Source organism: Eulemur rufifrons, chromosome 25 (assembly GCF_041146395.1).
Source record: "Eulemur rufifrons isolate Redbay chromosome 25, OSU_ERuf_1, whole genome shotgun sequence".
Taxonomy (NCBI): Eukaryota; Metazoa; Chordata; class Mammalia; order Primates; family Lemuridae; genus Eulemur; species Eulemur rufifrons.
Window position 1 is genome coordinate 9,691,645 of NC_091007.1, and position 288,358 is coordinate 9,980,002.

At 42.7% G+C, this 288,358-nt stretch overlaps 4 protein-coding genes across 6 annotated transcripts in view; 2 read left to right on the plus strand and 2 right to left on the minus strand.

Annotated features, from left to right (window-relative positions):
* Positions 1-37,092: 37,092 nt before the first annotated feature.
* Positions 37,093-221,353, minus strand: FAM107B (family with sequence similarity 107 member B). Of its 3 annotated transcripts, XM_069458985.1 has the most exons (5): positions 220,943-221,353; positions 148,144-148,201; positions 45,610-45,793; positions 40,374-40,524; positions 37,093-39,820 (listed from the first exon to the last, which is right to left on the minus strand). In XM_069458985.1, exons 1-5 carry the CDS (start codon positions 221,351-221,353, stop codon positions 39,704-39,706), a joined length of 921 nt encoding a protein of 306 aa, XP_069315086.1. In that variant the 3' UTR covers positions 37,093-39,703. The 3 variants fall into 3 exon arrangements, with proteins under 3 accessions (XP_069315086.1, XP_069315087.1, XP_069315088.1); XM_069458986.1 differs by lacking the exons at positions 148,144-148,201; positions 220,943-221,353 and adding an exon at positions 100,712-100,822; XM_069458987.1 differs by lacking the exons at positions 148,144-148,201; positions 220,943-221,353 and adding an exon at positions 78,468-78,648.
* A 28,873-nt stretch (positions 221,354-250,226) lies between these two features.
* On the minus strand, positions 250,227-260,493 carry CDNF (cerebral dopamine neurotrophic factor). Its single transcript, XM_069458928.1, has 4 exons — positions 260,379-260,493; positions 254,910-255,037; positions 253,675-253,816; positions 250,227-250,405 (listed from the first exon to the last, which is right to left on the minus strand). The coding sequence occupies exons 1-4, from the start codon at positions 260,491-260,493 to the stop codon at positions 250,227-250,229; spliced, it is 564 nt and encodes a 187-aa protein (XP_069315029.1).
* Positions 260,494-260,873: 380 nt separating this feature from the next.
* Positions 260,874-288,358, plus strand: part of HSPA14 (heat shock protein family A (Hsp70) member 14) — a 29,808-nt gene continuing 2,323 nt past the window's right edge. The window contains exons 1-12 of the mRNA XM_069458647.1: positions 260,874-261,027; positions 262,068-262,148; positions 262,223-262,305; positions 271,678-271,726; positions 271,861-271,966; positions 272,807-272,897; positions 274,006-274,110; positions 275,200-275,361; positions 276,630-276,785; positions 279,370-279,472; positions 286,479-286,691; positions 287,117-287,290. Of these exons, the coding sequence (XP_069314748.1) occupies positions 260,971-261,027; positions 262,068-262,148; positions 262,223-262,305; positions 271,678-271,726; positions 271,861-271,966; positions 272,807-272,897; positions 274,006-274,110; positions 275,200-275,361; positions 276,630-276,785; positions 279,370-279,472; positions 286,479-286,691; positions 287,117-287,290 (1,380 nt within the window). The 5' untranslated portion in view covers positions 260,874-260,970. The remainder of the gene's footprint in view (positions 261,028-262,067; positions 262,149-262,222; positions 262,306-271,677; positions 271,727-271,860; positions 271,967-272,806; positions 272,898-274,005; positions 274,111-275,199; positions 275,362-276,629; positions 276,786-279,369; positions 279,473-286,478; positions 286,692-287,116; positions 287,291-288,358) is intronic.
* On the plus strand, positions 264,523-266,244 carry MSANTD7 (Myb/SANT DNA binding domain containing 7). Its single transcript, XM_069458648.1, has 2 exons — positions 264,523-265,202; positions 265,721-266,244. The coding sequence occupies exons 1-2, from the start codon at positions 264,641-264,643 to the stop codon at positions 266,242-266,244; spliced, it is 1,086 nt and encodes a 361-aa protein (XP_069314749.1). The 5' UTR covers positions 264,523-264,640.

A 288,358-nucleotide genomic window follows, 5' to 3' on the forward strand; every position in this document is an offset into this window, starting at 1 on the left:
TAAAAGGGAAAGAAAGAAGGGAGAGAGGGAGGAGAGGAGATAATAGCAGAGCTTGCACAACTATAATAATAATCGCCATTAACTGAGTGACATCATGATTAGCTTCACCCTCGGTGCCCGAGTATGAAGGCAGAAGTCGTCTTTAACCCAATGGAATAGAACAGAAAGCCCAGACATGACACTGCAGACATGGGGAGAGAACAGACTATTCAGAAAATGGTGGTGGAACACCTGTCACCCATTTGGGGCATAACATTTGACCTACACGTCACAGTGTATATAAAGCTAAGTAATTCCAGGTGGAATTGAGAATTTAGTGGAAAAAGCAAAACTTGAAAATTTTTTACATGCAAGTATCTTCACAGTTATGGTAAGAAAGGCATTCTGGCACAAAACACATAGAGAACGGACCGTACCGTAAACACTGACGATTTTGACGTTATATAAACTAAGACCTTCTCTTCATCCAGCAATGATCTAAAGATGTTAAAAACCAAGCCACGAACCAGAAAATATGCAACACATATAAGCGGCAAAGGATGATGGCCCAGCATGTTAATAAAGCGACAACGAACAGAAAAATGGACAAAGATATGAACAGACATTTTCCTAGAAATGGAAACACAAATGGCACATAGTTGAGGATGAAAAGATAGTCAACCTCAACAGTAAGACAGGAAATGAAAATTAAAATCACCGCAGGAGAGAGACAAAAATTCAAAAGGTTAAAAAAATACCAAATGTTAGGAAGGTTGTGGAGAATTGGGAGCTTTTACACATTGCAATTGAGAGTGTAGATTGTTAACAATCGCTTTATAAAGCAATTTCACGTTATCTATTAAAGTTGAAGATGCACGTGCCGTATCACTCTGCAGTTCCACTCCTAGGAAACATTCCCATGAGCAAACCTTGCACCAGAGCACCAGAAGTATGCCCGAGGATGTTCATAACAGCATTATTTGTAATGGAAAAAACAAACAACAACAAAAAAAACAATAAAACCACAACTGGAATGAATGCCCTTCCATAGCAAAACAGATAAATAAATTGTGGTCCATTCATTCTATGGAATATTATGGAACAATTAAAACTAATTACAATTACATATCTGAATAGATTTTTTTAAGAATGTATCTATGGGACATAGAATGAAAAAAAGTCACAGAATAAAAGCAGTATGATATTATATTCATATAAGGGTCAACAATGTACAAAAACTAATCTATCTAAGGATTCATACTTATGTAATATAACTGTAGTAAAAAACAAGAAAACAATGAGCACAAAAATTAGAATACTGTTTATCTCTGGGGATAAAAGTTCAGAGAATATAGTCATAAGGTACTAGCAGTATTCTTAAACTGGATGATGAATACATGACTATTAATCATTTCTTCATACTTTAAATATATGTAATAGAGATGTTTTTACATGAGCACGATGTCATAATCATTGTAAAATTAAGAAATAAAAATATTTTAAAAAAATGAAGAAGAAATGAACAGCTATGGAATTTATGGAATTTGGATGCATGCATCCAAAAGGTTTTGCTTCTGTCGAAAATATACCAACTGAACATTGTGTTATAAAGTGTTAGGGGGTTTGGGGGCTTTTTCTGGACACTGCTTTGAATTTCTCATGGTTTCAACCTTTGCTTTAGGGCGACTGGCTGCCGTCAAGAATAAAGCCCAGCCTTTCCCCTTCTTGACATTTTCTTTTAATCAAAGCAAGTATCTGACGTCTTCTCACAAGATTGGACGCTGTTTGGGCACCCCTTTGGGTTAGAAAGGCAGTTTATTTCTCAGCAGTAAGCAAATTTGTCAGGCATTCCGGCAGCACAAAATGTCAGCGAGTCCATGTGGAAAAAAAGAGGGGGAGGGGAGACTGCTGCAATATTTATTCCATGATGCCGTTTAATTATTGAAATGTTGGAGGCCCAAATGTACATGGGCTTTTTTTCTTAATAGTGTGACTGTGCTATAGAAAAATATGTTCTTGTAGCCTACTCTGTCACTACAAAGAAACCCGTCTTCTAGAAGTGCTTCATACTCTTGCTTTCTTCCAAAAACTGTTTTCTCTATTGTTAATATAACCGCGAGAAAGAGGAAATGTGCATTTAATAACTTACTGTGTATAAAATTGCTTTGGATATATAAAGAGATAGCTCGATGTATGTAAGCTGTTATTAATTATTTTTAACTCATCGCCCAGATAAAATACATGAGACACTTACAAGTGAAGAGATGTTGACTCAGGGTTAGAAAATCACATTCAAGTTCTCCTTCCTGAGGCTGATTCAGTAGGATAGCAGATTTTTAATTTTTTTTTTTTTAAACTCTTTGCACGATAGCCACACAAATTGTTGACCAATAAAGCGGTCAGAAGTTGAGTAACTCTGGCCTGAGCAGGGAAGATCTGGGGACAGCTCAGTCCCTTCCCTGGCAGTGGGGGACAGATGGCCACATCCAAAGCCCGGGCAGCCCAAAGACGCTTCCTGACCTTGAGGGTTGCTGAAAGTGCGAGGGAGTGAGTCAAAGGCTTTCCAAGCAATCAGTTTGGACACCAAATGGTACAGTGTTTTGTCAGCCCCAACATGAAGTCACTTTTTCCAAGGCCTGTTGACGATTCCCCAGGTGGCTAAGTCAGGGAGAGTCCAGGGTCCCCAGTGCCTAGGACAGTGCCTGGCATCTAGTCGGCACTCAGTGATCATCTGTCACGAACAACGTAATGAACAAACGAATGCATACTGAAGGGACAACATCGCCAGACTCCACTACAAATACGGGTCTACGCCCTGGACCCTCTCAGGCCAGTCTGTCCCCTGACGACTGAATGAACACACATCAGAACGCGACACCCCACGTGTCTCCCACGCTGTGGGGTTGAGGCCGGTGTCCTCCCATTCGCTCCTCCCTGGTCTGCTGGAGGTGGCACCAGGCCTGAGGTCACCACGGCCACAAGGACCTCGTGGACCAGCCCCTGCCCACAGCCGTCCTGGCCAGGTCCACGATCCCGCTGCTCCGGCCTCGGAGCCGCGCTGCAAGCGCTTCTTCCCTCACTGCCCTGCCCTGTGCAGGGGCTGGAGGTGTGCATTTTCTGTGTCACCCTTTGCCGCCCACTTTGTCCTATGCGTTTGGCTTTTCGTGACAGGTCCAAGAACCAGGGCAGGGAAGGGGGTTCAGGGAGGCCCTCAACACTGCTGGGTCCCCCCTCTCTACAAAGGAAACACGATGTGAGCTGGACACAGGGCGGGACGTGTGACAGAAGCTGGCTTTAAGGCCACAAACGGCGACAAAGAAATCCATTTGGCCAGGCAGGAGCAGGGAAGGATGGGGGAGAAAGCAGAGGCAGTGAGGAGGAGGGGAAGGAGGGAGGAAGAAAGAAGAGGGACGACTGCGGGAGGGTGGGGCGGGAGGAGGCAGCACTCTCCTTTGATCACCAGAAGCCATCTGGGCGCCCGTGCAGACACTGGGCTGTGAAGGGACTTTGACATCAGCTCGTAAGTCAGTCACCTCCACCGCCTACCCCTCCCCTGCCGGCTGCGGGAGCTGCCTCGCTGAGGAAGTCCCCTTCTCTCTTCCGCCTTTGAACTCTCCACGTTTACTGGTTGCCTTCCCCTCCCACCACAACACCCCACCTCCAACACACATGCACGTATACACAACCACATATACACGTGCACACGATATACACATGTGCACGCATATACATAAACACAGGTGCATGCACACACAATCACGCACAAACACAAATACATGCATGTGCATATACATCCAAGCACACGTGCACATATACACATACACACAACATACATGTATATGTGCATACACAGGTGCATGCAAATAAACACATACACAAAACATGTATACACACATATGCACACTTGCACTCATACATATGCACATACATGCACATGCATACACACATGTGCACATAATGCATATACACATGCATACACATATAGGGACAAACGTGCATACACAAATATACGTGTGCACACTCATACACACATGCATATGTACAGGCACACATGCATATGTATGTGTACACAAACACACATGTACACACCTACATACATATATACACATGCACTCATGCACATGCGCCCACACATACACATGTGCACAGTTACAAACATACACATACATAGACACACAGTGACATTTAATGCTCAAATGGTCACAATCCAGAATAGAAAAGAGCCAAACGCAGAGGTGTTTCTGAACCTGAAACCCTAACGCCATGAATAGAAATGCGTCATCCAGTTCAGCTGAGGGTCATCCGGTTCAGCTGAGCCCTCCCGGGCAGAGCCGTGTGGAGGTTGTTCAGGAAGAAAAGAGATTTTCTGACCCTCCAGCAAGCGGAGCCGCCCACCCGACTGGCTGAACCCGCGGCGCTTCCCCGCCACACTGGGCGGCCCTGTCACCATGCAGACCCAGCACGGAGGCGCAGGGGTGCTGGGGGGCCTCGGGGGCACAGGTGCAAGGCCTGTCGAGCTCTGTTCCTCACATGCCCCTCCAAGTTGAGAGGGGTCAGCCGGCAGGGTCCCAAGCCAGCTCGGCGTTTGGGGACAGAGTCCCTCCCAGTCATTCGTGGTAGCTGTGGTCCACAAAGCCACCGCAAACTGAATTAGTGAATAGGGAATCACTGCTTCTAGAGGAATCTCACAGAGAGTATAACTTACATTCTCACAGAGGTTAGAATCTTAAATTGTAAAAACAACTCTTCCCAGTGGGTTCTATTTTCTCCCTTTTACAAACGAGAATGTGAGGTTCAGAATGCGTGTAGTGACTTACCTGAGGCCGCTCTCTGGCTGGGACTCACACCTGGCCGGCTGAGCCCAGAGCAGGACAAGCAAACCAGCTAGACCAGAGATGGCAGAGAAAGCCACGGCGTCTTCACTCAACCCTCATTCCCATGAGCTTCCTAAGGAAACCTCCCACTCCCAGCATGCACTCTTCCGGTTTGACCATATTTAGTCAAAAGGAGGGCATCTCCCCAATTCCAGGAAAGCCCCGCCCCTTTCCAAGAAATAACCTGAATATTCCTCCCCTTGTTTAGCCTACAATTAAGCCTTTGCTTAACTAGAAGGACCTGGGGCTGTCCTCCTCCACTCTGTGGACTAGATCTTCTGAACAAAACTCGCTTTTGCTTCACCCTCTTGGCGGGCTCCTGAATTCTTTCCTGTGCAAAGCCAAGGACCCACTCGGACTTCAAATGATTCCCAGCCTTGGGAGTCACCTGTCTGTGACACCAGTATTCTCTCTACAAGGCACAATCTAACAGATTACACCCGTAGGTTTTAAATCCACAGGTGTTTCCTTTAAGTCTTAAACCTGCAGCCTCAGCACGAGGCTCGGCATAGCGTGGGCAGGTGATGAATGTCTGTTAAATAAATGTCATTTAAAAAAAGACAAGAGTTTCATGTCACCAGTTTTCCCGAGACACAGTGGCCTTGGGGAATTTATAGTCCTTAAGCTCCAAAACGGAATCCCAAAGGAGAGTGGAGGTAGCCAATGATAAAGTCACCATTGATTTGAAAACTGCTATGGGGGAGCCTGGTATTTGATACCCACTTAGGATTCTCCCAGTAGCAGCACGTGGACAGAGGAGACGGACCACTGGCAGCCCTGGCCCACCTGTGCCTGAAAGGTAAAGTACCCGAAGGACCCTTGCTCTAAAAATTACATTTTAATCTTCAATGCACAGTTAATTGAAAGCCAGTTCTTTCTCTGTCCAGAGGAGTGAGTGGATTCTTCGAAACCCAACGGTGGAAAAGCATTAATGTCATAACCTTTCACTTCTAACAAAAGATAATTTGCACATGCTCTTTCCGCAGGAGCATGTCATTTAAACTAGAATAAGCTTCCTCTAAAAAAAAAAATAATAAAGGAAAATGAAAGGAAAAAAATTAACGAGACATTCAGAAGAAAAAACACCCAGGAAATGTCCTGATCCGTGTTCAAATCACCGTATCTGTGGGCAGCCTGTGCAGAGCGTCATCATTGCGTACCTCTCACCCGTCACTCTTTAAATTGTAGGAGATTTAATAAAAATCACTCATCATACTTGTGCAGTAATCCCCACGGCTGTGTGTACATCTGCTTCTGGATCTCAGACGGGAAACAACGCCGCAAGGCTACAGGAGCACGTTGGTTTATTTACGGCCCAGGGCTTTTTAATGGGCTGGATTAGGTCCTTGTCGTGACTACCATCAGCTGCCTTTGACCCCGTGTTTATTTGGTCTGCATCGCCTGAGTGTGAAAGAGCATCACCTGGAGACCACGTCGCCTTCCTATTCCAACATCCAAAACGTTGAACGAAAACTGCGACATTTGCGAATGGAAAGAGTCGGCCTTAAGTGAAAAATGGATGTGGGGTATCCAAATTCAGCTTTCACGAAACTCTACCACTGAAGCCAGACTGAGTCCTCTCTCCACGTTGCCAGAGAAGGTGGAGGCAGAACCAGTAATTAGCATCCTCATAGCAAGAAATGACTCTAATGCCACCACCCTATGTGGTGGTGACACTAATTTACCCTTTCCAAAGTGTCGTCTGGTTCCACTTCTACCACCTGGCCCAAGCCACTGTCCCTGTCACCTGGGTTCCTACAATAGTCTCACCAAACCCTGGTCCCCAACAGGCCAGAGCTTGTGAGATACTCACCCCAGATGCAAAGCATAAAAGGGTGCTGAAACAGTAATCAAGACAAATAATATTTTAATGCAACATTGTTTTTAAAACCTAATTTAAGGCAAACATGCTCATGATAAACAAAACATCAAAATGTTATATAAAGACAGGACACAACAGCCCCACGCCACGTTACAATGATCCCAGAGGCTGAAGGAAAACTGTGCATCTCTCTATATAGGTTTTTATGTGAATTTTTAATGGTAACTTTTTTCAGAACATTAAAATAGTTCAAAATATTGAAAAATTGAACAGTAGATGTGTATGAAAACTCACAACATTATTTTAAATTTCAATAGTGTATCTATACCCCAAACAGGATTTATAATTAATATAATTTTACTTTCCTGGTTATAATGGGAGCAAACACATCAATAATATTTTCAAAATCTACTCTGTTGTTTATTTTCTTTTCAGTGGAGCATTGTAAGTTGCAACACGTGGAAGGAAGTAATTTTTTTATTTTATTTTCCTGATCAAATAGCTCTGATTGTAAGGAGAAAGTAACTTTGAAAGTGTTTGATGCATGTTAAACTTTAGAAGAGATAGGAAGAAGTTTTCTGAATATTTACATTTAAAATAATCCTGTTTGTTGAATGAAGGGAGGAAGGAAGGAACATTTGGTCCCAACACCTGGTGTGAGGCTATGCCCGTCTGCAGGGCAGCTAGCAGAGTGGAGACAGAAGGTGACATTGGCAGGACACTGGTCCCAGGTGCAGATTACACCCAAGTCAGCTAACCGTTAGGGACTAAGGGAGAACAAGATGGAAACCAGGACCAAGGTCCCAGGCCTGGGGGTGGAGGGACAGGCACCCCAATGGGGTCTATTTCCATCACTATGTCATTAGGGCCGGCTCCACCCTCCAGGCTAAAGGCAACAAGCACTCGCTAGAGGCTGGGAGCGAATGTGCCAGTCCGCACAGAGGGCAAAGTGTGGGCAGGACCAATGCAATTCTGCAAACTCCATCAGACTGGACTTCTTGGGGTGTGGCCAAGCGTCTCCAACCACCCTTCATGTTCTCGGCTTCCATTTGGTCATTTCTAGCTGCTGGGTAGATACTGTTGACTTTAATTTTTGAGAAAAAGGAAGCAGAAGAAAAAATGCAATTGCTCGAACTTATGTTTTCTTCCTTTCATTTCTACTGACATTTTTGTCAGCCCCATATTTTATCAAGCACAAATAAGAGCAGAAGTCAGGCTATGCCCACCCTAAATTTGAGGGCACTTGTATATTCCAGGGCCCTAATAGTTGCGAAATTTGGGGGAAATCATGGCTAAGATAGCACGGATGTGGTTTTCTGAGAAACGTCCCATGCTGTTCCCAAGGGATAAAAAGCAACAGAGAGACTTGAGCTCACATCTTTCCTTTCTTGAGAACACGCTGCTTTTCTCTGTCACTCTGAAGGTCAGACGCGGCCGGTGGAACTGGAGGAAAATAAAGCAAGTGGTATTTTAAGGACCCGGAATACATCAGAGCTAAGGTCAACCAGGGTTGTGACCCGCTGTGATACTGCAAGCTGTGGTTTGCGCCTCACACTTTCCGCTTTTAGTTACCCGAGGTTGTTCCTTGATATTCTTCCCTAAATACTTATGAGCCTGGGAAAGGACCCAGCCAGAAATTGTCCCCACCACTTAAAGCAGATCAGACAAAGATACAGGCATCAAAGACATCACCTTCAAGAATGGTATTTCACTAGGTTTGATTTTAAGGCAGGATAAAAAAAAAACAGTAAGAGTTGACATTCAAGATATATATAGGTGGATAAATGATTTCAGGTGAGACAATAAACTAGCGTTTTGGTCTTGGTGTTGGGCGGAGGATGGTGCCTATTGGCTCATTGGTGGTGTTTTCCCAGGTGCTGCTCTGGGACTCAAAGCAGGCAGCGGGGTCCACCCCGCAACTGCAGCTGGTAGAGCTGGGCACAGGTCGCTCTGCTCCCAGCAGTGGTGGGATAGAAGATTCTCTGGCCTCTTAACCGGGGAATCCTTCAAGACAAGTTTGAGCCCTTTGAACCGATGTACAAAATTCTGTGTGTGTTTGTCTGAAAAGAGAACCCCTAACCTTCCTAAGATGATATGACTACTCTGTCCTCCCACCCACACCCCAATAAAGATTTTTAAAGCACTGATATAAGCAAAAAGATGAGAAATCCAAGAACTGGGTCTTGATAAAAATGCACACTGAAGAAACAAACAAATACAATGCTGAAGGATAGGACTGGTGAGGGAAGTATAAGACTAACCAGCAGAGAGGAATTTTGTGCTGGTTAAAGCAAAGTAAGGAAAGAGATAAAGAAGGGAGTGGCGGACGATGTCAAATATTTTAGACACACGCCTGAGGAAACCTCTGGACCATTGGGTATGGGGCCACCTTATGGACTATAATGTCAAGGAAGTGGTGGAAACAGATGCCAGAGTCCAGTGGGTTACAAGGGAAGGGGTGCGTAGGACTGGGAGAGTAAGCAGATGCTCCTATCCTCTAGGTAGGATGCAAAAGCTCACGTTGGACCAACACACCTGCTGAAATGACTAGGGGGAAAGTGGATAAGTTAAAATGTCATTTGTTTTTAAAAGACAGGGTTTCTATGGATGCAAAGAGGTCAATAGGAGCTAACTGTTGAGCCCTTCCTAGGGGACCAGAGACCAGCAGCCACGTTCCTCACCAGGGCATCTGCTCAGTCTAGAAATAAGCAGATGAAAGATCTGGGTGGATATAGTTAGAGACTTTGTTGGCAAATGGAAAAACCAGTGGAGCTTTGAATAGCCATTTGTGGATATAAAATATAGAGAGAATTAAAATATTCAGCAACCATGGCACATGAGTTGGAAAGGGGTTAAATTTAGAAAAGTGTTATAAGGACTTTACCCTATGCAAAAAGAAGTGAAAGTACCAGTGATAGATTAGGCTTTGAGAAGTCAGGGATTACCTTGTAAACCTGAAGATAACCATGGAAATAATAATAAAAAGAATGCATTAAAAAAAAAAAAGAACATCAGCATCGCTGTCTTCTAAGAATCTTCCCTAAAGAATTTCTCTGAAACTCAAGCAAAGATGAATGTACAAACTTATTTACTGTAATGATATTTATGACAACAAACATTCAGTAACAGGAGACTCTCTGCTGGGGTGATGAAATATTATATAGCCATTTAAAATGATGCCTTTAAAGGATATTTAATGGCACTGAGGAAGGGCTATGGAAATAACAAAAGAAAAAAGGGCAGAAATAAACATTATCATTAGAGTGTAATCAAATTTAGTGTTTAATGAACTCATGCACAGAGAAGACATTATAAAAAATAAACAAAACATAACTGTCATGCCTGGGAGTAAAATCACAAGTTATTTTTATTTTCTTCTCCCTGTTTTTACTGATTTTCTACCATAAGTGCTTCTTACTTTATAATTAGGAAAAAAGTTCTTAATAAGCAATAAGCCGGTTGTTTTCCTTTAAAAAATAAATGAATTAAGATACCTCTTCCTTTTAGCCAAAAGGGAACTCAATCAGGATGAGTGAAAATACAGATTTTTCCTATGTTAGTTTTTTAAATCCCTTTGAATAAAATTGGGAGTATCTGATATCAACTATAGCTTTTTACTCAAGTATTAAACGTACTTACATATACATTTAGCTAGTTAATTTAGTGCATGTATGATCTCAAAGTCTCAAGCTCCTTGTCTTTCTTCTTTGTTTTTACTTCTTATGCTATAAGTGAACATAGAAAAAAAAAAAAACAAAATATTTATTGAGATATTGGGATTCTGGGTGCCTTTAAAAAAAAAAAAACGACTCACAAACCCCTTGATACTGCTACTGCAGCGATGTTCCTATGTCGTTTTTCTTAAAGCTTGGCTTGGTTTAGCTGGTTCCATGGTAACCTCTGCAAAGGTTAAGTGCAGTTTTCCCTGACCACCTATCAATCATCCTCGCAGAGTGGGATCTTGGAACTTGGAAGCATTCGTCGTGGGGACCAACCATCTGTGACCTGGACTTGTGTGTCCTTCATGGCTCGTGAAAACCAGTGGCGTGATGTGAAGTCATCCTGGCAGCCGACAGACAGTGGGTGCCGAAATCCTGGAACGGGGCCCGAACTTCAGAAGCAAACAGGCATCAGTTTAGTTTGGTGCTAACGTCTTCTCCATTTTCAACCTCTGTTACAAGTTTATCGCTTGCGTGGGTCGGGGTGGGGGTTACTGAAGATTGTAAGAAAGATACCCTGGCATGGCTCAGAGGTTTTAAACTTCCTGAATTTTTTTGCTCAATTTCCCTGCCCATAATTCTTTTTAAAAAAGACTGTCCACTGAAGTTAGATACATAAATAAAGTTGGTTAAAAAGCAAAATAAATCAGAGCATGTGAAATCTATGTTCCGCCCTCGCATTTCCTCCGAGCTCCCTTCAGGAACATTACATCTGTGACAGCTCATAGTGGCTTTTCCTAGGAAACAGACACCACCCCGAACAGAGCCAGCTGGAGACAGAAGGGCGGGGGTCAGCTGTCCGCTGGACATCCAGGGTCAACACGGCCAGGGTCAAGGTCTCACGGGAACAGTCAGGCATGCCCCGGGGGTGAGCCCAGGGGAAAGTGCCACAATGCCCCGGGCACCACCCAGCTCATTCCTCCACCTTCCAAGAAGGGATTCGCGGGTAACCATGGAAAATCTTGGCTAAAGGACTGCCAATCTTTCATTGAAAGGAAAATGTAACGCAGGTCCCTGCTGGAGCCCCAGCTGGGCTTTATGTTTGTTGAACTTGTCTGGCGAATGGGTGGGACCGACTAGCTCTTTGCACGGGGGACTGGGGCGTGTCCTGGGAGAAACTCTTTCCAGGGTGAGAAGCAGCAAGTCCGGAAAGCAGGTGCTGTAGGCGGGGCGGGTGGACTCTTACTTGGGTCCCGGAGAGAAAGAAGGCTACAAGTCAAAGTAGAGAGGCTGTTTCATTAAAAGATTTGTAAGACTCTACGGTGCACGCATCACGGGTTGCATGCACACACCTAAAGACGCCTGTGTGTGCCCACACTCACAACACAGAGTGACACAAACATCCAACGCCCTGCTCACAGCCAAGGAGCCGACTTCCCCAAGGGCGAAGGAGGCATCCCTCAGGGAGATCCTGAGATGCAATGAAATCACGGTCATTGGAGGGCACCAAGGGTCAAGGGGGCATTGGTAAGAGACAATAAAATGTAAGTTACGACTCATAATGTGACCCCATTAGACGCACAGGCGGGCTTAGCTTGGGGAAAGGCAGGCTCCGAGGATGTCTGAGGCTGTAATTATCAGCCCATTTATTTTCACCAGCGACAAGGGCAGAAGCTCGGTAGTCGGAGCGTCGTGCAAAGACGCAGACAAATTGTGTCCCGCTATATTCCATATTTTATAGAGAACGTTACAACCAGATGAACTCTGGCACAGACCACGGCTCGTTAGTTCTGACAAGTTGTGCCAGAAAACACGTGTTGCCAAGTGATTCATCACCGCTGAGACCCAGATCGTAAATCTTTATTTTCCAAAAGCTGGGCTTCGGATTCTAGGCAGACGGCCGTGTTTATTCTTTTCGGTTGGCAGTCAGGAGACTCGCCTCTTGATGTCCTTCCTTATGGATTTCATCGTCTCTCCGGGAACCGTTTCACTCACTCGCTTGTAACTTGTTTTCCACCCAACTCAAAAAATACAGTTGCTGTAATCGTGAAAAGGATTTTCACAAGGTAGTTTTCCAATACCTCTGGGGTGACGGTGTTGGCTCAAACCCCTGCTAAACCGTAGTCCACTGGTTCATCTAGAATATAGAGTTATAAACTATGCCTGTACCTAAAATAAACTGTCTGAAATTTGCTAGGGCAGTGAAGTTACTATTTTAAAATCTTACTTTTATAAGAAATTATTTTTTAAGACCATCAACAAAAAGCATGAAGGGAAAAGCAAAGAACTTTGGTGCATCACTTACCAGGTACCAGGCTCTTCCTAGAAATACAACAGGCCCCGTTGAATCCTCCTGAAAACCCTGCCAAATGGTCGTTGATATAGTACCAAGATTCTTTTCAATATAACTTGAGACCTCTGGGGTCCCAGGGGTATTTAAAGGTTAAAACCGATCTGCCTCCAGGTGTTCCAAGGAGGTTGTGTTGATACAACGTCAGCTGGACATCATGGAAACCGTAGCATGGATAGTGACATCCCTAGGAACATTCCGACCAGGACTTGGCCATGAACAAGCAAACTCCTCTCTCATTTCACAATCCCCTCGTGGTTTCAGCCCTGCTCCAACAAGCGCAGCCCAGATCCTGTGTCCCGGAGGGTTGGAGAACATGATCGGGGGAGATTAGAGACACGTGAGGTTTCTTTCAGACACTTCCCCAACTGAGCGACATCAGTCCTAGGAGATACCTTCCACTTCCTCAAGAGGGCGCCTGTCATTGTGCCACACTCAGGCGGACGGTCAGTAGTTGCGATTCTTCGTTACTTGCCCAATCAGATGGAGATACCAAAACCATAGCCATCCTTTATATCATTTGGGGGAACAGGAAGGCAAAATATTCAAAGACAGAATGTACTGTAGGTTGTCATGAGCAGTGTCTGTTTTAAAGACAAGAACATGCAGGTTTCTGGGCAGCAACAGGGAACAAATATTAAGGAACATTGCTGTGCCCCAAAGTTGCTTCTTCCACTGAATTGAAGGGGGGAAAAATGTTCCCCCAATTCAGATGTGATGCCCCAATTCACACACCCTCAAGGGTTAAGCTCATCCTATTTTAAAGAGAAGAAAGCTGACCAGAGAGGCCAAGTAATTTGGTCTAGATCACACAGCGACTAATGAGGAAGCTGGGATCTGAAGCCAGGTTCGGCCGCAGGGCTTACACTGCATGTATTGTCGCTTCCAGGTAGGTGGCCACACGTGACTCTGTGCCGGTTATGAACAACCTGAGTCAACAGATGCTGTAATTACCCTCAATCCGTTTAATACCTAAGACTTTAGGAGCGCGACTGCTTAAGCGGCAATTGGCACCAAGCTCAGCACAGAAGTCCTGTGGACGGAAGGAAGAACACACATCCTGCATTTTTAAATTCATGCATTAAAAACCATTGCATCACTTCTGAAAAATAGAGTAGGGCAAGGGGAAGGAATAACCTTACACCTGGCGAACACCTGATCCAAGGAACGAAGCCCACATCATCAGCAATGCCACGTGCCACTCGGATGCCACGATGGGACGGGAAGGGCGCTTCCCCTCTGTGGTCTTCCTCCCAGAGATCCGCAACCGCAGCTCAGCAAGAGAAACAGCAGACAAGTCCGAACTGAGGGGCCTTCTACAAAACAGCTGCCCAGCGCCCCTCAGAGCTGGCAAGTCGTGGGAAACAAGGGAAGACTAAGCACAGTCACAGGCCAGGAGGGACTAAGGAGTCATGACAACCGGGCACAATGCGGTGGCCTGGATGGGACCGGACTGTGGATCAGAAAAGGACGGTAAAGACAAAACGGGTAGATGCGAAATACGGCCTGGAGCTGAGTTAGTAGTAACGTGCCCGTGTCGATTTCTTGGCTTTGAAAAATGTGTCACCGCAATAACCAACGTAACCTTAGAGGACGCTGAAAACGGGTGTGGGATATACGGGAACTCTCTGCACCGGCTTTGCGACTTTGCTGTAAATCCAAAATTATTTCAAAATAAAAGAGTTTTTTTTTAAAAAAAACCAGCAATGAACACTCCCACCCTCCAAAAAAACACATAGAGTGAATTTTCTCTCTCACACAAAAAAAGCCTTTTATTCACACACACAATCACACACAAATAATTGTAAATTAAATCCATCAAATGGCTAATTACATTAGTGGGAACCCTGGGTGAAGAGAGACTCTATGTGGAAGGGGATCCGCCTCAGTGCTCTGTGGCATTAGGACAGGTGTCCTGCAGAGGGGAGGTTTCAGCGGAGGGGGAAAGAATTGCAGCCTGGGGAACCTTCCAGAAAGAGAGTGAAGCTCAAGAAGACAGCTGGCTGGGGGTGGGGGAAACAGTAGCAGCAGCGTGCTAGAACCACACACACACAAACACACACACACACCCCCTACCCCTCACCCAAAGCCAGCAGCCAAGCCCTGCCCAATTCTAACTCTAAACCATTCCTCAGATCCCTCCCTCCTCCCCGTTGCTAAGCCCACTGCCCTAGTTCGCTCCCCCTCCAACCCCTCACTCAACCCCAGAGCAATGTGCACAAAAGCAAAATAAACCGTCTTGTAGCCTTTCTAAAAACCCCTCATTGGCTGTGCATCCTCAGACAGCTTTTGCTGCTGCCCAGCTGTGTCCTCTGCAGGCTGGACATCTGCCACCTCCCCCTCCAGAAACCCCACAGCTGTCATCTCCTACCCGTCCACACTGCGCCACTCCGTGAAAGCTCTTCCCCACTATCTACCTGGGCTCTCCACTAATCCCGCTGAAAGTCTGTCGGTGGGTCTGTCTCCTTGTCACTCCTGCACCCGAGCCCGCAAGGACAGAGACCGTCTGTGCATCCCTGGCACCCAGCACCGTGCCCGGCCTGCGATGATTGTTCTAGAAATGTTGGCAGAACTGACCGAGTAGGCGGAGTTGCATTGGGAAGTGGGCGCTCCAGAGCCAGCCTTGAGGAGCGAGGCTTGAGGCTGGTGGCGAGAAGAGTCCAGATAAGTTAGAAAAGCCCAGAAGGGAATGGAGAAGGTGGTGGTAGGTTCTGGAGCAGAAATGACTCAGTGAACCAAGCAAGGGAAGACAGGGGGGCTGGTGAGAAGGGTGTGAGGAAAAAACTACGTATGTATAAAAATAAACCCACATTTTAAAATATTAAGTTCAGCAGCTCTAAACTACTCTGTCCAATTGCAATAAGTGTTCCTGGACTCTTAGTGCCAACTCCCGGACTAGGCACGAGTGTCTGCAGGGGGCGCCATGGCTTTAGACTCTCTGTCCCCCTGTCCTGGTCACCCTGGTGCAGGTGTCGCCTTAAGAGTGTTGGTGCATCGTGTTCCTTATTGTGGTCCCTCTTGGAAAGCCAGGAACCCTGATGGTGAGAGGATCGTCTCTGGGGGCAAAGAGGCGGCCCAAGGAGAGCTGTGAGCCGAGGGACACGCAGGGCCTCACGGTTCTGTATCACGGAGCGGCTTGGAATCAGCACCGGGCGCAAACGCGTCCCCTTTTGGCCTTGGCTGACAGGCTCACGTTCTCCTCGTGGTGGCCAGCCTCCCCCGTGGGCCCCAAGGATCCAGACCTGCCTGGATGCAGACACTTGCTGCATCTCCCCCATGCTGCATTGGGGCCGGCCCTGGGTGACCCACAGAATAAAGGAGGATGGACGACAATGGGTTCTGGGGCTCGGTCGCAAAAGGCCCTGCAGCCTCTGCCTAAGTTTCTTGGATCTTGCTCCAGCGTGTGAGCGATCTGCCTCCCGATGGCCTCCGCGCTGGCGACAGCACCTGCAGAGACCACGGAGAGACCACGGGAGAGAGAGCGGGAGGTGCCCGGCGGGGGGGTGGGGGGGGCAGCTGTTCCAGCCCCCAGCTGTTCTAATCGTTCCAGCTGAGGTCCCAGATGTCATGGAACAAAGATAACTCATCCCCTGCTGACCTCTGTCCAAATTGTACATCCATGACTGCCAGGGGCAGAATTGTGTCCTCCCCAAAATGTATAAGTCCCACCCCCAGTACAACAGAACATGACTATATTTGAACATAGGGCCATTAAAGAGGTAATTGAGTTAAATGAGGCCATTTGGGTGGGTCTAACCTAATCTGGCCGGTCTCATAAGAAGAGACCAGGACACAGACAGGTACAGTGTTCCGGAAGACCAGGTGGAGACGCAGGAAGAAGGCAGCTACCTAGAAGCTAAGAGAGGCCTCAGAAGAAACCAGCCCTGCCAACACCTTGACCTCAGCCTTGGAGCCTCTGGACTTCTGAGAAAATAAATTCCCGTTGTTTGAGCCACCCAGTCTGCGGTGCTCTGTTATACCAGCTATAGCAAACAAATGCAATGACAATCAGTGAATAGTGTTGTTTTAAGTCACCAAAGCTTTGAGGTAATTTACAACATAGCGATTTAGATAGAACCCTGATACCCAATCTCCCAGAAATAGACATATCTTTAAATTACCGGCACAATAGAGGTTCTACAACTTCCACGGAAATGCATTTCCTATAGAAAAGTGATCGGAATGTTTTGAAACCTACATTCTTCTTTCTGACGCTTAATTGTTGTTTTGCTGTTATCCCACAGTGGAGAGGATATTGGGGTGGGGAGGGGCTGGGGGGAGGGGTGGGGGAGGGGGAGGCTTTCCAGGCACCTGCAGAAGAAACACACGCCACAGCTCAGAAGGAAGCGGAACCCCCGCGAAGAACCCCGCCTGCGAGGTCCCAGCCTCGCAGGTTGCTGTAAAAATGGAAAAGTTAATTGTCAGGCTCTAAAAATGCAATGACTATGAGGTCCCTCGGTGCTATCATCTATTAGCAACTGCAGAATTAGGCGAAACAAATGTGACTTCCAGCCTCCCAGCTGAAACCCGGCTAAGGGTTAATTGGATTCCATTTCAGAACCTGTGCAACTTGCAGGACGTGGTACCTGCTCATAGCAAAACAAGGTGCACGCTGCTCAGAAAATTCAGTGCCCCCTGGGGTTCAAAGCTGCACTTGGCCTATCCCGAAATGAACAAGCATGCCATTGTCAGGGTCTGAGCTTCCCCGCCCCCGCCAAAGTTTGGAGCCACTAGCAACGCACAGGTGCTGCTGTTCATGGATTTGGGAATCGCAGGGGCCTCTGAGTTGTGTCCCTTTGTAGGGAGACTAAAAGCAGAAAGGAGTCAGCTAAGGAATTTCCCGAATTCTTTCACTGCTGTGGGTGGGCCCAGGGTTGCCAATAACATGTGAAACACATTAATTTCCTTCCAATTTGTGGCCATGTCACAGCCAGACGAAAGACTCTGCCAAAACCTCGAACGGAATTCCAGGGTGGCAAACGAACGTGTCCGTAATCTGACATAAGGCTTTTGAAACTGAGGCGTCAGAAATTTCCCGAAGCGAGGATGTGTCTGGGTCAGCGCCTCGGTGCTGCGGGCTCTCCACACTCCCAGCAAGGGGGACAGTGGCTGCCATCGGGGAGCCTTATGACTGTAAAACCCACTGGACGGCTCTCAGACGGGGCCCCAAAGCGTGTGATCTCGTCCCTTTGTGTGATCCACTTTGGAGTGGGTTGGGGCACCAGTGAGGAATGTCAAATTTCATCGATCACTTGTACAATTTCCTGCCACTTCCAAACCGGGTCCAAACTCCTCATCAGAAGTCGGTTCTCGTTGCCCAAGCATTTGCTGCCTCAAATTTCCTTTGCTACACACAGCTTGGGCCAACTCCAAAGCCACTGGATTTGGCAAAAAGCCTCAAGGATGCGAGAAAAGCGGCTCTGGTTGGGTTAGTCACAGGGTATTCCTTGGGCCTGGGTTGGGAAGGCTCTAACCCCAGGAGCCCTGGGCATGGGATCAGAAGGCAAAGGAACTGAGAACAGAGCCCTTGGCTGGGGACACCAGTGTCACTCTCATACCTGGGCAGCCAGGTTCCTGCCCTGGGCCCTGGGCTGGTCTTTCTCCAGCAGAGCCCCTCATGGTAGGGAGGGGAGCTCCAAGGCCAAGCAGATAACCCCAAATCCCAGAGCTCAGGCCTCCACTTCCAGCCCCTGGAATTCCCTGGTTCAATTGCCTGGTAAACCCTTCCAGGGCCACCACTGGCTTTGTCCCCATTCTGTGCTCTGCAAAGTGGCCTGTGCTCCCCACAAGCATCACCTGGGACACAAAGGCTGCCCAGGGCGTGTGCGCAGGGGAGGGGGATGCAGGCTGCTCGTGGTGCAGGTGGAGGGGGGACAGACGGTGTCCCGGGCCCTGCTGTGCCACTCCTCGGAGTTCACATAAGACGAAGCCTTTAGCCGTGTGGAGGCCACGGGGGAGAACCCGCCACGTCTCACGCCTCTTCTTCCCTGTGCCCTCACCCCCGAGACCACGAGCCGAAACCTCATGTCCTTATTTCATCCTCTGCTCTTTATTTTCTAGCACAAGTGACATTTTCTGTGTCTCGTTTCAGAAACACACTTTAACCTTGTCCTGTGTCCCTTTCATGTGTCTGATTTCTTGTCTTATGAGTTACTGACCCTCGGTGGCCAGAACAGGGCGCCCTGCCTGGGTTCTCGTCTCTCGTGCTCACGAGGCATGCGAGCGATGAAAGGTGCGTCGTGGCTGGCAGGAGCCCTGTCCCTGCGGCTGTGAGGCCAGCCCTGGAGAAGTCACAGATGAGCCCACGACCCACTTAACCCTCGCGTTTACTCCCAGATCCCTCGTGCCCTGTGAGGGATGAGGGGTGGGACGGGGGGACTCCATTCCTTGCTTATATGCTGCAGAGATATGTCCGTGTGAAACTCGGAACCCACCGCACATTTCTTCCCAGATGGGGATGAGATAAAAGAATTTGAATAAAGTCATATGGCTAATTCAAGAACCAGATAGAAATAGAATAAAGTGAAACTGGAGCTAGGATTTGGGGGAAGGAAACAGTCCTTTTTTTGTGGCCGAGCGAGAGATTCGGCGATGCAGCCTTGAGGTCTAAGATCTAATTTGCAAGGCCACGAAGAATTCACTGGTTCAAATTTCCTTTACTCCTCGGTTTTTGTTCCAAGTCAGAAGCCACCAAAGCTGGCAACGGTCCTGGGCAGAGCTATTGCATCCTATGGGGAGAGGGACCTCTAGTGTTGAGATACTTTTCTGCCACCCAACAGTACTACCTATTTGTGATTAATACAACACTGTTTCTCCTAGAAAACCTTGATGTAAATGTTTAAAGGAAGCAGTTTTCTTTCACTTCTGTGAAAACTTTAAGAAATTTAACAATGGCAACACACAGGCTGTAACATACAAGATTAAGGAAAGTCTTAAGCAAACAACAAATATATATTAACGGCCTATTAAATCTTTGGCCCTGGAATAGGTACCGAAAGTAATTTCAAGAAGTCTAAGATATGAAAAGATGACCAAAATGCCAGTAGTAAGTCAGTCCCAAGTAAGCAGGGAGGATAGCCCACGTCTACCTGTCATTTCTGTCCTCAACAAACATGGATGGGGCAAATCCCACATTCCAGGCACTTGACTAGGCCCCAAACGACAAGGGGGTGAGAAGTAGATGTATAGACATATCCTCGGGGGACCAGAGGCCACTGGAGGAAGCAGACATGTTATTACTAATACTCAGAGATATTCAAACACGCATCACTTCTAGCTGAGGCTTCAAAGATGGTCAGGAGTGGGAAGAAGGTTCCAGACCAAGGAATTTAAAAGCCTGAACAAGGAGGAGCTGGGAAAACACTGGCTTTGCTCGGTCTGGCTGAGGTTGGGTTTCCCGTGGGGCACCCGTGGGAAAGAGGTTCACACATAGAAGTGTGGCCAGTTTCTTCCCTGTGGCACTGATTGTCATGAGTTGATTCATTCAACTAACTTTCCAGGCACCTTCTGTTATCAGGGCCTGGGCCCTGCACGGAGGCCACTGAGATGAGCAAGGTGTGGTCTGAACCTCTCCGGAACTCGCCATCTAGTGGGAGAGAGACAGCTAAGCAGCCACCCACGGGACCGTGAGATGGATCAGCCAGGGAGCTACGCCAGAGTCCCAGCGCAGCGGGGAGAGTGGCTGGCTGTGTCTGAGCCAAGGGCCGGTCTTAAAAGATGAATAGCGGTGCCTGGAATTGAGAAGAGACGGGAGAGAAGAAGGGGAGGACGCCCTGGGGGAAGCAGTCCTCGACAGGCTCCCTGCAAGAGACTCCATCTGACCAGTGTCCAGCTGGAATCCGAGTCTCTCCTGAAGGTGAACGAGACCCATGGAAATGGGGGGACCAAGAGGGGGTGTCCTTTTGGTGCCCCCATCAAGAGATCTAGAGGCCTTTTGACAGGACTCTGGAGAAAAGGACAGGAAGTAACGTGGTGAGACTTTCACTCTTTTAAACACCAACAGGTGACTGTATGAGGGAGGGACAACAATCCCCTCTGTAGTGACTGGACTCAGACACCATTGAGGGATTCTTGAATTCCATTTTGGGGAATTCTCCCAACTGGGGAAGATCTGGAGTAAATTCTGTTTTGGTTACAATGTCTTCCCGTTATCCTCTCGAATGAATGAAAATGGTAGTAACCGCCAAATGGCAGATCTCTGTTGTGCATTTAGAACATGCAAGGCCTGGTGCTAAGAGATTTACGTGGGGTCCCTTATGAGAGGGACTGCCCCCTTAACAGGTAAAGAAATCGAGGCTCCCAGAACTAGGTAATTGGCCAAAGTTCATACAACTATGAGGTAGGAGATCGTGAATTTTTCAGACCCCTCAAGCCCACGTCTTTACGATCTTCTATTTTCTTACCATTAATCAGGGCCCCTTGTTGGTGATCTACGCTCTTGCTAGAATTTATGCCACGGTGTTATGTGTCTGAGATATTACTACTGGACATGGTTCAGGGGGAGATTTGAGTGACATCTTTCTTGCCAATGGTAAATGAAGTCTGGAACGTGTTTAGTGCTGACATGCCAAGCATGAACCAGAAGAACACAAGACAACGTCAAGGCCAAATGGAGGCAGAACTTGCATTACAATATCTCATCCATCTCCCCTGATTATATCGCATCAGTTATTACAGCATCCGCTTTTGGTGCCAATAGAGGGCACAAAACCAAGAGGGAATTGTGAAATGTTCAGTGAGAAAGGGGGTTTTTCTTTAGCATAGTTTTTATGAAAACATTCCCTTTGGGCCAGTCTTAATCCATATCTGTGATCTGCTCCAACATGGCAGCTGGCATCGTGAGGTCTGTAAAACATCCTAGCCATTCTGGAAATTGGGGCAGATTCTGGCTTCTCGACAGTAACTCAAGACTCCAAGTTGCTAATGGACAAAGCAGGAATTCCAGGAACAGTAACTAGGATGTTCACGACATCTGCCCATTGGTACCAGCTTTGCTTATAATCAGAAGCCTCTGGAAGCCCTGAAATGCTGCTTTGAGAGCAAAATGTTCAGGGCAATTTGGGCAACATCAAAGCACTCTGTGGCGATTCCCCATTGACTTCTGTGTCATTATCTCCAGAAGTCAATGGCCAATTGAAAACAGATTCTTGCCCCACTCCCTAAGTGCTTTTAGATAGAAGACCTTGTACTGAGGTCAGTGAGGAAATTCTATGGTTGTGATAGTCTATTACGTCCCAACAAAAACAATTCCTTCTTTTTTTTCCTCCTCTCTGCCCCTTCTGTTCCCTCCTTCCTTCCTCACAACTGTTATTTGTGAGGTTACTGGCATTTCAGTACCAGTAGAACCAGCAGACCGAAGGCTGGTGAGACAGAGAAGCCTTCTTGTTGCCCAGATGCCTTTGCAGAAGGTCACGCTTCGATACGCAGGTGTACCTGGTCCCCCTCGAAGCCTTCTTTCCCACTTTAACACTTCTTGGTGCTTAAATTCTCCACGCAGCAATTACTTTCCACCTTGAGCCGTTACTTTCTACTTGAACAGGCAGCTGGAGGTAGTCAAAGCAGAACTGAACTGATCGTTTGCTATTGTAAAGCTCCCTCCATCCGCACGTTCCCCATTAATCACCCTGGAAAATAACAGAATGGCAAGGAGCGATTGCTGTTATTAATAAAATCATGTCAGCCGAGGACAGGACCAACCACACACAGCCACTGGGAACCGTTAGATTGCATTGTTATCTCTGAATGATCGTCCGGCTGGACGGTCGGAGCTACGCGCTCACAGACATAAGGTCATACTCATAGAGACACCCTAGACACCAGGAAGACTGACGGCAGGGTTTAGACTTCTGACACGGTCACATCTCCTGCTTTTGCAACTCAATGAGGGCTGATGTGTTAACCAGAATGTCAATTTCAGTGCCGTGAAATAAAATGCAAGGTGTTTTTTTATTCAGTAATGAAAAACTGCTAAAATGCTAAGGAAGTTGATTTGTGAATCTGGCACAACAGAAAGGGAAGGGAGGAACGTGGTGACGCTAATTGAGCCTAACTTGTCACCCTTCTCCACGGCCACAGATGGTAAGTGACAGCAAACCGTGTCCTTAAGTTCAGCAAATATTGACAGAGTGCTCCTGGGTGCTGACACCGTCCTGGGAGCTGAGGAAAGAGACGTGAACAAAGTCCCTGCCCTCTTGGAACTTACTCCTGTTGAGGGGAAAGTCAAAAAGCAAACATAAACACATAACACAGTGGGTAGAGGGTGTTCAGGAATGGTCCCTCTGAGGAGGGGACATCTGAGCCGAGACCCAGTGAAGAGAAGGGATGAGCCATGGAAGAACCCAGCCCAGCAGTGGGAAGAGTCGTGCAAAGGCCCTGGGGAAGCGTGCTTGGTATGCTCAAACGAATGGGCTTCACTTCTTAACAAATGTACAGTCACAGACTTGGCCCACCCAAACTGGTGTTTTTATCCTCAAAGTAATCAGAACACATTTATTATAATGAGGCTGCCTGTTTGGAATTTCCTTTTTAGAATCACCTTCAGATTTCTATTTACATCCCTTTTTTCTTTTAGTAGAGACGGGGTCTTGCTCTTGCTCAGGCTGGTATCGAACTCCTGAGCTCAAACGATCCACCCACCTCAGCCTCCCAGAGTGCTAGGATTACAGGCGTGAGCCACCGCACCCGGCCAGTTTGAGAAGAATTTTGAAAAATCATATATGATGTTGAATTTTATTAAATATTTTTCTATATGCATTGACATAATCATACAATTTTTCTCCCCTAATCCAATAATTAAATTACATTAATTAACGTTAAACATTAAGCCAGCCTTGCATTCCTGGAATAAACTTGGTTAGGATATATAATCTCTTTGATATGTCGCTAGATTTGGTTTGCCAATTTATTGCATGGAACTTTTGCATCCATGATTGTGTGATTGGCCAGTAATTTCCCTGTCTCCTACTATCCTTAGTAGGTTTTTGGTATTGAAATTTTGGAAGCCTCATAAATTGAGGTGGGGAGTGTTTTCTCTCTTCTTGTGCTTGGGGATCGTTTGTGTAAAATTGGAATTATTTTTTCCTTAACTATCTGGCAGAACTTGCCATTGAAACTATCTTGGCCTAGACGTTTCAAATTGTTTTTGACCACTGTTCAATTTCTTTGAAGCCAGCCTCTAGGACTATGATGAAAATTTTGGTTTTGTAATGTTATATTTACTCCCTGACGATAAATCATTTCAGATACAGCAATTTTCATGAGCAGCTAGAAGAACAGCTACAGGTAGGCGTTAAGATTGCTAGCGTTTTAGTCTAGAACCATTGCCCAGGAAGGCCAGGGGAAAAATGAGAGAGATCTTCCCAGAAATGAAAGCAGGGGATGACCAGAGACAGGAAGAGAACAGCCTTCTTAGAGAACAAGGAACACAGTTTCTAATGACAGGTTGTGTAAATCTCAGTTTATCATCCCAAAGAAGAAAGGACTTCAGGCCCCCACCTACCTAACTCATCTACCAAAAACAGAGAACTTCCACCACTAGGGGTAGGGAGTCATCCTTTTTCACTCAACCTCTGGACAACACTAGGTTCCTTTGTGCTTCTCTGCACTTACTAGATTTTTAACTTGCATGAGCAATTTACATTCCTATTTCTCTGCAATGCCCACAATTTTCTGGTAAGTTAGGCCAGCTCAACTTATAAGCGTGGAAATTGATTTCCAAAATCAATTAAGTGGCTCCAAGTAATGAGGCTGCAGAGCCTAGATTCAAATGTAAGAACCCGAGGATTGGAAGGGACCCCAGAAATCACTGTGGCTCCTTTGTCCCTCCGAGAAGTTCAGTGTGGTACAGACAGAATGAAGAGCCCGACCCCAGGCCAGGTTGCATTACCTGGAGAGAGTTTCCTCCAACGGAGCCACTTAACGGATGCTTTTTAAAGCTCTTTCAGGAGGGACATGCTTGCTTTTGTACAAAGTCTGCAGAGGGATAGTTTCAAACCTCTCTCTCTCAGTAAATAACGGAACATTTTCCCATGCAGTGAGCCCCGGGTAAAAGGGCAGAAGCGATCCTCAGTTGGTCTGGAAAGTAGCCTAAAATCAAAAAGCAGAAAATGCTCGTGCACAAATGAATACTTCATATTTGAAATCTGTTTACATTTTACGAAGAACTTTTAACAGCATCTGCTGGCTCATGCTTCTCTGATGTTTTGCAGTTTCCAGAGCACTTTCTCCTGTGCTGATTCATTTGCTACAATTCAGCAAACCTTTATTTAGTTCAGACTGTGGCAGATGTTTACAACACCCTCATGGTGTGCAAAGGGAGACAAGCATGCACACAGCCTCTACCATGCACGACAGTAAAGTTTTCTGGAGCTGGGAGTCAGCTCAGGAGCATCCTGGTGGGCGGGGCTGTGTGCAGTTGGTGAGATTTCTCCAGAAGGCGATGGAAAGGCCAGGCAGCACCCCAGATGCCTGGGAAGGGAAGAGAGAAGATGCAGCCGGCCTGAAGCTGGCACCAGTAGGGCAGTGTGGCCCAGTGGGCAAGGGCACAGTCACAGGGACCTGGGTTTGAGTTCCAGGTTGCCGTGTGCTAGCCACGTGACCTTAGGTGTGTTCCTTTAACCTCTCTCTGCCTTGATTTCCCTGGAGATAAACAGGGTGCAGAAAGAGGAAACAGCTCAGGAGGTTGTAAAGATTAACTGATAAAGCACTGAGCAAAACACCCAGTTATTTCAGAGAAACACAAGGAGCTTGAGGAAGCTGGCCAGTTCCATTGGGACTGCAGCTTCCATGATCAACCGATTGGACTTTATGATGTTGACAAGGGACAAGTTTCTGAGCAAGGCGGTAATATGCTCTGATTTGTGTTTCAGGAAGGAGCTGGCCTGTTATAAGAGGAGAAAGATGCAGGGAATGGAGAAAGTGAGCTTTCTATTAGTCAATGTGACCAATGGTTTATTGCTTTGTCCCGTGTGTGTGTGTGTGTGTGTGTGCGCGCATGTGTGAGCGTGCAAGTGTGTGTGTGAGTGTGAGCTAGCCCTCTGCAGAATGCCAGCTCCCCCATGGCAGGATCCCGGACTTCCTGACTGCCCTGGGGCTCCCGTGCCCGGCACGCATTTGCTGGGTGAATGAACGGTGGAGCTGCAATCGTCACCACAGTACTCGGCTGTGCACGGGGACGGGAGGGGGAGCCCATTCCACAGATGCGCAAAACTGAACATCAGGAGCCTCCTGACTTTCCCGCTGTCCCAGCACAGGGACCAGAAAAGGAGACTCTTGACTCTTGGTGCCAGAACCCATCATATCAAACCGACAGGTTTAATCATAATACTTACGACTCATGGTTTACATTGGTTCATCTCAGACCAAGAACAGATTAGGGTTTTGGAAAAAAAAAAGCTAAGATCAATATAATAAATACCAAGAACAACAACAGCAGCAATAACAATAAACCGATAAACCAACTGCAATTCTAAATTGAAAATTAAGAAGTTCTGCTGACGCACACTAGATGGCAGCATCGTGCATCATTTTAGGGACAGCGAGCACAGCACCGTGGCCTCCCCAGAGGGTCTGTACAGACGAGGCCCTAGGCCGGGGCTGGATTGTATTAAGTGTTATTTCATTCAAGCCTCCCAACCACTCCCTACTGCAGATTTAAACATCCTAGCAGAAAGGATCAAATCCCAGAAGGGATCAAATCCCAAGCTGCTGAAGCCTAATGTCACTAAAGGAACCGGCATGGAAAGAGGTTTCCTTCCCTCTCTGGGGGCCGGCGTCTGCTGCCTGTGGCTGAAGAAGCCCCTTAGGAGAAGCCTTGATTTCTAGAAGCCTCTCACCTAGGGGTTCTTCCAACGGGACAAAAGCTTCCTCTGGGTATCTGGGCATTCTCTGCCCCACAGGGCTCTGAGCCTTGACTTCCTCAAACCTCATAGAGACAACATACAGATAACAAATACGAATAAGAGCAACAGCAATAATCATCGCGAATGTCTAGGAAGCGCTTTACATGGATCAACTGCTTCAACTCTCACAAAAACTCAGTGAGGCAGACACCATCACTCTGCCCATTTTGCAGATGAGGAAATTGAGGCCAGAGAATTTATTTTCTCAGGATCACAGAGCTGAAAAGCAGTGGGGCTAAGACTCAAACCCAAGTTCTCTGATTCCAAAGCCTGAGCTCCTGACCTTACTCTGTGGCCCACTCGATTTTTCCCAGAAATCCAAACCAACATCCAGTGTGAATTCCATCGGACTTTGGCTATGGAAAGCAGCGCCCTCCCCTGCACACACACACACACACACACACACACGCGCGCACACATGCACACACACACACACACCCACCCACACACACACTCCTACCGTTGAAGGAGACCAGCCCCAGATACCTCCTGGCTTCACGCCATCAGCCAGTGAGAACTAGTCCTACAATTAGAGAAAGGAAGCCACAGATAACCGGGAGTTGGCTCGTGCTTTTGGCTCATTGCATTTTGCTCTTAAAACATGTGCATTTAATCTGGCATGGGATTAGCTTAAAAAGAAAAAAAAAAGGTGTGTGTGCGTGCGCGCGCACGCGTGTGTGTGTGTGTGTGTGTGTGAGAGAGCGAGCCTCTAGGTGTGTCCACATGGTGACACAGACAAGACCGTGGTACTTTCTTGTGACAACTGCATTTGACTTTCCCCTTATATTCTTAGGAAAACACAAATTGCACTTTCACGGGCCTCATGACTCTTCTGCACCCACTTTTTGTCAAGGTCGACACATGAGGCAGCTCCTTGCATGTTGGGGACACTTGTTTGCCCGTGGGGCCTTCCAAAGGCAGATGAGCCCACAGATGGGGACTCTACGCTACTCTCTCTCCACCCTCATGCTGGCTGGCATGAGACAGGGGCTCAATAAGTGTCAAGTGACACAAAATAAAGTGTGAGCACACTGTAGGGAGAGGAAAGGGTGGTCTTCTCGCGACTCTTCCGCTAAGCTACCTGGGCACCTGCTCCTCGGCCTGGCTGTTCCCGGGCTTCCCCCAGGGGCTCCGGTTCCATCCTGTGTCACTGCTTCGTCACAGGGAGAGCGAGGTGACAATGCCCGTCCAGAGCCAAAGCCATCAGGTGTAAAGTCAGGTAGGAGGGAAACTGCCAGCCCAGCCCGGAGGAACACGGGGCTTTGTTGAGCTGCCGTGGGGTCTTGGGTAAGAAACAGAGGCCGTTACAGAGAATAAAGCAATAAATGTCGTAACCTCCAAGACAGAGAGGTGATTCCTTAGCGTTTGCAGCAAAGAACTCGCCTGGCTGAGTAGCAATTTATGATGAGCAGTTAAGACATCTCCTTTGTTTCACTCTGTAAGGAGGAGAGACAGGAGGAGAAGGAGAGGGAGGGAGGAGGGAGGGAAAGTGGAGGAACTGTGTTGAGGGTGACAGGAGTGGGGACTCATTCTGAAGACCGATGGCTTATCAATGAGAGTACATAGATAGCCCTGCTGTTGGGATCAGCCAAGTCCTTATATGTTAAATTCTCTTGCCAGAAAAATAAAATGTGGACGAGAACGGGCAATGATGTACATTCCATTTTGTGCCACCCAGACTTGGCCATGACCTTGCCCGTCTAGGGGTGTCTGGTTGGCTGGATTGTTGCATGACTTGTCTTGTGGGTCCCCCTCACACCTGGGCTCCTTCTTCTTTGAGGGGCTTAGAGGCTTTGTGGGCCCCACGGCATCCACAGAGGGAACTCAGGGACAGAATTCTAAGGTCACAGGTTGTGTCTTCCAGCACATAGATAGGTAACAAGCTTTGTGGCACATTGCAATGCAAAATAACCACTTACCAGTTGCCAGCGTAGATACATTTGACTTTTAAGTGCTGTGTGTGTACCCTTAACTATCTGTATGCCTGATTTGAGTTGCTTTGAGCTTGTTGAAACAATTCAAGCCTAGATATTTGGTTTTTCGTATGGAAAGACAACTGCCTCCAAACCTCCTTCAGGAGGAAGTCAATATCCCAGAGTTGATATTCATTTTCTTGGAGGAAACACTATATCTCAACAAGAGAAAGTAATTTTTTTTTTCCCTGCAAAAACTTGATCATACAAATTCACCTCCTCAATACTTGAGGTCTATTCATTGATCGTGAGCAATTGATAAACCGATGAACTCGGCCTGCTGGTGGTCGGATCAGGGTGGAATTAACTGCGTTATTTTTATTATGCACATGCATGGGTTCATTTCTGGGCTCTCTATTCTCTTCCATCGGTCAATATGTCTGTTATTTTGCCATCACCATGCTGTTTTAATTACTATAGTTTTGCAGTATAGTTTGAAATCAGAGAATGTGATGCCTCTAGCTTTGTTCTTTTTGCTCATGGTTGCCTTGGCTATTTGGGGTCTTTTGTGGTCCCATATGAATTTTAGGGTTGTTTTTTCAATTTTGATTAAAAAAAAAACAAAATTGGAATTTTAGGAGGTGTTGCACTGAATCTGTAGATTGCTTTGAGTAGTATGGGCATTTTAACAATATTAATTCTTCCAACCCGGGAACTACATGGCGAGAGTTACAGTAGACCCCCCTGAGCACGCGGAGAGCAGCTGTCGCTGGTGACGGGTGCTCCGAGCATCGGCCAAGGGACCTGCTCTCATGAGCCCCTGTCCTTCTCTTTCGTGCCACTTGCCACACTGGTCATTTTATATTCATTTGTGTGATTCTTTGAATGATGTTTGTCTCTTCATTTGATTTTAAGCTCCAAAAAGGCAGGGAATGAACATGATTTTGCACCCCATGGTGTTCTCAGCGCTGAGCATTGTGATAAAAATGGACAAGCACACGGGCTGGGCAGGAAATGCATGCTTCCCTGGAGCCCCACGCATCCCTGTGACCGCAGACCCATGACAGGTGCACGGGGACAGCCTGCCACTTGGTTGTTACTGCCTACGCCACAGCAAACCGCACAGGGCTTCAGATTTCACGGCTGGGAAGCAAATGAAAACTCACCCAGAGCCTAACCTCAAGCACCTCAGGAAGTTCTTAGGAAACAAACGACAGGTGTTGCCTAGCAACCCTGCAAGCTGCTGTTCAGAGGGGAGGCTGGAGGCTTATTCGCTGTTTCCTTTTCTTGCTATATCCACTCCCCGGTGCCCCATTCCTGCTCCTGTAAGAACCTGCGTTTTCAAACGGCTCCGTCGTATTTTTTGAAGAACAGTCTTAGAAGCAGAGAGGAAGATCAAGAATAAATAAAATTCACGTTGAATTTAAAACATCGTTCGAACCGTTAACTTCCACTGCCTCCCTTGGAGAACATTCATACGAGCATCTATCTAGCAATGAAACCATTTGATTTAGTGGGTGTATTTTCTTTTCTTAATTTGCTCCTATAGTTCCTGTCTTCTACGTATCCATGTGCTCTTTCATTTAATACCGGTTATTATTCATTACGTCTTATGCAATGTCTTATCTCTGAACAAGATTATAAACACCTTAAGGGCTGGAACAGGCTCCTAGCAAGGTATCTTGTAAACATACAGGGTAAAGCACTTGTACTTAATTGAAATGCTGTTTATCTCTGAGAAACACAGAAATCACTAAGGGAGGAAGAGAGAACGAGAGGAAAAAGCGCTAACTGGGACAGCCCCACCAGATAACAGAGTACCAATGCATCGAATTAAAGCCAAGTTGCAGCGCCCCGAAAATTCTCTTTGCTCATCTGAGTTTACACGGTGAGGATTTTCCTCGTGGAGATCCCAGGGTGGTGATCAGCTCTGAGGAGGCTGCCTAGAAACCCTGGTTCTGGTTTACAAACCCATCGTGTAAGATATTGCCCTCTTGCGTAGCTGTGGATGTTTTTAATCACATTGCATTCGCTCTTTGGTGGCCTCTTGCTAACACAGGTGCAACTGCTGCCTGAAACCTACTGAGTGACTATAGCTGGGGGCAAATGGCCACGGAGGGACCCAGGTGGTCGCACCTCAAGCTTTCGTCGTGAAGTCAGAACAGAGGAGCTGCAGCTGCTATTCTTGCTGCTAATTTTGTTCTAAGCCAGCCCCTGATACAGCTTCTAGCCGGCCTCGTGAAGGGCCAAGAGTCAGCATTTCTCCAGTTCTTGGCTAGCTCCTTTTCCAAGTTTCTATCTCCAGTATTCCACCAGAAGGAGCACTAAGAGTAATGTATGTAGTCTTAGTAATATGACGAAGGCGCCACCTGGAATCAAGAGAGAAGGGAAATGGAAGTTTCGCCATCATCCAGGAGAGAACCTCTGCCAAGAAGACTTTGCTTCGCCAACCTAAAGCTGCCCCAAGGCCCTGGGCACAGAGGCTACCAGTATTTCATTACCCAGCTGCCATTTCCTCACGCTCCAAATCACCTTGACCCCTGCCAACAAAAAACATACCAGCAAAAACCAGAGTGCTGTAACCACCTTACCTTAAATTCCAGAAGCAGAGGAAAAATTTCAAGGGCGATGCTGTTTCCATGATGAAGCCTACACCGCTCGGATCCCTTCTGAGGAGTCCCGGCCCAGGTCTCTGTTGCAGCCTTATGGGGTCGACAGAGGGAAAGGTTCCTCACTGCCTTTCTGGAATCCAAACTTCTCTTTATTTTTTTCCCTGGGCCATTTTTTCCCTATGTCAATTACAGGTCGGTGTGTTTTTAGAACATTGGACCATTCTGTTGTAATCTCTCACTGCACATGTACTGTGTACACCAATAATTATGAAATTCATAAATTCAAATTTTAAGGGAAAATTTTGTATTAAGCACACTTATTTCACAAGTTTTTCTTTGCTTTTATTTTATTTTTTGGAGACAGGGTGTCACTGTGTCCCAGGGCTGGAGCACAGTGGCGTCATCACAGCTCACTACACCCCCGAACTCCTGGGCTCGAGGGATCCTCCTGCCTCAGCCTCTGAATTAGCTGTGACTACAGGTGCGCACCACCATACCCGGATAATTTTTCTATTAATTTTTTTTTTTTTTGTAGAGACCAGGTCTCCGTCTTGCTCGGGCTGTTCTCAAACTCCTGGCCTCAAGCAATCCTCCTACCTTGGCCTCCGAAAGTGCTAGGATTACAGGCATGAGCCACTGCACCCAGTCTGCTTTTATGCCCTTTTAAACACCATTGATTCAAGGACACATCCTTACTGTACAAAATTTTAAAAATATAAAAATATGTAAGTTAAATATGGAAGCCTCCTTTCTTTCTGACTGTAAATGCCTTTCCTTCCCCAGAAGTAACCACTGTTAACATGATAGGTAAACTTTCAGTCCCATTTGTAAGCATTTGTATAGATGTATGGATATGTATACTTTTGAAATTTTTTTGTGTAAATGAGATTATACTACATATATTGTTCTGCGGCTTGCTTTTTAACAGTATAGCTTCAAAGTCTTATTTATGTATATATATATAATATTTTTAACACATTATAGTCCATAAAGAGAATAGGGATGTATTAATATTATACTTAATCTAGTAAACTACTGCTATTAATAGATAGGTGGGTTGTATCCAAGAGAAATTATGAGAAATGCTACAATTATATCTTTGAAGAACAATCTCGATGGACATGAATATTTCTAAAGATCAAATTCCTAGGAATTAAGTTGATATGTCACAGATACATGCATTTTTAAAAGTTTTATTATTTCAGAGGTTTTATTCATGTTGTAGCATGTTTTCAGTACTTTGTTCCTTTTTTATGGCTAAGTAATATTCCACTGCATGGATATACCACAATTTGCTTATTCATTCAATTGAGGGACATTTGAGTTGTTTCCACTGTTTAGTTATTATGAATAATCTTGCTATCAACATTTGTGTGCACAACTTGGTATGTTTTCCCTTCTCTTGAGTATATGCTTAGGAAGTGGGCTTGCTCACGTGATACATCTGTGTTCAACTTTTTAAGAAACTGCCAAACTTCCAAAGTAGTTGCGTGATTTTACATTCTTACCAGCAATGCAAGGAGGGATTCAATTTCTCCACACCCTGGTCAACACTCATTACTGTCTGTCGCTTTTATTATGTCCATTCCAGTGGGTGTGAAGATATGCATGTTTTTAAATTTGCTTTACTAACTGGCACTCCCATTGAAGATGTATATATAACTGCTCCTCCAAATCCTCACCAACAATAGCTGTTATCAATCTAGCATTTAACTTTTTGCTTTGTGAATATTTATGTAAAATTACCTCATTGTTGTTTTGATTTGCATTTTTCTAGTTAGTAATGACAGTGAGCATCTCTTTGTGGATGAACTGTTTGTATTTCATCTTCTGTGAATTCCCTGTTAATATAGTTTGTTCATTTTTCACCAAATTGACATTTACAGATATTCTGTATGTAATCTAGGTATTATTCATTTGCTGACATATATGCGATATATCTTAGTCTTACTTTTAACATCTTTTTTGTACAAAAGTGTTTCATTTACACTAAATCTGTCAGTTCTCTTCATTATAGATTTTGGGTTAGATGTCTTGCTTGGGAAAGCCTCCTCCACCCCTATGATTGTAAAAATATTCCCTTATGTTTTCTTCCAATACTTCTGTAGTTTTATTTTTATGTTGAACTCTTCAATAAATTCAGAAATTATGGCATTCGGTAGAGGAGTATGTATTTGTATGGTTCCATTTGTCCCAACACTTTTCATGAATTGTTTATCCTTTCCTAACTGATCTGAAATAAAATTCTACCTTAATCATAGTAAATTTCAATATGTAAATCAGTCTCTTTCTGGACTTTATGTGCTGTTCTATTGATCTATCTGTCTATTCAGGGCCAATATAGAACCAGTTAAATTATTATTGCTTGAACGTATGTCTTGGCATCTAGTTAGGCAAATCCCTTCATAATTCTTATCTTTAAAGAAAATATCTCAACTAATCTTTGTAAGTGTAATGAAAAGTTTTCTGGTTTAATGGGCAAATTAAAACAAGAAAAATAAGGTGGAACCACGTAAGGGGAAAAACCAGGGTGATTTCATGTTATTTAGCTCTGCCATTACTAAAAACGCAAGGACACTTTTGTTCACCAGCAACTGTCTTGTACACCTCTAGTGCCAAATCTCGATCTCTAATGTCCATCAAAAAAGAAACCAGGGCAGGGTGCGGTGGCTCATGCCAATAATAGCACTTTTGGAGGCCATGGCAGGAGGATCGCTTGAGGTCAGGAGTTTGAGGTTGCAGAGAACTATGATCACACCATTGCACTCTAGCCTGGGTGACAGAGCGAGACCCTGCCTTAGAAAAAAGGAACCATGACTCCTTTAAAGGCACACAGTCCCATGCCTTGTGTCAGGAAAACAAACAAACAAACAAACAAACAAAAAATAAACCATGATGGCCCAAAACATTCTACTGTTGTAACAAAGTAAGGATGCTGCCGTAATTGTCAGAATCAATACTTTTAAAGCAAAAAAAAAACCCACAAAAACAATGGAATAAGCTTGAAGGGCTTCCACTGGCCAAACTGTAATATTTTAAGTATCCAAAAAAGGAGATGAAAATTATAAGTTGAGTCTATAAAGGGCCACAGATTCATCATAACTCCAAAGAGAAAAAAGTTATAATACAAAATAAAGATTATAGGATATGTTTATGTGAATAAGCACATATATGGGCATTTTGTTTGTTCAATGAGGAAAATACATTTTCATAAAGCACAGGCATGCGCTTGCTTCTAGCTATGCATGCAGGGAAGAATAAATAAAAGATATCGTAAGATAAACTAGAAAAATGTAGTACGAGAAAAGACTGACCACCACCAGTGGCCACATACAATAACCAAATAGAACAGGAGTCTAGTCGATCATACACGACAACAAATTAAAGACCCAGCAGTATGTACCAGAGAATAGCCAAATACCCCAAAGAATTCACCACACGGACTTGATTACTTTCAGTAGACAAAAATCTCAAAATGACCCAGCTAATGATATATGAGGTATTGATAAGGCATGTGTTAAGTTTTCAATAATGCTAATGGACACGATCAATACATCACAAAGGTAGGACAATGAGTAGGTAATGCTGGCCATGAAAAATGAAAGCATACGCCATCTCTGGGAAGGACACCAAGCTTCCAAAAGATTAAGTAAAATAAATGGCAAGGCATTAAAAATTCGGTGACAAAGCAAGTAGGAATTAATTATTTAAAAAAAAGGACTGAGTTGCAGGCTCCTGGTTACATCAGCTTGGGTAAGAATCAGTCACCAACCCAGATGTTGTCCCTTCAGTTAGTCTGAGGGGTCTTCCCTTGTCTTTCAGGCTTGGTGAGATTACTACAAGCCCAGGAACAACTGAATCTCTCAGAGGGTATGAAAATAAACATGGCCATAGTACTAGGCAACTATTTTTTAAAGTATAAAAATAACAGACATGAAGTTTGATTTTTCAAGTAAGTTTACCTATTTTTTTTTTTTTTTTTTTTTTTTTTGAGACAGAGTCTTGCTCTGTTGCCCGGGCTAGAGTGCCGTGGCATCAGCCTAGCTCACAGCAACCTCAAACTCCTGGGCTCTAGCGATCCTCCTGCCTCAGCCTCCCAAGTAGCTGGGGGACTACAGGCATGCACCACCATGCCCGGCTAATTTTTTATCTATATAGATTTTTAGCCGTCCATATAATTTCTTTCTATTTTTAGTAGAGATGGGGTCTCGCTCTTGCTCAGGCTGGTCTCGAACTCCTGAGCTCAAACGATCCACCCACCTCGGCCTCCCAGAGTGCTAGGATTACAGGCGTGAGCCACCAGGCCCGGCCACGTAAGTCATTTTTAAATGCGTTAATTGTATGCACTCTGGTTCCTAGGATGTTTACGGAGCGTGAAAGGTTCCAAACAATCAGGCGTACTAAATCCGTAGGTGCAGTTTAGGTTGTTTGTGGCAATTTAATTCATTAATTTAATTCACAATAAATGCTCGAGGAAAATTGGTGTTTCCTTTCTTCCTGCCTAAGTCAATCAAAAAGCCACCAGGCTGTCCTGAGTGACAAAAGAGGCTGAGGAAGGTCAGAGGATTGGTTACATCCAAGGGGACTGAGAAGACAAGTGCAGAAGGGGTGGCAGCCGGGGTTGTCACTGCTGGAGAAGGGAGTGACATGGAAAGGTGGAAGGTGCTACTGGGTTGGAACTGGAGACATGGATGTGAACTTAATGACATTCAATAAACACAGATGTAAAAGTAAATACCAATGCAAATGTGTGCATAATATATTTACCCTTATACACACACATACATATACAGTTTGAGGGGGCCTGGGAGCAGCAACACCCAGTAGCAATGAACATGCTTTCCATCAATAACCAAGCGTCCCTTTTGCTAGACTTCAGTTGGTAATTACCATCTTGCCAGAAAATCTAGGAGCAAGTCAGAAGATACTCAAAACATCCCCCCAATTGATAATCAGACTACATTTTCTCATGAGGCAAGAAAAAAAGTACAAATTGCGATGGTAAAGCTAGCTCATAAAGATTTTATTTTTCCTAAGACCTTAGAAATAAAATACTTTATTTCTTATTATACTAGTAACTGTTAAACCTGATAGCATTATTTTAACACTTTTAGCTGTACTACAGCATTTTAAATCTTATCACTTTGCCTTTTCTTTCAAATCTATTACCGCTACTATAAAACACACACAAACAAATATACAGTGGTCTAATTAAATGCATTGACAGCCTCAAAACTGTCACCTTGGCAAACTGCCTAGGTTATTCCAAGAGTGCAGCTACCGCTCAAACCATTTTTGGAATCCATCTTCTGCGCTGGCTTTACAGCTCATGGTATAGTCTTAGACATAGCAAATCTTCACTCTCTTGCGTAGATATAACTTTTTGAAAAGAGTTAAAAGACCCTAAAAGTTGGGTGATCAAGCTGAGTAATACTTTGTGGTTGGAAAAATAAAGGCATAAAGTAAAGAGACTTGAACCTCCAAACTATTAATATTCTAACCAGTAGTATAATGCAATCAAGTGGATAGCTTCCCAAAGTAACTTCTTTGAGAATAACATGAATTTAGCTAAATAAACAAAAAAATTTCAAAATCACTTTAGACATGCCCTATGTACTAGTAGCTCACAAGCACTAAAAACCGGCCCTTCCCACTGTCCTACCAAGCTACCAAAAATTCAGAATACTGTGAGCTGGGGACTGACGGCCGCTGCTTCGGGGCCGTTATGTTCTGTGCCAAGTGGAGCTTACAGCGCCATCGGTGCCTTAGCATGAATCCATCTGACATATCACACTGTCAGCCTTGACTCACACAAGGTGAAAGGACATAACCGATTTGAGGGGAAGGCTGTCAAAGAGGACAGTCACCAAAGGGAGCCCCTTCTCACCCTTGAACTGAACACAATCTTCTTCCATCCCAGATGTCCACTAGAGAGATCAGACACACACGGCTGCATGGTCCAAGCATGTGGTGATTTTTATTAAGAATAACTTTGGTTCTAAGAATTCCACCCTCAATTCTGTAATACTTTCCATTAAAAACAATTATACAAGAGCAAATACAAAAAATATTAAATTATGAAAACAAATCCATTAAGGCTCCCTTTATATATATTATATACACTCAAACAAGTCAAGATTTTTCAGAGTAGAAGAATAAAGTCAACTGTTATAGCTTAGAAAGCAACACTACTTTACTACTATGAGACTATAAAACACGGAACTATTTTAAGAAAACCACAGAGTGGAAAAAATGGAGCCATTTTTGTCAAAAAGCGGCTCAAAGCACAAAACTGCTCAGCTGTTGGAGAGTCCTAAGGGTTTGGACTGTACGGTATTAAGGTAGGGGGGGAGATTGGGGCTCGTGAGCCCGGCTGACCTGACAACTTCCGAGAGCTTCCCTACCTGTACACTGTAGCATAAGACACCACTTCACACTATCTACAAGTCTTCTTTTGGCCAGATCTTGTATCACTTAACTACAAAAAATTCTGTGGAATTTCAGTGAGATTAGGAAAGAAATGCCTTTTTAATTAACTTTTTCCCAGTGAAGAATGAATTCTAGCTAAGTTCTAAGAGCAGAATTCCTAGAATTCCTGAAAGGAACCCTTGAGAATTGTCTCAAGTGGCAGAAGTGCTTCGAGGACACAGATCTAAAGATCTAACATCCAGTTAGATAAAACGGTATGAGCCAGTCCCAAATCTTCATTTTACAAACAGCGTCCTTGGTCCACATACACAAGAAAGAACTCGAGTCAATACGCAATCTGAAATGTACTTTCTAGATGATCAGTTATCGTACTTTCTCGCCTCAAGAGGAAGAATGATGGAAAAAAGTTATCATTCCGTTCTTCAAAAGCAAACTATTATAGAGCAACATTTTATCTTAAGCATCTCTTATTTTACTCAAATAATACTTGCTGATGAGATAAATAATCCATTTCAGGTGTAATCAACTACCATGTTTCTCTAACTAGCAGTGTGTCATCATTGCATTTGCTTTTGTTCACATTGGGATTGAATATGGGCCTAATTGTCAACTACTAAAACTAAAGCATTTGCATAGAAAGCTGATTTCTACTCTGCTAATTAAGGATTCAAATGCTCTGGATCCAGTTTTCTATGAGTCTTTAAAGAAAGTGTAAGAGTCTCCAATGTAGAAATTACTGGCTGAACTGTCTCTATGGAGAACATACTAAATCCACAAAAATCTTTCCATATCACCCCGAGTAGAAGGTACCTGTGCCCGTACCAGCAGTATAAAATTAACTTTGCACGAGAATGTTGCTATTATTTGTAACTGGGCTTCTCTTTGAACAGCACGCTGGCTAGAACGAGGAAACTGAGTGGGGCCCTCTTTTCCCCTCGACTTTTCCTGAGAGATGCAACACAGTAGTCGTCAACAACATTAGCAACAGCATCAACACTGAGATAGTGTGAAATAGTCTTTCTTTGATAGGGAAAAAAAAAAAGTAAAGTAATAGATGATCATTAATCAGAAATTTTCAAAGCACAGATTCTAATGATATTCATTATCATTAGATATTCAAATGCTGTAAGTCTTCCAACGAAGCCTCCTTGAGACCCATCTATGCTTGTTTCACATCAAAATATCTAAAGAAGGCCTCACTGCCCAGCTCCTCATGAGAACATTCTCCACACTCCTCTCAGAGAAAAAATGCAAAGATTTTGGACCATCTATCTTGACACTGAAGCTGGGTTACATGGACTAGTTCCACTCTCCAAAGGATCAGGGGATGATTTCATCTAAAAAAAACTAGCTCAGTAAGAAATTTCAAAACAAAACTGAACAAAAGCCCTACTAGTTATCAAAGCAATGAACGAATTTACGTGCTGTGCCCTCTTGGAACCGGAATGTCGATATGGAGCATACTATTATTACAGAGAACCAAAAGGAATTAGAATGAGATCAAGATGGATGTTTACATGTTTTTAAACCTTCTTACCCCATTTCTAAATCTTAGTGCCAAAAAAGGTCATGGCTGTGCTCAATGTTAACATTTTCTGGTGCTAATCCTAATGTGGATAAAAGCATAAATTAAACAAGAAATTTGGGGTCCTCAAAATAAAATTTACAAATACTGGATGTAACAGATTAAATGCATTTCTATGTCATCTAAATTATCTAACAGATAACAAAAAACAAAAGAAACATTTCTTTTTTAGCTTTTAAGAGAAAAAAGGCTCTGTGCCCCCACTAAACTTGGAATGGAAGAAAAACCAAGTAGTGCAACTCTCAAGAATTTATTCCAGTGTCCTCTTCCTTTTTTCTTGTTTTATCTTTTTGTTTATTTGTCTTGTTTCTTACAGTCTCTGAACACAGGTCTATTCCAACTTAGGTGCTGGGCAATGCCCCTCATTTGGCAAATAGGAGCTACAACTGTCAAAGGCAATTTATTTACCCAGACTGTAGGAGAATCAAACCAAATCCTTTTGAAAGTCAAACTTCTCTGCTGGCTGGAACTCTCTGCAGGGGCTTCTGCCCTGAGACGAAGTGCTGAGGAGGCACCTACAGACACAGCTCTGCGCGGTGAAGAGCAAGGACAGGATGCGTGAGGTCTCGGGACAGCCTCTGCCTAGGACTCCTGGGCTTGGGCGACTTCTTGGCCTGTTCTCCTGAGATTGCCTTTCACCTTCACAAACTCTGGGGCGTTCTCTTGCTCTTCTTGCAATTTCTGCTTCTCAAGTTCAAGCTAAACCAAATTCAGAAACAGGAAATTTACAAAGCAAGAGGCTTTTCAAAACACCCCTCTCTTTTTTCCAAGTCCCTAAGAACTTCATTTCCCAAAGGAAGAAAGTCTCTCCTGATCCCCCACTTAGAAAAAACATGTATGTATATAGGTCTGGGGGTAATTCTGCACAGAAGCAGCAATTGGCTGTTACTGCAAGCAGCACCAAGAGATGACAGGAATTGTAGAGACAAGGCTAAGAAAACAAAATCCTGAGATCAACACACAGTTGCTCTGGAGTCTCAGTGAGGGTCAATTTCATTAAATTACTCCAATACTCGGTGTGAATTCAGTGCCATTTCCCTGTTTTGTTTTTGTCTCTTGGATCTCTTTTAGGTCCTCAACAGGATCCTTGTGCCCTGCGCCCTGAATGTGTTTGACCCCACCGGCTGACATCTGTCTCCTATTTTTCTTTCATGGTAGAAACAGGTACATATGACATGTCTACTAAATTGTGTCTGTTCTAACACTTTATTCCCCAGGACAAAAAAGACAGCTTTTACCCGATCACCCGTACCTGCTCCAACTTCTGCTGCCGTTTCAATAGTTCTATTTCCAAGTCAGATTTCTTCTTTTGTGCTTCTTCCTCCTTCTGCTTTATTACCTGGTCTCGTTTTCTCTTTTCCATCACCTTCTGCAGTTCTGGTTTATTCTGAGGTGCAAGACCTCTGCAAAAAAGCATTAACACAAATAAAAAACATGAATCTAATGGATACATCTTTCATGACTAGAAATTTCATTTAAGGGATGAGCCACAAAAAAGAGGTCGAAGGAATTAGCACGATCGTGATGCCTGCTACTAAGAGGCAGTGCTGGCGATCTCAGAAATTCACCAGCATGAAAGTCAGGGCAAGAGCATCTGCCAGAGGATGCAAAATCCATTCCTTCAATAAAAGTGTGTTGAGCACCTACTGTGCGCAAGACACAGGCTATGCAAAAGCAGGGTGGGGATGGGCGGGGATGCCCATATGATGGGGACGCATGATGGGGACGGAGACACCAGAAGATGAGGTGGCTCCACCTGGAGTGTTAGGGGAGGCTTCCCAAGATCTAGCCCTGCTTTCATGCACTAAATGCAACCGAGAGACAGGCTGGCACCAGAATTAAGACAGCAAAATGGCCCTGGCAACCTTCCCACCCTTCATTTGTCAGATCTGAAAGGGCGTTTTCGTATATCTAAAGTCATATACGAGATTTTATTGTTACTGAGGGACACGGCCACGCAGAACCTGGTCGAACTCCCAGTCCAGTGCTCCTGCACCTAAACCATTTCAGATGTATAGTTTATCATTTATGAAGCACGCAAGTCAGGTTTCAGGGAAGTTCTTCATTCCTGAGAGAGAAACGAGGCTGCCCTCTCTCCAGATGGGGAGCAACAAAATCAAAACAGGCCACTCGGTGGCCACCGTCCACCTGAAATGTTTGAGGCAAGTGAAGCGAAAGATGCACCTTAGCATTTCTCAGGTGGGATTTCTATCTATGTTTAACTGTGAGCGAGGTGTCACCTTTTCTATTTCCTCGGCCATTTCTTTAGGATTTCTCCTGTCTGGGCTTTACAGGATGCTGGATACATCAGCCCACCCCTTCCTCTGCATCTTCCCTAGTTCCTTACCTGAGCCAGTCTCCACCAGCTCTTAAGTAATCCCAACCTGATGCTTAAATTTACTAAGAGCATTTGAAATAAAAATAAGACAAAGCACCAAACAGGAAAAGCACAGGGCATAGGTAACAGCGTGCACACACTCATGCTATGCACATGCGCACTTGGCTGAACAGTAATTCATGCTTTTCTGGGCTGCAGGCAGCAAGCACAGCCGACGTGACCTTGGACTCTGCATGGACCTATGCACCTTCCCACACACTTCCTGGTCTTGCTGCTGGCGACTTATCTGTAGATGAGGGATGCCTGTTGTGGGGTTGTCGTCTTAACTACTCCAATCAACTAACTAGACTAATCGACTATGAGTCATCTGAATAACTGTTAAATCAAATAACAATTTCAGAAAAGTGTGCCCTGGTCAGAGAACGTCAACAGCACACCCACACCTCAATCCCTTTCAAGTTCACAGGATCACATTCATAAACTAATCTTCAATTTCACACTTCCTTGTTGGTTTTAAATTTTTAAAAATTCTGGTAACTCTTCTATCTAGATATTTTTTAAATCACAAGAAAAAGTGTTTTCAAAGTTGTTGTTTACAGAGTAAAGACCAGGATAGCCCATCTCTGATGATAAAAGACACAGTCAAAATAATATATATGTCTTCACTTTCTCAATTTTCATTACCAGAACTTTTGGTTAAAAAACAAAAAGAAAATAAAATTGGGCCAAATTTCCAATGAAACAAAAGAGACAGGTTACTTGTTACTTTTGTGATTTAATTATGGTTTCTTTCGCAGTTATCAAGACTATCTGAGGGGGACAAAGTATAGAAAGAATATTCTGGAAATTAAATCTTTAACCAGCATAATAGAAGTTGCTTATGAGTACTCTAATAGTTCAGAATAAAGGTGTCATTAACCACAGGAAAATTTAAAATTATTTTTAAATAACCACAATAAAGACCCACTCGGTTTTGACCATTAAAAAGTCTTGTCTCGGTATGACACTACAGATAGAATTAAGGGATTTAAATTTTAGGATTAAGACTAGCTATCTGAGGAATTTAAATTTCAAACATTTTCCTTCCCTATATTTCACTGGCCAAACTAACTTCAACTATTACTAAATTCTTCTGGATTCTGCAAAAGCTGCTGAACAAACTTGATGTATGACACATTAGGCTGGCAGCCCATTGCAGCATATGAATGGGCTGAACTATTACTCAGTATTCATTTTCTGCTCAAAAATTTTACACAATGGTGACAGTAAGATAAAATATTTAGTAACAGAAAATTCAAGAAAATGGTGCTTACGTGATAAATATTCTGCACTTATAGCAGTCTAGAAGTCATATAAATTTAGTTAATATTTTATCACAGTGGGTCACTTAACTTTCTGTGCTGAGAGGAGAAAGTCAAGCACTGCCCGTATAATCCTCTAAGTCTAATACGGATCAGATCGGGAGATAGTGTAGACAGACAGAAATGAGCTTCTCCAAATTTCATAATGAATTATATACAGTACCATCCCTTACATGAGAACAGCTGGCTTTCTTTAATCAATTCTGACATATACAACTAACAAGTACTTTCAATCCGTTATGACTGACGGCTGATCAAGTCTTTGTATCACCCCAGACCAACAATAATTCCCAAGTCTGCTTCCTGCTCATGGAGCTACCTGAACACTGTTGCAGTGGGCAAAGCCAATTTAAAAACTATGAAATTATTAAGTGCTCTTCACATACAGACAAAAAGGTCAAGTAATATATCCATACATGTAAAATAAAAAGTGAGAGCACACCCAACCACCCCCCCATGAAACAAACCATGGGAGCACCGTTTACGCTGTATTCTATGTGAATGGTGGCTCCCCAAATGACACAAGCTAGAGGCCCTGCCCCCATCAACCCTACCCACTCCTGCACCCAGACAGAACAGTTACTGAAGGTTTGGTCTATGTTCCTCCATACTTTCTATACCTATATAAACATCTCAACATCTGCGTAACACGCCAGAGTACAAAAGTGCCATAGTTTTGTCATACCTCTATTGACATTGCCACACCCCAACTGACAGCTGTGTAGTTGGTTTCCAATCGTTCACTACTAAAAACAATGAGGCAATGAACCTCCGTGTGCATTTATAACTGCATTCCTACACAACCATTCCTGCTGGCTAGATTCATACAAATACAACCGCTGGCTGAGCACCTGCATACTTTATACTTTGATGAGTGCTGCCGAACAGCCCTCCAAAAAGGCCACAATGATTTATCTTCCCAGTGCATGAAACATACAGACAACTCTGACAGGTACACTTCACACTTCACATGAACCACTGAGCAGGCTGAGGGGCAGGTGGGGAAGTCCACATCCATGCCACCTCCACCTGAACGCCACACCCCCAAGGAAATGAAGTCGCCTCCTCACCTGGGAGAGCTCTCAGCCAGAGGACAGATCTGGGGCTCACACCACCACAGAACACGCTTGCCTGCCCACCTGGTCAAACATCTCCTGGCCTATTTTTTTTTCTTGGGGTAGAGAGAAAGGTTGCCCTTGGATTTCAGCCCTGATCTTTAATCTTGGGATCTTCTGGTTTGGCTGGCCTCATCTGCATTTTTGCCTTAGCCATTTTTACCTGTGTGGACTCCAACACAAGTACTTCTATCCTGTGTTACTAGAACTTCCCCTATCTTTTCCCATGTTGTACAGCAGCGAGTATTTATTGAGGAACTATGTGTCCAGCAGGCGTGCCAAAAGAAAAGCAACTAAAAACACAGGGAACTAGAAACCACTGACTTGGAAACGTACAGGGCACAATTACCAATTTTAGGGATATGTTTAAGTAACTGACCTATTTGCCCTCCAAAAGTACTCTTTGTAGAGGACACACAATCTCTCTAAATTATATGAGAAATATTTTTTTTTTTAAGATCTCTTCAACATTGATCTTTCAACTACAAAAATAATGCCTTTATGATGCCCTTTGAAATCTGTCTTTGCTGAAAACACCTGTGGATGGTGAGAACCTGATAGAGTCTTAACAGTCAGACTTAGCGGCCTAAAGACTTTTAACCTGGAACCTGGAACTTAGCTGGGTCCACAAGATGGTAAACAGGGGAACGGCAATATGTACTTGAAACAACATAGGTTTCAGAGTTAGAAGACCAACGGGTGTTCATTCTCCTAAGCAGTGACTTTGCTTTTAACTTAAGATCCCTAAAATGTAACTTGAAAAACTAAGTGAACCAGCTGCTACAGCGCTGTGAGCCGTTTGCAGCTATGCAGAGCAGAGGCCCAAGTCTCTGCATAAAGCTTGCTCTGTGCTCATCTCATTCAATAACTTTCAGCTCGATGGTAGACCCTTCACCAGGGCTTAGCAAAGAGTGGGTGGATGAATGACTTGTAGTCTTACAAGATCTGAAAATAGACCCAGTTGAAGCTTGCTAGTTCTTAAATAAAGTAACCTTGCATCCTCAATTTCCCCCATCTACTGGACCTGCCCAACATTACTTAAAAAGCGGAGTACACCAGCCCAACATCTCAAATTATTTACAGCACAGATGGAGCTAACAAATGGTTTGCAAAGATGACAGTAAGTGTTTTGCTCCCCTCCAAAAAAATAAATAATAAAAATGATGATAATAACTTAAAATGCTACTTAAAAACAAAAACCTAAGAAAGAGTATCCTTACCTAGTAAGTCTAATATGACTCTAGAGACTTCTCCCTGCCACTTACAATGCTAGAGCAGGCAGCATTTACGTCTGATTCCTCTACTTCCTCCAATGAAAGGGGAAAATTCAGAGATTTTAAATTTAAGAAGTAATATATTTCTATTCAGCTTAGGGTACTTTCTTCTATCCTTAATCCAGCCCCTTCCATCAGAATTTTAACGCATCCACTTCAGAAGGGGGGCCCAGGACTGCAGCAGTCTGGAAGGATTGCAGGCCACTGCAGCAGCAGCTGCCTACAGGGACTTTGCTGCATAGAGGGACAACCTGGCTCTAGGACGTGACAGGAAATGAGCAAGCCTTAGGTAAGGGCAAGAAAAGAAGGGCTCTTTGAAGCCTTTGTAAACACCATTAAAATCAAACCTCACTATCTTAAAAGTCCTCTAAGAAAAACTGTGTTCAAGAAACCATCTTACCTTTTTTGATTCATAAGAAGTTCTCTGTGAAGATCCTGATGGTTCCGGGAGTTTTTGACAGGATTGATCAGTTTCTGAGGCCTAATGAGTTCGGGATTGTCATCCTCTATATAGTCCGGCTCAGCCATGACGTTTCTTGGAATGAGATACGAGTCCTTAAGGTCAGTATCCTCAAGTGGGCCGTCTGAAATAGAAGATGGGAAATACTCATTCCTGGTCTTTCCTGCTAAGACGTGGCTCACAAATGCAGAGGCGCACAGAGCTGTGCTTGGTAGAGCGTGCTAAGCCATGTCATCCTCCCGGGCCCACTTTGGGACATCACTGATAAACCACGTACAACGCTGGGAATGTAACTGGGAGCACTGGGGAGAGAAGACCAGCAGTCTGGTCCTGTGCTGCCCGTGGCTAAGGCCCAGGAGCCTGCGACCCGACCTCACCCCCTACCCCTCCCATGCCCAGAGTCCCAGGCACACAGAACGCTTCCTGCTGCCATGTCTCAACACCAACCTCACAGTGAGCACTCGGGCATGTTCAGAAAATGGAAAATAAAAAAAAAAAAAAAAAAATTTAACAGTGGCCCACAATGGCTGCAGTTGGGCACATGTGTAATAAAACCGAGGCCTATCAGCTAAAGCTGACCTTTTGCCTGTGTCACTGGAGTTTGTTAAATATTTCACTGACAGGTACTGGTTATAAACCTTTATCAGATGTAGAACAAAGACAGGACAGAGTCAGCCTGCACCAGACCCTGAGCTTCCTCCCCGCACTCAGCCGCACAGTTACCTTATCTTGCGTGTCCCCGAGGTCAGAATCGCAAGAACGCAGCTGTTGCCTCCCTACCCACCTTCCCACCTACGCACCTGTTAGAAAACATGCAGATGCTGTGCCTCACGTAACCTGCTTTGGGACAAACTTGACCGAGAATGGGTCTAACCGTGACTTCTCTAAGTTCTAACGCCTGCTATTTCAGGTTCTGGTCGGGAGGCAGCAGATCCAGGCACATTGCTGCCTCCTTCAGACTCAGCAAACGAATCCACACTACAAACACATCACCGCTGACCCTGCCTCAATGGCAGAGGCTTCCGGAGCTCGGTGCTGTCCTTGTCCTGTCCTGTGATGCTACTGGTCATTGTCCCTCTCCCTGAGCGCCCAGTGGGATTCATCCTGCTCATATCCTTTCAGGTCTTTCCTCAAATGTTACCTTCTCGGGGAGGCCTGACCTCCTTGGTGGCCCGGCTAAAAAAAAAAAATCCAACCCCACCCCCAGCACTTCCCTGCTTTATGTTCTAGCCACCAAACTATGATGCCTAACATTTTTAAAGCAATACCTCTTGAAAACCAATGTGAAAATAAAGAGAATTAAAATCCAAAAAGTCAACTAAAATAGAAAAATTACAGCTGCACCGTTTGTTTAAATACCTTAAGTATCACTCATGATTCAGACTCAAAACTGCTAACCGATAAGGCATATGTAACAAACTACATCAAATATCCCTTGGCCGCCATCTGCATTGATATTTTGAAATAACACCTGTAACCTTAACCGAATTGAGAATGACAAACCTTGCACAGTCAGTGAACCCATCGCAGCCAGCCTGACTTCAACACGCTGCCCCGTGGAAAAACGTGCTCCTTGGGTGAAGTCTTAACTGCACTATACACACCTCTACGCAGTCACAATGTCTAGAAAGCCAACAGCTGTTTCCTTCTAGTTGTTAATCAGTAGACAGGGAGGCCACATATTTCCATAAAAGGATCCGTTTCTCTGCCCTAATCACAGGTAATCTCTGTGACACATTCCAACAGAGGACTGCCTCCAAGGTCTCTGTTACAGTAGGGGTGGGGACTCACAGGTGCCTGAGAGGAGGGCGTGCAGGCCGGCAGTCTAGACAGTTCGGCAGGAATGTGCCTGGGAGGATGGGGAATGGCTAAGAGGCCAGGGTGGCCAGGGGGCGAGGGGTGGTGAGAATGTGGGAACGTGAAGGCCAGTGTGAGGACTCTGGTCTTTGCCCCGAGGGACAGGGGAGCCATGTTAGGGTTTCGAGCAGACAAATGACAAGATCTGACCCATGTGTTAGGAGACCACGTCAGCACCTACTACAGACCAAAGGCAGAAAGGTGGAGAATCAGGTGGCAGAGGGTAATCCAGGTCAGATGGTTCAGACCAGGAGGCTGCAGCACACGGCGTGGACAGCCCGATTCGAGACACAGTCTGCAGGGAAAGCCTCTGGGATTTCCTGAAGGACTGGAAACGAGGGTGAAAGGCACAGAGGACTCAAGGATGACTCAGGGGGCTGTGGCCTGAGTGACTCAGACAGTCTGGGTTGCCTTGATGGGAGGCTGGCACAGCCTTGGTTTCTTCAAAAGCATGAGTTCAACTGAACGGCCCACAGACTTTCTCTCTGATCATATTCAATGACTCCAAGGCCCGTTCATGCTACAAACATAAGAACCTTCTGGAAAGTATACAGAGGTCTATACACTGTCAAGGTGCCACACGGAGTTCTCAACGGCTCCGGCAGAGTGCAGGGGTGAGGCAAGACACAGACTGGCCCGGTGACGAGGGCCTTTCATGCTGCTCTGCATGGAGTGGACTCACTGAAAGGTTTTAAGCAGTTGAATAATAACAGAGTTGCATTTTAGACAGATCCTCACAGTACACACTGAAAAATGTCACCTCATGAGATTTCTGCCTTTAATTTCTGCTAATCAACAAATGAAAATCATTATCAAACCCCACTATCCAGAGGATAAGGAAATCCCACCCTTATAGATGGATCTGGAGTCCTGGCTTTTCATTCTGTTCCCTTTCAAAGGTTCCCTCTGGGCCCAGCTCCTTGCCTGTGCCAGGTATTTCGTGGTGACTCTTTCCCAGAGGTGAAAGACTATTCCCGCTGAAAGCTTTCACAATTGCGCAAATAAAACAGACATTTATCGTAGCTGAGTTTCCCTCTGACACTATTTTGGCTTCACATTTGTATACTTCTACAGCAAACAGATATAATTCAAAACTAATCCTGTGAGATTTAAAAATCAGAATTTAGAGATTATGCTAATTTTCATGTGTACCTAAATACTTAAAATCTAATTCTACCTAGAAGCACTAATACTTGAATCCTTTTTAAAATAATTACCCAGAACATGGCAATGTATATAGTTTACAGGTGTATCACAACCAATCAAAAGGGAACAATTCAACTTTCGAACTGCTCCAACAACTTCTGGAAAGTTGAAACTAATTCCAAGGTATTCTTCAGAGCACCTATTTCCCAGGTGGTCTCTAAGGGACTCTGGGCTCCCCTCCAGCAACACCCTGAGAAATCCGAGACACCTGAGATTGCAGGCTGGCGAATTCTAGGCCTGGGTCAGCCTGCAAAAGGAAAGGCACCTCTTGGATCCAAAGCATCTCCCTCAGCACCCACGGTTCCCAGAGAGGCAGGAGAGGGAGTCCAGATAAGAATTTCTCCCAGTGGCAGTGGGTTTTATCTGACAAACTCCTGGCTTGCCTGCCTCTGAGGCAAGTCTAAAAATTCAGTCTTGGACCAGGGGACAGTGACATCCTCCAGCACCCAAAGTCAGTAGACAAGTACCCAGAGAACCTCTGTGGCCACAAAGCTGAGACACCAAGGCTTAGAGAGCATGCCCCACTGGAGTAATCTACATAAGTGGAGAAATGTTATTTTTTCATAGTCTGCCAAGCTCCGCTGCTGCTGAAGGAAAGTTCTCTGCAGCTTCCCAAGCTGGTCATTTACAACAACAACGAAGTCAGAACAAACTTGCTGCTAATGTGCTGTTGTACACATGCCAAACAGTGACGCTCCTGGGAAAATATCAAATTCATTTTCTCATAAGTTTTTTTATCCCTCCAAAATGTATTTTCAAAAATAAAGCACATATTTTATATTTAGAAAAGAGGAGAGGAGGAAGGAGAGACGAATAAGGCAGGCAAGAAACATAAGGCGGTCAGAACACAAGCCAGTATCGACAGGCTGGCCCTTCTAAGGGGGAACCAACCATTAGGTGGCGATGGCTCCACAAATAACACGGCGTCCAGAGTCAGAACGCCAGGTCTGCTTCCCTGAAGACAGCCAGAGCAGAGCAGCCATGTGGCACCCTGACCCAAAGCAAAGCACACACCCAAAGCATTTTGCCATTTAGAGATGTGCGATCAAAGGAATCCGTTCTGGAGTCTGTGTATGTGTGCCCTAGATGTTATGTAAGCTGCTTCCCATCATTTAGTCCTCATATGGGCCCTCGGAGGTAGGAGTCATTATTCCCCAGAGTCTTGGGGGCGGGGGGCGGGGGGGGGGAAGCTGACAGCTTCGAAAGCATGGGCTCCAGATCAGGCTGACACTTACTGTAACTATATCTTGGACAAGTACCCTTGCCTGTTCAAAAAAAAAAAGGAATGATACATGATCTCACAGGGTTGTTATGAAGAATAAAAGAAATACAGAAAACGAAGTGCCTAGAACGTAGTAAACCTTCAATAAATGACACCTGTTATGAACAACAAATTAGTAACAATAATGCTGTCACTGCTGCCCAAGGTTTACACAGCTACTAAAGGGCAGGACCAAAATTTGAACTTCAGTCTGTCTGATTCCAGACGGAAGCTCTTAAGCATTCCATGGACAGAGATAATGAATGGAAGAACCAGGTTTGACTTTAAGAAGACAATTTCCTCCATCTCTCAACAAGATTCTAGAGACTTTCCAACATCATAGCTTTACAATCCCAAACACAAAACATCCTGCAAAGGATGACACTGAAGTGAGACAGGAGGCAGGAAAGACACATTTTCATTAAAAGATATAAATGTTTTTATAAGAATGTTCATGGCAGTACTGTTCATAATAGCCAAAAACTGGAAGCAACTCCAATGTCCAGTAACAGTAGGATGGATAAACAAATCGTGGGGTGTTGATCCAATGGAATACTACGCAGCAGTGAAAATGAACAGCAACTACAAGCAATAGCATGCAAGCAATAGAATGGCAGGATCTCCAAACACAATACTGAGCAAAATAGGCCAGATGCAAAAGATGATTCCATGTATATAATGTTCAAAACCAGACAAAACCAACCTTTGGTGTTAGATGTCAGGGTAAGGGTTATTTGGGGCAGAGGGACTGAGTCGATGACAGTAAAAACAGGGCTCCTGGGGTCTGGATAACATTCTGTTTCCTGATATGGATTCTGATTACACAGGAGTGTTCACTCTGAAAATTCATCAATCAGTCCACTTTCTTGGTGCATGCTCTTTTCTGTATGTATACTATACCTCAATAAACACAGTACGTACTAAATGGCCATTAAAATTACTATCTAGAAATTATTTGGTTGCTGCTACACTGTTACAGTTTTTTAACGTAATGTTAAGATGGAGACATCTTAAACCGTGCTCAGATCATGAGAAGATATATGGTATCACGGAAAAGATCATCATGTTTGAAAACCACCCGTCCTACATTAGAATGCTAGATTAGGTCACTTATCAGTTATGTGACTATATACAAATTACTTAACCTGAGTCTTGATTTCCTCAAATGGAAATTGGAGCTGGCACACCTGTATTTGCAGAGTTGTTCTAAGCATGAAAGAAAATTCAGGGAAAACATCTACCCTACACCTCACCTGCCTACGTGGCAGAAGCTCAACAAAATGGGCAGTTCCAACATACTAATTCATTACTCCAACACTCCACGAATCCATGTCCCACGTACATGAAAACGGAGGACCACATACTACTAGTATACCAGTTTAGACAAAGAATTTTAACGGGCAATCCCAATCTTGGCCTATGTTCATTTTTCTAATCTGGACATGGAAGGGTGACAGAGAGGGCACAGGGAGGAAGTGTCGGGGGAGAAGAAAAAAATCCCTGATGGGCAAGGCCAAACCACAGGGCGGGGATGGCGGCCTCAAAAACCCCATCATTTCCCAGTCTCAGTACTTCAGTCTTCTCACCTGTAAGACGGGATGACCATCCCTCTCAGATTTCTCAGTAATCTGTTGTGCATAACTATCTTGAGCACAGAGCATTATATACATAAATACGAGAGATCTACAAAAACGTAACATCTCCTCGTTTAGCCTGATTTAAAGAGGTTAACTCTTACTTCCCATGTCCCTCCTGGTCCTGGAATCTGAACTAACCACCTGTTGATAGATAACAACGCCACAACAAAGCCCAAATAGAAATTAAGTGAGATCCTTTTAGAGGCGTGTTTTGCATAATTTTCAACCAAACCCTGTAGAAAAGGGGTGAGAAGATAAGCAACGGGCTGGGGACAGATAACAAAACTGTCCTACAAAGCACTGTAACCCAGATAACAAAACTGTCCTACAAAGCACTGTAATAGTTTACTTTTCTACACCTAGTTCTGTTGCATCAGACATACAGTTTACTACTCCTGCACTTTCAAATCAGGCTTCTGTACTATTAACAATGCATTTACATTCACACCCAACAAAAAATTACTCATACAAATACAACGGCTGTTCAGAAGGTACAATGACTGAAGCTGGATCTCAGGGAGACTCATGCCAAAGTTGGGCACCCAAAACCCTGCTGCTGCCGGATCAGAAAGTGAGGCTGATGGTCAATCAATGAAAGTTTGGGTTGCTTTTCACAGAAACTAGCAAAATGCTCCTGCAACTAAATTCCTTTTGTCTTCTAGCTCCCCAAAGTCCAATCATTTGCCAAAAGAGGCATTTTCTGCATCACCCAATTATATCATGATCAAAGGTTAAAAACAAAAAGTAGTTCTTGAATAGTCCAGTTTTGCTAGAAAGTTGGATATTCAAACTAACTTAGAAACGTTTGAAGACAAAACATAAAGAGAAATGAAAAACACTCGGGCATAAGAAAGTCTCCAGAAAGAACAAAACTAATATAAAATAAATAAAGACTCATTAAAAGTTGTGGGTCAAGGGAGGAAATGAAAATGATTTAAGAGGTGAATAAAATCCTTCAAGGGCCCTCAGCCAACTGTAACATCCCCTTGCCCTGGGGCAAGAGGCTGATCCTTGGTGATTTTGTTCAGTTACCTAAACAAGTCCTAGGATTTAAGATAAGACACGAATTCTGCACACTCACTTCCTCCACTCCAGTGCAGATTCTAGAATTTCCTGGTAGGCTGCAGAACTACCCTAATTCTATGAACAGTGCGTGATGGGAGGGAGAGATGCTCCTAAGCCTTGGCCAACAGCAGCACACGCAAGCAAGAAGAAAGGTGCCCAGAGGTTTGGCATCCACCCCATACACAGGTGACAGGTGGCACAGCTACACAAGGGCAGCAAGTCAGACCCTGCTCCGCTCCGCAGTTCTGCACGCCGCCACCTGGTTAGTCCCATCTGAAGTCCAGAAAGCACAGAATGGCTTATCAACCAAACCAGTGCATTTGGGCTTATTCCAGGCAAATGGCTGGCACTGAGAACTAATCTAGAGGAATTTCACCCTGAGAACGGCTTTGGCAAATATCCTCCTGACCCACTGCTATCTAGGGGCTGGCTATATCACTTGGCCAAGCAGATGTTCTTTCAGATAAGAGGTGCCCGTGCTTCTGGCCCTCAAGGTCTGTCCCCATGGGCTGTGATCCGTGAGGCAGCCAAGGACAAAAAGCCACCATGGTCACTAACAGAAAACAAATGCCATCCTTCATTTACTGCAGCATGTTCCTCTCTGCATAACAGCCCACGTCCGGGGCTTCTTCAGTGACATCCTCCTCAGCCTCTCCCTGGATGTGAAGCTGATGTCCGTCTCCTTGATTTGAAGGCCAGCACCTGGGAGCGCCCTCTCCTTGTCCTCCCCTTAGCTGTCTGCCCAAGCTTCCTCTTCCCTTCCTGCCCCTCCCTGCCAACAGCTGACCAGGAATAGGTCCACATCCCTGTTCTCTTCTCTCTGCCTTGCCTGTGCAGACCCCAAGACGTTCTTACTCCTTCTACGTGAGCCATTTCTTCAGTGTATATGAAGAGCTCTGGCTCCAAAACTGCCACTGCCTCCTGGATGGCTCACCTCAGAATGAGCATGAGCCAAGCTGAGCTCCAGCTCACCTGCCCGTTTCCTGAGGGCCTCCAGGGCACCAGGCACTGCCCAGGTGGTGCAGAGGACCCAGGACAGACCAGACACCCGCCCCTCACCCCCAAGCTCACACTGTAGTACAAGCTATCCCAGGCAAATCTAAGTTGAAGCTACTGTTTTTCAAAATGCAACAGACAAGACACCACACACTCCAACTTCTCACTGAAATAATCCCTCACTACCTTCCCCTGACTCCCTTATTTTTCTGAAAGTTTCCATGACCCACCAGGTTTCAAATCTAAGTTATTTCTGACAATGTCCTCAGCTTTGATAATCAATCAGTCATCGACTGCTTTTCATAAATGTACTTGAAAACCCTTCCCTATCACCATTGCTAGAACCCGAGTTCACACGTTCATTCCTCGTTCTCAGAAGCCTGCCCTTGGCTCCCTGGCCTCCGTCCCTCCTGGCCGCCACACACATTCCCAACTCCACCTCTGCTCCTCTTTCCCTCCTCCAGGCCAGGGAAGACCCCAGGTGCCTCGAAAAGACCTCGCTTGCAGCTGCCTCTCCACGACTTGTCCACGTCCACTCCTCAAGAGACACCTCCTCTCGTTTGACCTGACTTGATGCTCCCTTGCCCCCATGAATTTAACATATTTGCGCTCCTCTGCCCGGTGAGCTGACTTTCCATGTGTTGCCATGTTGTCTCCCTGCAAGGGCACAGATGTGAATCTCTGCAGAAGAGAAGAGCCTGCTGAGTGAGACCCACCATCTCCCCAACGGCTCTGGCACAAGGCCTTGTACACAGGCCATACAAAGTAGAAGCAGCCACATGGCAACTAGCAGATACAGAAGAACTAGCAGAAATCTGGTGCCACCGACTTGTGCCTTTGGCTGGGCTCCACAGGGGGCCCATACCACCTCTGGTCTTACTCCTATGGCACTCCCCAGCCCCAGGTGGCGTTTCACATGGTGGGCACTTTACAAAACGTATTGACTGGAGGGGGCAAACGCTGAAGGATTAGTGCCCAAACAGGGGCACTCACTCTATTGAGTCTGTCCTGATTCCTCTTCGTGTTCCTCCTTCACACCCCTGTGGGACACTGCTAATACTTCTCTTAGGATACTAAAGTCTGCTGCCATTGAGATTAAATTTGAAGTTCTCTTATCCCTTTTGTTAAGCTCACAAAGGGAAGGCCTGACTCTTACTCGTTTCTGATCCTCAGACACATCTCAGTCACACACTGTTCCCCTGAATTTGACCAGTTAATGCTCAGGTCAAACCTGGGAAGAGTAGATCTCAGAGTTACAGGGGCTGAAAACAGGGGAGGAAAGGTCAACCGATGCTTGAACAAATTCTTTGTCCTCATTTGACCTTGAAGGAGCCCAAAACTAGTTAGGGACACAGTTCTTCTTGATACAGATCAGTACCAGGAACCAAACACTCATTTTTCTAACTAGCAGATTATACCCTCTCTTGAATAAAATGGTTCAATAAAATCTCCCTGAAAGTCCGTAATGTTAATTGCTGTGTAGGAACAATGAGTCTTTTGCTTTAGAAAGATAACGCAGACTTTTGTCTAGTTGGAAATAATACATTGACTTGCATAAATATTCTCATGAAATTATTAGTTCATTAATATGCAGCACATTAATCTGCATAAACCTCTAAGCAATCAAAATGATGTCCAATTAATGGATTTCTTTAATAACTGATTGCCTTAAACTCAATGCCTTAAAATTGCATTAGACTGATAAATTATACTTATCAAATAACATTTGATAGATGACTATTAAGTGATTTGGAGTTTCTCTCTCTTCTACATAAAGGAGCTTGATGAAATCTGAAGTTGAAGGACTCTTGATTCTACCAGTCAAGTGTTCTGCGGTCTAACAGTGTCACCCAGTGGTAAAAGGCACAGTTTGTGTTCAGGGCAGCTACTGCTTTTAAAACAAGGAATTGTCACATGTGTTTCTTTACTGAAAGGAAACGATGAAAATTTTTTGAATCACAATAAAAAACTAGTACGTAAATTCTAAGAAACGCGAGACTGGCACAGAAGAGAGCTGCTTGTCATCCGAGGTCATTCTGAAGCCTTTGGGGACCACACAGGAAGGACTGTGCAGCTCTGAGCTCGGCCTGCGCTGGGAGAGAGGCACGGTGGTGCAGGACTCCTGCCTGGGGGCAGCACACGTGAACCTGAAATCAGCCCCATCCCCAGGCTGAGTGAGAAGACCACTGGGTACCTCGCTCTCTGTGGCACTGTCTGTCCTTCCTGCTTTGTCCACCATGCGGCCACTTCGGTTCTCAAAAACTCAGCTCATCCAGAAAAAGGAAATGAAAAGCAGCCAATTCTGTTCCAAGACTGGCTATCTTATACTAAAAACTTAACAACAAAAAAATCCTTCTTATATGGTGAAGCTGCATTGAAAATCATAAATTATTTAACTGCCTTATCTGTAAAAAGAGAAGGCTGGGCCAGATGACCCTTGAGATCCCTTACTTGTTAAATGCTGTGATAATGAAGAAGAGTTCAGCTTATCTTACAACCAAAGTTGTAAGATAAGGCCCCACTGTGAGGGCCAGCCTGACCTGCGAGGGCGCTCCCCTTAGATTCCACATAAACCCCACCTTGGCCTCCACTTCCAGGTACCCCTGTTCCCAAGAATCCCTGACTTCACCGCATGAAACCTGCTGTGAGTGGGTTTTGGGGCAGTGGTGCTGAATTTCCCCAGCTGCATCCAGCCTCATCCCAAGTCCCCCTAGAAGAGCCTCAGCCGCCCGGCCTAGGGCCAGAGAGGCCCACACAGGAATGGAGAGTGGAGCAGACCGTATGAAACCAAAGGGGCTCCTAGGTACCACAGTCAAGAAACACATTTTTTAAAATCAAGACCCTTGGACTAGCAGCAGTAACTACATACACCATATATGATACATAAAAATAAAGCAATGTTTATTCCTCTTTGCGTAAAATCACCTACATCGAATATATATTACAGCATCATTAAATTAATTCACCTGAATCCCAGAAACTCCCCGAACTCAAGGCACAGTTCAGCCTATTCCTCCTCCCCTAGTTCTTCCTGGCGTACCTTTGCCTAGGCTAAATCCACAGATACTCTCCTTGCCTATTCTCACACAGCCCAAACACACATGGAAAAAGTTAACGACAAAGTTTTTTTTCCTCATTCTCGTAATCACACTTAGAAAATCAATGTCTACCCTCACAGATGACTTATTAAGAAGATAAGTTTTTGCTACTTCCTTTCCAAAGAATTTATTGGCAGGGTGTGGCAGGAGGCCTTAACAAGAACACCTTTGAGCCTGGTGATTGCACTTGTAGGAATTTATCCCAAAGAGATAGAGATGCAGACAAAAGTGTATGTATAAGAATATTTCTTCCAGCATGATCTACGACAGCGAACAAAATGGAAACCACCTAAATACCTAACAATGAATACAATGCAGTTTAAAATCATATTAATATATATTAGAATAAATAACTGAAAGGGAAATATTCACAATGCATTAAGTAGGTGAAAAATATCAGGTACCAACACAGTATGCCTTTTTTTTTTTTTTTTTTGGCAAAGCAAATGCTTACATGTGCATATAAAAAAAGAAATGCACAGCACAGTTATCTTCAAAGTGTTGTCCCAGGGCCAGCAACATCAGCACAACCACGGAATTTGTTAAATGCAAATGCCCTATCTGAGATCTACCGGATTGGAATCTCTGTTTTCATAATGATTACTATGTGACTCACAACCTTTGAGATAGATATTAAATTCACGCCATTGTACCAACGGGGAAATTGAGGCCCAGAGAGGCTAGGTAACTTGCTTAAGTCTACAAAGCTAGCAAGTGGCAGCGTCACGCAGCCAGCTCCCGAGTCCACGCTCTGAACCACTTTGCAACAGTGCCTCTCTATATCAACTCTCATATTTGGAAGTGTGCTCTGTGCTCTTTCCCGAAAATTCAGAGCATGATGCATCCCACCTGTTGTTTGATCTTCTTCACAGAGGTTGAGCACTTCTGTTACAAAATGCTGTTGTGACTGGGGGGTGTTTTTGGCACGATCACTAGCAGCACCATTAACAAATCTCTTGATTAATACTTGGCTGACATCTCTGCAGACTATAAAAAGATGCTTAGATCTGAGTACAACATTAAATACCAGCCCGTATTAGCAGAAATTTGAATACCACCAGTGACAGCATGCATGGGACATGACACTGAACAAGTAAGGCATTTCCGTGGCCTGCTAGAGTGGGGTGGCCATGTAGCAAACCCATAAACACAGTTTCCAAACCACTTGGCCTACCATCTTTGAAATGATCATTTCTTTTACTTTTTTGGTTTCTGCATTATTTCAAAACTTGCATGTAATGCCAATACTTAAACATTTATGTTATTTTGTATTCACAAAATCAAAATTCGCAAAATAAAGTTAGCACACTTTATTCCTAAATTGCAAATTCCTGAATAAAGAGATCTCCCTTGGCGTTTTTCTTGTATGTTATTTTCTGAGGAGGAAACATTTCGGTCATTCATTTCAGGAAACTACAAAGGGGATGGACGGGGAAGATGGTTGATTTAGGCCAAGTCATTCCTGAGAGGAAGGAAACTAAACAGACCAGAAAAAACTTCCTGCTGGACTAGCTTTCAAAGCCTTAAATATTCCTGTCTTTAAGAGCTGAATAGTAATTCCATAAAATGTATGACCTGGCCCAACTGACCAAACAAACTAATATTTTCAAAAGAAGAGACTCTACCTTCAAAAGGACTTAATGACAGAAACTTTTCGAAGGAACACAGAGACCATTTGTTCAACTTCCTTATTATTACAGATGAAGAAACTGAGGCCCAGAGAGATGAAATGACTAAGTTCAAAGCCTTTCTGGACCACAAGGTGGCAAAGCCTGGACGTTAAGACCAAGAGCTGGGTTTGGTCCATCCTTCACTATCCCACACTGCCTCTCCCACTTTCAACTGCTTTCTTAATTTTCTAAATCGATTTTCCATATTTTCTACTGACTTGGGGGTATTTTTGACACTATGACTAACACTGCAATTAACATTACCTCTTGATCAATAACTGGATGGCATTTTTGAAGACTATAAAAATGTTTAAATTAAACTTTAATAATAGCACCACAGTTACTCTCCTCTATATCCTGCCAAATTTCAGGACAGTACAAAGTCATTATGATGATTTTTTTTAAAGCCTCTGAAGGTAGGAGAACACTACCCATTTGCCTTTTTTAATGTTACCACTGAGCAATTACAACATTAAAAAATAGTGACCACTCAGACACAGTCACTTAGACATCCTCTAACTCTCTACTTATCATCTCATTTTTCTCCTATTAAAACTACGCTTCTTGGCTGGGCATGGTGGCTCACAGCACGTTGGGAGGCCAACGTGGGAGGATCACTTGAGGATCGCTATAATCGTGCCACTACACTCCAGCCTGGGTGAGAGTGAGACCCTGAAAACTTAACCTTCCTTAAGCATCAGCATTCAGGATAAAATTAAATAAACTATTAAACAAACGAGAAATAAGCCCTACCAACAACCATGGAAGACCAGCTTTATTGACAACTGAATCCCAATATTCCTATCAGAACACAACAAATGCTCAGAATGGGACACAGAAGGGATCACACTACCACCCCAAGAGTGACCAACCACCCCCTTTTTTTCGCTAACGTGTGATTGCTAATTCTTTACTAAAGGGCCACTCTAACTCCACTTTAACCTCCTTCCTCCTAGATAAAAATTGTTAAGATACCCAATCACTGAATTGTGCCTGCTTCCTGGCCACGTCCAACCCAGAAGTGGCTCCATTTCCTTAATCCCACCTTCCAATCACTCGGTTCAAGCACAACCCCAACTTGCCGTTCCAAGATAATCCCAAGGTTCTTCTGGGTACACTGGCCCCTGCTGAAACAAGCTGAATGAAGCCAACTTCTGTACAACTGCACCTGTTCCTGACGGGTTTTGGCTGATGAAATTTGACCTTTTTGTCTTAATTAAGTTACATATGGTAGAGTAGAAAGAACCTTAAATAAAAGGTCCACAAACCTAAATCCCGACTTACCACTTCTCTGGGTTTGTTTCCTTACTGGTAAAATGACAGCCAGTAATCCTATCACTTTACAACTTTTCATCTCAAACCTCTGTATGTCTGCCATATTGTGGGTTAAATAGATTTGTTCCTATGGAAGAGTGTTCTCTCAGTTCCAACCACTCACTTACTACAGATTGAGTATCTCTTACCTGAAATGCTTGGCACTATGTCTTTCCACAGACTCCTGGAAAAAAACAAAAACTGAAATGCTTGGGACCAGAAGTGTTTGAGATTTTAGATTTTTCCCCAAACTTTGGAATATTTGCAACTATTTCTGAAAATCTGAATTGAGCACACATCAGAGCTCACAAAGTTTCAGATTTTGGAGCATTTTGGATATCAGATTCGGGATGCCCAATCTGTATTTCAATTTAAATACTGCACAGTTCAGTGTTTGTCTGGAAAACTTCATTTTCCACTTTTAAAAATAAAAAAGAGACCTTTATGCCAGAAACAATGGTTACCATTAGGTGTTTTTCTGCATGGTTCAAATGTTTCATAGTTAAAATATAAGTCAGCTCTTTCTTGATTTCTGCTTCCACAGTGAAAAATGAGTATGAGGAGTGGGGCATGTCTACGTCGAGGTCTTTGGGGGATTGACTGTCTCGAACTAAACCCCAGAGAGCAGCTGCTTACACAGCCCAGGTAATTTTAATTAAAGTCTGTTTTCCCACTTACCTCCCTTCAGGCTACCTCGTGGGCTTTCTGAGAACAACAAACAGCCGACTTCTTACAGAGGACACCGAAAGCAAGACGGGGAGAGTAAACCTACAGCTGTCGACAAGACCAGGCGACAGCGCACTGGCCCATTTCCTTAACCGGTCACCCTGTGAGGACACGGTAGGCCCTAAAGATCTGGAGGGAACGAGACAGGGTCCTCGGCGTGCAGGGAGCTCACAGTTCAGTGGACAGGACGGGCACACACGATACAGCCACAGAGGCGACAACCCTGTGACACGGACGCCGAGGAGGTGGGGTACAGGCACCTCCCGCCAGCTCCAGGTGGAGGAGGGTCCTCCCCGGTAGACTAGGTCCGCTGCAGTCAGTCCACAGCTGCTTCGGAGCTGGGGGTGTCCCCGGGGAACTGGGCTCTCCTCACTGTCCTGCCCCGCCTCAGCAGCCCCCCGACACACTGGAGGGGAAGGCAGACATGGCCGCCATAGTTGCTCTCCGCAGCTGGTGAAGAAGGCACTCCCAGCAGCCCCCGGGGTGGGGTGGGGGGGCTGCTTTCATCTCATTGGCCAGAACGGTGTCACATGACCACCCCAGCAAAAAAGAACGCTGGAAAAAAACGGCCAGGCAGGTCAGCAGTTAAGAAGACACAGTAACGGCTGTCAGCAGTCAATCAACTCTGCCCCACATAGGCTTATATGGGCTGAATGTTGGGCCCCTTGACGTCCATGTGTTGAATCCCTAAACTGAAGGTGGGGCCTTTGGAAGGTAGTAAGGTTTAGATGAGCTCATGAGTCTGGAGCCCCCATGATGGGATTAGTGCCCTTGTAACAAGAGGAAGCGAGACCAGAGCTCGCTCGCTCTCAATCTTGCTCTCAATCTTCCAACCCCTGCCCCACCTCCTGCCATGCAAGGGCACAGTGAGAAGGCTGCCATCTGCAAACCAGGAAGAGAGGCCTCCCTAGGAACCAAATCTGCTGGCACCTTCATCTGGGACTTTCTGCCTCCAGAACTGTGAGAAATAAATACCTGTTGTTTAAGCCACTCAGTCTATGGTATTTTGTTATGGCAACCTGAACAGACTAAGGTACATAATATATTCAACTGCCTTCAAAAGCACGCCAACCTCCAGACAAGGGGGGCTCCTGGGGCCCTTCATTTAGCTACTCTGGATCTCAGCTCCACGCTGGAAGGGGAAAAAACAGCGATAATTTCTTAGAAGTGTTTAGTACTCACAGCATCTACAATGAAAGCTGCAATGAGTAACAAAGATGGGAGACTTGCTAATGGAAACCCTTGCAGGCTTAGCTTTTCCATCTATTCAAAACCTCCCTTTTTAAACGAAGGGGGTTTTGGCAAAAGTTCAAACATAAACACATTTGTAGTGGGTGTAGGCACCGGAACAAGAGAGTCAACTACACCAGCTCAACCTTCTTTGCTTGAACTCTCCACATTACTTCAACTCCCTCTGGAAGCTTGTTGTTCTAAGACTCCTTACCATTTTCCCACACCCTGCCTTGCAGAGTCACAGGGAAAAAAAAAGGCAACTCCGGCTCCACGAGACCAGTTACTCACCATAAACAGTTATCTCAGCCATCCAAATCCAGAAACTGGAAGTGATCTCCCCATGAGGCTAAGCTGAAGACTTACACTAACTGTATGGACAGTAACAGGCACAGGAAAACCTTCAAAATTAAAATGGGGAAAAATGCCAGAACCATACTTGGCCAACAAGAAACAAAGAATGATGAAAGCCTAAAAACAAGGAGCTCACATGTGAACAAGCAGACAGCAGGTGCCACAATGTCTACAAAGCATAACAACCTTTATTCTTATGGGAATTAGAAAAGGCTCATTGTTTTAGAAAATATTCAAGATTTCAAAGATTCATATAATTCTGGAGTTAAAAGAGGTCTTAGAGAAATAATCACTTAGTTATAGTGATGGGGAACAGACACATCAGTCATAATCCAGATCCTACAGAAGTTGAGTGATCAGACTCATCTTCATTCAAACAGGATGCTTTTAAGGATCATTTAAGACTACTGCGATAATCTCATGTTTACGTTGTAGCTTCCATCCTCAAGTAAGTTCTCTCTCTCTCAAAATAAAGCCTAAATAGTCACTGCTTCCCTCCCATGCAAGCATGTGAGAACAGCAACTACCTATCTCTGAGTCCACAGCTCCCAAATCCTCGACCACCAGGTATTATGACTTTTGCCCCAAATACCAACATATCCCTTCATCAGCAAGTCACGGCATTTCAATCAAATCTGTTACTACGTAATAATACTATGGTCAAATAATGTTTTCCCATAGTCTGAACACATCATCAAGAGACTTAAATCCTACAGTAGCAATAATGATCAAGTAGAAGAATGGAACAGGGTGGCAACTCCTAAGTAAATGCTCTGCCTTATACCAGCTCCACATGAAATGAACTCTGCTTCTCTCCCTGAAGTTACCCAAGCTGTAAATGTTTTCATTTCTTTTGTTGCAACCGGATTCATTACCCAAGAACTCAGCATCCAGGAACTTCCCATCAGCTTTGACTTCTCTCACACCTCCTGTCACAAAGATCAGAACTTTATTTGAACAGTACCTATTTTTAAATTCACACTAATAGGGGCTACTGGTTACTTTAATTAAATGAAAAGGACAAGGACAAATGACATGTCAACATATTCATAATGAAAACTCATCTTTTACTGACAGCTGGTTATAAAGGAAATCATTAATCACTTCCGGAAGAACAACTATAATTTTCTAATACGAAACTAGAGATGGATCATGATAGCTAACTACTTCCCTTATTCCTTTTTTAAAAAACTAATCTGAAAAGCCTAATTACAGTGGGATAGTTTTACTTTCTTAAGTGGATTAAGCACTTCAAGTAAAATGCAGCAGAAGGGCCACGAAAAATAAGACAATTCTTTTCAAAGTTTTTCAAGATAATTCAGAGTTCACAGAACAAAATCTGGAAATAAATTTTCCACACTTTGGTTTGTAATCTTATAAATGTCAAACTGAATAATATTGCAAGTATTTGTGAGTACAATTTATCTAAGATTTTAATGTTGGGTTTATAGTAGCAAATACATAAACACAATGGTACACGGGACATGTTCATTTAAGAAGGCCTCTATTTTCCTAATTTCATCTATGAATCTTTAGAACTGAAGTCATAAAACTTACTTTCCACTTATAAAAGGTATTAGCTCTGGGAAAAAAATCTCTGTGTTACCATTACTAAAAATTGTTACGCCTGATAGCAATATATTATCGCCAATGTTAAGGAATCTCTTGTTCTTCTTCTACAGTTTAATCCTCTGAAATAATCAGTCTCAACAGCAGTCGTTATTTCTACCTCTTTTTGCTTTACCAAATTCTCCCAAAGGTCCTCTGTGCTTTGGAGTCTTCTTGGTGGACTGAGAAGCTAGTTTCTCATATTTGAACCCTGCAGAGGTTGGACTGTCCTCCCTTTCTGCCCACTTCTGCCACACACAGCCTTCTTGGAGACTTACCTTCTGTGATATACAGTGTGGTTCTATTGTAAAGGATCTGGATTTAGTGTAGAGAGAAGAAAAATGACAACCTCAAGGGAAACAAAAACACATTTTTAATTTGAAAATTACAGTTTGTGTGGTCATATCCACTCTGTTTAATTGTGTTTGTGACAACTGGCTTGGCTAAGTGTGACTCTCCCATCTAGACACCATGCTTGGGAAGATCATAGTGGGAACCACAGAAGTCAGGGATATGTTGCAAAACAATGCCATCGTGATGACCAAAGTCCTAAACCCTAGAAGGGTCACAATGAATCCACTCGGATGGAAATATAGCTAAGATTCAGTTATAAGCACTTTCCTTCTATGCACAATTAGACTCACTCTAAAAAACTTTGTTAAACTTTCTAAAGCATCCCAGATCAATGGCTTTCAAACTTTTCTGTCTATAACCCACTTTATATATAGTGAGTTACATACAGTGAGTACACACACCCTCCACACACAATGAAAATGGATGAAATAAAAGTTTCCAGAAGCAAGACCAATAGCCTTTACAACACCGCATACTCTGATATGTTCACTATTTCACTTTCACTGTTTTGTAATGCTGTTGTGACCCACTAAACTGATTTCATGACCCACTAATGGATCTATCTGCAGCTTGAAAGATCCTGTCCTGATTCACTGACTTAAACCTGCCATGATCATCTGGCAGGTCTCTCAAGACCAGCAAAGCAAAAGCACATGAAGACATCCAACAGAAATGTCCATGGGATGAGCTGCCGTATGCCAGCTGCCACCGTCCCTTCCAAATGGGACACCCCGAAGAAGTTTTATTTGGGTTAAGTATCCCTGATACTGGTACATCATCTTCTCTTCTGCCTAATCTTTAAACTATCCCTACTCCAATCATTAAAGAATAACCTCAAATCCTATAATCTGTGTGAATGAGGGAGGGAATTCAAATTAAAGATTACTTCAAGAAGTATATTTGTTTATAACTAGGTAAGTTTTTTTCCCTGCTCTGATGGAAGCTAAGGAATAAAGATGACTGAAATAGTGGGGCGGGGAGGTTCCCCATTTATTAAAATATTTTTTAAAAGCAGGTGCAGTAGTTTCTCTATCCACAAATAAAATGATATAGTAAATCAAATATTTAAAATCAGCTCCAACTGCATTTGCCTTTAAAAAAAAAACTAGTATAACTGAGTTAATAGGTTTCTTAATACCAAAACAATAATTCTCTTTGTATAGTTTTTTAATAAGCTGAACAAAATTCCACACCCTTAGCCAGAGTTGACAATGGGTAGAAGGAAGTTCTCAAGGCCCAGGTATCAGGAACCAAACAGTTATCCCCACCATACAGGACATGGGGTGAGAAAAGGTCAGGGAGACACGAAGAATTGACCTGTTTTTCTTCCTGACAGAAACAGATGGGGCAACAGTGACAGGAAGGAACAGGAGAAAGAGCCTAAGCCTTAGAGTCTGAGAAACTCAGCCCAGCTCTGCCACGTAGTAGCTAACCTGAGTTCAACAACAACAGCAAGGGAAATAATTGCTCAATAAATATTAGCCGTGGGCCGTGCAGTCCTGACTGCCCATATCCATTATCTCACGAATTTTTATGGCAACACTCTGAGGTAGGTTCTGAGGGCCGGAGGGACTCAGAAACTTGCCAATTTTATACAATTAATCATGGGAAAGCCAAGATTCAAACACAGGCTGACTCATTTCAAAACTCTTTTGCGGGTTCATGTTGCCTTCTGAGCCGGGGACCTTGTCTTTCACCTCCTAGACTTGCTGTCTGGACTGACACCCCTGGCTTGTCACACACACCCCTGGCTCATTATCATGCACGTGTCGTATATATTATATAATATATCGCAGGTAAGCCGGCCTCACCTGTTCAGAGTCAGGAGCAGGCTTTATCTTTTTTCCATCTACCCTGCCACAAACCTCACCCCTCAAACACACCTCCCCCATGAATACTTTTCACTGACCTTAGGTAATATGACCAGTTCATCATGGGTATGAGTAATATGATACCCACCATTAGTATATTTACTAAAGGAAGGGAGGTGGATGTCTAACATGGGTCAGGCTTAATTCAAAGCCAAGACAATGTCATGCAGAGAGCCGAAAGGGCCGGGACTCAGACTGGGCAGCAGGAATGCACTGGAACACCCATCAGGGTTAAACTTATTTACCCAACAAGGTCTTTACCACTGACAGCATGGAGGCAGGTACTGCTGGAGCGAGAGGGATGTGATCGGGCCAGTCAGGGCTTGGAGATCTGGCAGAAATGAGAGGGGCAGGGCCTCAAATATGCCAGGAATTCAGCTCCAGGCAATAAACAATCTCACAGTGGAGTGCAGAGTTGCATAAACATTGGTTTTGGAAACAGGAAGTACCAGTACCAAGTAGCTAATAAGTTTCGACAGAATTTTTCAAAAGAGGGTTACATTCTCCCTTTCTTTCCTGTATTAGTTGGCAATTGCCACCCCCTCCAATCCTTTACCAAAAAAAAGTGGGTAAATGGAGGCAGTGACAGGCTGGTGAATGGAATTAACCAAAGTACATCAACCAAGTTCATTTAACCAAGTGGATGAAAGACATGCCAGTAATATACCATCACCTAATGACTGAATCAAGGCACGTTTTAAAGCAAGTAGAGAATAACTGTACGTGTGTTCCTACGGTATAACAAGTTAGCTATAAATTAGACTTAGTTGTCACAGCAACAGTGGACAATAATGCCTTTTCAGATTGGTATTAAGCAGTTGAGCTCCTTGTCCTACATTATACATATGCCATTAATTAGTACAAAAACTATCTTCCAAGTATTAAGAAATCACTACTCTCTCAAACCACAGGGATTTATGACCAAAGCCATAACCTTGACTTGGAAAAAAGCACCCATAAGGCTAAACAATATAAATTGAATTTATAAATGTTCAGGAAACAGGACATTGTTATTATAAAGTTATTTAATAATTTGAAGAGATACAATGTTTTTTATCTAAAGGGAAAAAGTTGATTATAAAACTGACTACTAGATTAAATAATATTACCTAACAAAAGCAGATTTACAAATACATCCATTATTTTAATTAAGTATTGATGACATTATGAAATTGGAGTCATACTCCCACTAACACCATAATCTAATGCCTGATTATAAAACAAACGTACAAAATACCCTAGACTAACATTTTATTTCAGTTTTTAACCTAAGTTTATTTTGCTCATTCTTATTTTCTAAAAATAAGTTCTGTTTCCACCCCATTAGCAAGAAACAAATTTGTTTTCTCTTAAATTTTTCACGGCAGAAAGAAAAAGATACAATTCAGTGACTTGGAATAACTGGGCGATTTTTGTTTCCTCATTACATCTGTCGCTCAACCATTTTCTTTACAATTAACTAAACAGCACAGGCATGGCTTCGTCAAAGGGCACAGGTTCAGGTGTCGGAAATGCCAGGCACAATCCCAGCTCTGCCACCCCACAGGCTCTGTGTCTTCAGAAAATAACTTCACTCCTTGGGGTCACATGTCCTCACCTGAACCCTGGACTAGGCGATCAGAGGTCCTCACTAGCCAGGACAGTCTGATTCTAAACTAACGGACTTACACACACATACACACGCACACACTCTCACTCACCCACTACACTGGGCAGTGCACTCAGGCTATGCGGGACAAGCCTTTCAAACCCGTACACACTCTCCAAAGGGGAAACACGAGAAATCTGTTCTTTCCCCATCGGCAGCTATAATACAAATAACAGGGTGACCCCTAAGAGACCTATGACTCATACGAAATCATGTTAAAGCTTGTGGCTGCAATGCCTTGTCTGGGGCTCTCAGGACTTGGAGGTGACCACACACAAAGAGAAGTCAAACTGCAGTTACAGAGCATTCCATTCCTTTCTCAATACTCAAAAAGGAGAGCTATGTGACTAACAACATGTCTAATGACTTTCCAAAGAGCCCTAGTCCTTCCTGTGATCAGAACTGACTGATTTGAAGGCTAGCCATTTGATATCAGAAATGTACAACTGATGAAAGCATCCATGGTAACTCTTCCCAAATGCACAGAAGATCTAGAAGTGCTGATCTCAGAGTTTCTGGATTGTTCAGAACTTGGCCAGGATTCTGTGGTTGAAAAAGCAAATAGACCCGTCAGCACTCAGCATGCCAGATACTGGCCCGGGTTATAATATTCACGTCTGTCGCAGCCCCAACCTAATGAGAGCGAGCTCTGCTGCGGACAAAACAAAGCCGTGCGCAACTTCCAGACTGGACTGGCAGCCTACTGTGTGCTCCATGCCATTGCCCCTCACACCAGATCTGCACGATGCCATCTGGGCCACAGGCCACGCCTGGCTTCACAGCTCAGCCTGCAAGGGAACTGCAAGGGAAGAATTCAGCAGGTCACCTCGGCACTGCCACTTCTCAAACATACCCAGCTACTAAGAGTTCCACGACTAAAACAAAAGGAGCACCCACGCTTTCATTACTGAATAGAGAAACGTCCAAGAAGGAAACATGCACTAAGAACTGCCTTTCTTCCATGGGATTGTCAGGCCCCCTGCACAGCTCCCCAAAGCCCTGGCAGCGGCCGCCCCTTCCCTCCCTACCCGACCCGGGCCTGCTTCGCACACCCACGCCGGCCTCTGCCCCACCTCGCTCCCTGCGCCCCAGCATTCTGGGTCTCTTATTTTTTCTTCTTCTTCTTTTTTTTTTTTTTTTCCATTTGGAACAAATGTCCATCACAGGCTTAGGGGGCATGAAAGATGCCCAAGAAGAACTCCAGGATCCCTTTTAAGAGTGCTTGGTCTATTTGTAAGAACTAAACCAAGACATATAAGATGTGAGTATCGCAAAATGTCACATCCTAATTCAGAACCAAACTGTATAAAGCAGTAGGGAAAATACACAGAGTGTGAAAGCTGCGCTGAAGCAGGCCTGGGAACAAGGCTGTGGCCAGGCAGAGCCAGCAGGGACCCGGCGGGACACGCGGCAGAGCCAGCAGGGACCCGGCGGGACACGCGGCAGAGCCAGCAGGGACCCGGCGGGGCACGCGACAGAGCACAGCGGCCCCCAGACGGAGGAAACGAGGGAGAAACCGCCGGACTGAATCAGGGAGGACTCACCAGGTAAGAACAGGAAATAAGGCTGAAGAGGTAAAATGAGCAGTTAAGGCAGGGCTCTGAAATCAGACGTGGTTCACCTGTGACATGATCCTCAGTGACACGGGCATGACGGAAACTGTTTTAGGCACGTGGATGAATAATGACAAGAAAAAAAAACAGCTACCATTAACCCTCTGATTCAACCTATGATAAATGCCTGACACACCAATATTCTCCATGGGAACCTAAACAAGGTTGTTCATACTACTTCCACTTCTATCATCAAAATCACGTCAAAGTATGCCAACGTCCCAATGTTTACAAGTTAGGAATTCAAAACTGCTTCTCGCCCACCCCCCTGGGCTTTCTATGCCCCCAATTTCTTCACCTACAGAGCATATTTCTGTTCTGGGAGCCAACGACAGGGAGGAGCGTAAACAGCCAATTATTTGGCCATCCAATTATAATTTTGTTCTCTAAATATGTGACTACCAGATGTCAGGCACAGTGTGTGGCGCTGTCCTAGTCAAGCTACAACAGAACAAGCCGTCCACTCGTCTTGCAAAGGAGGTTTAACACCTGGAGAGCAAACGCCAGCCTGTTTATGGCCACCCATGAGAGAGAATGTGGCGAAGTCACTCTTCCATTAGTTCATTGAGTATTTAGTCCACGTCTGTTAAGTGTCAGGCACTGTTCCAAACAACGTGGGCTTAGCAGCAAAGGGAACCAAGCCTCTGCCCTCAGGAAGCCTACACTCCCGGGGCAGGCAGACAGCAAACAAAGAAACTGAAGTGTAGCACGAGGCAGTCATCAGTACTACAGGGGAAACATACAGAGCGAAGTGGCAGGCTGTGCTGTTTGGGACGTTCACAGGAGACCTGGCTGAGCAGAGAGCAGACACTTGGAGGGGATTTGAGCAGAGATCTGAGGGAGGTGAGGGAGCGAGCCAGGGACTAAGGAGAGAAGGAGCTTCGGGCACAGTGAGCAGCAAATACAGAGACCTGGGACAAGCTGGGAACAGCAAGGACGCCTGGTGAAGACGGCGGCAGGGAAGGAAGGTAGGCAACGCAGTCAGGAACCAGATTATGGTAAGGAGTCCCGATTTTATTCTCAGTACCAGGGGAAGGCCAGGGCAACCGGCCCCTGCAGTTCGTGGGTGTGGTAATACGATAATAACAACGCTCCTCATTGCCAATCTAGAATCTGCAAATCCTTCCAGGCCCCCGTCTGATGCATAAAAGACAATGACAGACCCAAGAGATAATTCGAAGTAAACAGTGCTTTCGACAATAAAAAGAAGAAACCAGTAGATATACTTAGAGTGCATTTTCTACCCTCCAAAATGTTCAATCCATAAAAATCTGATGGAAATTAGCTTAGAATATTTCCAAATGTAATGATGATTTTTAACCATTAGGGACACCCTCAAAGATAATTATCCTCAATTGTTTTAAGCAGAGGAGAGAATGATCTTTTAATGTAAAGCAACATTGGACTATGCAATTAAGTAGTTTTCCATCAGAGTTTACGCTACAAAGGGCGACGTGTCTTCATAAACGGCCTTGGGAAAGATTCCAAACCCTAAGAGTCACTGACACTTTAGCTAAAGCCATGCAACTGTGCACTCGCCTGGAAATGCCAAAGTGCCAATGTTCTCAGCTTTACCATTAGCGGTAGACGCATAGCTGCTTGCTAATTTTCTGCTTTGTGGATCCTTTGAAGCTTCTGTAGACATCTTAATAATCACTTAATTATATCATGAGAAACATACAACAAAGAAATACAAACATGATGAAATCCTCCATTTTCCGGAAAACAGACCATCATCGAATTTGGATTCCCGTCCATAGAGGACAAAAGCCTGGAAGTGGCAATCCTTTATGACAATGCCACGTCAGCCACATTCATAGCTGGCAAGCATCCTTTCTAAATCCCCAGATGTGAGCTGCCCTTTATAGTTCTGAAGCCACCTCAACTTCCAGCCATAAAACCGTGAAGAGAAATATGCAACGTTCACACCACTGGCAAACAACTCAGACACATCAACCCAGAAGTTGACTACATGCTAATTTCCAGGTTATTTCTCAACTATTATCACTGTAGGACAAGATGTTTTTGCCATTTTACTTGGGTAAGAAATAGTGCTTGCCTGAGCTATCACAGAAATGAGAAAAAGCAAATTATGTCTCTGCTATATGTGAAAGGTCAATTTACCCTACATTTCTTGAACAACTCTTAAAAGTTTCTTTACTAAATCAATGAATTGCGATTAAAATAAAAGAGGAAAACTTGTGAAGCTTAAAACAGCCACAGAAAGGTTACATTAGTCTATTAAATAAATAAAAACTTGTGGGGTAAAACAGATCTTTGTGACATTCCAAGTAGAAATACTGGGGTTTGTTTTACATGTAAAAGGCGACCTCCAGATAAGGGTGACAGTTTTAACAGACATACTTATTTCTCTCTTAAAATGAAAACTACTTATTTTTTCCTCTGATTTTAAAAGCAGTGTGCTTTTAAATGATCATACAAAACTTTGGAAATACAGAAAAGTATAAAGAAAATAAAATATCACCCATGAATATATCATTAAACCAATATTTTTATATATTTCCTTTCAATTACTAGAAATATACACCTCTTTTCATTTTTTAGCAAAACTAGGATCACAGTGACTAGATAATGTATTACATTTGTAAGCATTTCATCTGTGGTAAAATACTTTTTCAATATGGTTGCAAACTATGCCATTATATGGATGTATTGTAACTGACTTAACTATTCCTCTGTTGCACTATTCAAAATGCAAGACAGACTCAGGAATATTAATGTAACAAAGTTACATTTCATTGTTATGGCTTCAGAATCCACATTGTTACTAGCTTTTAAGACACTGCCACTTGTTAAATTTTGGTGTGTTATTAAGGAAGAATATCTATAATTATCTAAAAAGGTTATTTCAATACCCTTACCTATCCCAATCACATCTCTGCATGAGGCTGGATTTTCTGCACATACTGCGATCAAAACAACCTATCACAACAGACTGATTACAGAAACAGATGGAGAATCCAGTTAGTTTCTATTAAAGCCAATTATGAAACAGATGTATTCACAAAAATGGAAAACAATGCTACTCTTCTCACTAAATATTTTTTTTTTGGCTTGGAAAATAGTTTTCCTTAAGAAAATCATTGAAGAGATGTGCATAATCAAATAATGACAAATACTTGCCTCTCACCTTTTTATGTTTATAAAGTTTATTTTTCATTACAAATGATCTTTTTGTTACTGCATAATGAGTTTATTGTTATATTTGTTATTTTTTTGCGAATTTTTTAATTTCTCAGTTTTAATTTCTAGTATAGTAAATATCAATACAACTTTTAAAAAAAGTTCTTTAGGATCCTCAAATACTTTTTCATGGGGTCCTTAGACCCCGTTAGAGGGTTTAGAGGAGTCCTGAGATCAAAAGTTTGAGACCCAGTAGGTTACAGAATAGAGTTTCTTTAACAGATCAATACATCCATTTACTATTTTGTTTGCTTGTTACTGACTTCTGCTTAAAATGAGGCTGTTCCGAGACATTCTCTATTACAGATTAGTAGCACCTTCCTTGGGTAGAACTCTTCCTCTTCTGACCCACATTTAGTCCCTGAATGATCAGGCCCCCAAATATTTAATGTATTTCATCATTTTATGTACAAACGCTTTTTCAAAGCAGATACTGCAGGCTGTGGGGAAACAGGGCCCCTGAGACTTACAGATGTAGATCTCTAACCACAACTACCTCGCCACTTATTGCTTAAAGAATATAAAATAAAAATATTATCAAAATACAGTCGGGCTAAGAATAGAGTAATTCAGATGACAGTACTTGAAATGCACTTATCTCTGCTTATCATTCTCTCATGATATCAACTCACTTCTAATGCAGGAAGCAGACATTTAACAAAGAGTAGCTATGAAGTGTGCCAGGTTTTAACAGGGGAAGCCCAGGTCGCCATGAGAACAGACCGCACAAGTCCAGGAAGATCATCCTGATGAAATACAGTCCAAGGGGAGAACCCTCAGCACAGACTCCAAGAATAAGCAAGACGAGTCGGTTCAAGAGCAGGCGTGGATGGAGCACAGGCAGAAATCCAAACTCCCCTGGGGAGAGAGTGGGCCATTTGCTGCAGTGGAAGACATGGAGGAGAACCGAGTTTGGTGGCTCAGAGAAAATAAGGAGATCAGTCTTAGACACGTTGCACCTTATATACCTATGAAACGTGCAAGCGAACATATAAAGGAAGCATTTGACACAGGTGCTTGAGCTCAGGAGTCAGGCACAGGCTGGATACATAGATGTAAAGCCAAAAACCTACAAGCAAATGAAGCTACAGAAACTGCTGATATTATTCAGCAAGCAAGATAACAAAAGTGCCCCCAAAATGCCCAGACATAAAGGGAGAGGAAGAGGGGCCTGCAAAAGGGGCTGAAGGGGGCATCCAGAGGGGGAAAGAAACCCGGAAGAGCAGATCTCCAGAGCTCAGAGATAGGGGAACATCTCAAAAAGGAACAAGTGCCGCAGTGGTGAGTCCTGGCGAGCAAACAGGTGGAGCACAGCGGAAACGCCCTCTGCATCTAGCGGCAGGGAGGACGCAAGACCTCTCTACGGGCTGGTGGCTTCGTGGGCTTCATGGGCGGTGGGTGTGGGACCTTCAAGGCCCCCCGGCTCAGATGGCCCCACACTTGGTTTAATGCTTTCCTGTTGCCATCTAGAAATTTCTTAATTTTTGAACAAAGAGCCCACTATTTTCATTTTGCACTGGGCCTGGCCAATTTGTAGCCGATCCTGCCTCTCTGGTATCAGTTTCAGTAAAGCAGTAGAGATAAAAAACAGAATACAGCGGTTCGATGTGTGAATGGGGAATGAGCGACCAGGTAGGTGGCACATGGAATTTAAGGTGGCCCTGAGTTCTTCCTCTCTTGCTGTTCACCTGTCACCTGCTTCTAACAACAGAACATGGCAAAGGTGATGGGATGTCACTCCCATGGTGATGCCATGCTGGAGTCCCCCTCCCTGCCTTGTCAGCTGTGAGGAAGCCGGGAGCCTACATGTAGCAGGGAACTGCAGGCAACCCAAGTGCCACCACTGTGGGTAAATGAATTGTGCCAATCACCTGCGTGAACTTGGAAGTGGATTCTCCCCCAGTTGAGCCTCTGATGAGACCACAGCTCTGGTGCACACGTGGGCTGCAGGCTGGTGAGCCCCTGAAGCACAGAACCCCGCTGAGCTGTGCCTGGACTCCCAACACACAGAAACTGAGATACTGACATGTGCCATTTAAGTCAGTGCATTTATGATCACATGTTATGCAGCAATAGATAACAAATGTAAGCGGGAAGACCCTCTCCAGAAGTTTAATCTAGGGAAGGAGAGAGAAAGTGGCAGCTGAGAGAATACAGTGGAGGGAAGGCTTGGGTTGGCAGTGTCTGTTCTGTTCTGTTTTTGTCCTAAGATGCAAGAGACACGAGCACTCGTAATCACTCTGGAGAAGGAAACACCAGGACAGAGGTTGCAATGGGAGGTGGGAGAGGATGGCAGAGGAGAAACTGATTTTTAGAAAATGAGAGCAATTCCTCTTTCACTGTAAACAGAAAGATGAGGAAAGGACAGGTCCAGGAGCAGGCGGACCCACAGAGGGGCAGCCAGGAGATGGAAAATGGCCTTCCCACGACCGTCCTATTAGCTGCGGAAAGATATGTGCTGAGAAGCAGAGACCAGACGGAGGGATGGGGCCGAGTATGAAACCGGAGACTTGAGAAATGTGGAAAAGGTTGGAAAAGTCATCACGGAGTCGGAGAGGGCTGACGAGGAAAACGTTTCATTTCCAGGCAGCACTGAGGCTGTGGTGAGGGGGACCAGGATCCTACAGAGGCATCTGCGTACCTTTCTCTGGCAGAACTCGAAGTCCAGGGGCAGGCACGGTGGGCCGCCCAATCCGCCAAGACAGCAGACAGAGGGCATTTCGTAGGCTGGTAAGTGCACAGCGGAAACGCTGGGATTCGAAGAGCAGAGGCAGCCTCAGGCAGGGGCAAAGGGGCTGGAAATGGACCCGAAAGGGAAAAAACCTCATGTGCCCTGAGATGATCTGTCAGATGAACAGGAGGACAGAAGGTTCTGGCCAGCGAGTGGGATCTCTGAATTTCCGCTCAGACGCAGGTCCTGGTATTAACAAGGTCTAGACTCTTTCAGGTGACCGACTCCTGTATCCCGGGAAAATCCTCAGTCCCGAGACTCAACGTCCCCATCCCAGAAAGCTCCAGCCACCATCCCAGTCCCAGGCCAACCTGGCCTGCTAGGCACCCAGACCCGGCTCCCCTAGAATCACTGGTGAGCTTTAACAAACACCGACGCCCGCAGCAGAAACTGCCATCCAGTCTGTGAGTGACAGCGCCATGGGGTGGAAGGCAGAAGTGACTGCGATGAGCTTCCAAGGAGCAGCGAGGGGAAGAGTCACGATCTGAAAGTGGCCGTGAGGGCAGGGACTCCAGCTCCCACCTCCACGCCTCAAAGCACCCGGGGGTGGGAGAAGGTGCACTCTCCACGCACGAAGGAGCCGAGGAACGAGGGCTGGCTGACCACAGGGTAGGAGCAGAGCACACGGCGGAAGAGTATGACAGAGAGGGGGTGGGTGGCGTCAGAGGGAAAGGACAAAGCAGTCCTCGGAGCACAGTCCCAGGAGCCCGAGGGATGAGGAGGGAGGGCATGGGGCAGGGGGGAGGGAGCCACACCCAGTGTGATCTGTGGGACCCTAAACCCCCAAATCATCAGTGACAGAGGGAATGACAACCACAGGGGAGCTGGTGACCAACAGCGTCTGTGGGACACAAGGCACAGGCACGTTTTAACACACTGAGATTGCTGTTTGGTGTAAAGATATTATATATTCACCTTGAAGGAAAAAAAGTTAGGAATTTTCTGAGCTCCAGAATGGGGTTCCTTTGGGCCCTTGTCTGAAAGTCCTTTCCTCTTGGAACTCAATTCTCAGCTGTCTGTTTCACAAATCACCAACCTCATTCTGATATTTATTCAAATCTTTGCCAAAGTCCCCTTAAGTCCCTCCTGTCTCGCTAATGATGTGTGTGGGTTAACGGAATCCAGAGCATCCTCTTGATCTGCAGATGTAACCGCCAGTAACCAACACAGAAATACACAGTACCAAGTATTTCTTGACAATAAAAGCCAAAAGGATTCAAGTTATCACATCCTCGAGGAAGGGGAGGGTGTGTGCTGTGTTGTGGTGAGTTGTCTCATGCACAGGGCGTGTCCACATATGTGCGTGTGCAAGTGTATGCACGCACACGCGTGTTCTGTGAGATTATACCATCTGGTCATTTAAGTCCCCTGGAGCCTGGACAGACTCAACAATAAAACATACTGTTCCAGCAAAAACCCTTTAGCATTATTTAGAAAAAAGATATATGCAGAAAAAAATCCCTTGACTCAAGAACAACTCATGTACTTCTTTCTGTTCAGTCTAACCTTCCTCTCAAGTTTTGGGGAAGATGGAAATAGGCCAGGCCTGGGGTGTGGGGCCCTCATACAGCAGGCTCACAGGGCACCAGGGGAAGTGACAGGTTCTCGATACTTGGGTCCTGGAGGGTAACCAAGGGCCCTGTGCCTCCTCTCCCACAGCTGAGTTCTCTCTCTCCCCCCTGCTCCCCCTCAATGCAAGGCTGTGCTTCTCCAACCAGAACCGGGACTCTGGGGCCTGCTGTGAGGTGGGCAGAGAGCCCCACAGACGTCAACAGTCGGGCACCTTCCCCAGCCTCAGTCCTGGGCAAGCCCAGAGGCTCCTCACACAGCAGAATGCACACACCCCCGCTAAGTTCATTTTCTACAGTTACCAACAAATAGACATTTGTAAATCATTTTCGTTAACTACAGAAAGAGAATACTTTTCAAAGCTTTCAAATGTTAAGCCAGTATTACTCAGGATGGCATTTACCACTCCCAGTGAAAATTCTATTTTATAGAAATAAATATGAATGTGCACAAGGTGGACGAGTGCCTTATGCTAATGTAACGGTAGCCTGTGTTTTCTCTCAAATGGAAAGATATTACAAATGCACCTATGGGGAAAAAAATGTGTGTGTGTGTGTGTGTGTGTGTGTAATCCATTTGTCTAGGTCAACATCAGATTTTCAACCAGTATTTGTGCACACCCGGGGGGAGGCAGGACAGGGTGGTTAAACAGGGTAAGTAGCAAGCCCAGCCAAGGCCACTGTGAAAATGATTACACCAACAAGAAGGAGAGCATTTAAATCTCTTTAGACAGGATCAGGGACTGGAAATACGAACGGAGTGGGCGCCCAAGAAACTCTCTCCCAATCCCAGCCAAAGAATAAGAAGCTTCAGCCACCCAAAGTGCTAGGATTACAGGCATGAGCCCTATTTCAAAATTCTGGACATTGGGAAGTCCAAGATCAAGGCGCCTGCAGGTCTGGCATCTGGTGAGGGCCCTCTTCCTGGTTTGCAGAGGTCAGTCTTCTCGCTGTGTCCTCACGTGGCGGAGAGCAGAGGGAGAGACAGCGAGCCCTCCTGTCTCTCGTTATAGGGACACTAATCCCACTCATGGGAGCTCTGCTCTCCTGACTTCATCTTCTCCCAAAGGCCCCACCTTCTAAAACCATCCCATTAGGGGTCAGAATTTCAACACGTGAATTTTGGAGGAGGAGTGGGGGACGAACATTCAGGCCATAACAAAACACTCCAAAATATGTATCAGTCCCACATTCCTCACTGGATAGTCATATTTTACTGGAAATGGATATCTTCGAAGAAAATGCACAATTTAGTCATCAGGATCCCAGACCGTTAATAGAGCATGGCTAAAATAATGGAGACAAAAGATACTGAACATAAAAGGACTTTTTTAAAAGGTAAGCAAAGGGCAACCTGTCCAGAGTTTGACAAGACATGGTTGAGCATTTGAAGACATCTTAGAGAAAAAAAAAAACATATAGTTGGAGACTGCAAATGAGACATCCTATTATACAATCTCTTCCTGGCACAGACACAATACCCAACACCACTCACTGTAACAACGCATAACTTTTATGTCATCTCCTAGGGGTCTGCTGCTATGTTAGCCCGCAAGTCTATGTTCACGCATTTTCTAGCAAAGGACTAGATTATTCAACAGCCCATAGAAAGATTCCAGCATTTATTCTTACCTCAGGTGCATATTTTCTTGCTTATGCTCTAACCATGGGCATTCAAGGTTGTGAAAAACCATCCTTTAGCAAGAGAAGAGTTTGCCCAGAAAATGGTCGCATCCCCATTACCTCTCAAGGCACAAGCGACCAACGGCTGCACAGACTGAGCTCACCTCGTTAGACAGCCGTAGACTCCTCACACAAGACAACAAAATGACAAGATCACAGGGAGAAGACACCTCCCAACTGTGGTAGTTCCCTAGAGCAGTGAAGAAAACACCCAAAACAAGAATTCACCACCACCACCCCCTGCAAAGAGCTCTCTTTCTGGAAATCAAAAAAGTCACAGTTCGAGTTCAAAGGAAGATACTCTAGTGACTTCTGAAAGCAGGAACTGTGTGCAACCGAATGACCTCACATAACACAGAAACTAGAGCAAACAATGAAAAACAAACTGTACCAACGCTGGGACCAGTAAATGATCTTCCAGACCAACAAAAACAGGCTGGAATCACAAGCAAAACTTAGTTGTACGTTAAAAAATCAGCTCCTCTACTTGAAAGCAAATATACCCTTGGATCTCCCCAGCCCTGGACGGGCACCGTCCCCATCCCAACATTCGCCCAAGCTGACCATCGGAAGGAAACATGCCTGAGCCAACTTTCCAACCAGAGGAGGCTGAGTTTTCATACTTGCTGTAACATCACCACAATACCTACAGCACGGGGGCTTTAAGACAAATCGGAACCGCACTCCTAAGGGCTGTGATGCATGGCATCGTAGTTCACTTACAAAACGTGCCAAGAGTTTTCTACTGGAGGGGATAGGGGTGGTTAATAAGGTGGAAAAAAATCACCAGCAGGAGAAGAGACTTGAGTTCCAGTCCCAACTCTGTCCAATTATATGAATGACCTCTGGGCTGAAGGGTCATCCTCTCTAAAACAAGGCGGTTTCCTTCTAGTTTTAGATTATTACTAAATTATTAGGAGATATCAAATCCATATCAAAGCAAAGAGTGTGAAATTATGATCGCAGAGGCACAGGCAGACATCTGTTTGGTGACGTCTGGTCCACAGGTATTTTTAAACTCCCACATCCAGCCCAAGGCACAGCAGATGCCAACCACCTCCGAGTGACGAGGCTCAGGGCACCATGGGGACAGAGCAGCTCTGTGGAAAGCCCTGAAAATGTCTGCTACGGTTTCAATGTGTCCCCCAAAGTTCACGTGTTGAAATTCAATCCCCAATGCAAGAGGGTTGAGAGGTGGGACCTTTAAGAGGTGGGTGAGCCAGAAGGGACTGATGCAGTTATAGCGGGAGTAGGTTAGTTATCCCCAGAGTGGGTTCCTGGTGAAAAGGATGTGCTCAGCCTCCTTCCTCTCTTGCCCCCCCATCTTCCATCTTAGGATGACACAGCACGAAGGCCCTCTGCAGACGCAGGCCCCCGACCTTGGACTTCCCAGCCTCCAGAACTGTAAGAAATAACCTTATTTGCTTTATAAAATACCCAGTGTGTCGTATTCTGTTATAGCAGCACAGAATGGATTAAAACACTATCTATAAACAATGCTGACTGGCTCCCATTTGATTCACTTGGACTCCTTCTAAGTGATCACTGTGGGTGGATACGTAATATTAAAAAACAAACAAACAAACAAGACTAGGTCCCAAAAGTTTATCTGCTTTTCCTGCTCCTTCCTTCATAGTCTGCTCTTCCCACGACACAGGAAACACTGCATGGCTCTCAATGTGAAAAGTGTCCCACTGAGAGGTGCATACTTGAAGAGTTTAGCTCCACTGTGCTTATAAAAAATGTAAAAATCAATTCACTGAGAACAGGGTTTAGTATTATACAACACACACACACACACACACACACACACAACTGAATATGCAAGCCCCCTCCCCCAAATCTTTAATTAGTATTTAATAAATGGATAACAGAGTAATATTTTTCTCAGACATCTTAACACAGTTATTCCCAACTGAATCTGTAAGAATGAACTGTTACTCTCTAAATTCTGTACCACGAGCCATTAAAATTAAGTATGCATGGAGGACACAATTTATCCAGTATCTCAAAAGTGAGCTACAGTTTTTGTTGTTATTTTTAATCCACTCATTTTTAAGAAGGATCTTCAGTAGGACATTTTGCAGACTGGTAAAAATGTGCCTTGGACCAACATCATTTAGGAAACACTGCTGCCACCTATACTTGCAGAATTCCTATTCTGAGCTCCTACCAATCAAGAGTTATCACCAAACTCAGAACAAAGCAGGTGCAGGTGACCACACTGGTCCAGGTCTTGGCAGCCAATCAGATGAGTCGTCCAGACACTACTGCTTTTATCCCATAGACCAAAACTGGCCAAGATTGGAGAATGAGAAAAAATTTAACATGTGGATCTCTCACAGATTATTAGTACTGTTATAGTCAACTCATAGAAAAGGAATTAGGAAATTATATTCTTAGCATGAAGTACAGGAAATCAAATATTATAAATTTTTTAATAACATTAGGGTTAGGGTTAGTTCCCTAGTGCATATCCACCTCCAACACAAGTCACACACGGTCCTATAAATTCTGCATAAAGATGGCGGATCTCTTCCTAATTTGTGTATAATTAGTTACAGCTAGTAAGTAACAGGATGTTTGAATTCCAGTCTGTTTTATTCCGAAGATCCTGACACTCTACGCTAGATTGTACCTGATCTGAGAACACTAGGAAAAGACACGTGACACTCTTTATGAACACGGTCTTTCATGCTGACCTTTAATAAAAACACTGACTTTGCTGACCTTGGAGATAAGTAGCTCATAAAACTAAGCTATCTGTGTGAATCAATAATAGGCACTAAAGGGCTTGAGCTTCTAGCGTTGAATGAAGCAGAAGGTGTATGTTCAAAAAGTTGAAGTGGTTCATACTTCCCTATACCAGGTATCACATGTCAGGCAGCTTTTCACTGGAGGGGACACAAACTTGGCAAAGCGAAGGCTCCGTGTGACAGCCTGGGCACCAGGGGAACACCACACACCACACAGGGACTCACGCAGGCGCACACAAGCAAGGGGGCCTGGGAAACCCCAATGTCTAGGGCGTTTAGGACACGGCTTCCAAACTTGTCTGACAACCACCGCTAAAAAGAAACATTTTACCAACATGATGCAGACAGACAGACAGACAGACACACACACACACACACACACACACACACGTGTGTTGATAGCAACATTGAGAACACTATGAAAACTTAGTTAAGAAGAACAGAAATGATCAGATCACTGAATAGAGAAAGGGTATTTATTACTAGATTAAATCTTCCCAAAGTATGTTGGCATCAGTAATGTGCTACCTCTATTAAACATACTAGGAAAAAGAAATTAAACACTGATTTAAAACAGAAGATATGGGCCGGGCGCGGTGGCTCACGCCTGTAATCCTAGCACTCTGGGAGGCCGAGGCGGGTGGATTGCTCAAGGTCAGGAGTTCGAGACCAGCCTGAGCGAGACCCCGTCTCTACTAAAAATAGAAAGACATTATATGGACAACTAAAAATCTATATAGAAAAAATTAGCCGGGCATAGTGGCGCATGCCTGTAGTCCCAGCTACTCGGGAGGCTGAGGCAGGAGGATCGCTTAAGCCGAGGAGTCTGAGGTTGCTGTGAGCTAGGCTGACGCCACGGCACTCACTCTAGCCTGGGCAACAAAGTGAGACTCTGTCTCAACAAAAAAATAAAATAAAATAAAATAAAACAGAAGATATGATCATGCAAGGCTATTTTTTTTTAATTAAAAAATAGCTGCTTTTTTAAAACTCCTTTCATTTCCAAAGGTATGCTGATTAATATCACAGTGTCTGCCTTTGGGTTTTTAGGTTGAGACCCTAGGATTTAAGTTCCCAAGATGGCAGGAGAGGCCTTGTTCTTTTACCCTCATTTTGGGTCCAGTTTCCCGAGTGTCAAGCCCTTTAAACTTAGATCTATAAACCTCGACTTATAACATGACAACTCACGTCCACATTGGTGATGCTGGTTAAGGAGGCCCAATGTTATTAACTACAAATGAGAATAAAAGTATTTACTTAAAATCTATAGTTTTCTATTCACCTGCCCCTCCGATATTAAGGTCATTTTTTTCTCCAAAATAAACATATTTAGAGAGTTAATAGTTTTGTGACTGCCGCAGGCCGGGATATACATTGAATTAAACCAAGTTTTACTAAAAGTACTATAACACCTAAAAGTGGCTGAACTGAACTCAGTTCTAAAGCAACGCCTATCTTAATGCTTAAGGCTTCAGGGGGCTCTCAACCTTTAGGGACAAAGCCAGGGAACGTGTGGGGGTACAAAGCTTTCTTTCAATTAAGAAAAGTTCATTAAACAAAATGGTAACAACTTCGCTTCCAAGCACAATGAGTGATTTCTTTGTCTTAACACTTTTGCTAACTACAGGATGGAGTTAGCCTCCCTAATGATATGTAATTTCCCTGAGGATAAGTACCCTGTACACTTATTTGGGTCCAGGATGTTGTGTCCTTCATGAGAAGTTTAATCGATATCAGTTAAACTCAATTTTATTCATCTGTCGTCTGTGCCAAACCTCTCTGAGTAATTTTCTCAATGTTAGAAATGCAGTGAAGAAAAACCTAGAATAAACAATTTCCTTCCCTATCACAGATACACAGCTCCTCTGGAGTTTCTGAAATAACATCACTGACTTATAAATATGACAAGTCCTCACTGGGGAAAAAAAAAAATCCATCTCAGACTCAGACTTGCCCAGAGACAGGATCTTGCCAAATTGTTCCCTTTCTGGTCCTGTTTATACAGTAAATAATAGCAGTCTTCCCTGAGGACATACTTCCTATAGGCAGAAAGCAGCTACTGGCCATTCAGAAGGCAAGAAAACCTCACACACAGCACCCTCAGTCACAAGAAGGAATCATTTACTTGGGAATTCTTGTTCAACAAAAGAAAAACAGGACTATTTTAGAAGAGATTAGAATGAGGCAGAAGGGGGCAGAAGAGAAATAGGTGCATCGGGCCTGACAGATCATTGTTGAAACTAACAATGACACAATCAAATTTTAATCTAAAGAATGTGGCAATTTAATTCAACTGCGGTTTATGGCTACTTTGAGTAATGCTTGCTCAGACTCTGAAAAGTATAGAATGTTTTCATTCAAAGACAGAAGAAAAATGAGAGCCTTGTTCACGTTTCACTTTAAGACTTTACCAAAATTATAACAAAAGAAAAAAAGAAACACACCCATTTTCTATTAACGTGCACAGGCCTCTCAGGAAAACGCTTGGTAACAAACCCCTAAGATAAAAGACCCACTCCTCGTATGAAGCATTAAGCTCAAGTCAGTAAATAAACGGATTTTCTAGGATGTTTTCTTAACATTTGACACACCCGTTTTGAAAACTCATTAATGAAAATGTAAGCTTCTCCAAAGTGGGTTCAGCCATGGACGTATCATTTGTAAACATCCGCGCGAACTAATGGAATTCTTGGAACACAGGAAGGCGCTAAGTGAGAAAAACTTCAGTCCTTTTAAAGCTGCAATACGGAAGAAATTGTATTGTAATATTCAGAAGCCAGTTATCCGGTTTCCCCAGAAACAGTGCACACATAAAGCCTTTTAGTGCAAAGTAACCAAAATCTCACCATTGGAATAAAACAAGCAAAACCAGTGAAAGATTCACCTCAGAATTGTACTCTGATTATTTACAAGTTCCTATCTCTTCGCCCAGCTGGCAACTACCCCAAAATTGCTACCCTGGGCCAAAGAAATGGAAATTCCACTAAGCAAACACAGAAATTTCTGTCAGTCGCATTACCCAAGTAAAAACACACAAAAGCAACAGAATTTCAAAACCAAGTGAGCTACTCCAATACCACACATCAGGAGATGAGAGAGGAATAAAATTGTTTTGTCATTCCCTGGTTCTTCCCAAAGAAGACCTGGGGTACCTTAAAATAAAAGTCATATATGCAAGTAGGTAAATAATTAGAAAGTCAAGTCCACCCTACAGAAGAGACAGCAAAAGGGTTAACCTACTAGGGATAATATAAGTTCCAGATTTGAGTATTAAATGTGGTTTTGAGCTTCCTAGAGGCCAGGACCCTCTCACCACCCAAAAAAGTTACATACTTTTCATTATTAGAAAAAAATTAGTATCCATCTTCTCAGTGGAAAGAAAAAAAATATCATGGCATGATAGTCCAAAAGAAGTTTTCCAGATGGAACCTTAAATAAGGGACAATGAGCAACAGTATGGACAATATCCTTTTGATTCCTTCACGCAGAAATAAAAGCAGACGGAACACATGGCGGTTTTCTATTTTAAAATGCGCTGTTAAAGGCCAAAGGCACAGGCTTAGGCCTGGCCTTCAACACACTAGCCTCTAATCCATTTTAATTCACTGAAAGAAAACGCTAACAGGATTCTCACACTTGGCCTCCCAGGATCCTAACCAAGACGCAACTTAATGTATTCTGCAGAATGTTCTTCCCAGATACCGTTTCCTTCTGCCAGCTAGTTGAGAAGACAGACGAGTCAGTTATCCTCAGCGACTCAAACCTAAAGGACTCATCCTCTGTGTCACTTCGGCCAAGTATGAGAAACATCTCACCCGGGCAAAGGACATCTAAAGTTGCAGCAAACCATGGCAGGAACTAAAGCGAGTCTCTGTTGCTGAGTACGTACGGCAAGTACAAAACACTGATTCCGTGGAACTCACGTCGTAGCAGCAGGGCCAGGGGAGCAGGAAGGCAGGTGACACAGAAATGAGCACATGAGTGTCTGCAATGGGGTTGATGGAGTATTAGGAAGAACAGAGCAGGGAAAGAGGGAAGCCGGGGTCTCTGCAGCACATCTGGTCTGAGCTTTCCGGAGAGGGGCTGGAGAGCCCCAGAGGCCCTGGGAGAGCCTGTGCTTAGCTGCTCAGGGAAAATAGCCAAGAGGCTGGTGGGGCTGCGGCAGAGGGTCAGGGAGGTGGCAGAGGGTCAGGGAGGTGGCGGGCAAGCCGGGCTTCAAATTCACTTACACGATTCGAGGAACAACTAATGCAGGTCTCAGTTCCAGGCCACTGAATGTAGTAAATCAAATGGCCTGAAAGATGTTCAAGGCCATCCCTGCCACAACCTCACCAAGCCATCGGGAAGTTCCCAGGGGACATCTAACCCTGACTGGCATCACCTGCAGGTATCTGCACCAGTAGTGTTAAAAATCAGCGCCCATTTAACATACGGAGACACACCTATGGCATTTAGCCTTATTGTTTAAAACTGTGCAGCATGCTCCCCCAGGTTAAGAGTATCAGTTTCGGCATGCTATTGACACATCCTTGATGACAACAGTTACTACTCCCCGTTACGGAACATTAGAGTAAAATCCTGTCTCCGACCATAAAGAATATTATCACCATCGCCCTGTTCGCCATGGGTTACCAAAGGGATCCAGGTCTTCTGGGACACTCCCAATTTCAAATACCCCCATAAATGCGCACATGGTTCTCAAACAATTCACTCTGATCATGATTCCTGAATAAACTGTGACCGCACCTCCAGGAGAGAGATAACAAACAGTCCTTCTAAAAACAGTACCAGAGCATCATGGAGGTAGGTTAACAATAGCACGTCCACATTTTTTAACATTTTATTGAGTGCTTACTGCATGCAGGCCCCCTGCCAGTGCACTAACTTTATTGCTGTAAAACTCTTTGAAGGAGGCACTATTATTAACGCCGTTTTACTGATAAGAAAGCTGAAATTCAGGCATGCAGTTCACTTGCCTAAGATCCCCAAGCTAGTAAACTGCAGACCCAGAAGGTGGACCCCAGCAGTCTAATTCCAAACCCCGTTTAAAGAAACTGGAAAGAGAAAAAATCCTTCATTTGGCTGAAGTTGCCCAGGAAGAGAGGAGGGTATGTTCTTTTCCAGTTGGCTAATGAGAGAGTCGGTGTCTTATATAAGATCCAGAGTCGAGATCCAGGAGGGAGATCTGTGTAACCCAGAGCTAAATATGCTGCAGGGGAAGTATCTGCTGCTCATTAGTGACAAGTGACACAAAATGCAGAAGCACAGCACAGACCACGGAACTCTGAAAACAGGATGCAAGCTCACCTTCCCTGGCCACAACCACCCACTCACCGTGGGCTCTCCTCCTTGTACATCTCAGTATATTCTTGCACCTGCGGGAGATACAGGCACGTGGCACGGCTCTCCACTTGTTTTAGTTTTTTAAAACGGGGTGGCGGAAGTTGTGGCCGGACACATCGCCCCACCCAAGTCATACAGATAGGGTGGGTGGGGACAGAAGAAGAAAGGGCTCCGCCCAGCCAACCTGAGCATTTACTTGCCAACATCTGCCACGATGCAGGAAGGGGAAAAGTTCACACTGGCAGAAAGCAAGAGGGGGGAGAAGGAGAAGAAACCACTGCACAAACTCACGAGTCTTTCGTCCACTCACTAGAAGAATCCCCCGTATCCCAGCATCGAGGGGACACTCTCCTGGATGTCCCAAGGCCACCTCTCAGGATCCCGGCCCTGGGACACAATGCAAAGTACAAGACGATGCTTCCCCCCCCCCAAGAAGGGACTTGTTCTTCTCATCGTTTGTGTTTCAAGGAAAGTGCTTAGGAAATGTGGAACTAAAACAATACGAACACAGAAGTCAACTCTATCTTTTAATAGGAATTTCCAGCTACTCCTGCAGATCCAGACGCTGACACACTCTGAATCTGAAACGGAGACTGACCGAGGCGGCCAAGCAAGACAGGACTTCAGGACACCCAGCTCAGGCCACCTAAAGTCACAGCAACACCTGGGGTCTGAATCCCATCAGTTCCTCAGGACAGCAGCAAGTACTTGGGAAGAAGTGCTTACTCTCTGCAGGACCCTGCAGGGACACAGAGATGACAATGCCACGGTCCCTTTCTGCTGTGTTTCCAAGCAGATACGGAAAAGGCGCAGAACATAAGCGAGTGACCACGGGAACATCCCAAAGGTGGAAGGGCACGTCCCAGGTCCCGCTGCAGATGGGAACTGTGCTTTGTCATCCTACAGCTCTCAGCACTCGCTGTCTTTCCTTCCGTTTCACCACAAAGGAGCCTCAAAACATGACAACCGCCTGTAAGATAATGGTATCCAAATAAAACGGTTGGTGCATAAGTTCAAGGAAGTATATCAACTCTTCCCAAAAGGGACACACAGCCCATGCCCAAAGGGAATAAGAAACACTCTTCCTACAATTATAAACAGCACCGAGAGGGCACACTGGACCCTGGTCCACTCCCTCATGCCCCCTTGGTCCTAACCCCCAGTGTGAAGGCATCTGGCAATTAAGTCACAAGGATGCAGCCCTCATGAACGGGACTTGTGCCCTTAGAAGAAGAGACATGAGCGAGATGATCTCTCTCTACCAAGTGACGATACAGCAACAAGGTGCATCTTTTTGCAAACCAGGAATTGGACCCTTGCCAGATGTTGAACCTGCCAGTACTTTAATTTTGGACTTCTCAGCCTCTGGGACCGTGAGGAGAAATAAATGTCAGCTGTTTAAGCCGTGCAGTCTGTTGCATTTGTTACAGCAGCGCAGACTAAGAGCCGTCCACACCTTCGAGCCCAGGGTCTCTCCTCCACTCTCCAGTTAGACCCCAGGGCTCCAGTCTGGGCCTCCAGCCCCATGAGCTTCCTAACTCACCTCTCTATTCTACCACTGCTTATAAAACTGGCCCTTCAGGTGTAGAAGCCTTTTGTTTATGGTATGAATAACTAATTTTAATGTTTTTAAGACTTTCTGTTAGTATGAATAAGAGCCTGTCTTACACATCAAAAAAAAGACAGTTTTTTTAGGATGACAGAATTTTAAATATTATTTTTTTCTGCAGTAAAATCATCGCCATCATCCCAATAACTAGGAAGTTCAGTTTCCTGTTCTTGTTTTTCGTCTTTTATGGCGGCAGGTGCCAGTGCATGGGGTCGGTAGGGTGACAGCGAAGGAAACTGCTAAATTAGAAGTCAAGGGGACACTGCAAGAGTCCTAGATATGCACTAAGGGCCTTTGTTTTCCGGGGACTAGGCAGCCCTGGGCTGCAATTTCATCTGTAGAATAAGAGGGTTTCGTGCTTTCTAAGGCCTTGTCCCACGTTCAGTCCTATGACGACTGCTGAGAACCCCAGCATGGGCCAATGACTAGGGTGACACACTTTAGAGAATCGGTGGGGTGTGCATTTAAAGAAGACTATCCAATGACTCATCCGTGAGTAAAATATAATTCACCTCCACTTACAAAGCCATGTTCATCAACACGATGTTAGTAGAGAGAGCGCCTAATGTCTGACAATGATTCTGAAGAGGCTATAAATAGGCAGTTTTTGAAATTAGTCAGCTATGTGCTATGGCCCACCAAGAAGCACATGCGTGCAACATGTTCCAGACGGTACGTGCAAGCTGTTTTGTTTCCAGCACAAATGGGGAAGGAGGGGGGAAAACAGTCTTGGTAGAGTCAATTATCACATATTTCAGCTGTAAGTATGAAATAGGAAGCTCATGAAGAATTGCAATTTAGAAGCATTTAAAACAGACAAAACAAACAAAGCTACTCTGGGCATACATATGGATAGCTGCAAAGCCAATTGTCTTATTTTATCACAGATTGTTTAATGTCACCACTGGATCAGAGCACAAACCAGGTGTAAGTGGACACTTCCCTGGACATTCCCAGGGTCTCCCATCCTCCCCCTGCCTGTGTGCTCACTTAACACAGGTAGCCGAGACTAATAAACACCCACCCTGGGATCTCGGTGGGCAGCACAGACAGGGATGGCGAGCGTACACTGAACCATCTTCAGACAACGAGGCTGACACTCAGATATCAACACCAAACACCTTCTCCCCTGGCGATAGGGTGACTTCTCAGCTCATTCCTCCCCACCCACAACCTCACACACTATCTCCCAAAAGTCCACCTGATGTTTATGAAATCTCAGGTTTAGGACAGCCTGGGATGTCACTGAAGAAGAGGAGGAAAAAAAAGAGACAGTGAGGGTTCCAGACCCATCAAGTCAACTCCTTGGTGATGTTTTCAAGTATCTGAAGGATAAGTGATTTTTTTTTAAGAATGATCAAAGGAATTACTTTTAAAGCTCTGGGTTGGCAAAGGGCATTTATCAAAAGAAAGAAGCTATTAGTTCAAACCTACCTGGACATCTTTTAAGAGTCCTGAACCATCTATCAGTAAAAGCTCTTTCAAATACTAACAAGCCAAGCAAAACTATTAATTGTTTAAATAATATTTATTACAGCTAGTGCCTCACTTGCCATTGACCACATTTACAAACTAAATTAGAGCCAGTGTGCTTTTTAAAAAACAGATCTTATGAGTACATGAAAGGCCCTTGAAAAGCAATGTTTATGGGCCATTAGGAATAAGGCATTTCTTTAATAAGGAATAATGAAGTTTTAAAAATAATAATAAAAAGGAACCAATGAACGAATGAATGATCCTGAAGGCAGTACCATAGGGTGAACAAGAGCATATTCTCTGTAGTGAATACATCTGAGTCCGTGTGATCTCGGGCAAGTTACTGAAATGTGTCTATGCCTCAGTGTCCTCACCAGAAAACAAAGCCAATTATAGTCCTACATCACAGGGCTGTCATGAAGACCAAAAAAATGATGCATGTAAAAAGCATCTAGCATGTGCATAAGAAACACTCAAGTATTAATGGTCATTATTCTGGGATGAGTTTGGGTTCCACCTCTAACCATCATTAGCTGTGTGGTCTTGGGCAAGCTATTAACACACCTAAGTGCTGGTTTATTCACAAAAAATGAGAAGCCATGATTAGATGATCTCTTGATTTCTATGGCTTCTCCAAGCTCAAACCCTCTCTGATGACACACCATCATTTGCAATTTCAAAGTCTTTTAGGTTTCTAGTTTTCATCTTTCTTTTACGACTTAATGGTCACATCCATGATTTATATAATAGCAAGTTTATGTTCAAAAGCATAACTCCTAATTATGAGACAATGACGTTGTGAATCCTAGAACCTACTTTATGATGATCCTTTTCATAGTGTGGTTACAAGGAACACACTGCAGCAAAAGGAAGCCATGCCTATGATAGAAGGAATCAATGTATTTCCATTCCAGGGGACTTCAAATATCGAGGCTGTCCCCAGATCAGACTGCTGATGTAGTACTGCACAGTGTGGCCCGGTAGTGAGGGAGCATACATAAATTATATTCATTTGTTATGACCATGCTCTTTTAAAAGGAACTCTCAATTACTTCCTACTGGAAACAATGCAATCATCTAGCCTTTCCAAACACTCTTAACAATGAAGTCGAAAGTTGCCATTAGAGGTCTGTCTCTTACATTTTAGCAGAAGACAAAACTGTTTCAGATTTATCATTCTCCTCTCACCAATGACTGACCTTTTTCTAAGAAAAGACTGAGCATAAATGTTCTTATGTGTCAGAAAATTTTAAATGATGATTAAAAAAGATCACCTGTCATGGTCTACACCATTCTGTGGAATTGTATCTCATAAACCTAGCTCATAATCTCCTCATTTAGGTGGTGAGCAGGCCGCCCCCAAGTTATGGAAACAACAGAGTTAGCCTAAGTGCAAAGACCTTAATACTGCTATTACACAAGATTTACAATAAAATTAACCTGACACAATAACATTTATAAAAGATTGTGCAAACGGTAATTAGCATTAATGACAGGAAGTACTCACAATGACTGGAAGAACCAAACTAATCTTTGCTTTTTTCTATTAATTCTTTAGATGCCTCTAAGCTACATCAACGTTGACAATTTTCCCTCACATCCTGGCCAGTTTCAATCTCATCTCACACTCACTCCCGACTCATTAAGAGAAAAGAATTAACAATCTCCAATGAAGTAATTAATCCAAGCAACGGTTATCAATGGATGCCAATGGCACTGGGAGAGATGTCAGTGGGGAAATTCACAATGAAAGGATCAAGCTGCCACCACAAGACCCCCACTGATCAATCTCAGCATCCCTGCCAGTAACACAGCCAGACATTTTCCCAAGACGATGCAACACGAAGTAGATGACACCACCAACAAATTAATCCTGCCAAAAGAGCCAAACCTGAATCTAATCAAGCTTGAAGGCCAACTTCCAGTTTACCGAAATACAGGGTCTAGTGGGACAAGTTTTAAAAGAAAAGTAGCAGCAAAATCCGTAATGTGGGACATTCTACTAGACAAGTGACCTTATTTCTTCCACAAATCAATAACACAGGCAAAAAAGGGTGGGGGAAGAAGGACTATTCCAGATTTACGAAGCTTTACGAGGTATGATATTCAAATGCACTGCTCGGACTTCGTTAGGGTTCTAGTTTGAAGAAACCAACTGTGAAAAGCCATTTTTAAGCTAATAAGGGGTGAAATCAGTGTTGGCGAGGTGAGAGTTCAACAGACCCCTGGGCTTCCCTCATCTCTGGCCATGTGATTTCCCAAACTGCACATCCAGCCACCCTCCAGGTGAAAGGGCAGGGCCTGGCCCCAGAAACTAGGCTATGGACAGCTGGGACCCACCCATCTCAGGATAGAAAACCCTCAGGTACAACAAAAACAAAACAAGAGGCAGTTCCTGGGGCTGTCTAGAGAGGAAATGTACAGGGTCCCCTCCTAGCAATTTCTGCCAATAGGTTTGTAGCAACCTGAGCTTCCTCTGACAGCCACTCATGTAAAAAGCATAAAATCACCACTCTGAGCAGAGAAACCAGCATTGGAAGTGAGCGAGGTACCTATGAAGTGGGAGAGGAGAAAAAGAGATCACAACACCAAAGTGGCAATCTTGATTTTGCATTCTCAACAGGGCACCGCCCCAGCACCTCTACGCCTGGAAGTTTTGTGGTTTCGTTTTGCTTTTTGTCTATCTTTTTTTGGACAGATAACTGACGTAATAACTTGCATAAAGCGCACACATGAACATGTAGCGTCCAATTTTTACTCCTTGCAATGTCAATTTTATTTGGTTTGGTTCTGCAATGTCACATATCCCCTTCCCTGCAGACATGTGCCATCAGCAGCCAGTCTGGAATGGAAAAAGAAACAGGTTGGGGCCCGCTTCCAAGGACTGCGACCCGCATGCTGGTGCTGGTGGCCTGAGCAGCTGATGCACGCTGTCCAGCTAGGACACAGAGATTAAAGCTGAACCATGTCCAGCAGCAACTACAAGATAAGGGCTTCTTTACTGCACCACTTAAGTCTCTACCTGCTACCTGCCCTCAAGCTTCTAGTTTGAACCTGCCCAGAACTGCCCAACAAGTATGGAACGACGACTGTCCTCTTTCACCTGTTTTGAAAGCCTAGCATTTCACCAGTTAATCTTTTAAAAAATGGTAGACTGTCCTGTGGTTCCAACCATATAAAGAGATTAACAAAGATTTGATGGAAATCTTTTTAAATTAAAATTTAGTATTACTAATTATTCATTTCTTTAAACTTAAAACCAGGTTTCCTAAAATAAAAAGCAGCTTTTTTGTTTGCTATTTTGAACTAGTAAACTGGGATTATAATTTAAAGTCCTCCGAAGTGGAAGATGTACTACACCTGAAGAGTTAGTTTGACGATGGCATAATTTCATTTTAGAAAGTTGGGAAGGAAAAAAAAAGTTAGGAAGAATCCCTCTGCAATACAATATATGAAATCATGCAACACAGACTATATGTGGATAGGAAAAAATACTGTTTAATTATAGAATTGTTAGAGGGACGGTAAAATGTGTTAATACATAACACAATTATAAGAACATCTTGCAAAATGCATGATGCCTAATTAAATTCCATCCATTAATAAGGCAATAGCCTGGGGATACTTTGTACCAAAATGGCGTTTCTGGTAAACACAATATTTAAAACACAACTCAAACACACAAGCTCTGCCTAATGACATAATTAAGTTTTTAATTTGGCGCCATCCTGACACTTCGCATAAGAAAACTACTTCACAAATGGATCACTCACTCCAAGGCACTATAATTTCCATATGGGAATGTTAAAATAAAAATTCAGTACAGTTACTCTCTTTAAACATACAGTTTTAGATTTACCTGGCAAGTACATTATTCCAACTGGGGCTCCAACCCCTTTCTGAAGCTAAGATGCCACGAGCTTTAAATACTCATTTAAAGGAACACCAAGGAGAGTTCGAGGGGCAGTTCTGCAGAGAGAAGACCCGAGTTTGATCTCAGCTCTTACAACCCTGGGCGAGCTTTTCAACCTCTCCGTGCTTTTAGCGTCCCCATTTGTAAAACACTGATAATGGCACCTACAGAATTGCTTGGAGGATCACAGAAGATAATGAAGGTACCCATGCCTGGCATGTAATAAATGCTTGGTAAATGTTAGCTATCGTTATTTTTATAATCATCTCAAGGCACATCTCACTGGAGGGTTTTTCTCATTAGCACAGAGCACCTCTTTCTGACAAAGGCCAAGAATGTTCCTCAAAAGCAGATGTGTTATGCAACAGATGAACCTCAAAAACGTTATGCCAAACGAACGACGCCAGGCACAAGAGGCCATGTTATGTGATTCCATTTGCAGGAAATTTCTAAAAAAGGCAAAACTCTAAAGACAGAAAAAAGATCTGGGAATGGGGTGGGAAGAGACTGCAAAGTCTAAACCTAAACAGTGGGGAGGCTGCCCAACCTTACAAATTTACTAAAAATTACGGAACTGTACACTTAGAATGGGTGAATTTGTAGGAAATGTAAGTTATACCTCAATAAAACTATACTGAAAAAAAAAAGTAGCTGCATTTCCAAAGTGTCTGCACGGGTACACTCATATCAATCTGGCATGACCGTAAATTCGGATATTTGCAGAGTACAGGAAAATGGTTGAAAGCACAAAACTTGGGCCCTAATCAGACTCAGATCCTAATGCTGGCTCAGCTTCTTCCTAGGGCAAACTGTTTACTTCTCTCACTCTTGGTTTCCACCGCATCTGCAAAATGCGAATAAAACAATACTTCAAGAGGCTGTGGTGAGCATTATATAGAGAACCCACCACCAGTCTTCCCACAGCAGTAAATGGCACCATCTTTCACCCAGTGGCTGGCTCACTAGCAGTTCCTTTCTGCCTCAAACACCAGCTCTCGTCCACCTCACCAGCTCCATCCCCACTGATCTCCCCGCCTGCATCCTGCCCCCTGCAGTCCCTGCTGCTCTCCATGGCCAGGGAGACATTTGTAAGAGGCAAGGCCCATCTTTTCCATGCCCTTCTCAGAGCCCTCCCATGGCTTCCCCATCGGCTAAGTCCTGCCACGGCCTGCAAGGACCCCATCCCACATCCCTCTTCCTGCCCTGCCCACCTGGCCCCCTCCATGCCAGCCTTCTCGCCATTCCTTCCACCACAGGCTCCTGTGGCCCCGGGGCTGCTATTTGCACTTGCTCTGCACAGACAGACTGGAGCAAGGTCACCCCCTTGCTTCACCCAGATCTCAAAGACCCCTCTCACCCTAGACACCACACGCTTTCCCACCAGACTCCAGCCCCCTGGCCTTAGTTTTCTAAATAGCACGGATCACAGGAGTCACCTTATCCATGTCATTCTTTACTGTCTGTCACCCCACTAGCATATAAACTCCACGCAGGTGGGGATTCTGTCTGTCCTCCCCACCATCCTAGCCACAGATCCCCAGAGTCTGGGACAGTGCCTGGAACACAGTCGCATTCGTTAAATATTTGCTGAATGAATGAAATGTCATAAAGCACTTAACATGATGGCTGGCCACATAGGAAGTGCTCAAGAACTGTTAGATGGTAATAAAAATAATGCCATTATTACTGTTGCATTTCATAGACAAGAATACGGGAGCCCTGAGAGGTCAACTCTGATTGTCTGTTACCCCTACGACGCCTCCCAGCCCCTGAGCCCAGACTAATAGGACGGACCCACCACAGCAGGAACCTAAAAGATGATACGGCTGCTTCTCTGTCTATTCTGGGCCCTGGATCCTCTCACTTGTGCGGGACGGTGGCCCACATGTTATCAGAATCCCCGGGCGTTCCCGAGAAGGACAACCACGCAGGCTTCCACCTCACCCTCAAGACACCTCTAAGAGGTAGCTAAGTGTGATTCTCTCTGTTTTTTTATAGAGGAGAATGTTGGAAAACAGAAATAATGATCTGCCCCAAGATCATATACTAATTCACAGGGAGCTTAGGTTTAAGATTCTGAGAATTTTCAAAGTCTAGACCTCTTTCTTTCCAATGCACTACACTACTCTGAGCATCCACTTAAGGAAGAAAGAAAAAAGAACCCTGACCACAGTTTTGCCTATTTCAAATGACATCAAGTCACAGGGGAAAGAGTATTATAAGTCCCTCCACATACACATAACCACAATGACATTCTCAACTTCCTCCAGGACATGGGAATTTTAATCCATCTATGTTAGACATTCATAAACGACTTCTGATTGATTATACTGCTGGACTCTATACTATGATTCTATAGGACTTTATAATATAATATGATGGTCTTTGTAAACTCTTTAGCATCCATCAGGCCCAGATGCCTTCAAACCTGGCTGACGCATGAATTTTAACTTTAATCCTCACAAAGGAAGCTCTGTCTCATATAGTAATGACGACACAGAGAAGCTTACGCCACAGTATCACAGCCTTCCTCCCATACACTTTACAATGATACTTTAGGAAAAATGTCACACCTTGTGTCCAAGAATAGAATAAACCATGCTATTTCTAATATCAAAACCAGGTTATCTTTAAAACTCTCCTGAAAGCATGACAATATCCTGAGGAGCCAGGTGAGGATGAAGGACGAAGACCCTCACCCTCCCAAGTGTCCCTATGTCAGTACCTCGAGATCACTGCCGGCTGCGTCACTAAAATCTGAGTTGAAACGCTATGGGCAAAATGTCCACTCAAGTCCTTAGCCCATTTTTGATTCAAGTTATTAGTTTTTTTTTTACTAGTGAGTTGTCAGAGTTCCTTATATATTTTGGATATTAACCCCTTACCAGATACGTGGTTTGTAAATATCTTCTCACATTCCATAGGATGCCTTTTCCCTCTGTGGATTGTTTCCTGCGCTGTGTGGAGGCTTTTTAGTTTGATGCCATCCTGTTTGTTTATTTTTGGTTTTGTTGCCTGCGCTGCTGTTGTCATGGCCATGTAATCACTGCCAAGGCCAAGGTCATGAACGTTTTCCCCTACGATTCTTTCTAAGAGTTTTGTGGAAATCAACTTAACAGTCCACCCACAGATGAATGGGTAAATGTGGTATAGACATACAATGGAGTACTATGCAGCCTTATTTTTTTTAAAAAAAAAAAAAAAAGGAATTCTGCCATATGCAACAATATAGATGAACCTGGAGGACATTATGCTAAGTGAAATAAATACATCAAGCACAGAAAGACAAATCCTATGTGACTCCACTTACATGAAGTATTTAAATAGGTAAACTCACAGACTCAAAGAGCAGAATGGTGGTTGTCAGAGACTGGGATAAAGGGGAAACAGAGAGTTACTAACCAACGGGCGTAAATGCAAGATGAACGATGTCTAGAGATCTGCTGTACAATATTGTACCTGTAGTCGGCAATACTACCAAGTACACTTAAAAAGTATGTCAAGAGAGTAGATCTCATGTTAAGTGTTCTCCCCATAATAACATTTTTAAAGGAACATTTTTAAAAGGCTGTGGGCACTGTCACAGCAGCATATAAACACCCACCACCTGCCTCAGGGACCATGTGCTGGGACTTCCCGGCCTCACAGGTGTCCTCACCACGCCGTGGGAGGTAGATACCAGCAAGTCAGCCTCACCAGTGAAAACACTGAAGCTCACAGGCTTCACATGACTTGCTGGAGGTCACAAAGCTGGTCCCTGGATTCCAACTCCAATGTGCCTGGCTCAAAGCTCCTCCTCTAGCCCGCATGAAGAACCTTGCCTTATTCTGCAAGCCCACTCCTCTGGCCCAGAGCTGTGGCCAAGCAGGACTGTCACTCGTGGATGCTCCCGGATAACTCAAGTTGGCACTGACAACAGAAAGGAGAACAGAGGAAGAGGAGAGAGAATCCTGCAACCACATGTACCCACAACAGCCATGATGGCCATAGCTGGTCTGCATCTTGTATTTTTTCAACTTTGTTTAAGGAGACTTGACAACACATACTTAACCCAGAAGGTTTCCGAGGCTCAGTGTCCCTCCCCTTTAAAGACTTCTAAGTCTCACACTGCTAAGGACTTCTCCAACAGCCCCTCGGGAAGAGCAGCCCTGAGCAAGGCCTGCCCTCGAACGGCCTCCAAGGGGAGCTTTGCTTATACCGCAGCTCTCAATGCCACAAGCCTGGAATTCCAAGACTTTCCTATGTGGAGGGAACATTACTGTCACCAAACCATGTGACCCACACACAGACACACACACCCCTACACCACCACTATAAAGCACAGACCATACATCCTGCTTTCCTATTAAGGTGTGCTTAACTCACATCTTTGGTAAGGGAAAATAAAAACAATGCAATGACAAAAGCATCCAGTGGCCAAATCTATGGCTGAACAGACAGCTTAAAGGGCCTTAAAGGGTGACGACTTCCCCAATAAAGCCAGGTACTTCTACAAATGCTCGAAATCTAGATCTTACCTGACCGAACTCCCTGACCCACTTTCTCAAAACACTTGCACATAGAACTCCAGAGGGAAGGGAAAGATGGGGCGCTAGTGGTAACATGAAACCATATTAATAGTCTGTGCTCCTTCCTTCAGTCAGGAGAAAAGTCTTCTTCCCCACAACCACTCCCAAAGAACACCTTTACTTGTGACATTTTAAATTTAAAAAAAAACAAAAACATGGTAATGAATGAATGAATGAATGACAGCGTCCATCCTCCCACACTTCAGGAACAAGTTTTTTCATTTCACTTCTCTCCAGCACAAACCAAATTCACTTTTAACCACCCCAGGAATGGACTCTCCAGTCTTCCAGGGTAGGAGATTCTGACAGTTCCTTTTGGAGTTTCTTTTGACTTTTCTATGGAGAAAGGTACCGCAATTCCGGAAGGAATGCTGGTCATTAGAGCAGACAATACACGCTTGACTCATTGGCTCCCAGGTCACCACCACACTGCAACGCTGCCCGAGCGTGCATGCAGATTAGCCCCGAGTACTAGGAACAGTGAGAATGCACCTGATAGCACATAACCGCAACTTCCTTCTTGTAAATTCTCCTAACTTCAAAAAGAATTGCATCATCCTAACGATAAACCCACTTCTAAATGGCTGTCTCAAAGACCTCTTTTTATTTTTTATTTATTTATTTATTTTGGGGGGGGGGGACAGGGTCTCACTCTGTCACCCTGGGTACAGTGCAGTGGCATCATCAAAGCTGCACGACACGTGGCCAGGCTAATTTTTTTCATTTTTGGTAGAGACGGGGTCTTGTTCTTGCCCACGCTGGTCTCAAACTCCTGACTTCAAGGGATCCTCCTGCCTTAGCCTCCCAGAATGCTAGGATTACAGGCGTGAGCCACTGCACCTAGCATCTTCAAAGACCTCTTCTTACTTTGCATATTAGAGAATTCAAATGTCTGAAGATTTTACAAAGGGGAAATAAAAGTATGTGATGACAAAAGTGTCCAGTGACCTAGTCTGTGGCTGAATAACGATTTCTGTCTGCACCAAAGACATGCACTCAACACTACTCACTATTCACAGGGAACCCTTATTTTAGTTTCTCAGTATAAAGTCTTTCCGAGCAAGCATGTAGCCAGCCGTAGATTCCTTGTTCTACAAAAAAGAATTCCTTTTCAACACATATTTCTCATGAATCAGAACACGATTTTACTTTTTAAATATTTTAAAAGCTGAAAGATGGTTTCATTTTAAAAAAAGAAGTCAATCCTAGATTACTGCTGAAACTGAAAGACTACAGTCCATCAAAGTTTTTTGTCAACTCAGTCTTCCAAATAAAGTGGAAATTACATTGTTTTTCCTGTATCTTCCCTCTCCCTTCTGTACAGGTGGTTATTTACAAGCCTATAAGAAATATATTTCAAAACAACTTGTCAGTATTAATCACGTGTGAAAGTGGCAAACTGTTATTGGAGAACTATCATTACTAAAGACGTGAGAAGTACAGGTAAGGATCAGTAACACCTTCGTTTAGTCTTTGTGTCTGTCTCTCTAGCTATCTACACAAACACACCATGGCCCAAACCACAAATCAAGCAAAGATGCCTTCATCCTCCGGTGTGTTTGGGTGATGGGCATGTAGGTGATCTTTTTTATGCATTTTTTTCAATTTTAAATATAATCTTATATTTAGCGGTTTTAAACTTGAAACTACTAGCATGAAGAAATCTCTAGACAGGCATCCCAGACACTACCTCAATTTAAAGCAACTTGGTTGTCGGCTAAAATTTCAAAGTTAAGGCTTGGAGGGAGGGGGGATGTGGCCACAGAAGAGAACTGATGTACCTGTTGGCAAGAAATCTCAAGTTTAGGAACGTAAAGTCTAACAGGCCTCATTCTGCTTTGCTGAATGTCCCCTCAATATCTCACCCATTCCAAGCAAGTAACTTTGATCTGTCACTAAAATCTTTCCGAGCAAGGAAAGGTCTGGTTGGTACCTTGCTACAGAGAATAAGATCTGCAATTTATCCTTTCAGTAGGATTCCTCTTCAAAGATCGCATGGGTTTGTCGACACCATGCCCTACACAGCATGTTAAAACTTGGCCATACGCATCAGTGCCACCTCCCGGGGACCTGAAGATGCTTGGAGGGAAATGATGGGACCCAAAATGTTAGGACTTCTGGTGTGCAGATGCCACCCATATGCTGGGTTCCCTGGAGCAGCGGCCACGGAGCAGAGCCGAAAGGGGAAAAGTTACTTGCAGACTGGAACTGGTGTCACGGCCACCCTGCGAGCCGGGGCAACCCCCCGCGGCCCCGCCTTTGTCTGCCGGACAGGGGTTGGCGCCGGGCCGCGGACCCCGGGCTCCCAGGCCGGGCAGCGCACCCCGCTCCGGAAAGGGGCTCCCCTTGGCAGGGCCGAGGAAACAACAATGAGCCGAGCGGCCGCCGGGCCCCTTTCCCTCACAGCGCCCCCCGGCGTCCCTAAACCGGGGCCACCGCCCGGGCCCCGCCGCGCGCCGGCCCCGCGCCCCGGCACCTCCCCAGGCGCGGCGCAGGGTGACCGGGCCCCACGCACGCCCGCGCACGAGAGACCCCAGCCCCACCGCCACCCGCCGCCCGCCCGCTGGGAGGGTCCCCGGGCCAGGGTCTGGCAGGGCGGCCGCCGCGCAGCCTCCCCGAGGGCAGCCCGCCTCCCCGAGCCCCTCGTCTTTGTGTGCAAAGTAAGTGCGGGAGGCGAACCCACCTCGGTGCGCACAAAGGCGCGCGGCTCCCTGCGGCCGGCTCCGGGTGCCCGCGGCGGCCCCGGCGGTGCGGCTGGTCGGCGGCAGCCCGAGGCGGCGCGAGGGCGGCTCCGCGGCGGCCAGGCCCGCAAGCCCGTCCGGCTCAGGGCGGCTCTCGCACCCCGCGGCTCCGCGCGTCCGAATTAAGCAGCGGGGCGGGCCGGGGGCGGGGCTAATCCGGCTAGGCCACGCCCCCGTTCCGCCCACAGCGCCACGCCCACGCCTTCCTTCCGCCCCGCCCGCCCGCGTGCGCCGCGGGGCCCCAGGAGAGACGCGGGGGGCGCTGGGGTCGCGTCGGGAGGGGCTGGTGTCGCTTCTGTTGGGTTGGCTTCGGGGACTCTCGGGAGGGGAGAGGGAACGTTTGAAGGAAAACACTGAGCGTCACCAGGAGAGAGGACGGTGGCAGACCCAAGTTCACAGCCACGAGCAAAGCCCTCGTGCTCTCTCATTCTCACATTCTCTCTCTCTCTGTCTCTCTCAGGTTCTCAGGAGTGTTTGGCCACCTAATGTCTGGTCTCATGTCCAATCCACGACTGTGATGCTCCTCCTGTCCCGGTTGAAATCCTGCCAATACGTCTTGGAAGAAAACTCAAAAGGAATCAGGGAGGAAAAGGAAGCAGATTTGTTGTAAATTGGACCAATTCTTTGCCAAGCCGGGACTCAAAACCCAGTGACCTGGAGATTGACTCACATTCCACCTACTCCCTTCATCAAAGGGTAATTAGAGATTTAAATGTGTGCACGAGGGAGAAAGGGTTTCTTTTATCTCTTTTTCTCCCTGCTTTTCATTTTTTTCAGCTCTCTCACGGCAAGTTGCCTCTCTGGCCAACCCCAGGGCTCTGAGATTACCATCTACCTGAATTACAGCAGGCACAAAACCAGGATCTGAAACGGGATCTGTTTCAGAGCAACCAAAAGGACAACAGGTTCATGGATTTTAGATCAAAAACTTTTTCATTGTCTTGGCAACGGATGACTAAGGGTTTATTTATTGGGAAACTTTTCTCACTAAAACAGCTCGGGCTGTAGTCGTACAGAAAAGTCATATCAACCACGGATTTTTGTAAACAAATTACTTATTCTGAGGATATCTATCACAGACAATGCCCTAAGCCACAGCCCCGCAGCTGTGTCAGGGCCTGGCCATCGCTAGGTCCCTGAAGCCCCCTGAGAGGTGGGGTCATCTGCCACAGGATTTGGCGAGAGAAGCTCCTTCCCAGCCAAGAAGCTGAGATGTGTGAACTTGTCTGTGGTGTTTCCTACGATTCTTCCTTCTCTTCCCATCCTTGCACTGTTTCTGTTCTTGACAATGGCTCCATCAGTCACCAAACCAGAACCTATTAATAGCATCCAACTTAAAATTTCCTCTCCCTCCCCACACTGGTAACAACTCCAAGTCCTGTGCATTGTACAAGATGCCTACTATTCCCTCTCCCCTGTCCACCCACACTTGCCAGAGTTGCTTTGGGACCTTGTCACCACACTGTGGCAGGGGGTTCCTAACTGGCCCTAGGCTCACTCACTCTTTTCCTCCCAACTGATTCCCCAGTGGACTTTCCAAGTGCAAATTGCTCAGCTCCTTCCTCTGCTTAAAACTCTTTAATGGGTGCCCAATTCTTGCTACATGATCCAGTCCAAGCTCCTTAGTATAGTAGCAGCCCATAGTGCAGCTTACTTCTCTGATACCACCTTGACCACTTCTGTGAGTTCTTCCTACAGCCCCTAAACAATCCCCCAAACACCCAGGGGACCCACCTCAGCCAGAGTGCCACGTTTGCTAAATGGCCCTTTCTGTGACATGATGGTGACAACTGGCTGGCAGACTGAGTATATCAACTCATTACGCTCCTCTAAGGTGCCTCCACCTCTGCCTGACATACCTTCACCCCACCTCCTACCGCCAAAAGCTCATCTCCTCTCTAAGACTAAGGCTTCTCCGAAAGGCCTTTCCTGACCTGATCACTGAATGAGTCTTTTCCACCCCTCCCGCCCCTAGCATGGTGTTGTCATTATTGCACTGTATTGTAAATATGTGCCTCTTTGAGCACAGAGTTTGTGCTGGACATGTATACAAATATATCTTTACCACCCTGTGCTTAATGCAATATCTGACATATTAGGAATGTTACGGACTGAATTGGGTTACCCGTCCCCCTGCCCCCTGCAATTCATATATTGAAGTTCCAACCCCCAGTGTGACTGTATTTGAAGATTGGACCTATAGGAAGGTCATTAAGGCTAAATGAGGTCATAAGGGTGAGGCCCTAAGCCCATAGGTCTGGTGACCTTATCAAAAGAGAAAGAGACACCAAATCTCTTTCTCAGTCTCTGTGCACACACAGAGAAGAGGCCGTGTGAAGACAAAACGAGGAGGGAGCTGTCTACAAACCAGAAAGAGAGGCCTCACCAGAAACCAACCCTGCTGGCACCCTGATCTGGGACTCCCAGCCTCCAGAACTGTGAGAAAATAAAATGTCTTGCTGAAGCCACCCAGCCTGTGGTATTCTGTCGTGGCAGCCCCATCAGACTAATGTAAGAAGCATGCATTGGATTCTAGAGTCTAACGTTGGTAAAGCACTCACCCACCAGTGAGCCTGACTTGTCCATAAAACACAACCTGGACAAACATCTGTGACACCAAGCCATGGGGCAGAGAGTCTGTATGTGATAAGTGACCACACAGCCTCTTCCCAGTCATCTGGAAGAAATGGAAACAGAGGCTTGTTCCGTCGGCTGGGGTACAAAAGCCTACAGGCTGGAAGTGATGACCTTACCCCCCTGCACTGATAACCATACTTTCTTTTAAACTAAAAACAAGTAAGTGGAGAGCAAATATTTACTTTGAATTTCTCAATTCAAAGCTTTATAAAAAGACAGGAGGCCAACACCAATTTATTAAATCCACTCTTTGGGGCTATTTCACATCCCTAGGAGATCTTAGGGGGATTTTGATCCAGGTAAGATCAAGTATCCAATTTGATTTGGGACTTCTGGAGCCACTGTGGGTGGACCCCAGAAATAAGAACTTCAGGGTTATGAAGTAGGGTGATAGTTATTATATTTGTGTCCATACCATCCACGTAGCACCTGCAACATCCCGCTCTGTGTGTGGTAGGTGTCCATTGAATGAGGAAGCCGGGCATTTCAGGACACAGCTGGACTTCCCAGGGCTCCACCAGTGAAACCAGACTCTCAGCCTGGTCTCATGTCCTGTAGATTCCACTTCCTGAATGTGGACAGCACTCTGCGAAAGGTCATGGGCGCCGGTGGCCTGGGAACCTGCTGTGCTGTGCTTAGGTTTTTATTCCTGGGCTGACATGGTTTTCAGGTGGCAGGGAGGGCCTTTACTGACTTCCTTCCTCCAAATACAATGCAAAGAAAATACTCCTCTGAATGGTTTCTGAGTCATTTAACCCATCAGTGGTGAGAGATTCTCTAATCTCACATTACTGGAAAACATACATAACAATTTTCCATCTTAGCCTGCTAACCCATAAGAGTTCACCCTTATACTCAGCTTCAACCTCAACCCTTTGCTTTGACATCTGGAGGCCTTTTAAGTTCATTCCTAAGGAAAATTGAAGAAAGCAGGAATGAACATTTGGGGACATAAAACGGAGCAAAGTGGATCAATTTAGAATAAGATATGTTGTTTTTTATCTTCCACTTTGGTCATCTTCCCCATACATAATCTTGTTACTTTAGGCACTAACCATCACCCTGAAGAGCTCCAAAAAGATGAGAAATGCTTAACAATGTCTTAGAGGAGGGAATTTTGTTTTTACAGGTATACTCTTTGTATCTTAAATTTTGCACTGTGTACAGGTACATTTGAATAGGTAGTAATACATTCAAAAAGAAAGTTTTAATTTTAAAATTATATATTTTAAGCCATGTCATTTAAAATCTGTACCCATGATCTATTATTGTGTAACAAATCACCTCAAAACATAGTGGCTTAAAACTAGAGTGCGTGATTTGCTCACAATACTGTGGGCTGGCAGTTTGGACAAGGCTCTGCTGGGATATCTCATTTCTGCCCCATGTGGTATTAGCTGAGCTCTGTCTTGCATTTGTAGTCAACTGGGAGGTTGGCCAGGGACTGGCTCGTCCTGGCTGGCCTCAAAGTCCAGAAGGTGACTGACTGCAGCTATGGGCGTGGGCATCTCAGATGCCCTACTCAGGGCCTCCTCAGCAAGATGGCTGAGACCTCCCCACGTGGCAGCCAGGTCCACGTGGGCGAAAGAGGAAGTGGTGAGGTTCTAGCTTCACGGTCATTCTGCTGCATTCGCTCATTCCAAAACATCCCAAAGCCAGCCCAAATCCAAGGATTAGGGAAATAGATTCCATCCCTTGATGGCAGAAGCAGTAGTAACATTGCAGAGGGACCTGAGTACAGTCCTACGGTAGGAGGAATTGGTGTGGCCCTCTTTGCAGATAATCTTCCCTGGAATCAGACATGAGGAACTAATAGTGGAGGGTGACAGTAACAGGTGCTACAATAGTCTCAAGGGAAATCTCTCTGATTATAAACAAGACAAAAGCCCTTTGCCGTTGAACATAACACCTGTAAGAACAGATTTGATCAACTGGTGTTCATATCCTGAATTGATAGGTCAAAGAAAATAATTAATTTCTGCTTATTTGTTTTTGTTTTAAAATAATAATGGGGAGCAGGGAAAGAAAAAAGAAGAAAGGCTTTAGGACTCGAATGGAGCTAAGGTTGACCAGGTTCTAAATTGGTGTATTAGACATCTATTGCTGCTTCACAACTTACCATGTACTTGGAGGCTTAACATAACCCTCATGTATTAATTGGCTCATTGTTAATCCAGGCATGGCATGGCTGGGTTCTCTGCTGAAGGCCTCCCAAAGCCAAAATCAAGATCTTGGCAGGGTTCGGGGTTCATCTCATCTGTAGTTCGAGGTCTCTTCTAAGCTTATTCAGTTTGTTGGCAGAATTCAGTTCTTTGTGGTTCTAGGACTAAGATCTCAGTTTCCTTGTTATCACCTGGGAGCCACTGTCAGCTGTCACAGTCTGTCCACATACCTCACCATGTGGTCCTCCCCATGAGCCATGGCTTGACAAATCCTTCTGGCCTTCCAATCTCTCACTTCCTCTAGACTCAGATTTAAAGTGTTCATGTGACCAGGGCAGGCCCCACCCAGATCATCTTCCTATCTTATAGTCGACTGATTTGAGACCTTCATTACATCTGCAAAATCCCTTCCCAGCAATACCTAGATTAGTATGAATATATGGCTGAATAACTGGTGAAGGTGTGTGTACACCAGGTGCCAGAAATCGTGGAGGCTGTCTTAGAATTCTACAACAGATGGATGAACAGGCAGACAGACAGATGCTCTTTAGGATAGAACTTAGAGAATGTAAGGGCAAGCGGAAGGTAAGAGACTTGCAGAGGCATTGCACACAGAGCTCAGCAGTTATTCAGGTAAACTAGGAGCCAGAAGGAATTCTTAATGGGTATTAACCAAGCTCCTGCACAGCTCAATGGGTAGAGTCAGTCTTCACTGAACCCTGACAACCTGAATGCTGAAAACATAGGGAAAGTAAAACAACGTTAAGAACATGGCACCCTAATTTCATCACTTAAATAGCACAATAATATGAATATAATAGTGTTTCCCTTATTTCGCTTGACCAGATTGCACGGTTATTGCGTGACATTAACGTAATGTTCCATAGCCCAGAAGGATGATGCTTTTCAATGAAGGGACTTATAGAACTCATTGGTGGAAAATTTTTTGTGAAAAGATGTGTGGTTTGCCAAGGACATATAGCACATTTCTACCCTTTAAAACTAGTAGCACTTAAAAGGGATCCAAGTGATGCACTCAAATCTGAATGGCTGTGTTATAAACTAGACGATAAGCTGTTACATTAAAACAGCCTCTGAGCATGAGCATTTGTGAGCAAAGTAGTGGAATCATTTCATTAAATATGCTAATAGCGCCAATAATAAAGACGGAGATTCTGTCGCGCAGTCGTTACCCAACACAAAGCATTTCGCAAGCTCTGCCACACAGAGCTGTATTTCACAATGTAGCCGAATACTTCGCCACTTCTAGAGAGTTTAAAATTCAGGAGAGTTTTAATTTCAAAACCTTTAATATATGTATCGCCTACAATGCTTAATTGGGTTTTGACAAAACACTTGCTCTTTGTTGTTTACAATTTTAAAATTAAAGGGACTCTGTAAAATGGTGGTTCTCGTTTGTAACTGCTGTTAGTCACGTGAACTACTGCAGGAGGCAAAGATGTGAGTTTTATGTCTTTTTCTTTCCATGAATCCACAAGCAGAAAAAAGGATTTCCTGAGAGTCTTCCTGCATATTAAAACGAAAATCTCTACAAAGCAGAGAGAAGAAAGAATCTTCAACTGCTCACCCTCTCAAAAATACCAAGATGCCTTACTAGTGGATCTTAATGAGTAAACAAACCACCTCTGTATTTAAACACAATAAAGATAATTCCTATGTATTTCTTAATTCAACTAACTAACGTATAATACAAATGGCCATTTTACTGAGAACGTTCTAGAATGTGCTCCAACTTTTTCTTCTTTCTGTTTTTCACTCTTGATACACACATTTCCTTTAGCATGAAGTATCCTTTGGCATGCTTGGATTAGTAATAACTACTTGAACACCGTTTTTATGTATTCACCTGCCTTTTATTCATTTTAATAAAATAAGTGCATGGAATAATAAAATGAAGACTAGGCAAGGACCAAAGTGATCTGCTTGGTGACCTCGGATAAGATACTTAACTCACCGTAGCCTATAGTTTCTTCGGGACTTAATGGTAAGTGATTTTGTAGCTTATTTATTTATTAGTCCTCATGTGTATAAAAAGTTTGGCACTAGCAGTGTTGCTGCCCAGACTTGGCTAGAAAGAGGGTCACTCTGACCCACTCGGAGCTTGCCAGTAAAGTCCAAACTGCAGCTAAGGTTAAATCTTGCCAGAGAAGGTTTGCTTATTAACTCCGCGTAGAGAAGTGTGCCACCCACACATCTGAACTGCTAATGATTAGCAGACTTTTATTTTATTTTTGAGACACAATCTCGCTTTGTTGCCCGGGCTAGAGTGAGTGCCGTGGCATCAGCCCAGCTCACAGCAACCTCAAACTCCTGGTCCCAAGTGATCCTTCTGCCTCAGCCTCCGGAGTAGCTGGGACTACAGGCATGCACGCGCCACCATGCCCGGCTAATTTTTCTATAGATATTTTTAGCTGTCCAGATAATTTCTTTCTATTTTTAGTAGAGATTGGGGGGGGGGGGGAGTCTTGCTCTTGCTCAGGCTGCTCTCGAACTCCTGACCTCGAGTGATCCACCCGCCTCGGCCTCCCAGAGTGCTAGGATTACAGGCGTGAACCACCGCGCCCGGCCGATTAGTAGACTTTTAAAACTGCATTTCAAGTGACAACACAAAACTGAACATGAACGAACATCCAAACTGGTGTTAGCAACAGCCAGATCATGTTAACGTTCATGTAAGTTTGAATTTTAGAAGGAACAAAAGAAAGAACGAAGGCCTGAATGAATGAGAAAAGGACAGAGTGCTTCCGGGGCAGCTGAGGGCAGCTTCTGGCCACGTTTCCCAGCTCTCCCTGCTTGCCTCTCAGACAGTCACCACCAAGACTCTGAACAACCCGCCCTGTCCTCAGATTCCAACTTGCCCCAGTGACCTCGCTTTTCTAAGTCAACAGCTGAGACACATTGCAGGACGCTGTACTTGGACGGGCACCTGTTTTGCCAGCTCATTTCTCTTTACAACAACTGTGGGAGCCATTTGCTGTCATCTACACCACTTCCTACACAGCTACTCCTAGGGATAAAAGAAAGAAGGAAATGTGAAGATACGGTAGACACCATCTTTATCTTCGACAGCCCCCCAAAGTTGACAAACCTCTGTCCAAAATGATGAGAAACAGAGACAAAAGAGGCTAAGAGACAATGACACACAAAGAACAAATCAAAAAATATTAGGAACGAAAATGGAGACATAACTGTATATACCCAAAACTGAAACGAGAACGCAAAAACACTACGAACAACTTTCTTGGAAAGTTTAGAATTCCTAGAAAAATACAACGTGCTACAAGTGACTCAGGATGAAATAGGTAACCTAGAGGGGACCATAAACTTTGAACAAATTGGACTGGACATTAAAATTTTCTCACAGAATAGGAGGAACCTAGTGCTATGAACATTGATTTTAATAATGATTTGCTCATGATAATTCTTAGCTTGGTTGGAAAGACTGATAGTCTTTTAAGAGACAGTTTATCAGTGTGACTAATAAAAGCAGAACTTTTCTTTTCACTATTTTTTTGAGACAGGGTCTTGCTCTGTCGCCCAGGCTGGAGTGCAGTGGCATCATCATAGCTCACTGCAGCTTCCAACTCCTGGGCTCAAGTGCTCCTCCTGCCTCAGCCTCTCAAGTAGCTGAGACTACAGGCACTTGCCACCACACCCAGCTATTTATTTTTATTTTTTTTAGAGACAGGTGTCTCGTTATGTTGTCCAGGCTGGTCTCAAACTCCTGGGCTCAAGCAATCCTCCGGCTTTGGCCTCCCAAAATGCTAGGATTACAGGTGTGAGCCATTGTGCCCAGCCCCTTTTCACTCTTTCTTTCCCTACTTACCCCTGTAGTCCCTTATCAAGAACACCCCGGCAGTTTGCTGCACAAACTTCAAGATAATCTTCATTTCCTCTCTCAGGCCCCACATCTATTATGGTGAGAAAGCCAAGCTATTGCTTTCTCTATCATTTCTCCCAGATTCACATTTTCCTCTTTATTCTTATCAAAGTCTGCCTGGCCCACGCATACATAAGCCTCACCAAGTGCTTGTCACCTACTACGGCTTTCCTTCCATCTGCCCCACGCAGTAGACACTGTGACTCAAGCCATCTCCCAAGGAGGCCACATCAGCTCGGCTAAGCCAGTAAAGCAAATGACACAATGCTTCCCCCTCAAAGCCAGACCATTGGCTTTTCTTTTATTAAAATGCAGAGTTACTTCTTTTTTTAAGAAAGGGCTTTCCATCACTTATAAGTGGGAGCTAAATAACGTGCCCACATGGTAGAAGAGTGTGGAACAATGGACAGTGGAGACTTGGAGAGGTGGGGGGCGGGGGGGGGGGAGTGGATGATGGGGTGTGGCCTGGTGGGTACAATGTGGGTGGCTTCAATGATGTTTGCACTGAAGGCCTGGACTTCATCACAATGTGATGTATCAATGTAGCAAAATTGCACTTGTACCCCATGAATATATACGATAAAAAATAAATGGAAGGAAAAGGACACAAAAAATCAACCAAAAAAAAGAAAGAAAGAAATGGTTTTCTTTTTCCCTAAACAGTTATCCTAAGGAACCAATGTAAATGAGTTCACCTGAGCTGACAATTAAGAAAATACACAGAGGAAGGAGAATTTCACTCTCAAAATAATGCATTTTCTCATGAATTGTAGTTACTGATCAGAATGATCACTTTCAAAGAAAACTTTACTATTCTTCAGAAATAGTAACATCTTTAATGATTTAGAAAGACCTGGGTCTTATGAACAATTATCAAAACATATGTCTAGATAATTCTTCCCCAATTAGCTATTTTCTCTGTATGTTTAGGATGAAAATAGGTAAGCCAAGTCATGAAGGACTATGAACACTGCTTTCATGAATTTTTCTGATCTGCTTTACTACTTTGATAATGAATTTAATTCAATTATTGATTTTTTTCTGTCTTCTCAAATTAGAAATGAATCCCCAAATAAAACCTTTAGTAATCTATAAAGTAACACGTGAATTTGGAATTCCTATGTTCTTTTATCACCCTTATTTATTTTTGAGCAAGTTGTGACTCTCAATAATGGGAAAAACATCATACATTTTTCAAGTTATAGAGAAGTCATCAAATAATATAATTAAAAATGCCTTGGAGAATAACGCCATGTCTGTGTAAGATAAAGGAAAGAAAATTAGCCAGGCGCAGTGGCACACACCTGTCATCCCAACCACTTGGGAGGCTGAGGCAGGAGGATCACCTGAGCCCAGGAGTTTGAGGCTGCACTGAATTATGATCAGGCCACTGCCCTCCACCAGCCTGGGTGACAGAGCGAGACCCTGTCATTAAAAAAAGAAAGGAAATAATTCTTGCTTTGCCTGCTAGAGGGGCCAGATACTATAGTGATTAGGTCCACTGACCAAAGGATATGAGCTTATGTCCCATATTTCCCCCTTATCAGCTGAGGAACCTTAAGTCATTCAACTTTTCTAAGACTCAGTTTTCCCATCAGCAAAATGGGGATTTATTTATTTATTTATTTAGCAAATGATATTTAGCAAGGACATTCTTTGTGCCAGGCACTGTTGTGGTTCCTGAGGACACAGCAGTGAACAAAACAGAAAAAATCGCTGCCAGTATGGGACGTACATTCTAGAAGAGGGAGTCCAAAAGGAAAGTAAGAAAGGAAAAGGAATGGCAGGAAGGAAGAAGAAAATAAATAAGAAAAATAGAAACACTTATGGGACGTCAGCATTCACTATTGCTATGCTCTGGAGAGAGAAAGTGGGAAGGGTGTCATTTTAAATAAAGTGGCAAGGGACAGTTTTTCTGAGAAAGTGACATTTGAGCAGACACCTGGAGAAGGTGAAGGAATTAACTGTGCAGGTACCTGGAGGAAAAGCTTTCTAGGCAGCTGGAATGGCAAGTGCAGAGGTCTTGAGGTGAGCACACATGCTGAGTTCAAGGGACAGCAGCCGGAAGGGATGGATGCCAATGATGAGGGCAGCCCTGGGGCGGGGGCGAGGGCCACAGATCACAGAGCGCCCCGTGGGCTGTTAGGGACTCTGGCCTTTACTCTCAGCAAGATCGGAAGGTATTGGAGGGTTTTGAACAGAGGAGGGATCTGGTCTGATGGACATTTTAAGAGGACCACCTGGCTGTTGCGTTGAAAATAGACTCTAGGGGCACACAGGTGGGCGCAGAGAGACCAGCCAGAAGGCTGTTGCAAGAGGGAGGGGATGGGCTGAGAAATGATCACGTGACGGATATTTTGAAGGGAGAAGCAGCAGGATTTGTTCATGGAATAGAGGTGCAATGGGAATAAACAACAGTCAAGGGCAACTCCAGTGTTTTTGGCCTGAGGGCTTGAGAGGATGAAATGTCCTCTTTTACAGAAGGGAGAGGCTGCATGAGAAGCCACGATGGGTCCAAGATGCCGTCGGTTACCTGGCATCTCATGAAGATACCAAGGAAGCAGCTGGATATGGTTAAGAGCTGAGCGGGAGGTCTGGGCTGGAGCTCTAAACTCAGGGGTCGTCAGCGTGTGTGTGATGCTGACACCAGGCCCTGGGCGTGTTAACAGGGGAGGGGGCTGAGCACTGCGCCCTGGGCCACCCTGTCATTTAGGGGTCAAGGAGCTGCTGGGAACGAACAAAAGAGGGTGAGAAGGAGTGGCCAGTGAGGGAGAATGGAACAAGGGAGCCTGGGGCCTGGGAGCCAGGCAAGGCTGGGGTTTCAAGCAGGAGAGCATGGTGACCTTTGTCAAAGCAACTGCCAGTCACATGAGAGAGGGACTATGTACCAACCAGAGTGTCACAGGGGAGCAGGCTGGGGAGAGGGAGGCCTGGCCGGGGTGGTGTCAAGAAAGGACAAGGAGGAGAAGAATTGGAGGCCACTAGTAGAGCCACGTTTGTCAACGGTAAGTAGACTGAGGGGGATATGGGGCCGCAAAATGTTTCATTGAATTGTTTCGTTTTTTTTTCTTACAAATGCGAGAAATGGATGATTTTCTGTAAGCTGAAATGACACTGTAGTGAGAGGATTAGTGAATATCCTTTTTGGTCTTCTAGACGTTCAACTGTGGCCTCAGTGAAGAGAACCCTCTGTTTCAGCCAGTTTCCCTCGGTTTGGCATGAACACGCTTCCTCCCACCTCGGAATCTCTGTTGGTGACATTCCCTCCAGCAGAAATGCGAAAGTTCTACCCATATATTAAGTTTCTGCTCAAGTCTTAACTTCTGCCGCCAGACCTTCCCTAACTTTTGTATTCTAGATGGTATCTACACTCAAGAAGCTAAATAACGTATCTGTCCTATAAAATAATTTTTTGTACATGTTTTTTTTTTCCCCTAATTACCTTGTAAATCTTGAAGGCGAGCAGGAGTTAATATTTCAATCTCCTCAGCATCTACCACCATGAGAGGTTCATCCTAGGAGCTAGGTAGATATTTATTGAATTATATTAAAAATCAGTATACTGGAATTGCTTAAGGCATCACTCTACTACTTGTCAATTATATGAAATAATCATAAAAACTTAGCTTAATATTTTATTCCTTCACATATTTTTATAACAGTTATTTTAAAACGTTCTAAAAGAGGTTAGCTATTTCTTTGTTGGGTTAAAGAAAGATCCTTAAGGGCAGTGTTTTTCAAAAATGATTCTCATCTGCTTATAGATGGCAGAACTGTGTGTCTTTATGGGACATTTTGATCAAGCTGAACTTAGGGCACATTGCACGTTTGCCAGAAAGACTATTCTTAAGACTCAGTTTTAGATAAAGGAAAACAATCTGATTAGCAGTTCTATGGAGCTATTAGAAACTCAAGCTTCAAAAACACCGTGGCAAAGGAAAAGACAAGAGATATTGTTTTTACTGAGATTTCCACCACTCCCCCAGTGACATAAAGGAAGCCCAGGGGACTACTAATGAGGTAGAAAATGAATATGCATGAGCTGGACTCACACCAAGAAGCCGATAAAAGGTATTGTTCCATTGCCTAGGTCAGCCTGGTATAAAAAAAATGGAAAGACCCCGTGGGTATATTGTTGGCAAGTTTGTGGCAGACTTTCTTCTAGGCTTATCGGAGAACACAAAACTTTTTTGAATAAGAACAGCAGTAACAAAAGATAGATGAGCCATTGTGACAGTCAGCTAATGGGAGTAAAGAAAGTAAAAACATAAAATAAAAATAAGGCAGGCAGGTGGGTAAATAAGAGCAGGATGAGGAAGAGAAGAAAGAGAAGAGGTCCAATGAGAGAAAAGGAGGAAAAAGAAGAAAAAAGATGAAGAGGAAGAACTAATCATAGACAAGAATGGGGTAGGAGGGAAGGAAAAGGAAATTAGCCCAACTGGGATATTTTCAGATATTTTTGGAAGGTCATGCTCTGGTTTTCACTGTGAATTAAAGACTCAGGAAACAAACCTTCCTGTTGAGGCATGCGTATAATTCTTGTTATGCACCTTGCCAGTGACTGTTGCATATTAAGAAAAGAATATCTGCAAAGAGAAGGGGTTTGCACCTGAAGGATGGGGCCCTTGCTGGTTTAGATTCCTGGGGAGGATGCACGTCTCTCAAACTTGAAACAGGAAGTGGGGGAGAGCCCTGGTTTTGCTCATGAGAAGTTAAGCCATTCAGGAGACACCATCTTTTAAAAACATGGTATAAACTGAGTATGATTTCATATAAAATTGTACATTCTAGCATTTGAAGCTTAAGATATCATGATTTCACCACTGATGGCCTCTTTGAATCGTTGAAACGTGGAAGTCGCTGTCTACATTTGAGTTCAGACAAAAGTCAGACTGTGAGCCCAGAGCCACCGGCAGATGTAATCCAAGAGCCAGCTGTCCTGGGAGGGAAGGCAGAACACAGGCAGGTCTAGGAAAGGGCTGTCAGGAGAAAAGCAGCAAGAACTAGGGAACAATTTAGGAAGATGCCAAAGACATAGCCTGAGTTATGCACATGAACCAGAGCTGGGAGCCTAACTGCTGCTCCCCAGACCTGAGCTTGTCGTTAGGGCTGTTGCCTGTAATCAGCAAAGGACCATTCTCAAAGCAGACCCTGCCTCTTTGGAGATTTCCTGCATTTTTCTTTCTTTCTTTTTTTTTTTTAATTTTCTTGATTTTTTTACGAATTTCAGTTAACCCTAATATGTCTAACAATCTTTGTTAGCAACAATAATTCCTCAAATTAGAATAGTTTACACATAGATTACCTACAGCGAATCTTGGTATTCATTCACTCTTTGAATCTCAAAGAAATCTTGGACCTTTTTTTTCTTAAGCGCTTTTAGTTTTCTTTTTTTTTTTTTGAGACAGAGTCTCACTCTGTTGCCCGGGCTAGAGTGAGTGCCGTGGCGTCAGTCTAGCTCACAGCAACCTCAAACTCCTGGGCTTAAGCGATCCTACTGCCTCAGCCTCCCGAGTAGCTGGGACTACAGGCATGCGCCACCATGCCTGGCTAATTTTTTGTATATATATATTTTAGTTGTCCATATAATTTCTTTCTATTTTTAGTAGAGATGGGGTCTCGCTCTTGCTCAGGCTGGTCTCGAACTCCTGAGCTCAAACGATCCGCCCACCTCGGCCTCCCAGAGTGCTAGGATTACAGACGTGAGCCACCGCGCCCGGCCCAAGCGCTTTTAGTTTTCAAATCGTAGTGTTTAAGAATTTTTGTGCCCGTTTTCTTGAGGTGTAATTTATATACAGCAAAATTTACTCTTTTTAATGTGCCATTCTATGAATGTTGACAAATGTGATAGAGTTGGGTAACCATGGGCACAATGATGATAGAGAACATTTCACTGCCTGAAAGAAGGTGACTTGCTCCCTTTTGTGCTGAACACTCTTCCCCCCACCCACAGCCACTGCAATCCCACTCTGATTTTTGCTCCATAACTTTGCCCTTTCCAGAAGGTGGAAGAAATGACACCATGTAGTTTACAGTCTTTTCCGTACGGCTTCTTTCACTTCCCATAATGCTTCTGAGATTCAGCTATGTTCTTGGATACATCAGTAGTTTGTTCTTTTTATTTCCAAGTATTCCGTTGGATGGATCTTCCCCAATTCATCCATTTACAGTTGATTGAATGCTTGGCTTGTTTCCAGTTTGGGGTGACTATGAATGAAGCTGCTATCAGGTCTTTGTGAGAACATATGTTTTCATTTCTCTTGGGTAAATATCGTGGTGGGTTGTGTAGTGTTATGGGTTGAATTGTGTCTGTCCCCCTACAAAAAAGATGTATGGAAGCCCTAATCCACGGGACCTCAGAATGTGACCTTCTTTGGGAAAAAAGTCATTGCAGATGAAATTAATTAAGATTAGGTCATATTAGAGCAGGGTGAGCCCTTAATCCGATATGATGAGTGTCCTCAAAAGAAGGGGGGTAGAGATACAGAAACAGGCACACAGGAAGAATATGGCCATGTGACAATACAGGCAGAGATTGGAGTGATCTATCTCCAAGCCAAGGAATACCAAGGATTGCAGGCAAACACCAGAGCTAGAAGATGCAAAGGGTACTCTCCTCTAAGCTTCGGAGGGAGCTCAGCCCTGCAGACACCTTCATTTCTCACTTCCAGCCACCAGAAGTGTGAGCCCTAAATTTCTGCTATTTTAAGCCACCCACTTTGTGCTACATTGTTACAGCAACCCTAGGAAAATGATGCAAAGGGTAAGTGTATATTTTGCTTAGTAGGAGTTGCCAAACTATTTTCCAAAGTGCCTGTGTTTACATTCCCACCAGCAATGCACAGGAGTTCTGGTTGTTCTATAATCTGTTAGCACTTGGTATTATCAGTGTTTTTGATTAACCATTCTAATAGGTGTACAATGGTTTTAATATTTATTTTCCTAATGGCTAATGATGTTGAGCATCTTTTCATATGCTGTTTGCCAACAGCGTATCTTTAGTGAAGCCTCTGTTCAAGTCTGTCTTCCAGTTTTTATTGGTTGTGTGTGTTTTCTTAATTAATGAATTGTAAGAGTTCTTTTATCCTTTATCAAATGTGTGTTTTGCAAGTATTTTCTCCCCATCTGTGACTTTTTTTTTAATTCTCTAAACAATGTCTTTTGGAGAAAAAAAACTTTAAATGTGATGGTTATATTTATCCATATTTTCTTTTATGCCTTGTGTTTTTGTGTCCTAGCTAAACAACCTTTGCTCAAGTGAAGGTTTCAAATAATTTCTCTTATGTGTTCCTGTAGAAGTTTTATAGTTTTTGCTTTTACACTTCAGTCTATGATCTATTTCAAGTTAACCTTTTCATATGGTGCTAGATAAGGGTTGAGTGTGTTTGTTTCTTTCTTTCTTTTCTTTTCTTTTTTTTTTTTAAGCACACAGCTGTTCAGTTGTTCCAGCTCCATTTGTTGAAAGGACTATGTTTTATACATTGATTATCCTGGTAGTTTTGCTGGAAGTCAATTGACTGTGTAAGTGTGGATCTATTTCTGGACTTACTATTCTGTTCAGTGTGTCTATATATCTATCCCTTTTCACCAACTCCATCCACTCTGTCTTATTTGTCTTGCTTTACAGTAAGTCTAAAAATCAGGCTATGTGAGTCATCCAACTTTGTTGTTCTCCAAAATTATTTTGGTTGTGCTAGGTTCATTGCTTTTTATATATACATTTTAGAATAACATGTTGATCTTTACAAAATACTTTCTGGGCTTTAATTGAAACTATATCAAATTTATAGATCAATTTGGGGAAAACCAATGTCTTAACAATATCTAGTTTTCTAATCCATAAACATGGTATATCTTTCCACTTGTGTAGGTCTTCTTAGATTCCTCTCACCAATATTTTGTACGTTTTGGCATGCAAACCTTGTGCATATTTTGTTAAAGTTATCCATAAATATTTCTTGGTTTGTTGCTATTGTAAATGATACGTTTTTAAAACTTCAATTTCCAATTATTTATTGCTAATATATAGAAATGCAGTTGATTCCCATATATTGACCTTGTATCTTATGAGCTTGACAAAGTCACATATTAGTTTGTAGTAGTTTTTTAAATAATCCCTTGGGACTGTTAATGTAGATAATGGTGCCATTTGTAATGAAGACCATTTTATTAATATTTCTTAGGTTCTCTATTTTTAAAAATTTGCCATTCCTTTCAGGGAACTCAAGGGCAGTAGGAGGGATGCCTACTGCCAGTGAGGGGAATGAGATTCAGTTTCATATCTAATAACCCCGAAAGCACACGTTTAACTGCTGTTTATATTACATGGCTTCATTTTTAAATTTTTCTGTTAAACCGTGCCTGTGTTATTTGTGTTTTGTGATTGACTCCTACTGCAGACTATTTCATTCTGAGATCTTAAGTGGTTCAAACTATAATGTTCCCCTTGGCTGGAATATTTCCTCCTGTGGTCCACTTTTTAAAAATGTATACAAAATAGAACATTCTGTGGCTAGACATAAACCAAACGCTACAGGGCAAGGAAAAATTAAAGCAAGACATTTGATTAAAGAGTGAAGACCAAGGAATTAAAGAATCTAAAGGTCAGAAAAGAAGCTAATTCTTACCTTAGTTAGGCTGTAATGCTATTAAAAGAAACAGGATACACGGCCTTGAGAACTCCCCTGGGTTTCCAGACTAGAAGCATCTGTTGATTTGAGGTTGGGGAAGAGAGGAAGGAGCATAAACAAGATTTGAAACAGAAGGATTCAGATTCTTTGAGGCCTTCCCAGCCCCTGTGGGGTGGTCCCAGCCCTGTTGCACAGCTCGCCTGCTAGCTGCTGGGGGCAGAGTATATAACACATGGAAAGCAAAATGAAAAGGCAGGAAAAATTCTTTGGGGTGAAAAAGACATACAAAAATATCTTGCAGTTAAGACAATGAACGCTAACAACAAAATATATTCAAGTTGCTCTGTGATCCCCGTATCTTTTCTCTTGAAACTAATCATACACATCTTAAATACCAGAGAAATGACCCCCTTATACCAGCAAAGCCTTTCTTTCTTTTTTTTTTTTTTAACAGTCTGTCCATAAAGTAACAGACCTGGTTTTTTTTTGTTTGTTTGTTTGTTTGTTTTTTAATCTGAGCTTTTCCATCAACACCTTTAATAAAGCCCATCTTTCAACATTCATTCTATAAATATCCATGCATCCACACTGGGGTACAGGCAGTGTTTTGGGACCTAAGATTATAGAGATGGAAAAATGAGGTCACTGCCCTCAGCAAGCTCACAGCCCAGCAGAGGAGAAAGACAATACAGCAAACACTGACGATGTGATAAAATGCTGTGATGGACAAACATCTGCGAGCCAGCACCGGGGATTCGTAACCCAGGCTGGAGAGGAGTCAGAAAGCTTCCTGGAGGAGATTGCATCTCAGCACTGCGTTAAAGGTTCCAGACACTAGAAACCCTCTATTACCAGCTATTTTGGTTCAGGTAGATGGTCAGTTAATCAGAACAGGAATTTACAGAAACATAATGTATGCCTTAAACACTTAATTTAATTTAAACCTATTGGGCATTTGTTTCCCACTTTGGTTGATTGCAGGGTCTGGGTTTTTCTTTAAGCTTAAGCTTTCCCTGTTTTTTGTTTTCTTTCCTGCAGAAATCACCCCCATAATGCATCAACTACATCATTTCAAGTCTGTTTCTTTAAAGGGGAGCAAGAGTGTGGAGAGAATTGCAAAGCGATCTGAGTCAAGAATCCTTCTTGATGGATGCTAATTCATCAGTCTGATACAATTCTCTTGCCCACACCTCATTGGACAGCAATTCGTCCTAAGCAGCTCATCTTCGTCCTTTTCCAAGCATTTGACTTGATTTTTATCATCACGACCCTCTTTCTTTTTCTACTCGTATGACTTAATGTTTAATTATGTGTCAGTGTGACAATAACAAGTACAAGTAGCACAAACAAGTTTGAAGCAAACACACCTTATTCTTCATAAGCAAACAACTCGATCAGTAGAAGCAGAAGTGTATGGGGAATAGTCCACCAGCTGCACGAGTCCAGCAGGTCATGGATTTAGGGGACAGTTCATCAGGGCGGTGGCTAAGTGGAGATCTGGTAAAAGAATATGTACTACAGAAGATACACAGACGTGCGAAGGAGAGTGACCAACACAGAGACGTGAGATGGGCACAAAAGAAGCAGAAATAGATGAGAGAACCAGGGGACAGGCTCAGGCTCCAAGCTAAATATCTCACAGTTGATCATTGTGTTTTAAAGCTATATAAGACAGCCCATTTTCCTTAATTTTTCTGTTGTTCAATAGAAATGTCCAATTCATCTTTCTCAACATTAGCACTATACATTGGTGAAGACACCATTTTTTTAATGAACTTGCCAACACCAGTTATAAAACATTCTTCTGACGAGTGGAGCATCATAAGATATCAGTTGCTCGTGTCATTAACAACCCCTAACTTGCCCCTAAACGGTTCCTAGCAAACGTAAGACAATGCAGAGGCAGGTGAGGGAAGCTGGGGGCTGATTCAGAAAACACATGGAGGGCCATTCAAAAACCACTAGAAAGAAGCCCTGAAAAAGATCTATTAACAATATTGACAATGTAGTGGCCATGAGAGCAAGAAATAAGATCATGAAATCCATCAGAAGATGTGAAACATGTAGAAGCTGCCCCAATGTTGGTTGAAAAAACTGGACAAGAAATGGCCCAAGACTTAGTCTAACCCTCCTTCATCTCAAAGTCAAAAGAACTCGGGGGTCAACTCCCGAGGAATTTGAATGTTCCTGAGTAGTTTTCCATATTTGGGCACAACAAGCTGTCCTTACAACAAATGCAATATAATAACAGAAACAGCTGGCCAACAGGGATAAAAGAACAGGGTGGGTGGGATTATTAAATCAATAATACAGAGGTCTGATAAAAAGTACATACATAACAAAGTTTATGTATCTTGATCAGTAAGTCTTCAAGAGGAAGAAACTCTTATACTCCTAGAAGTCCACTGATCTAAATGGATGGCAATAGTTCTACTGATCAGAATGTCACTTGTGTGTGTATATGTGTGTATGTGTACATATGTGTGTACATGTGTGTGTGTATATATGTGTGTATGTGTGGATGTGAGAATCCCTTCCCACCCTGCCAATTGTCCAAGCTGGCACTAAATCTCTGCCCTGTCTCCGGGTCATCCTTCATTTCTTCTTCTTCCTCTCTCTGACAAAGCGCCATCTAGTCCCACCCACGTCCCCAGGGCAGCGAGCAAAGCCTGGCCGCTGCTCTGAGATGAGGACTTTGTAACTGCTCCAGCCAGAGCCTGAGAGTCATAAGCACGACTGCTCTGGCAGCCCTGCGGGAGCTCATCAGAACAGGGAAACAGGAGGGACCAGCTCTGCTTTGCAGCTGTGACATGACGTGCCAAAATCGGCATTAATGTCGCGTGCAGGAGAAACAGGCGGAAGGGGCAGAAACGATTTGTCTCATATTAGAACTGAGCTGCATTTTACAATCCAGATCATATTTCTTGGTCTTTTTTATGGTGCAATTCTAGTGCTTGCAGAATCTAGTGCTATTGCTTAGAAGGGTAAAAAAGAAAAGCGGCAGAGAAGCATAATTGAATTAAATAAATATTCAAGAGTGCTTTAGCCCAGACCCACGCGGTTTGACACTACAAGCAAAACCACCCAACCCTCCATGCAGCTGCTCGTGGATAAATGAACAGCTAATTTCAACGGGGCTGCTGAATAATCAAAGCTTAAAAGGAGAAGTCCTAATGGAATCTGATCTCTTGCCTGCATCGTTAGAAAACATGCAGCTGTACATCAAAGCAAAGCACATCCTCCTCCCTCATTAGGGCTGCAGGAGGCTCAGGACATGGGGTCCCCCCACGGTACACTTGGGACTCTTTTGAGACAGTGGTTGTTTTGAAGCTGGCAAAGCAGAAGGGAAGAGAAAAGCCATCTCCTGTTACGGTGATGATTTCATTTACTTTGTTGAGGGCTGGTCACTGCTGGTCACTGCCAGTGCCTGGGTGGCCTCAGAGTGACAGAAGCCTCTCTTCATGTAGCATGAATTAACTGAGGTCTCTCCCCTCTCCTCTGTCTTCAATATACAATTCATTAGATAAACAATAAAAACAATGCCGTTTTATACTTGAATGGCAATTTGGAGTTTCCAATTGTGCAATGGTCGAAGAGCTGGAAACCTTGGAATTTAGGTGTAAAAGAGCATCTTCTCCCACAACGCTTCTGCTATTTGGTTTCTCATTTGGGATCCCGGTTATCACAGGACCTGACTTTTATGGAAACAAATTTTGGCATTTGAGATGGATCATTTTATAGCTTTAGGTGTCTTACTCTGCTTGGTTCCTGTAAGAATCTCTGTGCATCTCAGCAAAGCTCTTTGGGCCATGCATAAAAAGCACCACTGAGAAATCTGATCACCAGCCTCTGAATTAGTTTCCCATCTGTGCCCACATGGTCTGTTTGTATCTCGTTCCATCTCTTGGCCATCCCTTTATAAATCCTCATTTATTATCCGGATTTTTTCTGCACCCGTTGGCTATGTTCCCTGTTCTCATCAACAGCTCTCCCCTCTCAGGATGCTCCTAATTAGATATGACCATGGCCTGAAGGTGTGTTTCAGGCAGGATACTTACAAGACAAACACGGGTGGCCTAGCCCCTTCCCGGCCCCCATCACCACCGGGCAATTTAGGAAAATTGCCACGGCTTGAACAGCAGAGTCTAAATTGTGGTCATAGGATTAAAAAGGAAAATTTCCTAAATGAATAGTATTAATTCTTAAAGTGCTGTAATCTGATTCTACCATAATGTACTTTTATCACAGTCCTAATTTTCTATGTCTCAATCTGTGTAATGTTAAGTTTGGAATATTATCATTAGGATGACTTTAGAAACCGACCCTATGGATAAACAGGCAGGAGGAGAAAAATAGAATCTACAGGGTGCCATGCACATATCTGTTAAAATCATGCACATATCTGTTAACATAATGGCTCTGCCGGATAGAAAGAATGGAAAAAGAATTCTGAGCAGAAATAAACATTAAACAGAGGGGTTGAATCCAATCAGGAAAGGAAGCAAAGAGGGAGACTGGCGTTGGAATTTGGGGGGAAAGTTACATGGTATCATTTGCCCTAATCACAGGACACAATTTAGAGTAATTACAAAGGATGAGAATGAATTCAGGGAGCCTAGGGTATAGGACATTGACCTGGAGTCCACAGTTTGTACAAGCCATTACGATCAAAAGGCCAATACAACAGCCTGTTTGTAAGAAGTGATGCTGGAAGTCTGTGGCTCTACATTTCATAGCCCGGCCAGTCTCTCTAGTCACGTACAGCTCAGGCTCTGAGAGGGTAACCCCAATGCATTGGAACGGAAACCCCAACTTCTTTGGAAGAAGATTCCCCAATTCCTTGGAAAGACAAATAGAATGAATGTGGGATACTGTGATTGGTTCCTTGGTTAGGTGTCTGCATTTTAACCCCAAACAAGCTTAAAACCAAGTCTAAAGATGACTAAATAAATAACACTCATGGTGTTAATATTTTGGTGTGAAGATGGGGAATGTTTGCATGTGCCTTACATTTTAAATGTTTGCATTAATATTATCTAAAACAACTTGGCGTGATTAATAGATTTAGACTCACTTTTAATTTGACACATATTCGTAAACAGTAAAACCACATTCGTAAACAGTATTGAAAAGCTTAGGAGAATTTAAGATCATAAAAAGGCATATATTATTAATCTATGTTAGCTTTATTTTACAAGTCTGGAAAATCTTGATGTTAAAAAATTGAAGAACTTAGAAAGAAAGCTAAATATATATAAAATCTATAAATATGAATGCAATTTAAAAATGTTTGAAGGAGTTTAAGTTTATAAGTGGGATCAAATATTAATCAAGGACATAAAAGTAATTATTAAAGTTTGTTAGCATAATATATAGTATAACATTTATAAATGTAAGGAAAAATCATGATTTTTAAATTTACTTTTTAAAATCAAGTGTTAATATTAAAAAACACATAAGTTGCAAAAGTGCAAACCATCTTTCCCCTAAGGTACATGAAAATGTATATATCTTCTTTGAGGTTATACAATAAATGAACAGTATTTATCATGCATGGTAAAACTTTGGTGGAACTTTATCTCCTTCCGCCAGGATGCTAGGGTATAGATAGGAGTTTCCTTCACTGAAGAATTTCCTGTTCTTCATACTTAAATCTCAGTGCAATAATCAAGCCTTTCAAGAAAACTTCTCTTGCTCACTTCAGCAGTTAGCTGTAACATAAACTCTTTATGCTCCATACACACTTAAGACATGGTTGTTGAGTTTACTATGCCTTACTTCTGCTAAAAGAAACAATGGAAACAGAATTGCAGGAAAAAAAAATAGCTGAATTGCAAGATTTACCACAGTGATCATTAGCGAAATATAGAATTGCCTACTGCTGCCAAAGAATCCCAACAAAAAAGAAATAAAACAATGCATTTAGGCAGAGCTGGATTTGACATACATATGTATATACATTACATTCACTTCCCCTTTTCAAAACCATGTTTTGAAATTCATTCTCTTTAAGCGCCATCAATTCTGTATATTTTTTTTTTAAAGAACATCAATAAAGGACCTTCAAATGCTATTGTTTGAATTCTATGAATTATAATGGGATCGAGTCTGTTTGAAATGGTTTACCTAATGGACTTTTATTATTATTTTACATTTATTGAGAGCCAACAAAGCACTGAACACAGAGCAAACAGAAAGGCATGAATCTGTAATCTAAACCCTGTCTCTCTTTCTATTGTACTGGTCATTACAAAGACCTTTCTATTAGGATCAACATAGACATTTTTTTTCCCCAGGACAGTTTGTAATTATCTCACGTCTTCTTTTGTTTCCTTCTCACATATGAGTCTCAGTGTTTTTCCCCAAGCTCTGCCTGGGCACCATCTTACTCTTCTTCGACAGGTCTATATCCCAATCCTCTTCCTGGTTTGCTCTCCTAGGATGTCTCTCCTGAACCCCCTAGATAAAATCTTACAACCAACATCCATAGAAAGTGCCATCTCAGGACAAGTTTTTGTTCATCACTTCCCTGGAAAATAATCTTGTCTATCCTTTTATATTCGGTTACCTGTTCAGATGGAAGAGATGGACCGGTGTGCAAATTCCAGGGCACGACTTGTAGGATCCATCTATTCTTAGAGACAGCTTGTTTCTTTGGAATTTGGCAGAGATTCCTCAGGAGCAGATCAGAATTGACTGTGATCATCTAGAAGTTTCCCTGACTGATTTATAGGAAGTCTGCCACCAGGTCCCCCAAAGCTGGCCCTGCAATTTAAGGAGATCTTCAGGGAGAAAGAGGCTCTCCCCCCTCCTCCTCTCGCCTCCTCGTCCTCACCCCAGTGACTTCAGCATCGGCCCTGATTCTTCCCTTTTGCCCCACAGTGAATCGCAAGCCCGTGAGCATTTCTCTCTAACGCAGGGCTGGCTACAGAGATTGTGAGGTCCCATGCAAAATGAAAATGTGTGGCCATTTGTGAAAAGATGATTTAGCATTTCCAGAGGGTGAGAGCAGAGGATGAAGCCAAGTGAGGGCTCTTCTAAAGGCAGGTCCCTGTAGGGCTGCACAGGCTGTAGCCCATGGAGAAAGTGCAGGATGCTGAGCCATTGGCATCCTTGGAATCCTCCCACAGGATTCAGAAATCTGCATGTAAGAATTATTAGGTAAAGGAAATCCAAAAGTAACTTTTTCTCCAGGAAAGGGTAGGTACAGAAGAGAAAGGGAAGGAGAGATGCAGTGGGTGGCAAAGGCACTGAGAGTCCGACCAGCAGAGGACAGAGATGAGGGGGCAACAGGCCAAGAAGTGCCCATTTTGCAGGAACAAGCGACTGATTTTAAATCACAGCTGCTCCAAAGCACCTCACTGAGTGAGGCCCCTTTGGAGAGAGCATGTCCCCAAGCCTACCCCCCCAGGATCCACCAGACCCTGGATCCAAGTCCAACCCCATTCTTTGACTTCCCTTCTCATTCCCATTCCAGCCTCGCTCCCAACCTGAGGGTTTCCTGGCTATGGCATTTTCCATCTTAAAATGACTTCAGTGGCTTCCATGGGACATAGAGTGCCCCCCCCCCATGAAATCACCTACTCTTTCAGCCTCGCCCACTTCCCCTTCTCCTAAACTCCAGCCATACCCAACACAGTTATCTGAATAGAAGCAGAATTTGTACCTTCCTCCTTCAGCGAACACTGCCTCTGCTACTTGGAGTAACCTTTCTTTGTCTAACAAAGGCTTATCTCGACCTCAACTTTGACACTCCGATGGAATTACCTCCCCTGTGAAGTTTTCCCTGACTGCCACCCACTTCCTTCTTTGTACATCAATTGCACTCTTGTCCATAGTGCCATCTCTCAGTCCCCATCTGTATCTAACACAGAGGTGGCCATGGCAACACATGACATTCACTGAATAATTTCTATGTGCTGGCCACTGTTACAAATATTTTTCATGTATTAACACATTTAACCCTTGCAGCAAGCCTCTGAGATGAGGACTTCAGATGAAGGGAATGAGAAATTTGGTGTTCGCTCAAGGCCACAAAACACACAAGCTGAGATTTGAACCCAGAGCGTCTATGAATAATTCCAGAGCCTGAACCATTAACCATGTACTATACGGCCTCCTAATAAGTGTTGGTTAAATAAATGTGTGCACACATGAATGATTTCTCCAGAATGGTAGGTGGTGATTAACTCTTCTTTCCCATATGCCTTCATTGCTCACTTTAGCACACCCAAGGTAAACCCTCTTTGGTTCACATCTCTCATGGAAGGTTCTCATCTGCTCTAGTTCTCTTGGAAGAAAAGCAGAGGACTGGCCAACCCTGGATCAACAGAGCTCCGACATGAGCCCACTATGACTTAGCTGAGTGGCAAATACCGGCTAATACATAGCTGCTTTCCTGCAACTGAAATAAAACCAGTGCATTTTCTTTTTGCTTGTTGGGTTCCTAAGATAAGCACCCTGCAGAAATCCTAGCTAGCATCATGGAGATTTCAGAGCTCGAAGGACCTTACAGATGATGCATTCCAACTCCTTAATCTAATGACGAGGAAACTGAGGCTCATAACAGCAAAACAGTCAAACGGCCCAGGATTACCCAGCTAGTTAGTGATTCCTGAGCCAGAGTCCAGAGGGGATAAAATACTAGAAAATCTAATCTATTGGCACATCTTTTTTTCCAAGGGCAATGCCCAATTCTGACATTTTTTTCCCATTTTATAAAGAAAAAACTTGCATTAAAGGAGTCATAATCTAGATTTAATTGTTTCATCCTTTCCCTAACATAATTATCTATGGCTTCGACATCCAAGTTGGCTTAGATTCAAAGGATTTATGGTGGTTCTATAACATCCTATCAGATGAATGTTCTTTTGTCTCACAAATGCAGAGACTACTTTGCTTTCCTTACCAGCAGCTTTAGCAGAAGGGGAAATGTGCTTTATCCAAATGTGTTTGCTTTAAATAATATAATTGATCATCAACAAAGCCGTGCTACCCTCTGTAGTTTCTTCTTATGAAGATAAAATAACCAAGTCAGTACTTTCCATTCCTAATCATTACAATCACCAAGCTTATAGTAACTGCCAACCTTTATAGATAAATACATAAAACACATTTTGTGAGTTTGGGGTCTTCTGACATGTGAGAATTCTGAATAATTTGAGCCAACATAGGTTTGGGAAAATTTAAGTGGCTGCATTGAGCACTGTACTTGAGTTAGAAAAACAGATGCAAAACCAAGTTTGGCCAGTTTAAGGTGACTGTATATCTTAGTTTGGGCTGCCATAACAAAATCCTATAGTCTAGGTGGCTTGCACAACAGAAATTTACTTTCTTACAGTTCTGGAGGCTAGAAGGCCAAGATTCAAGTGCCAACATGGTCAGGTTCTGGTGAGGACTCTTTTCCTGGTTTGCAGATGGCCACCTTCTTGTTGTGTCTTTACATGGGGTAGAGGGGGGAGAGAGAGAGAGAGAGTGAGAGAGGGAGGGAGGGAGAGAATGCTCTCTGGTGTTTCTTATTCTAAGGGCACTAATCCTATTATGAGGGCCCCATCTTTATGACCTCATCTAAACTTAATTATCTCCCAAAGGCCCCACCTCCAGATACCACCACATGGAGGATTAGAGCTTCAGCATATGAATTTGGGTGCAGGGGAGATACAATTCAGTCTATAATATTCCACCCCATCTCCACAAAATTCATATCCTTCTTGCATATGAGATACATTCACTCCATCTCAACAGTCCCAAGAATCTTAACTTGTTCCAGCATCAATTCTAAAGTCTAAATTCCAAAGTCATTTAAATATCATCTACATCAGATATGGATGAAACTTGAAGAGCAATTCATTCTGAGGCAAAAGTCCTGTCCAGCTGTGAACCTGTGAAACCAGACAAGTTATGCACTGCCAAAATACGATGGTGGGACAGGCACAGGACAGACATTCTCATTCCAAAAAGGAAAAATTGCAAAGAAGAAAGGAGTGACAGTCCCCAAGCAAGTCCAAAACGTAGCAAGGCAAATTCCATCAGATCGTAAGTCTCAAGATTATCCTCTTGGGCTCGATGTCCCACCTTCCAGGCCCACTGGGGTAGCAGCGTCATTCCCAGGGTTCCAGGGATGGGTCCGGGCCTGCCCCTATGGCTCTTCCAGGCAGTGGGTCCTGTTGGCAGATTTTGTCCCCAAGTTTCCAGGTAGAGGCTTTTCAGCCTATTGGACCTAAGGTCATGGTCCTGATGGTTTCTGAATTGCTTTAGCATCATTTCTTCCTCTTCCTGGAGAATAGCACACATTTGCAACCAAACAGCCCCATTGACCTGCCCCGTCTAATCCAAGAAGTCCAACAGCCTTCCTTCATTTTGTCTCCTCTCCACTCGCTTCAGTTCAAACTGGCAGTGTTTCTGCTCATATAACCCTATAAATTCATCACTGAGTGGTAGTCCAGCCACACCCTCAGTGTCCTCTTCAGAACATGCTTTCTTATTGTTTTGCAATACGGAAAGACGGAGAATTTTCTAAGTCTTCAAGTTCTGGTTCTCTTTGGCTTCACAATTCCTTCTTCAGTTCCTCTCTCTCCTTCCACATTTCACTATAAGCAGTCAGGAGTAACTACACTCCTTCGACACTGCTTAGAAATCGCCTCAGTTAGATATTCAGTTTCATCACTTCCACGTTCTACCTTCCACAAAACACTAGACCACAATTCAGCCAATTCATCACTTTATAACAAGGATTATTTTTCCTCCACTTTCCAATAACACCATCCTCACTTCTTCCTGACACCTCACCAGAATCACCCCCTAATGTTCATATTTCTAGTATGCACCTCAAAATTCTTCTAGCCTCTACCCATGACCCAATTCCAAGATCATTTCCACATTTTTAGGTATTTGTGACAGTACCTTCCCACTACTTGGCTTCAAAATTCATATTAGGGTTCTTCAGAGAAACAACTGATTAGAGATATACAGATAGATGATAGGATAATAAGGAATTTGTTCATAGGATTAGGGAGGATAATCCCATGATCAAAGTCAGCAATCCAGAGACTCCTGAGCTGATGGTGAAGTTTCGGTCCATCTTGAGCTGGCAGGCTCAAGACCCAAGAAGAGCCAGCGTTTTAGTTTGTTTCTAAAGGCTGGAAAAGACCAATGTCCCAGCTCAAGCTGTCAGCCAAGAAGAGTTTCCTCTTCCTTAGCCTTTTTGTTCTGTTCAAGTCTTCAACTGGCTGGTTGAGCCCCACCCACATCAGGGAGGTCAATGTGTTTTATTCATCTACTGATTCAAGCATTAATATCCTTCAGAAACATCCTCACAGACATACCCAGAATAACGTTTGACCCAATATCTGGGCACCCTATGGCCCAGTCAAGTTGACATATAAAATTAACCATTATACTGATCCTCAGGGACATGACCTCAGCACTCAGCAGCCACTGCAGGCTTCCAAGAAATAATTCCAGAGAGCAATTTAAATGATGTCACTTTGGGAAAAGACGTAAGAAAACAACTGCCCCGTTTAAGATTTTTTTAAAGCTGTTGTTGTATCATTTATTTAGAAATTACCTAATGATACCAGTAATTGAGAAGGAGAAATCAAGTATGAGAATGAATGATATTTCCTCTCCCTCTTCATATTTTTATTCTCTCTTCCTTTGTGTACTTAATCCTGTTAGTGCAGCAAAATATTAGACTTGTGAGGGGAGTGGCAATATATATTGAGCTTCTACAATGATACAACAATAGTAATAACGACAACTAACATTCATCAAATGCTTACTATGTTCCAGGCACTCTTCTCATTTAATTCTCTATTTAATCCTTTACTATAACTAGCATTGTACACTCTATATAGTATATTGTGTTATCCTCACAACTAACTTATGAAGTAGGTCTTGTTATCCTATTTTACCAATAAGGAAATGTCCCAAAGTCAAACGACAAACCAGAAGTTGAGCTGGGATTTGCATGCAGCATGTCTGGCCAGGAAGCCCATGTTCTTTCACACGTGTGCTGCTGCCCCTGCTAAGACCCATTAGGAACATGTAAATGAGCAGAAATAATTAATACAAATATGGTCGATACACTCCTGTAGGCTGGAAGTCAGATCTCATTTTGGTTTTGCTTCTAATTTTCCATATGACCTGAAGCGTGTTGCTTAATTTCTCTGAGACTCAGTTTCTTTACCTGTAAAGTAAAAATTTTATCTGTCCCGTCCTGCATCAAGGTGTTTAATGATAGATGCAGATAAAATGATTCTGAAAGTGTTATGAAGAATGTTATATTAATACAAATGTGGGTGTTGGTATGATCATGCTTGCTACAAAGCACAGAAATCATCTTGTATAGCAGACAGAAGAGGCCCTCTTTATAGTCTTCCTCTAACTCATCATCTCCTGCCCAGCTGTGCAAAGCAGGAACTAGTAATAAATTGCTTCTTAATTATAAGAAAGGATATACGTAGAATGTATGACCTAGTAGGTGTTAGATAAATGTTAATTTCCTTGCTTTGTTGTGTGAACGGGCATAGGAGGCAAAGCCTGGTACCCACCTGCCCACCCAGCGCTATGGGAAATCCATTTGCAGTATCCCAACACTAATCACCAGCCATGATCTTTCTTGTAAGTGATCAGATTCAAAATTGAAAATACTGAGTGTGGTGGGATGAGGGAACTGTGCCTTAGGAACCACCGAGTTACATCAGAGCTCTGGCCTCATGATTCAGGTCATGTCTTTGGGGAAATTCAGGTTCTTTTCATGGGTGAGACATCACTGTCCTTTCTGCCCAAGGGTGCAAATCACTTATTGGGCTACAAAAAGCTCCTTTATTGCCTGTCTCCCATTCTCCACTTCATAAATCTTCAAGAGGTGTCAACAGCACAGAAGGCAGTGGCTGTTTTAGTGAATCTGGAATGATCCCCAAAGGCTTGTCACCTGTGTACATGAAGAATGGCTTTCAGATTCCTGCTCCCCGCTAGTCTAAGCGAGCCTGAGAAAGCACACACCGTGGCTGTCTAATTCAGTGGCTCCTTTCTTCCCCCACATCTCCATTCATTTATAACTCGTTTTTATCTGGTTCACCGTGACCATGGTTATAAGTGAGCACGCTACCCCAGAGAGATGCCTCTGCTTGTCGGGGATACGGCTGTTAAAGACACAGCCTCGCTCCCAGAGGGTTTGGCTACTGAGATGGATTTTTCTTCCTTTCTCATTTACTCCTGGAAAATAACAACTGGGAGGAAAATGAGATAAACAGTGGCAATTCAAATGGCCCTTAAGCTAGGGTTTTGTTTTTTGTTTTTTGTTTTTTTTTTCTTTTTTTACTTTTCCCAGCTTCCAGATAAATTCTCTTCCAGATTTCTGTTTTACATCACTTTGGGCTGACATATGTCAAGCTCTTAGCTTTGATTAAAAATAGCCCATTTGGGTGGAAACAGAATATCGTGATGCAGTGGGATCTTACTGTTTTGTTACTTTAATAAATGAAAGGTTAATGAAAAGAACCGGACTAATAGTCTTGGAAACCAAGCCCTCCGTTTATCTACAGAACAGACACAACCTCCTCAGCTCTCCATCTTTCTCTGAAAGATGGCTTCACCCTAAACCACCACCCCAGTCTCAGAGGAAGAGGAGATTAAAGAGAATGTCTATAAGGCATGGTTTATCTTTCTTGAGGCTATGATCTTGCCTGATAGTTACTAGTTATTCCGGTATATATCTTACTTACCTCCTCTTGTAAATTGAGATCTCCCTACGGCTACAGACCAGCCATTCATGTTTTTCCCATAAGACACAAAATGGCGTCTTCCACGTAGGAGATGCTCAACTACAAGTATCTGTGAGTTGAATGAATGCAAAAAAATTATTTTCAAAGGTATGGATGACAAGAATTCTGGAGGGTGTCAGGCTCCATTATAATTTAGCTACATGCAGTCATTTATCACTGGCGGCCTTGGCCAGGTTTTCAACGCTACGAATCGATGCTAGTCAACTGGTAGGCACAGATGTCTAATGTCTCCTGTGAGATTGCTGTTCTCACACAGATTGCTGTTGGAAAAGGAAAGAAGGCATTTCCAGTCAGCAGTTCTGGACCTATGCCAGAGTTATGTCCTATGGTCCATACAAATGGACCTATGCCCCCAGGTAGGACTGTCCCTAGAACCTGAGGCGACACAGCAAACACACTCTAAGAAGAAACTTTATTATCACCACAACCATCTTGCATATTCAAATATGGATTCAGATGCTGGCATATTTAAGGACTGAAGAAATTGTTTTGTTTCCTGTAGAAAAACTGAAAATAAGAATGGGGTGAGAATCCATTTTTCAGAGGCAGGGGAAAAAGGATGACTAAAATAAAACGTTTTCTTAGGAGATTTAGCACCTATGCAAAAATGTGCTGCACCCCCTCCCCCCGCCACCCCAAATAGTATTATTTAAACCATTCAATTAAAATTTTCTTCAGTCACTTCAGTATTTTCCGTTTCTGGTCAAAATCTAAACAACAAAGAAGGAAGTATGGTCTGAGGTAATTATGGTCTGACCAGGTGCCAAAGAGGCCCCAGACACCTCACAGGGACATGTGACCATGAAAGGAACAGAGCGCCTTGAGTCAGTAAAACCGAACGGCTGGATTTGAACTGTCTGGCCCCGATTTGGAGCAGGTGCAGTGGCTCCGGCCATTTGCTGACAGGCGACATGGAGGACAGGAAACACAAAGGCTGGAGAAGTGCTGAGCGCTAAGAGGCTTTCACAGGCGCCTGTTGCTAGGGAACCACTTCCTCTGTGTTCATACACAGCTAACTCAAGCTATTCAGATATCGCTGGAATCATCTCTCCCCGACTTCGGGGGTGGGGGAGCAGCGGCTGTCAAAGCTCAGACATCACGGTAACCCCAGGCAAAGCCCGGCTTTCCCAGCAGACGCCACAGAGCCCACAGGGCCGGGGGACAACCAGACGTGAATGGGCATCTTGTTTTTATTCAGAGACCTTCTGCCTTTCCCACTCAGGTGCGTGTCAGTGGCAAACAGTGACACACCGCACACAGTTTCATTTTGGGTCCCTTAAGAGCGAAACACTGTTTCCTTCGTCTTCTGATCCCACAACCACCTAGCACAGTGTTTCACACGTGGTTCTCCAAGTTCAATGAATTCGACTCCGTCATTCCACAAAGATCCATTGAGGACCACAAGCACTGTTCGGGAGAGGGGACACAGGCAGAAACACACAAAGATAATCTTCCCCTGAAGAAGCTTCCACATCTTACAAGAGAAACACAAATGCAGATTAGGCTGGCTACCAACCACAGTAACACAAGTAACAGCGGTGCCAACAAGATGGCAGGTTTCATTTTTTTGGTCCTTACACATAAGAAGTACTTGCAGGTAGGCGGTCCAGAGTCGGTTTTGTTGTCCCCTGGTCACCAGAGACCCAGCCTTCTCCTGTATTCTCCTTCCACCATCCTTAACGTGGGTTTCATCTTTGAGGTCATCACCTGGTCCAAGGTGACTGTCATGACATCCTGTAATGTTCCAGACAGGAAGAAGGAGGAAGGATGTGCTCCCTGGATGGAGCTTTCCAGAAGCCCTACTATAGTAGATGCTACATCTGAAGTCTTTCGAGCAACAACATTAAAGCCTCTTTGCCTGTGTTGTTTCAGGTTGTAAAATCAGTTTTATTTGTATAGAGTTCCTTTTTTTCATTATGAAGGTTACAGAATCTCATTACTGCAAATTTGGAAGATAAATGAGTTCATCCCTAATCCCAGTACTTATTTAAGAACAATAAATACTTATTGCGTACGTACTGCGCTAGGAGCCAGGGCTGCAAAGGTGAGCAACTGCGGTGAGCATTCTGATTTATTTCCTCAATTTGTAAAGCTATGCATCAGTTGCTGTGTTCTGTACTTATAACTACAGTAAACAGTTTTTTATGCTACTTTTTTCCACACAGCATGAAATCATTAGCTTTTGTTCCATTTTTTACATTACTAATTTTTTTTTTTTTTTTTTTTTTTTTTTTTTGAGATAGACTAGTCTCACTTTGTCACCTGGGCTAGAATGCTGTGGCATGATCATAGCTCACTGCAATCTCAAACTCCTGGACTCAAGAGATCCTCCTGCCTCAGTCTCCCAAGCAGCTGGGACCACACCTGGATAACTTTTCTATTTTTTGTAGAGATGGAGTCTCACCCTTGCTCAGGGCGGTCTCAAACTCCTGGCTTCAAGTGATCCTCTTACCTTGGCCTCCCAAAATGCTAAGATTACAGGCATGAGCCACCACACTGGGCCACTTTACTAAATTTTTAAGAAGTAGTATATGCTCATAGTAAAAATGAATTAAAAAAAAAAAAAAAAACAACCCAGCATATTCTCTTGCTCTCACCCCTTCAGTGCACATCACCCCAACCTAAAGATAAGTTGGGTGTTAAACATTAAGGATAGTGGTGGAATCTTCTAGCACCTGAGATACATCCTGGAATTTCCCAGTAGGATGAAACTCTAATCATTAAAAGTGATTCTTTTCTGAATAAACCAATGCTTTACTGGCTGTCTTCTTTATACTGTTTTATTTCTTTCCACTACCTGTGTTTCCTGAGACAACCTCCAAAATAAACAAGCTGTACTAGAAGCTTTATCTCAGGGTCTACTTCTGGGGGAACCAAATGAAGACACCCCTTGACAACTTCAAGCTCATATATCATTGGCCAGATGGGTACCCCATCTATAAGGCGGTGGGGGAGGGGGACTACTGGGAAGTGTAGTTTTAGAGCTGGGTCTATAACTGCACCCAAAAATATCAGGATCTGTGGCTAAGGAAGAGAATATAAATATTGGGTAAACAACATCTTGGCCATCTCTGCCACAGGAGATAAGACATAGCCTCACATCACTGCAAATTATGGGCCATAAGAGAGGTACTGGAGAGATTACTTGTTCACAGGTACTTCATTACTTCATGGAGACTACAGAATTTGACTTGGACCTTCAAGTCTGGGAGTGATTTTACTAGGTGAGGAGATACTCTGGCAGTGGTGTGTAGGATCTACCAGAATAGGCAAAGCATGCACAGAAAGACCAGTTAATAAACGATAAAGAAGTGTTTGGGTATAAAAGAATAATGACGTAGAGTGTGACACCAAGACTGGAGATTTGGAATAGGTACGAGAAATACTGCAAAGGAGCTCAGTGACCTTGATACAGAGGTTAAGTGGAAAGAAGGAATCCAACACGATCTTGAAGCTGGCAGCCAGGATGGATGGTGGCACCATGAACAGAAGTGGTACAGTCAGAGAGAAGAGCCAAGTTCAGGGGATATTTGTTATTGTCATTGATTCTATCAGGTTTAAACATGACATCCCAAAAAAGGGAAGTAAGATTTAAAACATTTACTCAACTTCACCAAATCTAAAAAAATTTTTTTTAAAGTAGTGACTCTCATTTCTATACTTCATCTCAATCAAAGCATGATTTTATATGCTCAGGGGAAATTCCAAGAACTCAGACCCAGACCTTCCTCCTTCCAGGAAACCAGGAAGGTTAGGCTTTTTAAAGGGTATCAGATCTAAGATCCCTACTCAGAAACTCCCTCAAATCAGAGGGATATAAAATCAACCAATGAAGACTCATCATTTTGGACTTTGGACTCAACCAGGACTGGGCTGAGTCCTGGCTCCAGCCCTTTCTTGCTGTGCGACCTTGGATAAATTAGCTTTTTAGCTTTCTTATCTGCAGAGTAGAGATAAGATAGTAGTACTTTATAGGACTGATAAGAGGATTAATAAGAAATCCACGTAAAGCACTTAGCATGGTGCCCCTTGCAATTACAGTACTTAGTAAATATTAGCTATTGTTATTGCTATAGTATCAAGGCAAGCACAGACACCAGATGCCTTGTGTTCAGTCATGACAAAAGACCAATTAAGATAACATGATCCTGAATGTGCTAAAATCAAATATGGCAGCTGGACCAGATGAACTCAGGACACAGCCAGTGGGTTAGAATTGGTAAGAAGCTGAGAAAGTTGCAGTCACCTGAAGGAATTGATGCAATGATCCATTTTCTTGAACCCTTTTCAAGTTGTTGGCGGAAACTATGTACGGTGAACCTATTTAGAGCAGGGCAGTCATGAAAAGAATCCAGGCACAAGGAAAATCATAAGGCATCAACTTCTGGAAACCTGACCATCAGGGCTGAGAGCGGTAACCGGCTCTGGTTGAGCATAAAACCAAGAATGCAAAACTTACAGCCCTATCTTAGTGCCCTGTACAGAGGGAAGGCTTCATAAATGCTCACCAAACCACATGGACAAATTAAACTTGTGATTGAATGGACCGATGCCATGGTATTTACAATTGAGGCCAAATACTAGAATCGGGCCTTTGCAAAATGTGCCCTGACTTTTTGAGTCTTTGATCTGTTCTGCTTCCGTGGCTTCACTGGAGTGATGCTTGATCAAAATCCATCTAAAAGGGCACACGGCCAGACGAGCAAATGCTCACAAAGGCAATTTTATATCATCAGCCTTGCTGAGCTAGAGGATAAGCTGTTGTTTATCCCAGCCCTCTCTGGAGTGCACAGGCCTCTAAGTTTCCTTAAAGGAGAAGGCTTAGCGGAGAAGCTCAGGATTCTAGAACTTTCCCTGAGACCTCAACCACCTGTGCCATGATGGTACAAGGTAGAACTGTTCTTTCTAGCTGCTCAGCCACGCCCATCCATTAAATGGTTCCATTTCCTGGCAGTATCCTTCCTAGTTGCAAAATGTTTTGTAATCCTCCATTGCCCAAATTACAAAAAGCCCCTAAATAGTATGGTATTAGCCTCTTACAAAGAGTAAAATGTAACTGCAGGAAACTTTGGGGAATTGTGTAAAGATCACCCACCGAGGTAAGCACTCTCAAGCTAAGCACCATGATGTTAAGTGTTTCTTCTCGTTTCCATAGCAATGGCCCACACACACGCCTACTTGCTCCCCAGACCACACCCAAGGAAGAGATTTCTGATAAAATACCAAAAAGACCACACTGTCCATAAAACTATAAACATGCGAGGAAGTTTCTTCTTGCCTGAAAATTGTAAGGTTTATCATTTGTTTGTGTTCCTTCCTTTTTTCGCAAATTTTTCCTCATGGCGTAAGCCTGGTGTTTAAATTTCGAATGTCTGCAGGGGAAGCCAGGCAGGATGGGGAGGTACCAGCTAAAAGATGCAAAATATTACTCCTTTCTCTCCTCAGCTCTCTGTGATGAAGGAAAAGACGCCAGAGGTGTTCTTTTCTAAGCTGTTTTTAGAAAAACAACAACAAAACAAAGGCTTAAAACAGAGGATGTGATTACATATTCAAGTTCACAAGGAACAGTCAGCAACTAGGCTGAACATTAGGGCCCACGTTTGGGGGCTCAAAAATGAATGATCTTATGATTCAAATCCACTCTTAAACCCAAAGCAAGCACATTCGAATTGAATTGGAATATGGCAGTAACTAGGCAGATATACTTTGTGACAGTCAACTTCAAGATGGAAAAATCGCATTCCCTTTCATCAGGAAACATCCCCCAATGGACACACAAGATAAAACACTGCATTCAGAAAAACGTCAGTGAATTTTAAGAGGCTTGGGAATGCCATCAGTTTGACCGGTTAGTGAGGCATTAAGTAAGTAGTCAAAGAAGCTACTTTGCATTTAGTTTTTGAATTCTTTTTGATAGTTTTGTGTGCGTGTATGATCTCAATCAGGCTCACTGATGCTTTTCAATATATTATAGTTGTGTTCAACACAGTGACTGTCCCACGGGACCCTCTTTTAGTCTGAGTTCCCCCGGAAGCAGACTCTGAGATGCGGATTCAGATAGAAGCAGATATGTGGGAGGTGGAGGAAGCAGGAGGAGGGGTGGGGAATTGGGACAGGGTTTACCCAGCCAGTGACTCTTGTGGGGACCTGGGGCTTCGCCCTGCTGGGGAAACCCCGAGAGCTGGTGCGGCGCATGCGCCACAGCTATCTACTCCAGGGCAAGTAGGTGTCGGTACTCACCAAGTCCCATCAGGGATTGGGTGAGGGCTGCTCTCCAGGGACTAAGGTGGGCTCTGGGGTAGGTAAGAGAAAGGCTTTAGGGAGAGATGTGCAGGAAGTGGGGCCAGTGTGCACTGAGGTGAAGGACAAAGGGACAGGGTGGGATGCTGAGTGTCGGCCACATATCCCAACTTCAACAGCCTCCCAATCCTTGTCATCACAGCTGACATTTTCTCAGTATTACACAAAGTGCTGTGCAAGAATGACTTTAGGACATTTAGTCCCGTAATGTCTCTTCCATCACGTTGCTGGCCCTGTGCCCTTCCTATATGCAAATTCTGGAGCAGTGACTGATTGACCAGGACAGGAGGCAGTGGTAGAGTAAGGTGTGGAGGCTACTAAGCCAAGCGGAACCAGAGTATGGAGAGTTGGGGGAAATAAAGAAACTGACATCACAGGGGACTTCTAGGGCCAAAAATGTCACTTCATTTAAAGATGTGCAGAGAAACACGAGTAAATAGCAAAAACAACGCCAGCAGCAACGATCTTGGAGAGTTGCAAACCTCGGGCTTTCTCTCTTATGCACATCAGCTGGAATCCCTAGATGATGATGTCCACCTTCCACACCCCGAGAATGGGAGAAAGGTGCACTCCAAGGAGAGAGCAGGTTGCACGTCCAAGTTCATGGCACGCAACACAAGTTCTGCCTTTTTATTCATTTTCGGGGGAAGGAAAGTGAGAAGTAGGAAGTGGGCAGAGAGATTCCTCCAGGGTGGAAACATTTAGACCATCCGTTTACTTCTGATTTTGGACGTTAATGTCACCTTCACAATTCTTCTTCCTCTAAAAAATGTTTACTAAGGGCCAACATTAAATTTTAAACAAACACATAAGATAATACTAAAAGAAAGTGAAATAGTATAGAAACACATCTTGTGGCACAAAAAACAAACAATAAACAAACAAACAAAACAGGCAGTTCTGCTCCAAGTGTTACCACACCGAAAATTTCATTTCCTGGTAACCAGTTCACCTTGCAGCTTGGGTACACTTCTAGAAAGTTCCATTTCTCCACTTCCACTGCATTAAGAGGACATAGGATTGGTGGAGACTGGTCCACCATACTAAATGGGCTACCAAGGTGTCCCGTGGGCATGTGGGCACAAGGTCAAGACTGAACAGCTCACTATCTAGGTGCAGCCCAGCTCTCCTTTAGGGCACAGGAGCCTCGTCAATCCACGGCATTTCAGGTGTATCTTGAACACGGATGACTAAACTGCATTCTCATTTTTATTTATGTTTGTATTTTTCCATTCCCTTTATGAACAATCAGTGGTCTGTTGAATTTCCTGAATTTAAAAAATTCTGGAAACAATTAGCTCTCTGCCCATGGTGAGAGGGCAAAGCACAGAGACTGCTCTCCAGATGACCCTGAGGGGGACAGATGCTCTGGTTTCAGAGCCATGGGTGGTGACATCACTTAACACATTCGGCCTACGAGAGTGCTGAGAACACTGAAACCCTATTTCATTAGCCTGACACCTTCTCAATGCAAAATGGCAGTGAGCTAGAAGCAGACTGGAACCTCTTTCCTAGGCAGGCCAGGAAGTCTCCCTTTGCCTCACACACTAAGCAAACCATGGCTGCCTTCTCCTGCCAATGACAAACATTGCCCCTGGCCCTGGTCACCAGAGAAACATCTCCTTGCATTCTAGGGTGATTCCAACTGATTTAACAGGTAGAAAAAAATCTAGGTTTAAAAAAAACCCAAACAACTTTCTCCTACTACTCACACTTGATAACACAAGACCTATAAGCACATTCTAGAAACACCTTCTCTTTACTCAATAAATATATATTAGAGCCCATGGCCTCCAGTCCAGTAGTGTTTTAAATTCTTGGAATAGGGAATACATCATTTTCACAAGTCTGTGTTTCTTAAGTAAATCTCCAGCAACAAGCATATTGTCACCTTCCCTTCTTGAAAAGAATTTATAATAATAATAGTTATTATTATTATAATAATAATAGTGAAAATCCAATCACTATTATTTGAAACTGAGACAAAATAGTAAGATTCTTTAGACTAAAATACAGGTGTGATAATTAAGTCTCATAAAAGAATTTAGGGATCAAGTCTTTGCTAAAAGTCCTCTACAACTCCCAGTGGCATTTCCCTAATAAAAGGCCTCCCACGAATGGACAGACTGTCTGTCCTAGGGTTAAGGGAATGGAAAGAAAGTAAACTGGAGAAAAGGGAAGTACCTTTAGCTTCTTGAAGGCAAGCCCCATGTCTGAATCATCTTTGATTCCCCACGGAGTCATGGTTGGCTTCGTGTTTCTTAAATACCCAAATGAAAACCAGTTCTTGTATCACAAATGGGTTATAAATCAGACACGATGCTTCAGTCCTGCACTCATACTCTAGTTAAACAACCGTTAATTTTGAGTTCTGATATATTGCAAGCATTATGCTAGGAGCTGGGGCTGGGAGTGGGAAACAAAGAGAAGAAGACGCAGAGTTCAGCTTCCGATGTATTTAACTGCTTTAGCAAGACTTTAAAAAGAAAAGGCATTCCTTCCTCATTCGATGACTGTTTACTGAGCACTTGCTACAAGGTCAGGCTCTACTCCAGTCATTCACTATGTGTGCGGCAAGACACGAAATGGTCCAACATCCCTGCCTCTATGGCGCTTGCCTTCTGGAAGGGGAAAACCAACAAAAAACAAGTGAACCTCAGACCAAAAAGTCCCATAAAGACGTTGAGGGACCAGGTCTTCACTGAGAGCCATCCACCACCCCCTGTAGCATTTTCCCTAAGAGATGGCCTCCCATGAACCCTCAGGCCATCTGTCCTAGGGTTAAGAGAAAGAAAGTAAACTCAGGATGAAGGAAATATCCTCCTTCTCTTTTTCCTAACCTCCCTCCCTGAACAGTTTTCGATGCTTTCTTTAGCCAGAGCCTCAGAGGTCCTTGTGGAAGGTAAGTTAACTTTTCTGCAAAATCAAAGGAGAGCGTGATTGAAAGATAGTTGGTGCTGGTGGAAACCTCACTTTTGACTGTTCTCCCATGACATGAAAGTAAAAGCAGACACTTTATGTGTCTGAATGATCAGAAAATAGGTTTCATTTTCCCTCCTCCTGAAGTGCCTCGCCTAGCAGGAAGGCCTGACCTCCGAGCGTGTGGCTGTCCCGTAGAGGGCCGGCCTCACACGTGCGGCCACAAGGAGCTGCGCAGGGAAACCGTGGTCTCACTTCCCCACAGAAGTTACAAAAATACATATATTTTTTTCTTCATTGCATCCATTTTTAGCAGAAGGATTTTAACCGTTTGGGGTTCGTTACTTCACACTTAAGAAACCTACAAACCACAGGAAATGAAACTGGACTAACTGCAGATGACAGACACGGCCAACTCCGAAAACGTGCTGGGCCCCACTCAGCTCTAGGTGACCTTTAGCAAAAAAAAAAAGGGGGTGTTCTGATGAAATCCCGGGACTGTTTGCACACGGCTCCAACTTGCAGGGTTCTCCCCTCGTATGACCGAGTGTTGTCATCTCTGAGGCCCTGGTGGCACAGGGTGAGTGCAACCTAAAAGATAATGGTGCCACGAGCTGTTCTTGAGTTTTGCACACACCTGAAAGTTGCTTCAGCATTCAAAACTACTCGGCCTCTTTCTAAAGCAGTGCCTGAGCAAGAAGAATGGCAAGACGGTGCCCACATTTTTCAAACACATTTGAGTTTTGTTTTGTTTTTAAACATAGCCACCAGAAAGGATGCAACTCATTTGCAAAAAGAATTCTCTCAAGAAAGCATGGTTGGCCCATTTAGCTATCTCCTGCCCACAAGGCAATGAATGCATGAATACAGTTGTGATGTGCCACCTCTGAAAGATTGCTAATCTCTCTCTTTTTACACAAGTAGTACTACCTCATTTCTACTCATTCAGCTACAAATAAAGTTAGTAAGGGCAGGGTCTGTAGTTTCTGTAGGTTAGCTTAAACCCGAGTCTCTGTACTAAAAAAGAAATGTTCGATTTTAATCTTAGTTAGTTTTATAAGCTGTTGTATATATGCGTGGTGCTTGGCTTGTTGTTCCAAGAGACTTTCAGATAAGATTAAATGGAACCTCATGTTAAAATGTTCTCTCTGAGATATAAAAAAGGCAGAGCAACTGTAGAAGGTTCTGGGAAAGAACCGTGTTCAATGGAAAGGCAAAAAGGAGAAAGAAGCTACCCAGGGAAAGTGTGATGGTTAATTCTATGTGTCAACTTGCCTGGGCTCTGGGGTGCCCAGATTAAACATGTCTATAAGGGTGTTTCTGGATGAGATTAGCATTTGACTCAGTGGGCTCAGTAAAGGTGACTACCCTCCCCGGTGTTCAGTGGGCAGCATCCAATTTGTTGAAGGTATGAATAGAACAACAGGTGGAAGAAGGAGGAATTTGTCTCTTTTTCTTCTGCCTGACGGCTTGAGCTGGAGCATCAGTTTCGCCCTGACCTTAATCTGGGACCTACATCATCAGCTCTCCGGGTTCTCAGGCCTTTGGACTTGGTCTAGAATTGCACCACTAGAATTATCCAGGTCTCCTGGATGTCCGGCTTGCAGATGGCAAATTGTGTGACTTTGCTGCCTTATGTGAGCCAATGCCTCATAATAAATCTCTTTCTATATCTATATCCCAGTGGTTCTGTTTCTCTGGAGAACTTTGACTAATACAGAAAGAAAGAGAGCTTTTGGTTTAGCAGCTGCTGAGGAATGAAGCATAAGCCCAGGTGAGAACAGGTAAACCACTGTCTGTCCCTCTCCTCAGCCACTTCCAATAACTGGCTTATCCTCAGAGTCATGTTTTAAGACTTCGAATTGTGCCTTCGCACTGACACACAGTTCTCTGGCATTATAGCCATAGCCTTCTCCTTGTCACTATCAGTAAAGCATCTTTGTTTTGTTTTGTTTCATTTTGAGACAAGGTCTCAATCTGTCCAGACTGGAGTACAGTGGTGTCATTATAGCTCACTGTAACCTCGAATTCCTGGGCTCAAGCGATTCTTCTGCCTCAGCCTCCTGAGTGGCTGGAACTATACGGGTGCCACCACGCCCAGCTAATTTTTCTATTTTTTTATAGAGATCAGATCTCACTCTTGCTCAGGCTGGTCTCGAACTCCTAGCTTCAAGTAATCCTCCTGCCTTGGCTTCTCAAAATGCTGGGATTACAGGTAGGAGCCACCATATCCGGCTGTTTTATTCTCTATTATCTGAACAACATCTTGACCACATTAAAGGAACTCTTAAGTATGGAAAACTTTCCTCCACAAAGTTTCCACCCGACATATGACCATTTTCATGGGCCTATTACCTCATTCTTCTTCTTCCCTGTGCAGAGTTATAAGCATAGCTTAGGTTCAGTTTCGTATTCTTTTCTTTATTTTTGCACTAAATATTATATCCAAAGGATGGCAATGCATCTTTCTTATCTATTTATTCATTTATTTTTAGAGACAGCGTCTCCCTCTGTCACCAGGGCTGGAGTGCAGTGGTGTGATCACAGCTTACTGTAGCCTCGAACTCCTGGCCTCAAGCGATCCTTCCGCCTCAGCCTCCCAAAGCACTGTTAATTACAGGCATGAGCCACCACGCCTGGCTGCAATGTATTGTTAAAATGGAACCTTTCAATAAAGGATCTCACCTCACTTTTGAGCAGAAGCAATTCCCGCTGTTAGGGAGCACACAGTCTAAGGGAGTCCCCACTGAGTACTGCCATGATCCAGGGCCTTCCTATGCTAAGGTGGAGAAAGCGACTCACCATGCGGTGTAATCCGCTGAAAGCAACTTCCTCTCCCCCCCCCCCCCCGCCCCGTCCTTCTTTCCCCGTTTGCTGATGTTTCAAACCTCTAACAACCGCCACATCTTCCCATTCCTTAGGTAGATCTGAGACTTAAAAGTACCAACAGGCTCAAGAGAGGTGACACCGTGTACCCAAGTGTGCGTGCCTGAGTCGTGCCCTTCTGATGGGAGGGAAACTGGAACCGCAGGTGGTGAGGGTGGAGTCCCACTGAGGAGAAGCAGGACACAGAAAGGGCAGGTGGGGACAAAGGTCAACTTCATCTCCCTGCAGAAACTGCCCAGCACTTCTCTTGCTGAAATGGGGCGCCTGTTGACAGCAACCGACACAGTGTCACATTAAGAGGGACTTGTTATAAATGGGCTAATATGTCCATGGAACTGATATATCCATGGAGTGGAGGGGAGGTGCCACCTGAGTCCAAATGGGCACTAGGGTCCTAGCTATTACAGACAAGTCACCTACTGAGAAGACCCTCGAAGGGACGTAGACTGAATTATTCGAGGGCAGGAGACGGGTAACGGTGGTGGAAAAGATTACACACACTCCTAATTAGCCTGTCCTTGGCCCCGGGGTGGCCCCCGCAAGTATAAATTATAGACCTCAGGATAAAGTGTCAGATGCCTAAGGATTAGGTCACCAGCCAAAAAAATGGGCTGAACTCCAAACAGGTATCACTTTGGATTCAATTTACAGTGTCTGGTTTTGACTTTATGAAGACCTCAGCTAATGTGTCTCTCTGCACAAATTAATTTCACATCTATCCTACAAGGCCCAGCTCATAGGCCACCTTCTTTCAGAAAACTTCCTGGATCCTCCCAAATTGGGTTCCCTGTCACCTCTCTAGTACCCGCAAGCTTCCTGCTCTCGGCTGTGTTTCAACACGTCCCGTATCCTACCTTTGGTCTTAGTGTCACGTGTTCATGTTTTGCAGGCCCTGTCGAACCGTCAGCACCCTGCTTCCTTCAACATTCACCTTATACTTGTTTAAAGGCTATCGTTTCTCTATACTGATGCTTTCTTTTTATGTGTTTAATGGCTGCATTTCTCATTTCCTTAAGTTCCATGAGGCATGGAGTCATGTCTGTTGGATTTACCACTGTATATACAACCAGGTGCCACATAATGACATTTGGGTCAACAGCAGACCACATTTACAATCGTGGTTCCATAAAATTATAATACCGGATTTTTTTACTGCACCTAGATAAGTTTAGATACACAAATACTTACCACTGTGTTACAGTTGCCTACAGTATTCAGTGCAGTAGTGTGCTGTCCAGGTTTGTAGCCTAGGAGCAATAGACACTACACCATACAGCCTAGGTGTGTAGCAGGCTCTATCGTCTAGGCTTGTGTGAATACATTCTGATGTTAGCACGACGACAAAATTGCCTAATGATGTGTTTCTCAGAACATGCATCTGTCATCAAGCAATGCATGACTGCGTAGCATAATTCCTACTGAAGTATCTAGCACCTAGTGGATACTAAATAAAGATTACTTGCATGAAAATGTGTTCATACTTTTCAAAGAATTTAGTAGACATAACTTATACCTAACAGGATTTCAAAGAATGGTTAATATATATGGGAGATCTGAATCGAATGAACTAAAACTAGAGACACAAGTGCACTAAGGAAACACAATATAAAGACATAAGTTTGGGAATAAATCCCAAATAAAGAAGAGGGACTCTATAACAAGCCCCAAAGTCAGGCAGTCCCAGCATTTTTTAGAAATAGTGAGAAACTCTGCATTTTCTTCTTGAAATGTCCACTTAGAGGATTACTATATGTTTTTTGAAGAAATCAGGGAAATAAGCCCTTTATTCACATGTCCAAAATCTAAAACCAGACCAGTTGATCACAAAGAAGTTGAGATTCTTGATTTCTAACTAAGCTTTGTTTCTCCTTTTCTGCAGAATTATTGTTCAGAGGGATGTCCAACTCCAAATGTATTTGCTGAGGGAAATCTATCCTGCTTTGCTGGATGTCTAATAATATGCTCGAGAGTCTAAAGATCTGGGGACCCTAGCAGACTTTTGAGAATGAGATGTCTAATTTCTCACCCTGAGATGTCATGCGAGAATTCAGCGGGGTCAACTCATGTCTTAGAAAATCCTTGGCGAGAAGCGATGCCCTCCCAACACATGGGCTCAAGTCCAAACAGGTATCACTTTGGATTCAATTTACATTTACAGTGTTTGCTTTTCACTTTATAAATACCCTGGCTACTGTGTCTCTTTTCACAAATGAATTTCATCTGTATCCTTCAAGGTCCAGCTCATTTGCCACATTCTCTTGGAAAACATCCTGGATCCTCCCAAATGGGGCTTCTCTCCCCCTATGGTGCTCCCAGCCCCCCTGCCTTTGTCTCTGTTTCAGCACATCCTGTTTCCTGCCCCACAGTGGGTACGATGCCAAGACAGCAAATAAAATCATTTATTACAGCAGCTGGGACACTCTCTGGCGTGGCTGAATTTGCATTGACACAGTCGTGACCACCCGTCCTCCCAGCCTTCTCAACTTGCTGAGGAACTGAAAATCGAAGGTCAGTGTGCAAAAGTGGTACCCAGAACAATTTTCAGAGGTACGAGATGCAAGTGCCAGCCCTGCCCCTGCCATGCCCCTGCTTTCAAACTCCAAACTTCATTACAGGCACCATCAACCCCAAGGCACCTTCTCTGATCCTACTTCCCAGCGCAGATTACATCGCCCCTTCCTGGGTGCTCCCAGCAGCGCTTTGATTCTATCAATCTTTTCCATTTATTTCTCCTGTTGCAAACATACTTTGTTGTCTTGAGGGCAAGTGCCATGTCATATTCTTTTTCATATCCCAGAAATCTAAAATTGGCATAAAGTAGGCCCATATCAGACCCACCCCAGCTGTGTCCCCATTACAGAGAGGAAGGGAGTGTCTTGCACATAGTGGACACGAGGGAGCCACTTAAGAGTTTCCTGAATGACTACTATGTGCCGGGCACTGTCCAAGGTGCTAGGGATACCCTTAAACAAGACAGGCAACATCCCTGCTCTCTAGGAGACAATAAGTTAATAAACCACAGATCAATAGAAAGACGATGTTGGATCGGAATAAAAGCATTATGAAAAATATGAAAATGTGTCACAGGGGTGGAGAACCTGCAGCCTCAAGGCCACATGGGGCCCTCCAGATCCCCAAGTGTGGCCCCTGATCTGAATGCAAGCTTCACAGAGCAAATCTCTCTATTAAAAGATTTGTCCTGTAAAATGTGGATTCAGTCAAAAGGCTGCACTCAAGGATCCAGAAGCCACGTGTGGCTTTAAGGCTGTAGGTTCCCCACCCCTAAGCAACGCGGGAGGGAACAGGTGTGGAAAGCAATGGAGGAGCTGGTTCATTGCTGATTGTCTCTCCTCCATCTCTGCCGGAGCAGGGAGCCACTTTCCTCTCACTTTGCATAGTCTGTTCATCTACCATTTCCAGTTTCTTCATCCTGCTCCTTCATTTTCATTAAATTGTAAGAAAAGGACCTTCTTCCAGCAGCAAACACATCTGGAGTCATCCTCTAACACTGACTCATAGAAAACACCAAACTAAAAGCCATCAGAAAATAGAGGCTGAGAGTATTAAGATTTAGCTTTCATTATTATTAGGTCCATTCTACTGATGTTTATTTTTATGACCATTGCATCTCATCATTACTGATCCTAGCCATAAACTAAGTTATAAACTCCCTTGCCATTTGTTTCCTTTCACATCAGCTCACGGGAAGTCCTATTATGGGGTAAATCACTTTAGCCAAGCAGAATACTTTATCCACTAACATCAAAAAAACCCCGCAAACTTATCCAAATAACGTTTTCCAAGATAATCATAAATATTTCAAGAAATAACTGCACTCCCGATTTTAGCGTTATTGAATTTGAAATTTCTTCATCATTATCATCATCTACTTCTTTGTAAGCGTTTGTTCATCAAGAACTGTAATCAATAAAAGAAAGAAGACAAAGACGAGAACGAGCTATTTTCTGCATCGTGAGCAGATTGCCCAGATGTTGCGCCTGGAATACATCACATGTGACATTTCTAGTCGTGTTTCCAATCGTTTGGAACATACAGATTTTCCTTTGAGCTCTGCAGAGCTTTCGGGTGCTCTAAGACGTGCTGTCAGCAACAGCGGCCCGGAAAAGGGGGAATCACACTGAATTACTCTACCTGAGGTCATCTTCTGTTCCGAATCGAGGCATTTAGGCTCTTCTTGAAATCCTTCTTCCTAAGTTCCAGCCCCACCAACCAGAAAAGCAGGGAGAAAGTAAAAATAACGCATTAATTTAAAGCAACACTTTTTGCAAACCTCCTAATTCACACAAGATCAAGACCTCAAAAAATTAGACCAAGCTCTAAAAAACTGAGGTTTTGGACAAGCTACAAATTCCACAATAGGTTTCAAGGAGAATAACTATGGGGATGTCGGGTTACACAACTCCAGGGTACCATTCACATGGTAGCGTGTATGAATATTGTTGTTGGAGAAGTACAACCCAAGGTCCCCTATAACTAATACATTTTGGGGCATTCATCATTTAGCATGATGGTGATGTGTTTCTCCATAACATAGAAGTTCTGCCAGTACGGTGGAACAAGACAGTTTTATTTTTCACAATTCAAGGAGTTGATTCATGTCCTTCTGAAAGTTCTCTCACTGTTCACAGTTATTTTTATCTCTGGGAAGGTGGGTGTACACATTCTTCTCTGAGTCGTGCTATAATATTCTTTGATGACAATTGTCACTGCTAAAACACTGACAAAAGTGGACCCTGTCTGAAGTGAGGGAGGTAAATTAAGAGGAATGTCTAAATGACACTTTTCTAATTTGTCTGCAAGATGACTTTATGCTGATTCATTCATTTATTTTTCCCTTCATTGAACAGATATTTGTTGAGCGTCTGTTATGAGCTATCTCGATGGGATCTCAATCTTTAAGCAAGATCCTCTCTAACAACTCTTGAATTATACTGCAGAGAGTTGCCTACTTGGCTTCCTTTCTTGTCTGACATGCTTTCTGTGCATACTTTGTTCTTTCTAAGAAATTAACTGAATAGAAGATATTCTAGACCATAAGAAAGCACATGGGTGTGAGGTTCCATCAATAAAAACTGGGGCTATTCTATAACCAGAGTGGAACAATTGAACCCCGTAACTGATATTTGCTATGATACGAACACTCCCAAATTTGCTCTAAATTTTCCAGTTCTTAGATAATATCTCATCTGGATCAGAATCCAGCAGATTCTTGAGTTCAGTTATTGAGATTTAAAAAAATGTCCTTTTCAAAGGAAATCATTGTATCAAAAGACACCTGTACTCCCATGTTTATTACAACACTACTTACTTACAATAACAAAGATATGAAATCAACCTACATGTCCATCAAAAGTTGGGTGAAGAAAATGTGGTATAGATACACAATGGAAAACTATTCAGACATAACAAAGAATTAAATTCTGTCATTTGCAGCAACATGGATGGAACAGGAGATCACTGGGTTATGTAAAATAAGCCAGGCACAGAAAGACAAATATCACATGTTCTCACTCCTATGTGAGAGCTAAAAAGTTGATCTCATGGGAGTAGAGAAGAGGATGATGATAGCAAGGGCTGGGAAGGGTTGGAGGGAGATGGGGCAAGGTTGGCTAATGGGTACAAACACACAGTTAGGTAAAAGGAATAAGTTCTAGTGTTCAATAGCAGAGTAGGGTGACTATAGTTAACAACACTGTATTGTATATTTCAAAATAGCTAAAGAGAGGACCTGAAATGTTCCCAACACATAGAAATGACAAATACTCAAAGTGATGGATATCTTAAATACCCTAACTTGATCATTACACATTCTATGCACACAACAAAATATGACATATACCCCATAAATATGTACAAATATTATGTATCAATTAAAAATTTTAAAAAGGTGTGTCACTTATAAAGAGTAGCTTCATTAAACACCTATCAGAATAAACTCATAAGGGAATTGATTTTACCTGCGTTGGGAACAAATGTTTTTCCAGAGATCAAAAATCATCTCCAAATAAATGGTCATTGTCAAAGACCAGTTCCAGAAATTTGTCCTACTTTTAGAACCCATGAAGTAGTTTTGGCATGGGCAATTTGGGTAAATAGCTTTCAGTACAATTATCTCAAATTTATTTCTTATAAGAAATTTTAATGAAAATGGCTTCTAAAGTTACATGTTTAAAAAAGGGTGTGAATTAATAGTATACCAAAGAACACATAAATTATAGAAAAGCCCCATCACACAGCAACTAAATGCAGCAAGTAATTTCTTGTTTCACAAGGGCCAACAGAACAGTGTATGATAAAAACACAAGGAGTTATTTTATAACACAGCCACAGGGAAAGTCTCTTGAGATGCCAAAATAATCCAAATAAAGTTGTTTCAGAGATGAAAAGATTCTCCCCTTTGAGCCAATAAGACTGTTTACTTCTTTATTGCTCTGAATTCCAGAATTGTGAAATAATAGCCTTTAGCTTTCCTCCAAACATATTTATTACTCTATTTTAAATAGCCCCTCCTGAAGTTTCTCTTTAACTAGTAAGAGTTGCAAAGCCCTGCCACAATCTGCAGAGGGAAGAGTGTCTAGAATCCTCCTCTGGAGAGCTCTCAGCACGGGATAAACAAGCATCTGTCTTCGATAGCATAAACTATTTTCTATTTAGAGAAAAGAGGCTGAGCTCCTCAGATCCTTGTGTCTCTTCCCTTCAGTGAAAGTCTGTGATTTGCTGAATTCGTTCTTCGTGGCTTTTTCCCAGCAAGGCTAGAATAAAATGACAACAGTCCAACTATAGTGGACATCTGTTGGTTTTGCTGCTGGGCATTCACTCACTCTCTATCTAGTAAGTGTGTCCTGATTTCCTCTTTAAAGCCATCTCATCCCACTCTTAAGGAACTGTGGTCTTCTGTGGTTTCATGTGGTCCATGAAACTGGCTCCATGCTCCCTGCCCCTCCCCCCCACTCCAGGGGTGGAGCCTGTGACCTAGGCCTATGCCCAGTTCCCTCTGATTGGTACAGAGTGGTCATGTGACCCAGACTTCTGGGAATATGACTCCTATTTCTACACTGGCTTGGAGACCAGAGACAACAGTTCTTGCTGTTGCCACCATCTTGCTGTCACATGGGGCTGAGACTGACACCCACACAAAGGAAGACAGAGCCAAGAGATGGACCGACACTTTGTCCTGATAACGTCAATTGAGCCCGCAATTCAGCCATGCCTGATGCACATTTCACCCTGGGCCTTTCAGCATAAGTCAGCTAATACATTCCTTTTATTTTTAAATGTATATATTTCTTTTTTTAATCAAACTGATTTCTATCAGGTTTTCTGTCCCTTCTAACAGAACAAGTCCTAGCTGATATCTCTAGATCTGTGGGAAGCCAGGAGTCAGGTGTGCGGATCTTTGGTTCTTCACCTCACAAACCATCATGCTTTGCAATGCCGTTAAATTGAATGTGACTGTGATGATGTATCAAGTGGGTAGTATTAAAGTTTATCAAAAAATTGGACTTTTCATCTACTATCATCTGTCCCTTAACAATGGGGATATAATCTGAGAAATGCATCATTAGGCAATTTTGTCATTGTGTGAACATCCTAGAGTGTTCTTACACAACCCTTGTGATGTCACCTAGTGCACTCTTACACTGCATGGTACAGCCTATCACTCCTAGGCTGCAAACCTGTACAGCATGTTACTGTACTAAAGCCTGTAGGCGACTGTAAAACAGTGCTAAGTATTCATGCATCTAAACATATCTAAACGTAGAAAAGGTACAGTAAAAATACAGCATTATAGGCTTATGGGAATGCTGTTGTATTGGGATCCACCGTTGACTGACATGCTATATGGTACATGACTGTATCTCCTTTGAGAACTAATCCCAAGGTGTTTGATTGAAAAACCAATGCGGCCGGGCGCGGTGGCTCACGCCTGTAATCCTAGCTCTCTGGGAGGCCGAGGTGGGCGGATCGTTTGAGCTCAGGAGTTCGAGACCAGCCTGAGCAAGAGCGAGACCCCACCTCTACTAAAAATAGAAAGAAATTATATGGACAGCTAAAAATATATATAGAAAAAATTAGCCGGGCATGGTGGTGCATGCCTGTAGTCCCAGCTACTCGGGAGGCTGAGACAGGAGGATCGCTTGAGCCCAGGAGTTTGAGGTTGCTGTGAGCTAGGCTGACGCCACGGCACTCACTCTAGCCTGGGCAACAGAGTGAGACTCTGTCTCAAAAAAAAAAAAAAAAAAAAAAAGAAAAACCAATGCTAACCCACACTCTGAGTCTACACTTAGTGAGTTCGAGGTATGATTTTGATACACATTAATTTCTTTTCCTATGATTCACCTGGACATTGAGTTAAAAAAAGAAAACAGAAAAGAAAAAAACTTGCAAAAACATGAACAAAATAACTTCACTAATATACATCACTAACAATAATTCATTTTACTTTGCCTCAAGTTTGGCAATACTAACAATCAGCATTTCACTCCAGGGTGGCATGTTTAGAAGCAAGTAGGCAGTTTGTGTGAGAGAGAGATAGAAATCCTGACCAAGGATTAAGGAGGCATGGTTCCATTATTTTTTAAATTGCCACATAATAATTACACATATTTATGGGGTACATGTGACATTTCAATGCATGTATAAGTGGGTAATGATCCGATCGGATAATTGGCATATTCATCACCTCAAACATCATTGTTTTGTGGTCAAAACATTTAAAATCCTCTCTTCTAGCTATTTTGAAATATAAAATAAATCACTGTTAACTATAGTCACCCTACTATGTTATAGAACACTGGAACTTATTCCTCCTAACTATAATTTTGTACTCATTAGTCAACCTCTCCCTCTCCTCCTCTTTCCTTACCCTTCCCCAGCTTCTGGTAACCACTGTTCTATTCTCTACTTCCATGAGATCAACTTTTTTAGCTCCCACATATGAGTCAGAACACGTGATATTTGTCTTTCTGTGCCTGGCTTATTTCACCAAACATAATGACCTCCAGTTCCATCCTGAAGGTCATCCATATAGCTGCAAATGATAGCATTTCATTCTTTGTTATGTGTGAGTAGTATTCCATTGTGCATGTATACCACATTTTCTTTATCCATTCATCTGTTGATGGGCACTTAGGTTGACTTCATATCTTGGCTATTGTGAATGGTGCTGCAATAAACATGGGGTGCAGATATTTCTTTGACATACTGATTTCCTTTCCGTTGGATATATACCCAACAGTATGATTGCTGGATCATATGATAGTTCTGTTTTTCGTTTTTTGAGAACCTCCATAGTTTTTTTCATAGTGGCTGTACTAATTTGCATTCCCACAAACAGCGTATAAGAGTTTCCCTTTCTCTGCATCCTCACCAGCATTTGTATTTTTTGTTTTTTGGTTTTTTTTTTTTTTGTCTTTTTGATAATAGCTATTCTAACTGACTCATTGAAATTTTGATTTGCATTTCCCCAATGATTAGTGATGTTGAGAATTTTTTCATGTAATGTTGGTCACTTGTGTGTCTTCTTTTGAAAAATGTCTATTCAGACCATTTGCCCATTTTTAATTGGATTATTTGGGGTTTTTGGGTTTTTTTGTTGTTGAGTTGAGTACCAAGACTCTATTCGATAAATGGTGCTGGGAAAAGTGGCTAGCCATACACAAAAGAATGAAACTCAACTCCTATTTCTTACCATATACAAAAATCAACTCAAAATGGATTAAAGACTTAAATTTAAGACCGGAAACTATGAAACTACTAGAAGAAAACACAGGAGAAATGTTTTAGGATATTGGTCTGGACAAAGATTTTATGGATGATACCTCAAAAGCACAGGGAATAGAAGTGGAAATAGACAAATGGAATGATATTAAACTAAAAAGCTTCTTCACAGCAAAGAATCAACAAAATGAAATGACAACCTACAGAATGGGAGAAAATATTTGCAAGCTATTCATCCAACAGGGGGTTAGTATCCAGGATATACAAGCAGCTGTATTTTTTAAGCCCCTTCTAGGCAGTGTTCCCTGGGGGATGGAGTCCTTTAAAGCAGCAGCCCCCAACCTTTTTGGCCCCAGGGACTGGTTTCATGGAAGACAATTTTGCCATGGTTAGGGGGAGTCGGGGGCTCATGCGGTGATATAAGCGATGGGGAGCAAATGTAAATACAGATGAAGCTTCACTCACTTGCCCACCACTCACCTCCTGCTGTGCAGCCCCGTTCCTAAGTTTCATGGAAGACAATTTTTCCATAGATGGAGGGGGCAGAGCTCAGGCGGTGATGTGTGGCCCAATTCCTAACAGGCCACAAACTGGTACAGGGCCATAGCCCAGGTGTTGGGGACCACAGCTTTAAAGAGCTTGCACAATGATATATAAAACCACTGCTTTTTTTCCTGCAGTCTTGAAAGACATGTGTTTGCCAGTCCTTTCTGCTCCCTGAGCTAGGAGATTCAGGATGCAGTCTTTTAGGTGGATGATATAAGGGTTGAGGCTCTTGGTGTGAGTGCAAACTTCTCCCTGACTGGTGGTGGGTTGATAATTGACTGTCTCTTTAACTCCTCTGTACATGTTAGTTAGAAGCCAGCCCATCAGATAGCCGGTGAAGGTGTGTTTTATTTAAAAAAAAAAAAAAAAAGAAAGAAAGAAAAAAACAATGGGTGTGTTTTTTAACCTCCTTCTCTGCACTGATCCCAGGAGTATGACGTCCCTGAAAGTTCTTGCATGCCCATATTAAACCATTTTTCCCTCTACAGTCTAGTGAGACATATATGCATCTAATCTTCTTCACTCTCAAGGTTGGTGAATTAAGTGTCAAGCCACGGGAAAACTTTAGGGTCAGGCCCCTGTATGTGGGTCCCAGACCTTCACCCAAAAGCTGGGCATTGGGGATTCCTTTCCCAATTTGATGGCACAGTGCCCAGGGTGGGATCTGTGCCCAAGTGTGTCTCAGCTTTTCCTATCCATTCACTGTGAATGTTTTCTCAGTTGCCCGGTGGGTAGGAGCCTCTCAACTGGTCTCTGACTTTCTCTCAGAGGGAATTGACCCATGGGCAGATGTTTATTTGGTGCATCTGTGGGTGGAGAAGGGTCAGGAGCTTCCTATTCCTCCATATTCCTGACGTCACCTGGTCCTATTTGTCTCCACCCATTGTACCAAGTCTATAACGGATTCTTGGCCTCAACTTCCTCCATTTGGAAAATGGGTCCAAATATGACTCATTCCTTTCTAAGAAGATTGAATTTTAATTTCAAATGATTATTTCCCTATCACCAAACACTTAAGCAATTTTCAAGTTCTCTCTACTATGAGCTATACTGCAAAGAACATCTTTTGGTGTGTACCTTTTTATTTAATATTTTTTTCTTATTTCAAATAGTTTTGGATTAGCATTTCAAGGGTAGGATTGTGGATCCAAGGCAACAAGTGTCTTTGAGGCCCTTGATGCAGATTCAAAATTACCCCTAAAAATGTTTCAGCAAGTTAATGTGTTCAAGTGTGAAAGTTTCATTACAACCTCTCTAGTAGCATCTAATTCCACATTTTGATGGATATGAAGAGTCTCTTATTGGAAATCATTTTAGAAACTGATATCCAACACCCACCATTCCAGCGCCAAGAGTCTCTCCTACTGTGTTGCATTGCTACTAATAAAAATATGTTTAATTTTTCATGGAATCCCATATCTAAGCCCTTTCTATCCCACTAAATTATAGGTTCTTCCAGAGCAGAGGCTGGGCTTCCTCTTTCAGGCTCCATTCAGAGTCTATCCTCTCCCTTAACAGGTGTTTACCAAACTTACCAAACAACTGTTGGATGAATTCAGTTGTTCCCCTACTTGATATCTGTGTTTAACGGCCAACACAGTAACACATCCCACAATAAGAATTCAAACATATCCTTCCAAGTACTTTTTGGTGCAGTTCCTCCAAGAAGGCTCAAAGTCACCAGGAGCTTTTTTGGCTCACGTTTCAAAGGAGGACAAGGAGCTTCTCAGTCCCTACATCCATAGACAGAGTTCCAGGACAAGACTCTGACTGGTCCATCTTGGGTCACACACTTACCCCAAGTCACAGGCACATGCCTATCACTACTCCCAGGGGAGTTGGTGGGGGCTTTGATTTTCCAGACCCAAATCACTGCCCATTCCCAGAGCCACTGGAGGGAGAAAGGGAATGCTGTGATTGAAAGCCTCTCAGAACCTCATGGAATGGGGAAGGCAAAGTTCCCCAAAGGAAACAAGACTGTCCCCCAAAGCAGAAGAGCAAGGAATGCCGGCCACAGGCCACAGTGCTGTTCTAAACATGCACAACACAATGGTTCACTCCCAAGCAGACTGAATTCTAATCACCACCATGGGGCTAAAGATACCTCCTGCTCATGTAGTGCCTTGCTTGCACCAGGGGCTTCATACAGGTTCCATGAAACATGGGATGGCTTTTGAAACATTTAACAACATGAAAGGCACAGGCTAGTGAGAACAGGGTGGTTCCCAGAGTCCCTGGGATACAGGCCTTAACCCATTAGTTCATGGACCATGCAGAGTTCAGGGGTCCAGGGAGGGGGTGATGCAGGAAATGTATACCACTCAAGGGCCCAGGCAGCACAGTTTAACTAGTGGGAACAAGTGGATTTAATATTTTAACAGCCAATATGTTCTTACAGATGCATCCTGTTGAGAATTTTCAGCCTTGAGTATCCTCTTAATAACCATACTTCTAGAATATATATACATCCTGGAGGTATGCTGTTGTGTGCTGGAGTTACACAAGGCCTCTTATGGGAGCATCAGTCTTGCTCAAAGATTTGGGAGGGAAAACATTGTGTATCGAAACAAGTCTGGCTCCAGTGCAGAAGGGTACATAGAATACGTACAAATGTGTAGGATGAACATGAAATGTCAAGGAAGTTGGACATGGAATCTCTGGCATACAGAGCACTCCGATAGCAAAGATTGAAAAGCACCATGAGAACAACTGCAGTGTAGACATTTGTCCCCCCATTATACAGAAGAGGAGCCGGAGGGGTGAAGACTTTGTCTACGGACACATGCTTTTAAGTGAAGCAAGAATTCATGCCATCTGCCTGGCTCAAAGCACCTGCTCCTTCATCAATATCACACTGCCTTCCTTAATGTTTGCTCCTTGCTGGTGTTATTTTGATTTTTGAAAAATTTAATCTTCAGTGGAAGAAAAACAAAGTTGTTGAATAGCTCTCCTTAGTGAACAGAACTTCAAGGTAAGGGAGAGTGTAGGTGGCACAGTTCTGCAGCCGAATGAGGGACTGTTCCTCACCGTTAGGAGAGGCCTTTTTACAAAGACAGACTATTGTGTGTTTTGAGGGTTAGAGAGCCCCATGCCAAGAAAACCACAGGAACAAAACAACCTTGATCACATGGTGGAAATTTCAGAACCAGTTGCATAGGGAAGTTTGACACAATCTTTTGGCTGTCATTCAACCTACTAGCCTGAAGTCCAAAGTTCCACAATGATTGCAAAAATTATCTGAATTAAAGTAAACTCTTCTCAAATTCCTGGAGAACAGAAGAAGTTAGACTGGTTGCCTATACCGATGAGTTGAAAATTATATATATTGTATGGAGTGTATGTGTTACAGGTCATGAGTGAGTGACAAGAGAGAATCGTGGCTCTTCAGCTACTTATAGCATCTCATTCTACTCTGCAGGCATTCTATAAACACCTACTGAATGAATAGATAAATAAATAAATGAACTATGTTTGTTTTAAAGAAATACGTTTCTCCCAAAATTCTTTTTGCGTAAAATGGACGATCTGGGAAGCTATGTATGCATACCATGTGGCCTCAAGCGCTTCAGGACACATTGGCACATATCCCTGGAAAATGCACAGTTTGAGAGAAATGTCTGTTTTAGTCTATTTGGGCTGCTAACAGAATACTATAGACTGGGTGACTTATAAGCAATAGAAACATATTTCTCACAGTTCTGGAGGCTGGGAAGTCCAAGATCAAGGCAGTGGCAGACTCGGTGTCTGGTGAGAGCCCCACTCCTTGTTCACAGATGGCGCCTTCTCAGTTGCATCCTCACATGTAAGAAGGGGTGAATAGGCTCCCTTGGGCCTCTTTTAAAATAGCGCTAATTTGAAATCAAGCAAGAGGGAAGGGGGAGGAGGGGATGGGTGAAAACCTACCTAAAGGGTACAACGAACACTATCTGGGTCACAGACACACATTTAACCCTTGCTTGAGCATTACGAAAGCAATCCATGTAACCAAAAACATTTGTACCCCCATAGTACTTTGAAATAAATTTTTTTAAAGGGCACTAATTCCATTCATGGATGCTCCACCCTCATAACCTAATCACCTTCCAAAGGCCCCACCTCCTAATACCATCACCTGGGGGCTTAGGAGTTCAACATATGAGTTTTGGGGGACAAAAACATTCAGACCACAGTACGGTGCCAAAAGGATTTCATAAAAACATTGTGCATGAGAGAATGAGGGTTTTTGTTGGAAATTGGGGCACCATTTTTTATTCTGTCTCTACATTGGTTGACAAAATTGGTAATACTTCATATCTATCAGGTACCTCTCCATTTATAAGGTACTACTTAATACATGATCTCTTTGACTCCTTCAATAACTTTGCTAGGTGGGAAGAGCAGGTTGTGCAGGTGGAATTTCTACAGGTGGAATTTGAGCCCCACCACCACACACCTGTAAAGAAAGGCAAGACCGGGCCCCCTGCTCACACGCCATTGGGGGAGCCCTTTCATGAGAGACCTGGAGACTATTTCTGAGTTCCAGCTTCCATATCCTGACCAATCCCACTCTCAGAACTTATTCTAAGCCCTGGTGTTTGTGAAAGCTGGAATTATGTCTGCGAGCAGAAGTCACAGCCCTAGGCAATGACACCCAACAACTCTTTTGGTTTCCTGTAGAACCTTCCAGAATAAATGGAAACTTGGTGGTGAATTTTTTTTTTCTCTAAATTTTTCCAGTCCTTGCTGAAGCTAAAGTTGTGATAAAGAAGTGTAGACTTTAGGTCCGACACCCAAGCTCCTTGCCTGAAGCTTGAGTTGACACAAAGTACTATTCACAAATTGCCCACATGAACTGCAAATACAGTTTGAATTCATCCTGGGAAGAAATGCTGAACTAGGGTTGTTCAACGCCAACTGAAGAATTGGAGAGAGGGAGGGAGGGAACCAGCTCTCTCTCAGGCCCCACCAATATACAGAGCCCTCACGAAGCATATCTCTTCATGTACCTTTTAAAGCAATGTTATTTTTGAATATAATTGTGCCAGCTCTTTTAATTACAGTCATGTCATGCAACTGATAGCTTTTTAGGAATTTCAAGAAAACTGATGCTCAAGAAAGCTGGCAAAGCCTCATAAGGGGATTAAGGATTTCCTTGGGTGAGTATATATTGCTCATCTTTCAGGCTATCGATAATACAATAATTTTTGTAAAAAAACATATTCTTCCCATTAATCCTTGTTGACCTCATTTTAGAAAGGCAGTATTATCTCCTGGAAAATGAGAGTCAGGAGACCCACGCTCCTCTAACATAATTATGTGAACTTGACCAAGTTCACACGTCCTGGGGCTTCATTTTCTCCTTAACAAAAAGGAGAGAACAACAGCTTTTTTGCAGCCTCATGGTCAAACATAGTTACCAATGAAAGAAGAGAGGAAGCATGAACAGTATCCTGAGCTCTTTGGAACAACAGAAGGCTCAACACTCTTGTTATTTGGAAAGAGATAATTATAAAGGTCAGTATTTATCTTTTGGCTTCAACAGAACCCAGGTACTTCTGGGCAAATACAAAATCAACACAATGAATAGAATCCTGTCACCTTGCACACAGCGATCATGGAGTAGATATTTATTGTTTGTGGACTAACCTCACCCTACAGAGCTTTTCAAGTCTGCATGAAGCACCCAGGAAAATCCAGCCAGGGAACAAGAAGGTGGAGGTGGAGAAGGATAGGTTATAATGAAAAGTACTTTCAAGCGTTACTTACTTCCATTTTCATTCCCTTTCTGCCTATAAATATTTCTCTGCCCAATTCTTAACTCCTGGATAGAGTCTGATAGAACCACTTCTAGATCTAAAGATTGAGGTAACTCACATGCACAAGCACACCCATAAACATATGTGCACACACACACTCAAACACACACATGCATACACATACAAACATACATACAAACATGCATACACACAAACACGCATGCACATACAAGCACACACACATGCAGGTACACATTCAAATACACATTCACGCAGCCAACCAAAAGTGAAGAAAACAACAAACAGTAAGTCTGGTGAAGAGATTTTCAATTGCTCAGCCTTCCCACGCCTCCTGTCGCTGCCTCTGATCTCTATAGCAGGAGACGTGCCGTTTGTTGCAATCTCTTTTTTCAGAGCTGCCAGAAAGGGAAGGGGTGTTGCTGGGAATTCAAGTGTGAATTTAAGTTATGCCCAAGATTCCTTTACAAGAAATTAATAAACGGAGTCTTCTTTTTCCAGACATCATTCCACAGTCTGACCACCCTCCCCACCCACACCTTCCTGTGAGCCTGCTGCTTCCCACAGCCACCGCTAACACCATCCAGATGTCCAAACCCATCAGTGCCCTTTGACCTCTTTCTGTGAGTCTGAACATGCCTACTCCTCTGAGGGGGGAGGAGAGAGATTTACTGGGGAAGGAGGTCGATTTTGGCTTTAATCTAGAAAACCGAGGGAGAACTTTGTTGTAATCTAAGAGCAAGCATTCCTTCATTCCATGGGAAACATCGTCCATTCAGCAAACAGTGACTTAGCACCTACTATGTGCATGCCACTGGGCTAGTGTGGGAGAGACCAGGGGACCAGCATACGGTCCTTGTCCTCAAGAAGCTCCGAGAGAAGGAAACCAATCATTACAAAGTGGGAAGTGCTAAGGTAGAGTGAAGGGCAAGGTGACCAGGAGTACGGAGGAGGGACACCTTCTTGTCTGAAGGTGATGAGAGGCGAGTACAGGAAGAGGTCTCAGGGAAGATGGCGGGTGCCAGGAAGGTGGAGTTGGTGGCATGTACCATCTTCCCTGAGACATCTTCCTTCTACTCTCCCAGCTTCCAGATAGGGAGCTGCTTAAGGAAACAAATCCTCTGATAATATTTTTCACTGTTAATTCCTTCTTTAAGAAATATACAGGCCAGGCACAGTGGCTCATGCCTGTAATCCTAGCACTCTGGGAGGCCGAGGCGGAAGGATCGCTTGAGGCCAGGCGTTCAAGATCAGCCTGAGCAAGAATAAAACCCTGTCTGTACAAAAAATAGAAAAATTAGCTGGGTGTGGTGCATGCACCTGTAGTCCCAGCTACCCAGGAGACTGAGGCAGGAGAATTGCTTGAGCCAGAAGTTTGAGGTTGCAGTGAGCTATGATGATGCCACTGCACTCTAGCTGGGGTGACAGAGCAAGATTCTGTCTCAAAAAAACAGAAAAACACCTTGCATCTCCGAGACAGCACATGTACCCACCATCTTCATGTGCCCCATCCTTCTGTTCCCGCATTAATGGATTACATCAAGGGTTCCCTTGCCCTCTGGCATCTCATTGGGTTCAGTCCACGGGAGTCACAAGCAGATCTGAGTGAGGTCAAGGTGCTTATCCCACTGGCTCTCACCTTGAGGTCACTGACGGCCAAGGCTCCTGGCAAGGCAGTCTTCTCTATGAAAGGCTCTTTGTTGTAGGTCCCTGTTTCTACTTCCTCCCCTCATCCCTCTGGGCCCAGGAGTGGCAACAGCTCTTCCACTGTTACTAGTATCCCTCGCAGCTTCTTTACACCCCACCTGCACTTTCATAAATAGTCCCTTTATTAATCTCTCCTTGAATCATTCTAATTTGAGGGCCATCCGTTTCCTGTTGGGACCCTGACTGATATGGCAAACACAATGAGGAGGACAGGATGCAAAAACTGTATACATGCCAGTGATGGTAGTGATGGTATCTGGTTGATCCATTCATTCGTTCCACGGGTACTTATTGACCAATGGCCAACGACGTGAAAAGGACAGTGGGTAACGCTTGAAGGTGCTGACTCGGGAAGGGGGGAGTGGGGAAGGGAGGGATATATACCTACATGATGGGTGCAACGCGCACGACCTGGGGAACAGACACGCCTGGAGCTCTGACTTGGGGGGAAAGGCGGTACAGGAGCAACGTATGTAACCTGCAATTCTGTATCCCCCATAACAAGATGAAATAAAAAAAAAAAAAGGACAGTGGGTAAGGAAACCATACTTCCTGGCTTTTATGAGACAGTGTTAGTTACAACATCCCTTATTAGGGTCAGAGCATATAGTAATATTTTAATTTGATGTTTAGAAAATATAATCTCCATAGCTATGGGTGATGGGAGAATGAGAGAGATGGGATTGTATTCCCAGAGGGTACAATCTAATCTAGCTCAGGCATCCAAAGTCCACGTATCTAAAAGAAAAGAGCAAGCGGAGGAAGTCTAAGACCCGCTGAGTACCAGGTCTGCACTCTGCCGGTTGCACACTGGGTCAAGCCCCCTCACCTGCTCAGTAATGAGACCGAAGCTTTGGGATCCAACCTTCCCTAATCACAAAGTGTCGGTACAGGCCAGACAGTGAGCTGAAAGCTTTACACACAGTATTAGATATTCTTCATGACAACCCTATGAAACAGGCATTGTCTTCCTCGTTTTGCAGAAGAGAAGACGGAGGCGTAAAACATGAAACAGCTAGGAGTTGGCAGCAGCTGTGTTGGCCCCGGAGTCTGCAACCAAGGCCCCCACTCTAGACTGTGCCATGGCTTCATCTCTCCCAGGAATAGACAGTCCTCTTCGGCCATGACCAAAGCATGTTTGGAGACTAAGAGACAATTATAGGTTTGGAAGCAAAGGGCTATCCTGCAATTTTGGTTTAATCCCTGTTATTAAATCCACACAGTAAGAAACAGGCTGGAGAAGCAAACCGAAAGGGGACCCCTTCAGATTCCGCATGGCCGAATCAGACCTCAGATAACAATTTGTTCTGGGATTAGAAAGAAATTAGAGCGGCAAGCAGAACAAGGTGCACCCCAGGACATACCAAAGATTAGCTTCTGTGGACACGCTTTCCCCTTTGAACTATCTAATAATTATTGCTTTGAGAAGGTGGCAGAGATTGGGGTATGTGTAAGAAGGGTATTAAACACGTTTGGAATTTGAGGCTGTTCTACTTGAGATTCACCATATGCTTGCTTTGGGCAACAAGAGCAGCCAAACCTCATCACACCGGAGGGTTTTTATGAGTGGCAGGCAATACAAATGATTGTAAATTTCAAGTACCCCATAAATTCTGTAGAATTCAAATTTAAGACCCGTTGATATCTTCATAAAAAAAACTACCTTACTCTCCCGCTAGGCTTAAGTACCCATATGTCATGGTTTACGCCTGTCATCTCCACATGAATATTAATGGTGTCCCCGTTTACTCTCCAAAGTGTCAATTTGGAAGATAAATGATCACCGTCCCTTGTTGTATGTAATTGATCAAGAAAGGAAGTGTGAAGCAGTGGGTCTCTGAGCTTCCAATAGCCCAAGTCTGGTGGCAGAATGAATGTGGTCTTGCTGCATGGGCCTGGGTTATTCAATTAACCTCTCTGATCCTTTATGTGCCAAGTGGGGATAAAGTATGCGGCCAGTGACTTTTACGAGCCATAACAAATAGAGGTAGTTCATGGAGTTATAGATCTTCGAGCTAGAAACAACCTCAAGAGATCATTTAATGCACAGGCCTCTGAAGGGCCATACAAAAACCCCAGTGACGTAGTCAGTCTTCACTCGGGTTCTCTGTTATCTTGGAGAAATCTAGCAAATCAACCCAGCCGTGGTGATGGCTCAGGGACTTAAGCTTTTTATCAAGTGGAATTCTAACTTCCAATAGGTCTGCATCTCTTCTTGTGTGTGTGTTTTTAAACATAAATTTTATTGTGACTATTTAAGGTATATAATGGGATGTTATGGAATACATGTAGATATTAAAATGGTTACTATAGTGAAGCCAATTAACATCCGTCACCTCACATAGTGAATCCATTTTTGTGGATTTTTGCTTTTGTTTGTGCAAGAAAAGCTAAAATTCACTCATTTAGCAGGAATCCCAAATACAATACAATTTTATTAACTATAGTCATCATGTTGTACATTCGATCGCTACATTTGTTCATCCTACATATCTGCTACTTTATAGCCAGTGACCTATGTCCTCTTATTTCCTCCCCCCACCCGCCCCTGTCACATCTGGTGACCACCATTTTATTCTTTAATCTCTATACACAGTATTTGACTGGGTTTTTTTAGATTTCACATATAAGTGAGGTCATGCAATATTTTTCTTTGAGTCTGACTTATTTCACTGAACATAATGTCCTTCAGTTTCATCCATGTTGTGGCAAATAGCAGGATATCCTTTTTCAAGGCTTAGTAATATTCCACGGTGTATATATCCCACAGTTTGTTTATCCATTCATCCATCAGTGGACACTTAGGTTGTTTCCATATCTTGGCTATCATGAGTAATACTGCAATGAATGTGGGTTGTCTTTACCAGGTGGTGATTTTATTTTCTCGGGTATATGCCCAGAATAGAGATTGCTAAGTCATATGTCAGCCATTTTTATGTCTTCTTTGGAGAAATGTTTATTTGGGTCTTTTGCCCATTTTTAAAATCAGGTTATTTGTTTTTCTCTTCTTGAGTTATATGAGTTCTTTATATATTTTGGGTACTAACCCCTTATCAAACGTATAGTTTGCAAATATTTTCCCAATTCCTAGGTTGTTGTTTCATTTTGTTTATTGTTTCCTTTGCTTCCCAGAAGCTTCTTAGTTGGATGTAGTCCCATTTGTTTAGTTTTACTTTTGTAGCCTGAGCTTTTGGTATAATATCCAAAAAATCATTGCCAGGGCTAATGTCATGGAGCTTTTCCCCTGTGTTCTCTTCCAAGAATTTTATGGTTTCAGGTCTTACATTTAGGTCTTTTATACAATTTGAGTTGATTTTTATGTATGGTATAAGATAAGGGTACAATTTCATTCTTTTGCATGTAGAAATCCGGTTTCCCCAGAACCATTTATTGAAGAGACTACCCTTTCCCCATTGTGTCTTCTAGGTGCCCTTGTCAAAAATTAGTTGACTGTTTTCGTTTTGATTTATTTCTGGTCTCTTTATTCTGTCCCACTGGTTATGTATGCCAGTACCATGTTGTTTTAACTACTGTATCTTTGTAATATAATTTTAAATCAGGAAGTATTATGCCTCCAGTTGTTTTTTCTTGAGATTTCTTTGGCTATTTGGGGTGATTTCATACAAATTTTAGGGTTGTTTTTTCTATTTCTGTGAAGAACGCCATTGGGAGTTTGATAGGGATTATTTTGAATTTGCATATTGCTTTGGGCAGTATGGACATTTTTAACAATATTAATTCTTCTAATTCATGAGCCTGGGATACCTCTCCATTATTTGTGTCCTCTTCAATTTCTTTCATCAACCTTAGATAGTTTTCAGTGTACAGATCTTTCACCTCCTCGGTTACATTTATTCCTAAATTTTTTTTTTTATGCTGTTATACGTGGAATTGTTTTCTTGATTTCTTTTTCAGCTAGGTTGTTACTGGTGTATAGAAATGCCACTAGTTTTGTGTGTTGATTTTGTAACCTGCAACTTTACTGAATTTATTTATTAGTTTTAACAGTTTTTTTGTGGAATCTTTGGGACTTTCTACATATAGGATCATGTCATCTGCAAATAGAGATAATTTTACTTCTTCCCTTCCAATTTGGATGCATTTTCTTTCTTTTTCTTGTGTGATTGCTCTTACTAGTATTTCCAGTAAGTACTGTGTTCCAGTAAGTACTTCCAACACTAGTACTGTGTTGATTAGAAGTGGTGAGAGTGGGCATACTTGTCTTATTCCAGATCTTAGTGAAAAAGCTCTCTTTTGTTCGCCATTGATTATATTATCAGCTATGGGTTTTTCATAAATGGCCTTTATTACATTGAAGAACTTTCCTTCTAGACCTAAACTATTGAGACATTTTATCAAGAAAGTATGTTGAACTTTGTTGAATGCTTTTTCTGCGTCAGTTGGAATAATCATGTGTCTTTTAATCTTTCATTTCATTAATGTGATATAGCACATTGGTTGATTTGCATGTGTTAAACCTGGCTTGCATGCCAGGAATAAATCTCACTTGGTAATGATATAAAATCCTTTTGAAGTATTGTTGGATTCAGTTTGCTAATTTTTTTTTGAGGATTTTTGCATCAATGTTCATCAGTGATGTTGGCCTGTAGTTTTCTCTTCTTGTGATGTCTTTGTCTAGCTAGCTATCAAGGCAATGATAGCCTCATAAAATATGTTTGGAATTATTCTTCCTAGCTCTTTTTTTTTTTTTTTTCTGAAGAGTTTAAGAAGTATTGGTATTAATCCTTCTTTGAATATTTGGTAGAATTCAGCCATGACGCCATCTGGTCCTGGGCTTTTCTTTGTTGGGAGATTTTTTTATTACATTTTTGGTGTTTGCATGTGCTTACAATAACAAAATATCCAGCGATCTCAGTCCCCTGTTAACAAACCTCAATAAAGTGTCTGACTTAAATTCAGCAGATGTTTCTGAACATGGATTGCGTTTGCCAACTCATCCATCTGACTTCTCAGAGAAGGCTGGGATGGGGGGAGCAGACCCTGAAGGCCCACTGGCTGTGCCCAGGGACACTGTGGTTGGATTTCAGTGACTTGTTCCTCTAGTGTCTCAGAAGAGTGTCAAAGATCTGCTCCTCTCCATTCTGTTTACTCTTAGCCTGAGTCAACTGTGTCCCCAACCTCCGCTACTCAAGAGGGCCTAACAATTTTATCCAGATAATATCTGAAAATTTGACAGTCTAGAGAGAGAAAAGGGTCGGGAAGCACAGGGAAAAAGAGTCACCAAAGCACATGCTATTTGGCCCAAAGCCTGGACAGGGAGCCAGTCCTGTGCTTGGGTCTCTAGCTGAGGCTATGGACTGAAAGGATGTAATTACCTTAGCCCTTTAGAAGAGCAGCGGGAAAGGGCCACCTCATTCTCTCTGCCCCTTCATCAGCTTGTGACCAACGCTTCTTTCTTCCTCTGCCCCCATCCTGAGACCTACCCCCAGCCCAGCATTCTCCAAACCTAACCGAGTCACAGAAACAGCGGTGGGCAGTTCCTGCAGATTGGCCATGGTCTGGAATCTGGAATCATTTCCAGAGCAAGTACCATGTGTTTTTGAAATAATGCAGAGCTCTGCGTTTGTGTAATGGGAAAGTTTGCCACGCTAGCAGGAATTAATCATAGGCCAAATTTGAATTTGGCTGCAAACAATTTGTAAACTACTGTGTTCCAGAATCTGTTTTCCTTCCTCTTACAGCAGTCTTGGAGGAACGGGGATGGGACGAATAGAAATAACTACTTTCCAAAGGCTTCATTTTTAGGAGAAATAAAGGTGACCTTGGAAGCTATTCTATTCCTCTGCAAGATGCATTGCCTGGGGTGCTTAGGCTCAGGCAGCCATGATCTCCCCACTATCACAGCCACCGTCTATCTCCTTGTGTGTGTGGAGTTCCTGACATCCTAGGTCTCAGCGGGCCTCTACCTGTGTCTACAATTTTGTACCTTTATTGCTGTGGGACCACTTGACACACATTGGCCCAACCCTAATCCAACATTTCTATTTCCAAACATGAACACCAAGCTTAAAAATAATGTATGTCCATAGTAATTTTAAAATGCACCGGAACAAATCATTCGTGCAGCAGTACCCTGAAGCCAACTTAAATCATGCTGGCTTTGCTAGGAGGGAGGTAGAAATCTACTGAGTGCTGTTCCCTGTTTCTTTTTAGTGCAGGGATCAAAGACCCAGTTTAAAGAGTTATTTGAGGCCGGGCGCAGTGACTCACGCCTGTAATCCTAGCACTCTGGGAGGCCGAGGAGAGAGGATCGCTCGAGATCAGGAGTTCAAGACCAGCCTGAGCAAGAGTGAGACCCTGTCTCTACTAAAAAATAGAAAGAAATTATCTGGACAACTAAAAATATATATAGAAAAAATTAGCCGGGCATGTGGCGCATGCCTGTAGTCCCAGCTACTCAGGAGGCTGAGGCAGGAGGATTGCTTGAGCCCAGGAGTTTGAGGTTGCTGTGAGCGAGGCTGACGCCATAGCACTCTACCCCAGGCAACAGAGGGAGACTCTGTCTCCAAAAAAAAAAAAAAAAGAGTTATTTGTGCAAAAGGAGAAAGAAATGCACTGACAAATGTCGGCAGAGCTCATACAACACTGGGAGGGTTATCTGAATGCCTGTGCCCTAAACATTTTTAGAAACTATTTGCAAACTTTAAAATTTAATTCTCCAGATATTTACTGTTTACACATAGCTGTACTGTACTTCATAATTTGAAAAGATATTTCACATATGTTATCTCACATGATCTATGTAGCAGCCCTTTGAGGAAAATATCATACTCGTGTTACACCTGTGCATGCTAGGGTTCAACAGCACACGTGACTTGGCCGAGATCGCGTGCTAATACTCAGCTCTGGACCTGCTGATATTCCGCCTGGTGTTCATTCCGCCATGTCCCCGCTAACTTGCTCAGGCTGACCTTACGCACACCCGATGCCGGCTTTTCAGGGAACTACAGATGAGAAAGCATCGTCCTTCCCTCTTTCAGACTGAGACATGCACACAAACAACTCGCAGCACAAAGCAGGCGTGTACCGTAACCGAGGTGCAGGCACATTCCACCGACTGTCGGGGTTCTGAGGACACGAGGAAAATCGTGATGACAGAAATAGGTTTGAGAGATGGGAGGCAGGGGGTACACTGAAAACTAAGGGACAGGGTGAGCAAAGGCAAGACAAATCTGGTGCCAGATGAAAATACGATGTGACAGATTCTGGTTGTAGAGAGGGCATTTGTAGGGCAGGGAGAAATAGGCTGAACTGCACTGTATTAGTCAGAGGTCTCCAGGGGACCAGAACCCAGAGGATACATAGAGATAGAGGTAGAGATACATAGATATATTGACGCAGATAGAGATTCATTATGAGGGACTGGCTCACATAATTATGGGGGCTGAGAAGTCCCACAATCTGCCATCTGAAAGCTGGAGACCCAGAAAGGTGGTGGTGTAGTCCCAGTGCAAGCCCCAGGGAATGGAAGCAGAAGTCCAGTGGTGTCAATCCCAGGCCAAGTCCAAAAGTCCGAGAACCAAGGGCACTGATGCCCAAGGGCAGGTGAAGGCTCAGCTCAACAGAGAGAACACACTCGCCATTCCCCTACCTTTTTGTTCTATCCAGTTCATCTATCCAAGGGTTGACGCCCACCCACATCGGTGACAGTGACCTGCTGTACTCAGTCTCCTGGCTTAAATGCTAATCCCTTCTGGAAACACCCGCATAGACACCCCCTAGAAATAACGTTTTACGAGCTATCTGGGCATCCCTTAGCCCAGTCGAGTTGACTCCTAAAATTAACCATCATACATGTCGTACAGTGTTTGAGCCTCACGGTGAAGGTTTTCACCTAATTTTCAGGGTAGTGGGAAGCGTGCAATGGAGCAGAAAAATGTCCCTCCGGAAGGCCGGTCTGGCAACAGTGCACAGCTGGATCGGGGAGTGGAGAGCCTGTGAGCACAGGGAACAGCAAGGAGTCCCTTTTAAAAAAGCAGTAGTGACAATTGTGATGCAGGGAGACTTAGCCAAGTAAATAGGGACAAACACAACCCAGGAGAAAATCTGCAAAGAGTCAAGAAATAACCCCCCGTAGACAGACTGCTCTTCGAAGATGAGCCATTTGCATCATTTGTTGAGCCCGAGGAAAACACAGTCACAATGAATGGCCATCAAGCCTGGCATCTACTAGGGCACTCTGGGGGTAGAGAGAGCCTCTGGCTCCCCAACTTGTAACTTTCCAAACTCAAGAAAAATGCAACCAGTGGTTTACTTCCATCTGGAACCCTCGAGGGCATTTCAGTGTTCGCACAGAATTTAACGCAGGGAGAGTAATTAGCGCGCAGACATCAGATGAGAGCCAATAAAAAGATGAATGTCCTGATTTAGAAATGACAATAAGATCGAGGCGGTGGGGGTGGGAGTTAAGAAAGGCAGCCCGTGCTCCTCTCCGTACCCTGAGCTAGACCCACGCTGTGTGTCCTGCTGCAGGTCCCAGGCCAGCCCTTTCCTGCCATAAACAACGATGACGCTCTCCTTCGTGATGTTGAAATAGACTAAATAACCACTTTCTGCTGGCAACGCGGACAGCCGGAGTTATTTAGAATCGCAGCAGCCCTGGACGAACTATAGGCCCAGCTGGTCACTTGCATGCTGACTGCAGGAGGGAGAACATGGCAGGAGGGGTGAGCGCAGAAGTTGAGCTGTGCTCACTCGTGACCTTAATCGGCCTTCTTGGAAGGCGTCAGGACAGTGACCAACAAGCGGGGCACACACACATCACACCCTGCTCCTGACGTGGCCCCCGGGGTGCTGTAAGTCAGCAAGAGCTTCTTCTTGATGCCAGGACGAGGGCCAGAAGTGAAGCCCCGTCATGTTTTCCTTGGAAAACTCTCTCTCTACTGCTGCTTCCTTATGGAAGCATTGAGTTCATCTGATTTTAAGCCACTTCTATGAAACCATTCTTCAATGTCCTAATGTCACCTCATGTTCCCTGACACTGGCATGGACAAGGCTAACCTCATTTAATTCCCTCCAACGAATTTATTTTTTAAAAGCTTCATGCCAAGCAAAGCCCTTCATTTTAAATGGTCACAGCGGCTCCAAGAATATTTACCTCTCACGGAATCATTGAATGTGGAAAGTAAAACAATGCACAGGTCATCCAAAGCAACTGTCTTGTGTTACCTCTCAGGAAACAGAGACCAGAAAGATGAAATGACTGCCCCTAGGCAAAGTTTTTTTTTTTTTTTTCAACAAAAATAATGATGCAAGTAGAAATTGTGTGGTGTCAGAGAGGTAACCTTTGGGAACACTGACTCTTTGCAAAACGCTGCTGGCCTTTGAAATGAGCAAGGGAGGTCCTGGAGCCTGAAGAGGGTTTGCAGAGATTACAGAGCCCTTAAGCACACTCAAATTTACTTCTCAGCAAACAGGCATAATAAAACAATCATTGCAACTTCAGTAGTGTTTGAAAACAAACTCTCAGAGGTTCAGGATTCCTGCTGCTGGCAATAGATGCCCACCCCAAAGACACATTGCAGAAATAAAAATTCTTGTATTTCTTTTTTTCAAATGAAGAACAGAAAATACACTGATAAGTGAATACAGAAATTATGACAATTTGTTCCATGACTAAGAGCATTGTGTAAACTAAACATAAAATCCTAAGCTCCCCCACCAACTGAGTAGACCCCCTCTTGGCCAAGGGGATCCCAGAAAATCTTGAAAACTGAGTTCCCAGCCATGAAGGGAAGGGAGGTTGGACACGCCTCCTCATACTCCTCCCTTTTGGAGTTTAGACACAACAACTGACCAGCATTAATGTTAAAACAGAGACCACAAGACTGACCAAACAGACTCTTTGTGGAAATAAAACCCTAAATTGTAAACAAGACCTAAGGCCATGCAAGGCAAAGGTTAAGGCACACTTGCAGGCCATTGATTTGCTTAACAGATCACCCTGAGTCCTGCATTGTGGCTTGCTCTATAATTAGCAGACTTCCTTATCCTAATTTAGACATTTCTTTCTACTGACACCAGGCCTTTAAACAAAGCTTTATTTCTTTAACCAATTACAAATCCAAGAATCTCCGAACCCACTTATAACCTGCTGTAAGCCCCCGGATTTGAGATAGCTTGCCTTTTCAGGCCAAACCAATATATACCTTCCATGAATTGATTTATGATTTTACCTGCAATTCCTGTCTCCCTAAAATGTATAAAACTGAACTGTAACCCAACCACCTCTGGACCACCTACTCTAAAGCTTCTTGGGCTTGTGTATACCTGAGCCGTGGTCAATCACATTGGCTCAGAATAAACTTCTTTACATTATTTTTCAGAGTTTATTTTTTCCACGAATGATTCCATGAAATTACTAAGGAACAAAGAGAAATATATGGCTTATCTATGCACATACACAATACTATATGTAGATTTAATATGTGTACATGTGTATCTAAGGACTGTGTCTTACGCTCAATATTTTTCTTAGGACAGATATGATTCAGTTAACCTTTTGTTGGAATATTGTTGCTCCTTTCCATAAAGTTTTTGACTTAATAATCTAATGTATCATCTTTCTTAAGATGCAGGTAGAAAGCCAGCATTTGGGGCTTCACAGCAGGAAGGCCAGCTCTCCCATAGTAGAGTAAGGTTTGGGTTGAAGGAGCTCAGGGAATTTCACCCCAAAACACGGCTCCCTGGTATAATGATTATTTTGAATTAAAAGCCCTAAGATGTCAGCAGATGCTGCAAGAGGCTTTTCCTCTATCTACATAAAGACCAGATGAATTCACCAAGAAGAAGAATTGTTTTTGCCTTCCCCTCCCTGTTTTCTCGTTATCTATTGCAGAAAAGACTTGATCAGATTCTTTCACAAAATAACGTCTGTCTCTAAGGCTCATTCAACTTCCAAAGAGAACCATTTACAAGTTAAGCTCTGTTCCCCCATTTGTTCGTCCTCCCAAATATCCAGTCATTCTCCCTAGTAATTGGGTTTTTGCCCCTCAGCAGAATTACATACATTCTGCATCTCCTCTCTCTCCTCTGAAATCAGGATATATAAATATGTGGGTCCCATTGGGATATTGGGCAATCACTCTGTTCTTCTTCCCTGTGTGCACGTTAATAAATTTGCATGCCATTTCTCCTATTAATCTGCCTTCGTCAGTGGAGTTTTCAGTGAAACTTCTGAAGGCTGAAGGAGAAGTTTCCCCTTTGCCCCTACAGGGTCTTTCTGAGTTTGAACAACACGCAAAACAAAACAAAACAAAAAACTAGTCTTTTAAAAATGAAACTGACTCATTTCTAAGTCTTCTTTGAGTTATACTGAAATGTAACCAGTTCTGCTTTAGCAATCAGTAAGGAAGAGCTTCCAGGTTTCACACTTACATCAGGACTTGATGTCAAGTTTGGTTTGAAAGTTGTCTTTTTTCAGAAGTGGCTACCTCGAATTTCTTTAAGGCTGCTGTTTATGAACAACAGCTGAGCATCACAGACTACAGTTTCTCTTCCTTCCCAGGTTCTGTGGCAACTGAAACAATTGGGTAGAAAACCAAGCATGACGATTTTAAGATGAAATTTTTAAAGTGGGGGAGGAAAAGAGAAAAATGGTAACATGTTTGGGGAAAAACCTAAGTTCTCTTCCCAGCTGGTGCTAAGTGACCCTTGTGGATTTTGCATAAACCTCAGGGGAGCAGTGACCGTGATTCCCGTTCTATAGATGGCAGGAGTCACCTTTCTATGCTCAGTGATAACACATCCAGGTGGCCTATTATATATTCTGCAAGAATGTTAAATGGCTTTAGAGATTTTAAGGCTTACAAGGAGAAATCCAATCCCTTTATTTTCTCATAAAGTTGAAATAGTCTAAGAGGCTGATCATAAAGGTTTAGGTAAATTGCTATATGCAAAATAAATACAATGAATGAATCATCCAAACACAAACGAACAGGTTTTAACTGATAGCATGCAAAGTACTAAAAGTCATAGGAGAATTCAATAACAAATGGTTTCCAACAATTACTCCAAAAGTGTTGAGAGGTTAGAGCCTATCTTCAGAAATGTGGGTTTATCCAGACAGGTCTCAGACACAATCAACAAAATATAGAGGAGACACCTGGTCCAGATGGGCAGTCTCCAAAGTTTGGGATGGTTAAAAATTAAATCGGAAATTTCCAAGGTGAAATCAAAATAGTATGACCCACACAACAGAAGAAAATATTTGCAAATCATATATTTGATATGGGATTAATACACAGAATATATAAAGAACTCCTACAACTTGACAATAACAAAACAAACATCTGAATTCAAAATAGGCAAAGGACTTGAATAAACATTTCTCCAAGGAAAATACACAAATGACAAATACGTATATGAAAAGATGCTCCACATCACTAATCACTAAGGAAAAGCAAATTAAAACCACAATGAGACACCACTTCACACTCATTAGAATGACTACTATTAAAAAAATAAAAAGAGGCCGGGCGCGGTGGCTCACGCCTGTAATCCTAGCACTCTGGGAGGCCGAGGTGGGCGGATCGTTTGAGCTCAGGAGTTCGAGACCAGCCTGAGCAAGAGCGAGACCCCATCTCTACTAAAAATAGAAAGAAATTATATGGACAGCTAAAAATATATATAGAAAAAATTAGCCGGGCATGGTGGTGCATGCCTGTAGTCCCAGCTACTCGGGAGGCTGAGACAGGAGGATCGCTTGAGCTCAGGAGTTTGAGGTTGCTGTGAGCTAGGCTAACGCCACGGCACTCACTCTAGCCTGAGCAACAGAGTGAGACTCTGTCTCAAAAAAATAAAAAAATAAAAAAATAAAAAGAACAAGTGTTGCTGATGATGTAGAGAAACCAGAACTCTCGTGCATTGCTTGTAGCAATGTGAAACAGCACAGGTGCTATAGAAAACAGCATGGCATTCCTCAAAAAAATTAAACATAGAACTACCATGTGATCCAGCAATTATACTTTTGTGTATTTACTCAAAAGAACTGAGAGCAGGATCTAGAACAGATATTTGTACACCCATGTTCATAGCAGCATTATTCTCAATAGCAATGGGTGGGAGCAACCCAAATTTCCATTGATGGAAAAATGGATAAACAAATGCAGTATATACATAAAATGGAATATCATTCAGCTTTAAAAAGGAAGGAAATTCTGACACATGCTACAACATGAATAAACCTCAAAGACATTATTCCAAGTGAAATAAGCTAGTCACAAAAAGACAAGTACTGTATGATTTCACTCCTGTGAGTCCCTGGAGTCATCAAATTCATAGAGGCAAAAAGCAGAATGGTGGTTGCCAGAGGCTGGGAGGAGGAGAATGGGAAGTTAGGGTTTATTGGGTATGGAGTTTCAGTTTTGCAAAATGAAACAGTTCTGGAGATGGATAGTGGTGATGGTTGTACCTCACGGTGAATGTACTTGATACCACTTGTGATCTGAAAGACCAAAATAGATGCCCTTCTATCAACTAAGACAGATCCTGAGGTTAAGGAAACAAAAGTTACCTACAGGGCAAAGGGTAAAAGCCCAGGTGGCATGGCAAATTTCTGAATTTTTTAGGCTACAAGAAAAACCGCACTCTTGCTAAACTCCCTAACAATAGGAGCTATTGGGCATATTATCATACCCCTCCTAACTCTGAGTTACACCCCAGACCCTACAACTCTCATTGGACAGAGAGCCGACCTTAAGAACATTCTTTTCTGATAAGCAACTGCAGAACTTAAGCCCATTTTAGCCACGTTATAGAGACTGCACACAATTATCTTTGTTACCTTTCGATGTAAAGACCCAAATTCCACCATACTTTAATGCTAAAACCCTGCTCCAAAGTGAACATAGGATGTATGTTACATATATGTTTACCCATTGCTCATGTTCTCAATCCCTTCATCAATATGTATAGCTTCCCCCCCTACCTGCTGACTATGTATGACTTTATTATATGATCAGACCCTGTGAGGCATAAAACCCAACCTGCCTTTTCCCTCTTTGAAGAGAGAGCATCTCAGTCCATGAGGGAGACTCTCTCTTCCTGGTTTGCAAACTGGTATCTCCGATAAAACTCTCCTTTGTATTTCTTAGCCATCTGGTGGTCTTTTGGATGATACACTGTACACGTAAAAATGGTTATGATGGTAAATTTCATGTTATGTGTATTTTACCACCACTGTAACAAAAGGAAACAGAGTAAAGATGGTTTTCTGTGGTCTAGCTCTGATTCAATCACAGCCACTTGCTAGGGGAATTCATAGGCTGCCATAACCTTTCATCTACTCCACACCCATTGTGTTCCCACAGTGAGATTCTCCTCAAAGACACAGAGAGAGACTGGATCGTCACCCCCAGCAGCTCAGAGAGTTTGTATGTTCAGGTACCTCCCAGAGAGCTGTAGTAGGAATGGGGTCACCAGAACAAAAAGAACAATGATCTCCCAGCAGGATGTCCTGAGATGGAAGAGAGGTGACTCAGGCCTGCAAAGGAGAAGGCTCTTCCCCCACTGTGAGATCTCTGTGGGCATCTATTGCAACTCACACAGGTCTCACGGGGACAAACATGCCACGCCCCTCGAGAGCCGTGGCAGCCGGGACAGATTAAGGAGCCACATGACTGCCTTCAGTGGGAGGGCCCACGTATTCCTTCTCTTTTTCTTTTGCATTCTTCGTTCTGTTAAAATCACTTTGCTTTTTCCACCCATAAACATGGCACCCTACTCCCGCTTTCTCACACTAGTAAAACATGCATATGTTTTGGAATTTTCAAAAAGCACTCTAAATAGAACTCATGAGTCTCTCAATGAATCCCAGCTTGCGGAGGAGACAGAAAGCTTGTAAGGGAGAAAAATACAAATTCAGACCAGGGTGTGGGAGGCACAGCACATGCTAAAATAGCCACAAATGGTCCAGCCTGCAGCCCCGAGCTGTGCTGATAAACGCTCCCACCCTTCCGTTTCCGGCCCTGCCCAGTCGCTTCACCTTAGGAGGTTTGAACCTCAGATCAACCTGACCATCCCCCTTTCTCGTGACTTTGTGTGCATTTCAGACCAACAGCAACAACAAGGACTGATACGGTGTTTCTCACTTAGGGCCCAGGAAGCAAAATTCCCTTGGGAAACACTTTGACATCAATGGTAAGGAAAACATGCATTGGGGACAGATTGACTCTTTGCTTTGAGCATTGCATCTCTACCCAGCAGTGTGTTTGAAGAAAAAAAAAATGGTAAGTTGGACTTCACTGAAATGGAAAACTTCTGATCTACAAAAGACATCGTTAAGAGAATGAAAACATGAGCCTCAGACTGGAAGAAAATATTTGCAAAGCACATAGCTGATAAAGGACTGGTATCCGAATATGCAAAGAACTCTTACAACTCAACAATAAAAAAAACAAACTGCCCAATTTCAAAATGGGCAAAAGATCTGAACAGATGCTTTGTCAAAGAAAATGTACAGATTGTGCCAGGCACAGTGGTTTGCGCCTACAATCCCAGCTGCTTGGGAGGCTGAGGTGGGAGGATCATTTGAGCCCAGGAGTTTGAGGCTGCCATGAGCTATGATCATGCCACTGCACTCCAATCTGGGTGACAGAGTGAGACACCATCTCTACAAAAAAAAGAAATATACAGATGGCAAATAAGCATTTGAAAAGATGCTCAGTAGGGAATTGCAAATTAAAATAACAATGAGTTATTTTAACAATGACTATTAGAAAGGCTGAAATCCAAGACACTGACAACACCAAATGCTGTCCAGGCTGTGGAGAAACAGGAACTCTCATCCGTTACTGGTGGGTTGCACAATGGTACAGCTACTTTGGAAGACAGTTTGGCAGTTTCTCTCAAAGCTAAACATACTCTTACCACATGATCCAGCAACTGTGCTCCTTGGTTTTTCCCAAATGAGTGGAAACTTATGTCCACACAAGAACCTGCACGAGGATGCTTATATAAGCTTTATTCATAATTTCTAAAACCTAGAAGCAACCAGAATGTCCTTCCATAGGTGAATGGATAAACTGTGGTACATCCAACCAAATCTTATTCTGTAAAAATAAGAAAGGAGCTATCAAGCCAAGATAAGACATGGAAGAACATGAAATGCATACTGCTATGTGAAATTTTAAAAAAAAATCTCAAAAGGTTATATACTGTATGATTCAAACTATATTGACATTTTAGAAAAGATGAAACTATGGAGACTGTAAAAAGATAGCAGTTTCCAGAGATACCGGGGGAGAAAGGGAAGAATAGTATGGGCAGAGCACAGGGGATTTTTAGGACAGTGAAACTGTGCTGAATGACACTATGATGATGGATACGTATTATTATACATTTGTCCAAACCCACAGGATGTACAGCACCAAGAGTGACCCCTGATGTAGACAACGAACTTTAGTTAATAATAATGTATCAGTATTGGCTCAGCAATTGTTACCAATGTACCACATTAATGCAAGATGTTAATAATAAGAGAAAGGAGGAAGGGGGGGTATATGGGAACTCTTTGTACTTCTCTGCTCGATTTTTCTGTAAACCTAAAACTATTAAAAAAATAATAAAGTCTATCAATTAAAAAATATACATTGGGAAATGTTTAAAAAAAATACTGATACTTAGACCCCACCCCAGAGATTCCGGTTTATAGCTATGTGTCACATGATGACATTTGGGTCAATGACAGACAGACCACATATGCATCAGATGATAACGCAGCTGAAAAATTCCTATCACCTAGTGATGGCTTGAGAGTCCTGACCCTGTGCAGGCCTATGCTAATGGGTATGGTTGTGTCTTCGTTTTTAACATAAAAGTAAAAAAAATATAAATAAATACAAATAGAGAAAAGGTTATAGAATAAGGATATAAACAGAGAAAATATTTTTGTACAGCTGCACAATGTGCTTGGGTTTGAAACTAAGTGTTATAACAAAAGGATCAGTTTTTAAAAATTTTAAAAGTTAGGGCCGGGCGTGGTGGCTCACGCCTGTAATCCTAGCACTCTGGGAGGCCGAGGTGGGCGGATCGTTTGAGCTCAGGAGTTCGAGACCAGCCTGAGCAAGAGCGAGACCCCATCTCTACTAAAAATAGAAAGAAATTATATGGACAGCTAAAAATATATATAGAAAAAATTAGCCGGGCATGGTGGCTCATGCCTGTAGTCCCAGCTACTCGGGAGGCTGAGACAGGAGGATCGCTTGAGCCCAGGAGTTTGAGGTTGCTGTGAGCTAGGCTGACGCCACGGCACTCACTCTAGCCTGGGCAACAGAGTGAGACTCTGTCTCAAAAAAAAAAAAAAAAAAAAAAATTTTAAAAGTTTATAAACTAAAAATGTTACAATAAGCTAAGGTTAATTTATTAGTAAAGAAAATTTTTTATACATTTAGCGTAGCCTACGTGCACAGTGTTTATAAAGTCTACAGTAGCGTATAGCAAATGCCCCAGGCCTTCATATTCCCTCACCTGTCACTCAACTCACTCACCCAGAGCAACTTCCGGTCCTGCAAGCTCCATCATGGTCAGTGCCCTATGCAGGTGTACCATTTGTTATCTTTTATACCTTATTTTTACTGTACCTTTTCTACTTTTAGATACACAAATACTTACCATTGTGTTACAGTTGCCCACGGCATTCAGTCACATGCTATACAGGTGTGTATCCTAAGGGCAATAGGCTACGTGCCCTAGAGCCTACATGTGTAGGAGGTGCTACCGTCTAGGTTTGCGTAAGTACACTACAATGTTCGCACAACGGCGAAATTGCCTAACAATGCATTTCTCAGAATGTACCCCATAATTAAGTGATGCATGACTATAATTAGCATTCAGTGGTACATGTGTGTTCTATGCAATAGGCTGAAGCTTAAATCCACAGGTTTTTCAAAGAGCAAGAAATTCCCCAGGTTTAACAAAGTCAAAAATAGAGTTCTTTCAACCCTAACCAGTCAACATCACTTAAGAAAAAAAAAAGCACACAGATTTATTAATACTTTAGGAAGTTACAGAAGTTGGGATAAATGGATGAAAGCTGAGATCATTGGTACAGTGAATCTAAGGCTTAATGAGTTACAAAACCATTGCTGGGGAAAAGCTTTAAGAAACAAAATGGTCAGAGATTCAGATGAAGTGTTTTGTTTTTCTTTCTTTCTTCAATTTCCTTTTCTTGGAACTACCCAGGAAGGGCTTTATTTTAGAACATGAGTCCAAAGTTCATATTTGCCTTGGGCTCTAGTTTCTAAGAATTTCCTTGATGGCCACTGAAACTTAAAGTGGGAGCACTTTTCACTTTGGGGCCTCTTGTTTCCTTCTTGAACTTTTCTTCCTACACTCCAGGTTTCTGCTGCAGCCCAGTCCTTGGCTACTGAGCCTTCTTCCCTCCGCTCTCCCAGGACCAGACTCCCTGCCACGATTTGTTCTACTGGACGGGTTTAGAATCTCACTCAAATCCATGCTCTCCTCTGGCTAATCAGATTAAAGAGACCACGTTGTTGCAATGGAGGATAATGGGTTATTAGGTTACGTCCCTTGACAATTGACAATGTGCATCAAAAGCTTCCATGTTGTTCATGTCCCCTGACCTAGCCATTCCATAAATGCAACTGAAGCTTTACCTATAAGGATGCTCACTTTACAGCACGGATACTGTTACACAGAAAACATTTTAAAAATATTTGACAGGTCACTAGTCCTCAGACAAAAAGTTCCCTGTAACCACTCACCATTATGGCCCTAAGACGAAGGGAGAGGGAATGCCATCGAGATGTGGAAGAATCTGTGACCCAAGGACAGTCTTTGATCAGGAAGAAACAGTACAAATCTCTTGCCATTTCTCAAGGAGGGGGAAGAGAGTGGGGAACTCAGCTGGGGGGAAATAGACGCTGGTATTCTCTTTTTCCCTGTTTTGCATCAAAGTTCTGGAACAGAGGATGTTAAATGAGTTGAGAGGAAAGAAGATATCAGGATTCATGGTTTCCTAGCTCGGGGGCTTCTGCAAACATCTGGAAGAAGGTTCTTATTCAGCCTCGTCCAACACAGGGCTGGAGTAGCATTGGTGGGAGGAAGGAGCTGGGAAGAGGACTCCAAGGCCGTGTTACTGGATTCCCACAGCCTCTGTTAGCTCAGGGACTTTGTGAGTCTCCATGAGCCTCGGTGTAGGCAGAGAGGATGGTGGACCAGTGGAGGCCTTGGCTGAGGACACAGAGGGGACAGTACACTAGAACTCAAAACAAGATGCAAATGGCTGAAACCATGACATCCAGTGGTAGGAGCCATATATGGGCTCAAAAGGCCCTAAGAGACTGCCCCCACCCCAGCAAACAGCAGGACCTGGGACAAATCCAGACCTGCACTCTTCGTTAGAGGGCAATGAGGACACAGATGGTAGCATGTGGACCCAAACCCTTTAACCACTGTCCCTTAGATATTCCGATCACTATCAGGAGGGAGCTGAGGGTGGGGGAAGAAACCTGAAAAACTAAACATTTGTCCAAGGAAACTGACCTAGAAGGGACTACCTCTCCTGGAAAAATCTGGGAGAATTTTTATTTTCTTCCTAAAATGCAGGCCAGAGAAACAGGATTACATCAATGATGAAAAATAAACTATGTTTCTTGGTTCATCTGAGTAGTACTATGTTAAATGTTCAACCCCACTGCATTTATCATACATATAGTCAGGTTTATTCTCAAGGCAGGGGGTTGGAGGACCCTCCTTCACAGAACAGAGAAAAGACCAGCAGATATTGATGTTTGGGTGTTGACTACAGGAAGCTGTAGTCCACCCATCATCCCGTAGTGAAATCACTAACTGGCAAACTCCAGCCTTCAGAACAAAAGTTTCCAACCCCCTTTCTTCCAAGTGTGAATGGACAAGTGGGGGTCAGCAGATGTTTGAGAAGAACTTCTAGCACAAGAGAGAAAAAGGGGGAAAAAAAAAACTCAGAAGAATCAGATAACAAAGGGGGGGTTGGGGATAAAAAAAAATCCGTAGCATTTTCACGGAGAAAGGAGAAGACCCTTAAAGCAAGGACAGACGATGTGCAAAAAAGAATCCATCAGAGCTCAAGAAAGAATCTTTATAAATAAAAATATGATAGCTGAAATTAAAAGAGGATGGAAGACAAAATCAAGGAAGTCTCCTAAAAAATAAAACAAACAGGCAGAGAAAGATCAGTAAGATAGAAAAATAGAAGAAAATTAGGAGTTTGGATTAGTTACCAAATTACCTCAATACTTAGTGGCTGTATTGGTTAATTTTATGTGTCAACTTGACTGGGCTAAGGGATGCCCAGGTAGCCAGTAAAACATTATTTCTGGGTGTGCCTGGGAGAGTGTTTCTAGAAGAGATTAGTGTTTGGATCAGTAGACTCAGTAATGAAGACCCATCCTCACCAGTGTGGGCAGGCATCACCCACCAATGAGGGCCCGAATAGAAGAAAAAGGTGAAGGAAGGGGAAATTCACTCACTTTTCCAGAGCTGGAACATCCATCTTTGCCTGCCTTTGGACCTCAGCGCTCTGGTTTTAGGGCTTCGTACTCCAGGACTTACACCAGCACCTCTCAGGTGAAGTCCTGAGATCACACTTGTTTGTGCAGAACTAAGACTAGAGTTCAGGCCTTCTCGGGGTCTAGGGCTGTTCCATCACCAGCCCATCAGATGCACTTGGCCAGTGACAGGAGGGGATGAGCCTTCACAGTCACATGGGCTTCAGCTGTCACACGATGGGCTCAGAACAACTGATTTGGGGTTCACCAGACTAAGCCTGCCCAAGTGACACGCACTCAGGCCTCAGAGTTTCAGCCAGACAGACACATTCTGTCTTGGCCCTATTTTCTTGCCTCTAAAATAAGAATCTTGGCCTACTTCATTGGACTGTCCTCAGGGAAAAGATAGACACTTTTAAATTAAATTAGAGATGGAGGCCAAGATGCTGGAATCTAATAGAAGCAGCCCACACACACCACTCTCTAGGAGAGGATTGAAAACTGCAAGTAGATGCCCACCCACGAATGGACCCTCTTAGAGAGAGCGTGGTAGATCATCAGAGAACCAACGGGAGACACCCAGCGTGAAGGAGACGGGACAGGGTGTTCCACTCACCAAGATCTGAAGGAACCTGGGGAAAGGATAAAGGACAGAGCCCGAGGGCCCACATGCTCCCCACGTGCAGACACTGCAACTCCAGCTGTGGGGGTTGGGGCCCACCACCGCAGGCCTCCGTGCTGACCCAGGAACTGCTTGGAGTGAGGGTGCATTGGAGACCAGGCTCAACAGGGACCCACTGGCCTTGGTTCCCAGGTTGCCACAGCTGATGCCACTCTGAGCTCTCAGGTCTGGAGCTCCCGGGTCTACACAGGGATCAGCCTCGCTGCAGCTGCCCATACATCGCCTCTTGCCAGGTTGGGGAGGGAGCAGGGAGAGCAGATGCTCGCACACACCCATGACTGGGAGCTGGGTGCCCCTCCCCCCCACCACCACAAGGGAATGAGAGCAGAGCTCAAGGGATTGACATGTGTGAGGAGAGAGCCCCAGCCATCCAGCAGCCCAGCCCCCATGGCCCTGCATGCTGACCAGAGGAACAAGCCCCAGGGCCCCGTGTGTTGCCACACTGAGGCCCACGCTCCCGTGGACCTGGGTACCAAGCAAAGGTCCACAAGCCACCCCCTACCACACACACTGCCTTACACCTAGACATGGATAGAGCAAATGCCTGCACACTGACACCTGTGGCCAATGCCTAGCTAGCCTCACCAAATACCACAGCCACCACCATGAGGAGACCTGGGCAGAGCAATCTCCCACAATGCCCACATCAGTGGAGAGGGACTTTCACAGCCCCCTGCCCGAGCTGTCAACAGTGGCCTGGGGACCAAAGCACCAGTCCCAGTGAATATCCCCAGCACCAGCTTAGACTGTGACAACCTCAGGGGATTGAGACAACGCAGGAGAACAGCAAGCGTTACAGGCTCTCAGTGCATCCATTCCTCTCCCACCTGGTCAATCCTCTGGAATAGGACACAAAAGCGTTGTCTAGGGACCTCTCCTCCTTCTCACTGAATAGGAGAGTTCCCAGCAAGGGGGAATAGGTGCCCTGCGAACCTGTCACCCTGAGCTAAGATGAGAAGAAACCAGCAAAAAAAGTGTGGCAACATGAAAAAACAACCTAGTTAAACACCTCCAAAGGATCACAATAGATCCACAGCAATGGACCCAAACCAAAAGGAAACTGTTGAAATGTCAGAAATGGAATTAAGAATACGGATAGCAAACAAGATGAATGAAATTGAAGAGAAAGTCGAAACCAACACAAAGAAACAAAAAAAAATATTTTAGGACATGAATGAAAAATATGAAAAACTCGATAAAGAGATAGACAACATAAGAAAGGATATAACAGAACTTAAATAAATGAATCATTTAGGGAACTACAAAATACAACAGAAAGCTTCAAGAGCAGGCAAGACCTAGCAGAAGAAAGAATCTCAGAGTCTGAAGACAAGACATTTGAAATAACCTAGTTAGTCAAAGATGCAGAAAAAGAATAAAGAAGAATGAACAATCATGCAGAGAAATATGGGACTATGTGAAATGAGATAATATAAGAATTATAGGTATCCCAGGGGGAGAAGAAGAAAAAGCAAAAAGCATAGAAAATCTATTTGAGGGAGTTATTGAGGAGAATTTCCCCGGTATCAACAGGGACTCAGATACCCAGATACAAGATGGTCATCAAACACTAGGAAGACTCATAGTAAATAGGACATCTCCCAGACACATAGTCATCAAGCTGTCCAAAGTCAAAATGAGGGAGAAAATTCTATAAGTGCAAGATGAAAGCAATAACTAACATACAAAGGAAAACCCATCAGGCTAACAGCAGGTTTCTCAGCGGAGAACTTATGAACAGCTCCTCTCACATACATACACAAGTCCCCCAAGAGGGACTCCCAGGCGTACTGCTGCTGGACAGTGTTTACAAGGCTGGGGGTGCAGGAGGTGGGGTGCACTGTCCCTGGCTGGGGCAATCCATCCCCAAGCCTCTGTCTCTTATGCATTCTTAATGCTGAAAGTGGGAAACTATCTCACCATTTCTTTTTGGAATTTTTGATGGACTTTTTTGGCTCTTGTGGCAAAGACAGATTGTTGTTCTTCAAAATTCATACTCCCTTCCCATAGATAGAGCTGTCACTGGGAAGTGGCTATGCAGCCAAGACCATCCTCTATGTAGTTGGGTGCTGCCATTTGACTCAGTTTGAGCTAACGGAGTGTCCAGAAAAGTGATGCCACTGCTTGGGCTGCTCATAAAACTTCTCCCTGTTCGTTTTCTCTCTTGGCTGGGGAATATACATGTCTCCTAGGAAGACCTTGGCAGCCTCCATCACCCCAGATCCTTAAACAACCGGGTAGGAAGGGCCTCGCAGACCTCTTTGCCTACAAGTATCGTTACGTGAGTGAGAAATAAATTTCCATCGTCTTAAACATCTGACAATTCAGCATTTGTTTCAGCATCTAGTGTCACCCCAACTAATTTAGCTTCTCTTACTTTGACAAATCTTGAATACTTATATATATAAGGTTGTTTTTACGCTAAGCAATACAGAGAAAGTCCCCTTTTTTTAAATAGTGAAAAAAATAATCCAAAACCGAACACCTTGATTCATTTTAGAACCTGGGCATACAGGGCCATGTTAATTTGAGAGATTACTCCTCTTACTATTTTCATATACGAGCACATGCATGAATATGTATTATAGTCATATGTGCTTTTGTGGATCTCTCTTGCTTTACTGTAGTCACCTGTCCACTCTTTAAACACACATTTATTAAGTACCTACTCCATGCTAGGTACTATCTGGATGTGGTAGAACATAAAAGTTAATAAGATGTGATCTTTAGCTTCAGGGGCTTACAGAGAGCTGCTAGCCTGGTTTTGCAGAAATCCCATATATTCCAATGGTCTATCCAGTAGCACGACACAGAACCCCAGCTCTACTGGGAAGCTCTTGGATCAACTGGCAATTTTCTGGAGCATGTGCTCACACTTTCATTTCCAGGAGGAGAACATTCTCTAGGAGGATAAGCTTAGACCAGAACCCTCTCAGAAGGAAAAAAAAATCAGTCCCCAAACAGCCTTCACACAAATTCCCAGGAGCCCAGTAATCGTGAGGTCAGGAAAAAGGTTGAAGACTGAGATGACAGAAGGTTGTCCACATCTGAAGAGTGGAGAAGTCCTCAGGGTCCAGACACAAGGGTCCTAAAGCAGTAAACTCCTGTCTCTTCCCTTCCAGGACCACTGGCTGTGAGAAAGTGAAGCAGGGACATTTCTAAAGCTCATTTGAGAATGAAGTCTCAAAAGTAAACATTTGCAGACTCAATCCATAAGGCATTTGCAGACTCAATCCATAAGGCTCCCGTAACTTCAAAAGGATGCGAGGAAACAACATTGCTTTGAATTTGGTGTAAATGAAACAGAAACATATGATTTCAATTTCCACGAAAATAAACCCAGCTCCAAAGGGCGAAGAGAAACAGCACCTGAGGGCCAGATGCCTTTGGGTGGGCTTTGCATTTGTAAACTGCCTGCAGGAAGAGTTGAGCCTCTCAGACCCCTCAGTATCCTCCCGCCTCCCTGCAGAGCCAGGCTCATCGTGCTGGTTTATGAAGCTTGGCTGGGCTTTCTAGAGGCTAGAATCTCTACTTGCAATCGAAGACACTTAGGGGTCTCTTAATGAGAATGGGGCAGGTGGCAGAAAAAAAGGCAAGGGGGATGGAGAAAGGGATTGAGCTGTTCCCCCAAAAGGCAAGGTTTATGAACCCCAAAATGTCTTTTCCTCTGGATTTCATGCTCAATCAAAGCTCCTGTCTTAGTCATTTTGGGCTGCTATATCAAATATACCATAGGCTGGGTGGCTTGAACAGCAAATTTTTCTTTCTCAGAGTGCTGGAAGTGGGAAGTTCAAGATCAAAGCAGTGGCAGATCCAATTCCTGAAGACCCTCTTCCTGGTTTGCAGGTGGCCGCCTTCTCGTTGTAGCGTCACATGGGGGTGGCTGACAGCTCTCTAGTGTCTCTTCTTATAAGGACAAATCCCATCATGGGGTTTCTACCTTCATGACCTCGTCTAAACCTAATTATGTCCCAAACGCTCCACCTCCTAACGCCATCACATTGTGGGTGAGGGCTTCATCATGTGAATTTTGGGAGGACAAAAACATTCAAGTCTGGGAGAAAGTGAAAAAAACACGTGAAAATGCTAAGTGGGAGGCATCTCCTGTTATAAACAGGCACAATGGTGTAGTTTGTGTGCCTGCTTCAGAGTGGAGCATACAGATGCAGCAAGATAGGACGTCTGCATCAGGCTTGAAGGAAGAAAGGATCAAAGCCATAGTATAGTGCAACGTGGAGACAGACTTGAAAAACAGGCATCTGTCAGATCTCTGGGGCTAAATTCTGGGGGGTAATATTCCAAGAACAGTAGTGTCATGCTTCCCCGTAGAAACCACATTTAGCTGAATGGCAGCTCGAAGTCTACACGGCCGAATTTCTGCAAATGGCTGGATCCTACATAGGAAGTACTGCCCCCAAATTACCAGGGCAGATGAAATGACTTTTCCATATTTCCCAAGTTGTCAGCTGCCCTCCTTATGCCTGCCCCCGTGAATGGTCCTTTAAACTCTGACTTTAGTCTTCAAAAGCAGGTATGTATTATTCTAGAAATAGCACAGTCACGCTTGGGCTTTGGTCACACTGTCTGAGCCACAGCTCTAGGATCTTAACTATACGGTGTGTTCCAGCCTAGACTTCAGCCATCAGCCGATGCAAGTCCATGCCATAGGGCTTGTTCTAGAGCCAAGGAAGATGGTAGCCTGGGATTCAACAGGCTGGACGTCCACTCAATGAACACCCTCCACTGATGCCTCTTGGGAATTGGTGTATAAGTACCCCAGCTCCCTCACCCTCCAGTAGGACCATTCTAAAACACGTGTTTTACATGCTTCCCAGAGTTTCCCCACGGGGTTACTCTCTAGTTGTCCCCTGTGGTAGCTGACTTCATAACAGACTTCCCTTCCTTAGATCACTTCCCCACTGGGGCTCCTGGGGAAGCCCACACTAAAACAGACACCAAAATGCTTAGCTACATTTCCATGCTTTAGTAACCCACCTCACTTCCTAATCTTCAGTAAGAAACTTTAAAATGTGATTTCAGAAAGTTTGGGGTAAATAGAAAAGCTCTAAGCAGATGAAAAAAACAACAACAAAAGAAAAAAAAACATGAAATACACCCTAGCAGCAAACTGTTAAATTCCAAACAAGGAAACAAGGACTTGGTTAAGTGTGCCAGTGATCATTAACACCTATCATCAGTATTTCTCTCTCTCTCTCTCTCTCTCTCTCTCTCTCATTTACTGCCACCCATACCCTCATATATTTGTGGAGTTAAAAAGCCTATTGAGCAACCTACAAAGTAAAATGGAATGTCCAGCCAACACAATGTTTGTGAGTTTGTGGGTGGCCTGAGATCTGGGCCCAAAGCCATGGCTTGGGTTATTTTTTGAATCTTTAAGATCGATTGCATTTGCATTTTTTTTTAGCCCAAGGTTTTCCATTGATCAAAACTTACTTTCGTCCATCAACTTTCTTGAAAAACAGCCAACAATTATCTTTCTCCCTTTTTTTTTTTTATCAATATTGATTTCTCTGGTTGTGGGGTGTGTGTTAGGGGGTGGTTTTCATTGCCAGTGGTAGAAGTTATGATTTTTGAAAGTAAAGCCAGTGAGAAATATAAAGACAGAACACACTAAATAGAATTGCAGGGGGAGCAGAAGAGAACTACCCCCAGAGTACCCACCCAAGTGGCGGAGTGGTCCAGCCGGGCTGGCAGGGGTAATTTACGTGAGCTGTCCATCATCGAGGACCTCAAGAAATACATTCCTTCTTCTCTTTGTCAACAGCTTCCCCACCCTGATGTCTCCTTATAGATGATAATGTTGGGTTGGAAGGTCATGTCGCTTCCCTCTTACTGCACTGTGATTTATTTGCAAAACTCCAGGTCACAGACAGGCTTGCACAGCAATCAGCAGGGGAGGACACAGATGCTTCCCAAGTGTCCAGTCATTATCCTAACGCTATTTTGATATTCACCTCTCGCCCATCTCTGAGCACTTTTAAGCCATGATCTTATTCAGCCTCATGTTGCCTGTGAGATAGAGTACGTGGACATTCACTCTGGGCACATTTTCCCTCTGATGTTGCTAAAAGTAAGCTCAGATGCAGGCATGATGGGGAAATGGCAGGAATGCTCGCCCCAGTTGATCTGCCACCAACCTATGATAACAGCAAGTAGACCACAAGCCAGACGCTTTACATCAATCGTCCAATCCTCAACTCTTCCGAGTTGATATGTTTCTCCCCATTTTATGGGGGAAAAAAATGAAGTCCAGAAAGGATATGTAAGTTGCCCAAGGTCATTGCTGTATGCAACTGACACGTATCAAACCTGTGCTACATGCCAGGCTTTGTACTGGGCTCTGGGGATGCTAACATGGACCAGCCAGAGTCCCTGCCCTGAGGGCAGTGTGACGAGTGTCAGAGGTACATAGATGTGAAGCAGACAGTGGGAAGGATCCACACTGGTCACAGGGACTAGGAAGAGTCACAGGATCAGGGAAGCTTTGCCACAGACCAGCGCTTCTCAATCCTCGGTGCACCGGAATCACCTGCAGAGCTTTACAGACTATGAAGCCTGGCTCCGTACCCAGAGATGGGCATCAACTTGGTGTGACGTGTGGCCTGGGCATCGGGCTTTTTGAAAGTTCTCCCAGGTGAGTGAAACGAAGGCTGAGAACTATTGATCTATGGTGAAGCCACCCAGACCCAACGACTGTCTCCAGAGATGACATTCGTGGGCTGGGTTTTAAAGGCAAAGCTCGGAGCTGCAGGCATGTATAGGATGCAGGGCAGTTCACACAGGGATGACGGCATGTATGAAGGCCCAGAGAATACGGGGTGTGGGAAGATCTGGGGAACTAGGGGAGAACACAGGGATAAGTTTGGGGGTCTGTAGGGACCAGATCGACAAGGTGGCAGGTTGAATATTTGTAGAGTCATTGAAAGATTTTCACCGATGACATGATCTGGTTCATGGGTACAAGAATATGACCGAGACCCAGTGTGACCAACCTCCCCAGCTTGCCTGGGAATGTTCTGATTTTAGCACTGAAAGTCCCACATCCTCAATCCTGGGCAAACCAGGATAGCTGGTCAACCTGCCTAGGCTACCACAGTGGCAGCACAGATGGAACAAAGTGGACAGATTTTAGAGATGCAGGGGGAAGAGCTGACTTGAGCAGCGAGGGAGAGGAGGCAGAGGATCAAGACCGATTGCCTGTTTCTGGCGGATGGGTGCTGTCACCTTGACCGGGACATCGGAGGGGGAGGGGTTTCAGTGGGCACAGGCAGGTGTCACAGGCTTTGTTTTGAACCTGCTCACTTTGATGTATCTAAGCAAAACTCCAAAATGTGGATAACAGTACCCAAATATTGTCAATCCACTGATTCATTTATTGAGCACCTTCTAGGTGCCAGGCACTGATAAAACAAGACAGAGGACGGGCTTACCCTTAAGGAGCTCTCAATCCAGTGAGGGAGAGGGACTCCATCAATAATTCAACAAGAATGCTTTTTTTTTTTTTTTTAACTTCCCAACCCACATACAGTCATGTCCTGCATAGTGACATTTGGGTCAACGATGGACCACAGAGATGATGGCGGTCCCCTAAGATTATAACACAGTTTGTCTGTTTTTTACTGCACCTTTTCTATGCTTAGATGCACAAATACTTACCGCTGTGCTGCAGTTGCCTGCAGTACTCAGTATAGTAACTTGCTGTCCAGGTTTGTAACGTAGGAGCAAAAGGCCACCCATGTAGCCTAGGTGTGTAAGAGGCTCTCCCATCTAGGTTGTGTAAGTTCACTCTGTGCTGTCTGTATGAGGGAATTGCCTAACAACACATTTCTAAAATGTGTCCCTATCGTTAAGCGATGCATGACTGTGTTTCTGTTTCCACCACTTGTTCTCCTATAATGCTACTACTTATTGGATGACCAAACATCTGCTTTCCTGGAACGGTACCAGTTTACACCTGCTGTCCCCGTGCAATTAATCAGCACAGCATCTCCCGTTGTCAGAAGTGCCCCAGTTTCTACGGTGAGTATGTCATGAGCTAACTGTAACCACCTTCTCTGCACCACCTCCATCACGCCATTGATTTTCTGTGTTCATTTTCCTACAACCGCTATCTGTCCGCACAGACACCGTCGTTCAGCAGGTATTGACTGCAGTCCCAGCATCCCACGAGCAAGAGCGAGGAAATGAAACAAATCTACTTCTCCACTCTATAAACCAGCCTCTCCCGGAGATCGACAATTCATCAACTTGTCAGGAGGCAGCGCTGGGTAGTGGGAAAATATTGATTCGACCAGGAATCCAAAGAGCTGTGTTCAATGGTGGCTTGGACATTTACTAGATATCGTTTCACTTATTGGTCCCCCAATAAGTGGCCTTATCTTCAAATGGGAATAATTATATCTGCCTGGATACAATATTTTAGAGGGGTGTTTTGAGAAGCAAATGTATGGGAAAGTATTTCTAAACTGTGAAGAACCAAACAAAATGTAAGGTATTCTAAATATGAAAATAGAATACACTTGATGTTCCATATTATAATTGACATAGTTAATTCAAAATATAACTCTTGCTGATGGAAACATACAATGTCTGTGTGTAAAGTACAAATATTTAGAAGACATGTATATAATAATACTATTATGTTATTCATATTATTTAATAATATTGCTAAACACATGACATTTAATAATATATTTTATATAATAGCATAATATTATATATGATAAAATATTAGATATTCAGAAACCAAATAAATTATTCAAATCACATACAGCATTTGAACTTTTCTCAGCCATCACTATAACTTCTATAACAGAAAAAAATATAAGCTGTAGTATATGCAATCAACCTCCCGGAACTTTACAAAATCAAATAGCCCCAGAGTCACTCTAACGTATCTGATTCAGTTTCGTCAGCAGATATCATATTTTATTTCAATTTTGTTAGCACAATGCAAAGATGACTGAGGTCTTTGGTTAATAAAATGCCATCAAGTTTCATGCAAACCTGACTAAAGTTGTATGTTCAGCAGAAATGATGTCTAGCAAGATGGTCTTGTTTTATGCAGGACGACAAGCTAGTTCCTAAATTCAGGCTAGAGTGACAACAGTCTGCTTGTCACAACCAGGAAATTACACTGGCAAATGATACATCACGGGGCTGTGGAATATTAGAATAGATATCCACAGAACTGGGGAGATGTCGTCCACAATAGCGATAAGGTCAACTGTGGTTAATTCAGCTTCTATTAACTAATTTACTAATCTCACAGCCCTGGGAGGTGGGTTGATCATTCCCATTCAACAGGAAGAAATCTGCGGCTCAGACAGGCTATGCAGCTTGCCCATAGTCACACAGAAAGAAAGTAGCCAAGGCAAGATTCAACTCCAAGTCTGACTCCAGAGTTCATACTCTTTCCAGAAAAACCACACTGCTTGTCAATGTTTTCTTCAACAGATTTTTCATTTTTTTTTTTTATTTTTTTTTATTTATTTATTTATTTTTTTTTTGAGACAGAGTCTCACTCTGTTGCCCAGGCTAGAGTGCCGTGGCGTCAGCCTAGCTCACAGCAACCTCAACCTCCTGAGCTCAAGGGATCCTCCTGTCTCAGCCTCCCGAGTAGCTGGGACTACAGGCATGCGCCACCATGTCCGGCTAATTTTTTCTATATATATTTTTAGCTGTCCATATAATTTCTTTCTATTTTTAGTAGAGATGGGGTCTCGCTCTTGCTCAGGCTGGTCTCGAACTCCTGAGCTCAAACGATCCGCCCACCTCGGCCTCCCAGAGTGCTAGGATTACAGGCGTGAGCCACCGCGCCTGGCCAACAGATTTTTTAATTTTAACTGCATAAGCCTTTTGGAAGCCATTTTAGTGAACATCCTTGAAATGAGTTTCTGGTCTCCTGGTGTTTAGAGAGGGCTTTGGGACAACAACTGCTACCAAACCAATGTGACCATCGCTTAAGCCACTGAATCAAACGAATGGACTGCTAGCCACCCCCACACAAACGTGGGACTAGATTTGTCTAAGCCCACACACTCGGACTTCCTTCAACAGAGGCTTCTTCACTGAAAACAACGCTAGGCAACTTGTAATGAGATTAAAACGTTAAGATAACAAGGGGAATCAATGTCCTGCCACACACACGATCAAAGAGCCATTGTATCATCGCTTCATAAGCCGTGGGGAGAAAGAGAATTGAAAGACAAGCTGAAGATTCTCCCTGGCAATGAACGGTGAGCTCAGCGACACCAAGGCCATCGGACACAAACTACAGCTCAGTTACAGTTTGCCTGCATGGGCCCATCCCGACCTACAGGGAGGCAGAAGCATCTACTAAATGATTGTAAAAGTGATTACTAAGAATGAGCAGAACCTGTGGTCCAAAGCTTAGGACATGTCTCCATTGCTCAGGTTGAGTGACAATCTGGGTCTATAAATTTAACATTGCTCCTGGCGTTCCCTTACACCCTGGTGCTTTTAAATAGTTCATTTGTCAGGTACCTTAGTAGTGAAATGCAGTGAGCACAGTTGTACAAATCCCTTGAAGAAAACAAACGAATCTATGTAACCTCCTCCCGTGGCACCCGCAAGGCCATCTGTTGCAGACCAACTGCCAAGTCAGTGGCATCCCGAGCCAGCCACGCATCGGTGTCCAGCAAAATGTCATCCACCTGCTGTCTCCAGGCTTCGAGTGCAAAACTGGGTTATATCTCAGTGTTGAGACATTCTGAGGTCCTGCACGTCGCGGCAGGAAAAATAAGTAGAATTCATCTCCTAAGAGCCGATGGCCTTTTGTGATAGGCCAGTTTGTCATCCGTTGGAGCTATTTGGGACGGAGCCTTACAAGCCTTAGCAAGAGGACTCTTCGGGATGTCTATGTACCCAGTAAAGGAGAAGGAGCTTAAGTTCCAGATTCATTTTGCTGAAATTCGTCAGTAAAAGATTAGCGAGAAAATCTGGGACAAAGGACAGTGTGCTTTAGAGTGAGTCTGGGAAGAATTCCCCAATTGCAAGGGGAAGAGGCACTGGGATGCAATATTCCGTGAGATTGCGAAGGCTCCTTCCCTAAGAATTTAAAGCAAAAGAGTGGCCTATGTTCTGCCGAGCTTCTCCGAGCCAGAGCGTAGCCTACAACGCCCTTCGTAGCCAACTTCCACGAACCTGCGACCGCCTAGCTTTATTACTAAGCGGACCCTAGAGGCCCTCCCTAGAAAACGTAATAATGTTGTTGTTTTTTTTTGTTTTTTTTTTTTTGAGACAGAGTCTCGCTTTGTTGCCCGGGCTAGAGTGAGTGCCGTGGCGTCAGCCTAGCTCACAGCAACCTCAAACTCCTGGACTTAAGCGATCCTACTGCCTCAGCCTCCCGAGTAGCTGGGACTACAGGCATGCGCCACCATGCCCGGCTAATTTTTTGTATATATATATATTTTAGTTGTCCATATAATTTCTTTCTATTTTTAGTAGAGACGGGGTCTCACTCTTGCTCAGGCTGGGAAACGTAATAATGTTAACATCTAATTTGGGGGTATTACTCTAAAATTTCCCAAAGTGCTATTACGTATGTGTTAATATCATCATATTTTATTGTTACAGGAAGCCCATGAAGACAATAGGGTGTGATTATAGGTTAAATGCAATAAAATACCATAAGAGGTTGCATTTATGGTGCCTGGGGGAGGGCGAGAGGGCAGGCGGCAAAGGTGACAGTCCCCAAAGGAAAAGTTCCTCTGTTTGGCAAAGCCTCTAGAATAGCATGTGCCGCGAGACGCTATTATGACAGCCAGCCTTAAACTGGACAAACTGAAAGGGCCCCAGGTTTATTTTCTCATTTTCAGGTGAAGCAACAAGCCCCTAGAGGGAAAGGTATTAGGCCAAGGTCACCTGTCAAGAGTGAGGCAGAGCTGAAGAAAAACACAGGTAGAGTCCAAAACTGGTGCTCTACTGCGGTGTTTGTGAAAGTTGAAAGAAACAATATCTTGATATGGCAACTTGTCAGCCTATTTTTAGCAGGTCTCTAAGCACATGAGGGACAAGCCAAGCTGTCTGTAACAGCCTTCTTATAGATTCACAATGAAGACCCCATCCATTTGTATATTCTTCAACTTCCTCTCGCACTAAAGCAAATAATCCTTTATATAAGCACAGTGAGTCTGCTACACCCTCCAGAGAAAAAACAAAAACAAAAACAAAAATACATTATCACTCGTTTCTCCTTCACTGGCTCCATAAATCAATGCTGTCTTCTAAGTCCAAGATATACTCAAAACTTTCACTTAAGTACAAACCTCATAAATCATTAACTGGTCATTTCCAAAAATGTATTTGAGCGTCAGCCAGGGGTAAATATTACTGGGATTTATTTCCACTCGCAAGCGTGCAATACGACTTCAGAAGAGTCACTGCTAGAATTTTGAAGGGGTTATCTAAAAATAGATTCGCGATGACCGCAACATGAAATATTGCCAAGAGCGCAGAGCGGGAGTGCTGTGGCTTACAGCTGCGGAGGGACCCGCCGCAGCCTTGGTAGGGGCGCTCGGTGCCAGATGGCCTTGCTGGGGAACAGCCACACACCAGACCTCACTGTCTGAGCACGAGGGAGGCGTGTGAAAGTTTGGGAACCCACAGGAGGACAAGGAAGAAGGAAAGTGAAAACCAAGTGAGGCGAGAGGAATTCTCAGAGTCCCACGGGGCCAGAGATCTTGTCAAAACCTCTGAGAAAAAGCAGAGACTCCATTTGTCTCTGCTTTACAGAAGAGGCCCTTGTTCTGCTCATCTGGTCTCTCTTTTATTCATATATCACACAGTTGGAGCCGGGATGATACGGGGCGGATAAGGAAGTAGGAAGAGAGACGGGAGAGGGCAGAAGAATGAAGAAAGGCATTTCCTTTCAACAGAAAAAGGATTTGATTTCCACAGGGAAATGCCCTGAGATAAATTTATCTCTGAAAATGCTTCCCAAGTTCACAGGCCGGCCCATCCTACGGGCTGCTGTTCTCTCTAAACTAGCTCGTTGGCTAAACTTGGAACAGCCCCCAGCTCCATGCCTCAATTTACTTTTTTCTCCATCTGAAAATGCAGTTTATCCCCCTGATTGGTGGTGATCTTGGAAGAAAACCTACCCGTGCACAAAAGCCCTTTCTCTAGGCACTTGGTTCCCCGGACACAGCCATAGCTAATGCCACCACCGTGCAACATTTGCCTTGTAAGGACCAATCTGCACGCGTGATGTCATTGGAATTTAACAATATCACTCACAAATGTACAGCAACCACAGGGGGAAGATGTCCCTGTTCTACAGCTAAGAAAGCTTAAATTCAGGAAAACTTAAGTAACTTCCCCATGGTCGCAAAGGTAACAAATGGCTAAATGGGGCCCCGAATCCACATCTGATTCCAGAGCCCAGATTGTCTTAAAATAGTCTTAAATGAGATAAGAGAAAGCAATCAGAGTAGGGAATCTGTTGGGGGTGGGAGTTAGGGAAAAGGTAAGGTATAATTCGGAGAAAACTTGGAATTATCCAGGCCACTGCGCCCACCCAATGACACAGAGAATCAGCTGTTGACAGGAAAGTCCTGTAGCTGCTGGTCATCTGGGGCTGCAGGCCAGGCTTTCTCCAGACCACAGACCCATCCTCAGCCTCCCCGGGCCTCTTTAAATCTTAGCTGTAAAATGAGATGGGCTCTCAGGGCCCTTTCAGCTCCAAGAAAGTCCCTTAGGACTCCCAGCAGTAGCCTATTTCTAGGTAGCCTGCAGCATGTCACACGTCACACGCCATCTGAAAAAGGAGGTTAGAGGAGTGAATACAAAATGAGGTCAGCAGTACCTGTGGGTCCGCCTGTAGGATCAGTGGAATCCAGGTGTCCAGATGTTGCAACTGACAAAGGAAGTGGGCCCGTTGGGCTGGTGTGCTAAGTTTCAGTTGATTGTATCACAATACCAGTTGTCGTCTTCGTGGGTATGATGGCTGCATAACAAGCAACCCCAAAACTAGCTGCTTAAAGCAACTATTTTATTTTGTTCGCAATTTGTGGATCAGGAATTTGGAAAGGTCTCAGCTGAGCTGTTTAACTTGGATCCACACGCATCAGCTGGGGTGGCCTGGGCTGAAGGGTCCCTTCCACCATGGCTTCCTCATCCACACACCTGCAGCCTCTCCCCACATGGTGTCTCATCCCCGGGGGTCCCACCTTGTGGTTTAGACTTTTCCCAGGATGGTGGTCTCAGGGTAGTTATACTTCTAACATGCAGGGTGGCTCCTAAAAGACCAAAGTAAAAGCTGCCTGCCCTCCCGAGGCTGGGCCCAGAAATAGAAGAGCATTACTTTTATTATACTCTGTCATGCCAAGCAATCACAGAGTGGCCTAGAGTCACAAGGAGGGGAGGCAGTGACAGGAGTGCTAATCTGCCATGGTGCCCGACCTCAGGACCTGGCCAGAAAGGGCCCAGTGAACTGCTGGGTTTGGGGAAGTTGGAATGACCCAGGACATAGACTATACCCATCCTCTGGGTGGGGCAGGCTCTGTGGGCAGACTCCGCAGTTGTAGGGGGAGGACAAGTTGGTTGCCCAGCAACTGTGATCCATCCAGCTTCCTTCTGCCAAAAGGATCTGGGAGAACTTTACTTCCTCAGCCCACGGTCCACGGGGTTTGGGTAGAGGTTGATTTTACCCTAGGAGCACACGGTTTGGGCCTGATCAATCATTATCCATGGCTGGCACATAGCAGGTGTTCGCTGTGAATGAATTAACTAATTACTTAATAAAGGAAAAATATCTCATTCCCCCAGGCCACGAGGATTGTTTCAGGGATGGATACATGATTCAAATTGTAGGATTTTTGCTAGAACAACCAGAAAGAGATATTCTCCTTATGCTAAACTTGGAGTCATAGGCATGCAATCTCAGGGCCAATGAGAGACACCATGAGGTAAACTCCTGTAAGAGACTAAAGCTAACCCAGGAAAAAAGAAGGCTGGGAGGTGAAAAGAGCAAGACAGAGTCCTGATGACACCATCTGATATCCACCTGTGCTTAAAATGAGTCTGTCCTCTGGACCATTCAGCTGAAAAGCAAAAATCCAAACACTGACAACATCAAATGCTGGTGAGAATATGGAGCAACAGGAACTCTCATTCATTCCCTGTGGGAAGACAAAGCAGTACAGCCACTTTGGAACACAGCCTGGCAGTTTCTCACACAGTTAAACATGGGCTTTCCACATGATCCAGCAATCTCGCTCCTTCATACTTACCCAAATGAGCTGAAAACTCACATTCCCACAAAAACTTGCACGTGAATGTTTATAGCAGCTTTATGCAGAATCACCAAAACTTGGAAGCAACCAAGATGTCCTTCAATAAGTGAATGGATAAACATATTGTGGTACATCCAGATAATGGACTATGATTCAGGTATGATAAATGAGCTATCAAGGCACAAAAAGACATGAAGGAACCCCAAATGCATATGGCTAAGTGAATTAGAAGCCAATCCGAAAGAGCTACATACTGTTTGAGTCCAACTATATGACATTCTGGAAAATGCAAAACTGTACAGATAATAAAATGAGCTGTGGTTACCAGAAGTTCAAGGGGAGGGAGGGAGGAATAAGTGGGCCATAGAGGATTTTTAGGGCAGTGAAACTGTTCTGTAGGATACTGTAGTGGTAAATACATGACATTATGCACACGTGGAAACCCATAGAAACTATACAGTACACAGAATGAGCCTAATGTAAGCTATGGGCTTTAGTAAATACCACTGTAGCAGTAGTGGTTCATCAATTGTGACAAATGTACCACACCAATACAAGATATCAAAAATGGGGAAAACTGTGAAGGGGGGAGGGGACATGGAGTGGAGGGGTATATGGAGACTTTCTGTATTTTCCACCCAATTTTCCTGGAAATCTGAAAACTTTCTAAAAAATAGAATCTATTAAAAAAGAGCTAGACAGAGTTCTGATGACATCATTTATCATACAGCTATGCTTAAAAATAATCTGTCCCCTGGAATATTCAGCTGCAAGTCAATGCATTCTCTTTTAAGCTTAAGCAAGCTTGGGTTCATTTTCTGTCACTTGTGGTCAAAAATGTCCTGAAAGGTCTTGAGAGGAAATCCAGTTGGTGGCTGGGAAATGACATGTGAAGACTATAAGAGGACTCACTTAAGCCCTGAGAATAAACCACAGAGGATTATTCTAGCAGGCAGCACTAGGATGAGGCTCCCCATGGCTTTGGTAGTCAGAGACGCGGCAGGCAATATGGCAGCCAGAATGGAGGTACCAGGTGAGGGTCCGGAGGCAGCACTCTGGGCTAGAGAAAGGGGAATGGAAAGAGTGAGGCAGAGGCTGAGATACTGAACAGATTGTCAAGACAATGTGGCCCAGGGAACAAGGCAAAACCAGATATCAAGAAATGGTTAAGGCTTGGAGTGTCAGACTAGTGTTGCGTAAAGCCCACCATCTGGAAGCAGAGGGAGAGTGACCCTGCAAGCAGGGATTGTGTGCCCCACCTGAGAGCAAGGAGGGAGGAGGGCAGGAGAGAAACCCCACGTTTTAGGCCAGACCAAGCATCCTCTGAGATCACTGCGCTGGCCCACAAAGACGTCTTGGAGGGAAAGTAGTGCCGAGTGGAGAAAGGTGCGAATCTCTGCATCTCCAGGAGGGACGAAGGGCACCCTCTGCCCCACCAAACACAGAATCCAGGTCTGAGCCCTGAGGAGAGTCTGTTTTAAATACTGTTCTTGAAAAATCATCAATTCCTTCAAACTCAGGCACCAGCACGATTTTTTTTCTAATGTTGCACATGACAAGATGGTGTTATTCTTCCTTTCCTCTTCTTTCCACACATAAGCCCTCAACTTTCTGAATGCATTTTGCCCATGAATTAACAAGCGCTACAGAATCATCTGCAGGTGACGTCATAACTGTTTCTCCAAAGAGGCCTGCAGATCAGCCCTGGGCTCAGTGTGTAGTTTGGCGTCATACAATGCCAACAAAGTGCATTATCGATGCTGCTTGTGTTAACAATTAAGAACACTCTCTCAAGGCAACCAAACTCATCCTCTTTTCCTTGGCTTTGGTTTAATGAGTGGATGGTCATATTGAGAGAGCTAGGTGAAACAGCCTACCAATCCCCTCATCCACCCAAAAAAAAAAAAAAAACCAAGCCCAAGAAATATAAAGCCACATGTACCCAGTACGACAGAGTAAGGTGGGCAGGATGATTCGAAGTGAAGCTGTAGCTTAACAGAACAAAAGAAAGTTCTAGAAGCTCTTCAAATTTAGGAACCAAGCGTTCTGAGGGGCTTCCCAGGGAGCTTCGGAGGGTGATGAGGAGCTCTGAGCCCCAGCAGTTATGCTGTTTTACCTGCTTTCTGTTTTGGGGTTCCAAATAAGATTTCCTTTGAAAAGGAAGTTTCACTGATTTTCCTTAAAAAGCAAAAATCAAAAGCTATGAAAACCACTTCCCAAGACAAATAAGAATAAAGACACATGGTTCCTAAGATTCAGGGACAAAGAGAAGCCCCCTTGGCCATGGTGTCTCTCTTTGAGCCACCAGGAGGGCTGGCATCATGACCGTCCGCTCCTTCTTTAACTTCTGCTACCCGTCTAGTGAGAGTTAAGAAAAGCTGACCTGAACCGGATTCATCTTCAGGGCTTTGCTCCCATGTCAGCTCGCAGTGAAGCCTACTCCAGCCAGACCATTTAACATGTCAATCGCGTGTCACCTAATAGGCATCCCCAGTCTCCCTACGTACCCTCCTTCTTCCTTTATTCCTTGGCATTTTGTCACTAACATACTGCACTATTTATGTATTTATTATAGCCCCACCCCCGGGAGAATCTGAGCTGAACGATGTCAGCAATCATTGCCTGTTTTGCTCACTAATGAACTGAAAATGGTGCCTGGAGTATGGTAGGTGCTTCCTAGATATTTGCTAAATGCTGGATAAGTTATTTCTCTTTTCCTCCTTGGCTGATATAAGGAAAGAGAATGAGAAAAGGAACAGTAAATTGCATGCATTCAAAGGTAGGTATCTGCCCTGGTAAAAGGAGGCTGGAAAGGTAGTAATGGCCAGGTTTTAGCAATTCCGCCATGGACGCACCATCGCCCCTTAGCTCCTGCCCTGTCTGGCTCCTTCTCCTTCATGATCAAACTCCCTGAAGAACAGCCTACACTCCTTATCTCCACTGTGGAACCTTCCCTGGCTCCTGCACTCGCTGTGATCCTCCGGGTCACCACTCTGTTGGAACAGCTCTCCTAAAGGTCACCAATGACATCTTTCTACCAATACCAAATGCGCACTCCTTAGTCTCTGTGTTTCTTGATCATTCTACTTCCTTCTCCTTAAAGCCCTCTCTTACTTTGGCTTTCACACACTTCTGGTTTTCTTCCTGCCTCTGCTATGACCTTTCCCAGTTCTGTCACAGGTCCCTTGACTCTGTTCTTTAAATGACCATGACTCAAGCCTGTGTGGTGTCCTTGGACCTCCATCCTCTGTTCGCACTACAGAGCCTCGCTAAGTGATATCAGCCACTTCCACGACTTCGAGGATGGCCAAGATGTTGAAGGTCTCCAACCTCTGTCTCCAGCTTAGGGAACTTTCCTGAAATTCAGATCGTCATGTCTCTCTGCCCCAGCTGTCTCCACTCCAATGCCTCACAGCCCCCTCAAACTCAGTATTTCCAAAAATCAAACACGTCCTCTCCTCCAAATCTGTGACAACACTGTACACTTAATTGTCCAAGCTGTCAAGCTATAACTCATCTGAAAGTTCTCCAGCTCTTATAAATCCCACACTTCATCAGTTACCACATGCTGCCAACTCTATCTCCAAAACATCTCTTAAATTATATCATTGTTGAATCTCTCTGTCATTATTTCTCCCCTAGATTCCTGTAGTTAACTTCCTAACTGGTCTCTTTACCTTCAGTCTTGTCCCTTGCAATTTATTTCCCATGATAAAGTGATGTTTCTAAAATGATTTGCCTTGAATTTCCCCAATGATTCTCCACAATCTCCAATATAAAAATCCTAACTCCTCAGTAAGGCATGCAAAGCTTTTATGATTTGTCTGTGTCTGTCCCTCCATCCCTCAGCCCCACCAGGTTCCTCCTTGCAACCACGTGTGGCCACAGTGAAGTTCTTCTTCCTGAAACATACTCACCATCCTCTGTCCCCCAGAGATTCCTACTTAACCTTCAAGATTGAATTTGCATGTCACCTCCTCTGATGGGGTAGCTCAATGCATACTTCTGTCAAAGCACTTACTATACTATTCTTATTCTGTTTACTAGTCTATCTTCCCAACTAGATTATGGGCTACTTGAGAAAAAGGTCATCGTCTTTTATATGTATATTCCCAGATGTAATCACAGTATCTGGCTGTTAAAAAATGCTCCATAAATGTTTGTTGAATGAATGACCATCCCCAAGCTGGGAACTGGTACATGAAGGTCAAGGTGAGATCTAACAGAGTGTAGTGGACATCTGTCATTATTTTTTAGCCACCCCGTATCTGAACCTTCTTCCAATGTCAAGGAAACTGCTCACTTTGAGTTGGAGACAGAGCCCACCTCCCACTGCAGATGCTAAAGATATCAGTCCTCTATCCCCATCTGTCTTGCATCTGTGGCAGTGGCTGTCACCTGACTTCCTACAGCCAGAGCCATGCCCTCCCCGAACACTGAATGAGAAGCCAGCAATTTAAGGCAGAGGAACTGGAAACAATGGCCAATAAGCAAATTCACATTCCTGGGCCAGCAACGGGAGAGGTACAAGTGTCCCCAGCCAGCAGAACCGGAGGATTTGGCTGCAGCATCTGTTGCTCACAACTACAAACCCTGACCGATCCCCAGAGGTTTCAAAGGTACAGCATTTAACCGAGATGTAGCACAAAGAAAACCAGGTAAAATTCCAGGGCCCTCAAAGCCTCAGCGGTCCCAAACGGGACAATGTGGCCTGCTTGCTTGAGAGCCAACTGGCCTGGATTTTACCCCTGTCCTTCCTTCAAGCAGGGTGTAAGAATAGATCTGATTATACCTTTGGGATCTAGAGTAACTTTCCTTTAAGAAAAGAAAAAAAAAATCTGGAATGGTTGTCACGGAGTCCAAGCCTGCGTGTTCTGTGTTGTGCTCAGCGTTCAGCACCAGATGAGACGTATTAAAGGGCGGCGAGAGAGCTGCAGTGTGGTCCAGCCCTTCTGGAAAGGATGAATCGCCGAGGTGGAATGGCTGTGTTTGTAAGCCAGGGAACGATGCCACGAAGAAGAAACAAAAGCCCAGACTGTGTGATCTGCCAGGCTCTTGAGAGCCAGCTTGTCTAAGGCCCTGGAGCCTGAGGGACACTCCGAGGGGGGTGTCCCTGGGGGCTGTCTGAACTTTCCCTCCCATGTGCTCCAACGTGCTGCTGGCTCCGCACCCCCAGCGAGGTCCTCCCTCCCCAGCCCCTCACAATCAACGTGGCTTCGAGACCCCAGTGCCTCCTCCCTTCTTCCTGGTTCCAATCTACTCTGCAGATCAAAGCTAGGCTGTGAGCAAGTTCATCTGTTTAGTAAAACACATATTTCATCATATAATAATGTCCCCTGGCTGCAGCATCCTTACTCCTCGGTGAAATGAATAATGTAACAGCCTTATTAGAACCGAGGCATGACCAAAGTTTGCTACCCAGCCACGGCGAGGTGTTCACCAGGATGCAAAGCGAGCGAGTGGGACGGGAGTTGCTACGAGGCACATGACTTCACCTGGACCGTGTGTCACCATTGGCTCCTTCCATCCCAGGCAGCAGAGGCAGTGAGAGCCCATTCCTCCCAATGGCATCCTCCCTCCTGTCCTGCCGAGTCCCTAAAATTGCCAGCATCCATGTCCTTTGAGATAAGGCATAATTCCAAGACCATGTTACGCCAACGCAAATGTGTCCTGGGTGGAATCGTGAACAGCCAGGAACATATCCACAGAGTAGACCTCAAGGGGATGAAACCAAAAGATTTCATCTTGGCTTTGTATTTTTTTGCATGGAGGAGGGGATTGGTAGGCTATTTCACCTAGCTCTCGCAACATGACCATCCGCTCATTAAACCAAAGACAGGGAAGAGGGAAGGAAAGAAAGGTCCAATTCCATCTGGGAACACCCAGGGAGCCCATCATGGTGGAGGCACGTCAGGGTCAGGGCTTAAGGCACTTGGGAACTCCAAGAGAAGGGAGTGAGTAGCTCCAGAGAGGAGAACACCTAGAAAAAACCACCTGGGGCCAGGCCAAGCTAGGATGAAACCCATTGGTGGCATTCCCAAGGCTCTAGTTCACCAATGTCTTCTAAAGGTGTCCTCCCCAGACGAGTACTGACTGTGGCTGGAGCCAAGACCTGGGACACAGGGTGTCTTGGAAACCAAGGAGGCCGCATCATACTAAAAAGGCATAACAATGGAATTCCCCAGAAACACGTTTTTAAAGCACTGCAAAGCCATCAATGGCAAAAATATGCAGGTCTATGAAAAGTACAAACATAGCAAGCTATTTTACTGATACTGTACCGTGGACATCGTGGAGCTGTAGGACCCGAAATCTAGCCCTTAGACCCAGGCAGCCAGGGCCTCTGTCCACAGCACTTTGCTCGAGAGAACCCCACTCAGAGCATCCTCAAGGCCAGGGGACGTGCCCAACCAGCACCTCTGCCCCTTGTAGACTGAGCTCCAGGTGCTAGGGACCCAGTGATTCCCTGATCAAACTCCTCCAGATGGGGCCTTCTTCCTGGGGTCTGTGCTCCTGGTGGACCCCCTGCAGGTATACACAGCTCTAGCCAGGAAGGGGGCTCAGGAGTGGCTCCTTCGGGAGGGAGGGGACAGAGAGGGGACCTGCAGGCTGCAGGATACATGGGCATGTGCTAGAGGCCTCTCAAGGTGTCAGGCAGAGTTGGGGGCGGCACAAGCCCTGGGCTTTTCCACTCTTGCACTAGTCCCACTGCTATTCGGAGCAGGTCAGCCTCAGGCATTGTTTCTGCGTCAGCACATCCGTGAAGGGACTGGCCCCATCTGCTGCCGACATCCGCTAGGTGACGAGGGGTGGCCCCAGCTGGGCAGATGGGCTCTGCACATCTGTGTCCTCTCTTCCTTCTTAGGGTCCCTGGGGAGAGGCAGAGTCCGAACACAAAGACCCCACCCTGGCCTCCCCAAAGAGAATGCTCCAACACAAACCCACCAATGCGAATTTCTAAAGGACCTCTCTTTGCTTTCAAAACTAGAGGGCATTTGGGGGAAACACTCTCTGTTTGTACAGTTTGCAATACGTGGCCCTTGTCCTGCAAGGGACTGAGGATGCATATTGTATGAGGGAAAATGCCTAGAATGGGTAATTTTTATCAGCCCTAGTGTAATTTCAATAAGCTATAAGTGTTCCCAAAGTACAAAGCTAACCGCACGAAGTTTCTAGTTCGAAAGCTATTTATGACATTCCCAAAAAGGTGGTAAAAAGAGTGGTAATAGATCACAGTGAACAGACACACGCATAATGCACACATGCACACATACACACAAACACATGTGTACACACACATGCACACAAACACGCATGCACAACAGCACACATATAAAAAGTTTTTATGGCCATCCATTTCCTAATAAAACAAGCTCCACCATTCGCTCCTAACCAGACAGCAATGGTGACCAGGAGTCATGAATGGGAGCATAAAATTCTACGAAAACAAAGCCCTAGAGATTTAAGAAATACATTCTCCCTCACTAGCCTCACACCTTCATCATGGGCAGGTCTTCCTCAGACTTGCTGATGCTTTGGCAAGATTCACAATATGCAGGAAGAACCCCAAGCTTTATAAGAGAGCCACTTAACTCCAATGGTGAAACAGAGTTCTTCTCTTTTAGTTTTCCTCAGATCTATGTTATATGTCTTACGTGTGCATGGGTAGAAAGCAAATAAGGGAAAGGAATGGAATAAAAAAGTGAGGGTAAATATTTAAACGACTGACTGCCTTTTCTGTTGACTCCAATGTTTCAATTCCCATCTACTCTTCAATGGCAAAGAGAAATTTTACTGCTTCTCAAAGAAGGGAAAAAAATATGCTTAACTTTTCCATTTCCATAACTACAGAAAGTATTTTGTGATTTGTTTTCCCACATTTCAACATCCTCCTCCCTGATATAAAATATAATGAATGCAATGGCTAAAAAAATCACCTTGAATTCAACTAACCAACTTTTCATAGCACAGATGAAATTTTTTAAAAGGAAAAATGAATGCAAGGAATTTCTGAAATCCATATGAATGCGTCATTGTGTGTCCCCTGAACCCCTTGTGCCCCTCCCCTTGCTGAAAAGCAACATACTATGTACAGGACTGTCTCACTTCCAGCTGGAGTAGGATCTGGCTTGACTAGTCCAGGCAGATGTTGTCTCATTCCCTTGGACACAAGGAAAATTAGAGAAAGTCCACAACTTGCTTTATGGTTGGGAAGGAAATTGTCTCTCTCCCAGCTGAACAAGTATGTGAACACGCAAAGCTGGAAGAACCACTGGGAACCCATGTAGCCTCTTCAAGGAGCTGACGCCAGGAAAGCAGAGGTCACATGGCAAGAGCTGGTCTTCGGTGCCACCTTCAAGCCACTGTATCAAGCCACTAACTCTGGACTTTTCAGTAATAAAGCTGTACTTTCCTTAATGGTTTGAGTCGTGATTTCTGGCACTAAGATGCAAATGCACCTTGCCAGATACAACGTGTCTGCCAAGTCTCTGCAAACACAGATAACTTTACTTTTCTTAGGGAAATCCATTACATACTGCAAACTGACAAACCTCTTTCCTTTCAAAATTATTCAGTCAAAGACGAAACACAGATCTGGGGAAATGAAAAACACTTCTGAACACCAAAGCTTGGATTTGATTCCTAACTACAGATCTGAGGTCATCTCTGCTTTCCAGGGCCAGGGCGTGAGTTAAGAGCTATTTTGGTGGCAATGTAATGTAGCTGACAACATTTTCACTGCCAGGGGAAAGCATGTTTTGGAGGAATAGAAACTTGGAAACCAACCATCTGAACCAAGTCAGCAAACATATAGGTTTCATGACTTGACACTTCTGTGGAGTGTTGAACACCAACGAGGGTCAGAATTAAGCTTAAAATGATTCAGTGGTCCTGGAGAAATTTATTTTGAGCATGAGCATGTCACAGTAGGTAAGAGGCCAGGATTGGGTCCAGGAGAATAGAGCTACCAGCAAAAGAATCAAAAGTCACTCAGATCCCTCAAGCAAAGGCTCTGTAGTCACAAAGCTACGGTGTCATCCTCCAAAATCCTTTTGATCAATTCCCTTATAACTGCTCTCTCTAGAAAGCACACCATCAATTCCTGTTTCATCCATTCCTCCCCAGAGAACACCTTTTCACTTCTGAAACTCTCTAGCACAAAATCCTTAACGACAGGGTGTTCATATTTTTAAGATGAGGAAGAAAAGCATTCAGGATACTGAATTATCTTGAAAGACTCAGAATTTTAGAGTCGAATGGGACGTCACTACCTTAGGAATGTCTTATCTGTACCCCATCCCCAAATTTCCAGAAGAGTAAAATTAGGCTCTGAAAGTTTAAAGAGATGAGCTCAAGATCCACTTAACAAGTGGGTGGGAGAGGAGAGCTCAGGTCTTCTGATCCCAAAATCCAAAAAATATATTTGTTTATGTGTCTCACTCTCCACTAGACTGTGAGAAATTTAAGGACAGGGGCTCTTTTTCTTTTATCTATTATGATTAGCACCTAGAACAATGCCTGGCACATAGAAGGCACTTAATAAATGTTTACTGAATAAATTAAAGACTGAATCAATAAAATCAAAATCAGGTGAGAACTTTATGGTTTGGGGCATTTATATATTCGTAGCATTTAATCTTCATTTAGTATTGTAAATATTTTTGTGGTCCATTCACTACTCTAGAAATTGATGGAAATAATTTAATTCTCTTGTCAGACTGGGACAAGTAGTTTTACCTGTCAACTTGGCTAGGTCAGAGTACCCAGATATTTAATCAAACACTAATCTGGGTGTCGCTGTGAAAGAGTTTTGTAGAGGTAGTTAACATCCACAATGAGTTGACTTTAAGTAAAGGAGATATGGGCTCCAAAATTGCATGGGTCAATTCCTTAAAATCTCTCTCTCCTCTCATTCTCCCTCTCTTTTGACACACACATACACTGACCCTAACACACACACACATATTCTGTTGATACTGTTTCTTGGGAGATCCTGGCTGGATAAACTATTCAATGAGCCACACAGAGCTAGTCCAAAATTTCCTTGATGAAAGTTGAGAGATCGGGCCGGGCGTGGTGGCTCACGCCTGTAATCCTAGCGCTCTGGGAGGCCGAGGTGGGCGGATCGTTGGAGCTCAGGAGTTCAAGACCAGCCTGAGCAAGAGCGAGACCCCATCTCTACTAAAAATAGAAAGAAATTATATGGACAGCTAAAAATATATATAGAAAAAATTAGCCGGGCATGGTGGCTCATGCCTGTAGTCCCAGCTACTCGGGAGGCTGAGACAGGAGGATCGCTTGAGCTCAGGAGTTTGAGGTTGCTGTGAGCTAGGCTGACGCCACGGCACTCACTCTAGCCTGGGCAACAGAGTGAGACTCTGTCTCAAAAAAAAAAAAAAAAAAAAAAGAAAGTTGAGAGATCGAAAGGCATTCTGTGGGCTACAAGAAACCACTGCCTGGTGACTTCTACAGGGAGGTGGTGAGGTGTGAATGAGACCTCAAAACTGCAACGTCATGTAGTGAATCCAGAGAGGCAATCTCCAGTAGCCAAGGAAAAAATGTCACCTGTGAGGATTTCTTAAAGCAAGCAGAGTCATTTCCTGATAATGTCCATGGTAAAGGAAAAATAAGGTCTCCAGATAAAAGCATTTGGTTGGAATCAACTCCAGGAAAGGACGGATAAAACCCTTCTGCCTTTTTCTTCCTTATTCTCTACACAAAACCATCTGGGTTTTACTTTCTTGGGGAAGCAAGTCATGGAGCTTGAAGGTGAGTTTTGAAAGATTTCCAGTTAGTCACCAAGTATGATATAGAACTATACTTTTGAGACTAATATTTGAAGGGTGTCACTGATTCTATTTGCACGGTAGGAGGAGAAAATAAATCCACCTACAGTGCTGATGGGCAGGGCCACTTTTGTTTCACATTTCAAAGGAGATTTGACAAGGCATGACTTATGGATTGTGAAAGAGTCATTTAAAAACCCTCAGTGCATCATGGAAACTTCCTTTTCCCTTCTTGACTCTGTTCTGCCATTGACTAGACGGCAGAATGGGCAGGAATCCTTCACACCTGGTAATGGGAACTGTTTTCCTTATGGATCTTAGAAAAATGTTGAGGATCAAAGAACAATCAAGGAACTGTCGTGTGATGTTGGCTGGGAGTTTTCACAGCAACACCGTCTGCTGTGAAAGTTCTCAGATCCCTGCGTTGGTAACTTCTCCTGTCTCCATGGGGTGGATCAGTGCTTCTCAATCTTGGTTGCACATTAGAATCTCTGGCGGGAGCTTTTTAAAAACGCTGATGCCACGGTCCCATCTCTCACCAATTCAATGCCAATTTCTGGGGTGTTAGCATTAGTATTGGCAATTTTCTTAAAACTCCCCAAGTGATGGTGGAGCACCCGAGAGCAGGGCAGGGCTTGGGCGCATCTGCAGGGGCTGGGGGTGGAGCGTGGCCCAGGCTGCCTTAGATGCCCAGCTGGGGTCCCTGGGTGGAGCGGGTGCCAGTGGGCCAGCCCCTGGGGAAGTGCGGAGCAGGAAACTGTCACCTGCAGTTAAAAGTCTGGGCGGGGCTGCTCACAGACATTCTCAGTTAGGTGAAAGGAAAACAACAAAAAAATGCCAGCAAATGGATTTAAAAAAAAAAAAATCTTTGTTCTTTAAACACTTCCATGTCAACACTCTCTTTGTGCCTAATCATATAGCCTCTGCTCTGTCCCCTGCGATGTCACCCTTTTCTGACACCATCTCCAACACCTAATTCCGGTTTGGCGCCCTCTCCTGGGCTCACCTGGAACTTGGGGCTCACCTCGGTGAAAGCACTACCCCATGTCTGTTTCCGTGCCTGACTCCCCCACTGGCTCCTTTTGTCTTTTTGTCTATTACGATTCCCTCCTAGAACAATGCCTGGCACAGAGAAGGCGCTTAAGAAATGTTTATTGAATAAATGAAAGGATGTTCAAAATCAGGGGCAGAAGTTTATGGCATAGAGCCTTCATGTATTCTCATTTTATCTTTGCTTAGTACCGCCAGTATCTTTGGGATCCATTCATTATTCTAAAACCTGATAGAAATAATTTAAGACCACACTGGGGGTCGGGTCCAAGATAATTTTTTTTCCTTGAAGAATGAACTGTGTATTACTCAGATTTGAGACAGAAGACCCAGGAAATTTTATTTGCAAGTGAACTCAGCCAGAGGAAGCAGTTTCCTTTCACCTGTCTTCCTCACCCATTGCCTTTTTTTTTTTTTTTTTTTTTTTTTTTTTTGAGACAGAGTATCGCTCTGTCCCCCTACCCCGCAGCTAGAGGGCAGTGGTGTCAGCACAGCTCACTGCAACCTCAAACTCCTGGGCTCAAGCGATCCTCCTGCCTCAGCCTCCAGAGTGGCTGGAACTACAGGTGCTCCCCACCATGCCAGGCTAATTTTTCTATTTTCAGTAGACACAGAGTCTGGCTCTTTCTCAGGCTGGTCTCGAACTCCTGGCCTCAAACGATCCTCCCGCCTCGGCCTCCCTGAATGCTAAGATTATAGGCATGAGCCACTGCACCTGGCCTGTCACTGAAATTTCTTGCATGACAAACATCTAACCTCTTTATGCTTCAGTTTTTCTATTTGCAAAATCCGGATAATAGCTTTTATGATTCTAGTACGGTGCTGGAAAGAATGACTGCTTATGCAGAACTTTAAGCATTACAGGGGAAAATATAAAATATTAATAACACAAATAATGATACCATTAAAGTAGGAACAGAAGAAAACAAAGGGAAACATTTGCCTCATTACTCTCTGTGACTTTAATAGCACGCGGAGAAGCATATAAATGATATTGTTCACATTAATGAGACACCTAGCTATACTAAGGACATTGCCAGGAATGGTTTTGCACATTTTTACAATTCTGCCTTTACAATGCTTTTGGATGAATTTTTTTCCTGATTTGCAGAGAACTCAATATCGCAAAGATGTTCTTAAGTGATCTGATTTAAGTATGAAGGATATGATCTTGCACGCAATGGGTTACTATCTAAATTTGAGAGCAAAGCCAAAGACATATATTATAGTTAAACTGGAGAGTGTTTAATGAGAAAAACATAATTTGGTTTAATGAGGATCACATAACTTCAAATAAAATGTTTAGCAGGTTATTTCTTTTGTGCTTACTCAGTAATTAGTGTGAAGTCTAACTTTGAAGTTTTAGAGTAGGAATTCATGTCTAAGGTCAACAAACTTTGATGGGGGCCTAAAACGTGTTGTTTTAGGGGCTTGGGATGCTTCGAAGATAAAAGCACTGGTTTTGCCTTTGAGTGGCTACAAGAGCCAGGCACACAAGCAGCTGCAATATAAGGGAATAAATGCTAAGATGGCATTTTATATTTATCTCATCTCTGTAGTTTATTGTTAAAAGCATTTGTAAAATTACGCACAGTTTTATTTTCCTACATCAGGGCTTATTTTTAAGTGAGATAATCCACCCACATATTCTTGAAGTTTGAGTAGGATTTTGTTTCTAACAGCTAAAAGCATCCTAAGTGATACAAGGAGGAGGTTTGGGAGGAAAGATAGTTCATTTCTGAATACATTGAATTTGAGATGGCTATGAGATCACCTAGAGCCTTCCCAGGGATAACTGGGTCTATCATTGGAAAACAAACTTGTTCTGATAGTTTTTAGCTAATTAAAATACTTAAGTGTAAGCACAATGAGCGTCTATACTCTAAGGATAGTTAGTTGCACTTGAAGTGGTTCCATGCCATCATCAGAGACCCAGGCTCTTTCTTGCCTTCTGCCGTCACCTCTAGATGGTTTTTATTTGAAGGCTTGTGTTCTCATGCTCATGGGATGGTGACTGTAGCATCCAGCAACTCATCCTCACTCAACAATATCCAAAGGCCAAATTTGAGCACCTTCTTCCTTGTGTTCCTTCTCGAGAGCAAAGAAAGTTTTGGAGTCTACACTCATCAGTGGTTAGTTAGTGTTTGAAGGCCCCTAATCAGTAGCCTGCACCCAGAGGTGGCTACAGGAAGTATTTCCAATGAGCCTAGCTAAGTCTGACCAGGAGGGCTTGTGCATTAGCATAAGAGATTTGGGACATAATTTTTGCATTTGTGCAATGAATGGTATTCAAAGGACATGACAGACTGGCATCTTTGCCTTTGCAAAATGAAGGCTAAGAATGTGGCCAGTTCAGAAGTCCAACTCCTTTACAAAAGCATCCTGGATCTTGAACCTCATTTGGTCCTGGAGCCAAAATTAACAGAGGATTCCTTTACCCCATTTGACTAGAAGGCGTGCTGGTTTTGCCATTAGAATACTGTTGTATTCCTATCTATTATCTTATTCAGGCAAGGAGCTGCTATTTAAAAGGACAGAATCTGGGGACTTCTTCCAGTATACAGGACCAGGGAATGTGACTCTTTATGTGCCTGCTTGCCACCAGATGTTTGTACTTGTGGCAGAATTCATGCGAGACATTCTTTATTGTAACATATCACCAGAGAGCAAGCCACGGGCGGGCATACATACAGCCCTCATGAGCCTCTAATTGCTGGAAGCTACCAATATTTCCTGGACAGCTTCAAATGGTCGAAATAACTCAGATTAATATGCCACTACACTAAGTTACTTCTCCCTACAGACATTCAAGTCCTGTGCATCCTAGTCACATGGGTTCAGGCAGACACTCTGCCAAAAGGACTGTGCTTCCTACAGACAGGACTTCTGGAGTCCTTGGGAAAGGCTCGGGAGCGAGAGGCATCTGGGAAACCCATCGTCTCACGACGTACCAGGGTCTATCCGGCTGGTCTTCTGGATCCATCACTGTTTCATGTATGCATCCCCTGAGGAGCCCAGCTTGGTCAAAAAGGAAAACAATTTCCAGATAAGAGAGGAATTATTACTGGTTAGGGGTACACGTGTTGCTGCCCCCATTTTAGAGCATCCCTAGACAGGATCCCCCTTTATTCTGCCTCTGTATATGTGATTTTCTCGCGCCACGATTCATGGGCAGAAGCATGGCTCGCAGTTCCTGGTGGCCAGCACCTCGCCGTCTCTACTGCCTCCTGTCTTCCTGCCTTAAGTTAGGACACCAGAAAGCGGATCGATCGGTGAGAGTGATTTTACAAAAGAGATAACTTTGAAGCAACTCTAAGTATCCATCTAAGACGTTTGAACTTGTATAAGACCATGCATTGTTTTATATCACAAATAAAACCTTTCAGTTTTTCAAGCCAGCTCATCATTTGCAAATTGCATTGCATTCCTTACAATTAATAGTAAATTACAGAAGACACACCTTACTATGCTTTTTTGTTGAGATTTGATGTTTGAAGTTACAGGACCTGACTCTCCCCCTGCAGGTAGCTCATTTGAGGGGGAATTTCTCCATTACAATGGATAATCAAGTCATGCCTCTATGCTCAGGTTCTAACAGTCGCCTGACTTGTCATTATCCACTTAACTGAATGTGGGCTACACACAAACCAACTTTCCACAACGAGATCATAAACACCTCCCATAGCACCTTCCATGCCCTTTGTGGAGGATCCTCCTTCCTCTAATTGCCTAAAATTTCCAGCCTCTCACCTCCCCTGGTGCGGAATTACAAAACCAAGTGTGTCAACCTCATATTGGAAAAAGTGTTAACTTGCTGAGCTATATTTTCTTTGGAAAGGAGGAACTGTGAGTGGAAAACTCAAGGCAGTTCAGATCAGGTTAACCATGTCCTTGGCTGGAAAAAAAAAAATCCCTGATTTCCCATGATTGATATAGCACATTCATTCATCCAGCCTCTGTGGTTCCTGGAACATAAGAAATTTTAAAGTTTCCAGCATACCCGGCGAGTGGAATAGTGGAATTATCTTTTTGAACTGAAACACAACTCTACAGGCTATTTCATCAAGAGAATAGAAATTCCAACTATACAAACGCAGGTATTTTGGGGAAGTGGGTCTTTGTCAATGAATTGGAATCTCTTGGGTGGCTCTTTGGTTAGACACTCTAGGTCACTGCCTACAAACAAAGTAAACCCTACTCTTTTATTCACTATCTGTGAAAATTGAGGGTAAAGGAACAACTAGGTCACAGGCAGATTGCTAGATTCTCTCTGACGAGCTGGAAATAGGTGCTGCTCAAATATATGGGCCAATCTCTTCCCTTTGTACCTTTCTCCCTTCAATATATCAATATCTACTTAGAGGATATTTGTCATTTCTAACTGAATGATAAATGCAGTGGTAACCTCACTTGAAAACTGGTGCTTTTAAATTTGATTAAATTATACGCCCACCTTTTATTTATTAGCTTGGAATATAGTATATGGCCCTGAATGCTGAATTATCTGAAAAGTGTGCATTTTTTGCCATCCTCTGTCTGCAGTCTTTCATGGATGGTTTCCAATAGCCAAAGCTGTACGGTGTAAATTTTCATGGTTTTATGAGGGCTGTTCATTTTATTTCATTCTAAGAGAAGCCAAGAAGCTGCCTCTCTCTTTTCCGGTTGGGATGCAACTGAATCTCCAGCTTGGAAAATTCTTGACTGAGGATACAGGGTATATCATGCACGATCATGCTTAACGTCTTTTGGAAATAGAAACCAGGAATAAAAAATGATCAGGGTTTAAAGGGAATGAGACTGGATTCTTACCAGCTCATTCAGATATCCTTCTTGTTTGGGGAGGGAGGGATGTATAATGATTTTGCTCAGAAGCATAACAAGGAACTAAAAAACTAACATTTGACTGCATGGATTTGTAAGTTGCTTTCTATTAAAAAATATTTATGTCAAATCATCTGTTCAGCAGAGAGCTTCACCAATAGGGTAATTGTTTTTATAGATAGGCTAGAATTATGTTGTTTTCCATTTGGGCCCATGGAAAAGAAAAGGAAGATTTTATTCTAAAGAAATGCAAGAAAAATTGGTTTGTACCAGAAAATAGAAATGCAGCCCAGCAGAGCTGCCCCAGGGATGCCATTAAATAAGGGGGATGTAGGGTGCAAATGGGATATGGGATGTGATGATTATATATGAGTTTCTAAGCAGCACTGTCTGCTACAGATGGTACCCCCAAGTCTTGACTGCAAGACAACTTCAACATGTTGAAAATAAAAATCAATATGTTGAATGAGATCAGTTGCCTACAGAGGTGAACACTTCCAAGAGCTCTTCTGCTAATAAGTATCCCAGGAATCTCTCAAACACCAAATTCCAATGAACATGGCCTTGCTATAGCTCTTCAAGATAGCATGGCTGGAATCGGATTCGAACCAACGAAGCTGAAACTCAGTTCATTGAATGATCCCAAGTGTTGACAAAGACTGTGCCAAGAAAACAGGAAGGATGGGCACGGAGCCTAGACAAGGACAGCAAATAAGAGCGTATTTAGCGATTTGTAGTGTGAGTTCTGCAATGCCCGTGGAACTCATTCTCTGACCTGTTGACCTGGGCTTCCCAGGCTGCTGGGAGGGTTATCATTGGAGTGGTAATGGATCAGATGCTTAACCCCACTGAGTCCTAGCTTCCCCATCAGTGAGCACAGCAGCAGGTGAGTGCAGAGAAGTAAAGGGAGATACTTTGGGGAAAAGAGAGTGTTTTCAAGAAATGGTGTTGGGAAAATTGGATGTCTACATGCAAAAGAATGCAGTTGGACACTTACTTTATGCTGTCTACAAAAACTAACTCAAAATACATCAAAGACCTAGATGTAAAAGCTAAAACTACAAAACTTTTAGAAGAAAACATAAGGAAACCGTCATGACATTCAATTTCTTGGATATGATACCAAAACTACAGGCAACAAAGGAAAAAATAGATAAACTGGACTCCATCAAAATTTAAAACTTCTGTGTATTCAAAGGATGCTATCAACAGAGTGAAAAGGCAGCCCATAGAATGGGAGAAAATATTTGCAAACCATATATTTGATAAAGGGCTAATATCCAGACTCTATAAAGAACTCCTACAACTTAACAACAAAAATCCTATGCTTGAAAAATGGGCAAAGGTTTGGAATAGACATTTCTCCAAAGAAGATACACAAATGGTCAAATGCTGAGTCCGTGGAAAGGTGCTCAACCTTACTAATCATCAGGGAAGTGCAAATCAAAACCAGAATGAGATACCACTTCGCACCCATTAGGATGACTATTATCAAAAAGAAATAAACAAACAAACAAAAACAGAAAACAAGAGTTGACATGGATGTGGAGAAACTGGAACCCATAAGCATTGCTAGTAGGAATGTAAAGTGGCGCAGACACTGTGGAAAACAATGTGTCAATTTCTCAAAAAATTAAACATAAAATTACCATATGATCCCACAATGCCACTTCTGGGTATGTACCCAAAAGAATTGAAAGCAGAGTCTTGAAGAGAATTTGTTCACTCATGTTCACAGCAGCACTATTCACAATAGCCAAAAGGTGGAAATGACCTCAATGATTGAATAGGTAGCCAAAATGCAGGGTGTGCATGCCATAGACTATTATTCAGCCTCGAAAAGGAAGGAAATTTGGACCCAGGCTACGACATGGATGGACCTTGAGGACACCATGCTAAGTGACATAAGCCAGACAGAAAAGGGCAAATACCATATGATTCCACTTATATGAGGTCCCCACAGTAGTCAGATTCATAGCGACAGAAAGTGGAACGGTGGCTGTCAAGGGCTGGAGGGAAAAGGGAGCGTGGAGTCATTGTGTAATGGGTGCAGCATTCCAGTTAGAGAAGATGAAAAAGTTCTGGACATGGACAGTGGGAACGGTTGTGCGACAAAGGGAATGTACTTAATGCCATAGAACTGTACACTCAAAAATAGTTAAAATGGTAAATTCTGTGTTATGTGTATTTCACTGTAATAAAAGGCACATAGCTCTCCCTCCTCTGAGTCCATGCTTTCCAACAAATTTTTGGTTCTCATTTCTCTTTACTTGTGATTTTCTACTGGGGAGAATACAGGACTCAGTCAGTTGGTTCTCAGAGCTTCCCACTCCGCAGGCATTCTGAGTCACACGCCAGGCTCTCGTAAGCTTGGATGTCAAGAGACCATCTCTCAGAGAAAGATGACTGACAAAACTGTTTCCAGACAGCAACGCTGAGGCCTCAGCCCTAGAAAGCAGTGACCACCTGAGCTTGTGACTCTTCACCCAGGCCACCGCTGGGGTGCTGGGGATGGCTTGATTACCACGTCTCTGCTTAATTGCAGAACCAGCCCATTGCAGAAAGCAATGCAGTTGTCAACTCCAAGATGAGCCCTGCTCTCCTTCATTTCTAGACAATTGACTGTTTGTTCAAATACTCCGGAATGATTTCCCAAACCACAATTCCCATCCCTTTCTGCGTCTGGCTGGCTACTCTCAGTTGAAGTAAGAACTAGATGAAAACTTACGACTGCTGTAGGAAGACTTGCTCAAACTACCAGCGTGTGAACTGTATCTTTCTCACACTGCTACATTATTGACAGAGAGAAAGGAGAAAACGCACCACTCAACAAGGAAGGGTGCGGTGCTGGGTCAGACATGCAATTATAATAAAATAAGGTCAAAACCCTTCTCCATATATTCCAGCCTCCTCTGTCTTCTCAAGGCTGAGGAGGGAGTCTACTGTGTTCTTAGGACATGCATTGCTAACCCACAAGCCTTCTCAAACTGCATTGGTACTGCCAGTTTACTCAATTGTATCTTGCACCAGAATGTGAGGAACCTCAATCACCCAGTGCTTCCCCAGGGCGAGCGCTGTCCTCACCAAGTAAGAGCACAATACTACTGGCTAAAAAAATAAAAACAAAACAGCGATGCTATTGTATTTCACTGACTCTAAGATTCCATCAATTATAAGACACTTCAATTGCACGATCACTAAGTAGGAAAAAAAAGTATAGAAGGTGCTAGCAATGATAAAACATATCCCCATTTTAGGGTTGTTATCACCTTGATTTCAGGCCTCAAGCAGGGAAGAGATGACCACAAAAACGTGAAAGACTAATCGGTATCACTTTTTAAATACAGACAAACGCACCTATATTTCCACACAACAAAAATATTTCATTTTTGCTTAGTTCACTTGGCTTCATTACCTCAAACTTTTCCTCTCCAACCAGCCGTTATTTCACATTTAAATGAGCTCTGATCTTTTCTGAACACCAGGTAACTAAAGATGGATAGAGAAATCTGTCCCCATTTCTGAGCTATAATTATGTTCTGAGGCTGAACTTAAAAAAAAAAAAAAAAGTTGTAATTATTTGTGGGTTCTACCCAGTCAGTTTAAATGATGAAAATCAGTGCATCCGAAAGGGAAATATTTTTGCTGCCAGGCAAGATTGTAACAAAAGCATCTCATCCATCATGTGCGGAGGGGAACGTGCCACTGCAAAATTACTTGGAAATGACAAATCTGGGCTGTCCTATGGCACTTTTAATCACAAGATCTCAAAGCAACGGCCATGCTGTTGTCAACAAAGCTTTGTCCTTAGCACGAGGCAAAATGGAAAATATCCCTTTCTGTGTTGTTCTACACTATGACGCTATGATGGGAAAAGGTTAAGTGAATGAATAAGTAACAAATAATTATCTACATATATGCACTTACATATAAATAGATACACACAAATATATATGGAATTTAAATATGATTGCATACCAAGTGAGATCGAGTATGAATATTTGATTGTAAATCCTCAAACATAATTAATTAGTAGTAGAAACATATTATAATTCAGAGGATGGACTTGGGGAGAATCAAACAGAACTGGGCTCCAATCTTGTCTCTGCCACGTCCTGTCTTTGTGTCCTTGGGCAAGTGTCTCACCCTCTCTAAGTGTCAATGTCCTCCTCTGTAAAATGGGATCATAAGACTATGCCCCTCACTGTCACCAGCATTTGATGAGATATTCAGTGGAAAGCACTTCGAAGAATGGCTGGGGGACCCCAAGTGCTCTGTACAGGTTAGCTCTTGGCATTGGGACTAGAATACATGTCCCTAAACCGTGCTCACAGAATGCCCTCTTCCTGAACACCCTGGCACTTAATTAATGCCAGTGTTTTCATTCCATCACGCCCAGTCTGGTCTGACTCCCCTCCCCATCCAGTTTGGACCCTGCAGTCACCTGCCACATGTGCTGTCCCGCACGGTCCCTCCCATCTCATCTTCCTGCTGTTTCTGTCTGGATTGTTCCAATGGCCTCTCCATTCCACCCTTCCCGACTCTAATCCATCCTACGCTCTAGTCCACCCATGACTTGGCTCCTGCCAAGTGAACGGTAACTGCCGATGTTGCCCCCGTCTGTGTCATTGGTTCTATTTGAATACATGTCCTTGCCTTGAGCCTTATGTCACCTATGCCTCTCAGACAGAAGGATAACATCAAATCAACCCTTCATCCTTGCTGCTGTCCTCAGTAACATGAGGTGGGTCTTGGGTTGCTAGAATTTCTACCCAACAGAAAGTCTTCCGGCTCATTAAAATGGTACATCCTTGGTTCCTTGAATATCCAACAAATGTAAACTTGGCCATGAATTCTAATCAGCTAACTACAGTACTACTAAAAATATCTTAATGTGGATGTGGCTATACCCTGAAAATCAAACAACGAATGTTTTGGGTTTTGTTGATTGGTTTTGGGTTTTGATTTAGTGGTGCAAAAAAAATTAGTTATTACAATAACAGAGGACTTGGCAAAAACCTCTGACTAATTTTAGAAGGATGCAGATAACAGAGCTTCAATCATTAAATATAAACCTGCAGAGTAACAAATGAAACTATTTTTTAAATTATGTTTTAACCCCATCTTTACTGTTTGGCAGTTTTCATTGCTAATGAGGCCTCTCAGATTCAAGCCAGCAAGTCGGACCAAAAAATGATTTGTTAAACTAGATGAGAAAAAAAATGATTTTTTAAAAATCAGAATATCTTAGTAATAGATCCCTCAAAGCTTCTCAGCTCTTTAAGTCTGGTCCTAAGCTACTTGGCCACGATAGCAAAAAAAAAAAAAAGCTAAAGAGATATCTTCAGAGTACAGTGCCTCTCCAAGTTGGAATTACAAGAAACTTTGAAATAACTGTGCATCTCCATCCAATAGGAATATTCAACAATTATAATTCAATAATGTCAGAAAAAAGGAGAAAGAAAATACATAAATAACCCAAGATGCTACCTTTTAAAGCAGCAGCATCATTTTTTCAAATAACTTCCTCCTCTTACCTTCAACTCTCAGAAAATTATCACAAAAACACATATTATGAATAGTTTTATAGGACAGTTCCTTTCTGTACTGCTATGCACACATTGATCAGTGTTTCCAAATTTTCCCATGTGATTCATTTTAAGTAGAGGCAATTTCTTAAATTCTATGATCAAATTTTTCCTATTACGGATTTTCATATACATAAATTTACAGATCAGGAAAAAAAAAAGAAGAAAGAAAGAAAAAAATGCTTTCCCAGACTATATTACTCCTAATCTTTTACTGAACCATTGTTGGCTCCAAGGCACCACAGCCAGTTAATTCAAGGTCAATTTTGGCCATTGCTGTGGCTCCAGTGCTTATTGTGGTTTTCTCCCTCCACATCTTTCCAGAACATTCTGAGAAGGAAAAGGCTTTCTACACCAGTGAGCGTTCCTCAGAATGTCTTATTCAATCATAAGGTTACACGAGTCTGTTTGCTGAAGCATCGTCCCAAGGGCCGAACCTCTCATCGAGCTCCACCCCTTATAGACTAAGGGCATCGGGAACACTCACTCACCTTCGGCATGTCAATAATGGACGGTCTGGGGATGGAAGTCTGAAAAGTAACTGCTTCACCGTCCCCTGCGTCACCCAGGGACCCGGGCAGGTCCTCGGGCGTCTCAGCAGGCTGGGCAGCAGCGCGGTCACTTGCATCCCGACTCGCGCTGCCATTTCTCTCCGCGCGGGTGCTGGAATCTCGCCTTTTCCCTGGAGCTCCTTCTGCTCTCGGGTGACCTGGGTGTCTGCCCGCTCTGGCCACGGGCTGAACATAGACGGTGGCATGAGTGTCAGCCGTGCTGGGCTGCTCAAAGGGAGCGTTCTCCCTCGTGTTCCCGAAACAGGCGAGCAGAGCTGAGCACGGAAACGGATGCATCCTCCTAGACGGCGCTTTCAGGGTTTTGGTGAGCCTCGCTTTCCACGTGGACATGGCCTGCAGCGAAACATTGCACAGTTCAAAGGGGAAAAGGAAATTTTTCCAAGCGTCCAGATCACCTCCAGTTCCCTTACAGAAACAACTTCCTTGCCTCAAGAGAAGGAGCTTCTACTGACTGTCCCTAAATAGAAGTTGAGGAGTTGCAAGACCATCCACCCAAAAATCACTCAGCAGCGAGGTCCCCTTCCCGAGCATCCATCTCGGGCGATTTCGCGCTCTTCCTCTCTTAATGCTGTCAGTGGCTACAGAAAGCTGTCTGCGAGGTATGTGGTTGGCTCGGGTTACGGTCCCCAGGCAGGGCAGACGCGTCAGTGTAAGGTAGTGCCTGTCAATAGACGGCTGTTTCAGATTACCTTGGAGGCATAATGTAGCATCATAATGTAGCATGATAGCATCCGCCATAATAGCGTCCGCCCGTGTATCAATAACATCATAACGCCAGCAAAACCTTCTTTGGTTACCCCATTCAAATATTTATTCCCCCAAACAAAACAGAAACGACCCAGTTCTCCATCACAAACGAAGACCCCTAGAGGGGCCACGACCCTAGCAGCTGTTTCATTATTAAAATAGGAGGTAGACTGGAATCTTTCCTCTGGAGCGATATCCCTGTTTGAGTTCCATGTCACAGGAACTTTCCCGAATCCTCCCCCCAAACAAGCGTCCTGGTTTCAGAATCCGTACTGCTCAGTCTGATAACCATCAGTGGGTCTTTGTTAATTTTTTTACTATGCGTGCTAAGTTCTTGATTAGTTTTCAACCACACCAAGAAGAAAAAAGAGCCCCATTTTAACAATTATCATTATGTATTACGTTATTATTTGATGGTATTATGTAGGTGTGAAGGAGTAGTCTATCTATCTACAGTATATATTACCTAATTTCAGAAAGTAACCCGTTTTTGAACATAGCTCTTCTATTTCTCAATGCATGAATATGTGAATGGTAAAAAAATAAGAATAAATTAAAATTATATTCTAACACAATTCAAAATCGAGATTTTTTTTTTTCCTTAGCCAAGCATCTGCTAGGAGTGTTACAGAAACATAACACTGTAATGGTTTTACCATTAATAGTGACTTTTGGGTCAAGATTTCAGGGCATGTTACCCACTCTAAGTTATCTGGTTGCTCTCTCTTTTCATTTAATGTTAAGATGTGTTCCTAAACCCAGACAGGTGGTAATTATTATGGCACTCATCTCCATTTTACAGAGGTAGAAACAGATTCTTTGAAATTTCAGGTGACTTAGGCGAGATTGGGCCACTGAGAAAGGCTGGTTAGAAGTCCAGGAGCCCTGCTGTCCTATCTGGTCTCTAAGTCTCATTCAATCTGACAATCTCTTACTGATGTCACAGCTATACTGGAAAAATGGCTCTAAATGGGCAGTCACAGCTACAACACACAGAGGCAGACACAGCTTGCAAAAGAGTGGATATAGCATCAAATGCACACATCATCTTAGTCTTCACCAAAATTTAGAAGGAGAATATAGAAAGTTGCCATTTATTGAGAGGTTACCATGTAGCAGGCCCTGTGCCTGGGGTTGGCAGCACATGCTCCTTTCAATGCCCAAGTGCAAGAAGTCCAAATCCCCCACCCACAAGGAGCAGGAAACCCAGGCTTCTACCAGGTTCCTGGGAACCCCTCCAAACTGCATTTTGTCTCTGCCCACCCTGGTTGCTACTGCCCACTCAGGCAGGGTCCTCCATGCTATGTCTCAGCAAGTGTGCTCACAGTAAAGCTAGGCTGCAAAGTATCACAAGACATTGTTGGAAGCTTGGAGATAATAAGATGCCATTAAAGCCAAATCAATTCTTAAACCTGGTTTCATTCACTCATTCAGTTATTCATTCAACTACGTGCCGAGCCTTGTCTGGACCTGGAGAGACAGCAGTTAACAATGCAGCCTGCACTATTCACAATAGCCAAGATATGGAATCAACCCAAGTGCCCATCAACAGATGATTGGAAAGAAAACGTGGTCTATATACACAATGGGATACTATTCAGCTACAAAAAAGAATGAAACCGTACCTTTTGTAGCAACATGGAGGGAACTAGAAGTTCCCCCTTAAATTATCTTAAGTGAAACAACTCAGACATAGAAAGACAAATATGCATATTCTCACTTATAAGTGGCAGCTGAAGAATGTGCACACGTCAAAGCAGAGTGTGGAACGATGCACAAGGGAGACTTGGAGGTTGAGGTGGTGCATGGGGGCTGGATGGTGGGAGGTTGCTTGCTGGGTACAATGCGTGTTGCTTCAGTGATGTGTGTGTTGAAGGCTCTGACTTCACCACAATGCAATACATCGATGTAGCAAAATTAAGCTTGTACCTCATGAATATACACAAATGAAAAATAAACTTTAAAAAAGAAAAAAACAACCATGCAGCTTGCAAGTGGCTACATTCAGTAGACCACCGGGTAAGAAAGCTCAGAGTCCCTCCCTCGGGTCTGCTAAGGCCCCAGGCTTACCGCCCCGCTGTGGGGACCACCTTACCTCCCTCAATGGGGGTGCTTAGAGGAGCATGTCTGAACTAACTGGAATCCCAGCACTGGCCCACTGAGAACAGTGGCTTTTTTGACCAGTATGGTTGCTAAGTCTATCCTAGAATAATAACACTAATAGACAATGGTGCTTGAGTGTTTAGTATCAGACATGAATCTCAGCAAAATTAATACATTTGATCCCCACAAACCTAGGTGAAAGGTGATATTATTTTTCCTAGGCTTACCCATTAGAAGACACAGAAACTTAAGTAACTTGCCCAAGGTCACAGCACTGCTAAGGAAGAAAGGCAGGGCTATGAGCCCAAGCAGCCTGGCCCCAGAGCTCATGCTTTTATCAGTATGCAACACCTCTTTCCAAAGACACACGCACACGCCCACTCCAAAGAGGAATTTTCCAATAGCCTTCAATCCAACACTCTGCCTCTAAGAATTTATTCTATAAATATACCTATGTGTAGAGGTATATCCAAGAATGTTTATAGCACCTGTGTCTATAATCACAAAAAAATTGCTAATCAATAGAAGACAGTTAATATATAAGAAAACATCCAAACAATTGAATATATTGAATATTATGCAGCTATGAAAAAGAAAGATGTGGAGATGTCAGGTTGAATAAGTCATGTCAGTTAAACATATATATTTATATGCTCCTCTAAGAAACCATGAAGATAATACTAATGGAATTCTTTTAAAGGCTTAAATTCACAATACTAAAGAGAATGGGAAGAGGGTCATTACCATATGAGAAAACTCAACAAATTTCTATAAAACAAAAATCACATGATATATTATTAATTAATGAAAACAAAAAACGTCAGAAAGCCAGCGTGCTGAGCACAACCCCATAGAAACTCTAGACTAGAACAACCTTACAAGAAGGTCTGAAATCAGAGAATTAATTGAAGTTCTGATTATGGAAGACAAACGTTTCCTAAACCCTTCCCTACCTGCAGACAGCATACAAATTGGTATTTCCTCTCCAGTCCTAAATAAATAAAAAAATATTAAGGCAGGGGGCGAGGGTTGGTCTTATCTAAAACTGTTTCCTGAACGGTCTTATGAACTAGTGAGTGTAGCTAGTGTAGATGTTGGGATCTAAGAACAAAAAGCCTCTTGTTCTGGTATTTTAGCGCCCTGCTATAATAGATAGCTCTCTGCCAACTACCTTAAACCTATCAGTTGCCAAATTCCACCGACATTCACAGAGTTCCCAGTCAATCTTCAAACTCCTCCCTCATGTAAAAATTCAAATAGATCACAAGACATTACGAGACAGTTTAGAAGATCTGCAACAAACATGACAACAACCAAGGTAAATAAAAGAAAATATCCTAGCAAGGAGGAAGGAAATGACAGTTGGTTAGGCAACAGGCTCTGTCACTCTTAATATATAAGAAATATATAAGAATCTGGTGCAAATGTGGAGTCAGCTACAATGCAGCTTGGTTCTGAACAAAAATCTGGAGGAACATAAGGAGGGGTGAATCTTGGCAACCTGATACAAGGAATATTCTCATTGAGTGCCCCATGGCAGGGATCCTAAAGAATTTCAAAACATTAATTCACTCTGCTGTAAAAAACCATTGACATAGCTATACCAATATAAATGCTATTCACATTTTTTTCAACTTTCAGAATGAACATATACAAGACCAATAAATAGTTGCATACTGGTGGCTCAAAGAGAAATTCTGCCTCCAGATAGATTTTCTTGGCTAATGACATTTTTTAAAATGATTGCACAGCTGTCAGACCATAGTGACCATCATTCTTTGAATCTTTCACTGGGTCAGTTCACGAATTTATGTGAACAGAACCCTGAAGGCATTAGAGTTTGTTGCCTAGGGTGGGTGTTTATCATTTTGGGTGCTCAGCATCCTTGCCCTGTTTTTTTGACAACAGCACTCTGATTTCCTCTTGGGAAACCCCTTCTGTGCTGCAGGTGAGGCTCCCGGCCTGTTCCCAAAGGTGGAACCTAAGACCCAGGGTGAGATAGCCAGCCTGCCCATAGTTGTTCCAGGATTGGCACGAGAACATGTTGCTCCCATTAGAATATATCCCAGAATTTGACTACTTGGAAGAAACTTTCTTTTCTTCCACTGGATTTACTGGACTTAAACCTGAGAAAGGAAAAGGATGGAGCAGCTGCCATCATCTTGTCCCCGAGGGCACGCTCACCCAGGCCGGAACCAACACGAAGCAGAATTTAAGAGCTGGAGTGAGAGAAACCAGCTTCTGATAACACTTTCGAATGAATCTTTACCTGAGGCTGGATCTATCCCTACACTTGGCTGTTTTGTGTTGTGAGCAAATAAATTTCCTTTCCTGCTTCATTTGCTCTGAGCTGAATTTTCTGTCACTTGCTACGGAAAGAGTCCTCATCAGTATGTGACTCACATATGCCAGCACATCACAGAAGACTTCATTATGGTTACAGAACAGAATGAAAATGGTATCAGCCTTGACAATGGCAAAATAAAGGGAGAGCTGAGAGATTTTGCAAGATGGAAAGGTCATTGTGGATGGAGTGCTATAAATGCAGGAAGGGTTTGGGTTTGCTAATATTCTTATATTTCAAAGTCAAAAGATGTTCCTTATGGTTGATACAGAAAGAAATAGAGTTTTAAGTATGGTGTTTGAGGTTCCAGAGGTGACAAGGGGAGGAACTTCAAATAGAGATGGGACAGTATTGGGAGGACATAGGTGGAGCCACTAAATGGTCACCTATCTTGTTGTAACATTAATAAATAATGTCTAAAATTTATAGATAGAGGCTTAAGCATATTAGTTAGTGGGATAGATCCTCATCTATTACAACACAATTTCAATAGATAATATTTTCATCAATAAGAAACAGAAGCATAAACATGTTACTTACACTAGGGCGCTATCCAGCAGAAAAACCAAAGACAAACACTTGTAAGAGGTTGCCTTTGAGAAATAAGGCTATATGTGAGGCAGAAGGTGATTCCTTCTATTATAAACTCTCATATATGTCTTATATTTAAATCATGTGCAAGTATTACCTAATGCAATTAAAAAAAAAAAGGAATGATGTCAATTTACATGGGACAGTATGGAAAATCACCAAGAAATATTTTGAATGGCAAAAGCAAACTGAAAACCAAAGAACGTATTAATAGTATGCTTCCAATTATATTAAATGCATGTACATATCGATACATATACCCATATAAATATATACATGTATGTGCTTACATTTATAGGGAAAATTTATAAAGAAATACCCAAGAAGTTAGTATCTGCCTCTGGACAGGGGACCCTGAAGGTCTGGTCTGGGAAGAAGACACTTTTCCTGGTATACCCTGCTGTGCTGTTTGACTTTTTCTTAACCAGGTAGCAAATATTAATTCTTCCATTTAAAAAAGCTAGCATGGAAACATCCCAAGGGGATGTGGTACCAACGCACTCAGTTCTAGGTAAGGTCTTAGATGAAAGTCAAGGATTTGGCTCTGGTGATCTCTCCAAAGAGACGACAGAGTTGAGCTGAGTCATTCCATGCCATCGTCACAATGCCTTCAGATCAGTCATTTTCCATATAGAACCCAGAGATGAAGCCCTAACACCGGGACCCATGACTTCAGACAATAGTTACTGAGAACCCGCTACGGAGCAGCTTCTGAGTCAGGTGCTGCCGTGGGCTGGGAGTCAAATGAGCCAGGACCCTGCCATCTTGGAGCCTACATGCCAGTGGAGCACGTGAGCGAGGGTGGTAGGTGCAGTGAGGACACCCGCCAGCTCCCAGAAATGCGATGCCCCAAGTCGGGAAGGCTGGCTGACCTCGCAGCCCATGGCTTGTCCCCATGGAGACCCCACTGATCACTGCCCTGCTGCAGTGGCTTTGGGAGGCACAGCCCTCCTCTTTACAAACCCTGCCCAAGAAAAGGGACACACCTGTCCCTTCTCCTACACAATTCAGCAGACAATACTCTGTAGAGTGTGAGCAGACTTTACTGCTTACAAAGGGAATTATGCCTCTCTCTAAAAAAAAAAAAAATGTTTTCTTTTTGATCACGTCATTGTCAGTGCCCCCAAAGCACCAGGGTCTCCCACGGCTTCCCCCTGCCGAGTTCCTGTCCAGTCTCCAGAGGCAGGGACCACCTTACCACCTCACCAAGCCCATCTAAAATCCTTAGAGTCTAGGCTCAAGAGACAAGGCCCTGAGTTCCCCCTCCCTCCTGAGAGTCAACCTTCTAGTCATTTCCTGCTCCTGGGTGAGTCGTGCTGGGAACATCCTCTGCCCTACAGGAGGCTCTCCCCTTACCCAGCCTCAGTCCTGGTCCCAGCAAGACAACACACGTAACAGCAGTAGCAGGAAGAGTCATTTCCTTCTAAGTGTGGAGGAAAGAAGGTCGCCTACTCAAGATATGAGGGGCAGGGAAGGGGCAGAAAATAGGGGACATGGGTATAAGACTCAGAAACACAGCTGTCATCTAGGTAAGGCCAGTAAAGTTGTCATTGTTTAATTTCACATCCTCTCCCTCCCGCCATGGGTACATTCATGCTAATCAGGTTTACTAGAATCCTTTTTTTTTTTTTTTTTTGAGACAGGGTCTCACTCTGTCACCCAGGCTAGAATACAGTGGCATCATCGTAGCTCACTGTAACCTCAAACTCCTGGGCTCAAGTGATCCTCCTGCCTCAGCCTCCTGAGTAGCTGGGACTACAAGCACACACCACAACACCCGGCTAATTTTTCTGTTTTTTGTAGAGATGGGGTCTTGCTCTGGCTCAGGCTGGTCTCGAACTCCTGACCTCAAGCAATCCTCCCACCTGGGCCTCCCAAAATGCTAAGATTACAGGTGTTAGCACCCAGCCTCCAGCTTAGTAATCTATTCAAATAATTCACTTTTGACTTTGTTTGTCTTCTTTATTGTTGTCATTCTCGAGTTCATGATTTCTGCCCTTATCTCTATGAGGAAAGGGGTTTGCACGTTGCTCTTGCCAACTAAACATAAGCTCATTTTTCCCAACCTTTCTTTATTTTCTTGTAAATATATTTAAAGGTACAAATTGCCCTCTGAATTTGCACAACACAATATGGTAGCCGCTGGCCACAAGTGGCTATTAAACTTTAAATTTAAATGAGTTAAAACTAAATTAAATTTAAAAATTCCATTCCTTTGTTATGCTAACCACATTTCAAGTGATTAAGAGTGACACGAGGCTATTGGCTACTAGTATCTTGAACAGAGCAGACATAGATCGTTTCCATCATCACAGAAAGTTTTTTTTTTTTTTTGAGACAGAGTCTCACTTTGTTGCCCAGGCTAGAGTGAGTGCCGTGGCGTCAGCCTAGCTCACAGCAACCTCAAACTCCTGGGCTCAAGCAATCCTCCTGCCTCAGCCTCCCGAATAGCTGGGACTACAGGCATGTGCCACTATGCCCGGCTAATTTTTCTATATATATATTTTTAGTTGTCCACATAATTTTTTTCTATTTTTAGTAGAGAAGGGGTCTCACTCTTGCTCAGGCTGGTCTCGAACTCCTGACCTTGAGCAATCCACCCACCTCGGCCTCCCAGAGTGCTAGGATTACAGGCGTGAGCCACCGCGCCCGGCCCATCACAGAAAGTTTTATCAACAGCACTGTTGTGACTACTGCTTTCGATGTGATCCTAACATTTGTTGACATAAGATGTTGCCACTGTTTTCTTCAGTTCTATCATAGTTTCCCTTATGTTTCCTTTTTACCATATTATTGGTAATATACTAATTAGTATGCAGGCAAGGGAAGCTTTGTTTGTTTTAGATATCCTTAGTTACTCATCTCTAATCATTTTTCATAACAGTGAGAGCACAAGATTCATATATTTGTTCTTTGGAAACTATTGAGGTTTCTCTTCTGGCCTAGTGTGTGTTCAGTTTTTGTATATACACCGTGTGTGTTTGGAAAAAGTGTGTATTCTCTGTTAGGTGGCAACTTCTAATTGTACATCTAAGGTAGATTGATGACCCCCCAAGATATCCACGTCTTAATCCTCAGAACCTGTGACTATCATTTTATGACAAAAGGGATTTTGCAGATGTGATTAAGCTACGGACCTTGAAATGGGGATATTTTCCTGGATTATCCAGATGGGCCCTAGACGCAATCGCAAGTGTTCATGGAAGAGGAAGACAGAGGGAGATTCGAGCAGAGAAAAGGAGAAAGCGTGTGATGATGGAGCAGAGATTGCAGAGATGCAGCCACAAGCCAAGGAACTCCAGCAGCCTCTAGAAGCTGGAGGAGACAAGGAACTGATTCTTCCCTGAAGCCCCCAGAAAGAACAAGGTTAATGTCAAGGTGTCTTGATTTTTAACTCCACATCTTGACTATAGCCCTGTAAAACTCATTTGGACTTCTCACCTCCAGAACTGAGATGAGAAAATAAATCTGTGTTGTTTTAAACCACTAGGTTTGTAGTAATTTGTTACAGCAGCAACAAGAAACTAATATAATACCTAATAGCTTGACTTCCTTAATTGCATAATTCTTATGCATATCTTTGCTTACTTTTAGTCTGCTTGTTTTATCAATTTCTGAGACAATTATAGTACAACCTCCAATTGCCCTTGTTGATTTATACATTTATCCCCCTGTTTTATTAATTGTTTTTTATACTTTAAGGGTATGTTGTTAGGTGGGTATATGCTCATGATGATTACATCCTCTTGCTCTGTTTATTCCTTTTGACAGTATATAAGGCTCCTCTTTGTCCCTTAGGATATTTTCTTGCCTTTAAAGTTATGTTGTTGGATATTAAAATTGCTTTCCAAGTTAAAAGTATGATGTCTTTAGCTTCTCTCACTGGAATAAATTAGAGGTAGTATGTACTTATTTACCACACTCTCTTCTGATTCAAACTCATGGTTTTTAAATACAAACACACACACATGTACACATATATGTGCATATATGGCGTATATATGTATGTGTATATACACACAAATATATATATTTACACATATAGATACATAAATAAATGTATATATGTGTTTACACTAACCCATATGTATACATAGGTTAGTATAAATATATATATTTCTTACTTCGTCCATTGAGAGGAACAAGAAACAATGACACCCTGGCAGCAATGAGCACACCTAGTTCCCACATCTTGGTTTCTAAATACCATTCTCCACTAAAAGAAAACAGGGTTCTTCGGAGAAGTGGTTGGGGAAAAGAAAACACAAGATGAGCCTAGGTGAATCCTGTCATGTCAGATAGTAAGGAAGTACTGAGAAAAAAAAAAAAAGAGAGGGGGGAGGCATGGTAAAAGCCAACCTGAAAGAGTGTCCGGTGGCCAAAGCTGGAACAAATTGAATAATAAAGTAAATAACAAAAGAGTATTAATATTGGATAATAGTTCAAAGAATAAAATCAATATCCACAAGACTATATTGATATAAACAAATGATTAAATAAATACATGGGAAGAAGAGACAACTCTTTCTTGTAGAATACAAAGTAATAAAGACAGAAATAAGGGAAATAGAAAATCACTATTAGAAGACCACATGGACTGCAGAAAATTATAATGGAGTAAAGAATCATAATTCCCCAAAGGAAGGGATTGTTCACTATGATGTTTAGATTTTCCCAAGGCAGTATGTTTTAGTTATTGTATCAACCAGGATGTAAGCAGGCAACAGATGGTGCACCCGAAGCATTAAATTGAGAACTTAATGAGCAACTGTGCAGAGATGTGAGTGAGATGAAGAGAACCAACAAGGGAAGGCAAAACATCCTGACTCACGAGTCTGAAAAGTCAAGGAAAGGTACCTGGAACCCAAAGTGGGCTGGAGTCCTAGAAACGGCATTGCTTAACAGAAGCTGACCTGGTGCATCGTAGAGAAATGGACTCGCTGCCAAAACTTCAGTGAGAAAAGCAAGGAATGGGAAAAATAAATACCCAACCTCTCTCCTGCCCTCTGACCTGTTGATGCCTCTCATGGGCAAACCCAACAAGAAGGCAGAAGCAGGGGAATACAGTTGATGCAGTCCCCCCAGGTCCACCTCCTGTGGACACAGCGGGACAAGCATAGGAGATGGTTCCAGACGGACAAATGGAGAACATGTTTACATGAATCAGGAAAAAGAAAAGCAGGAATTTTAATTTCATTTACAGTGCTTATGTGAATCAGGAAAAACATCCTAAATTTTAATTTCTGTCACATGGAAAAAAATTTGATTGAGTGAAACCCACAATTATCCTGATGGTTTTTACACTTCATTTTTAGGACAGCAGCATTTGAAAAAAAAATAAACAAATGATTTCAAGGATTTACTTTTAAGCCATATTATCTCCCAGGTTTTTGCATGTACATCATCGGTCCTGTACAATGAGAATTAATAGTGACATAAACCATTACAGAATCCTTTGCTTCTAAGAGCAAATCATGCTGCATAGACATCATTCACTAATGCAGGAAATGGACTCATAACACATTAAACATTTCAACAACTAAGATCAGAATAGAACAGTTTTTTATATTGACTCACAGTAAACCAGAAAATTAAAATTTTAAAACAATTTCTTAAGCAGAAGTTTATGATCTTTATGATATCATAGTTATTCTCACCTTTTATCTATGAGATGTTACTTTTATTATCTCTGGAGTCCTGTGATCCCTGACAGGGTGGAAAGACAGTAATTTGTAGAGAGAACTGAAGGGATAGCAGCCTTCATGCCCTACCTATGGAGAGTAGCAAGCTAAATCTATAAGGGAACCAAAAATGTTCCTGAAGTTTCTCAATAGACTGCCATCTGCTGGTTGGAAGATCATATATACGTATAAGCTTGTTTCTGTTACTGTGCCTCCGAATGATGAAACCAGTGTGTTTGGGGCCACAGTGATGCATTTCAAAGAATAATGGGCTACAAGTCAGAAGTCTCATGTTCTAGTCTCAACCCTGTCACTGTGCGGCTGTGGGACCTTGGACAAATCATAGCTCCTTCTTGGCTTCCATTTCCTTGGCTGGAAAATAAAAGTCCAGGGCTGCTTCTGCAATGGGACCATTCTGGGAGGGGTTTCTCTGTGAGATATCAGTGCGCTATTGTACATTATTAAATGATATTATTAAATAACTTGTAATTAATAAAATGATATCCAAATCTTTGATCTGCAAACACACCCCTCAGTTGTTGGGATACACGAGAAGTTTGGGGAATTCTGATGTGTGGATAATCAAATGCTTAACAAATGATTCAGACTGACCAACAGGCCATGCCTGGCGTGGAGGGTCACCGAAGGGCGTGTGACCAGGGACAATTCTGAGTTTGTCCAGCAGCTTCCGCTTGGTGAAACTTTGCCTCGAGGGTCCTGTCTTAGGAAAAACAGGATTATGGTTATGAGTTAGTAGCAGATACAGGAAGATTATAAAGACTGGAGATTTCAGATTCTTGGTCAATTGCTCTGGTTAAATATTTTTAAAACTTAATAATTAAAATATAATATACATACAGAAAAACATTTAGTAATCCTATTTTCTTCACTTATTATAGTGTAAGTATTTCACACTGCTACAAGATCTTCATGTTACTGTGTTCAGCGGCTGCCTGGTATATATTGTATGTCTACTCTCTGCTTTAGAATAAAAGAGATAGAGACTTTGCATGAATACAGCCTTTTCCCTCTATTGGAAGGAGAATCTTCATGATTTTCCTGTTATATTTTAGATTATCCCATGAAGATATTAACATAAAAATATAGATATTTTCAAGGTTCTTAAAATTTCCAAATCTCCTGAAACAGTGAATTTTATTTCTTGTTAACAGTAGTCACTGGACTCACTGGATAAGAAAGAAGCATTAAGTAGAAGGTTGCAATACAAGATTCTGTTAGTCAATAATTTTTTTTTCTAAATGTGACTCAAATTCTGGATTTTCATGGATTGGAAGACAATATTGTTAAAATGTCCATATGACCGCAAAGCAATCTAGAAATTCAATATTATCCCCATCAAAATCCCAATGGCATTTTTTATAGAAATAGAAAAAAAATCCTAAAATTCATATGGAACCGCAAAAGACCCCAAATCACCAAAGCAATATTGAACAAGAAGAACAAAGCTGAAGGCATCACACTTCTTGATTTCAAGATGTAAGAGGAAGCTACAGTAATTAAAACCGCACTGTACTGGCATAAAGACACATACATTGGCCAAGGGAACAGAACAGAGAGCCCAGAAATAAGCCCTCACATATATGCTCAACTGATCCTCAACAAGGGTGCCAAGAATGCACAACGGGGAAAGGATAACCTCTTCTGCAAATGGTAGTGGGAAAATTGGCTGTCCAGATGCAAAAGGATGAAAGTGGACTCTTACCTTACACCACACATAAAATCAAAATATATGAAAGGCTTAAATGTAAGGCCTGAGATTGTGAAACTCCTAGAAAAAAACATGAGGGAAAAGCTTCTTGGCATTGGTCTTGGCAATAATTTTTTGGATACGATACCAAAGTCTCAGGCAACAAAAACAAAAATAGACCAGTGGGATGACATCAAACCAAAAAGCTTCTGCACAGCAAAGGAAACAATCAACAAAATGAAAAGGCAACTCACAGAATGGGAAAAATAGGGGATTAACATCCCAAATATATAAGAAACTCCTATAATTCAATAGCAAAAAAAATTGAAATGGGCAAAGGATATAAATATAATAGATATTTCTCCAAAGAAGATATACAAATGGCCAGCAGGTATATGAAAAGGTGGCTTACATCACCAATCATCAGGGAAATGCTACTCAAAACTACAATATCACTTCACATTTGTTAGGATGTCTATTATCAAGAAGACGAAAGATAAGTGTTGGCAAAGAAAAGGGAATCTTTGCACACCATTGGTGGGAATGTAAAATGGTGCAGCTGCCACAGAAAACAAAAAATTTAAAATAGAGTGGCCATGTATGGTGGATCACACCTGTAATCCTAGCACTTTGGAGGCTGAGGCAGGAGAGTCACTTGAGCTCAGGAGTTTGAGACCAGCCTGGGCAACATAGCAAGACCCTGTCTCTACAAAAAATAGAAAAATTAGCCTGGCGGGGTGTCATGCACCTGTAGTCCCAGCTACTTGGGAGATTGAGGCAGGAAAATCACTTGAGCCCAGGAGCTGGAGGTTGCAGTGAGCTATGATGATGCCACTGCACTCTAGCCTGGGCAATAGAGTGAGACCTTGTCTCAAAAAAAAAATTAAAAGAAGAACTACCATATCATCCTATAATGCTGTTTCTGAGAATATACCCCAGAAAACTGAAATCAGGATCTTGAAGAGGTATCTGCACTGCCCTGTCCATTGTAGCATCATTCACAATAGCCAAGACACAGAAACAACGTAAATGTCCATGGATGGATGAATGGATAATGTGGTATATACATGCAATGGGCTATTATTCAGCCTTTGAAAAGAAGAAAATTCTGCCACGTGTGAGAACATGGGTGAACCTGGAGGACATTATGCCAAGTGAAACCAGCCAGTCACAGTATGACAAACACTGCATGATTCTGCTTATATAAGGTATTTAAAATATTCTCACAGAAGCAGAGAGTAGCAAGGTAGCTGCCTGGGACTAAGGAGAGAGGGAAACAGGGAGTTGTTTTTCAGCAGGTATAACGTTTCAGTTATGTATTTTATTAAAAATAATAAAACATGTATTAGGTTTTTAATTCAGAGATATATAAAGGAAAAACAAACAAGCAAAATTGGGCCATCATGCATCTGCTCCGATTACTGTTGTCAATCTGTTTTAATGAAAGCGATGTATGTACACAGTTAGAAAATGGAACTGCATAGGAAACAATGTCACATAAAAAGTAAAAATCTCCCATACCCTGCAATCCTTCTCCCTGAAGCTATTTACAGCTCAAATTTTACATCAAAGTATAGAGTCTATTATCCCTCCAAGGCACAGGGGAGAATCTGAAGCTCACAGAAAAATATAGAGCAGAGGGCTTCTTGCCTATATTTAAAAAAATATATATGTACTAAGAGAAGACATTGTTTTCTCATAGCATAGGAAATTGAAGGTATTATAAAAAGGTAGAGACAATTCTTTTAGAATATTTTGCAATAAAGGGGAGTGGAGATATAGGGCAGTAGTTGGTGATTTGGGGGGGTCTGGGATTTGGGGTTTTACTTATTTATAAGTGGGAAATAATATAGCCTATTTAGGTGTTAATGAGAATGATCCCAAAGAAGGAAGGAAACCAAGGATGCAGGAGAGAGAAGGATGCAGGGACAAAGTTGGTGGGAAGGAATGAGCATAAACCTATCCTCATCTAACACAAGGGAAAGTAAAGTACCTGGGTCCAAAGGCAAGAAGGTTGGTAGATTTCCTGGGGAAAGTAGAAGACATTCTCTTGTGATCACTTCCATTTTCTCAACTGGAGTCAAGTTTATCAGCTGAGAGGGAGGACCAGTGAGGAGATGCCGGGGTTTCAGAAAAGGAGAGAAGATGTGAAATGCTTTTCTCTGAGTCTAGAAGAGTTCATTGATAAGGGAAATGAGGTAGGACTTCCAGGGGGCATTTCAGGCTCCTGCAGGTGGAGAGTTAATGTCATTGCTGCTCGACAGTCCTCACGGTTGTGAGCTTTTCTCTAGCCACATTCGACGGCTCAGGTGCAGGGGTGGCACAGGCCAGAGACGGATTTCAGCAGAGTTTGCCAGGAGAGTACTGGGCAGGGTCGAAGGAGCAGAGGATATGTGCAAAGCAATGATCATGACGTTGCTAAGCCTCGTGAGAAGGGAAGTAAGGACATGGTGGGAGGTGGGGGTGGTTGGCGTCAGGGGATGGATTTAAATAAAGCAATGGGGCTACCAATTCATTCAGAAATGAATCCAAATTCTACTAAATAATGAAACCAGCAAACTCCGCAACAGTGCTGAGATGCTACTTGGTTTTATTAGCAGTTCCTTCTGGGGCACTTTCGCCATCACCCTGGCGTCCCCCTCTGGCCTCCTCTCCATCTAGACATCAAAGCTGAGCTAGTGTCAGCTATTACACAGCAATGTGTTCACGGGCAAAGCTCAAGTGTCATTTGTGTTTTAATTGGACACTTTCTTTTTGATGAATAAAACCTTCCAGGTGCAAAGGTCTCAACTCTCTCAGGGTAAAATTTCAAACCATCAACAGACAATACGGAACAACTTTGGGGCAGAATATGTAACACATATTAATGTGTTTATTAAATGAGTGAAGCTAAAAGATGACAGTACCAGAACACGGCCCTAGACTGTGAGTTCTGATGAGCATATGTGATGGGAACAGCTGTGGTTCTTCAGAGATGCAAAGTAAACTTGAACTTGGACAAGCATCCTTTCATTGGTTGGGTGGCGAAAATTCTGAGAAAAGGCAGCTCACTTTTACTATTCTTTTCCCCTCTTTGTTTCCTTAGGCACCAATATGTGTTTTGTAATCTTTGAGAATATAGAAATTATTTACAAAAATAACCAAGCACATGATCAGTGGACCAGGTGACAGGCAGTCCAACGTCAAAGGAAGGGCAGAGGGGATGGGAAGCCCGGGAGTGAATGCATGTACATCTCCTAGAGCTGTGATCTCCCCCCGGAGTTCACACATCCATCACCCCACATCCTCTGAATCTATTCTAGAGCCACATTTGCCAGAGAAGCTTTCATGAGTAGCATTTGAATAGAAAAGGTTCCTACTGCTGTTTCCCCTGGGGTGTGGACTCCAGCCAGCTTCCGCAGTAGACGGCTCATTATGATCAAAGACTGAGGAAACCTGTTCCCTGGCCTTCTGAACCTGGGAGGGAAGAAAGGCCTCGTGGGGTGGAGCCCAACAGAAGTGCCCACCAGGAGGAGTACACGGTGCACACATACACCTGGCCTGCTTGCTGACTGCTTTGTGGGCATATTGTACTATGGGGTCAGCCAGCAAGAGGCTCAGGAGACTCGGGGGGATGGGGCCCAGAGAGAATCTGGTGCTCGCTTTGCACAGAAGGAAGAGTGTGGGGATTGCATAGTATTAATACTTGATACCTGATGTGCATAGAAATCACATGTTTGGAAGCACATATTCCAAAATGATTCCAAAAGATTATTATCTTTGCCTGGTAGCACTACCAGTGATAGCTATTATCTTACTTTTGCTTACCTGGGTTTTCTAAGTTTTCTAGAGTGAATATGTACTGCTTTTGAAAAGATGTGGGGGTGGATAGCGGGAAATATTCTTTCAATATCTCCCACTTCACACGCAGGGGAATATTAGCTTATTTGGTCCTCACATAATTCTCTAAGGTAGGGAAGCCCATGGGACCACACTCAGTTTGCAAAGCAAGAAACTGAGGCCCCAAATTGACATTATTCTGCAGTGGGTCATGGTTTTCCCAAGTGGATTGACATGTAGACAAGCACTGCTTGATACTTCCCTCCCCTCTGGCTGGTACAGCAACATCTGCCCTGAAACCATCTCACGCTCTCCCACTGAAGGTTGCTGATCATTGTTCAGTTGATGGAACCATCTCACGCTCTCCCACTGAAGGTTGCTGATCATTGTTCAGTTGATGGATATTTGACTGGAGAAGGCAGAATCCTTCATTCTGAGACTCAGGATCTATGCCCATATCAGCAAGAAGCAGCAGGATGATCTGCCTTCTCCCTGCTACGGCCTCTCTTTGAAGAGAGGAATCATAGGGATGATGAACTCGTTTGCCCAGGATTGCACAGCTAACAGCTGACATGGCTGTTGTATAAACCTGACATTCTAACCATAGACACCTTGCTCTCAGCCACAAGTAAAAACCCCCTCAGTAAAATAGTCAAGATCCATTCAAAACAATATGGGTGTGAAACTCTCAGCTGGCACCCCACCAGGACGGGGGTGGGGGGAGGGAATTAGCTCTTGCCTTGCGCTGACCAGTGTGAGTCAGAGGCTGTGGGGCTGAGAAGACAGCCACAGTGGACGGGGGGTTGGTTGCATCCAAAAGAATTAACCAAATACATTGAGGATAATGGGAACCAGCTTTCTCCCTATTGAAGAAGGGAGGTACAAATCCAGAGAAAGGAAGATTAGAATAACATGTGATGTTGGGTTGTAATCGAAGGCAATAGTGTGAATGCAGAATTCCCAAAATGTGTAGCTACAGATAAAAATCATGTGTGGATGGATGTACATGAATGTATCTAGCTCTATCCACCGAGAGAGCTGGGAATCGGTGACACCCTCATAGCGCTGAGCACTTTTCATGCCTAAATATTGGTTTCTAAATACCATTCTCAGTAAAAGAAACTAGAACTTCTTGGAGAAATGACTGATTCTATGGCTGGGGCAGGGAAGATACAAAATGAAGTTGGAATTTCTTAAGTCAGAAAATAAGGAAGTTCTCCAAGAATGGTAAGGAGTGTCAAAAGTCAACAAGAAGTCAGCTTGAAAGGCTCTCTCACTGGCCAAATCTGGGTCAGTTTGATCAAAGCAAATGATGCTAGTAATTATACTAAATTGTAATTGATTCAATAAAATAGGAATCTGTGAATCCACACTGATTTAAATAAATAATAAGGAAGAGCTCCATCTCATAGTTGAATGCAACTAATAATTGTAGAAGGAATGGTAGCATTATATAATTATTTATCAGCCATTGTAATAATTGGTTCCAGTAGGAAGCATCTGTGGGTGCCAAAATTAATGGATAAAGTCTTAATGAGCAGCCAGATATTTATGCAGTCTCAAACTATCTCCCTCTAAAATACTTATTAACATCTTAATGGATGCTTATCAACACTTACCAATACTTAATACTTATTAAAATCCCTTCACGAAGTACTTATTAATGAACTCTCCTGTGAAGAAACATGACAGATACCAACGATGAAAGTTAACATCACTGGTGATGGGTTAAATCAACAAACACCCTGGGCCTTTTGATACTACATACTGAGAACACACCATCGTTCCTGTGATATTCCTGCAATTTGCCTGCACGAATCATGGCAAAACGACAACCTCAAATTGAGGATATTCTTCAAAGTAAATGGGCTGTACTTCAAAAATGTCAAGGCCACAAAAGATAAGGAAAGACTGCATAACTTTTCCAGATTAAAATGATGAAACAGACATGCTAACTACATGCAACATACAATCCTGCATAATTGGATCCTGGACCCCATTACTGGGATAATCAGTGAAATTTGAGTAGGGATCTGTGGATTAGAAATTGCATAGTATCAATGTTAATTTCCTGATTTTGATGGGTATCTGGTGGCTGTGTAAGGAGTGCCCTTGTTTTAAGAAAATATACACTAAGGTATTTAGAGAGTAGTGCAGCATCGTGCCTTTGGGGACTTTTTCTCAGACGGTTGAGGGAAAAGATGTATAGAGAAACAACTAAGGAAAATGAGGTGGGTCCATAATTGTTGAATCTGGGGAAGGACATATAAGTCTTCTCTGTACTGTTTTTGAAATTGCAAATTTTCTGTAAGTTTAAAATTATTTTAAAATAAAAGTTACTCAAAAAATCATATAATAAAATCCAACACCAATTTTAATGAAAATAAATAATACATAAATGAAAAGAGAGAAAGAGAAAGGCATTATTGAGACATTTTTCTATGCCTATGTACACATACAGGGGTTTTGTTGCTGTCTTTTAAAAATGGGATCATATTGTACACACTGTTCTACAATTTGCTTTTTTTGCTTAAAAATGTGAGATCTTTCCACATCAGCATAGATAAATCTTAGCCTTTCCGTTGCTGCATATAATTGCCTTTTATTGATATTTTAACATTTTTTTTAAACCAATTCCCCATCAGAAGATATTTGTCAGTTAATATCCTTTAAAATATTTATTTTCTTTCTAAACTTTTCCTACTATATAAGATCATGTACTTAAAATGAGGATGTGAACTACTGAATATCACAGGAGGAAAACAATTCCTAGACTTGGGTTACCCAACTATTCAAAAGTAATAAATTCAAGACCAGGTTTGTGGCAAGGGACAAAACCATAAAGACCCATCAATTGGGCCCCGAATTTTCTACATGCCCACCTGATAGCACTGTAATTAGCAAATTTCAAGGTGTATCCTCGTCTCATTTCTTTCTCGCAGTCCACTCCCTTTTAAGACTCTATTTTATTTTAATTTAGGAGGTCTCTGTCCGCCTACCTATGAATGGGCCCTGGAACTTTTCCCCTTATCCCGTGACTGTGCATATTTTACAGAATAAACGCACAGGTAAAATTCTTCAGGCATATTCCTAATGAGCAAAAACAGAATCAGAGGAAACAACTTCGTTGCGCTTGTTGCTGAAGCACAACTCTTGATGTCTCTACAGTACATGATTTTTAAATGTGTAAAACATAGTTGACATAGTAGGAATAGTGATGTTTCTGCGTGGATGTCATTATTCTGTAATTAGAAGTGGGGAGTGGCAGAGGCCGTAGGTGAAAGAATTTGAGCTTCCCAAAGCAAGATGGGGCTGGGTCAGAGGTACGAGTGGTGCCATCACCCCTGCCCCTGTGGGGCAGCCAGGAAGTACAGCAAGAGCAGAAGTCCAGGCAGGATGAGCATTCAAAGCCTTGGACATTCCTCTTGCAAAACTGACCCCCAATCCCCTGGGAATACAAAGTTTAACTGACAGGCATAAGCAGAAAGTAAGCTTGTGTGTGGTTATTTTTTGTGAGGCTTTTGATTTTGTACAATGGGGCCAATGAAGCTAAGAGAAAAGGAGTTCTAAGAGTCTTTCCTGAATGTTTTCATTTCCAAAGAGGTGGCACAGTCATCAAAGCGTCGAGATCTTTGGAATGAAGTTTGCAAATGCCAGGGCTACAATCCTCCTTCCATTTAAACCACACGTGATGGTCACATTAAAAATATTAGTCGTCAACTCAACACCATTCTTCGGGGTGGGGAAAAAAAAATCCAATCGCACTAACTGCAAGGATTAGTAAAAGCATTTAAGTGGCCTTTTGTTTTTTCAATATGGTCTTTACCCATGAAGGCCTAGGTTTAATTAAAGTGTTAAATAGGCTTTTAAACAAAGATATCTACATTCATAGATACTCTTTGATTTTCCCAAGCAGAATATTGCACATTTTCCCTCCCTCTTGATGAAAGACACATAATTTAGGATGTGTGCCAGTAAGTATAGCTTAGGTGAAAATAAGTGATAACTGTTATGAAAACATCAACTCATATTTTCTAATAATTTAAAGGAGTGAAAACACTGCAAAATAGAACAACAGCATATCACATTCTAGGATATTCTATTTTTTGCCTAATAGGAAAAGGAAGATAAATGGGAAAATTACTGATAGCCAAACTAGTTCCAAAAATCACAACTCACAAAATGCTTTTCTTTAGGTTCCATAGTTTTAAGAGTTTCAATAGGCATTCTGAGGACATCTGCCGAAGAGTAAATATCTCAGGTATTTCCAGAGACTTGTGGCTGCAATGAAAAGGTCCATGAAGGTATTTCATCACTCTTGTGCTGTTGGATGAAACAACTGACCTAAATTCTCCTGCCTCTCACATAATGCAAGAGCATCATGGAGGTGTATAAAATTAAAGGATGCTCCAAAAATATTGAGTAGCCCCAAATATTAATGTTAATAAAAGATATAGCCCACCACTGATCACAGCTGCCATTCCAGGACACATTATATTTACTATAGTATCTATTGAATTCCAATCACCTTAGGCCGTTTTTATTTGGCTATTTCTCGCAATCCCTTTAAGAACTCAAAGGCATGAAGTGTGAGTGTGTTTGCTTCCCAAAGATCTCTCTAAAGTTCTATTCTCCAAACCACCAAACTGTCATCCCTGAATTTCTCAGGCAAAAATTCTATCCAATCCGGAAGTCAAGTGGCCTGAATTCATTTCCTGGGCAAATTACCAAACATGTTACCTGTGCCTCACTTCTTCATCTATAAAATGGGCCGGTAGTTATCACTCCTTCATTGCAGAATGCGGTGAGAATCAGTGAAGTTTTTAGAAGTCCCATTCTGATTCAACCACTATCTACTGAGGTATCTGCTCCACCCTAGGCGCTCTGTTACATATTTTACTTACACTTTTCCATTGAATCCTTGCAACAACCCTACCAGGTAGACATTATTAGCTGCGTTCTAAGAGGAAACACCAAGGACCGGAAAAGTTGAATGACTCTTCACCTCAAACAGCACAACTAACCATAGGCATACTAGGATTCAAATTCCAATTCAGTGCTCTTTCCATCTTATTATTGCTACTTCTATGTTTGTATATTCAGGATGCTACGAGAGTAATAAGATTTTCGAGTAGAATGAAACCTTTGGAAATCACCAACAAACTGTACATTAAAGAAAGCAGACTGCAAAGGTCATTTTCAAAGTCTGGGTCTGAACCAGGCTTTTGAGTACTTACTACCCAAGGTCAAGGTGCTGTGTTACTATGAACTTCCTGGTGAGGCAAAAACATACACTTATACATATTAAATATTACCCGGAAAGGAGAAAACTCTGCATTCCTTTCGGAAAGAACCGAGGACCCCTCTGTTAATTTAGGATTGAAGAAGAATTGAGATTTATAAGTAAATATTTACCTGACAGGGGAAGGGTTTTAGAAGTGAGGGGAACATGTGAATTCCAGGGCCATACACACACATTCTTGGATATGATCTGGCAGGTGAGCGAGTTTACCGCCTGCTAGAGCTTGCACAGCCCAACATCCCTCAGAACGTATTTATAGCTGCTCCGTCACTAAGGAGCCAACATTTGATCTGTTCTTTCCAAAATAGGTTTTAAAAAATTCAAAAGGAAAAAAGGCAAGAGCCCTGTAAACAACGTCTCCTGTGGCCAATTGCAAACGTTGCAGGCAGAGAGACCAGCAGACAACGGGTTGCAAAGTTTGACCAGGGCAGACTTTCAGTCTGATGAGAGAGGAGTCGTGAGGGTAGGTAGGGGCTGCAGAAAGGAGGAACAGCTGCTTCAGCTCTGGTGACCTGAAGAAGGAAAACCACAGCGGACACACCTGTGTGGGGAAGGAAGCCAACAGGGTGAGCGCGTTTCCTCCGTGGGCATTTCATGCTTACCCTGCCCTGCGCTCCGGGAAGGCAAGCGGCCAAAAGAAAAAAGCAGGGCACTTGGAGTCCTGCTCTTCTGAGGCCCCAGGTGCTTTCCAACTTCTAGAACTCTATGGAAGATGGGAGGTTAGAGGTTTTGTGAAAGAGGGCCCAAAGGCTCAATTAGCGATTGATAACACCTGGATTAGAGTTGCTGCAAAATTACAGTTCCACGATCTCTAACCCAAGATCTCAATATCCAAAAAGAACTCTGAAATCAAAACTTCTTGTATGTGACTCATTTACGTGACCTGAATTCTTCTGGTGACAAAACCTGACCCAGATTTATGGGAGGGTGTTCCAGGGTGCTGCCCCGAGCCCCTGTGTGGGGCAGGGTGGGAGGTTATGCAATATTAGTATAGGTACCGTACTACCATGCTCAAATCTGAAAAATCATTAATTCCAGCAACACGTAGCTCCAAGGATTTTGGTAGTGGATTGTGTGGGCCTGTATTCTGTCTTTATGTGCTCTTTTTCTTTTTTTGTTCTTAATGTGGGTTAATCATGCATTACTCAGTAGAGACAACTAATTCACAGTGTCTTAATAAGCAGGTATATGTTCATGGAAAGTGCAGCAGTTTCCAGACGAGGTGCATTAGGTTGCAACATCAATCATCACACTTTAGGAGAGCAAAGCTGCATGACCTGGGCTTCATGCACCAAGTCACCCTCACGCTGGGAGACAGCTATCAGGATCGTACGCAGAGGGCCTAAGACAGTGGTTCTCAAACTTTGGCTCCACATTGAAATCACCTGGGAAGCTTTAAAAAAGACACTGACACCTGGGACTCTCTCTCTCCTCCCTCCCACCACCTCGAGACTGAAGTGATTGGTCTGGGGTGCAGCCTGGACTTCGAGACGTTTAAACATTGCCCAGATGCCTTCGAGACAGAGCAAAGTTGAGAGTCACTGAGCCAGGGATTAAAAATCCACGTTTAAAGCATGTGCCTTAAAACAGTTCCATTTCACTCACAATTAACAGCCCAACCTCTGTTGACAACCACATTTAAAATTTTGATTTATCGATCTCACACAGTCCACTGTTGAGAGTTGGAAATTCAGCCCCATGAGTACCTGCCCAATCCCAATTGTCAAAGTTTTGGCCAGTGAAAAGCATATCAAAAACAAGCAATTGGCCAGGGGCGGTGGCTCACGCCTGTAATCCTAGCACTCTGGGAAGCCGAGGCGGGACGATGGCTTGAGGTTGGGAGTTCAAGACCAGCCTGAGCAAGAGCGAGACCCCCCCCCCACCCCTGTCGCTACTAAAAATAGAAAGAAATGATTTGGACAGGTAAAAATATATAGAGAGAAAAAACTTAGCTGGGCATGGTGGTGCATGCCTGTAGTTCCAGCTACTCGGGAGGCTGAGGCAGGAGGATTGCCTGAGCCCAGGAGTTTGAGGTTGCTGTGAGCTAGGCTGACGCCATGGCACTCTAGCCCGGGCAACAGAGCGAGACTCTGTCTCAAAAAAAACAAACAAACAAAAAAAAAAAAACACAAAACAAGCAATTGTGAAACAATACATATTACTCGTTCCCTTTTCTATTGATCTTTGTTTTATGTTACTGGGAAAAAATTATTCTTAGGGGAAGAATAACTTGATGCAATAAAGGTTCTAATTTGAATCCCTTGTTGATAGTATAAGATTGAGATCCCCATGCTAAAACAAAAAGGAGAAAAAATTAAAATACATGATAGAGACTAATGAAAAAAAGTTTCTAAATTCAGAATGATAGCATACCCAGGAGGATTGGTGGAATTGTTCTATTTCAAACACACAAGAATGGCCACCTGACAATCATTTCTTTTGGATGAGATTCATGGGATAAAAGTACACATCTATCTGCTTAGAAAAAACTTATCAAGAGCTGCTCAAACCCATAGATGGGGCCTTTGGATCACAAAATTCTGTACTGTTTAGAGATCTGCTAATTAAATATTTTCTAATCCTACATGCCAAGCTAATTCAGTCTAAATTTAAAGCTTTTTAGTGGATGTTAATTACAAATTATTCATACTCAAATGAAGAGCTACAACTTTTAAGTTGTGCTCTAAATGTTATATCTGGTCCCCCATGTGTATTGAAGAACCAAATTAAAGTGTCTTCTGCTTGGAGTTTTTGAAATCTAGACTAGATCAGGAGTAATGCCGTCCCAGCCTACTACTGTTCAGATGACAGTTTTTTTTTTAGCCCAGAGTTTTGTCACTTTTGTCAGAATGTCTGATTTCTAAATCTTATGTGCTGGTGGATTTGGGGTAAAAACACACATGGAAAAAAAATGCACGCTCATGCACACACACAAACACATGCACAATAAAAGAAGAAGCAATTTAAAATAAAAATAAAATAGAAAAATGGTAGCTACTTCTTGTCAAACCAAAAAAAGAAGCAAAAACATCTATGAAAGATGCAAGTAGCAAGGAGGAGGAAGAGTTATTTAGGGTATGATAACCAGGAATTATAACTAAGATTCATGGTAAGGAAAAATTTATACTATGTGGCCAGAATAGATGGTTTGTGGCCACAAAGTATTTCCCCTTCTCTCCTCCGTTAAAAAAAAAAAAAAAATCCTGATTTTATTTGAGCAGCAATGAACCCAACCAAACCATGTTATTTCCCAAACTTCCTGGCTGCCAAGTTTGACATGTGATTAAATTCCAGTCAATGGCGTAGAAGCAGAATGTTAAGTGCCACTCCAGGGTGGGGGTGGAGCTGCCTTAAAGAAGGTGGCTCAGGTTACAGGCATGTCCCTTCTTGCCTTCCCCCTTCTGAAATAAGGAATTCCAGCAGCGAACTTGGACCCTGGGTTAAAAATGGAAACTAAGACCAGGATGTGAAGAAAAAAGACTAGAGCTGAGTCCCTAAAAACTCTGTGGAGCTGTCACATTTCTTCTGGACGAGCTACCTCTGGACTTGTGGTTTTCGGGTTTTGTTGTTGTTCTTGCTGTATTCGACTCTATCAAAAACCTAAGTGATTGAGATTGGTGTGAAAAGTCATCAGGGCCGGGCGCGGTGGCTCACGCCTGTAATCCTAGCACTCTGGGAGGCCGAGGCGGGTGGATCGCTCGAGGTCAGGAGTTCGAGACCAGCCTGAGCAAGAGCGAGACCCCGTCTCTACTAAAAATAGAAAGAAATTATATGGACAACTAAAATATATACATACAAAAAATTAGCCGGGCATGGTGGCGCATGCCTGTAGTCCCAGCTACTCGGGAGGCTGAGGCAGTAGGATCGCTTAAGCCCAGGAGTTTGAGGTTGCTGTGAGCTAGACTGACGCCACGGCACTCACTCTAGCCCGGGCAACAAAGCGAGACTCTGTCTCAAAAAAAAAAAAAAAAGAAAAGTCATCAGAACCCAAATGGAGTCATTCATGGTAAGAGAACCCTGACAAATAGAGCTGGGGAGACCCTGAAGAGAGGGTTCTCATGCTTGTATGCCTGGTAACAAAAACCATCACAAAAGACTGGAAAAAGCACAAGTTTGCACAAAAAATACTTCTGCAAAGGACGTCTGCCCAGCAACTGCCTGTCCAACCTCAGACTGGTGTCACACTTGTTATTGATTTTGGTAGCCAAGGAGAATTATTTCAAAACAATTATGTAATCCTCATTTTTTTTCCCTTTAAAAGCCTTTGTCTTCCTTTACTTTCCTGAATACACACATAGTTTCCTACGGCATGCGTGTTTCCATTGCAATGCTCTATTCCCAGATAAACATATTAATATTTTCCTTTAGAGGCCATCTCTCTGTTATTTAGGTTGGCACTGAACAAGGAAAAAATAAATCAATCACAGGATCCGTGACCTAGGCCCTTGCTACTCAAAGTGTGGTCCCTGGAAGGGTATACTGTGGACATCAGCTGGGAGCTTGTTACAAATGGAGAATCAGGCCAAGCATGGTGGCTTGTGCCAGTAATCCCAGCACTTTGGGAGGCCGAGGCAGGAGGATCACCTGAGGCCAGGAGTTCAAGACCAGCCTGAGCAACATAGCGAGACCCTGTCTCTACAAAAAATAGAAAAATTAGCTGGGCATGGTGGTGCACACCTGTAATCTCAGCTACTTGGAAGGCTAAGGCAGGAGGATCGCTCGAGCCCAGGAGTCTGAGGTTGCAGTCAGCTATGATGATGCCACTGCACTCTATCCCAGGCAACAGAGTGAGACCCAGTCTCAAAAATTAATTAATTAAAAAAATAAAAAGACATGTTGAATCTCAGGCCTCACCCCAGAACTACCAAATCAGAACTCACGTTTCAACAAGATTTCTGGGTGATTTGGATGCATAGTTCAAGAAGTTTGAGAAGCACTGTTGTAGAGTAAATTCAACTTGAAAAACCAGACTAAACACCACTGGTTTCAGGGACCCGCTGAGCATAGTTCCTATTACCTAGATTTTCATCCGGAAAAGAATGACACAGAAGTGTGACCCAATTTTGAGATCAGACATCAATCATGCTATTTTCAAACAACACATTTCTTGATAGGTTCAAAATGCAAAAAGAAAAACAAACATAAAGGCTAGAAGAAGTTAAAAAAAAACTAACTTTGGACTTTTTAAAGATGTAATTCAAAATAAAGCAGGTGTTTTACACACTGTGATCAAGCTGCCAAAATCCAGAAACACAACCACTTTTGGTCATTCGTTAAACCAAGGCTTTTTATTCTCATTTTTTCAGTTACATAGATACATATACATTTCTCCTTAGGAACCACAAATTCTCTGACAAGTTCAGTCACATCCCAGCTGTCCAGCTGAAAATTCATTTACGTCTGCAGCATTTAAAAGTGAAAATTATACCTTCAATGTATACTTTCATTCTGGAAAATTTCTACTCCACTCCCCAAAACGACTCCCAGGCAGTAAATGCAATTCTTTGAATGAACAAGTTGTTTTGAATCAATTAATTTTAGTTAATTTTCAATAATTTTTCTACGGTGGTTCTTTTTTCAGATAATTTGCATACAATAAAATGTTCAGATCTTAACTATACTACCAGATAAGTTTATCAATCCTATTCACCCATGTAACCTTCATCCCAATTAAGATAGGACATTCCTATCACTCCAGAAAGTTCCAAGGAAATGTTTTACTGTCATTTCTCACCTCCACCTACCATATAGGGGCAACCACTCCTACCTGGGTTTCTTATTTTTATATGGCCAGAAAATGGAACCAAAAATGATTTGACAATTTTAAAGCTGATAAAATAGCATTAAGAAACATAAAGCTCCATGTTGCCTACAGGTTTTCTTAAATATGTTTTAATCTTCTATCATATGTAACCGTGAAGAATGAAAAAGACCTTGAGCTTGGTTCAATTAGTGATGCAAGTGTTGTTTTTTCGTTTTGGGTTTGTTTTTTTTTTTTTTGAGACGGAGTCTCACTCTGCTGCCCAGGCTAGACTGCCGTGATGTCAGCCTAGCTCACAGCAACCTGAAACTCCTGGGCTCAAGCGATCCTCCTGCCTCAGCCTCCCGAGTAGCTAGGACTACAGGTGTGTGCCACCATGCCCAGCTAATGTTTTCTATTTTTAGTAGAGACAGGGTCTCATTCTTGCACAGGCTGGTCTCGAACTCCTGGCCTCAAGTGATCCTCCCGCATTGGCCTCCCAGAGTGCTAGGTGCAAGGCAAGTGTTGTGACAATTTGCCAAAACATTGGGTATACTTATGTGGATTCTTGATTTATTTTCTTTAAGTAGGTTTTCTTCAGATGGGAAATACTAACTTCCAGTAGTCCTTCCCAGCCATTGCTGACCCCAAAGAGAGCTAGCATGTAGGGTGATTTGCAGATGAAAATAAAAAATTCACTTTTTAAAAAAATGTTTTGATTATGTTAGGTAATTATCTGGGGTTGAAGCTGTGTGTTAGATAAGCTAATCATTGTCCTTTTGTCCTAGTCAAATACATTTTAAAATCGTGTGCAGCGAGGAGCCTTCGAACACTCTCTTGCCTCTTGGAATCAATTTACTTCATCAATTTTTCAGCAGTTCACTTTTCCCAGTTTTAGGAGACAGGCAATGGTCATTTACATAGGCCTTCCAAGAAAAATATGAGAAAAGTACTTCTAAGTTTTGGTACACTGCAAATGTCCGATATCAGTAATATTAGTTTTACTCATAAAACTCATAAAGTAACAAAATTCAGAGGTATAATAGTGACACAAAAAGTATGAGACCAAATACAGTGTGGTTTATAGTTATCCTTCATGAACGTGTCCATACACTAGACATTCTTTTTTTTTTTCCTAAACACAAGTCATGGTGTGCCGGGTTCAAGGTCAGAGTTCTGTTCTGGGGTGTGTGGCTGCGTACTTGGGGGCCAGTTCTTTGATAAGATCCACGTAGTCAGTTTTTTCGGCACAAGCTCTGCACTCTTCCCCCCAGCTACGAAGGATCTGCTTCAGCTCTGCTACTCTCATCTTCTCCAGGTCGACGGAGGCCAAGTCCAATTTCTTTTCTAAATGCCAAACAGGAGAAGCACAATTAAAAACCAAAACAACAACAACAAAAAAACCCTCTAGGAAAAATGTAGTGCAATTGCTCTGTGTGTCTGCGGGTTCCACATCCTCGGATTCAAGCAACCACAGATCAAAAGTATTCGAAACAAAAAATAAGAACACAACAATTTTAACAGTACAGTATAACAACTATTGACACAGCATTTACATTTTATCAGGTATTATAAGTAATCCAGAAATGATTTAAAGCATGTGAGAGGATGTGCATAGGTTATGTGCTGATCCTTGTGCATAAAGATTTTAGCATCCAAGTGGGGTCCTAGAACCAATGCTCCACAGGCACGGAGGTACAAGTGTATATACAAAACTATTGGAACAGTTTGTGTTTTTATCTGACTTTCTCTCCAAGAGATTATACTTGCGTCAAACAAGGTAACAAGGAAAGCCGTAAGAGGCAGTCAGTGTCTTTGGGATGGCCTTGGTTTGCGGCCAACTCAAAGTCATAGACCATAAAAAGCAGCAAGTTGTGATTCACTTTTTATATGAAAATATATTTTCCTTAAAGCAGATGACCAAACACACGACAAAACACTATCGAGTTTTAAATAAAAATGTAAAAAAAAACCAAACAGGTCGTCAAAATTAGGAGCATTCTCACTGAACCTGAATTGTTTTGGACCTCTGTTTCAATTCACCTGCTGCCCCACCCATAATGGGATTACTGAATCATCGTGGCAGTATACCCACTTCTCCAGTGCTAGTGCTTCGGTGCCAGCCAACCTGGCTCCTACTATTCTTGCTGTAATACTTGTTATCAACATCTAACTCCTCTAGCAAGACTACTGTTTCCTTGTTTACAGATTATGGGCAGAAAATATCAAGAACTCAGCTACTTCTCCATTGCCGAGCCCAAAATAGCAAAAAGAAAATTAGCTCATCTATAATACAACTAATGATTATAATTTACCTATCAGAAAGGGTTAAACTTTTCCTCTTTCAAAGGAAACTCTCTTTGACCCCCAGATATTTGCTTTGGACATAAATACAACCTTTAAGTTTACTTATTAAACCGGTAGTGGCAGCCCAGGACTTTGTCAGCTTGACTTCTCTTTAAAAATTCTTTCCCTGTTTTTTCCCCTGAGTAGTATAGAACATAACATTTTAAAACATTAAAAATTGAATAGTTGTCAAGCGATTTGTCAAAAATTTCTAGTAAGTGTGTTCTAATTCAAAAGTTGGATGTTAAAGTCTTTTTTTAATTTGAGGCGTCAGCTATACACAGTACTCCAGAGAACCCTTAAATTTTTATAGTGATTCCTCATCCTTTTAAAGAACAAAGCAAGCAAACGAAAACGTTCTTTCAGGTCAAAAACCAAATGACATCTTCCTAATTAAAAACATACTCCAACTTTACACTTATCTGGCTTGTTAATTTCATGGCTGACCTTTAAAAGAATACCTTTAAAAGTAGAAACTTTTGTAGCCCAAATTTGACTATCCCACAGTACAAAGGCCCCTATTCAATCTCATCTTTGCTGAAAACAATAAAGTAGGGAGAATTTAGAATGATTGATCTATTCAAGATAACAGGTCGAAGGAGAAAAATTCTTTTTTGCAAGTGTCAGTTGTTTGAATTCTTCTAAAGAACTTGGCATCTGGCATTAATTTTAAAAAGGGGAAAACCTCTGTGATGTCCTAAAACTATCAAAAAAAAAAAAAAAAATAGGTCCGTACAAAAATTAAAACTAGTTCACAGCTCCCCAACGGCCTCTAGTGGCCGGTGTTGCCAAAACATTAAGCATTCATTTCTTCTCAATATCCGATTAGTTTTTCTATTAAGGATCCCTATTAAGATCCCTTGCATATGGGAGAAGTTATTCAAAATAAATTTGTTGAATGAATGATTCTACATAGGTTTGTCCCTTTTGCAAATATTGTTTATGTAGATTCAGTGATTTCTGCCTCTACTTCATGGCTTTTGAAGCCAATAAAAAGGGATGCCTACCCATAATAACTACCTTGGGAGTTAGGTCTTGCGCTTGGCAATTTGAGAAACAGGTTGTCTTTGGTGGCTTCCAACCTTAAACCTATTTAAAGCTAACTATGTAGCTATGATGCATAAGCACATTACACAGCTGTGTTGGAAAATAAGACTATGGTAAGTTAGGGTTGAATGCTAATAACTTAGGTAGTTTAAATGAGTCTGTCCTGGTGGAATTTCAGCTGTCAAGGACGGGCTGAGGGAGGGATTCCTCATCCTTTTATCAGACCTTGTCAATCTACCCCAAAGTCTGGCCCAGATATAAATCCTTACTATAAGAATAGATCGGCCGGGCCCGGTGGCTCACGCCTGTAATCCTAGCACTCTGGGAGGCCGAGGTGGGCAGATCATTTGAGCTCAGGAGTTCGAGACCAGCCTGAGCAAGAGCGAGACCCCATCTCTACTAAAAATAGAAAGAAATTATATGGACAGCTAAAAATATATATAGAAAAAATTAGCCGGGCATGGTGGTGCATGCCTATAGTCCCAGCTACTCGGGAGGCTGAGGCAGGAGGATCCCTTGAGCTCAGGAGTTTGAGGTTGCTGTGAGCTAGGCTGACGCCACAGCACTCACTCTAGCCTGGGCAACAGAGTGAGACTCTGTCTCAAAAAAAAAAAAAAAAAAAGAATAGATCTATCCATGTGAAATTTATAAGGCCAAGGATAATGTTTTAAATAGAATATCTCTTTCGTTTCCTTACTGTTTATTTTAGGCACCCTCTGATAAGCTATTTCATCAGGCAAAACCTCATTTGATGTGAATAACCTATTTCCTAAAATTTAAAGCTGGCGGAATGGTAGACATGCCCAAGAAGAAAGAGAGAATCACACTGACAACTTCAAAGTCCTCATATCATCTGTGAATAGATGCAACTTTTGTCTTAATAGGTTACCAAGAGCTAAATCACCACGAGTAGCTGCTCTCTTTGTATTTTGAGATTTTTCCTTGACATACATAGCTGATGTTGCCTTAGTACGTTGTGAGTTTCAACATTGCCATTTGGGGTCAGCAGTTTTAACCTAATGCAGATTATGCCAGTACTATTTGTTTCTCTTCCCTCAAAGAAACTCAGATGACAGTAGGCACCATTCTTCAGCCTAGCACCCTAATTGGTGAGTGGAGAATTTCTTTGTTTCTAACACTGACTCTTTAGAAAACATGGCCCTGGGTTTGGAGGTTTGGCAATCCACTGGACGTGTTGGGAAGAATGCCGGGCTCTGTGATACCGTATTTCAGCTCACAGATCTGACTGTCCATCTTCTTCAGCTTGTCACAGATCTTCCCTGCAGGCATATGCACACTCATCGGACGTGTGACCTCACTTAGGATCTTCGTGGCTGCGTCTTTGGTAGCTCCGAGATAATAGCACTGATGGGAAAGGAAGAGAATTTAGTGTCCCAGACAATGAAAACAGCAAGTAACATAGTATGGAGGAGTGAAAAGGAGGTTAACCTAGTGTTCATGGTCTAGCTATTAAAGTTTAACCCCTGCTGATGAAGACACCAGGAAACAGGTGACTCTGTTCTCGTGATCATCCTAATTAGAAGTGCCCTGCAATTCACATGGTGTTAAAAGACTAATGGGAAGAGCTGACACTTACTAAATGTTTTCTCTGTGCCAGGCACTCTCAGTGCTTTAAAGGTATTAACTTATTTACATCTCACAACAGTCCTGTGAAGTGCTATCATTATCCTCCTTTTATACCCAAGCCAACTGAAGGTCACCCAGCTCACAAGTAGAAGAGACAGAATTATAAAATCCAGCATTTGGGCTCCAGAGTCCATGCTCTTTTCCATTGTGCAATACTGCTTTTCAAACTCCCCGACTTAAGAATTGTACATTTAAAAATATAAAAATTAATGGTACAAATAAATGACATGAGTTTTACAACGTGTCCATGGTGAGCAGTCAACAATGCAGATGTACCTGACAAATTCAACATGACAATTTTAGGCAAAAAGGAATTGGCTTGAAATTGTCTTTAGTGATATAAAACAGTATATTGAAACAAGCCATAGGTGTATACCTGGGAAACACCACATAAATGCCATTATAAGAAAACAAATACTTCATTAGTTATGTATAAATAATAATATGAAATGTTTTGATCGGTTTGACTAATTGTCTTGGTAAGAAATGGAAAGTCTACCCACTCTTAACTCAGGACAGTAAATTCTCATCAGGAATTCAATTTTATAATTTCCTTTAAGAAAACATAGAAATGGTTGCCCATGGTATACTCAGGAAGTAAAATGAAACTGGATAATATATTCTGGATGAAAATACACAGGACTCCATTTCACTGGAGATTTCTAGAAATCACTAGATTTCTGCTTGCTGTCTACCACGAACATGCTTGAGGCAAGCATGAGAGTAGGAGGACATTGAGTCCAAGATGAAAAACGAAACTATAGTTTTATTCAAGCACACGGGAAAAAGGAAAGGTGAAGATTTACCATACCAGGCGGTTTTCTTTTCCTTTGGCATCCAAGCAAAAGCTGATCAATTCTTTCTCTATGGTATCCAGCGAAAAGTTAACTCCTCTGTCTACTAAGGAGTTGTAGAATCGGTTCAAGAATTCTTTACATACTAGAAGGAACACAGAAATATGTCTGTATGCACAACTTAACCACTACCACACCTATGTTGATGACTCACTGACCACATTTAAAAAAGTAAGTATGGGTCAATGTGTTGTGACAATATTCAAACTCTAAGAATGATTTCAGGCCTGTTGCTACTTAACGTGAGCTTCTTGAATCCATTCATCAATCAATCTTTGGAACCAAGCTCCACCTAAAATGAGAACTTTTCCACAAAATTTGGTTAAACCGAAAAGAAAATATAGCCTTCTAAAGGATATGATCTTGGGACAGCTTAGTTTTAAGCACAGACAAAAACCTGAATAATTATCTTGAATGACGCCCCTCGGTAGTTTGCATAAGTCTTTATGTTCCATCTTCATGACCCTGAAGTGAAACCCCAATTTGAATAGTCACATTCAGCACTGGTGTCCACAGCCAGCAGGAGAGGTGGAGCCAGGCAGTAACAACCATCGTGGTTCACATCCATTGGGTGCTAAAGGTGCTGGCCCTGTCCTAAGCACTCAATGTATTTAAAAACTCACATATTTAAGTGATAGGAATAAAGTTAAATATATCATTAATTACAACATGTGCAAATTATTAAACTTGTAGTTATATAACACTACATTTACAGTAAGAGTTTTTTAAAAATGGATGGGAATCACACATTTACTTCTAAATTGACATTTCCTCTGAAAAATGACAGGAAGGATAAGAAAAAAGAATTGGACTGAGCTGCAGCTAATAGTTTTGTTTTTTTAAAAGAGAGAATGGTGTCAAATACAGGAAAATATTAACATTTAATCTAGATGCTAAGTATGTACTATATATATATTTTCTATACATTTGAAATATTTTCTAATTTGTTTCAAAAAAACTCATGATGTGTTTGATAATTACAACCCCCCCCATATGTTCAATAAAATATTTGGTAATATTAATGAAATTGAATTTAATCTTTTAAAGTGAAATTACAGTTCAGTTAAGGAATTAGCCAGAGCCCAAAAGGAAAAAGCAGTATTTGAAAAATATAATAATGCCACCTACAGGAAAAGAGCTACAATTTTGTCAAAAGGATAATGATAAAATGATTAGAATCGGGTTCATGGAATTAATAAAATTATCGGTGGGCTAGGAAACATTATTTTTAGCAGTTTCATCCACATCTTTTAGAACTAAAGACAGTCCCCCATTATCTGCTACAGTTTGTTTTTTGGGGAGAAAAAAACAAAAACCCACCAGATCAATCTTGGTGGTACCACGATTAGGGCAAGATTGCTACCTAAAAATATAATGTACTTTATAATGAATTAAGACTTTAAGAACATCCAGAACTTTTTCAATAATTTGTACAGGTGGTCCCCGACTTACAATGGTTTGACATATGATTTTTTCTACTTTACTATGGTGTAAAACGGTACACATTCACTAGAAAGCGTAGCCATGCAATCATTCTGTTTTTTCACTTTCAGTACAGTATTCAATAAATTACATGAGCTATTCAACACTTTATTATAAAATAGGCTTTGTGTTTGATGATTTCGCCCAACTGCAGGCTAATATGAGTGTTCTGAGCATGTTTAAGGTAGGCTAGGCTAAGTTATGATGTTAGGTGTATTTTAGACTTACGATATTTTCAACTTATGATGGGTTTATCAGGATGTAACCCCATCATAAGCTGAGGAGCATTTATGTAGTCCTTCATTGTTCCAATTTTATTTATAATGTTTTCCTAAAGAAATTGTTTCCCAACACTACAATCAGAAGGCAGCATAGTTAGAGATTCATTGCTAGGGCTCTGAAATTAAACTGTCTAGGTCCAAATCCTAGCTTGACTACTTACTAGCTGTGTGACTTTGGGCCTTTCATTGTTGCTTTTAAAAGATCATCTGTCAGTCTGATTGCCATTCGTTTGAAGGTAATCAGTTCTTTTTTTCCCCCTCTGGGTGTTTTTAAGATTTTTTTTTAATTTATTCTCTTGTGTTCTGCAATTTCCTTATGACATAACTACGTGGAAAATTGTTTTCATTTATACTGTTTGGAATATATTGGATCTCCAAATCTGTAGCTTAATGGCTGTCATCAGTTTTGCAAAATGAGCTACTATCTCTTTTATTCTGCCATATCCTCCCTTTCTCCTCTCTTTCTGGAAATCCAGATAACATACGTTGGAATTTTTCTCTCTATCTCCGTTGGCACCTTTACCTCTCTTTCAGGTTTTTATTACTTCATCTCTCAGTGATTCTTTCTTGATCATTTCTTCAGATCTTCTAATCACAAATGCGTTTCTCAGCTGTATCTAATCTGCTGTTGATCTGATCAATTTTCTTGTAGAAGTTTATTTAGTTCTTTTCCAAAGATGTTTTGACATTTTAATCGTCTCCTGCCCTTTGTTCATATTTTTGATCCCGTCCTTTATTTCTTTGAACATAAAAAAAATTTCTTAAACATTATATATAATGTTTACATATATGATTGATATATATATATATATATATATATATATATCATGTATTCTATGCCTGGTCATTTCAATACCTGAAACCTTTGCAGGTACGCTTCTTCTGTCTCTTGTCTCAACTGGCTGTCACTTATTGTGCCTTTCTTCCCTGTGGGTTTATGACTTTTCTGAATGGGAGCTTTATTCCTTAGAACTTTAACTGTACGAATTCTTTGAGGACTAGGTCGATCGAATGTGGGTTCCCATAGACAAGATTCACATTCACGGATGCCTAAGGGTACTATCTACTTAAACTCACTTTAAACAAAATTCTCATTTCAGATATTTCAGATTACCTAAGTAGTGTGAATGCAGTCTTTGACCCACAGTTTGTAATTATGAGTTATCAAGAAATATACATATTTTTTGTTTTTACGCAGTAATAAGTCCAAGTTATACAATTTCCTTTTAGTTTCTAAACGCAGAAGTAGGCTGTGGTTATCTAGGTCTTTGGGGTGCCAAGTTAACTCAGATTAGGAGTGTAATAGCAGATTCTCCTGGATTTTGTCTTCCCTTTGCCAAAGCCATGAAGACCTACGTTTAGAACACCTGGCTAACAAATGCTCTCAAGGCAAAACTGGCTACATCGTTCTTTTGTACCTGCTTTGGCTTCTACTTTCACTTTGTTTTTGGCAGAGGACAGAACCCTGGAAAATTCTACTAATATTAAGCCACGGCTAGAGGATTGGAAGCCCACAAAGATACTGTGGACAAATGGGCACAGAAACACGAAGCAAAGGTGAGGAAAAAAAGTAGTGTCACTGCATTCAAGGGAAGAAAGTTTCTGAAAGGGAAAGAAGTCAAGGCAAGAAGGGAAACTCATTCCTTGGACTTACACAAAGAGAATCATAAATCACTAAACAAATTAGCAACTTAAGGTTCCCAGCATGTCTTCTATTGTTATAATAACTTCAGAGGACCATACAATTTTTATTTACGTTGTAGTTTTTTGTTTATTAAAGATAGCCTTATAAGTGAATCTATAATTATTTCAAAATAAGAAAGTTTTTTAAAATGGTGCCATAATAATATAATCCTTTTAAAGAGATCCAGAAATATTTACATGTTTCCAGTAAGCCTCACGTTACCTAATACAGGGCTCACAAACTTAAATATCCACAGGCAAGGAAAATCAATGAGTTAAGCTAAAAAACAAGTCTAAGCTAAAAAAAAACAAGACAAAACAAAACAAAACAAAAACCCCTTAAGACCTGAGGAGCACATATCCTTTCTAAAAAGAACAGGCACAGCTAATTCTTACTACATGGCCACATGGGCCAGTCTTGTTGGGTCATCTGGTTTTCTGAAAAAAGCCAGAAATCTGAATTTTTATATGAACTCTCCCAGTTCTAAACTGTAACCAATTAACTTAAATATTTTCAAAATATGTTGCAAACTTAACAAAACACATCAATAGATCTTGACCTGAGGAGGCTCAAGAACCATCCTTTTTTTTTTTAACCTTTGCTCTACTACACATAATATAGCATTTTAATCTTACACATTGAGGAGAAATTAAGTTGCAAATAAGAAAGGCTCATAAACAGTAATAAAGCCATATCTAGACTGCAGTTCTTTTTGTCCCCAAACTAGTATTTCCTTCCTCTGTGATTATACCACCTCTTTACCTAACAAATGAACTAAATACACAGGTTAGTCAGAAATGCAAGTTAATAATCACAACATGCTGTAATAAATTTAGGAAAGACAGCATAAGCTTCACATGTAATTAATCAAGATGCTGTCACTTCTGAAACATTTTTAGGGAGAAGCTCCAGAAAATAAATTACTGATGACTTATCAACAGTCTATGCTTCACAAATTTGGCTTTAATTGTATAGGATACAATTCTATAAGACCTTTAAGCAAAATTATAACTTAGCTAAACAAATACATATGTCAAGTTTAAAATATAATGTAGATATTTTAAATTTCTGGAGAAAAAAGATTACTGGAGGGCCAATAGAAAGCTGGCCTCCAATTATTAAGACTTTATTTGTAGTACAGACTATACTCATCCATTCTTTAAACATACACTGTGAGCCTACAATTTCCTGTTCAGTAGGGATCGATTCTCAAGCTCAGGGGATATACATTTAAAGTAACTATTTTCAAGGACACATGAAGTGAGCGCTAGTAGTCCAGGAGGAAAGGGCTAGCATAGCTATTTATCTTCTTTTCTCTTAACAGCTCTTAAAGTGAAGTACGCTGATTTTGCAAGAACCAGGTGCAACAGCCCCAGAGTTTGTGGGCTTGGCGAGACATAGACCCACGTGTTCTGAGTGCAGGTCCACAGCTGAGACACTGTGACCAACAACAGCAAAAGGATCGTTCTTTTGTATTCCTTTCCTAAGGAGTTAATGCACTCCTTTGTAAAGCAACTGTCACCTGTAGAGTCCTAACAAATGTTTGCCATGTCCTCTGATTTAAGCCACCCCAACTCAGTGTCATGTTTTATTTTCCTTGTGGGAGTCACAGACTAGCTTGGACTTGAAAGACGTCTTCTGTGCAAGGAGAGGCGAGTCTCGCCGGTTAGAAGCAGCAGAATTAGTCCGGCGCCAGGGTCAGCTGAGTCTAGCAGCGTGTGCACAAAACCTAACCCAAATCGTAACCCACCAGCTTTCATTGCAGCAGTTTAATAGTCACAGCAAAACCAGAACGTGGCCTCAAGGTGTCACCGGGCCCAATTCCAGCTTTTGCCTAGGCGTGGGCTGTGTGAAACCAGGGACATAGCCCGCATTTCCCGGGTGACATGTAATTTACAGCCAAGGCCGGGAGAAGCCAAGGACAACAGCTGCCTGCCGCGCGGTGCCGCCGCCATGCAAGCAGGGCTCACACCGCTCACCTTCACAGTCGGCCCCCGGCCACCCCCCGGCCTCCTGGCACCGTGCCGGCACTAGGCTAGAGACCCAGAGCCCCGCGCAAAAGGCCACCACGGCAGCTGGGCTCGCGCACCACATGCTGAGCCCGCAGCTCCAATCGCGCACCGCCAACCGCTCGCACCGCCAGCCGCCCTGCAACGGCTGGCTGAAGCACCGAGCCCGGGGTGGGAAAGACTCTGCCCCGGGTTGCTAGGACAGATGACGCCACTCAACCGACAGCTTCCATTGGCTCTCACGAAAGGGGCAGGAAGGGGGCGGGGCGAAGGCGCCTCTTCCTCCCCCCCACCCCAGCTGGCGCGTGCGCACTCTTACACGCGCGGCGCAGCTCCCGCGGAGCGCGCAGAGGCGCACTAAAGCTATTCGCCCGCTCCTCGTGACGGAAGGAGGGACCTTCACGCTGATAGGTGGCGACGCGGGAGGCCGACGCGGCGGACCGGACGCAGTGGGCGGGCGGGAACGTGAAGTCTCCGCGGTGCCTGCTGGGCCCGTTCAGCGGCGGGTTGCCGTTGCGGCTGCGGGTCTTGTCGTTGTCGCCGCCGCCGGCCCTGCCGCCTCATGGCGGCCATCGGGGTTCACCTGGGCTGCACTTCGGCCTGTGTGGCCGTCTACAAGGTGAGGACTGGCGGCGCTGGGCTACGGCTTCGTGTCGGCCACCCAGTTCTCTGGGCGCGGGGTCATCTACAGGCACGAGGACGGCGTGTCGCCGGCCTAGGAACGGCGCTCAGAGGGGGGTTGCTGCGGGGACATTCCGAGGCGAAGGGCAGAGGGGGCCCAGCTTCGTCTCCCGCGGCGCCTCCTCCGGAAAGCCGGCTGCTCCCTGGGGGAGGCTCGCGGCGACGCCGGCGCGCGAGGTTCGGGAGATGTGGAGGCAGGATGCCGGGAAGGGTCCCAGAGACTATAGGGCCGCGGGATGCCCGGAGGGTCCCAGGATTCCTGTAGCCGGGTGGTCCTGGGGACGTAGTGACCGCGAGATAGCCAGAGGCTGGTGGTCGCAGAGACCTCAGGGCCACAGGGCGTGCTGAGCTGGGCCGGAAAGTCTAGGAGCCACAGGGGCGGGGTGGCCGCAATCTAGACCTGGAGCTCTTGATCCTACGAAGCGTGTCTGGCTGTGAAGCCGGTTGATTGAGCATGCTCGCCGGACTTGGCCTTTCTGCAGGTGAGGGAGCTTAACGAGGAGTTGTGGCCTTCCTCTCCGCAGTGGGGAGGCGGAAGGAACGGTAATAATGAACTCCCCGGCTCCTACTCCCACGTTTACATGTCCGGTGGTTTGTAAAGAAAAGCCAAAGGGATTAGTGCTACTTTATTTGTATAAAAGGGAAGAAAGATGTATTTGTGGGAGAAGGCAGAGAAGTAGAAGGATCATGTAATAATGGGCTTATTATTATTGTGTATGGAAAGGTTATTATATTTGATCCAATTGTTGATTCTGCAGAGCAGACTGAAAAAATGGGGCCGTTCCTCAGGGAATGTAGACCTGTAAAACTAGGAAATCAATGATAATTAAATCTACAACTTTAAGATGTGGATATAGCAGTTTTTCTTTCCACATAGGTGGCAAAGTAACACTGGCTCACGTATGTCAGTATATGTCTAATGTGACTGTATATTTCATTTCAGAAGAGCTAATACAGTTGTGCGTTTTTTCTCTCTAGGATGGCCGGGCTGGTGTGGTTGCAAATGATGCAGGTGATAGAGTTACTCCAGCTGTTGTTGCTTACTCAGAAAATGAAGAGGTACTATTTTCCTTATTTTTATACCTTGAAATAATTAAACATTACGCCCATTGTAATATATTGCTCTTTTTCAGATTGTTGGATTGGCAGCAAAACAAAGTAGAATAAGAAATATTTCAAATACAGTAATGAAAGTAAAGCAGATCCTTGGCAGAAGGTATGGAACAAAATGATACTTTTAAATATGGTAATAAATACATGTTCATAAATTCTAAGTATAATGTGAAATGAAACTTGGGAACACCACAGTTTGGTTTTTTGGTTGCTTTTTATGACTGAGTCATTTCAGCGAGTACCCCAGTAGGCTGTTTCTTTTGATGATTATTATTGGATCTTCTAAAGGATGGAATTCACTCAGCCATTTCTTGCTGACAGGTCTGTCAGTATTGATAAATGACAACGTTTATTTAATTTTGATAATTTGCGTCATTCTTAGGTAATAACTTGGACTTTTCACATTTTCATATTTTTTTGACTGAGGGAAATTCAAAGATTTTGTGGGAATTTGAGGAGTTCTTTGCACTGTGGTTGAATTGTGCAAAACCTATTACAATTGATTATAATTTATATAGATGCTGTTGATTTTCCTTAGGGTCTTTTGTGACACTTTCTGGGAAGTAACTTTTCCAGTTGGCTTACAAATTTAATCATTAGAGAAACAGCTTAATTAATGTCTTATGTAAGAATCAGGTCAATCATCTGTTGTAACTTTAATTAGAAGATTAAAGAGGCTTGCCTCTCCAGACTTCTGTCTCCTCAAATTATAGATTACGGTAATTAAGGGTTTTCATTTTCACTGCAGTAGTAATACTTGATATAGTGTTTTTAAATTTTCAAAGGGCTTTCACATCTATTATTTTATTTAATCCTCTCAACATCCCCGTAAAATTGATAGGACAGGTACTACTATCTCTCCCCATTTACAGATGAGAAGATCAAGGCACAAAGAAATGTGGCATTTCTAAAATAGTTAGGAGGAGTGAACTAGGTAAGATTGCAGTTCAGTTCTCCTAAACCCTCAGCCCCAGTTTCTTTTCTACTTTGTTTAGTGAGACATTTAAATAGAAATTTCCTCATGTTGATTTTAGGATTTGGAGATTATAGATTAATATTTTTTTCTTTTATGTATATATTTTTTATTATCTCTCACTTATGTTAAATTGAGCTTGATATTAATTTTTTTCCTTAGGATATTTATGCACTATGCCAAAAACCATAGTATTTTAGAATTCAACATTTTGTGACAATAGATAGATTGATTTCCATTCCTTTTACCTATTGACAAACTCGGTACTAAGCACATTAAAAATAAGTTAGTAGGCAGGACTCAGTGGCTCACGCCGATAGTTCCAGCTACATGGGAGGCTAAGGCAGGAGGATTGCATGAGCCCAGGAGTTTGAGTGGAAGCTATGATCGCAGTGCACCCAGGTTGGGCATCAGAATGAGACCTTGTCTCAAAATAAAAAAGTTGGTCAAATATTTTTGAATCATAAAGTCTGGAGTTTGGACAGAAGGAAGCTGGAATCACTTGGTAGCCAGCAATATGTCTGTTTTTTTAATTAAACTTTTTACTTTGAGATAATTGTAATATTACGTGGCTGCTGTAAGAAATAATACAGAGGCATCTGGTATATTACTGGATTTACTACTTCCCAGTGATTACATCTTACAGACTATAGTACAGTATCACAAGTAAGATACTGACCTTGATGCATCCAGATATAGAACATTTCCATAGCAATGTTTTCCTTTGTTTTATGCTACTATATGGGGGCAGATGGTTATAGTAATGATGTGGCTGTATTTTGCCATTTTGTGCAAAAAGTCTTATATTAGCAGAACAACTTAAGCTCAGTTTTCTAGCCCTAAAAGTTACCTCTTAGCAAAGGAGTAGAATAGTGGTAGTCAGAGGGGTAACACAGCCACAGTGTGCTACTTAGGTCGAGGTCAGTAAAGCATGAGCACCTTTCAGACTATTGCTACACCATGGTCCTTCTAGGGCTTCTCCAGAGTTAGCTGCCTCATGGTCCACGTTGCTTTCCCTCTCAGTCTATCCTACTTAGCAGTCAATGGTGATTTTTACAGATTCATAGTTGTACCAGGTCTCAGCCTTAGAAGCATTTGGCCCTTTGTGGAGGAGCCAGTCCTTTTGTTACCAAGCCATTAAGCCCCTGGTCCAATGTCCACCCTGGGCAGACTCCCAAAGTGGAGCTTTCTCAGTCTTGGCCTCATGCCTAGTTACGACTTACTCACAGGTAGCACCACTTAACTTGCTGCCATAATTATCCTTACGCTCTCCCTGTAACTCTCATTCCCCTGTGGCCTTCCAGCCAGAAATTCAGTCCTTGGACCTGGCTTCTCAGCAATTGTCCCTGAGAGGGAAGAATCGGCTGGCTCCTGGAAATACACTGAGAACACACAGAGCTTCCCCACACCTTGAGATTTGCACCTTGCCGCACAGGAGCTTTCCAGCCTTCCTTCCCAACGTACCATGGCCAGTACCAATAGCAGTGCGGGCATCCGGTGGTCCAGACAGGAGACACGAACTCTCCTCTCCATACTAGGCGAGGCAGAGTATATTCAGCGCCTCCAGACTGTGCATCATAATGCAGATGTCTATCAGGCTGTGTCTAAGCGAATGCAGCAGGAAGGCTTCCGCCGCACCGAACGTCAGTGCCGCTCCAAGTTTAAAGTTCTGAAGGCGTTATATTTAAAGGCTTACGTGGCCCATGCCACAAGTATGGGTGACCCACCACACTGTCCATTTTATGATACGCTGGATCAGCTTCTCCGAAATCAGATAGTGACTGACCCAGACAACTTAATGGAGGATGCTGCTTGGGCCAAGCACTGTGATCAGACCTTAGTGGCCTCTGACACCCCAGGGGAAGAGGGAACCAGCATTCTGAAAGCAAAAAGGACTCAGGCAGCTGATCTTCAGCCTATCTTGAAAACAGTTAAGGAATCAGATGAGGATTGTCAGCTGAGAATCAGTGACCGGCTACCAGAAACCAGTGACCTCGAGGACTCCTGGGATGAATCCCCGGGTGCAGGTAACTCCCAAGCATGTGAAGGATTGGGGTCCCCAAGGAGTCACTTGGTTCTAAACAGCAGTGTATATTTGGATAGTGCCCTCCTGAGCACATTCCCTACTTCTGCTACCCCTAAGGCTCCCCCGCTTTTTAAACCTAATAAGATAAAACCTCCAGGTTTTAAAAAGCTATGGCCCTAGGTAGGTAAGGTGCTAGAACTCTTCAAACCTAGAAGTGCTCTCTAGAACCAAACTAGTTCTAGCATTATTTGTAATGGGTACTTAGGGATTTGTAGCTGTAGAGCAGGTTGGATAGCTACTTGGAAAGGGGTTGCAGAAGGCAAGGGGGAAGTTGTGGAGGTAAGATAAAACAGGCCAAAATGCCCACGGTAAAGACATGAATTCTTCCCAATCCCTGGCGGAGAGGGATCTTTCCAGGAACTGCCATAGTTTTGTACTTGTCTCTAAACTCTGCTGCTGGCTGCAAGCATTCCCTTAGCAGGAATGTCCTCTTTGCAACGTTGTTGCTTTGTTTTTCAGGGTGCTCTCAAGGGACCCCCACCTACAGCAACTCTCACAACCTTTTCAGAGGTGCAGTTGCTCCCTGTCAGAGCAGCCCCATGACCAGACTGGGTGTGTCCGGGGAGCCCAGTCCCTGCACCAGCACCAGCCGCAACACTCCTGGTGCAGCCTCCGCACCACGGCCTCCGGTCTCCTCTCCCAGAGTTGGTTTTGTTTCTGGTGGGGATAGGCCTTTGACCAGTGAGCCCCCTCCAAGGTGGGCGAGGCGAAGAAGGCGGTCAGTGGCCAGGACCATTGCAGCCGAGTTGGCAGAAAACAGGAGATTGGCTCGAGAACTTTCAAAGCGTGAGGAAGAAAAACTGGACAGGCTGATTGCTATTGGTGAGGAGGCCAGTGCTCAGCAAGACACTGCCAATGAGCTCCGCAGGGACGCTGTCATCGCGGTCAGACGTTTGGCGACAGCAGTGGAAGAAGCAACTGGTGCTTTTCAGCTAGGCCTTGAAAAATTGCTTCAGAGGTTGATTTCGAACACCAAAAGCTAGGAACTGATTATAAGAGTTTATTTCCTAAACTGGTAGAAGTCTAGTTCCAATACTTGCTTTCTAGGACCCTGGCTCCTTTTCTGTGTCCTCAGAGAAAAAAGAGTGGATGAAACATTAATATGCAGAGTAGCAGGAACATACTTGCTAGTACCTTTCCCCAAGATTCTCCACTAACTATAAGGCCTTTCAGAAATGCGAGGGGTGGCCCAATGAATAGGAAATGGATGGAGCCGAGTCCAAGAGAGCTAGTTCGACCTGGCTTTGTCTCTGATGTAAGGCAATTTAGTTTACCTCTCTACAACAGTTTTCCTCATCTGTAAAATGAGGATGATAATAACTCCTGCCCTGCCTACCTCACAGGGTTGTTGTGAGGGTCAAATGGCTAATAGATGTGAAAGAGTTTAAAAGTACTGTACACATTTAAGTTATTAATGCGTATGACCTTGGCTGCAGTAGGGCCAGGGTGAGGCACGTTAGTTTACGAGATGCAGAAGTATGGCTGTGTACCATCGTCATGGTACATCTTTTTTCACTAGTTTAACTTGATGGCTTCATGGAGTTTGGGATCTTAATTTTTTAAACCCGTCTGTGGCTCATTAGGCTAGGATCAGCACAACATGTATTTGTAACTTTATCTCTTACATTGTCACTGCTGTGTCTCTGACATACCTACTAGTAAACAGTCAGACCATCTTTCCCTCCCCCATTTTACTAGTTCTTAGTCTCCTGTCAATAGAAGGACATAATTAAGACCCAACAGGGAGTCACAATAGTATGTTATGGTTCATATTGATAATCTTTGATATAATTAAGTATTGGCTGTTTTATTTAAAAATGTAAGTAAATTCTTTACATTCCATGGTATTTGGGTCCCTTTATATGCCTAAGTTATATCTTTACATTTTCGTTGCCATTTGAGCATTGTAGAAACCATTCAGATTATTGTATCAGTTTCCAATCTTCTTTTGGCTAATTTCATTCTCTTCTGCTAGCTTTTTTTTGTCTAGTATGTTACAGAGGGAAAGCCCTAGAAAACTTCCCTTCTAAAGAACTTTCCAAGGTTACTTTTTCTCAAGTGTTGCAGACAAAAGTTCATGTAGTTAATGGCGTATGGTGGAAGAGAACAGCTTTATTTCCCCTTTAGCTTTGGAGACACTAGAGGGTGGTGTGGATAAAGACTGCCTGGAATAGAGGACTCCTTTTAAGCACAAGCCCTCAACAAATGCACCACTCATATCCCTTCCCTGACTTCTTTGGAAGAGATGAAGGTGATATGCCAAACTTCCACTTTACTTTAGAAGGGAAGCCAGTACTGCCCATCATTAAACTAACGTAAAGCTTTTAGTGGTTTTCTTAGTACTTTCAGGAAATACTACAAATGGGAATCTTTGGGATTTATAAAGCTTCCCTACAGTCTAGAAGCTGGGGGCGGGGGAAGTAGGCATGTTGGGAGAGATGAGGTTTTTATATTTTGCAGGCATGGGTGCTTAGCTAAATGCTGGAAGTGCAGATGGGTGGAGAAGTGGTCAAAACAACAGTGGGACCGTGCCCAGAACCATGAATAGATGGCAGGCACCCCGCTCGATGACTGTGCGGTGGCCGGGGGAGGGAGCTGGAGGGGGAGTATGCTGGTATCTACTTAGAACACCTGGATCCCAAACCTTCACAGTTTGTTTGATCGGACAAATCCCTTGCCCTTTGCATGCCTCGGTGTCTTCATCTCTAAATTGAGGGACTTGTACTAGGTGACTTTTTTCTAGTACCATCCAGTTCTAAAAATCTTTTAAATAGCATAATTTAAAAAAAGGCAAAATGGAAGTGAATTTAATTGTAGTACTTTCAGTCATAGCAGCATATTAATGTATGTTTGAAATACTGGTAACAGTTGTAAGGTAGCATTCTATGGTACTAGTGTTTATTAATATGAACTTCTAAGCACCACACCAGACATACAGATTCCTTGCTTCTTTTAAAAGGGCATATATTACAGCATTGAAATGGGTCCAGATACATAACATTGTCTCAATTGTCTTGGTCATGCTATGGAAGGGTATGTGTCAGTTATAACTGGATAATACTATTATAGATAGGTAGATTTTTCTGGAAAAACAGTACTTGGAAAAGAAGTACTTGAAGGAGAGTTAGACCTGCACTACATAATCCTAATAATGGTAAGAAAGTACTTAGGCAGGAATTTCTTGCAGAGGAGTGAAGTGCTGAAGAATAGAAGTGGAGTTAAAGTTCGGAGGTAGTATTGTGAAAATCTCATGGATAAAGTGACCTGAACATGGAAATAAAACTCAAAGGGATGGTCCTGAAGAAGCAGGCAGAAAAATACACTACAAATACTAAGGGGAGGGAATTGCAATACTGGGAAAGCAAGCCAGGAATGTGCTCATGTGCTAGGCCCAGCCATTACACCTGTACCTCCCTGGACAGCCTTTCCACCATTCTATAACTCAGGTTCCTCGTCTATAAAGTAGGAAACTCATAATCACTCTACCTACCTCACAGGGGTGTTGTGAGGATCAAAGGAACAGGTGAATGTGAGGGTGCTTTTAGATTTGTAAGGTGCTGTCCCGTAACGGTAGTAGGGAAGGAGACCCTAGAGCACGTGAGTGCTGTCCGCCGACCCAGCGGGGTGCTGACAGTAAGGGATGCCTGGGAAGGGGGAGGAAGAGAAAATGGCATTGCTGAATAATACGGTTGTGATACAGCGGTAGGATTAACTGTGCCTCCCAAAGACCATGATGTAAATGCGGTGCTGTGTATACCAACCCTCCACCACCTTTGTTTTATGTTCAGTAATTTAATCCTGGTGTGCACAAATAAAGTTTTTACTTGTATGTGGTTGCGGGTCAGTCCACTACTTTCTGATGATAGCCGTGATCCTTTGTCGCCTCCATTCTCTGCTTTCTACCTCTCTGGTAACCACTCTCCGGCGTCTAGCCTGTATGTGGCCCTAAGAGCTACATGTGCTTTCTGTCTTCAGATGAGAGAGACCTCTTTGCATGGCAGTTCAGAAGTAATTTGCCATTTCTAATAGTTGTATGAGTTCCATAAAATATCCTTCCTGGCAAATTATCTTGTCCGAGTAGTAGATAACCTACACATAATAGGATAAATTATCTTGGTTGACTTAAATTCTATTTTAAAGAAAACAGAACCAGGAAGTGTCATACTGGAATTATATTAGGCCATTAAATATGAAATGTCCAATTTTGAATCGAAAGTGCAATTTATTATATCTCAAACAAGAACAAGAAGCAGTACAATCAAAGTGTGTGCCTAAACTATCGGCACAATTCTGCCACCTTAACAGTAGCTTGTTCATGTCAGCAGCAAAGAAGCCGAGAGGGCGAGTGGGGATGAAATTGTGAAAGGTGTTTTCCACGGCTTGTTGACAACTGAATATTTTTCCTTGCAAGAAATGGTTCAAAGCCTGGAAGAAGTGGTAGTCAGTAGGTGCAAGGACTGGTGAATATGCTGGATGACAGAGAGTTTCCAATTCCAGCCTCTAGTTTAAGCAGCATTGTTTGTTTGACATATGGTCAAGCGTTGTCTTGTAAGAGGATTGTCCTGTCTCTATTGACCAATCTCGGCTGCTTAATTGCAAGCATTACTCCTTTCATCCAAATGGTTGTAGTAGACATCCACTGTAATCAATTAATCAGGTTTCACTGGACCACCAGGCAGACACCATTAGCTTTTTCTGATGAATATTCAGTTTTGAACTGTGTTTTGGCACTTCATCTTTATCAAACCATTGTGCCGAACACTTGTGATTGTCAAAAAGAGTCCATTTTTCATCACACATAATACGGTGTAGAAATGGTTTGCCTTTATGTAGTGACAGCAAAGAAAGGCAAACTTTGAGACGATGTCTCCTTTGGTGCTCGTTTAATTCATGTGGAACCCATCTATTTAGCTTCTTTACCTTGCTGATTTGTTTCAAATGGTCCAATATTGTTGGAATGGTAAGATCAGACCTTGCTGTTAATTCACATGTAGGTTGATGGATTTGCTTCCAGTACAGTTTTCAGTTCACCATTATCCCCCTTGTTCTCAGGCCGCCGACGTGACTCATTTTCAAGATTAAAATCACCAGAACAGGACTTCTCAAACCATTGATGTACTATGCGTTCATTAGCCACATCCTTCCCAAACACTTCGTTGATATTTTGAGCTGTCTGCACTGTATTGGTTCCATACAGAACTCATATTCAAAAATAACACAAATTTTTGACTTACGGTTTCACAAAAATTGCTATAAAAAATTTGAAAGATAATCACAAGCCAAATGATATGTTTGTGAGACTGAGGATGTACCTTCACAATAAAACTAAAACTAGAAGTGTCAAAGTGAAATGTCAGAGATAACAACTGTCAAACTTAGTACTTAAGGAAATCAGACATTTCATACTTAATAACCTGACACTATTGCCCAACCCACTATAGGCACACTTCATAGTTTTTTCCTACTCTTAAAGTATTTGTCTGGGATATAGTGTAAGTATTGAGTTTAGAAAAAGGGAGCAGAGGGTTTAGTGGAAAGAATACTAAACTTGGTTTTGAAGATTTGGATGCCAGCCATTAATTATCTTTGTGGCTTTGGGCAAGCTACTTACCTGTTTTCTCTACTATTATTAATTGATTTTTTAGGTGATGGAGAAGGAAGTATGAGCAACCTGCAAATAATCCGGAGTTGCAAGCCAATTAGTCCATTAGTTCTTTCATTTGCCCCTTAACACAGGTTAAGGTCCTCAGATGTCCTGTAACCCTTCAGCAGTTAGCCATTATTAATTTTCGGCTCCTTACTGAAACTTTAAGATGGTCTCCAAGTAGAATAGTCACAGCTCCTTGGAAGAAGGGTTTAGTTTTAGTGGAAGTGTACTGGTCTATTTCATCTTAATTTTTAGATGAAATTTAAGCCAAGAATCAAATTTCTATTCCTGCTCAAGCATCAGAAGCACTGTGATCATTGATAGTGTCAGTGGGAGGCAGGGTGGCAAAGTGTAAACAGTAGTAGCCTGATAGAGAAGACCTGAGTTCAAGTACTGGCTCTGCCTCTTACCAGCTGATAAGTCACTGCCCCTCTCTGAACCTGTTTCAATCTAAAATAATACCTCCCAAAATGCCCCACTTAGGTGTTGTGAGGATAAAGTGAAATAATATATGTGAAAACATTTCGTAGTCTTCAAATTCAAAGATTAGTGCTTTAGTAGAATTACTATAATGTAGTTCTCCATTTCTCAATGAAAATATTCCATTTCTATATCCTGTAAATATTTTAAGACTATGTTAGTATCATGCAGCTTAATAATTTTATTTATATTTTAATATTCCAGTGATATTGAAAATTAGTCTTTAAACCTTATATACCTACACTACTGATTTTAATACTTAGCTATCTTTATCTTTCTTTATGAACAGTTCTGATGATCCACAAGCTCAGAAATACATCACGGAAAGTAAATGTTTGGTGAGTATGGTTCTATTATTGCTTCCCTGTCACACAGAGTAACTGCCAAGGTCGTGGCATATAATGTTGATTTGAAACTTTGCATTTTTATTAAAATTATTTCTTATTTAGCACAATTATTATTTCTTTTATAGGTCATTGAAAAAAATGGGAAATTACGATACGAAATAGATACTGGAGAAGAAACAAAATTTGTTAACCCAGAAGATGTTGCCAGACTGATATTTAGTAAAATGAAAGGTATAGAGCAAAAGAGATAACAATTTTCATGGCCTTTTGAAAGTTGACCCTTAAAAAAAAAGTTGGAGGTATTTTTAGATCTTGGGAGAAGCAGAGTGATTGAGTGGATTTGCAGTAAACAGACCCTAAATTGTAGACATAGTTTTGGCACTAATTGGCTGTGACCTTGATTAAATAACTTCCCTCCCCTGACTTTAATTGCCCTATAAGTAATATAAATGGAATGGGCATTTTCAGATTAGCATTTTTAAAACTTTTTAAGATTCAGTGGCCAAATAAGCTTGGTGAATACTGAATATTATATCTCTCTTCAATATTGACCATGCACTCTCAACAGTAATTTGGGCAGATTAAGTGGGTCTGATTTTTATCACCACTTCAGGCAAAGGCTCTCATCTGAGCAGTATACTGTTGAACAATTTGGGAAATTCTGGAGTAGATTATTTATAAGGCTCATTTCAGCTCTGCAGTGATGCTGTGAACCTGTGGGATGGAAGGGCAGCCTTTGAATGTATTGAACTAACCTTATTATGATGTTGTGTCTTCACACTGATGCATTAGAAGATCATTCTTTATGGAACCAATCTGATTTGCAAGATGGTTGAAACTTTGAAGCCTAAGAGCCAGGCTTTTTGGAAAGTACCTAGTTCTGTGTCCATAAGCTTTAACCAAAACCACAAGAAGTACTGCATGATTTAAGATTGCAGAGAAGAAAATTGACAGGGTGGGGCAATTTTTTTTTAGTGAGAAGATCTTTGTCATAAATTAATAAACATCAGGAAGTATCACCTGACGTTTTTTTCTGTCATCGGACTTAATCTTACATTTTTTAATATACAGAAACGGCACATTCTGTCTTGGGCTCAGATGCAAATGATGTAGTTATTACTGTCCCATTTGATTTTGGAGAAAAGCAGAAAAAGGCTCTTGGGTAAGTATAATATTGGGTCTATCTTATTGGCTTAATTAAAAGAAATACAAATTTCACAATATTACTGTGTAGTAAAAGATAAGATTATATTTGAAAATATCTTAGGCAATAAAATTATATTTGTAAATAGCTTAGCAAGGTAATGATCATTAACATTCCCTTTATGAACAGCTAAGAGAACGTAAAATTAGATGTGGTGCACCCTCTTAGCTGTTTTGATTGGAAACATTTTTCATTACCAGGTTAAATTGATATTAATTAATTATTTTGCTTAGTTTCCTGTAATTAATGTTTAAATGGGAATTACAGAAGAATATGCAATTTTAGAAAATATTTGTGATTATTTCTTCATCTTAGATCTTAACATCTAAACAAAAAAGTTGCCCTTAGTTTTTACATAGCATTATGCAAATGTAATTGGTGAACAAGCATGACTTTGCTGAATAGAGTTCTGTATGGAGCTTTGGCAAATATTGAAGTTGCTTCTATGGCAGAGAATTGCCTTATTTACTTATAAAAACTGTGACCCTACATTAAACCAATTTTCAAATGTTTTATGAATTTGTCTTAATCTCTTTCTGAAGTTTGTAAGCATAGGCATTTTCTTTTTCACTCAACAAACGTTTATTGATTACTGTTTAAGCCATATTATATTGAGCGTTGAGTATATAGATATAAATAAGACATGGTTTCTGACCTCACAGAATTATTAATAACAAAGTCATTGTGATAAAGTGTGATAGTGTCTTGAATGGGGAAATTCTGGATGGCACGAAGGCTTTGAGAGCCCAGAAAAACTGCCCGGAGAAAGTGAACTTCTTTTTTTAGCATGGGCATTTTTGAGAGCTTTATTTTCCTTATTCAATATAAGCACATATTTTCTTTGTCAAGAAAATGGGCTCTGAACATTATAATTTTAAACAGAAAGTGAACTCTTATAAGTCACATCCATTTCTTGTGTTCTGTTTTCTTCTAAAGATCGTTGCACTTCATGTTCTGCTTGTGAAATCTTATTTGCTGTTGCATGAAATCTGTAGCAGAGCATTTCTAAAAATGTAACATTGAATATGTTGTGATATTAAATTCATTGAAAGCAAATTGTTCACAGAGACGCAGCAGGAGCTGCTGGATTTAATGTTTTGCGATTAATCCATGAACCATCCGCAGCTCTTCTTGCTTATGGAATTGGACAAGACTCCCCTACTGGAAAAAGGTAAAAGCCATATTTGCAATTTAAGTTTTTTTGGTGCAGAGAACATTTTAGATTATAGCAATCATATCAGTAAGGATTGTTATGTAATGTAGTGGCTCCCAAACTTCATGGATGGAAGGATATCAAAACTCTTACCTAGAGGTTTTCAAATATTGATAGTTAAGAAAGAGGTCCTAGGAAAAGCAGAAAGGACATAACAGGAGGGAAGATTGAGCTCTTCTGTGCTTTTTTTCAATCGCCTTCATTTTGTCCCTTTATTGGAGGAAGATTTGAAAATTACATGCTTGGCCAAGTTCCAACTCAAGCTAGGGCACTGCTGATTTTTCTACCAGTTTTAAAAATTATTAGACATATTTAGAACAGTGGGTACTTTCATATACATTTGACTTGACAGGAGATGGGGGAAATCCAGCATAAGGATGTGGGACTCCTTTTGATGGTGAAATAATAAGATATACTTATTCCTAATTTAGCTATCAGCACATCTTAATAGACCTGATGTTCATACAACTTTAGAGAAATGAATTGAGATATAGTGTTGACTTTCCCTAGTTGTTTCACCTCATTCATATCTCACAGTGAAGGAAACTAATATGTATAAGTCATTAGGAAATTATTTTTAGATAAACTAGATAAATGTAGAACAAATACCAAATTTTGAATTCTGGTGCTTGAGAAATTGGGAATTAGCACCTAGTTTTGTGTATGTTTTATATCTACAGAACATGTTATTACACTAAGAAACTTGGATAGTATTAACACAGAATTTTTATATTCAATTTTCTTAAAATTCACTGTAATCACAAATGTCTTCTTGATTTCCTTTGAAAAGTTAGTGTTATGAATTCTAGTTACTCAGAAGAATACAGTTGTACCCACATGACTAAGTAAAAAAGAACTTTGACTTCGTTCAGAAAGTCTGGGTTTGAGGCTGGATTCATCACTGAGTGACTGTGAACAGCTTAATTACTCATCTGAGATTTTCAGTTTCCTCGTTTATAATTTAAAGTGATTAAGTGACTCCTAATGTTCAACCTAGCTTTAAAATGTTGCGGTTCGCTAATAACTAACTCTATCTTTCTCTCGAAGCAATATTTTAGTGTTTAAGCTTGGCGGAACATCCTTATCTCTCAGTGTCATGGAAGTTAACAGTGGAATATATCGGGTTCTTTCAACAAACACTGATGATAACATCGGTGGTGCACATTTCACCAAAACCTTAGCACAGTATCTAGCTTCTGAGTTCCAGAGGTGAGTGTTAATGGCCTGGATAATACATTTTGATAGAAGTTTCTCTTCCAGTTTTTTATTTTTCTCCTAATGTATTTTAAATTATCCAGCTACAAAGGAGAATGTGGTGGTTTTTTTTTTTTTTTTCATTGCTTGGAAACTGGATGTTTTCATATCTGGAGTTATAATGTCCTATTTGGGCAATAGCAAGGAAGCGGAGGCCAGGCTGTGCTCAATGCATGTGCTACTTGAATTTCTCACTTAGAATAAAGGGACCACCAGACATTGAACTGCGTGAGCTTGGATCTCAAGTTTGTGTTTCTGATTCTTCATGTACTGCTCTTCTGTCTGGTATAAGCACTGAGGCCTTGCTGCCTTCTGAACATTTTTTCTTTAAGTTTAGATCTGGTGAAGATTGCATTATGTTATCGTCACATTCCAGTGAGCTAACGTCTTACGGAGTGTATTTAATTACCAATCCACCACAAGGAATATTTTAGCCTTATTACTGGATGTAATTACTTCATTCAGAATTCTAATCCTGTTTGGACATAGCAAGATTAAAATATATAACGGTTATACTTTGGATATTGCCACTGTAAAAAAAAAAAAAGTGGTTAAAACAATATTTTTGCCAGTTTGATTAAATTCATTGGTTGAAAAAGTCTTGAAAAAACGGTAATTTCTCACTTGTTTAATAAAGACCTATACTGCTTTCTGTTGTAAAGTTATTGTTTAAACAAAACCGTCGATCACTACTTAGCAAGTAGTTTTAAAAATGAATTCCTAGGAGATAGAGGAATTGTAATTTACTTATTTTGTATGTGTCAAATTTCTTCTAAGAAGCACTTTTAGTTTTTTTTTTTTTTTCTTCTAATGCTCAGCTGGTAATTTTAAACCATTTAGCAATGATAGTGTTGTGATTATAAAGGGTAACATAGGAGACTTTGACCCAGTTACATAAATCTCCTTCAACCTTTGGTTGTCTCATGTTAAGGATCATGTCTACTCTGCTTGCTTCAAAGTATAATCTACTGTTATGGTTACATAATACACCAATTCAAAATATTCGGTAAATTGGTTATTTTTCTTGAGAAGACCCTCATTTTAATTGCAGAGAATATTCTTAGAAAAGTGTAGAGGAATTAGAAGCAGAATACTAAAATGTGGTATCTAATGTTGATTCATGAGTTTATTATCATTCTAATAGAGATTATCCAGATTTTAGTTACGGTACATTCTAAATGGCCCAGTAATTTTAAAATTGAAAGGCTGCATTTTTAATTTAGATCCTTCAAACATGATGTGAGAGGAAATGCCCGAGCCATGATGAAATTGATGAACAGTGCTGAAGTTGCAAAACATTCTTTGTCAACCTTGGGAAGTGCCAACTGTTTCCTTGACTCTTTATATGAAGGTCAAGATTTTGATTGCAATGTGTCCAGGTAAAACTCAAGTTGAAAAAACTTTCTTAAAAAATTCCAAAAGCATTCTCACTTAGGTTTAATTTTCTCACCTTGGGTTTTGTTTGTTTGTTTGAGATTTGTTAGCCATCTATAAAAGAGGAATTTTACTGTCTTTACTTTTGAGGTCCAATTTTTGTCAGACTAAATAGCTGTTCCCAAAATAATTACATCAATGTGGCTGCTTGCCCTGTTATTTTATGGCTACAATTAGCAGTGTGTGAAAAAGGAATCCTAGATCTTTTAAAGAAAGGTGGGATGGGATTTGCAGTTTGAGACTTTCAGATTTCTCTTTATGAATTACAGTTCTACCTGTATAGTCCCTAGTTCTTTGTTGCTTAAATTTGATGTGGGATTTATTACGATTCAGTATAGCTTGATAGTTAACACTGTGTAGCATGCTGTGTTCTAAGTACTTTATGAAGTCATCAAATCCTCGTAACAGCCCTGTAAGATGGGTAGGTACTATAATTATCTTCCCTTTATATATGAAGAAGCTAAAACCTGAGAGGGTTTGTTACCCAAAGTCACACAGCTAGTGAGTGATGGACCTTGGATTCAACCCAGGCATTTTGACTCCCAAGTTCATACTCTTTAACTATTACACTGTAGACAGTCCCCAGCTTAATGGTAGTTTGACTTTCAATTTTTCAACTTCATCATGGTGCAGAAGGGATACACGTTCAGTAGAAATCATAGTTTGAGTATGCATACAACCATTCTGTTTTTCACTTTCAGTACAGTATTCAATAAATTACATGAGCTTTTCAATACATTATTATAAAATAGGCTTTGTGTTTGATGATTTTGCCCAACAGTAGGCTAATGTAACTGTTCTGAGCATGTTTAAGGTAGCCTCGGCTAACCTACGATGTCTGGTAGGTTAAGTGTTAGGTGCATTTTTGACTTAGGAAATTTTCAGCTTATGTTGGGTCTATCAGGACACAGCCCTGCTGTAAGTAGAGGAGCATCTGGGTACTGAAGATTAATATCTGTCTTGTTTTTGTTTGCTTTGTCATCCATCGTCATGTATTTTACATTTTCATAGCTTTTATGACATTTAATAAGCACACATTTAATGTGCATAAAATAGTTTTTAATATCCATATCTTATATAATCAAGATATTGGTCGCAAGCGAGGACCAATTTTTGTCAGACTAATTAGCTGTTCTCAAAGTCATTTTATCAGTTGTGATTGCCTGCCCAGTTATTTTATGGCTATAATTAGCAGTGTGTGAAAAAGGCATCCTAGAAACTTCAACCTAAATCCTAGGTTGCAAGTGATTATACTTTTACCCCGAAAGCACAAGTGGAGGACATTGCCCTAGCTTTTTGTGTTGCATATTTGCTAACATTAATGATAGCTACCGTTAGTGAGCCTAGTCAAACCTCCCAACAGCCCAGCAGGTGACTTCGGAACATAGTGAAAATTTCCAGAATTGCAGTATTATATTATTTTTAGGATTCTCATGACTATATTTGATTACATTATCTTTTCATCTGTTTAGTTTGGTTTCTTCACTTTACCTGGGCTTTCCTGAAGACTAGATCTGTACTGCCCAATACAATAGCCACTAGCCATCTGTGACTATTTAAATTTAAATTAATTAAAAATTCAGTTCCTCAGTAGCACTAGCTTACAGTTCAATAGTCTTATGTGGCTAGTGGCTAGCAGAAAAGTCCATTGTACAGCACGGCTCTAGATCTTTGCAGAAAGATTTTAAGCTACAACTCAGAAGATAGAAAAGGTGTTAAATTGAATTGAAATTTCTTTGTGGACAAAGTATTTTTATATTTTTATATTTCTCTAATTTTTTAGTGCTAAGTTTGTCCAAGTATTCAATATATGTTTGCTTATTAATAGCAATAATTAAGGAAATGCAATTTATAATTTTTCATTAAGGAAATTTTGCCTTTATCACAAAGATTTCAACCATAAAAGTATATTTTAATATATATAGATAAAACAAATTTTAAAATCACCCATCTGCATTTAGAAGTTCAGTATGAACATTTTCCATGAACAAATTTTTCTTAAAATTTTATTATATGCCAAGATTCAAGCTTCTTAGGTAATACAAAAGGGCTAAGTTTATTAAAATATAACATAGACTGTCAAGAAAAATAATTAAAAATAATTTTCAAAGCTTTAACATGTAAAAATAGCAAAAACTTCCAAATGACGATTTGGTTAGGGTTAGTAAGTTTATTGTTGGGAATGCCATATACTGGGTATATATTCTTAGATTTTTTTTTTTTTTTTTTGAAAACTTGTAAGTAGGCCATGGGCAAGAGACACTTTCGCCTGAATTTGATGTTAAATATCTTTATACATATGTAGATGAATAACTTAGACTCCATCTCCCCTCCCCCCTCCCCCTCCCCCCCCCCAGATATTGCACTGCTGGTATTTAGTATCCTATTCTGACCATAATAAATGAGATAACTATCACATTAAGGTACGTTACTTGTCACAAGAAAAAGAATTTTGTTTAAAGGTACTGAGCCTTTTTTCTCTCTTTCTTGTGCGTGTGTGTGTGTGTGTGTGTGTATGTGTGTGTGTAGGGCAAGATTTGAACTTCTTTGTTCTCCGCTTTTTAATAAGTGTATAGAAGCAATCAGAGAACTCTTAGATCAAAGTGGATTTACAGCAGATGACATTAATAAGGTAATGTGTTTATATTTTTCTTAATTATTTTAGGAGTAGTTTCAGACTTGGAATTTAGGAAATAGCTCTTGGGACTGAAAGAATATTTTTATGCATGTAAATATTCTCTGATTTTGTATTAAGGAAAATTGATTAAATTTTGATTAATGGCTCTGGCGAACTCATATATATATTTAGTTTCTTAGCAAAAAAGAATAATTCCTTTCCAGTGTATTTTTTAAATGTGGGCAAAGACAGGCAGATACCCAAATGCTTATTGTGTGTCGGGCACTATTTCTTAAGTGCTTTACGTGTATTAACACGTTGAATACTTACCAGCAACTCGGTGATGTAGGCACTGTTATTTATCCCTATTTTATAAGTAAAGGCATTTTATAAGTACAGAGATTAGGCAACTCCTGAAGATCACATGGTTATAAACATTAATAATAAAGCCAAGATTTAACCCAGTATCATTGCTGAATCTGCTCTTAACTAGTACACCATACCACTTCTCTCCACTTGCTTAGGAAAGTATTTTCAGACTTTCAAAAATATTAGAATTGTTTAATCTGTTGCTTTTTTCCCCCAAATCATTTCTATTTATTGAATATACTCTTTCAGAATGATGTCCATCTTTGGACATAGGCTAGAGACAGTGTCTTTTTCTGTTGCCTGGGCCAGAGTAGGACGGCTTCATCATACCTCAATGCAACCTTGAACTCGTGGACTCAAGCCATCCTCCTGCCTCAGCTTCCCCAGTAGCAGGGACTATAGGCATGCTCCACTGTGCCCTGCTAAGTTTTCTATTTTTTATAGAGAGGTCTTGCTATGGTGTTCAGGGTCGTCTCAAACTCCTAGCCTCAAGTTATCCTCCCACGTCTGCCTCCTAAAGTGCTGATATTACAGGTGTGAGCCCCTGTGCCCAGCCAGACATAGGCTTTTGCCATATTTAGGATTATTTCTTATGGTAGATTCCCACAATAAAATTATTAGGTCAAGACTATAAATAGCTAAGACTATTTTTACCTCAAGTTGTTATACTTTCCAAAAGAATTGAATATTCCCATCAAGTACAAAAGAGTGTGCATTTTACTATAACCTTGCTGACATTTAGTTTTATGTAGAGATAAATTTCCAGTTGACTATTTAAAACAAAAATCTTTAACTTTATATTTCATTGATTACTAGAGGATTATTTTTAAATGTTTATTTAATTTTGTATCTCCTTGTATGTAAATATTTCATATTTTGCCTACCTAATCATTGAAATTTTAACATTTAAAAAAAAACTTGTGTGAGTGCTTTATATAGTCAGAATATTAACTATCATGTACTGTAATCTTCCTTAAAGGCATGTATGTACTTCACTGTTTAATTTTGATGCTGCTAGGGAGAAAGGTGTTTGGCATATAGAAGTTTGATTGATTTATTTATCTATTTAAGTCTATTAACCTGTTACTCTGATTTCTTCAGGTGTTTTGCTCACATGTATGACACATATTAAATACTGTTTTCTTTTCACTTGTCTATAGCTTGACAATTTTATATTTTTAACTTTTTTGGTATATGCTGTGGGACAGAAATCCTTTGGGGTTTTTTTTGCAATTTAGGTGAACAAGTTCTTTTTTTGGGAGGGGGTGGTTATCTTTGTTTTTTGGTACTTATAATGTGCCAGGCATTTTTCTAGGTGCTCAAGGGCTGGGCTGTAGGTGATCAATTAGTGTCACTTCCCTTCCTTCATTAACTGGTCATGGAGTCCTGACATTTAATTATCGCCATTAGTATAGCTCTCAGCTGCTTGAATTGAGATGGAATACTCTTAGGGTTGAGAATGTTATGAAAGATTCCTTCTCCAGATATTCCGAACATTTAGGCTTTTGAGAACTTAATAACATGAAATTGTCTATTGAGTTGTTGACCTTGGTGCAGTAACAAAACAACCCTCCGTTCTCAGTGGTTTTCTGTAGCAGATGATTGTTCTCCCTTGGCTTACTTGAGGGCAGCTGAAGGCGGCTGTAGCTCTGCCGCTGTGCCTGTGTTCCACCTGTTTCTCATTCTGGGACCCAAGCCAAAGGAGCAGGCTTTGGGACATGCACTTCTTGTGGCAGAGGGAAGAGAGGAAGAGTACTGGCAGAGCATCCACAGCTTTTAAAGCCTCTTGCTTAGCTAGGTACACGTCAGTGTGTTCACATTCCGTGTCATGGCCAGGCCTGACAGCAGGCAGGGACATACGCTCCACTTACCAAGTCCTGGCAGTGGGCGGGGATGGATAATCCTCTTACAGGGGAGAGAAGAGTGAATGATTGGGATTTACATGCCTTAAAACGTTTAATCCTCCCAAAAGCACCAGGAGGGAGGCACTTTTATCTCCATTTTCAGATGAGGAAACTAAGAGGTTTCCAGAGGTTAAGTCCTAAGGCTGGTACCCAAGTGATGGAGCCAGGACTCAGGCAGGCTTTCTCCATAGCCCCGTGTTCTTTTATGCTTGTGCTCGTCGCTTTTCTAATTTTAGTATGTGAAGGTCTACTATTAGGAGTATTTGCTTTTTCTGGAAAGAATTCTGTAATCTCTTACTTGAGGAGGACAGGTCTGGTTTCTGGCTTTCTGAAAGCAGGAAGCATCAGGGTTCCTACTCTTTTTTTATTTTTTTATTTTTCTTTGTTGCCCAGGCTAGAATGCGGTGGCACAATCATAGATCATAGCTCTCTGCAGCCTCTACCTCCTGGGCTCCAGGGTTCCTACTCTTGAATATGCAGAATTTCTCTTCTTGCCCTGGTTTTTAGCACCATGCCCCACCCTGCCCCTGCTGTACCTTTGTATCTAAGTCCCATAACTCAGTGGCAGCGTGTTGCAAACTTCCTTTCCTGATTCTGGGAGAACTTGCACGTGGCCATCTGTCTAGGTGTGGGAGGGGTCCTGGGGGGAAACGGGCCAATCACTCCAAGTGTGCTTTCTATCAGCCCTTGTGTTTTCAGTTCTGTGCTTCACCCTCCCCGGGTGTGGTGCGTGGTGCCTCAAACCTCCCTGCTTCTCTGGTCATCTCAAACTTCATCTGCTTTGAAACAATTAGCTCTCTCCTTTCCAGCTTCGAAAATTTGTTGAAATCTCAAACTCAAGATCTCTCTTCCATTTATTTTGTCCTTCTCTGTCTATAACTTCTTAAATCCCTTTACTGTCCGCTTAGTGGGCTTATGGAAGGGAGCTCAGATAAACGGATGTGGTTGTTAATCCCTGTTTTAACCAAGCTCCCACATTCTACACCTGCAATTTTAATAGCTCCATAGTATTTCATTGCATTGATGTACCATAATTTATAAAACCAGTTCTTTATATTGGATATGTAGGTTATTTTAGTTTTATAAACAGTCTTTGTGACTTTGTGAATATCCTTAAATAAATATTCCTTAGAATAAAACTTAGAAGTAAATCCCAGGTTTTAAGACTTGGTATTTATCAAATTGCTCACCAAAAAGCAATTTACTTTCTGAGTAGATACAAACCTTCATTTTTAATATTGCAGTTTTGAAATTTTCTTCATTCTGTTTATACTTCTTTTTTCATAGAACTTTAGAATTATTTTTTCAACTTTTTACATAAAATCTCATTGTGATTTTGATATAGTTGCATTAAGTCTATAAATAACTTGGGATGATGTAATAACTTCACAGTTACTTAGTTTTCCTAACCACAAAGTTGATATCTCTCTCTAGTCAAATCTTGTTTACTTAAGTTATGTGTTTTCTTAATATTTACTATATAATTATTGCTAGGAGTGCTATGGAATTTATTGCCATTGTAAGATTTTTTAATACTTTAATTTTCTAATTTGTTTTTGCTGATAAATGGGATGCCTTTCGATTTTGTTTATCTTACACATTGCCACTTTGTGAACTCTTTGAATTAGTGATTTTCAATGGATTCTTCAGAATTTTCTAGGCAGACATTCAAATATATTTACTGATTAACCCACAAATACTGTAATTATTGAGCACACCTATTCCATGCTTTAGGCGGGTTCTAGACACCTGGGATGCAGTACTAAATATAGCACAATCTTTGCCTTCATAGAACATTCTCATGATATACCGGTAATAAAGAAACATAAAGAAAATAATGTCCAGTTGTGTTAAGTGTTAATATGAAGAAAAACAAAGCATGCTAAGGGCCCAGATAGTGACAGAGGGTGATTTTTCAGGTCAGATTCCCCTCTGAGGAGGTTAAAGTTACGTGATGAATTAATAATTTCTTAATATGGAACTGTCATTATATTCTTGAGATATATCTTATTTGGGCATGAGGAATTATTCTTACATTTAATTTCTGTGGTGATTTGTAATTTTTAATTATTTATGCTAAGTTAGCATAAAAGGTTAGATGGACAGTTTCAGGCTTCTCTACCTTACCCATATGGTCCAAACAGAAGGGCCCCTCTTAACATTAGACACTTAAAAGGGGAATGGTGCTGTTTTGTGGTTGCATTGGTCTAAGGAAGTGCCTTAGCTGCTTGGCTCCAACTCATTCTCTCATCTCTGGATGGTGAGCTGTCAGTGGCTTCTTCTGAAAGTTTCTTATCAGCAGCTCCCAAGTCCTGCATCGGGAGAATCAGAGGCATGTGGTTGAATCTCAGTCGTCATCTGAACAAGATGTATATCGTAAGATGAGAGTAACTGTCCTGTTCCCTAAACCAGGCTTAGTCCTCTTCGAATGTTTGCTCTCGCTACCTCCTCTCTTCTTGTGTCCACGAGCATGACCTGCCCCTTAACGATCAGGCTCTTCTAATGTTGTGACATTATGAAGCGGTGGCTTCTTCTGCCCCCTCCTCCTCCTCTTTTTTTATTCCCCCTTCTCTGCCTCTCTTGCCCTGGCCCTCTTTAAAAACTCCTGAGACACATTCAAACAGGGGATTTAATCCATTTTGACTCAGGTACTTGAACTTACTTAGAATGACTTAAAGACGAGGCCTCTAAGGAAGTAATTAAAGTAAATGGAGTCATCAGGGCGGGGCCCTGATCCAGTGGAATCACTGTCCTCATTAGAAGAGACCTAGAGAGCTAGCTGTTGCCACCCCACCCCAAAATGCACGAAGAAGAGGTCGTGTAAGGACACAGTGAGATGGTGGGTACCTACAATCGAAGAGAAGAGGCCCCAGAATTCCCTACCTTGCTGGCACCTCAGTCTTGGACTCCCCAATCTCTAGAACTGGCAGAAATACATGTCTCTTGTTTAAGCCACCCAGTCTGTGGGATTTTGTTGTAGCAGCCAAAGCAGAGTAATACAGGTGGTTTTTTTTTTTTTTAACAGCAGTTTTATTTTATGAAATATTGTGAAAATTATCTTTGAAAAGCCCCTGGTAAGGATAGTTAATTATACTTGAAATATATATTTTCTATTAAAATCTAAGTTTGCAGAAGAAATCTTATACTGCAGACTAGACATTTGAAGACTTTTTTGTAGAGATGGGATCTCACTATATTGCCCAGGCTGGTCTTGAACTCCTGGCCTCAAGTGATCTTCCCACCTCAGCCTAAGAATTTATTTAAATTAGATTTATTGGTTACTGTCAGCATTCATAGTATCACCAATTTTGTACTTTTTATCCTAAAATAAAAATACAAAAAGTCAAGATTTTCTAAGGTTTTGATTCTTTTTTTTTTTTTTTTGGCATAGTGCTGTTTACTGTTTATTTAATAAAGCTTTTTGATGTTGAATATGAGAAATTTGAAAAAGCATATTCTGCATTTTTGTTCTCATGGTATTTACCTGGAATCATAAAATTTTCGAGAAGACTTCTCTTTTTACTTATCTCCAAAGCAGATCTTTTGAGGATCTTTTCCAAAGCTGGTGTCCTCACGCCCTCGCCGGGAGAGAATAGGGTGTCCTCCGCATTGCACGCTGAATGTTAAAGAGGCCAAGTTTTCATCAGTTAGTCCTCTTCTCTGCCACATTGAGCTGGAGAACATCCATTAAGAGACTGTGAAATGAGAAGTGGTTATTGATGTTTTGCTTTCTTGGGCTATGAATGTGTTTATTCAATATTCTGAATGTCCATGCAGTCACAGTGCTAAACAGATGAATCAACGAGGAACTTAAGGGATTTACAGTTTAGGGGAGCAACTTTATGTGAAGTTCTTCAGAGATAAAAGATTTAATAAGATGGTATCAACAGCTTAAAATGCAGTTTCATAAAATATTTCTTTTTCCTCAAGAAACTTATTCTTCACAGTGAAGACAAAAAAAATCTATGGTATAGTTTTCACATAAAGAGATTGGCAATATTTGTTTTGTCACAAAAATACTCTAAGAATTTACTTAAACATTTCTTTTAAAGGTTGGGGGGGCCGGGCATGGTGGCTCACACCTGTAATCCTAGCACTCTGGGCGGCTGAGGCGGGAAGATCGCCCGAGGTCCGGAGTTCGAGACCAGCCTGAGCAAGAGCAAGACCCCATCTCTACTAAAAAATAGAAAGAAGTTATATGGACAGCTAAAAATATATATAGAAAAAAATTAGCCAGGCATGGTGGCGCATGCCTGTAATCCCAGCTACTCAAGAGGCTGAGACAGGAGGATCACTTGAGCCCAGGAGTTTGAGGTTGCTGTGAGCTAGTCTGACACTACTGCACTCTAGCCTGGGCAACAGAGTGAGACTCTGTCTCAGAAATAAATAAAGGTTGGGGGGGAAAAGTTGGAACAGTACAAAACATTAATGTTTTCTATTCAAATGACTCTTTGTGGTTAAGCCTCATATGCACAGTATTAATCATGAACCACGTACAAAGCTCTACTGTATTTTCTAATATGTGGTGAGATTTCCTTATTTTAAATTTTGTTGTGAGTGAAGAATGTGTTACATATAATATGTTAAATATATGTATATATGTATATGTTAAGTATAACATGTTAATATATAGGACTTTTTTTGTGTTTTACCACTGTATGTGAAGATGATTCAGCCTATTATGCTTTATTTTGAGAAAAAAACATTTTTTGAAAAGTAAATGACTGAAGATTATTTTCATTTGCTAGGTTGTCCTTTGTGGAGGGTCTTCTCGAATCCCAAGGCTACAGCAACTGATTAAAGATCTTTTCCCAGCTGTCGAGCTTCTCAATTCCATCCCTCCCGATGAGGTCATTCCTATTGGTGCAGCTCTGGAAGCAGGAATTCTCATTGGGAAAGAAAACCTGTTAGTGGAAGACTGTCTTATGATAGAGTGTTCAGCCAAAGATATTTTAGTTAAGGTTTGTTTAGCTTTTCTATACTTTTCCATAAAAAAGTACAAATTAATTGCCATAAGTTTTCATACATACCATGATTGTATAATAAAACTTTGTACACTGGTAAAGATTTTAAATTTAGGTTTATAATCTTTTAATGAGTTTCTTATTAATACATTCTTTTAGTTCATATTTATCTAACACGTTAATTTCTTAGAAAAATAAAAGTTGGCTATCATTTTTTAATCATAAGCTTCTGATACAGATAAAGAGGTATGTTTCAATATGTTTTTAAATAAAGTGAGATAGGATTATGGATCATTTCTCTTCTCTTTGCCTAGTTTCCAGATTATCAACAAGGAATATATATTTCATTTATAATTGGGATAATTTTTTAAATTATAAAGACAAATATCAGAGGATATGCCTCTTCTTTTCCTGCTTACTAGGGAGTGGATGAGTTGGGAGCCGACAGATTCACAGTACTGTTTCCGTCGGGGACTCCTTTGCCAGCTCGAAGGCAGCACATGTTACAAGCCCCTGGAAGTATTTCTTCAGTATGCCTTGAACTCTATGAGTCCGAGGGGAAAAACTCTGCCAAAGAGGAAACCAAGTTTGCACAGGTGAAGACATGAAATGAGACTATGACTTAGTCACATCAAACGGTTTAGCTTTTCCTTCTGGATTAGATTCAGTTTAATATCTCAATTCATACAAAATGTAGATAGGACACCTAACACGTTTCTACGAATGGATTGCTTCTGCTTACTCATTTTTGAAAGAGGGAGGAAATAGGCAATTTTAACCTGAAAGAGTTCTGGGAAAATACAAAGAAAATACAGTTTGTATTTATACCGCTTCTCTGCTGTGCTCTTGGTCCACTTTGGTAATTAGGTGCTTCTGATACAAGATAGGTTTACTTTTTCAAAATATCACAACACAGATTTCACACTATATGATCCTCTGCATCCTTTACAAAGAGCAAGGTGGAACTGTGTTGTTTACTTCAAAACATGTCCAAGAAATAAGTTGCATTTAAATGTGCACACACAAGGACTGCAGAACAGTATTTATACTGTGATGTCGTTTGTATTTAAATAAAAAGATTGAGAGCTTGAATGTGTTTGAGGGAGGTGGTGTTTCAGTGGGTGTGTACTTTTAGGTATCCATGCATGTATACAGAAGATATCTATAGGTATTTAAACCATATTTCATAAACTTCACAGTGGGTAGATACATTTGAGGGTACCAAAAGGGTTTTTTTTAATTTACTTTTTACATTTTGTATTGAATGTTTTACAAAGAGCACAGGATATGAGCATGAATTACTTTTACAGTAAAATTAAATAAATGTAGGTAACAAAAGAGAATGACTAAAGGAGTATGGTTATTTTTTTTTTTAAATATGTACTCATTAATAGAAGCCTGGAATCAGACTAAAATGTCTAGTTATTTTGAGAAAGGGGGGTGTTTATTAGTGATGAGAGATGCTGTATATGTGTATAAATACATGTATATCTTTAGCTTATATTTTTTCTAATTCCAATGAAAGAATAATGAAAACACACACACATACATACATACATACATACATGGCATGCCTGGGCCGCAGCTCAGACTTACCAACTTGGAATCCATTGGTAAAGTTTTAGAAGCTCTTCTAGACAATTCCACTGTGTAAATACAAGAAC

What these genes read in the sequence shown, in the direction of transcription:
- FAM107B (XM_069458985.1), bottom strand. Translation starts at nt 221,353, where the DNA reads ATGTCCACGTGGAAAGCGAGGCTCACCAAAACCCTGAAAGCGCCGTCT. An exon ending in GGAACAGAAGATGACCTCAG is followed by an intron (nt 45,794 to 148,143) that starts GTAGAGTAATTC and finishes CTTCTATTTCAG; the next exon opens with ACGGCCCACTTGAGGATACT. An exon ending in CTTCTTATGAATCAAAAAAG is followed by an intron (nt 40,525 to 45,609) that starts GTAAGATGGTTT and finishes GCTTTTTTGCAG; the next exon opens with AGGTCTTGCACCTCAGAATA.
- CDNF (XM_069458928.1), bottom strand. Translation starts at nt 260,493, where the DNA reads ATGTGGTGCGCGAGCCCAGCTGCCGTGGTGGCCTTTTGCGCGGGGCTC. An exon ending in GCCGGGGGCCGACTGTGAAG is followed by an intron (nt 255,038 to 260,378) that starts GTGAGCGGTGTG and finishes TGTTCCTTCTAG; the next exon opens with TATGTAAAGAATTCTTGAAC. An exon ending in GATCTGTGAGCTGAAATACG is followed by an intron (nt 250,406 to 253,674) that starts GTATCACAGAGC and finishes TTTGGCATTTAG; the next exon opens with AAAAGAAATTGGACTTGGCC.
- MSANTD7 (XM_069458648.1), top strand. Translation starts at nt 264,641, where the DNA reads ATGGCCAGTACCAATAGCAGTGCGGGCATCCGGTGGTCCAGACAGGAG. An exon ending in GGATGAATCCCCGGGTGCAG is followed by an intron (nt 265,203 to 265,720) that starts GTAACTCCCAAG and finishes TTTGTTTTTCAG; the next exon opens with GGTGCTCTCAAGGGACCCCC.